The sequence below is a fragment of the Talpa europaea genome (genome assembly GCF_964194135.1).
Source record: "Talpa europaea genome assembly, chromosome: 9".
Classification (NCBI taxonomy): Eukaryota; Metazoa; Chordata; class Mammalia; order Eulipotyphla; family Talpidae; genus Talpa; species Talpa europaea.
The window spans coordinates 28289309-28499455 of record NC_140076.1 but is presented as its reverse complement, the minus strand read 5'-3'; the positions used below and the strand labels follow the sequence as shown (position 1 = coordinate 28499455).

At 41.3% G+C, this 210147-nt stretch overlaps 3 protein-coding genes and 2 pseudogenes across 9 annotated transcripts; 3 read left to right on the top strand and 2 right to left on the bottom strand.

Annotated features, from left to right (window-relative positions):
• Positions 1–6726: 6726 nt before the first annotated feature.
• Positions 6727–146049, bottom strand: MAST2 (microtubule associated serine/threonine kinase 2). 5 transcript variants are annotated; one of them, XM_084244120.1, is made up of 31 exons: positions 145835–146049; positions 121288–121435; positions 119210–119352; positions 83496–83527; positions 71921–72115; positions 44944–45035; positions 38154–38229; positions 34937–34957; positions 33097–33175; positions 31405–31559; positions 29527–29602; positions 26950–27159; positions 22119–22220; positions 20005–20137; positions 19131–19192; positions 18795–18880; positions 18136–18344; positions 17330–17468; positions 14472–14604; positions 13583–13748; positions 12930–13031; positions 12595–12717; positions 12284–12393; positions 11752–11906; positions 10991–11274; positions 10685–10882; positions 9743–9969; positions 9436–9558; positions 8886–9022; positions 8564–8757; positions 6727–8280 (listed from the first exon to the last, which is right to left on the bottom strand). In XM_084244120.1, exons 1-31 carry the CDS (start codon positions 146009–146011, stop codon positions 6773–6775), a joined length of 5595 nt encoding a protein of 1864 aa, XP_084100246.1. In that variant the 5' UTR covers positions 146012–146049; the 3' UTR covers positions 6727–6772. The 5 variants fall into 5 exon arrangements, with proteins under 5 accessions (XP_084100246.1, XP_084100247.1, XP_084100248.1 ...); XM_084244121.1 differs by lacking the exon at positions 71921–72115 and having other exon boundaries at positions 121288–121441; XM_084244122.1 differs by lacking the exon at positions 71921–72115.
• Positions 47708–48001, top strand: LOC311177884 (large ribosomal subunit protein eL37-like; annotated as a pseudogene). The gene has a single exon. The product of its transcript is annotated as a large ribosomal subunit protein eL37-like (transcript).
• Positions 146050–172936: 26887 nt separating the features above from the next.
• Positions 172937–194649, top strand: IPP (intracisternal A particle-promoted polypeptide; the record flags this gene model as incomplete). Its single annotated transcript, XM_084243177.1, has 8 exons — positions 172937–173228; positions 176986–177417; positions 182606–182761; positions 184418–184585; positions 185801–185938; positions 187032–187154; positions 191309–191529; positions 194425–194649. 8 exons carry the CDS (start codon positions 172937–172939, stop codon positions 194647–194649), a joined length of 1755 nt encoding a protein of 584 aa, XP_084099303.1.
• Positions 194650–198032: 3383 nt separating this feature from the next.
• Positions 198033–198596, top strand: LOC311177366 (PEST proteolytic signal-containing nuclear protein-like; annotated as a pseudogene). Its single transcript has one exon. The product of its transcript is annotated as a PEST proteolytic signal-containing nuclear protein-like (transcript).
• A 3958-nt stretch (positions 198597–202554) lies between these two features.
• TMEM69 (transmembrane protein 69) lies at positions 202555–204437 on the bottom strand (the record flags this gene model as incomplete). Its single annotated transcript, XM_084242302.1, has 2 exons — positions 202555–203262; positions 204396–204437. 2 exons carry the CDS (start codon positions 204435–204437, stop codon positions 202555–202557), a joined length of 750 nt encoding a protein of 249 aa, XP_084098428.1.
• Between the last annotated feature and the right edge of the window lie 5710 nt (positions 204438–210147).

The window sequence follows — 210147 nt, the reverse complement described above, 5'->3', positions numbered from 1 at the left end:
AGCCATAGGAGACAAGGGCTGTAGCAGGAAGGGAGCCAGGTTGTGGTTAGGGAACTCAGCAAATCACAGACCCAGTGGTTCTGGTGTCCAGGGCTAGGGTCATACCACAGTACCCATGTGCTTCCATATAGTGTTTTCCAAAACTTGCAAGGTGAATAAGGGATGATTTGGGAGTTTAGACTGTCAGGAGAAGCCATCTGGAAGCTTTTATCTTTGCCTTTTTTGTGATCCTGCCATTAAGATGTGTGCACAAACTGTCCTCATGCTTCAGTGGCCCTGATTTTAGGCCAGGAATCTTCTGCTCCATGTGGTTTAAGTCTTCTAGCTGAGTGAAGGTAGGTGAATGGGGTTGGGGGCAGGCATCTACTCCTTCTTCCATTATGCCCAACTCCCTCAGTTAACACTCATTTGACAAATGAGTCCAGCTGCCTCTTGAACCAATCCTGGAATCATAACAGACTCCAAGTGATCAGCTGTTGGAGCCCAAAACTGTGCAGTGAGGCATCCTGGCTGAGCTAGAGAAGCCTCTTTCAGGGTCTTTGTGCATAAGGCTTACAGGTAAGAAAGCTCTAGTTTTGTGAATGAGAGTTTTACCCTGAGCACTTATCTTGGGAAAGGGACTAGAATGGGCCATGACATAGTAATAGATTAAAATTTTTGGAAAAAAGTTACTAGCAATCAGGATAGGAGAGAAAGTGTGTATCTTTGGTTTTTTCTTGGTGATGTTACAGTTTCAGGATTGGGTGAGACAAATGATCCCCCCTCCAGTGTCACTATTCTGACTTAGGCCCATAACTAATAGCCAGCTGCACTTCCTTTCTCCACATTGCCAGGGAGAAATCTTGATGAAAGTTTTACTGAGTAATCCAGGCAATTTGCTGCTGGACACAGTGGATGGCTTTCACCTGTGTTGAACCTGCTTAAGTAGTTGGATGCTCAAGATTGGGTACAAGGAATCCCCTGATTCTAAAATTTAGTTTCTGGAGGTTTCTTCTAAAGTAAGCCAAAAATGGAAATAAGGATTCATGCCTGTAACACTGAACCATGTGTTTCCCCTTGTCAAGCAGACATTAAGGGTGTACAGGGAGAGAGCTAGCACCACCTGTTACCTACACTGGTTTGTGGAGAAGGGCTGACCTTTTTTCTTAGTCCTACATTCCTTCACATGTTGTTTCAAACTTTTTTCATTTGTTGTTTTGTGGGAACTAAGATCTAGGGATCATTTGAGAACTTGGAAAATATCTTTTGAGTAGTTGCCACACAACTTACTTGATCTCCTGAGTCCGTGGAAATAGCATAGGGGCCAGTCTAGTAATCACCTGGAAGGGGTTGCCATCATTTTGGCAAAGTTTTGGCCTCCTTCTGAGTCTAGCTGTGTCCTGTCCCGTGATCTGGGCCCTGGGCTTCTCTCTTGGCATCTTAACTTCAGCTTCACTGAGACAGATGCTAAAGAGGCACAGAACAAGATCAGACTCATTCATTGTCCTGGCTGGAAAAGCCAGCCACCAATATGGAGGCAGTTTGGGGTTCACTGGACATAGGTTTTAGGCCCATCTTCCCTAGGTGGAGCTTTCATCATGGAACAATGTTGTTTCCACCTAGCCATTAATGCTAAACCTTGGTCAAGGCTGAGGCCTCTATAGGCTAGCTGTGTCCTTAACACTGATTTGGCAGAGGCTGAGAACTTTTAAATGCCTCCCCTATTATTTCCAAGTCTTGTTGGACTTATTTTGGATCTCATTTGGTCTGAAGCAGCTTTGAGTGCCATTGTCCTATCTTTCATGGTCTCCTCTTGCTTCAAGGAACCAACTGCATGAGTCTTGGGCCAAGAATTGCCATCTGTGCAATCTCTGGTTTTCACGATGGTCTTTGTTGCCAGTGCAGGGTAGGCCTCAAAATAGAGGGTCCAGATGGGGGCCAAGTGTTCAGCCTTGCTTTAGCTCCTGCCACTTGTGACAAACCTTGTTTTCTTACAAACTCCAGCATGTGACTTTGGTATCCTATTGTTACTTGTGGAAAAGCTATTCTGTTGTCTTTGATGTAGTCCAAAAAATTCATGTAGTTTACATAAAAATATCTGCTCACAAGAAAGCCAACTATGTGTCTTGTGTTGGGACAGTTCATAATGTAGTTCCTAGACCACTTTTGCAAATTGTTCTTGTCACCAGATGTGTTCAGACATTGCTGTGCAGTTGTGGGGGGAGGGAGGGGGGAAGGTCAGGGGAGCTACTTTTTGGTCTTTGTTTTTTACCTTCCCCAAGGGGGAACAGTCTGGCCAACTTGCTCCAGTAATGCAATAAAAACATTGCAATAAAGCACTTTTTTGTCTTCATGCTATGGAGTGGTGGGCTGGGTGTGTGGGGAGGGGAGGGTGAGGGCAAGAGGAAGACTGGTGTGTTGAAACTCCCAAACCTTCTCTTTCACAAGTAGTCCTGGGGTGAACTGAGGCCACCGGAAGCTCTCTTCCCCCCAAAATAAAGGTAATTGATCCTAACAGGCATGCTGCCAGAATCCTGTTCACAGACATAGGGAGACTCAGAAACCAACTCCGAGAAAGTGAAATCTGAGCACTGTTTCTTTGTCATCCCAGTCCCGATTACTAGAAAGCCCAGCTTCTCATCACTTGGAAATAAGTATTTCCACATTTTATTCTGGACGCCAGAGAAATGGACTTACAGTTGCCCCAGGCCTTTAGTCAGCTGAGATTCCTGTGTTGGAAACATAACTAGCAAACATGTGACCACCTCTGCTTGCACAGGCCATTGTAGCTCTTATCCACTCTCTCAGGCCCCAACCAGATGTGTACTGAATTACAAATCAGATTAGGTAGGGGAATGGTGTGTACCTATTACCCCATGGCCACTGCTACAAATTACGGATGGCTTTTAAGGATTAATCCTTAAAGCTGTTCCCATTTTCTGCATAGAATGATCAAATTCCTGTCTCCAGTGTAGTGCTCTCTTCTGAACTCTGTGTGTTAGTTGTGTATCCCCACTGAGGCCTTGGGTGTCCAATTGGCACTGCAAATTTGTTTAGAGAAAACATGTTTGGCTATGAATTTCCTAACTTTTCCACCACCAAAACTCTCTGTACCTACACACCTCCTGTCCCTCATGTGTTAACATTACAAAAGGTAGTCTTCCAACTAAAAAGCCACTCCTGTATTTTGGACCCAGTTTTCTCCCACTTTCTCCAAAGCCACCATGATCAATTCTTTAGCTTCTGTTCAACTTTTCACCCATTGACATTTAAACACGGTTGGGTGACATTTAAACTCCACTTCTCCAATCCTCAATCCTTTTATCCCGTTATCTCTTTTCTCCTCTTCAAAGCCAAGTCTTTTGAAAAAACTGTCTAAATTTATTTCATCTCCTCAAGCATTTCAGTTCTGGATTCTTCGTAGTTCTGCTACTGAAATTGCTCTCCTTGATATGTTTTCAAAAACCATCTGTATTGACTGCTTGTCCATTATGGAAAATTCTCCCATGGGCTCCAATGAAGACCCATTCATCTAGCTTTCCTCTCTCTCTTCCTTCTAATTCTCTGGACTTCAGTCTCATATTCTTCCTGCTGCCTCTCACTTACGCCCTTTCCCCTTTCTCCACATCCATGAATTCACCTACCATCTCCAGGCCAATTCTGTCCTTCATTCCTTTTGCGCAGACCTACTGCGAGGTAAGTCACATGTAGCCCAGTGATTTACAGGGTCATCACCTGGCCCTGGTTAACTCACATTTTACAATTCAGTAAATATGAAATAGGTAATTCATCTAGTTGTGTAACTCAATGTAGTTTATCTTGGAAACCTTCCTCTGCTTCATGTCTATGTAAAACCCATCACCAGCCTCTACCAATTTTACCTTCAAAATATCAAAGACATCACTTCTCTTCAGCTTCACTACCACTTCTCACCTTTGTGTACTGCAAGGCTTCTTTTCTTCCATTCTTGCGCCCCTCAAATTCATTCTTGTTATAGCAACCAGAATCATCTTTTTTTTTTTTTTTATAGAGGCATGTTTTTATTTATTTATTATATTTGTTTGTTTGCTTTGTCTATACATGTGCTGGGTACAGTCAGAAGCGCGGGAGGGTGAGAGAATTCACCAGAGCCAGAGCGGGGAGCAGAGCAGGCAGAAGGACCGAAGTACACTGCTGAGGGGAGCAGCGGGCGGCAGGAGAGGTCTGCGCGCCATGTGGGATCCTCCTCTGGTGGCCGGGGAGCAGCCGGGGATCGAACCGGCGCCGCAGAGGCCGCAGGCAGCTTCGCAACCCAGCGCTCAACCGCTGCGCCACCGGGGAGGCCCCAGAATCATCTTTTGAAAATACACACCTGAAACTGTAAAGCCATTAAATAACTTGCAATTGCTTTTAGGATACATGACAAAATTCTTAAAATGGCCTGGCTTTTCCCAAGTTCTGGATCTCATTTCCCACTTCAGTTCCTCTTCACTGGTTCCCTCCACTTAGGTAGTTCCAATGTCCTGGGTTTTAACTTTTCCCTTCTGCACAATCTTCTATTCCTGCGGCTTTCATTACCACCTGTTTGCTGATAGCTGCCCCAATCTGTTTCGGCTTCCAACACTTTTTCCTCCTTGGGGGGAACCTCACTATTGTCCCCATTCAGGTACCATAATGGATCACTGCATTTTCTGTTCAGTCTGTTAACCCTATTCAAGTCTCTGTACACTATAGCCAGTGATGTTACTAAAACATAAATCCCATTATACCATTTCCCTTCAATTACTTCTCAGAACTCTCTCACTCCCTTCAGGTTAATCTGGCAGTGTTTTTCTTAAGGAGAGAACATTGGCACTGGGAGCAGTCACCCTAAGATTGGCAGGATGCATAACCTCTCAGTGCCTACTCCTCCCAACCCTCATTTCCAACCCCTCTAAGGGGGCAGTTCCTTGCTTCCATGAACTGCAACAAGATTTGCCCTTATTTTCTGGCCTACCCTCTTCACCTATAGGATGGGGCTTCTAACTTGATATGCATGAAGGTCTCCCCCAGGCAAGCACTTCCCAGTGTCCAGTAACAGGCTGGCAGAGGGTCTGCTGTCAGTGAGCAACTAAAGGAAGAAAGTTTTCATGGCTCACTGGTGGGCTCTGCCACCACAGTCAGGGTGCGCCCTCTGGCGGCACAGCTTTTCCCCAAGCTAGGTGATGACGACAGCGATGCCTGGTCTAGAGGCATTTTCCTGTCTCTGGGCATCCTTTGGACCTAGGCATGGATTGTGTAGAGCAAGCAGCAATTTCCTGAGTCCTGCACCCCCATGGTGCCATCTGACTCTCCCACACAATGGTCCCACAAATGTCCTCCCTTTGCCTTCCACACTACTCACCACCATGTGGGTAACTCACTGGGAATGGTCCACCTCAGCAATGTCCAGCTACTGTGCTGAAGATTGACTGACAGACCAGAAGGGCTCACTGGCTATAAACATTAAAGACTGATTAAAACAAAAGGCAGTATCTGTTTTCATGTCACCTGGCTTCTCAGCATTTTACCAAGCACTTCTCCCTCCAATTAAAATATCTTTCCTTTCTCGAATATTAAGACTCTCTTCTGGCTGCTTCTAAGTCTTTTTTGCCTATATCTTAGTGCTCCCCACTGTGTCACTATTGATACACTGATGGCTCTTGAATGTCTATCTTCAATCTATTTTTCTCTAACGAGTTCCAGACCCATGCATCTAATTATCTCTGGATGCCTCAGAGGTACCTCAAATCAAATATATACAAAGTTCAACTCTTTACCTCACCACTTCTTACCCCACCCTGTTTTCTGGCTAAGAGTCAGGAGATAAGGGCCTCCCTGGTGGTGCAAGGGGTTAAGACGCAACCTATGAAGCTGTCCGCAGCCTCTGCAGCACGAGCTCGATCCCTGGCCGGCCAGGGAGCAACCCACATGGCACAGCAGACATCTCTTGACTTGCCCACCGCTCCCCTCAGCAGTGTACTTTGGTCAGTCTGCCTGTTCTGTTCCCCACTCTGTCTCTGGTGAATCCTCTCACCTCCCCCCACACACCTCTGGCTTGTACCCCAGCTCTTGTATGCATAAATAAATAAATCTTTTTTTTTTTTTTGGTGGGACCCTCGCCGGCAGCCGGGTAATGAACCGGCGCTGCAGAGGCTGCAGGCAGCCTCGCAGCCCAGCGCTCAACCACTGTGCCACCAGGGGAGGCCCCAATAAATAAATGTTAAAAAAAAAAAAAAGAGGAGAGAAATGTGGGTTCTAGGGTTGAAACCTAAATTTTAATCCTAAGTCTGCCCAGCCTATATGATTTTGGGCATGTTAACATCTGAAAACTCGAGTTCTCTTATTTATAAATCATGGCCTTTCCTGGTCTCCATCAACTACAGAAAGTCTAGACTGCTGGAAGACAATCAGAACTGGCCTTTACCTAACTCACTGACTCCATTTCCCCTCTTATTTTCAGTTTCTTTAACAAACCAGGAATACCGTATATGCTGTATTCTTTACCTAGACATTCTTTCTTATACCAATTCTCATTCTTCAAACCTAGCGAACTATTACCTATCCTCCGTTCTTTAGGTTTGAGCTCACATATCATTGTTTCTGGAAAACCAAGCCGAGTTATGCACTCCTACCCTGACAGTGGAAGCTGTCTTATTCATTCACTGTATTATCAGCAATATAGGACCTTGAGTTACACTTGTGTTGACTGAAGGAAAGAAGCAAACATAAGAAACATAAAGGTGGTTTCCAAGAGCGTGTATTACACAAGTCTGAGTGCAAGAAATGACAATTACTATGTTTGCTTTAAAAGCTCATCAGGTGCCAATACCAAGTCCTGATGCTTCTGAGGATGCCCTGGGTCTCGGCCCCTCCAGAGCAGGCTGGGCCCAGGCTCCTGGGTCAGTGGGCAGCCTCTGCATGGAACGTCCTGCCTCCTGTCACCTGAGGCATCAGGCACTTTGGTGGTACCCAGGGCTGGCTCCTCTTTCTCTGTTTGTGTACACTCGGGCTCCCAGAGCCAGCTTTGGCTAAGAACCCCACAAGGTGGACGGGCCAGCTCAGGAACATTGGGAGGCCGTGACTTCCCTGCCTGACTGGGACAAAGGTTCTCCGGGTGGGCTGGAGTTGTGTTCTCCAAATACTGGGGGCCAGGCAGTCCACCTTTCACTGTTGCCCCTCTGCTGGAGGCTGCTCTGTCTGGGTGCTCACTAAGTAATTTCCAGGACCATGGACCTGGCTCTCCAGCAGTGGAGGAAGAAGTGGAACAAATGGTGGAGAGGGGACAAAGTGCTGTTAGTGCCTGGGTGTGGAGGTGATGGGCATTCCAGCAGCCTTCCTGGGGAATGGGATCTGTAGGTCCAGCCCCACCCACGCTGGGGGCTGGTGTTGAGGAGCTGGTAGCCTCAAAGGCTTGGGGGGTCTCAAGCCTCCTCTGGGGATCACTAGGGCATTTCATTCTAGGAGGCCCCAGTGTGACCCCTGTCAGTGTGTCTGGGACCAATGGGCCCTGGCTCCTGGGGTTCCTGGGCAGAAAAGTTTCTCCTTCCTCACCCTCTCTTGCTCCTCTGAGAGGTAGATCCTGTCCCACTTCTGGGTTAGATATCAAGCTTGGCTCCTGTAGACCTCGGCTGTGCTCAGGTTCGTCATCAGTGTCATCCTCTGAGGAATCTACCTCACGGATGGCTTCTTGCTTCTGCAGTGACTCTCGCCGTTCAGCCCGGTCTTGTCGGAGGGTGCCTAAGGCCCGTGAGGGAACAGGCTGCAGCACCGCCTTCCCTGGTAGAGCCCCTTTTCCAGAGAGCACAGTCCTGGTCCCAACAATATCCAGAGGGTTGACTTCCCTGGGTGGCAGTTCCTTCTTTAGCTCAGGGTGGGGCAGGTCAAGGCTATGCTTTCGAGAAGTGACCAGCTTCTTCTCAGAAGCAGCAAGGGCAGCTGCTAGTTTCTCAGATGACTGTACCCTCTTAAGCAGTGGTGAGCGGGGTGGCTCTGCACTCTTTGGCCGTGAGAGTTGCCTGCCTAGGGGAGGTGACAGATGAAGCTTGGTGGGGAAGGCCTGAGCTCCGTGGCCTGATAGGGGCGATGGGGAACGCTGGGGTGAAGCTGCTGGTGGTGGAGAAGGGGTGTGGGCCAGTGGGGACAGCGGGATGCTGCCTGCTGACTTGCGCCGAGGAGAGCGATACTGGCGTTGAAGCTTGGGTGCCAGACCGTGTAGGGAGCTGGGCCGTGTGTGGCCAGAGCCGGCTGGGGAGCTGGGCACACTGGAGCTGGGGGAGCTGCTCTGTGAAGAATTCCCTCCCACTTTACACAGACAGACACACAGACAAAGGCAGAGCAATGTTAGCAGGTAGAAGTGACTGAGGGACAAGGTAGGGTCTCACCATACAATGTCCCAGCAGCATCAAGATTATCCCACTGGTAAACCAGATCCCAAGCTACAGAAACTAGGTCACCCTCCACCCATGTAACCTCCTCCCAGGATTGCTGGGTCTTTCAGGGAGTGGCCTAAATGAGTTTCAGAGGACTCAGGCACTGTCCTATCTCCCAGGGGTTGTCTCTGAAACCTGAAGGGGGCCCTTCATACCTGAATGCACAGCATCAGGGGTTACCCGGTAGCTCTGAGTGGGAGATCGAGGGGAAAGGCTGTGGCTGTGTGTGGGAGAGCCCGGCCCACTCTCCCCTGACGACAAGGAGCGGTTAAGGGAAGACAGGCTGCGACTGGTATGGAGGAGGGACGCCTGCTTGGTGATCTTCCGGAACAAGGAGCTCCTTTTTCTGCTGCAGAGACAAGAGTCAAAGGCTGTCTGAGCTGGCGCAAACAGCACAGTATACACTAGGGCTAGGGCATGGATCCCCAGCTAACACTTGGGTGGCTCAGAGCAGACCCCTGGGCTAAGTTGGCTCACCTTTCTTGTCCATCCTTGCCTCGGCTCCGCTTGCTCCTTCGGGCCATCTTGGCCTTGTAGCTGCCCTTCCGAGCTGGCCCCACTTTAATAGAGGTGTTCTCCAGAGGAGTTGTTGAAATAGATACTTTGTTTCCACTCTGGGAAACAGACCATGAAATGAGTCTTGGCTAAGGCAGTTACCTTGTTCTCACTCCTACCCCTACCCCTGCCCATGGTTGGAGCACAGCTTTAGCTTTGTCCTTGCATCAACGTTTCTGAACCACAGATTAGGAAATGACTCCAACTGAAGCCTGAGTGGTTTGGGGATGGGAAAGTAGCAAAGAGGCTCACCTGTCTTGTTCTCTAGTCCTATACCCAAGGATCCCTGGGTCAGTGAGGGTGCTACCTTCCAGTGAAACCCCACTGCTGTGGTTACACCCAAGTTTGGGTTTGTGTCTGTTTTTAGTGTGCAGTGTCTGTGCCCCACTCTCCCAACACCCCTCTGGCCACTCAGAGACTCACAAGGCTGGGTCTTGGAGGGACCAGAGTAGGCAGTATACCCAGTACTAACCTTCAAGATCAGCTCCACCACTTCTGTGTGCACCAGCCCATGCACAGGCTCACCATTGACATGAGTGATGAGGTCACCCTGGCGAAGCCCCGCCTCACTGGCTGGACCTCCATCTTCCACGTGCTGCCCCAGGGAGAGAACAGTCCTCAGCCTGGAGTCTGAGCATGAAGTAGGGGGCCTGATTCTGCTCATCAAGTTGTGTCCTCCCCACCCCTCCCCAGTGTGGGCAGGGACACGCAGGTCTTAGTACCCGGAAGGCAGAGAAGAGATAAAAGTGGGAGCCAACAGAGATGGTGGCCAGACATACCCACACCATGTGGTGCACAGTGTAGACATCCGAGTCACCCATGTAGACACGGATGGCCCGCAGAGTGAAGCCATACTTTTTGCCAGCTCGATGGATGATGATGGGTGGTCTTGAGCTGCTGAGGGCTGGCAAGAAGTCCCTGCTTGGAGAAGAGTCCCTGGATGATGGGTTCGATGACTGGGAATGTGGGGACATGGGGCTGGCCAATGGAGAGCAGGTGTGGTGTTCTGGGGAAGGACAAGCTAGGACTTAGTGGTCAGAATGCTGGCCTGGCCCATGCTCCCAACCCAGGCCCCTGCCTAAGGTGTTGATTCCAGGATAGCTCTATTTACTGAGAGATCCTGAGCCCAGGTTATGTTTCCCCTACAGCTTCTAGTTTTGTTTTGTTTTGTTTCCATTTTAAAAGGTTTATTAGGAAATGGAGAAAGAAAAAGAGAGAAATCTGCATAGTCACAGGTGGGCAGGAGAGCTGCTCCCCTACATCTTCTAAGCCCTCTTGTGTACCCAGACCCTCTCAGACCCCAAGAGATGGAGGTGATAGGGGATGGCTGATACCATTTACTGAATGTTTATTCATACATATCAGGGATAAGGTCTTTGTATGTATTTAAATGTCACAGTTAGCCTAGGAGTGACTACTATTAATATTCCCCATTTTTTGATGAGGAACTTGAGACTTGGAGGGATTAAGCAATGTCTCCAAGGTTAAAAGTCATTTAGCGAAAGAGCCATGATTTGAATATAAGCTCTCTGTCTCAGCTGACCTCTCTCTCCCACACACACAACCCCAACACCAGAGCATAACTTTAGAGACGCTAGATTATAACAAAGGAGCAGTAGTGAAACACAGCCCCTCAACACACCATGCAGATGCACCTGCCAGACCCACAGAGCTTCCAACACCCTTCTGTGAATTTTATCCTAGTTCCCTGGGGACCTCACCTGAAGGGATGAGGAGAGACAGGGTTGTGGCTGAGGCGGACTTGATTACTTTGTTGATGGGGCGAGCAGACCGTTTTTCTAGAGAGTCCCCAGAGAGTAGCCGGTGGCGGGCCCTGCGCACAGCCAGGTCACTGATGGCCTTGGCTGTGGCTCCCTCAGCCAGCTGCAGGGTTCCACGTCCTCCTTGTGACTCCATAGCTGTGGACCCAAGTGAGCAATGAGACCTGCACTGCAGCTGAGTCTCCCCTCCCTGTCTCCCTGCAGTATCCTCGAGTCTAGGCCCTCTGACCACCTGCTATGCCACACCTGGACTAGAACCATTGTTCTGGCCAACAGGCTCTTCATCCAGCTTTAGCCGCTGCTCCACAGGTCGTTCAGGGACAGGTCCAGATACTCCCTCCCCAGACAGGGGTGTGAGAAATCCTGTACCCTCCTGCTGCTGTCTCCTGGGGGTGCTGCTAGCCTCATCAGGGCCCTCGGAGAAGCGAGGCACATCCAGGAGACCTGAGCAGTGGCGTCGCACTGTCAGTGGAGGGCTTGAGTCACTCTCTGTATGGGACGACTCAGACACCGACAGCCGCTTTCGCAATCTGCAAGACACACGGCCTTGGGTGAGATGACCCAGGCAGTCTCCCTCCTCCAGCCCAGGCTTCCTCAGGGGCTAACAAGAGTTCTAAATCCCAGAACTTTTCAGATATTCCTCTAGGAGCTTGTTGGGCCCCTTGTTGGGTGTCCCCGGGTGGCCTGGTGCTAAGTCTCAGTGCTATCACCACTGTGGTCTGAGTTCAATGCCCCAGATGGCACAGCAGACCTCCCCTGTCTTGCCCGCTGCTCCCCTCAGCAGTGTATGTCAGTAGATCTGCCTGTTCTGCTCCCCACTCTGTCTCTGGTGAATCCTCTCACTCCCGCCTACATACCAGTTCTTCTATGCATAAATAATTAAAAAAAAATAACTAAAAGCCCCTTGCTGCCACTAGTACTCCTCCCTAACAGCCAACTCTTGCCCATGATCTGTGACAACTGATGGTTGGTGTGTGGGCCACCATGGGTGAGCTCTGGGTGCTCACATCTCAGGAGAGCCAATCACCCAGCTCCGGTCTCGGCCCTTCAGTCCTGCCAGGCCATCTGATCGGTCCTCCTTCTCCTCACTCAGGCTGCGCTTGGTGGGAGGTGGTGTCCGGCGTTCCTCCAGCAGAGAGAGTCGCTCCATGCTACTGTACACCTGTGGGCACAGAAGATGTGCTGGGATGAGCTCCAACAACCACACTTCGCAAGGAGCAAAAAGTATTCTTGGCACCTGAGATCTAGGACTGTAAACCAGTTCTTTCCGTCACACACACACACACACACACACACACCACCACCACCCCCCCCCCCCCAGCTGAACATTCGAAGCAACAGCTATTCCACTGGACTGACCTGAGCTCACCCTAGCATTTCCTACATCAGGGCTTGCAGTGGTTCTAGAAGCACCTGTCATATATAAGCCCAGTCCTTTCCTCCTCTTTTCCTAGGGCAGTCCCATTACCATCTGCCCCAGACACATCTCTCCCCACCCCCTCTAGTCTGTTTTGCCTAGTCCAGGCCTCTCTGTTGTACCTTGCTGAACCTTGGAGAGCAGGAAGAGAACTGACGGATCTCAAGGTAGCCATCCTCACTCACTTCCTCCTCATCCTCCGAGTCTATGTGGTGGTATCTCTCCGAGCGGGCTGAGTCAGACAAACAGGACAATCCCCTGCAGAGGTTGCTGGGGGTGGTCTCCTTTTGACCCTACCAGACCTCAGCAGGGCCTGTAGAAGTTGCTCCCAATGTCAAGTTTAGGGAACACATTTATTTCTGGACCAACAGGCAGGATCTCTGCACCACTCTCCCTTTCTTCCCTCCTCCCCGCCCTGGCCCCTTGGCCTTACTGTCAAAGTAGCTGGTATCATCCTCTGATTCCAGCTGGGGAATAAATTCAGCCTTCTGGCGAAGCAGTCCTGTCCAATCCAGACCCGTAAAGAATGGGTGCTGCTTCACCTCATAGGCGCCTCCTGTGGGCAGGGAAGGCATGGGCAAAGCTATGGAGTCCAGTCAGCAAATTCAGTGAGAACCCAAACCTTGAGAGGCTAGGCCTAGAGGCAGAGCTTCTAGTACCTTTCCTCTGCTGCCTACAGGGATCAGAGCACTTTCCGGATCCAGAGGACTGCCTACCTCAAGTCTGACCCTTCCAAGAGGTAAGACAAGTTAGTGGGGCCTGCCCTACCTGTACCCAGTCTCTCCAGAGGGTTCTGATGGAGCAGTTTAGAGGTGAGGTCCTGGGCATCTGGTGGCAGTGCATCATCCCCTTCAGGCCACACAATCTCATCTGGAGAGTCATGAGGGGTAAGGAAAAGGAGGGAGATTAGAGAAGAGTCTCAGAAGTTGTGGGCAGAGTATAAAGGAAAGGAGGCCAAATGGGCCCAGCCCAGAATTCCTGAAAGTCCAGCTTAGGATCCCAGTCTCTAAGTGCTACAGGTTCCTCTACCCCTTGGGGGACTTCACACACCCTAGACCATGGCTTGCTCTCTGATCCAGGGTAGGAACTGCAAAGCCATACTGCTGTGCTGAAGCTCCAGTTGACCTTGCCTTTATAGCCCAGACGTAGGTACACACACATACACAGAACTCACACTCACAGGACATGCATGTACGCAACATAGCCACATGCATGCATACACGGGAGATACATGAACACGAGCAGAGCAAGTTCCAAGGAGACAGACAATGTGTTCATGAGCACACACAAGCTGCACCTAAGAGGCAAACCACACCAGTCATGCACACACATGAATCCAGAACAAGAACTCATAAGCCTCACAGGTAAACCATTTTGTGGATCCAGGCCGTGTCTCTGTGGGTCAGGGTGGTGATACCTACCACTGATCACTTGTCCAAAGAGCTCCTCCGGAGTGTCTCCAAAGAAAGGGACGCAACCCACCAGGAACTCATACAGGATTATGCCCATGGCCCACCAGTCCACTGGCTTCCCATAGCCCTGTCGCAGGATCACCTCAGGCGCAATGTACTCCGGGGTCCCGCATACCTAGGTGCAGAGAAATCAGGCTGGCTTAGCATCTTGAGGCAGCTCATCAGCCTGACAGCTGGAGCAGTGGGGTTGTTCCCACCTCTGGAGCAGAAAATCTATGAATGAAGACCCAGTTTACTTTAATGAGGTGAAGATCAATGGGATTTCCAGGGTACTAGTTAGAACTGCTGGAGTAAGTTTATGTATTTCCTAATTAGCCAAAACATCTAATTCTAATCTGGACTCACCACTCTCTGTTCCCCTTCCTTCTGTTATCTGATTCCCACAATTGGCCGGTCCTCCAGTCTCACACAGAACAGATCCTACCAGTTATATGACTAATATACGGACTTGTAAACAATCCCTATGTGATATGTCAAATCAGGGAATGTCCAGAGGCCACTCTCAGAGGCTGGGCCACAGTCTAACAAAAACTTAAAGCTATATTCTTAGACTCAGCGCCAGGAAAGCCTGTACTTGACGTAGGAAGGCTAAGTTGTTAAGCTCTGATCTCACATCAGTCTTTTGGAGTGTTGGCTGTTATAATACCTATTTTATAGCATGGCCCACTGTATCTTTCAAACATGCTCTCTCTCTCTCTCTCTCTCTCAATGCCTCCCTGGAGCCCAAAGGTGGAAATGAACTCCCAGTCTTTGTGTCTAGCTACAGGGTAAGCATATGGCCCTGTCCTTATTCTGAGGCCTGGAATCAACCCCCAAAGTCTCAACTGTCCTTCCTTACCTGCTTGTCCAGGAACTCCCGTGCATCCTTTTCAATGTGGCCCTCATACAAGTTTGTCGTCAGACTCATGAGGCCAATTTTAGAAAGGCCAAAGTCAGTGAGCTTGATGTGCCCCATGGATGTAATCAGAAGGCTGGGAAACCAGAGAAACAAGCCGTAAGTTATTTCCTGGTTTCCTATGGGTGCTGATTTTAGTATATGCTAAATTTTCTCATATAGGCATCCACAGGGTTACTATGGGGTATAAGCAGTATATCTTCAGCAGGGAGACAGGCAACCATAAAAGAATAAATAGCTCTGGCTTTGTGAGCACTGCATTCTGCATAAGCACTAACTTGCCATTCAGCCATTCCCCCAATTCATGTGTATTTACTCCCCTCAAATGTGTTCTATGATGGGAGCAGGTAACAGCCAGGTGAGGAACAGACTTTCCTCCACAGAGCAATCAGCCTCACCTGAGGGCATGAGCTATCCTCAGTGCCCTTCCCTGAACTTGGGTGACACCATACCTGACCTAGGAAGAGGGAAAAGGGGTACATAATCTTGTTGCATGTCCACTTCTGGTCTTATAAGGGGGGTTGCTTGGAAAACTAGACATAAGTCCTCACAGAGAATTGCCTCTTGTCCCTTCATATAACTCTACCTGAGTCATTTTCTTCTGTGTCAAAGGCTTCATTTGCTACCCATTTATTCTATGATTTCCACATCAGTATCTCTAGTCCTGACTTCTATGAGCTCCATGCCTACTAACTGCCCAGATATCTTACAGGTACCACAAACTCAACTTCCCAGACAAAGTCATGCCTCCTAAGTGGTTCCTCTTCTCAGTGAAAAGCAATTTCTACCCCCTGAGGTCTGTGATAAATGTTTTATTGATTGTTGATAAAATATTCTGGCTCCTGGAAGATCTTACATAGTACATAACAGAACAAAGGTAGCTATTATCACGCTGTTTTTTGTTTGTTTGTTTGTTTGTTTAGAAGTGGGATACAGGCCAGATTCACAGGGTGGTGAGAAGATTCACCAGAGAGAGCAGCGAGCAGAACAGAACAGGCACATGTACCAAAACACACTGCTGAGGGGAGAAGCGGGCGAGACAGGAGAGGTCTGCCATGCCATGTGGGTGGCTCCCAGCCGGCCGGGAATTGAACTCACACTGCAAAGGCTGAGGACAGCTTCACAGCACTGCACTCAACCCCCTGCGCTACCAGGGAGGCTCCTATCACCCTGGCTTTTTTTTAAAGAGGAAGAACATGAGGCTCAGGTTTAAATGACAGAATGGAATTCGCAGAGTTAAAGAGTGGCCATTTGAACTCAAGTCCATATGTCAGTACCACTTTCCACTACAAAGTCTTTATCACTGTGCACCAGTCCTAATCTGGAAACTTCTCTTTCCAAGCCCCACTTCTACCATATTGTTTCTTTTCTACTTCCCAACACTATCCCTTTGTTCACCATCCCGACTCTGTTCTGGTGCAGGCATTGTTGATTTTGGTCTGGTCTACAGTAATGGCCTCCTTGTCTTTTTCACTGGCAATTATCTTCCTAATCAAAAACAAAATCTGAGCATGTTATTCAGTCATACCTTTGGTTGATAAAGACACTCGAGGAATCTTTAAAACCTAAACTTAACAGGCCTCCCTGGTGGCACAAGGGGTTAAGCATCGCACTATGAAGCAATCCGCAGCCTCTGCAGCCTGAGTTCCACCCCTGGCCAGCCAGGGAGAAACCACATGGTGAAGCAGACCTCTCCTGTTTCACCCGCTGCTCCCCTCAGCAGTGTATTTCAGTCAGTCTGCCTGTTCTGTTCCCCACTCTGTCTCTGGTGAATCCATTCACCCCCCACATTTCTGGCCTGTACCCCAGCTCTTGCATGCATAAATAAATCTTTTTTTTTTTTTTAAAGAGGCATGTATTTTATTTATTTATTTGTTTGTTTGTTTGTTTATACATGCACTGGGTACAGTCAGAAGCGCGGGAGGGTGAGAGAATTCGCCAGAGCGGGGAGCAGAGCAGGCAGAAGGACCGAAGCACACTGCTGAGGGGAGCAGCGGGCGGCAGGAGAGGTCTGCGCGCCATGTGGGACCCTCCTCCGGTGGCCGGGGAGCAGCTGGGGATTGAACCAGCACCGTGGAGGTCGCGGGGAGCTTGGCAACCCAGCGCTCAACCCCTGCGCCACCGGGGAGGCCCAAATAAATAAATCTTAAAAAAAAAAAAACCCTAAACTTAACAGAAAGACCCTTGGGGATCTAATTCCTGCCTATCTCTCTTGCCTACTCTTACTATTCTATTTATTATTCTCTAACAATAATCTCAGCATCAGCCATCTGGTACTATTTGTAGTGCTGGAGTGGGACACATTCTCTCATGCTGCTGTGCCTTTGCAAATATTGCTCCCCAGTTTTACAAAGCTTCGCTCACCCCTTTCCACCTCATGGCTTTGGAGAACAGCCTATACACAGATATTTCTGATTCCCATTTTAGACTTAAGATCTTCAGGGTAGGGGTCATAGAGTAGGGACTATATTTATAGCCCAGAACACAGTGCTTGACACAGAGTAGATGTCAGTAAATGTTGGGATACATCTGCTAGATGTGCTATTTTGCTCCTGCTTGACTTCTTGAACAGTGATACTGACTCTTACGTGTCACCCAAGCCTTACAATGTCCTTGTCAGATCTTGTTGGCAATGGTCTTTGCATGGGGTTGTCAGGAAGTACTAGGCCTAGATGGACACCTACATGAGCACTGTGTCCTAGCAGCCATTCTGGGATAGTGTTGACATGCAGTGCCTGTCTCCATTTATCTAGAGATACAAAAGAAAGACCTTGGATATGGGAACCAGATAGTGTGCGTACTTGTCAGGCTTGAGGTCACGGTGCACGATGCCGTAGTTGTGTAAGTACTCCAGGGCTAGCATAGTTTCTGCAAAGTACAGACGCACCATGTCCACAGGCAGAGCCCCAATATTCTTCAGCAGAGTGGCACAGTCTCCTCCTGCAACAAGCCCAGGCCATCATGAAGGAGTGATCCAGTTCCCTACTCTAGATGGTCTCAGGCTTATAGTCTCTGAGGTGCCTATCTCTGAGGAGATAGCCTCACAGAATATCCTTGTGCCAGAGCCTATGATTCATTAGTTCCTTGCCGCTGGCATAGGTGGGATACAGTGTGGAGGGAAGTAGGACATAAGGTGAATCTGCCAATGGCTTTTGAGGCCAGAGAGGTAAAGATCCCAACTCTCCATATCTGTAAGCTGACTTGTAGGAACAGGACTAAATTATTTTCAGATAGGAATCCTACATCCAACCCTGGGCTTCTGTGGTTCTGCTGCCTCCTTTGTTCCTGCCTGAGGCACCGGTGGTGTGTACAGGACTCTACAGCTGATGAGCTGATACTTCCTATCCCAGAGTGGCTCTCACTGCATCTGACAGGGGCAGTTTCATGGCAGCTAATATTCTAGAAGCCCTTGTGAAGGACAAAAAGTCTTGTGCCCACCGAGGCAAAAATGGTCTCCAAACTCCTAAGGCAGAAACCAATGCCAAAGAGAGACTGGGAAGCTGGGCCCTGAAACTTCACCCCATATACCATGCTGTTGATTCAAACTCAGTGCTGAATCTCGGATTGTAACTTGGCCTCCACACCAGGCCACCTTTTCCCCCAATACCTTCCACATACTCCATCACCATGCACAGGTGGCGCTTGGTCTCAAAGGAGCAGAACATGCTGACCACAAAAGGGTTCTCGGCAAAAGTAAGTATGTCGCGCTCCACGAAGGCCTGCTGGATTTGGTTCCGTAAGATCAGGTTCTGCTTGTTGATCTTCTTCATGGCAAAGCGCTGCCGGGTGGACTTGTGCCGCACCAGAAACACAGCCCTGGGAAACATAGCCCATCCCGTCCTCCCATAGGCTCTCAGTGCCAGAGCTGTGCACTCCACCACCCAGAGCCAGATGACCACACTGCCTCCTATCATGCCTTACAAAAGCATCAAACAAAGCAACAGGGATATGTTTATCAGTGAGGACTGGGGTACACTGACTCTTCAATTCCTTAATATACCAAGCCCTGAGGACTTAGTTCAACCCTCCCCCAGAGCTCTGGAGAAGAGGGGTACTATCAGGAGGAATGGGAATATTGCCGAGGAAAGGCACAATGTCAGATGTCAGAGGAAACTGAACTTTTGCTTCTCTGGGAGACTTTAGGGAGGGCGCAGGTCCATCCTGAAGCATCTGCTCCTGAGAGAATTGAGCATCATATATGTCTAGAAGGAAGAACCTAAGGACTGACAGTGCTAGTCCCAGCCAAATTTTGACCCCTGCCTTTACCCATAGGCGCCATTGCTGATAAGCTTAATGGTTTCGAAGTCCTCTTCAGAGGGTGTCTTTTTGGATGTCAGAGATGTCCCCCGGCCCTGGAAGGTAAGGGAAAAGGCAGGAGGTAGGCTTATGTTTGGGGAAGCAGTGGTTCCATCATCAGCTCAGTTTTTTACCTTGCTGCAGCTTCCTGCTCATTCTTCCCCAGGAGCTCAATGACTTCTCAGATTATGTAGGCAACCACCCACCCCCGAACCCCTCCTTCAAATATTCTCTGAAAGAGAATGCACAGCCTTTGCCTCATAGGGCCCAGACTCCAAGATTAGGGCAGGAGTTCACAGTCTTTACCTCAATGGAATCATCTGTCTCTGGGGTGTCAGGACTGTCATAGCTGCTCAACTGGGTCATTTCTAGAAACAAAGCAAGGATATAAGAAGAAATGGCAATATCAGGCAATGGCAGGTATCTCAGCAGTCCACTCATATCACATGATAGGTGCATGCAGGGTAGGCACTAATGCTTTGTGCACCAGATTGGGATGTAAATCCAGTTCTGTGGCTCTGTCCTCAGTGCAGTCAGTCACAACTTTTGGACCAGGAAATTAGCCAATTGATCTTGCCACTCCTGTTTCCAGACCCCAGTGCCATTCACAAGGTGAGGCAAAATTTATAGTTTCCCTCAAACTTTGGGACAATTCCTGAAAAACAGGGCCCAAACCTGGGTTATTAATACTCATCTTGGTAAGGACTGCTTTGTCAGATGGGGTTGGAAAGGAGGAAAGGCAGGAGCACAAAAAATATAGACCAGGACTGGAAGCCAGGGGCTTGGCATAATACCTGGAAGAATGGTGTTATCTTTTAAGCCCTCGGACCACCCCAAAGACACTTGTAAAATGAGGGGAGGCAAATAATGCAGAGAGGTGATCTATTTTGAAAATGAGATTGTGGTCTTTTGTTGTTTACCGCTTTTGATTTCAGGCTCTAAATTCAACCAATCGAGGCAATCAGAGGCAATCCAGATTGCGTCATGTTATGCAGATGATGGAAACAATTCCAAAGGAAGGGATGTTTTATGAGAGAATACACAGTTTCTCTTATAGCCTTGAGAACCTGATTCTAGGTTGTGTCCATATCCAATCTAAGCCTCTTCTCCAAGTAGCTTCCCTGCTTCTAGACCTTGTTTGCTATGGGGCCTCTTTGCAGCCACCAAGCAGTATGCTCACCCTCTAGGGGATCCCGTGTGAGGCCCAGTTGGCTAACGATGTAGCGGGGAATGTCACATTTAATCCCTTGTCCCTCTTTGGCGTGGCCCTCAGCTGCTTCTAACAGGTGGTAGAACTCTTCAGGGTCAAACTCCTGTACCAGGGGAGAGAAGTAGTCAGCGGTGAGTGCTACAAGGGAAGGCAGCTGGTTTCTCTGGCTTTACAGTATATACCCAGAGTAGGATAGACAAGAAGACTTTCTCTTGGTGATGGGGCACCTCTTCCCCTTAATACCCAGAAACAACATGATTCAGGGATAAGAATGTCGACAAAGCTTACAGGTCACTTCTAAATTTGTCACACTAAGCAAATGCTGTCTTCCCAGCAATTGGGTTTCAACTGAGTTTAGTCTATCTCAACTGGTCCCAAGCCCTCTGCCTTCAGATGTCACTGTCAGGTATGTTCACACCCAACCCAGAGGACCAGTCCTGGCACACTCTCAACGATGGTTCCTAGCCCTGGTAGTACATGCATGTGTTCAGATACTTTCTGAGCACGTCTTGTGTGCTAGGACTAGGGGACCCATGTGGAACAGAGCATAGCAGTCCCTGTCTGCATGGAACACATAATAATGAGGGATCCAAGTACTAAGTGCCCACCAAATGCTGCACTCTGGGCTAAACCCTAGCAGTACCTATATAACCTCAGTGAGGAAATTAAGGCTCATAGAGGTATACTGATCTGTCCATGGTCACAGAGGTAGGAAGGAACAGAAAATCAGCATTCAATCCTAGTCCTGACTCCATGAAGCTGTTTAATTCTGGACTTCATGTTCCTGAGGGAGAGGCCCTTGGCTTGACCACAACCCCATCACTGCTGCTTTTTTCCCCTCTGGTCTTGTTACTTTAGAGAAGTATACCCCCATCTAATCTCAATATAATATAGCCAAACCTGGAAGTCCTTTTAATGTTTTATCCTTAGTTCCCATCTAGTCAGAGTGTCTACCTCATAAGTATCTATCTCCTCATTTCTGTTCTCCTACCTCTGTTCTAGTTCAGGCAACTCCCATCTCACATGAACTGCTTTAAGTACCTCTGCACTTATTTCCCTGGCTCATCCTGCCCTCTCTTCCAATTCACTATCTATGCTGCAGTCAGAGTCATCTTTCCTAGAAGTAAATCTGATGGACTACTACTCAGAAATAAATAGGAACCAGTTAATGATACATGCAACACGTATGAATCTCAAAACAAAACAAAACATGCTGAATGAAAGAAGACATGTAATTTCTTTTATATGAAATTGTACAGAAGACTGACAATAAGTTGTTACCTGAGAGTGAGGGCAAAGTGGAGAGGGAAAACAGATTAACTCTTGCAAAGAGGTACAAGGGAAATATTTTTTTCCATTAAAATAAACAACAAACCTTTATTCTAATTTTTAAATTTTTTTAATAATTTATTTTATATAATTCTTACATCATTTTTCATTTTTACACAATGTATGCATTTTCATTTTGGTTATATTCCCCATACAATTGCACCCCCCCTTATTTTGACCCTAATCCTTCCTCCTTATTTTGTCAGTGTATTTTCCAGGTTTATCCCTCATCAATTTCTCAAAAGCACTCTGTACTCTCTCAAATGCCCCTTTTTATGCCCCATACCTGGCAAACTCATAATTATGCCTCAAAGCACCAAATGAGCCTTATGTCCTCTGGGGAGTTTTCAAGGAGTAAAAGAGCCCTTCCTTCAAGTTCCTGTTATACCTTGTACTTAACTCAACCATCATATTTCTTGCAATATCACACATATTATTCATACCAAACCAACTCTAATTCCACTATAGAGGAAGCTTCTTAGGACCAGGGACAGTTTTATTCCTGTTGTATATCCAGTGTTTAGCATAAAGTAGGTACTCAGGAAAGTGTTGCTAAATGATTAAATGAAGGTGTCCCCTCAGGACCATTCGTTTTTCCTCACAGGAACTCCTTTGGTTCCCCAGTGCTTTCATATTCTATTTAAATAAGTACATTAGCAGCAGAAATGGAAGTAGCTTTGCTGTTTGTATGCTACTTCCTTTCCAGCTTCTACTCTCACTCTTCCAATCCCTTCACTGTCCCAGGGTCCACTCACCAGGCATTCCAGGAGACGAGCTGGGCGGGCAATGACAATCATCAACTTTTTCACCAGCTGCATCACAAAAGCCACTTCTGAGCTCTCTGAACGCTCATGAGCCTATAGAGAAGACAAAGGTTGCTTAAGTAATCCTATAGCCCATTGTGGTTGAGCTATTGCAATATTTCAGATGAAAAAGGCAAAGTCAAGGCAGTAAGTATGGCGAGGAATGGACAGATGGACCATTTCAGAGGTAGTAGACTGAGTAGGCTTGAGGTGTGAAAGAAGTGAATATAGAAGGTTAAATGCAATGTCAGTTTTAAGGACATTTCAGTAAACTCCAAAATGAAACAGGAAATACAAAAAGATAAGCAGTTTGAGAATAAGTAAGGAAAATATTACATTGCTCTAAAGAGAAAAGGCAGGAAGATAGAAAAATTGTTTTCGACATGTAGAATTTCAGGTACCTTCACTAGATTCTTTCTTGGGTATTTGTTCAGCCCAAGAAGAAAATTTCTCTTTTTCATAGAAACTGCTCTGATTTAGAGAAGTCACATTTGTATTGTGTGGGTGCATCTTTCCTATCTCCAATAGATGACCAGTGGGTTACTTTCTTAGGGATTTGAAAATGGGTGGAAAGACAACTGTTAATGTCAGCGTTGCAAAACTGTATAATCTACTCTTTAGTGAAAAGGGATGGTGATATCCACCAAAGGGTAGAGAAAAACTGAAATCACAGGAGGAGGGTGAATACTTTATGGGCTTTGCCCTTGGTCCTTTTCAAGGGTTGCTGGTATTCCTGTCTTCAATTCTTTGTCTCTTTATAATTAGTTTTCCTTTCCTGATCAAACTATTCTGAGTTGGCTTTCTATTACTTGAACCAAAAATACTAACCAATCGGGGGAAGTCAAAGTGGAGGGGCCCAATAAGCAGCTGGGAACAATGATCTGGAACTCAGCAGACACGGGTGGGAGGGAGTCATCAGTGTAGGTATGAAATCAGGGAGCAGATGAGGTTGACAAGGAAGAGTGTGAAGAGAAAGAGCAGAACAGACCCTCAGGATGGTCCACCTTGGAACTCCAGCATTTGAGGGATGGGCAGAGAAGGCACATGTGGAAAGGCATCACGATGGAGATAAAAGTGTCATGACAACTGGAGGTTGGGGGTGGGATGCAAGGAGAAGTACTCACTGTATAAAGTTGTGTAAAAGGGGGAAGAAACGTGAGTACTGAAAGAGCTCATAGGATTTGACAATTAGCCAATTAGTTACTTGGTGACTTTTGCCTGAAATAGTTTCGGTGAAACAGTGAGAAAGGAAAATAGAATGCAGAAGACTAAATAGAGAATAGGTTGAAAGAAAAACAGCACGAGGACCATTTAAAAAACTGGTTATGAAATGAAGAGAGAGAATGGGAAATATGGTGAAATCTTATTTATTTTTTTTAAACTTGGCCCAAATATCAACTCTGTGAAGCCTCATTGACATTCCTTGCTTCATGCTCTTATGCATGTGCACATGAACAAGAACTCCTCCCTTTTCTATGTCTCCTGGAGTCTGCTAATGCCATATGGTACTATCATATCACGTTTCAATTAGTTGGCTGTCTTCTATAGCTACACTGTAGGGTCTTGTGAGTGATGAGGCTGTGTCTTTTTTTTTCCTTCAGATGTTAAGTCTAGCACAGTGCCTCTTACACAGCAGATGTCAATCAATGATGGTTGACTAAGTGTTCGTAAATGTATGATCTTATTTTGTGGAAAAAGACAAACCTGTGCTTGAGTTCTAGCACTGCTACTTAAGAGTTTCTTTGGACTAAGCCTCTTTAGGCTTCATCTACAGATTTAGGGAATAATAATAGTATCTTTCTATAGTGCTACTGTGAAGACTGAATTAAAATAATTACAACCACTTCCAAATTTCTAACTTTTCAAATTTATCTACCAACTTTCTCCTGCAGGTAGCTTCACTCTCATCTTGCCATCTACTTTATCTGCAATTCCTGGGGTGAAAGATTTCCTTTACACATACTTAGAGAGACTGTTTATACTGGTTCCTAGGTCTAGTGAACTTCTACCTACTTATCAAAACTCAACTTTCCCCAATCTCTCCATGCAGTCTGCACATCCTCCTTTGTCTCAGAACTCACCTCTACTTAGTGTTCATCAATCATACTTACTATGGTAAACAAAAGAGATAACTCATACAGGATACTCAGTGTGGTGTTTGGCACACAGCATATACTTCAATAAAAAACAGTTGTAATTAAAGATATGTTTTTGGGTCTGTAGACCCAGGAAATAGCAAGTTTCTTGAGTTAGAAAGTGCTCTGAATGAGTTAGAACCTGCACTGAATATGTTTTTCTCACTATACTGCCGGGGCCCAAGGAATTAGGAAAAAGATGAATGCATTGGCTACATATCCAGTACACTTCCTATAGCACCAAACGACCTACTCCCAGGGACAATGAGTCTGGTCAAATGCCTGAAGGTTTTGGGAAAGGCCCTGACTTTAGCATTTTATTTTTATTTTAATAGTTCTTTTTTTAAAGATTTATTTATGCATACAAGAACTGGGGTACAGGCCGGAGGTATGGTGGGGGGGGAGAGGATTCACCAGAGACAGAATGGGGAACAGGCAGGCTGACTGAAATACACCACTGAGGGGAGCAGTGGGTGAGCCAGGAGAGGTCTGCTGCGCATGTGGGTAGCTCCCTGGCCAGGGATGGAACTTGTGCTGCAGAGGCAGATAGCTTCATAGGTTGCGTCCTAACCCCTTATGCCACCAGGGAGGCCCGACTTTAGCATTTTAGAAGATTAATTTTAGATGTACAAGCAAATTTGGAAGTTACCCTAAGTAGAACTTTATTTTTATTATTTTTTTAAGATTTATTTATTTTTTTACATAAGAGCTGGGGTACAGGCCGGAGGCGCGGGAGGGTAAGAGGATTCATGAGAGACAGAGCAGGGAGGAGAACAGGCAGAAGACTGAAATACACTGCTGAGGGGAGCAGGGGCGCGACAGGAGAGGTCTGTCATGCCATGTGGGAATCTCCCTGGCTGGCTGGGAATCGAACCCGTGCTGTGGAGGCTGCAGACAGCTTCACAGTGCTGCGCTCAACCTGCTGTGCCACTGGGGAGGCCTTATTTATTTATTTATTTATTTAAAGATTTATTTATTTATACAAGCACTGGGTAGTCAGAAGCGCGGGAGGATGAGAGAAGTCACCAGAGCCAGAGGGGAGAGCAGAGCAGGCAGACTGACGAAGCACACTGCTGAGGGGAGCAGCGAGCAGCAGAAGAGGTTTGCACGCCATGTGGGACCCTAGCCTGGCGGCCAGGGATCGAATCAGCGCTGCAGAGGCTGCGGGCAGCTTCGCAACCCAGCACTCAACCGCTGCACCACCGGGGAGGCCCACCCTATTTATTTTTTTAAAGATTTACTTATTTATGCATACAAGAACCGGGGTATAGGTCAGATGTGTGGGAGGGTGAGAGGATTCACCAAAGACAGAGCAGGAAACAGAACAGGCAGACTGAAGAAATACACTGCTGAGGGGAGCAGTGGGTGAGACAGGAGAGGTCTGCCATACCATGTGGGTATCTCCCTGGCTGGCCGGGATCGCACCTGAGCTGCAGAGGCTGCAGACAGTGTCACAGCACTGCCCTCAACTGCCTGCGCCACCAGGGATACCCCCTAAGTGAAACTTTATAGACCTGATGCTGTGACCCCTTATTCCTACTCATTGTTGGAGAACTGTTAGAAAGTTATTCTTGAACAGAAAGACATGGCTGCTAGTGATTTTCATGGGACTTTAGCTTTCTCAGCTTCTATTTCTACAATGTCTGAATTTAAGCATTCTGAAATTAGAAAAAAAAATTTGTAGAAGGAAGTACTTTTTCACCTATTAAAACCTTTCTCACTATACTCTCGTCCACTGGGCTAGTTTGCCTTCTAGGGGACAAGAACCATCTGCTGCCTATTATATATAAGAAATCTTCCAATATTTCACAGTAATAATCTAGAACCATTTTTTACATTCAACAGTTCCCTAAATTAAAAAAAAAATATTCCCTGTTCATGATTTCCAGACTAACATAATAAAGTTCTATTTGATCAGTAGCCCCAGGCTCAGAGCTCATCTGGTGCTATACCAGAGCAAGGTCATAGGTCTGAAAGTGAATAAAGGGTTCTGGACTGAGTCCTAGTGAGGAAGATAGAGCTCCTTGCCCAAAAACGTTATTGATGGCTTACTGGAGATTCATAGACAATCAAACACCAGAGCATGATTCAGTGACTAGGAACTCAGTGTATGATTTGATCTTGACTGCAGCTGGATAACTTTACCTGTCAAGCCTGTCAGAGACTTTTCATACTGGATAGGATCATGTATCTAACAGATGAACCCATAGGGCAAGTCTCAGCCTGCTTTCTCTTGGCTAAGGAGAAATGATATTACACCATAATTTCTATTGGAAGAGAGGCAACTACAGTCACTGGGTCCACTTTTTTGGCTTTCATTTATAAATATCCCAGTCAAAGACTTATGAATACTACCGCTCTTGGAGTCTCTGGCAGAGTAATACATACTTGGATTGGATTTAGAAAAAGGATTACAGAATTGAGTTCTTTTGATATCAAGTAGGCTTCTCTTAGTAATGCAGAAGAGGAGGAACCCCATGCATCAGCACCATACTTGGGGGTGGGCCCTGCACATTGGTAAGGAGACCTGTGGTGGTGAGCAGGCTGAGAAGACTGGGATCACCACTAATGCCTTACTCCAATCTTAGGATTAATAATCCACTAACTATGTAGAGAATTCACCAGAGTCCCAGCATACGGACACTTACATCTTGCAGAAGTTTCTCTAAATTCTCTTGAAGTTCGTAGAAATAATGTGATGTAATGAGGCCACTCCGAGATTTATCCAGGCAATCTCGGGCCATCTCAATCACCTGATGCTGAATAAAGCTCAAGGCTCCATCTGCCAAAGGCAACACACTATCTGGAGTGTTGGAGGAAATGAATTCTGCTAGACGCTCTTCCATTTGTGCAGTGGCCTGGTAATAAAAGCAGAAAAAGTTATACTTCCTTCTAGTTCCACCTCAGTTGGAGCTAAGCATGAAGAACATGATCAAGGAAAAAGGCTCCGTGATCCTGGTTTCCTGATGTTCCATTTGCAAAACCTGGTAACTGAAGACCTGAAAAGATCACCTTTAAATCAAACCAAAACATTATAATCAAGGTCCCCTATCATCTGGTCATGTCTATCTTTCCCACCTCTTAAAGGGCGTGTACTTTTGCTCTAAGGACACAGAATTGTTTGCTGTTTCCTCTTCCTTATTATGTTGTTCCATGCTTGATTATGTTATTCTTTGTGTGAGGCTTTTTCACCCTGCCAGGCCTGCCTGGCAATCTCCTATTACTCCTCCTAATCTCAGTTTAGGCAGCATGTATCCTATAGGAAGTCTTTGATTCCAGGCAAACTAGTGTTTCCTTTCCTCTGAGCTTCCAGTGGACCTCCCAACTGTATAAACTTAGTATATGGATGCAGCTGGTTTCTAAGCCTTTCTCTGGACTAGAAATTTTGGACTGGGAATTTCAAGTCAGATAGAGCTTGATTTATCTCAGGATTCTCTTACTTGACCTTAGGAACCAACTGAGCTAAGTGGTTATTCAGAAAATGTTTATTGGAGGTGTGAGCCTACCTGGATCCCTAGCAAAGCAGAATAGGGTTCTGGCTTAGAAGCTTATTGAAGCCCAAACACACACCAGTAAACAAGTTCCTACTACCTATGTAGGACTTGGACTTCATTTGTTTACTATCTGGTGGCAATTTCTGATTCCCAGTGTGAGTTTAGGCAGAAGTATGTGTGGTATATACATACATACACACCTATGGAATGTGTGTGCAGGAAGAGAGAAGAGAGAGAGAAGAGGGATGGGAAGGAATCAATACATTTTAACAGTTCACTTTACATGGATAACTTGGTGACATGCATATAAAACAACCATGCAATGCTAGAGTGACAATAAGACGACAAATATATAAGGAAGAGGAGGAAACATGTACAGAATAATAAATTTCTTTATAAAGGACAAAGCATAGCAAAAGGCTTTCTTAGCTGTTTATTCTGTCTCTCCTCACTCCTCACTCTTATTCTCTAATGTTCACTTCAAGGCCAGAAAGCATAGAACAACAGGTTAAGCAGAGAAATAATGGGCAATACTAACTGCCTATTTACTATGTTCTGAGCACAGTTAGAAAGCTTAATGTTTATTAATCTTTACAAACTCCCTCTCATTATCTGAAATTACAAATAAGGCAAATGAAGCTTAGAGAAGTTAAATAATCTGTCCAGGGTCATATAGCTAGTAAATGGCAGAAGCAGTTTTGAACCCAGACTGTATGGTTCCAGAGTCTATGCTCTTCCTTACTGCTTGCCTCACTGTGTATGTCAAGAGGGAAGACAAGAGCTTCACACCATTTCCTAAGCCACCCAGGTGTGTCTAGGAGATTGTACCTGAGTCTAGAGAAAGTATACTCCCAGAGGAGCAGGGGGCTACAAACCACATACTCTAGATAAACAGGTAGCCTAAGGGAGGTCTGGGTAGAGGATGAAGAAATGCTTGAGAACTTCATGCTTGATTATGCCTATGTCAGTCAGTCCTCTAGTTCTCAGACAGAGCTGGCTATGTTCTGCAGGAATAGGACCTATCATTAAAAGGCCTAGTCAGAGTGTACAGGGGTGTGGTGTTCAAAACAAATGCAAATAAGATGCTAGTTTCACATACAAACAGAGTCATAGCCAAACTGCAGTTATGAAAACTTTCTCAGCTATCTCAGGATAGTAACCTACCATTCTCTCTCATCATATTCCTAAAAACACATATCCAAATGTAAGTAAACAACTCTGAGACCTCTCTCAACTTACCGTTGCCTCTCGCATATTACCTGCCAATCCAACATAGCCCTGTCTTTGCACTCTCTGGTTTCCAGCAATGAGGTACTACTTAAGAATCTGCATTGGACAAAGGTACTCTCAGAAGGCAACCTATTCTGACAGACCCTGGCTTGCAGATCCTGATGTACATTTGTAGAAACATGGTCTCTAATTCTTTCCTTCCCATTACCATATGGGGGAGAGAACATCTTTCTGTTATTTCCCTCCAGATGGTTCTCCCATAGGGAGTTGAATAGAGGCTTTGAAAGGACAAGTCTCAAACCCACCATCTGCCTTCCTCTCAAATAGTCTGGAAGCCCCTGTGCTTGAGCCCTCTTCCTCGTGGATGCCGTTCTGTTCTTGATTACCTCTAGAGACAGAATTCCATCCCTTCACTGTATCTTTCCACCTCTTCTGTCTTGGGGCTGGCTGTAGGTAGTCATTATCAGGGCATTACCAGCTTCCTTTAAAATAGATCCTTACCTTAGGGAATCTTTCTTTGTATACATGATTCATCATTATTATTTCACTGTCAAAGGAAACTGGGGACCGTCCAGGACTAAATAAGAAAGAAAGAACTGTTACTTCAGTGCTATGGAACTACAGAGGAGAAAAAATGGCCATCCCAAGAGCCCCTGCCCTCCCATTGTCTATTGTACCCCACACATTCCCACTTAACAAGTGCTGAGTTCTAGAGTCTTTCTTATTCCTAAAGTTGCTAGCACACCTGTTCTGCTCAAAATGATTTTACCTGAAGTTAGGCTACCTTTCTGTAAGAAGTCTGGCTTTCAAGAAGACCCCTGCCAAGGCCTTAGAAGGCCTGAAAAATATATCAACACTCAAGCCCACTGGTGCCTTTCCTAGGATGACCTCCCCCAAAACATGACTCTCTGGGTCTACTTCACTTTGGCCAGTGGGACTGAGTACAACCCAACATGTGTTAGGAATTAAATTAAATCAAACCACCACCAAAGGAAGACACCTTTTTCTAAACAAGCTGTAGTCAATGGGGTTAACTTGTCTTCTGATTAGGGGACGAATGAGGTCAATTCAGCTTGCAGTAAGTTATAACCTTGGGTCAATTCTTCCCCTTAGCCCATGTATGGTTACATCCCTATAAAGGATTTCAAAGTTTGAGCCACACAAGTGAATGAATATTTGGGTCCTACCCAGTTTGGTACCCCTGACATGTGATCCCAGCTGAGGGAGGTTCAGAACTATTCCTCTCTACCCTTCCTCCCTGAAGTGGGCTGTGGTCTGCCTGCTGATTCAGTGCATTTTACCAAATATTAAAGAGTAATACAGCAGGGATTACAATTTGCAACTGCAAATGGCCTAGAAGGTACCCTTTAATCTGAGGGGGTTGCGATACAGGTAGACAATGGGGATCCACACTCTACTCTCATTTATATTTTTAATCCTTTACACTGCATTCCTAGTAATCATCTTCATCACTGGGTAAACCTGTACCAGTCTTTTGAGGTCTGGCTCAGCTCACTCCTGATGCCTTATGCTTGCAGTGCCAATATTACCTAAGGGGATTCTTCCTGGGAAGCACTGCTCCTCTGGAATCCAACCCTGAACATTCGTTATTTCCCAGGAATCCTGGAAAATTGAGCTCAGACATTAAAACCATGCTCATTTTAATCTCTACCCTATCTTAACCTGGGATTTTGGCACATATTTAACCATAATGTCAAAGAGAAGAGCCAAATTATTAAGGGAATTCACAGTTAAATCAGCTATTAAGGTTTGTTTGGTTAGATGAGCACATGTGATTCAGGGAAATGAGATTCAGATGGGTATTTAATTTTGCCTCTTGAATGGGCTTCTTTCCCAAGTGGGTCACAAATGTCTTCACAACAACATTTTTAGCTGCCTGAGTTCATATACTCTTGGTCTCTGGGTTCTGCAGGTAGGTAACCATCAGAATTGACAGTATTACTCTGTTTTTACTGAATGGAGTCTAAAGTATATAACTATTGCCAACAACTTTCAAAGAAAAAAGAGAGCACCAACTAGACAGCATCTTCAGGTGCCTCTTGGGCTAGTAAATTGATCTGTATGTGAGGCAAAAAGGGCTTGAGCTTAGTTAGACCAGATTCATGCAAGTCGCGCCAATGTACTATGCCAGGGGTTGGCTACTAATAGCCCATAGACCAAATGTGTCCCACTGCCTGATTTTATAAATAAAGCTTATATAAAGTCTGTGGGTGTGTTCACACACTAAAATAGCAGTATGGAGCTGCCACAAAACCTAATTACTATCTTGCCCTTTATAGGATGTTTACAGTTTCTGATCCTATGCAAATAAACTGAGTTCCACATGTACTGTGACAATGGGCAGGGTGTACCCCTTACCTGAGGCTGCGGGAGCGGGGCCGCATGGCTGGAGACTGCCGGCCCTCCTCATCTGGTACACTCTCTGTGCTGAAATGCTCGGTCAAAAAATGCAGCTCATCGGCTGTAGGCTGGAAAGGCAACTGGTGTAGCTTTTCCTGTGAGGAGCACGAAGACTAGAAGGAAAAACATTTTAAAAATAGCCTTAAAGACCAGTCTGGGGCATTCCAGGAATGGAGAACTGAAATGGCCAGGACTTCCCAGTTAGGTGAATCCAAAGTCAACACAAAGCAGGTATCTCTCCCTTGCTCCCTTCAACCCTCACTGTGCTTGACTGCATTCACATCGACCCCCTTAGTGTTTTTCAGTCCTAAGGAAGTCAAGATTCAAGAGTCTTCATGAGTCTGTGGTGAACACAAACGAGGTGATCATGACCTGGTGCTGCAGGTCATCCATGTTCACTGACATGGCTCCAGTCAATACCAAATCCTGGGCTCAGCAGCCTTAACAAGCTGCTGCCTGCCACTTACTGCTCACACCACAAACAGCAGCACAGGCCAGGCTGGGGTATCCCAACATTTAGAAGGCCATGAGCCATCCCTGTCAATTGGTCTGTGCAGCGTGGCCAGCTCCCAACTCTGTGCATTGTACAAGGCGTTTGGTTAGAATCCAAAAGGTGGTATGTTTTAAAGTATCCAAATGAAATAAACTGGAGTAATTTGTTTAGTCTATTAAATTTTACTGAACAGGAGTATATGTATGTGTGTTTAATAAAAGTACCTGTTTCAGTAAAGGATTATGGGGAATGGGGTATTTACCAGGGAACAATTTGAAGTTTAACAGCTGCCAAAAGACTAATGAGATCTATAGATTAATTTAAGAGTAATATCTAGGGCCAAGGGAGGGAATATGCTCCTTTTACCTTTACCTACCTGGGATTCATGACTATAGACAAACTGAGCTGAGAAGATCTGGAGAATGGTGGAAGACAAGTGGAATGAGTCATCTGATCTATGGCCTCATTTTACATGGCCTACAAAGCCTAAAATACTTACAAATGGGAGCTTTACAGAATAAGTTTGCCAACCTGTCAACCCGGCTTCAATTAAGAATTGCTTGACAGGAAGATTCATTTTAGGGTCAAATGTACGAAGTAGCAATTAAGACATCTATTGTATGTTAGGCTAAAACCTTTTCTAAAAGAAATCTAATTAAATATTTTAAAGATAGGTCCATCTCCTTTGCTGATATACATCAAATTTGGATGTCAAATTACAATCATTTTACCCTTCTTTCTTAAAAAGGTGAAGTGAGGAAGATCTACTAAGTCTCTGGGACATGGGAGCATTATCTGCTCTTGGTTATAGTTCTAGAAACAAGGTGAGGGGAGTAGGGGGACTGTGGTTAGGAACATCCATACCTAGCCTCATTGGCAAAGCAAAAGTTCATCCCCAAACCCTCTTCTGACTCCCTGAAGACTAATGGACACCCAGAATGCATGTCACTTTATTCTTTCCAATTGTTTAATGTTAGAGACTATGGCTGTTAAGGGCCCACAGCCCTCTGCCCCATTCAGACTCATCCTCAAGCAACCCGAGTTTACTAGTTCTGGAGGAAAAATTGAGAGCCACTTTGTAACATGGTAAGGGCCAAGAACTCACAGCGAACTACTTCTGTGGGGTGATGGAGGGAGTCACAGATATGGCTACTTACTGAAACAGTAGAGCTAGGAGTGTTGGTTCCATAGCCCGAAGAAGGCAAAGAGGCCAAAGACCAGCGCCGTCCATCAGTCCTATATAAGAGAAGAGTATTAGGCAATTTCTACTGTTCCCCACCTTGAGCCTAGCATCTAATTCCTTTTTCCTTTGTGTGGAGCAGTTGGTTTACTGGCAGGCTCTTCCTTGACTCAAGTCATCACTTCTTGTTCCAGTACGTGCTTTCACATCTCTCCTAAACTGGACCTTTTGTGTTTTCTCTACTGAAAGACAGCTGTCTCTGACTATAAAGGAGTCCACAAGTTTGAATAAGAACTTCTGTTATACAATATTGCAGAGTTTTGTAATAAAAATCTTTGTGTTCCCAAACACATTTATTCAAACAAGCAATGACACATATTTGAAGGGCATTATCACAAGGAGAAAATTGCCTGTGAAATGAAGTTATTTCCTTTTTTGAAGGCTCCAGGTGAAGGGTTCTTTGGTCTTCCCCAGGCCGCCAGGTTGACAACCAAGTAGTAGACCACCATCTGAGGGTGGGTATGAATCAATCAATGGCAAATAATTAAAGGATACCTAGGATCCATTAAGACCTTTGAGGATGTTTGCCTGAGTGACAGTAATCTTATGAAAGAGTGAAGTGGCTTAGCCATGGCTATATATGGGATTTGGGGACAGGCATCCTGCTGTTTTTGAGAGGGTTCACGCTAAAGTTCTCATCATAGAGAACTACAGTTATTTACTTTGCTGTAGAGGAGAAAATATCAAGCAGATATCTGATCTGAAGCTTTTATAAGTGGACAAGTGATTCTTTCTTGGACTGTGGGAAATGCTCTAAATCATTGGGCTTGGGGGTATAGCCTACTCTGGTTGAAGTTGGAGGAAAATTTCTTTGCTGTTACTCACAGAACTTTAGAACATCAGCAATGGGGTATCCTTTAGAAGGTAAGTTCAATACTCTCAATTTTCAGAGAAATCTCAGATATCTGGATTATTTGTTCCAGGTTTCAGAATTTAAGGTATTGGGGAAAGGCAGGAAGAGATACAAGAAAAAAAAAGAACCAATCTTGCTAAGACTTCTTTTGAAGCATTCCTATCCACCCCCAACCCATACCTTCCAGCTGTCCTTACTATATTTGGTAAGGGGGCTGCCCAGGGTTCCATGCCACATGCAAAGAACTCAAACTTCATGCCACCTAGCCATCCAATACATGTAAATATCCCTGCTGGAATCTAGTCTCTGAAGCAAAGAAACATCGAGGATACCTGGATGTGATTTTCTCTTTTCGCTAGGTCAGGACACCACATCTGAAAGCAAGTTAGTTCCAGGAAACCAGAACTCAACAAAATGAGACCAGTCTAACTGAGGGATAGATTTCACAAATCCTTGTCAAACACATTTTTCCACTGGTGGTTTTTGCTCTTTTAGATAAAAATGGAAATCGATTATATGGCAGTTATTTCTCTGAAAGCCAAAATACAGGGGCCACCAGAGTCAGAAAACAGTGCCGCAATAGAATGTCTTAATTTCCTCTACCTCATCATCTCACTGGGCAATTGAATACAGTTGTGGGAATGAGGGTGACTTGTTTCTAGGCTAAGGAGCTTGGAACTATTCAGCAATTCCTGCTTCCAGTCATATGAGCTCTGAGCCTTGGTTCCAGCAGGTAGAGGGGGCTCCCTCAGGGCCTCTTTCCTAGACATGAAAGGCCAAATGTTTATACCCACAGTCAGAAGACTCATCACAATCACTTTTCACCAAGCACAAAATCACAAAACATATCACCTGGCCATGCACAGAAGTTTCCCAGCCCTCTTCCTATTACATTCACGTTTACCTGTCTGCTCTGTGGCCATGGCTGTAGTGAAAAGATGTACATTACAGTGAGAAACAAAGGGAATCAGAAGAATAACTCTGATTCCTGATCTGTTTGTCCCCTGACATTTGGTCCAACTTGGCCAAGGAAAACCTTTTTAAGAATGTGTGGAAGTTTTAAGTAAAATTGTGGGCTTAATGGATCTTTAGCGTTGCATTAAATCTCTTTTTTGTGTGCTATTCCAAACTAATATGATCATAATAAGATTCAAGGCTGACCTCAATAACCTCAGAAACACAATTCCTGAGTACCCTATTTGGCAGGGTTGAAGTTCTCTTTTCTACTGTCCTGTAAAGTGACAGCCCATGGTTCGATGTTCCCAGCACCGATCTATTTGGAGGTCAGTGGTAATAACCAGATTCTAAAGCCCCATAGCTGGTCATAGTCCCTAAAAGAAGGGGATGAAGCAGAGACAAGGGCACCAATGTAACATACTATATTCCCTCTGCCTGGCATGGTCTACACACTTATGTCCACACTCCCAACATGGCTGGCTCCTTCTTATTCTTCAGGTCTTAGCTTAAAAGTCAGTTCTTCAGAGACATGTTACATGAGCACCAGAGTATTTTCACCAGCTGCAGTGTCTTCCTATTCCTTCATGCAGCATCATGTTCTTTCCCTTTGTGGTGCTTAATCACCATTTATAAATATGTCTGTTTGCTTATTTATTATTTTTCTCCACCCTCATTCAATCAACAAGTACTAATAGAGTACTTATAATAGACCAGAAGACACAGTTTCCAGCACACTGAAATATCTGTTAAATGTGCTTTGACTCCAGATGGAGAAGACAGAAACAAGCAAGGAAGAAAATAGCAGGTATTAAAAAGCACAAAACTGGGCCTCCCCGGTGGCGCAGCTGTTGAGCGCTGGGTTGCGAGGCTGCCTGCAGCCTCTGCAGCACCGGTTTGATCCCCGGCTGCTCCCCGGCCACCGGAGGAGGGTCCCACATGGCGCGCGGACCTCTCCTGCCGCCCGCTGCTTCCCTCAGCGGTGTACTTCGGTCCTTCTGCCTCCTCTGCTCCCTGCTCTGGCTCTGGTGAATTCTCTCGCCCTCATGCGCTTCTGACTGTGCCCAGTGCATGTATAAACAAACAAACAAATATATAGATAAAAATAAATCTTTAAAAAAATAAATAAATAAAAAGCACAAAACTGGATGATTTGATAGAGAATGATCAACAGAGTGTATGTTTAGGGAAGGCCTCTCCTAGGAGTTGACATATAAGATGAGATGAAAAAATGAGTTATCTGGGCCTCTCCGATGGCACAGCGGGTTGACTGCAGCACTGTGAAGCTGTCCACAGCCTCTGCAGTGAGGGTTTGATTCTCGGCCAGCCAGGGAGAGACCCACATGGCACAGCAGACCTCTTCTGTCTTGCCCGCTGCTCCCCTCGAGAGTGTTTTCAGTCATCTGCCTGTTCTGCTCCCCACCCTTTCTCTGGTGAATTCTCTCACCCTCCCACAACTCTGTCCTGTACCCCAATTCTTGTATAAATAAATCTTTTAAAAAAAAAAGAAAAAAATGAGTTAACTGATATTAGTGAAGAATATTCCTCATGAAGGGAACCGAAAAATATACAAACTCTACTAATTCTTTAAGTTTCAAGAAAGTAGTATTTTGTAATGTAACCTTCAATTAGTTACATAACATAGGTGAGAGGAATCCACAGGACAAACTCAGATGGTATTTGGTTTACATACGGCAATTGGGTCAGGGGAGCACCCAAGTCTACCATCAAATTTCTCCTAACCTGCCCATGTCCTTTTCAGCTACAAAGAATCTTTGAGAGGAAGAGGGTGGATTACTTTTGGGTTCTCGTTTGATTATCGACTTAACGCTCTTTTCCAGGAATCTGCTCTTTTACTATTATCTCTTTTTAAAAAGTAGTATAAGTATAGATACTGCTCTGGCCTCAAGCTGTATATGTGATTCTCCAGCCATTACAAGTTCCAAAACCTGGAGCCATAACTTTTCTGGAGGCCTGAGATTGACTCTCACCAAGAAAAAATACTATAAATAAAAATAAACATAAAATCAAAGAACATTACCACTATCAAGAAAGTTTTTTTTAAGCGTTCTAAAAAGTAATTCATTTGTGCATGGAGCCTACATAAGTAGTTTGGATTAACTTAACGCAATCAGTTCAACACTTCTTCAGAGGACAGGTAATATCTTGGCAATGGGCTGAGCTGTCAGAATTTTTAAGAGATAAATTTGTATCCTTTCCAAAGAGTTGAAATAGGAGAAGGAGGGGCTTTCCTGGTGGCGCAAGGGGTTGAGTGCAGCGCTGTGAAGCTGTCCGCAGTCTCTACAACATGAGTTCAATCCCCAGCCAGGGAGCTCTCATGGCACAGCAGACCTCTCCTGACTCTCCCGCTGCTCCCCTCAGCAGTGTACTTAGGTCTATCTGTCTGTTCTGTTCCCCGCTCTGTCTCTGGTGGATTCTCTCACCTCCCACACCTCTGGCCTGTTCCCCAGTTCTTGTAATCATAAATAAAAAAAATCTTAAAAAAAAAAGAAAGAAACAGGGGAAGGAATATAAGCATGGTTCTGAAATACACTTCTTTCTAAATTCAAGAGAAAATAAATGAAAACTCATGGTCTCTTTATCTGCCCTCAAGGGCCTCAGCTCAGAGTCAAGGAGCGAGGCCTATAAGGTCTGTTTTAGCTCCTTGGAATTAGCTGATTTAGAGGAGTTAGAATATGGGTTCTCCAGGGAGGAAAGCTCATTTTCTCACTGATCACCCTAGGATAGTTTTCAGTTGACAATATGCTTTGGAACATACCAAGGACTAGTGCTTAGGATTATAAAAATAAATCCACTTGTAATATCTACTTGCCCATTTGAAAGTGCACAAATACCTAGGATATCTAGAAAGCAGAACAAGATGATTATGACCTGGATAAGGAAATCAGGGAAGGGATTTTGATGGAGAGTAGCCCAAGGTCACACACTTGGAAGGGCAGTGCCTTAAACAAGAAGCTGACATTTAACTGCCATTCATATTAGCCACAGAGAAGTTTTTCTTTTTTTTTTTTTTTTTATTTTTTTTTTATAAATTTTATTGTTATATTCCCCATACAATTGCAGCCCCCCATTCTGACCCCAATCCCTCCCCTCCCGCCCCCGCCCCCCTAAAAGTGTCTCACAGAGAAGTTTTTCTATCAGCTTACCTACGGGCAGGAACAAAGGAAAAGTGAGCAGGTGCATTTGGAGAGAAATTTCGTGGGCTGTCCAAAGGACTGTTACCTGTAGATAGGAAAAGGAAAAGAAACCTTTTAAGAGATTTATTTATGAGGAGATCTGAGATGACCTCAGGGAAGAAATTTTCAACTAATAACAGCAATTAGCACATATGATTATTTTTTCAGGGCTATCATCGGTTTGTTTCTCTCTTTGTGAATTTTGGGGAGGTTTTCTCCCCTATTCCCAAGTTTCCTGTAACAACCTATTTTTCTCAGACATCTATTCTAAATTAAGGAGCAATTTGCCATTTTCCTGCCCTCCTATAAATACCCCAGGCTCCAATTTGACTACCCAACTTTCCAAAATCTTGAGGAACTCATTTTATGCAGATGGCACAGCCAAATGTGCAAACATTTCTCAATGGGCAAAAGTACTCCTGGTTCTAAAAGTCTCTTGCACATCTTTCTCTGCACACTGCATCCAGAAACACATGCACTTAAGGGAAACAATTCTCATGTGGAGACTTAGGACAGCAATGTTCCTAAACAGCAAGACCCCTAAATCTGCAAAGAATGCCCTGGCATTTTCTTGGAAATTCATTTCCATGTGCCATGAAACTGCCCAATTGTTTCCCTTATCTCTAAACAACAAGAATAGGACTTAATGTCTTTCTGTATTGATCCCTGAAACAATGCACCACCCACCATCCTACATAGCATCTTTGTATCAATTATATAAAGGTACTGTCTTTGGGTGAACTATTGTGGAAGTGGTATTTTCAGCTTCTACTCATCTCCTTGACTACATGAAATGCACCACTTTATACAGTAGAGCTGCTCACAACCTAGAACTGATGCTGTGTTTTCCATGCTCTGTGGCTAGGGCTACCTCCTATGATCTCTTCCCACCTTCTGACTAACATAGTCCACCAGGATATGAGAAAAGTGGTCTGGGGTAGTTTCCTTAGCCAGGGCTTAAAAGGATAAGGCCTCCTCAAAATTATCAAGGTCTTAAAAAAAAACCTCCATTCTTTTTAGATAGTACCACCTCAAAGATTAATAAGTACCTTCAGTTAGTTTGATCCTTAACATGTAAAACTAGATGTCCTTTGTTGGTTCCCAAAATAACCCAGCAAAAGTCTCAAAGAAATCCCTAGACATGGGGATTCCTACAAACAATAACTGGCCTTCCAAAGAAAAGGTGTGAGTTATAGAATAAACACAAAGAATCTTCCAGGTGCTCACAGTAACACCAAGGATACACAGACTACACATCAAATTTTTCATTGGAGCTATATCTTTAAATTATAGAAAGAAAAACAAACCCTGCCAATCTAGAATTCTACACCGAGTTGCTGCACACAAAAATTTGGCGGCAGCTATCTTTGGTTCTCAGGAATAAACTCCTAAATCCTTGGAATTTCCCAAGTGACAGGAGTTTGCTTGTTATTCATAGTGGGGCCTGACAATTTATGAGAATGTGATGATGCAAGATAGGGACTGACTACACCAGAAAGACCAACCAAGTTATTAGAGGGTGGGGCTTTAAGCCAGCTGATATCAGCTGGACCTACAAGGAATCACGTAGCCAATGAGTCAACCAATCATGCTCAGATAATCCCAATAAACACTCTGAAAACCAAAATTACTAACTTTCTTGGTTAGTGATATTCTGCTTTCTGTTACACATCAACGTGCCAGGAAGGTAATCCATCTAAATTTAGTGTGGAGAAGAAGATACTGGCGGCTTCACACATAGGACCCTTCCAGACATCACTCTATGAGGCTCTTTTTTGGGAAGCTAGTTTTGACTTGTATCCATTTTGCTATAATAAAACTGTACTTGTAAGTATAGTGCTTTCCTGAGTTCTATGAGTCATTCTAGCAAATTACTAAACCTGAGGAGATAGGCAGAACCTCTGAATTTACATGCAGTTGGTGAGAATTATGGGTGACATGGGAATCCCCACACTGGCAGCTGGTGTATAAAGTGATGAAAGTTTTGTAAAGACTCTGCCCATAAAGACTCTGCAAAATTTGGCCTAATTCATGCATGAACTTGATAAAAAGAGTCCTTCTTTCGCCACACCCTCTTCAGCACTTGCTGTTAGGAGTATCTTCCATGAGAGTCATTCTCATTGTGGTTATTTGACTTGCATCTTCCTTATTAAAATGACAAACATTTCCCAATGCATCTATTGGGCCTTTGGTTATACTCTTTCATGAACTGTCTGTTCATATTTGCTTCCCTTTTTATTAATTGGATTTTATTGTTGAGTAAGTTTTATGTATATCTTGGGTATTCAGCACTTGTTGATTGTATAACGTGTGAACATTTTCTCCCATTCAGTAAGATGTCTTTTTTGATCTACATATATTTTCTTTTCCTGTATAAAAGCTATTTAAGTTGAGGTAATCCCATTTGTTTATTTTTGCTTTCCCTTGCCCCAGATGTCCAAAAATATCTTTACCATTGATGTTATGAAACTTATCAGCAATGTTTTCTTCTATATTTCACTGTAGCAGGTTTAGTGTATCTAATTCTTTAATCCACTTGGAATGTATTTTTGTACATGGAGTTAGAGTGATCCAACTTTGTTTTTTTACATATGACCATTGAGTTATTCTGGTATCATTTGTTTAAAAAATGCTCCTTCTATGTTCATGAATTAAGCATTTATATATATATATATATATATATATGTAAACATATTTCTGGGCTTTCAATTCTGTTTCACTGATTCACATGTCTATTTTAATCACAATACCATATTGTTTTAATTACTGTTGTTTAAAAGTATAGTTTAGGGGCCTCCCCTGGTGGCGCAGGCCATTGAGCGCAGCGCTGTGAAGCTGTCTACAGCCTCTGCAGAGCCGGTTCGATCCCGGCTGGCTGGCGAGGGTCCCACATGGTGCAGCAGTCTCACCCGCTGCTCCCCTCAGCAGTGTATTTCGTCAGTCTGCCTGTTCTGTTCCCCGCTCTGTCTCTGGTGCACCCTCTCACCCTCCCGCGCATCTGGCCTGTACCCTGGGGTTCTTGTATAAAATAAATAAATCTAAAAAAAAGAAAAATAAATAAAAAATAAAAATAAAAATAAAAGTCAGGTAATGTGATGCCTTCATTTCCCTCTTGTTTTCTCAGGATTGCCTTAGTAACAGAGCCCAGATGGGCTCACTGGCAAATTAAACCAAACATTTAAGGAAGAAATTATACCCATACTCCACAATCTCTTTCAGGAGAAAGACAAAGGGTGTCATCCTATGAGGCCATCATCATTCTAATACCAAAACCAGGCAAAGACACTAAAAGAATACTATATACCAAAGTCTTTAATGAACCTAAATGTAAAAATCCTGGACAAAATATAAGCAAATAAAATTCAACAACATGTAAAAGGAATTATACACCATAACCAAGATTTATCCCCGGTATGCAAGGCTGATTCAACACCTGAATAGCAAGCACCATAATCCCATCATGTCAACAAGTTTTAAAAAAGCATGTTCAAATGATCTTATCAATAGGTGCAAAAACACATCTGACAAAATCTAAAGTCCATTAATAATAAAACTCTCAGCATATTTGGGGCAATTTCTCAACTTGATAAAGAACACCCATAAAAAACCTAAAGTTAACATCATAGTTGATGAAAAACACAGTTTTCCCCACTAAGATCAGGAAAATGGTAAGGCCTTCCCTTCTTACCACTGCTTTTTCAATATCATACTGGAAAGTCCTAGTTAATGCAATAAAATAAAACATCTAAGACAGGGAATAAAAGGTATACAAATTGAGAAGAAATAAAACTGTCTTTGTTTATAGATGATATGATGAATGTAGAAAATCTAAAAGAATCAATAACAGAAAACTCTTGGAATAAGCAACAATAGCAGAGTTGCAGGATATAAGGTTTATGTACAAAGTTCAGTGCTTTACTATATATCAACAATGATCAGGTGGAATTTGAAATTAAAAACACTGCCATTTACATTATGAAAAGCTTAGGTATAAATCTAACAAAATATGTGTAAGATCAGCGTGAGAAAAACTATAAAACTGTGAGGAAAGATATCAAAGAGGAACTAGAACAATGGAGACATAGTCAATGTTCATGAATATAACACTCAATATTGTCAAGATGACAGTTCTTCAATTTTAATCCCATTCAAAATCCTAGCAAATTGTTTTGTAGATATTAAACTGATTCTAAAGTTTATATGGAGAGAAAAAAGACCCAGAAAATCCAACTCAACATTGAAGGAGAACAATCCAACTTTAAGACTTACTATATAAAGCTACTGCAATCTAGACAGTGTGGTATCAGAGAAAGAATAGACAAATAGGTTAATGGAACAGAACAGAGCCTGAAATAGACCCACATAAATACAGTCATCTGATCTTTGACAAGTTAGTAGACAATACAACAAAAAAAGACAATGTCCAACAAGTAGTATTAGAATAATTTAACAACCATACACCCAAAAAATGAAATCTAGATGGACCTTACACCCTTCACAAAAATTAACTAGATATGGGTCATAAACCTAAATACATATATAAAACTTCTACAAGATAACATAGGAGAATTCTTTTTTTAACAGAGGAGAATTTTTGATGAACTTAGGTAAAGCAATGACTTTTTAGATAGGACCTCAAGGGCTTGATCAACTAATAACTTTTGCTATGTAAAAGACAATGTCAAGAGAATGAGAAAACAAATTACTGACTAGGAGAAAATATTTATAAGCGATATCTGATAAAGGGATGTTATCCGAAATATAAAAGAACATGTGAAATTCAACAATAAGAAACAAACAATATGACTAAAAGGTTGTTTTAAAAGACCTAAATAATCACCTAGTCAAAGAAAGTAATATGGATGGCAAATAAGCATATGAAAATATGTTCAACATCATGTTATTAGGGATAGGCAAATTGAAACACTGAGATACTACTATACACCTAATACAATGGCCAAATTCCAAAACACTGACAATACCAAAAGCTACTGAGAAAGAAGAACAGCAGGAACTAATACATTGCTGGAGGGAATGCAAAATGCTTAAGAAGACTAGCAGTTTCTTACAAAATTAAATATCTCTTACCATATGGTCCAGCAATCATGCTCCTTGGTATTTACACAAATGAGCTGAAAACTTATGTCCACACAAAAATCCACACATGAAGGTTTATGTATCTTTATTCATAATTGCCATAACCAAGAGCCTTTAGCCCATGAGTGGATAAACAAACTGATACATCTAGACAATGGAATATTATTCAGCTGTCTAAAACTGAACTAAAAAGAAATGAGTTATCAAGCCATGAAAAGTCCTGCATACTACTAAGTTTAAGAAGCCTCTCTGAAAAGACTACATATTGCATGATTCCAACGATATGACATTCTGGAAAAGGTAAAACTATAGAGAGTGAAAAGATAAGTGGTTGCAGGGGTTGTGGGGAGAGAGCGATGAACAGGTGGAATAGAGAGTATTAGAGGTAGAATAGAGTATTTTTAGAGCAATGAATCTATTTTGCATGAGACTACAAATGCAGAAACCTTTGTAGGAGTGTATGTATACAAATATACTTAGTACTGTACTAGGTCTAAGTATTTAACATTAGTATTACTAAGTATTAAGTAATGGCGAATACATGTTATACTTTATCAAAATATCAAAGTGAGAATTTTGCTTTAAAAGTCAGATATGTCTTCAATTCCCTTGTCACCCTGTGCCCTTCATGGTGTCCTCTAATGTGAACATTATTGCTGTTTTCTTGCTGCTTGGAAAAGCGCCATGTACGTATGGATCTGAGCCAAGGATCTGACGGTCTGAGCCAAGTCAAGGCTTTGTCCTTTGTCCTTTCTCAAGGACAAAGGTCAATTTCAGAATCACCAGACTCTCAGGGCCCTCAAACAACTACTACACATGCACCCTCATGTTCTCCCTCCAAAGACGGTAAGCTTTGAACCAGGAGACAAAACCCAGGTGAATGGAACAGTCTAATTTGGCTTGATGCCAAAATGTTATGCTATTTTGGTACTCTTTTATCACTCAACAACGGCCAAGGTCCATGGCTAACCAAACCCAGACATCAAGCTCTAAAAAGCTTCTGGCTTCTATTGGTTTCAAGCCTGCTCCATTTCCACTACCTTTGGGTTTGAAACTTCCATATAAATGGTGTTGCAATGAACAGTATAGCAGCGCAGCAACCCTGTTTCAGTAAACCTAAATTCCCTCCTATGGTTGTCCCGTGATGCAAAAAGCATCTAAGCCAAAATAAGAGGCTAACTCGAGTGAGGTCTTCTATGTCATAATTTTTATATATTCCTCGCTCAGAGTCAAGTAAGTCAGTCCTTATATTGTTGAAGGAATCCATATTCCAGATGGAGCTAAGTCTGAATACATGAGATAATTTGCTTCAGTTCCAATATATGAAATCATTATCAATGTGAAGCAACTACTCCTCTCATTTTTGTCAACTCCTGTTCAAATAGAGGGAAAATTAGCAGAAGTCCCAGTGAGACAGAAATCCACCGCTGTAAGCCCTGATCCTTGGACATGGTAGGACAAAGTATTAATGAAAACCTTATCACATGGCCCAAAATAACTGGTGCATGCTTTCTATGGGAAACCATGTTCTTGAACTCTATATGCTAAGTATAGTAAAGTAACAAAATAATGTATTGAACTACACAAAGTGAGAGGTGGGAGAGAAAACAGGCATCTGTGGCTATTTTTTTCATTCTACCTTTCTTAACTTTCAAGCACTCACCTGCATGACCATGGAGTGGTGAGTGAGGCCGTGGCAGTGTAGGTGATGTGCTAGAGGTCACAATCAAGCTCTTGCGGTTACTTGTCCGACAACTGTAATGAAAACATAATGTCAGTTATAACAGGAGCACACCATGGGTCCAGAGAACCTGAATAGCTACTTATGAACAAAACAGTGACACCATTCCACAGGCTGAGAAGTATACTTTTTTTTTTTTTTAAGATTTATTTATTTATGCATACAAGAACTGGGGTACAGGCCAAAGGTGTGTGGGGTAAGAGGATTCACCAGAGACAGAGTGGGGAACAGAATAGGTAGACTGACTGAAATACACTGCTGAAGGGAGCAGCGGGCGAGACAGGAGAGGTCTGCTACACCATGTGGGTAGCTCCCTGGCCGTCTGGGATTGAACTCTTTCTGCAGAGCCTGTGGATAGCAATAGCTTCATAGTGCTTACCCCCCTGCGCCACCAGGGAGGCCCCAGTATACCTCTTTTCTTTTTTTTTTTTTTTCAGGTTTTTTTTTTAAAGACTTATTTATTTATACAAGGGCTGGGGTACAGGTCAGAGGCACAGGAGGGTGAGATAATTCACCAGAGACAGAGATGGGAGCAGAACAGGCAGAAGGACCGAAATACATTGCCGAGGGGAGCAGCGGGTGAATCAGGAGAGGTCTGCCGCAACATGTGGGAATCTCCCCGGCCCACTGGGAATCGAACAAGCGCTGCAGAGGCTGCGGACAGCTTCACAGCACTGCGCACAACCCGCTGTGCCACCAGGGAGGCCCCCCAGTATACCTTTTTAAATTGAACTGACCAATTCAGTTAGGGTACCTAATGAAGACAACCATCACAAATTTGATTTAGAAAGCAAAAAATGCAAACCAAAAATATTCTCACCTCATAAAACTCGTTTTTGCCAAAACATGAAATTTATTTTTAAATATCTAATAAACGTACTATTCTCATTTCACCATAAATTTAAGAACAGGCCTGCATTACTTCTAAGACGTAAACTTTCCATTCTATGGGACTTTTTCTTTTCTTTTTTTTTATTTTATTTTATTTATTTATTTATTTATACAAGCACTGGGTATAGTCAGAAGCGCGGGTGGGTGAGTGAATTCACTAGAGCCAGAGCGGGGAGCAGAGCAGGCAGAAGGACCGAAGCACACTGCTGAGGGGAGCAGCGGGCGGCAGGAGAGGTCTGCGCGCCATGTGGGACCCTCCCTCAGGTGGCCGGGGAGCAGCCGGGGATCAAACCGGCGCTGCAGAGGCTGCAGGCAGCTTCACAGCCCAGCGCTCAACCGCTGCGCCACCAGGGGAGGCCCAACTATGGGACTTTTTCTTGTAGAAAACTAAATCATGATGAGAAGTCATTTTATTCGACAACTTCTACTCAAGTCTATGTCAATTTATTTGAATATCAGTCTATCTTATAATTTATAAGGTTACTTCAATGTTTTTAAAAAGGCACCAAAACAAAAAAGTCAGTCCTTTTTTAAAAGGCATTAGGGAAGCTTGTGATTTATGTTAATCCAAACCAACATTCACTGAGCACCTACTATGCTCCAGATACTGTTCTAGGTGTTAGGGATACATGCTAGGAAACAGGAGATAGTCTCTATTCTCAAACTAAACAGTGCTTTGAAGAAGAGAAACAGAAACATAGACAGAGACAAAATATTCAAGAAATAGCAAAGAATTAGAGAAGGTGGTAGGAGGGGAAACGGTATGCAAAGAAGTAGGTTATAGAAGCTACGGGGTTAGGTCACAGCCAGACTGTAGGGTTGGTATAGTGCTGCAAAGAACTATTATGAATGTGATGAGAAACCACTGGAAGAATTGAGGTTAAACTCAAGAACAACATTATGATCAGAAATATTCCACCTTGGGCCTCCCTGGTGGCGCAGGCGGTTGAGTGCAGCCCTGTGAAGCTGTCCACAGCTGATGCAACGCGATTCAATCCCAGCCAGCCAGGGAGCAACCCACATGGCAGTGTATTTCAGTCAGTCTGCCTGTTCTGTTCCCCGCTCTGTTGCTGATGAATCCTCTTACCCTCCCACACATTTGGCCTGTACCCCAGTTCTTGTATGCATGAATAATCTTGGAGAAAAAAAAAAACTCCACCTTTCCTAACAAATCACCAGACTAATCATATCTCACACACCCTTCAATTTCTCAATCACCAACAAATATCCATGTCTCCCATTCTTGAATTTGTCTCCTCTACAACTTGATCCTCAAAAAACAAAAAAACAAAAAAACAAACAAAAAAAAACACCCAAAAAACTCCCTATCTCCTCAATTCCATTCCTTTCCTGAGCATCCACTTTCAGTTCCAGCTCTAATTGAAACCTTACCACTCCCCACCCAAACCACAGTTGTGGTGAAACCCCAAACTGTTAAACCCAGCTTTCCATGTATTGTTCAGCTGCAGTTGGGCAGTTGGACAGTTGAATGTGACTGAAGAAAAAACTAAAATCATGCTGACTGGTATCGCTTGATATTTATAATGCTAAATATCAAGTGGATCCTGTGAACCATACTATGTTCACCTAGGCAGTATGTTCTCTCTCTCTCTCCCTGCCCAAGACACCTGATACCCATCTGGTCCCCAAACTTCTAACACTACACAAAATTCCCCCAATCTCACTCTTCTCTGCTGACTCTGGTTTTCACTCAAATAGGAGCAAAAATTAGCACTACATATTCATGTTACAAAAATGTACTAGCTAGCTCTTTGTTCCTGGCCACAGGAGCAAAATGACGAAAGGGACGTCATCGTTCGGAAAGCGTCACAGTAAGACGCACACCTTGTGCTGCCGCTGTGGCTCTAAGGCCTACCACCTTCAGAAGTCGACCTGCAGCAAGTGTGGCTACCCTGCCAAACAGAAGAGAAAGTATAACTGGAGTGCCAAGGCTAAAAGATGAAATACCACCGGGACTGGTCAAATGAGGCACCTAAAAATTGTATATCGCAAATACAGGCATGGATTCCACAAAGGAACAACACCTAAACCCAAGAGGGCCGCTGTTGCAGCATGCAGTTCATCTTAAGGATTTCAGCAGTCATGCAATAAATTTCTGTTTTTTTTTTTTTTTTTAAAGTACTAGCTTACTTACTGTATATATATTCTCTGCCTTCCCAGGTTCCTATCAAAGTGAGCTCCCCGGACACCTCATTAAATGAAGGCTTCACCCACACTGCCCTTCCTCCCTCTCTCCTGTGCAAAAAGTTTCTATTTTCTACTGGATCATTCTTATCATCTAAAAAACATGCTGTCATTTCTTCCACTTTTAAAAAAATAACAATTTTTATGGAACTTCCCTGACTTGCCCATTTCTTCGCTCGCCTGTTTAGGAAACCAATCATGTTCATTTCCTCATTTCTTCCTAGCCCACTCTTGCCATGGAAACCACTATTATCAAGCTCACCATCAACAATAATCAGTGAGCAGTCCTTATTTTAAGTAACCTCTCAACATCATTTGACATTTACAATTCTTTTTTAAAAAATTGGAATATAATTCACACTTAATAAAATACATATATCTTCAGTGTTCTGTTCAATGAACCCTGATAATTGTATACAACCATATAACAACATCTAAACATAAATCAGAAAAACTTTATTACTCCAGAGAGTTCACATGTGTCTCTCTCCAGTCAATTCCCTATTCCCCAACCCCTTTCTTCTATCACAATTTATTACTTTTATTTTGATGATTTTCCTATAAGTAGTGTTATATATTATGCTTTTTTAATGATGGTTTCCTCTGTTCAATCTAATTATCTACATAACGTTACTTGAAATGCTTCTTTATTTTCTAGACATTTTCCTGGTTTTCCTCCAATCTTAGTAGTGGTTCACTAAATTTTATTCACCATTGTTAGTTCCTTGCCTTCCTGGCCTCTAAATGATTCAGTACATTACGGGGCTCAAATCTGAGCTGAAATACCTTTTCTTATCTTCCTACATTCACTCCCTTAATTTTTTTTCAGTTTCATAACTTTATATCTATGATGGTAACGATACCCAGCTTTTTATTACTAATTCTGTCTCTCCTCCAAGTTTGAGACATATATCCAAATGCCTCACATCTCCACTTGGATGTTTAAAAGGCATCTCAGGGCCTCCCTGGTGGCGCAGGCAGTTGAGTGCCGCACTGTGAATCTATCTGCAGCATCTGCAGTGCAGGTTCGAGCCCAGCTGGCTGGTGAGAATCCCCCATGGCAAAGCAGACCTCTCCTGTCTCACCCACTGCTCCCCTCAGCAGTGTATTTCTTCAGTCTGCCTGTTCTGTTCCCCACTCTGTCTCCAGTAAATCCTCTCACCCTCCCGTGCATCTGGCCTGTACCCCGGTACTTGTATAAAAATAAATAAATCTTTAAAAAAATAATAAAAAATAAAAGTCATCTCAAACTTTACATTTCCAAAATAGAGCTCCTGAATTTCTCTCTAAAACCTGCTACTGCTCCATAAGTTGTATCTATATCAATACTATGCACCACCATTCATCCAGATGCTCAGGCAAAAACTTGTCAATCATATATTGAATCTTCTCTTTTCTTCATACCTACATCCAAAACAATTAGCAAATTCTGTAGCATATACCTTCAAAATAAATCCTGAGTCCAAACAAATCTTATTACCTCAACCACTACTACTACTTCAAAAGATTCCTGAATGATCATCATTTCATTTCACTTTGGTTCTTCCTCCCCATTCCCTGTCCCCATCAGTCTTTTCTTCACCAATTAACCAAAGTAATATTTAAAACCACAGATGAGGGCCTCCCCTGGTTGTGCAGTTGGTTGAGCGCCCCGCAGTGAAGCTGTCCGAAGCCTCTGCAGCGCTGGTTAAATCTGGCTGGCCGGTGAGGGTCCCACTTGCTACGGCAGACCTCTCCTGTCATGCCCGCTGCTCCCCTCAGCAGTGTATTTCGTCAGTTGCCTGTTCTGTTCCCCACTCTGTCTCTGGTGAATCCTCTCACCCTCCCCCGCATCTGGTCTGTACCCCGGTTCTTGTATAAAATAAATAAATCTAAAAAAAAAAAATCAATAAAACTGCAGATGAGATCATGTGTATTCCTTCCTAAAAATCCCTACTAGCTTCTAATTCAAACTGCTTACCACAGTCATTCAAATTAATCCTACTGTAAAGAATCTATTTTTTCTTATTTAAGGTTCTTAGCTTTTGGGTTTTCTTTTTTTAATTAATTTTTAAAATTTTTTACATCATTGTTCATTTTTAAACAACATTTGCTTCCCCCCACCCCCTCAGTTGTTGTCCCCATAGAATTTCCTTCATCAATGTACCTGTGCGCTATCAGTCCCCTGTGCTCCTCCCTCCCTCCCTCTGATCCCTCTCCCTCCTCCTCCCCAGTCTTTTGGGTTTTCTTAAAGAGAAATACTTGTACTTATTCAATCCCTTGTCTTAAGGGTAAATAAGATATAAATAATTTCAAGAAAGTCATCTTTAGACTCTTTGCTTTTGAACAGGAGAATTTTTACAGAATATACATATGAAGTCACATTCACACTTAGAAGTCTTACCCAGACCAAGGGAATCCTCAGTAGAAAGATATCCCAAAGTCTTCTGTACTTTGGCTCATAATACTTCCCTCAATAGGTATATCCCCCCTCCTTGACTTACTAGCTTAACCCATTTTTTTTTTTAGGAACCATAGCTCAAATGAGGTTTTATGTGAATTCTCCTTTATTCATTCAAGTAGGAAGAAATCTACTTTCTTTGAACTCATTCAGCACTTATGTCTTATACTACTATGCACAATCATAGTGTCACTGTAGTACAGTAGAAAGAAACAGGGCTTTGGAATTAGAAGATCTGTATTTCTCCCTTCTTTCACCATTACCACCATGGACTAAGCCACCATCATTCTCAACTAAATTAACTGAAATAGCTTCCTCTCATTAGTATACATGCTTCCACTTAAGTTCTTTTACAAATCTGTCCTCATCAAAATATAAATCAGAATTTATAAAATATAAATTTAATAATTTATAATATAATTTATGTTAAATAATACTTTAAATATTAATTTAATAATTTATATTTAACAAATATAAATAGAAAAGACTTCCACTTTTACCCACCATGGAATAGATTTACCATCTCACATCATACAACTAATAAGCCAGACAAACAGTTTCAGACATTGGACAACAAAGCAACGCTGAACAATGATCATTAAGAGAAGGAAAACAAACAAGGTAAGTTCTATGGTTTGTCTGAGCTTACTATCTAGAAAGACTTCTTAGCAATAGCATAGGGAGGGGGTGACCCACACAGAGCCTGGTGGTCTCCCTCAGTTGAGGAAATTATCAAAAAAAGGAATAGAAGCAACATTCCTGGTGTTTACACGGGGCTGGAAATATTTGTATTTCCACCGGTCAAGGGGGAAAAAACCTTATAATCTCCAGTAAGGGAAAATTATCCCCAAATGTTGCTCTGGTCCCACCTATCAAAATTTAAAAGACATCAAACTCCTTCAAATTAACTTCATCCCAGAACAAGCCTTGAGAATACTGAAAGAAATACAAAATATCTAGCATGCAATAGGGTCAAATTCACAGGGTTATGCATGTAATAAAATATTAAAAGGCATGGGAAAAAAACCCCACAAAATACAACCCATAATGAGGATTGGGAAGAAATCAATAGATCCAGAAATGACAGATGATAGAAATAGAATACCTGAAATTGTTCTAATTATATTCCATATAGTTTTCAGTAAGACATAGGAAACATAGGGAACATAGATGATTTTTTAAAAAGACTCATTTTATTTATTTATGCATACAAGAGCTGGGGTGTAGGCCAGAGGTGCAGGGGGAAAAGGGGTGTGTGTGAGAGGATTCACCAGAGACAGAGTGGGGAGGAAAACAGGTGGGCTGACTGAAATACACTAATGAGGAGAGCAGAGGCCACGACAGGAGAGGTCTGCTGTGCCATGTGGGTTAGCTCCCTGGTTGGGGATTGAACTCATGTTGCAGTGGCTGTGGATAGTTTCATAGTGCTGAGATTCACCCTCTTGTGCCACAAGAAAGGCTCTATAGATAGATGATATTTTAAAAACTCCAAATAGGATTTTTGGAGATTAAAGCAGTAGCAGACTACATGATTAAAACGAAACTGCATGATGTTAATAGCTAAGGCACTACAGAAGAAAATAAGTGAAACTAGATACAGCAAGAGAAACTAAGCAAAATGAAACAGAGAAAAAAGAATTTTTAAAAGTGGAAAAAGCAGCAGTGAGCTATGGGACAACCTCAAGCAGACTAAACATATAGTTGAGTCCCTAAGAGGAAAAATAGAAAAGATACTATAAGAGGGGGCCTCCCTGGTGTTGCAAGGGGTTAAGCACCGCACTATGAAGCAATCCACAGACTCTGCAGCATGAGTTCAATCCCCGGCGCAGCAGAGCTCTCCTGACTCGCCCGCTGTTCCCCTCAGCAGTGTACTTCGGTTAGTCTGCCTGTCTGTTTCCCACTCTGTCTCTGGTAAATTCTCTCACCCCCGCATCTCTGGCCTGTACCCCAGCTCTTGTACACATAAATAAATAAATCTTAAAAAAAAAAGATAATATAAGAAATAATTTATTAAAATTCCAAATTTGAACATTAAAAACTCACAGACCCAAAAGGTTCAATGAAACCCTAAGCACTAGAAAAATGGAGAAAAGTACACCAAAGCACAATATAACAAAATTACTTAAAGCTGGTGATTATAAGAAAATCTTAAAAGCAGCCAGATAGAAAAACTATGCAACACAGAATAATGTCTGACTTCTCACAGAAAAAGATAAAAGTCAGAAGACAAAATCATCTTCAAGCATTAAACCTAAAGCAAATATAGGTTTCAAAGACTCAAAAAGACTTTTCCAGACATAAAAAGCTGAAATAATTCATTACCAGTAGCCCTGCACTATAATAAATGTTAAAGGAAGTCCTTAAGTAGAAGGTACATGATACAGATGGAAATCTGGACCTATATAAGGGAAAGAAAAGCACCAGAAATAGAAAATGTGTGTGTGTTTATCTCCACGTATATACATCACTTGTTTTATATTTATGTAAGATAACTGAGTTTTTAAGGAAAAATAAGCTACAGAAGGGTTTAGGTGTCTATAGACACAAAATATAGAACAGCAATAGCACCAAGCTAGGGAGGGAAGAAACGAAATATGTGGTATACTGTTGTGATGCTCTTAATATTAAATGTGATCTGATATAGTATCATATCAAGGTAAACTGTGGTAAGTTAAGATTTTATATTATAAATAATAAAGCAATTACTAGAAAAAAACAATATCATTAATAAGCGAACAAAGGAAATACAATAGGATCATTAAAAAATACTCAAGCCAAAAGAAAACCAGAAAAAGAAAGGAAGAACAAATACAGTTGGGACAAATAGAAAAGAATAGCAAGATAAAAAGATTTAAACACAACTATACCAATAGTCACCTGAGATATAAATGTTTTTAAAACATCTTTAAGGTAATAATGGTCAGAATGGATAAAATAGCAGGACCTAACTCTATGCTGTTTCTTATTTGTGACAGCCAAAAACTAGAAACCACCCCAAATGTTCACTGATAGATAATGATAAACAAATCATAGATCTATATAATGGAATATTATGCGGTAATAAAAAGGAATGAAACATGCTTTAAATAATGAATGGATCTCAAAATAATGTGCTGAACGAAGGTAACCAGCAAAAAATATATACTGTACTTGAGGTGCATGTCATGTAGTGTTTCACCTATATTTCCTTCTATGTATTTTATGGTTTCAGGTCTTATGTCTGGTTCTTTAATCCATTTTGAGGTGGTTTTTGTGCATGGTGTGAGGCAGTAGTAAAGCTTCATTCTTTTGCATGTAGCGATCCAGTTTTCCCAGTACCATTTATTGAACAAACTTTCTTTGCTCCAGTGCATATTCTTTGCTCCTTTGTCAAAGATTAGTAGACCATAAATCTGTGGGTTTATTTCTGGATTTTCTATACATCACCCAAAGCAGTGACAGTGAAGGCAAAGATCAACAGCTGGGCCTACATCAAATTAAAGAGCTTCTGTACAGCAAAAGAGACAATAACCAAAATAAAGAGAAACCCCACTGACTGGGAGAAAATTTTTGCACACAACACTAATGATAAAGGACTGATCACAAAAATCGACAAAGTGCTGAGACTCAACAAAAACAAAGAAAATAATCCAGTCAAAAAATGGGCAGAAGAACTAAAAAGAAACTTCTCCAAAAAGGAAATGCAAATGTCCAACAGGCATATGAAAAAATATTCAACATCACTTGTAATCAGGGAAATGCAAATCAAAACTACAATGAGATACCATCTTACACCAGTGAGAATGGCACATATTTAAAAAAAAACCAACAACAACAAATGTTGGCGAGGTTGTGGAGAAAAAGAAACTCTCCTGCATTGTTGGTGGGAATGAAAACTGGTCCAACCACTATGGAGAACTGTGTGGAGATTTCTTGACCTACTAAAGATAGAGCTTCCATATGATACAGCAATTCCACTCCTAGGTATAGACCTAAATGACACAGAAACATTAATTCCATGCATCCCTATATTTATAGCAGCACTATTTACAATAGCCAAGCTATGGAAACAACCCAAGTGCCCAAAAATAGATGACTGGATCAAGAAGATGTGGTACATATACACAATAGAATATTACTCAGCAATCAAAAAAGATAAACACATGCAGTTTGCAGCCACATGGATGGAGCTCGAAGGGATCATGCTCAGCGAAATAAGTCAGAAAGAAAATGAAAAATACCAGATGGTCTCACTCATAGCAGGAATTTACAAAACCTAAATAAGGGACCAGGAAAAAGACTTATTAATACAAAGTAAAAATCAAAATCAACAAGCAACTATAAATCAGAGACACACTACGTTGGGGGGGGAAGGGTGGGTAGAGGAAGGACTAGGGTCAAAATAAGGGGGGGTGCAATTGTATGGGGAATATAACCAAAATGAAAATGCATACATTGTGCAAAAATGAAAAATGATGTAAGAATTATATAAAATAAATATTAAATATATATAAATACTGTATGATTACATTTATACAAAATTCAAGAAAATGTTAACTGATTTATTGTAACAGGTTAGGGGTTGCCCCAATAGGAGACAGGGGCAGAGTATAATAAAAGGGTATGAGAAGCTTTTGAGAATTATGGATGATGTTCATTATCTTGACAGACCTATAATGGTTTCCAGGTGGACGCATGTATCAAAATCCATCAAATCATACATTTAAAATATATACAATTTATGGGCCTCCCAGGTGGCGCAGCGGTTGAGCACTGGGTTGCGAAGCTGCCCGCGGCCTCTGCGGCGCCGGTTCGATCCCCGGCTGCTCCCCGGCCACCAGAGGAGGGTCCCACATGGCGCGCAGACCTCCCCTGCCGCCCACTGCTCCCCTCAGCAGTGTACTTCGGTCGTTCTGCCTGCTCTGCTCCCCGCTCTGGTGAATTCTCACCCTCCCGCGCTTCTGACTGTACCCAGTGCATGTATAAACAAAACAAACAAAACAAACAAATAAATAAATAAAACATGCCTCTATTTAAAAAAAAAAATTAAAAAAAATACATACAATTTATTACACATCAATCATATCCCAATAAAGCTCAATATATCATTAAAACTCAATAAATAATATGAAAATCACTCTTCATCTTAAAATTCCCCCTTTTCTCACTGAGGTAAATGTCAAAGTTCCTACCATGCCCTACAAGGTTTTACATGCTCTCAATCTCCAGTACCTCTTTTCCTTTTATTCACTCAATTCCAATCATATTGGCTTCCTCACGTTGTTTAGAACATGCCAAGCATGCTACTGCCTTCAGGAGTTTACAAATTTCTTTTGCCTATGTTTCCCCTATAGGGTCTCAGCTTGTTTCCTTACTTCCTTCAGGTATAACTGCTCAAGTACTATCTTCTCAATGAATTTTTCCCTGGCCATTCTATCCTGCTTTCCCAGGTATGTTTTCTCAATAATGCCTGCACATTCATTTTGTTTAGTGTCTCTCTTCCCATTAGAATCTAAGTTTTATGAGAGCCGGCAATTTTGCATACTTTGTTTACTGCTGAGTTCCTCAATGCCTACAACACTTCCTGACACATGACAGTCTCTCAAAAAACATTTGTTAGATGGATGAGTATAATTTATTACAAGGATTAAAATAAAAAGAGGATACTTGTACACCTGGCATGTATAATGTGAGACAAGTGGGTACAATCTGGGTGACAGGGCTGTAGTATAAGGTATAATTATTATGTCAAAATTTCTTCTAAATAGAACTTAACATTCCTTGAAACTATAGGGAGAGATAATGATTCCAATTTCATTTGTTATGATCTTATTTAAAATTTAAGATGAAATCCAAACACTAAGGATCATATTTCTAGACCACATGCCTTTTTATGAAGGTACACATAATCTTACTTGGCAAATCTGCAACAGCTGCCAGGGAGAAAAAAAGGTCAGATACCCTGGTACAGATGCCATGACTCAGCTGAGATCCAAAACAAGGAACTGGCTAATTTTTCCATTTCAACAGGCTCTGGCCATTTCCCCAGGATCCTAGAAGATAAAGGGGCAGGTCTTAATTCTTTCATCTCAGATGAAAGTACTGGAAGTTTACAGAGTCAAGAACACTAACTCAGCTGATGGCAGGTAAACTGGACCCTCCCTGTGGCCTATTACAACTGGGGTTAACCAGACTGCTGTACAATACCATCCCAGCCATTTTGTTACTCGGAGTAAGACCTGGCATTTTCATTTTTTTACTTGCTTCACCATGGCCAGCTCAGTGAACAGTGAAAACAAGGACTTAAGGCACACTATGCAATCTCTGCGAAACTGTGGAATTGTGGCCCTATTTAGAAGTTTCCAGCCTTCAAAAATACTTTTACTCTAGGATCCTACAAGTATGCAAGAAATATAACCTCTTGCAAAAGCTGTCAAAATTTACTTAGTTTGCTCCCCAAACTGAAATAATATAGGATATGAAATAAGATACAAACCTACAAACCCCTCAGGTTCCCCAATTTCCCAGCTCCAGAAGTCCAGTTGCTTTAGGAATTTAAGTACTGGTTAGAATCGGCCAATTTCTTTCACACTTTAGAATGAGCGACCACTTTTATTTCCTCAAGCATGATGAATAAAACAGAGAAGAATTTAGGGAGATTTAAGGTCAAGCACTTCCAAATGTTATTTCAGAGTAACAACCCAGGTGATGTCCCTGCAAAGACTGAGAAACTACAGATATGTTGGCCAATAAAGGGTGCTCCTTGGAGATGAATCCATTATTTATCTCTTGCCTAGATCATTTCAATAGCCTCCGACCTAGTCTCTCTGGTTTATTCTTGTCTCTTATACCCAGTCTGTTCTCAACATAAACAGTCACAATGGCACTTTAAAATATTAATCAGATGGGGCCTCCCCTGGTGGTGCAGTGGTTGAGCGCTGGGCTGCAAAGCTGCCTGTGGCCTCTGCGGTGCCAGTTTGATCCCCGGCCACCAGTGAGGGTCCCACATGGCGCGCAGACCTCTCCTGCTGTGCCCGCTGCTCCCCTCAGCAGTGTATTTCATTAGTATGTCTATTCTGTTCCCCGCTCTGGCTCTGGTGGGTTCTCTCGCACTCTCGCGCTTCTGACTGTACCCAGTACTTGTATAAATAAATAAATAAATCTAAAAAAAATATTAATCAGATGATTTCATTAATCTGCCCAAATCTTTCCAAAGGTTGCTAATTTCACACAGACATAATTGTCCTTCTATCTAGAATATCCTTTCCCCAAGTATACAACAGCAAAAATTTCTTACCTCCTTCAAGACTTTATCCAAATGTCACCTTTCCTACATGCTATTTCTATATCCTAGCAACAAACTTAAAACAAAATTAAGAAAAATATTCCAGGGCCTCCCTGGTGGCGCAAGGGGTTAAGCACCACACTATGAAGCAATCTGCAGCCTCTGCAGCATGAGTTCGATCCCTGGCCAGCCAAGAGCAACCCACATAGCGAAGCAGACCTCTCCTGTCTCACCCGCTGCTCCCCTCAGCAGTGTATTTCAGTCAGCCTGCCTGATCTGTTCCCCGCTCTGTCTCTGGTGAATCCTCTCATCCCCCGCATCTCTGGCCTGTACCCCAGCTCTTGTATACATAAATAAATCTTTAAAAGAAAAAAAAAAAGAAAAATATTACACTCACAATAGTAATAGAAATAACAAAGTACTAAGGAATACATTTAACAAAATAAGACTTGAACACCAAAAACCACAAAACAGTGCTAAAGAGGAGCTAAGTAGAGACATCCCATGTTCATGTATTTGAAAACTCAAAATTATCAAGGTAACAATTATCCCCCAAAATGATCTCTAAATTCAAAGCAGTGCTTATCAATGCTTATCAAATAAGCTTTTCTGCAGAAATTAACAAGCTGATCCTCAAATTTATGTGGAAATGCAAAGCAACCGCAACAAACAAAATAATTTTGAAAGCAGAACAAAGCTGAAGGAATTATGCCATCTAATTTCAAAACTTACTACAAAGTCACATTAATCAATACAATGTGGAATTAGCACAAGTTAAGGCATACAAATTAGTGATTTATTTCTGTACCATTAACATATATGGTAAATGTATTTGAACAAAGGTATCAATATTATGGGGAAAGGATAGTCTTTCTAACAAATTACATCAGTACAAATGGATAGCCACATTTAAAAAAAAGTAACCTTTGACCTTTATCTCATACTTTACACAAAAATTAACTCAGATGGATCATAAAGTGCTTTGAGCACTTTAAATTACCTAAAGTGCTAAAAGCAAAAACTTCTACAAGAAAATAGAAGAGAAAATCTTTCTACGTGTAGGTTTGACAATAGTTCTTAGATATGATACCAAAAGCATGATCCATAAAAGAAAAAATTTTAAACTTTGGCACTTCAAAAGACTGCAACCTAAAAAATGGAAATATATACACCAAGAGAAAATATTTGCAAATCATGTATCTGATAAAGGACTTGTATCTAAAATGTACAAACACGTCAAAACTCAGTAATAAGACAAACGAAGTATTTAATGCACAAAATATCTGAATAAACCGTTCACAGAAAAACATAAAAATAGTAATCTGACATTCCAGTTATTACTTATTAGGGAAATACAAACTAAAACCACAATAAGCTATGACTACGCATTCAATAGAATGGCTATAATCAAAACAGTCCCAAACTGGAAACAATCTGAATGTCTATTAACCTGTGAATGAACTAACAAAAGGTGGTCTATCTATATAATGGAAAGGAAAGAATTACTGGTATGTGCTCAATATGGATAAACCTCAAAACATTAAGCTTAATGAAAGAAGCCAGAAGCACAAAACTACAAAGCATATGATTCTATTTATATGAAATGTTCAGAAAAGGCAAATTTATACTGTAATCAATGGTTACCAAAGGGTGGGAGGCATAAGATTAACTGCAAATGGGCAAAAGGTAACTTTTGGGCCATGAAGATGTTCTACATTTAGATTATGATGATGGTAACACAATTCAAAGACATAAGAAATAAACACTGAATAACACCATTTGGGGAATTTTATAGTATTAAGAAAATTATTTCAAGGAAATTATGTAGGTGCCTGAGACTGCATCTGATGTACTTAGTGGACTTGTGAATTCCCCCTCCTCTCCTTCCTTCCTGAATACTTAAGTCTAGAAGCCATTAGGTAATCATGGTGGTCAAATGGTTGGAGTTTGGGGGAAAGGTGCTTCCCAAGGAACGTCAGAGACTGACAGGGATAAGAGGTTGCCCGCTTGAAGAGAACAGTGATAACAATTCTCTTCGCATAGGGTGTTGGAGAGCCAACAATGTGAGGAGGGCATACACAGAGGTAAATTATTACAAAGGGAGATTGGTTACATTGAGAAAGAAATGATAAGTAAATATATTGAGGGTAACAGGAATCCGATTTCTCACTGTCAAAAAAAGGGTGTTACAAATTAGAAATGGAAAAAAGAAGAATTAGTAGTAGAAGTATCAATGTAAGCTTATGGTTTTCATATAGAGAGATCAGAAAATATATGTATGTGTTGCATACATTTTCTGGAAGCAATGAACCCAAATATCAGCAGCCTTCCCTATCTTGACTTTTAAATAGCATTTTTGGGCCTCCCTGGTGGCGCAAGGGGTTAAGCACCACACCATGAAGCAATCGCAGCCTCTGCAGCACGAGTTCGATCCCCAACCAGCCAGGTTGCAACCCACATAGCACAGTAGACCTCTCCTGGCTCACCTGCTGCTCCCCTCAGTAGTGTATTTCAGTCAGTCTGCCTGTTCTGTTCCCCACTCTGTCTCTGGTGAATCCTCTCACCCTCCCGCACATCTGGCCTGTATCCTGGTTCTTGTATAAATAAATAAATCTTTAAAAAAAAAAAAAAGACAGAAGTCAGCATGAAGTGATTCTTCGGGACCAAATATGATATAATTTGGACATCTATTGGAGGATGCCCCACGTAGTGAGCAGTAGGGCCTTGACCCGAGTCCTGAAGGCATGTGAAAACACATGCGTCTTGGAAGAAAACCTCTGAGTGACAGGACTTGGTTGTTGAGAGCCTGGAAAGTGACCTGCATGGTGTCAGGCTTCTACATCTCCACAGTCTGAGAATAACAAAATGGAAAGACTCTGTGCAGTGAGCAGAAGGGCCTTGACCCGAGTCTCTAAGGCATGTGAAAATACATGCGTCTTGAAGGAAAACCTCTGGGTGACAGGACTTGGTGTTGAGAGCCTGGAAGTGACCTGCGTATATCTCCACAGTTTGAGAATAACAAAAATAATGAGCGAACTTCCCAGGCTCTGGCTAGGGGGGGATAAGATTATGTGCGTGAGAACTAACCACCTGGTACCCTACTGTCTGAAGTAAATAGATAATAGTAAGAAAATAGACTAATCACTCATACATGTTATCATTATATGGTATGCTTTGATGTTACACCTGCTGCAATTAAAATAGTATATAATGAGCACTAAGAAAATAAAGGTTTGCTGCATGCTAGACATGACAGTCCCCCATGTCTGATTTCCCTCACCATCGTGTCCCAGGTCTCGGACTCACTAGAAGTCCACAGACATCAAAATATATGATGTTAGGGCCTCCCCAGTGGCACAGCGGTTGAGCACTGGGTTGCAAAGCTGCCTGCAGCCTCTGCAGCGCGGGTTCGATCCCCAGCTGCTCCCCTGCCACCGGAGGGGTCGCACATGTCACATAGACCTCTCCTGCCGCCCGCTGCTCCCCTCAGCAGTGTACTTCAGTCCTTCTGCCTGCTCTGCTCCCCGCTCTGGCTCTGGTGAATTCTTTCACCCTCCCGCGCTTCTGACTGTACCCAGTGCTTGTATAAATAAATAAATAAATAAATCTTTAAAAAAAATATGATGTTAATTTAATAGCTTATAACCCACCAAATAAGAACCCATTGAGTTCCTGCTGATGTAATGAAGTGAAAAAGCAAAGGAGTGGAGTAAACTCTCCTAACAATGCTAAAACAATTGATGAGTGCAGAAAGAATGATGTAATTAGAAATGGTGATAGTTACATAATATCAAGAACCATTCTTCAAAACACTAATTAGAAAGAAAAGAGCAACTTTACAGCAGAGAAACCTCGCAGACGCCACCTTAATCAAGTAATCAAGGTTAATTTCAAAGTAATGAGACAAAATAGATGCCTGTATCACATCAGGTGCATGGAGGGGAATACATCATCCTGCCAAAAGATGCTGCTACTGCCAAAGATGCTGAAGGGAATCCAAAAAAATGCTACTTTGGCCAAGGGATTAAACAGAAGGAAACTGAGAGTCAACAGATGCAGTAAGAGTTCTCTGCCTTATTATCTGCCTAAAACCAGGCAAATTTCCTTGAAGGGAAGGTGTTCCTGTATACCACAGAGAGAAGAGCAATGATACATCTGCATAGACAGACCTTACTGAAATAGCCCTTATCTTCCACTACCCTCCCCAATATTTCCTAGTTATTTCCCCACAATTTATCATCCCTTAAAGTCCAAACTCCCTTTCCTTTGTTAAAAGGGTATATAAGCTTCTACGTCTAAACACTTCTTTAAGTCCCTTTTTTTCCCTGTGAACGTCTATGCATGTAAATATTAATTTTAAAATGCATGCTTTTACTCTTGTTAATCTGCCTTTAGTTAGTTTAATTCACAGGCCCCCCAAGTACTACACTTAAGAGGATAAAGGAAAAGCTTTTCTTCCGTGACAAAGCATAGTCTGAAACTAATTCTGAGGAATTATCAGGACATTTTGTCAAACATTTGGCCTGTGATCTTCAAAATTGTCAAAAGTTTATGGGAAAATATGATGGAACTGAGCCTCCCTGGTGGCGCAAGGGGTTAAGACACAACCTATGAAGCTTGCCTTCAGCCACTGCAGCATGAGTTCAATCCCCAGCCAGGGAGCTACCCACATGGTGCAGCAGACCTCTCCTGACTCGCCCGCTGCTCTCCTCAGCAGTGTACTTCAGTCGATCTGCCTGTTCTGTTTCCCACTCTGTTTCTGGTGAATCCTCTCACCCCTCCACAACTCTGGCCTGTACCCCAGCTCTTGTATGCATAAAAAAAAAATCTTTAAAAAAAATGAAGTCTTAGAATTTATACTTTAAAAAAAGAAAAGAAAAAATATGGAACTGATCCAAATAAAATTAAAAAAAAGTAAAATTGTAACACATGATCCCGAAATAGATCCTTTTGTTATAAAAGACATTATTGGCATATCTGGTGAAATAGGAATTAAACTTATGAATTAGATGATATTTATCAATGTTAATTTCCTGGTTTTGATGGCAGCATTATAGTTAGGAAAATGTCTCTGCAGGAAGTATACATCAAAGTATTCTGAGGTGATGTCATGTTAGGAACTGATTCCCAAACAGGTTTGGTAAATACTTTCTATGTAAAGGGCCAGAAAATAAATATTTTAGGTTTTATAGGCCATAGGTGGTCTCTGTAGCACACACCTTTAAAAATATAAAACCCATCCTTAGCTTGTGATTGTACAAACACTAGCTGCAGATTGCACCTGTACTGACCCCAGGTGTTTTTTTTTAAGGGGGGGGGGTAAGAGTTGAGGGGGTCTTTGAACCATTCTTACAATTTTTATTTATTTATATTTTTTGAAAAATATTTATTTATTTATACAAGCACTGGGTACAGTAAGAAGCGTGGGAGGGTGAGAGAATTCGCCAGAGCAGGGAACAGAACAGGCAGACTGACGAAGAAATACACTGCTAAGGGGAGCAGCGGGCACGGCAGGAGAGGTCTGTCGCGTCATGTGGGACCCTCGCTGGTGGCCGGGGATCAAACCGGCGGTGCAGAGGCTGCAGGCAGCTTGGCAGCCCAGCGCTCTACCGCTGCGCCACCTGGGGAGGCCCATTCTTACAATTTTTAAATAAAATATTTCACTAAAATCCAGAGCAATCACTTGCAAGTTTCTGGGGATGGCTGAAATAGAGGTAAATTTATCTAAAAGCTAAACATTTATTAGATAAAAAGCATTCTCTTTCTACCACATGCTAGTGACTTTCCTAATGGGAATTTGGGCCTGTTCTACTAAGAGAGAGGGATGGACTGAAGTATGGATAGGTGGTTAGATGGATGGAGGGAGGGATGGATGGATCTATCTCAGTTTCCTAAGACAGAAAACTAATTCTTTCCATATAAGCTTGGGAATAAAGTATTCATCTTTATGAAACATTTTAGTCTGACTTTTAGTTAGCCATTCTGAGGTATCACTCCTCAGATATTAGAGTGGCAAAAATTCAAAAGTTTGACAATACATTCTGTTGGTAAGGCTGTGAACAAATACAAATTCTCTTATACCACAGGGGGAAATATAAAAATAGTATAATCACTTTGGAGGGAAACTGGACAATACTGAATAAAACCACATATGCATTTATTCTTTTGACTTTGCAACCCCAATTCTAGGAATTTGTCCTGAAGATACAACATCAAAATTAATTAATCTATGCCAAGAACTATCATTGAAAAATATTTGTGGCTCTGAATCTTACTCTAGTATGCAAGTGCCTTAACAGAACAACTCTCCAGCCCCAAATCTATCCTACCTACAAAGATCAGGAAAGGGACTGAGCCTAGTCCCTTAGATAGTTAAGATAAGCATTGACTATTCCTCCTGAGGAATCCAGGAATCCAGGGCATGAGGTGCTACAAGAGGCCCCTCTAAAGAAAGGTTATCAAATAAGATTCTGTGTGTGTGGCGGTGGTGGTGGTAGTCTAAATTGTTGGGTTCCTGCATCTGGATCAATTCTCACTTTTCAGAGCACCCATATAACACAAGTCTAGATAACAAGGTGTCCCAGAATGACTACTAGGAGCCAAAAGATGTCAAGGTTTTTCTTGGAGGAAACCCAAAGGACACCTATTCTTTGCTATAAAAGCCTACAGAAAATCTCTCAGAAGTAACATGGGAAGACTAGAGGGCTGAATTAGTACCGGCTGCAAATTCCAGTAGTGAACTTGTTGCTGAACATATTCAAACAAAGGTGGAAGCATTTTTTGCTAAATACTGTAAGAAGAGTCTATTTTTCACAAGATACTGGTATGCAGTAAGTTAGAGGCAAAACTTTTCCAATATAAATACCACTCTAATAAGGATTTCTTGATACAAACCCTCCCAATTTAGGTCTGACAAAGTCTATGGCTATTCAAAACTGATTCAAAATCTAACCCATCTTATGGCCAGAAAGTTACCAACATCAATTTCTATCCCCAGAATGCCTAACGTTGTGCCAGTGAACTGCCAGAGATACAACTGCCTCCTATCTCTTCTGGGACAACAGTTAAAACACAGACCATATCTCAGACTCCTTTAAACAAAGTTATGCCAATAATGCAATACCATGTCTGAGTGCCAATTAATATGTTGGGATCATATTCTTAGCAGACATACTAGTTGACTAAAGGTTAGATGTTAATTCAACCCAAATGACAATATTTATAATGTTCTTAATTCTAATCAAACCTATCAGACAATAGATTGCTTTTTGACACAGGGCTTCTGAAACCCTTGCATATTCCTAAGTGATGAAAGCATTAAGAACATCTTTTGTTTATGAATTATCTTTTGGCCTACTACTCGTGACTGACATCTGAAATAGGGTTGGAGCAGTTTTGTTGGACTGCGTCTTCAAACTGTGGGAGCTGATGCTATCTCCAGGCAGAGACTGTTAGAATTGAGTTAAACTAAAATATGACCAGTTAGTATCAGAGAACTGCTTGGGGTAAAAGGGGTTTGGGGGGGAGGAGGGAGGGAGGAAAGAAGGTCTATACATTTGGGGGCCGGAAGTGTTTAGAAGTAAAGTGCTCTCTCTAAGTAGTAAAGGAGACACACGGCAGGAAGAACTAGATTTTTCCCTATGCAAAAGGAGGAAAACTCAGTTTTTCTAACATAATATCCATCTAAGATACTTAACGGTTGACATCAAGGTCTGTCTATAATAGACCCAGCCCTCTTTGTCAAGAAACAAACAGAAAGGAGTGCAGAGTTAGAGTAGACATTTTATTTATTTATTTATTTATTTTTTATAGAGGCATGTTTTATTTATTTATTTGTTTGTTTGTTTGTTTGTTTGTTTTGTTTATACATGCACTGGGTAGTCAGAACCGAGGGATGGTGAGAGAATTCACCAGAGCCAGAGCGGGGAGCAGAGCAGGCAGAAGGACCAAAGTACACTGCTGAGGGGAGCAGCGGGCGGCAGGAGAGGTCTGCGCGCCATGTGGGACCCTCCTCCGGTGGCCGGGGAGCAGCTGGGGATCAAACCGGCGCAGCAGAGGCTGCGGGCAGCTTCGCAGCCCAGCGCTCAACCGCTGTGCCACTGGGGAGGCCCTAGAGTAGACATTTTAAAACTGTCACTTGATTATCTTCTAATTACTATGAGAGAGTCATCTGTTTTCTAGATCTTTGGGGCAATGCAGTCAAAAGCCACAAGAGCTATATTAGTTTGCTGGAGCTGCCGTTAACAATGACTGACAGGCCACAGTTCTGGAAAGTAGGAGTCTGCAAGTTTGGACTCTTCTGAGGCTTTACTCCCTAGCTTATAAATGGCTGTTTTCTCCAAGTCTGTGTCCTAAACTCCTCTTCTTACAAGAATACCAGTCATACTGGATTAGGGCTGGTATTTAATGAATTCATTTAATCTTAATTACCTCTGTAAAGATCCTATCTCCAAATACAGTCACATTCTAGGTACTAGAGATTATTAGAACAGCAACACACATGAACTTAAGTAAGACACAATTTAGTACACAGCAATAGTTATACTTCATGGGGATAAAACACCCTACTGTGGCCATTGCAAGGTAGCAATGTGTGGATCCTAGTTCCCTCTCTCCTGGGTTCTCTATTTTCAAATACATGTCAAATCCATGACCAGTAGCTCTCAATTTTTAGATTTTCACTTACTGAGAGTTTATTGGAATCATATTTCTCTTCTTTTGAATTGTACCTACTCAATTGCTTGATAACAATAATGTTCAACAGGCATGTGAACACTGTAAGGGCTGGAGAATTTAGGTGCATCACTGTATTCACTAAGCACTGATTCTTACTAGACTCTGAATGTGAATAGAGAAAACAAAACTAAATTATCAGACAGCAATGAATACAGTTAGAAGATGAAATGCAATGACAAAAGCCTAAAAGAAAAAGATGTTTAAAAGAAGGTAATAAAGGGCCTCCCCAGTGGCGCAGCGGGTTGAGTGCTGCGCTGCGAAGCTATCTGCAGCCTCCGCAGTGCCGGTTTGATTCCCAGCCTGCCAGGGAGATTCCCACATTCTCTCCTATCCCAGACCTCTCCTATCTCCCCTGCTGCTCCCCCTCAGCAGTGCCTTCGGTCCGTCTGCCTGTTCTGCTCCCCACTCTGTCTGTGGTAAATCCTCTCCCACCCTCCCGCGATTCTGGCCTGTACCCCAGCTCTTGTATAAATAAAAATAAATCTTTAAAAAAAAAAAAAAAAGGTACTACAGATAAGGCCCTAGAAGTGACGACGGACTATGAAATATCAATTTCTTCTTCCAGTACTAGAGAATTTTTAAAGAATGGTATGAATATGTCATTGTGGGAAAAGAAAAGACCTGAGGCTGCAAAATTATTTAGGTTCAGAACACAATATATCAAGGAAGTATCTTAGATGAAGCATTAGAACTGTATAGTTAAGATGAAACTCTGAAGCCAGACTGTCCCTTTCTGCCACTCACAAACTGTGTTATCCTGAGTAACTTATTTAATCCCTATGCCTTGTTTTCTTCATCAGCAAAATGAGCATAATAATACCTACCTCATAACATTGGTGTGAGGATTGAATGATTTACAAATTTTTAATGCTTGGAAAGGTACATGAAAACTTTTAAATCCTCAGTTTAACTCAGTAAACACTCAGCAAATGGTATCTATTTTTATTCTTTTGTTGTTTCATTTCTCAACTTTTCTTTATTTAGCAAGATAAACCAATTAAAATAAGGATTGTAATACCAGAAGAGAAGGGGTGAGAAATGGGGAATATGGAGGGGAAGGGGGCCCAGTCCAATGATCTATGGTGGATTAAGGGTGGTGTTATGGTAACAACCATCTGAAGAATTGTGAACTTATACCTTAAATCATATACATGTTGTAAATCAATTTTAGCTCAACTAAAAAAATGATATATTTCTGTTCTACTCTATTAAGTTTATCCACTATGTAAATAGGCCAACCAACAATCACAATGAGCAATTTTCATTTCTTTTTATTTTTATTTCCCACTCCAATTTTCACTTCTGATGATACTCAAAATAATTAGGGTTTCTCCGACACACAGACCAGTGGAATTGAATAGAAAGCCCAGAAATAAAGCCACACATATATGAACAACTAATCTTTGACAAAGGAGCAAAGAATATGCAATGGAACAAGGACAGTTTGCTCAATAAATGGTGCTGGGAAAACTGGACCACCACATGCAAAAGAATGAAATTAGATCATGACCTCACACCATGTACAAAACCAACTCAAAATGGATAAAAGAACTGAACATAAGCCCTGAAACCATAAAATATATAGAAGAAAACATAGGTAAAACACTACAGGACATACATCTCAGTGACATCTCTAAGGACTCATCCCCAAAAGCAAAGAAAGTGAAGGAAAAGATAAGTAGCTGGGATTATATCAAATTAAAAAGCTCCTGTGCAGCAAAAGAGCATTAACCAAAACAAAGAGACACCCTACTGATTGGGAGAAAATTTTTGCACGCCATACTACTGATAAGGGATTGATCACAAAGATATACAAAGAACTCACAGGACTCAACAAAAAAAAGTAAACCATCCAGTCTAAAAATGGGCAGAAGAACTTAAAAGACACTTCTCCAAAGAGGAAATGCAAATGGCCAAAAGACACAGGAAAAAATGTTCAACATCCCTCATAATCAGGAAAATGCAAATCAAAACCACATGAGATACCACCTTACACCAGTAAGAATGGCACATACTAAAAAAACTAGCAAAAACAAATGTTGGCGAGGAAGTAGTGAAAAAGAAACTCTCCTACACTGCTGGTGGAAATGCAAACTGGTCCAACCACAATGGAAAGCTCAGTCTACTAAAAATGGGACTACCATATGACCCAGCAATTCCACTCCTAGAATCTACCCAAAGGAAACAAAAACATTAAATCAAAAGGATACCTGCACCCCTATGTTTATTGCAGCACTGTTTATAATAGGTAAGACTTGGAAACAACCCAAATGCCCAAAAACAGATGACTGGATCAAGAAGATTTAGTATATATACACGATGGAATACTATTCAGCAATCAAAAAAGATAAACTCATGCCATTCACAGCAACATGGATGGAGCTAGAAGAGCTTATGCTCAGTGAAATAAGTCAGAAGGAAAAAGAAAAATATAGGATGGTTTCACTTATAGGAGGAATATAGGGGAACCAAATAAGGGATCAGCAGAAAAAATAACAATAAAAAAATACAACAGAACAAAACAAAAATAAACAGACAACTATAAATCAGAGACATTCTGCAGGGGAGGAGGAGGGAGAAAGATCAAAACGAGGGTGGGAAGAGCACAAGGGACATTGTGATGGTGCACGGGTGAACTGGTGATGGAAATTCTATGGGAACTACACCTGAGAAAAGAAATGAACAATGATGTAAAATATATATAAATAAATTATTTTTAAAAATTAGAGTTTTTGGTTTCTGTCATGATGAGGAATCAGAGACCAGGTTTAAGTGCCTTAAAAACTGAAAAGGAAAAAAATGAAACGTGAAACATCAGGTATTGAGACATTGCATAAAAGAGAACAAAGTAAGCTCTAAAATTGCCCCAAACTAAGTCCTAAGATTCTCCCAGCTAACAATTTCTAGAACATTTCTAAGAAGCAACACAGAAAGAGGGTATTCAAAAAGAACCCAGCAGTCTGAGTTGAGAGACAGAACTGGGAACTTGGAGAGGGGCTAAGGTGGTTGGAATATAAAAGTCAGAGCACAAAAGAGAGAACTTGGCATTTTTCAGCTGAGTTCTGATCAACTCATGTTGGTGAGGAAACCATCCAAGAAAATAAACAGGTGTTATGGCTCACAGAGGGCCAGGAATAGATCATGCTCCCTCTAGTCTGAGTGGAAAAAACTCATAATGCAAGGGGATAGAGTAGAGTACTCAGAAAGTACTGTCTCAGTGTTAAGGATAAATTAGTCATAAATGCTGCCCTGGACCCACCTAGAAAAGATTAGAATAATCCTCAAGAGAATCAAGCTATTTCCAAATAATTTAACTGCATCCCAGCATTCAAGAACGTTTTAAAAAATACAGACAATAAGGTACAATTATCTTGCCATATCTCTGAACTAATATATCACATGGGAGAGATACCAAAGAAGAATCGAATGAAACTAAGGTAGTGACGAGAAAGGGGGGCATGAAATTTAATGCTACAAGCCCCAAATTGCAAGGCATTGCTTCGGGTTGTATTGTCCTAAGATCACAGGTGTATCATACATCAAGCCATGTACCAAGATGGAACACACCTTATGGTATAAATGTCCCCAACTTCCAGTTTTTCTTAGTCTTTTACACCAAAGTCTAGAACCTACAGGAAGAAACTGTCTCTAACACTGTTTTAAATTGTCTAGGAAATTTGAGCTCTCTCATCAAACTGTCATTTAAATTTATTTGAAGTTTCAACTTAAATCTTTCAGTTTCCGGGTTACTTTTTTTCCCCCACAAACAAAAAGCTTAACAAATACCTATTGATCTCATATTTGCCTTCTTGAATTTTTTTTCAATTATCATCTAAGGATACTTCTTTCTAGGTTTCCCTTCCCAAAGAAGCTGCTCTTTTCAGTCTCTCCTTTGCTAGTCCCTCATCTCCCCAATCTCATAAAATCACATTGCTCCAGGGTTCAATATCCTGTGACAGTTCTTCTTTTTCTATCAAGTCAATCACTGGATGATCTCATAAATCTAATAAATTTATTTCACTTACACACTCACAATACCTACTTATGTATCTTTTGTGCAGAACTCACATATCTCTGACTACTTAATTAGCTCTTTCAGTTTCCCAGTCTCATTTCATAACTGCAATTTTCTAGCTATTCATCCCAAATCTTCAGTCATCCTTAATTCATCTTTCTCTCAAACTCTGCATCTAATCTATCAACAAATCTTATCAATTCTACCACCAAAATACATACCCAAATCTAACCACTCTCACCATCTGCATCACCATGGGTTCAAACCATCATTGTCTCTTATCTAGATTATACCAGCAGACTTATAACTCCATCTAGGGTGATCCTTTTGATCAATGTCAGATGATGATATTCTTCTGCTTTAAACCTACCAATTTCATAATAAAATTCAAGAATATTTAAAGAGGTGCTCACTACAAAAACAAAAGTCCTTATAAGCGCTTACTATATGAAGAATATTTCTAGGAAGGTTCCACTTTCTCTGGCTTCCTACTACATCTAAGATCTCCTTTCCCACTTCCTACTTTCTAACTTACTCTACTCTGAACTCTGCTGCACAAAGAATATACAAAGCAAGCTCTTTGGCACTTACTGTTGCTCTTTCTGAAACACTTTGCCTTCAGATATCTCTATTCTGGCTCCATGACTTACTTCAAGACTTTGTTCATATATCATTGAGGACCTCCCTGACCACCTTTTACAAGAAATATCAAACTCCAGGTCTCACATTCCCTAGTCCCCTTATGCTATATTCTCAGTGTCTATTATGTCCACCTGTATATATTTACTCACTAATTTGTTTACAGTCTCCCTCCACTAGAATCAAAGCTGAATTTTGGGATTGTACCTCCTATGTTCACTCTTTTTTTCTTCATACCTAAAAGAGAGCCCTGCACATAGCACACACTTAAATAATGTTGAATATATGAAAGGAAAGGTAGAAAGAAACAGGGAGCAGGTTGTTTTCAGTCTGAATTTCAACCCACGGAAATAAATCATAACTAGTTTTAGAATCAAACTTTCCTGTTGCATAAAATGTGGGATTTGGATTAGTTCAACCTTTAAAGAGCTCTAGCATTCTGCAATGCTATGCTTCTCCTGTACAGTGGTCACAGGACTGTCCAACAGTCAGGAATGGCATAGAAATTAAGTACCAATATGCTACCCTACTTTCTCTTGAAATTTTGAATGTAACAGAAATCTGTGAAATTTCTTTTACACTTTTCTGTGATTGGGCCATAACTTTTACTTAGTTTCTTCCCATTATTAAAGAAAAAGGTTTGGGTTTTACCTATTAGGCCAGAATCAACTGCCAAGGCCCACATTCACATTATAGCAGTTTTCCTTACCTCCACTGCAGTGGGCGGCTGGAACAGGGACTGCCAGGACTGCTATGGGCTTGTGGGTTCAGGAAAAAGGCAAGAGAAGAAGTAGCCAGAGCACAGTCAGCACTAAATGGGACTTTAGTGAGGGATAGGGCTGGAGCTGATGTGGGAGAAAACATGTGTTGGTTTGCTTCAGATCCTCGGCAAAGAGTAGAGATTCTGACAAGGTACCACAGTAGGAAAAAACAAAACAAAACAAAGTCAGTGATAATTTCTCAACCGAAAAGAAGTATTTTCAAAGTGGGTTAGTTTAGGCAAGAGATTCAAGAAAAAAAAAAACTGTCAAAAATCATTCTCAAGTATCTATTGACACAGACTATCTACACTAAAATAATTTATAGAACACCAAAAGGCTAAGTTATGGGTTTTCAAAGTACTTACAATTGGCTTCCAGAAAAATATTGCAAATTTACCACAACTGATCAATTAGCAAGCAATTAATATTTTGTGTTCAATGTCAGAAACTACTAGAGAATGTATCTGTCCATAACAGTAAACTATTCTCAATAGTTTTTAAATTGTTAGAGCATATCAACAATAATGCCAACTTATTCAGCTATTTTGCATGATGAAGATATCATATAATGTTACTTAATTCTACAGCAAATTTTGCTTCTACTTAAATTTTAGTTTTCTAGATTACTTCCCCCAAAAAAACAATCTAACAATTTGATGTGTTAAGTTCCAATGAACATTTCATTAAGTAAAAAAATTACTAGATTGAAAACAGGTGGATGGCAAATATAGATTTCTACTTTACTGATAACTGATAGAAGTCACAGATGGTAAAAAAACAATTGATAAATTCATAGTATTCAATTTTCTTTAGTAGCAGCATAGTTTTCTATACAAATACCATGCTTAATTATAGTATTTTATTTCTAAGATGAAAAAAATTAAGTATCTTATAAGCACCTGATCTGTTTTAAAGTGTTATTACTAGCTGTTTGAATATGCACATAATGTTATTGTTATTACTAGCTGTTTGAATATGCATATAATGACATTCTACTTTAATTACATATAGTCCAAAGAAATCTTTACCTTTCCACTTACTTTTCCTCTAACCTGGCTTTAGCATACTCACAGATAAATACATAATATGAGGATACGTGGCAACAGGATAGGAAAATACAAGGAAGAAAATTACTTAAAATTACAGGCATGCCCAAATTTCCACAAACTCAACATAAGTGAAATTATAAGAAGTAAAAATATTAGTTTGGGATTAACTTTTCTAAAGATTTATTTAAAATACAAGCTCCCTAGCATATATAAGTTTGAGCTAACTAGAACATACTATAAAACACTTAAACTGATTAATAATGCTTATACAAACTGTTTAAGTCTTCACACTTATGACATAAAATGAGATTTAGCCATTTTGATTATAAAAATCTATGAAAATTAAATTTCATTCTCTTTTTGCTCCTACTTACCACTCTGCAAAGTGGTTACACACTGGGACTAAACTCTTATATGGTATACGGTTTTTTGAAAAAGGAAAGATGATTATGAAGTCTCCAGGGAAATTTGATTATGAAGTCTCCAGGGAAATTTTCCTAAAGTAAACTCTAAGACACTAAAACAGATACAATGATCACCAATATTTGTGCACCAACATCTGGAGAACTTGGACTTATGTTTTCTTAAACTACAAATTTAACATTAAAAATTACAATTTTGCTAACCAATCATCTTTTTTTGTAATACTAAATCACTGAATTTTATTTTTTTTAATTTTAACATTTATCATTTTTTAGACAATATTTGCTTCCCCCTACCAATCATCTTTAAATGATATTCCAGTTAATGAAGCTTCTTTTATGTGGTGTTTATTTTTTTAATTTAATAATTAAATTTAATAATTATTTAATTACTCCTAGCATAGAAATAAACCTTTTATTTAGTATGACAATCCTCCTAGTTATATACATCACATAAATCTGATTTTCCAAGTGTGGTAGAATCATTAGTCAATAAGTATCCACTGACTTTAAAGGGCAACAAGTCAAAGGAAGCCCATTAAAGTCTATCAATCTGGTACACCTACACCATGCTGTCTCCAGATAAGCACTAATTTTCATGGGAAGAAAATCTGATGTGCACTCCCCTCCTGTGAGCTATGCAAAAGCAATTCAAGACAGATCACTAAGGTGGGAGGGATTCTAGGACACTTCTTTCCCTGGCTTCCTAATTGTTGATCAATTCATTCAGCACTCTTTCATTAAATAACCTGCAAGTAGTTCTCACCCTTTAAATGGAAAGCCTTCTTCCATTCCGCAGCTTTAAAATCCTCACTTAAGCAATTTTTTTATTGGTCAAAAAATAAATAAAATTCAGGTCAAAACTTTAAAAAGACTCAGGCTTTGATGTGCAAGGAACAGTACGGCATCAAAGGAGAAGATAAACTTCTTTGCCATTTATTTTCCATAGTATTCAATTTTCTTAGAGTGGAGCTTGTATATGCAGTTTTGACACTAACTTAAAGTACAAATTTGCTTTCAAGGCAAGAAAAAAATATTCTTCATTGTTAATCCAGTCCCCCAAGTACCTATGACATCTAACTCAGTTTTCAAAATTAGCAGTCCTTTATGCCCCTGCCAGGGAATACTGTTTTGACCTTGAATTTATGAAGCCAGCTCAGTGCTCTTCCTGACAGGAATGTCTAAAGCAGAGTCTTTATCTAAGCAAATGAAAGTGAGTTAGTTGGCATTAGTTCTTTTCCTCATATCTGCCAGTTTCCACTCAGACACCCCAGCCTCCTTACTGAATCCGCAGACATGGTGCTCCCAGTCTTTCTCTCCTTCGTTTCATCATTTTTCTGGCTACTCAAGCTTTTGCCCTCTCACACTGGAGTCTTGGCAGAAAATTCTTTCACAGAAGGGGTATGCAGTCTATAAACTAATGGAAACTTACAAAGTCTTCCAAACTTAAGAGAAAAATTAAAGCACTTTTCTTCAAAAATAAGATATTCATACTTCCCTTCCCCCATACCCCCCTCCCCGCAAAAAAGATCTGAGAGTCTAGGAAGCAGCAGTGAGGAGTCCCAGATCCCAAATGAATCAGCTGTCGTCTGAGCTGCCTGACATCATTCACACTTAGCCTGCAATAAATCAGAGCCCCAGAGAGCACCTTGTTCCTTCTCAGAGACAAGCACCAAACTCCCTCCCCCACAAATCAGTTGCTTTCAACCCTGAGGCCTGGCAGCAGTAAAGACTCTGGCAGAAAGTGTACATACCAACTTGGAAACTCACACTGTGACAGAAATACTAATTCAGGAGGTGTGGGCCAGGCTAGAACAGCTGTTGTAGTGGGCAGGGGGTTGAAAGAAAGCTTCTGAAGGATCCCATGTTGGCAATTTAATGAACTAAGACTTTGTGGGCATTGGCATTTCACTGGTGGAAGATGATAGTCTTAAGGTTAGCGCTCACAGCACAGTCATAATACAAATTTTTAATTTTACCAACTTAATACTGTACCCGTTATTTAGAAAAATTTCAGCACCATTTTTTTTAATGATATTCTTTTTTTTTTTTTTAAGATTTATTTATTTATACAAGCACTGGGTACAGTCGTGGGAGGGTGAGAGAATTCACCAGAGCCAGAGCGGGGAGCAGAGCAGGCAGAAGGACCGAAGTACACTGCTGAGGGGAGCAGCGGGCGGCAGGAGAGGTCTGCACACCATGTGGGACCCTCCTCTGGTGGCCAGGGAGCAGCCGGGGAACGAACCGGCGCTGCAGAGGCTGCGGCCAACTTCGCAACCCTGCACTCAACCGCTGCGCCACCGGGGAGGCCCTTCAGCACCATTTTTAATTCAATCTCTATTATTCTCTAATCACTTGAATAATCTTGTAGTGAGAAAAGTCTTAAGAAAATTTAATAAACCCAGAAACTATTTAGCTTCATTTCATCCAGTAACTATTAATCAAATCATTTATATGGCAGATGTTACATAAGACATTATTACAGTAAGCAAATGAAGGTGTGTTCATTGGTATTAGTTAAAAATTAATATTTGTAAAACAGAAAAATGCCTAACAGAAAGACAGTACTATAAAAGTGTTACCTATTATTATAGGTCTTGCCCTCCAGGGGCAAGCTCCCAATCTAAAGGAAGAGATAGACCCAAATACATAAAAAAGCATCTCATAAAAACAGTCTGGGCAGAAGAAAGCCAAGTGACCAAATAACTGCAGTCAAACACTGACAGCTACTGTAGTCAAAGAGGAAGCAAACACTTTGATTCTCTGCATGCACCTATGGGTTCCTCTCATTGATCTAGATGACAAAGTTATTTGCCAAGCTGGTTATCTAGGGTAATATTTAAATGATTAATTTATACTCCAACCAATACTATGTCAACTATAGGTCACAACTCTTTACTAAGTCATGAAATTAAATTCAGAAGTCAAGACCAACATTTTCATAAACAGAAACAGAATAAAACACAATGGATAAGAATTGTTTTGTGAGGGGGCTCCCTGGTGGCCTAGGGGTTAAGTCTCAGCACTATAACAGCTACTTTTCTTTTTTTTTATTTATTTATTTATTTATACAAGCACTGGGTACAGCCAGAAGCGCAGGAGGGTGAGAGAATTCACCAGAGCCAGAGCGGGGAGCAGAGCAGGCAGAAGGACCGAAGGACACTGCTGAGGGGAGCAGCGGGTGGCAGGAGAGGTCTGCGCGCCATGTGGGACCCTCCTCCGGTGGCCGGGGAGCAGCCGGGGATCGAACCAGCACTGCAGAGGCTGCGGGCAGCTTCGCAACCCAGCGCTCAACCGCTGCGCCACCGGGGAGGCCCACAGCTACTTTTCTGGTCAAGGAGCTCACCCAAAAATGGCACAGCAGACTTCTCTTGTCTCACCCCGCTGCTCCCCTTAGCAGTGTATTTCAGTAAATCTACCTGTTCTACTCCCCACTCTGTCTCTGGTGAATTCTCTCACCCCCCCCATACCTATGGACTATGCCCCAGTTCTCCTATGCAGAAATGAAAAAAAAAGTTTTGTGTAATTTCTGTGTTTTGTGACATCATGAATTACATAAAAACACTCAAGTGCAATGTGAAATATTATTAAGAGCCATAGTCTTAATAACATAAAATACCACTGTTTTAATTTTCCAAGCAAACTCACCCCACCTAGTATTCAAGGGATACTCACTTTTTTCCTCTCCACTTAAGCCCAATCACTTGACTCACACAGGTCCTATTTCAGAATTCTCTGTTCTATACAAGGCCTAATGAAAATTGAAATACCATCTCAGCAATCTAGCACTTATCAACAAGTACTGAGTCCCACTCTGACAAAGTCTCTTCGTGATAATGATGTCAGAGTCAGTGATGAAAGTCCCCATTCTCAAAACTAGGAGAGCACCTGCAGTCTATTTCTATCCCAAGCTAAGACTGTGAAGTTAAATCTAGGCTCTAGGTTTCTAAGGGATAAAGGCTGTATAATTCCACTCATCCAAAGTATCTGGAATAGGCATATGCATAGAAAAATAAAGTAGAACAGAGATTACCAAGAATTGGGAGGAGAAAACAAACCTGACCTTTTTTTTTTTTTTTTAAGATTATTTATTTATTTATTTATACATACATACATACATACATACAGCACTGGGTACAGTCAGAAGTGCAGGAGGGTGAGAGAATTCACCAGAGCCAGAGCGGGGAGCAGAGCAGGCAGAGGGACATAAGTACACTGCTGAGGGGAGCAGCGGGCGGCAGGAGAGGTCTGCTGCAGAGGCTACAGGCAGCTTCGCAACCCAGCGCTCAACCGCTGCGCCACCAGGGAGGCCCACAAACCTGAACTTTTAAAAGGCGTTTTCCTAGCTAATATATGATGGATGGTTGGACTGGGGGTTAGCAATGCTAGACAAAGACCAGTTTTACAAAGTTATAGCAGTAGCAGAAGCAAGACATTACAATCGCTTGGATTATACACAGACAAAAAGTACATGATAGCAAAAAATAAGAGGAAACTAAGAGACAACTGAGGGGTATAAGAGTTTTGGGGGGCCTCCCTGGTGGTGCAGAGGGTTGAGACGCAGCCTACAAGGCTGTCCGCAGCCACTGCACCACAAGTTCAATCCCGGCCCACCAGGGAGCAGCCCACATGGCGCAAGAGACCTCTCCTGGCTCCCCTGCTGCTCCCTTCGCGAGTGTACTTCATTCAGTCAGTCCATCTGTTCTGCTCCCTACTCTCTCTGGTGAGTCCTCTCAATCCCCGCACCTCTGCTCTGTGCCCTAGTTCCTGTATACATGAATGAATAAGTCTTTTTTTTTTTTTTAACGTTTTGGGTGTGAGGAATAGGAAGACAAGAATATTTAAGTTTTCTCTCTTGAGGAAGTGGTACCATTTAGCAAACTAAAGAATGAGGAATAGGTTTTGAGACAATAATGATTTCAGTTTTACGAATGCTAAAGTTAAGATGTCACTGAGATATCCAAGCAGATTATAGGGAACCAATAGTTGTAAGGTCTAGTGATGTAAATGTGGGGATGATTAGCAAAAATTATTCTCAACATAACTAACAAAAATGGCCTTTCAAGGATTTTCAGTTTTTCAAGACCTGTGTCCACATATTATGGCTCACTGACAAATCATTTCTCATTTAAAACAAAAGTGTTGTTGTAAGGAAATTAGTGCTGACCATTGCTCCATCCCTGCCAACCTCGGTCAATCCCTGCCTTCCACTGGATAGGAAAATGTTATGAATTACGCTAATGGTGTTGATTGCAAACACTGTAAAATACACTAAAAGCCACTGAATTGCATACACTTAAATAGTGACTAATTACATGGTATGTGAATCATATATCAACAAAATAAACCACCTTCTCCCCCTAAAAACTCTGACACATCATTTGCTTGAAACTACCTACTGACTTTCTATCTCATTCAGCATGAAATGAAAAGTCCTTCCTGTGATTTACATACTATTAATACATAATTCAATCCCAGTCTCATATTCTTCTATACCCTACCACTATATCCACTACCCTAACCCCAACACCAGTGGCTACTCACCAACAGTCACTTTGGCCTCCTAGCTGACCTCCAATATACTAAGCATGTTTCTACCTAGGACCTTGGCACATATATACTCTAGCTGGAATGCTCCTGACATACACACATATATATTTATCAATAGGACTCATTCCAGACTCCTGTTCTTCACTCAAAAGTCACCTTAATGAAGAAATTCCTAAACAACCCAATTCAAAATTTCAACCCCTGCCCCACAAAAACTCTATTATCAAGTTTTATTTTTCTTCATATCACTGTATACTATATGACTTACCGTGCATGTTTCTGTTTATTCTTCTCAAACAAAATGAAAGTTTCATGAGTATAGCAACTTTATCGACTTAACTATTACTGCACCTCTGTTATTTAGAAAAGATTCTGCATATATTGGGCCTCCCCGGTGGCGCAGCGGTTGAGCGCTGGGTTGCGAAGCTGCCCACGGCCTCTGCGGCGCCGGTTCGATCCCCAGCTGCTCCCCGGCCACCGGAGGAGGGTTCCACATGGCGCGCAGACCTCTCCTGCCGCCCGCTGCTCCCCTCAGCAGTGTACTTCGGTCCTCCTGCCTGCTCTGCTCCCGGCTCTGGCTCTGGTGAATTCTCTCACCCTCCCGCGCTTCTGACTGTACCCAGTGCATGTATAAACAAAAACAAACAAACAAACCAGCAAACAAATAAATAAAAGCATGCCTCTATAAAAAAAAAAAAATTATAAAAAAAAAAAAAAAAAAAAAAGAAAAGATTCTGCATATATTAGGAACTAAATAAATCCAGCATGATAAATGCATGGATGGGTTAATTTGAAAAAAGGAACAAATAAACAGAGACAAAATGACAAACATGGGGGCCTCCTTGGTGGTGCAAGGGGTTAAGCATCAGCACTATGAAGCTATCCACAGCTACTGCAGCATGAGTTCGATCCCCGGCCAGGGAGGTGACCCACATGGCGCAGAAGACCTCTCCTGTCTCACCTGCTGCTCCCCTCAAAAGTGTATATCAGGGTCTCCCAGGTGGCGCAGTGGTTGAGCACTGGGTTGCAAAGCTGCCCCCTGCCTCTGCAGCGCTGGTTCCATCCTCAGCTGCTCCCCAGCCACCAGAGGAGGGTCCCACATGGTGCGCAGACTTCTGCTGCCCACTGCTCCCCTCAGCAGTGTACTTGGGTCCTTCTGCCTGCTCTGCCCCCCCTCTGGCTCTGGTGAATTCTCTCACTCTCCAGTGCTTCTGACTGTACCCAGTGCTTGTATAAATAAATAAATAAATCTTTAAAAAAAAAAAAAAGTGTGTATCAGCTGATCTGCCTGTTCTGCTCCCCACTCTGTCTCTGGTGAATCCTCTAATCGCCCCGCACCTCTGGCCTGTCCCCCAGTTCTTATATTCATAAATACATAAATAAATCTTTAAAAAAAGGCAAACACAGTAACTTGTTTTATTAAAAAAAAAATCTACTAAATAATAACGTCAACATTCAAACCCAGGTCTGCCTGACTCTCAAGCCCAACCTGATTATTTCTATGCTACTTTCCCTAACCAATTTGAGCACACTGGGGAATTATATATTAGGTGGAAGAGTATGCATTTTATATACTACCAAGATATCACATACATACAGAAATCCATTTTTTAATTCCTGTCCATTTTAATGCAACTATAATCTATGGAAAAGCCTACAAAATCACCACACTTCATTTATTTTTTATCACTCAGCTATTTTCAAAAGTATAGTAGTTAATGGGACCTGAATCTCAAAAGACAAAAGCACCAATAAACTGCAAACTCCTAATTTCTCCATGCCCATTTAAGTATACCAGAGAGACTATGCCAAAGGAAATGACCTTTATACCTGAAATGGCATACACTGGGATCTAATCTTGCAAGAATCATTCTGGGATGGAAGCAAATAGGGATATAATACAACACTTATCTAATTTCAACCAAGACGCAGGGGACAAATAACTTCTTAGATTTTTAAGATTAGGCTACAAGGGCTAGAAACAATAGGGCAAACAGTAAGTCACTCATTTTATTAACATCAGTTTCTCCACATTTAATACAAACATTCAAACATCTTAGGTCTGTGGTTCCAACCTTTCTGGCTTCTTTACTGCAAATGCTTTGCCTCTCACTTCACACTCCCTACAAAGACTTGCTTACTTGTATGCAGAAGAGGTAACTCAGAGCTTTGACTATTTAGAGAGATGACTAATACAAAGATCAGGTAAGCCAAACCCTTCATTTTACAAATGAGAAAATTCAGGTGCAGAAATAATGGTTCTCATTAAACTACGTGTAACTTGTTAGTGGCAAAATCTCCATTAGTATTCATGTTTCCTGGCTTCCTCTCAGAACTTTTTCTACTTCTCTAATAGTAAAGATTAAAAAAAAAAAAAAACCCTCTACTGAGGAACTTCTTAAGTATAAGTGCTCCAAATACAGGGATGTGTCTAATTGAATCTTAAAGCTCAGAACTTAGATCAAGGACAAACATACTTAGTGATCAATTGTTTTACGTGTGAGCTACTTTCTTTTAAAAAGAATGGAAAGTCTATTTCTGATGCTAATCCATTAAATATTTTTAAGGCAGAATAGGCCTAACTTTAGACATCCGTTAAATAGTCAAACAATTCCTCTAGTTTAAAACAACAATAATGCTCCCCACTTCACCACCTTCTTCTTAGCAAACTCCATTCATTGAAGTCACATATTCCTGGAAGAAAAAACCTGCCTCAAGTCTTAATTAGTTTCACCTAATTTATGCAGAAAATTTCTAAAAAGAAGATATCAAAAGAAAAAAATGCCATATGGTAGGATAGTTATCAGGTACAAATACTTGCTAAACATAACTTTGAAAAACCACTCCCGAAAGAATTAAAGACACTAAAAAAAAAAAAGAAAAGAAAAACCACTCCCTTTCAGTATGTATACCTACTCAGTATACAACTCTACTAAGAGTTCTGATAGCACCCTTGCCCACTTTTATGAAACTTGGGATGCGTGCAAAGCCAGAACTGAGATCCGCTGCTAGAATTGAATTTAAAGAAAGACTGTGGCTCTGATATAACAGAATGCATCCAAGTTTAATCAACTGTTTATGAAAATTGTAAAACTAATACACCTTAGGAAAAAACTGTAAGAAATGAAGCACTGTCTCATATGTTGAATGATCCTTCTAATAACAAGAAAAAAGGAAAGCAAGTACATAGTGATCTTCATTAAGGCTACCAACACTGAAGGAGTGAAGTGATTTGTCTAGGTTTATAAAACTAATAGATACAGCCAAGATTAAATCCCTACAAGTTTTCTGACTTGTAATTTGAGTCTCTATATATCACATTACAATAAGCTTTCAAAAAATGGGCTAAAGGGGCATTACAAATATCTCAGAGGACAACATATTACTAGAGAACTTTTACAAAACAAAATTCCAGGACCTCCCTGGTAGCGCAGCTGTTGAGCACTGGGTTGCGAAGCTGTCCACAGCCTCTGCAGCACCGGTTCGATCCCCGGCCGCCGGGCGAGGGTCCCACATGGCACGCAGACCTCTCCTGCTAAGCTCACTGCTCCCCTCAGCAGTGTACTTCCGTCCTTCTGCCTGTTCTGCCCCCAGCTCTGGCTCTGGTGAATTCTCTCACCCTCCTGCGATTCTGACTGTACCCAGTGCTTGTATAAATAAATAAATAAAATCTTTAAAAAAAAAAAAAACAAAATTCCAACATGAGAACAACAGTTGATATATATATAAAGTGTATTTTAAAATAAATATGGATATTGCTGTGTCCTCCTTAATTATACCTCATGTGTTTTGTAAGGTAAGGTTGTGAAGCATTGTTTTATCATAAGCCTATTTCCTTGTGTTTCCCAAATTTGGTTCTTACCAAATTATGATGGGTATGAATGCAGGTACATAAAATACAGGTTCTGGAACCCTAATATGGAGATTCTAATTAAATAATTTCAGAATCTACATTTTAAAGCAAGCATTTTGCTTAGTGAAATTTGTAATAGTGCCCCAACAGAATTCTAGAGAAAATGTAGGCCAAGAGAGTCGACCCTAGTCCAGAAGCCAGAATAGAAGAAACATAAAAGAAAACCCCACTTCAACCTTGTTTAGCTGCTGCCCTTTCCCCAGCTTCTCAGAAAAGTGGGCCTCTCCTGCTATGGGACAGATGTGGATGGCAAGGGCTTTCATTTAACATGCTCAAAAAACTTAAGTTTACTAAAATTCAGTAAATCTAAACATGTATAAGACTGTGATAGGTACCAAAGTGGAAGCTTTCCCCACAGGCTACCCAAAAATTGAGACAAAGAGAATCTAGAGTGGGGAGTTCAGAAAGAGGGAAGGATCTGGTTTTGCAAGAATGTTGGCTGGTTCAGTGACTTCCATAGTTTTCACGCAAGAGTTCAGAAAAAAAAATCTCATGAATGAGATTCTCCAAGTGATACTGAGAACAGTCCCTAGAAAGGATTCCTAAACAGGATGTCATAATCTTAACATAATGGTAATAATCTACTTACAAGCTGCCTCTTCTTGGAAGGCTCAACTCCTTCTGAAAAACAAAACAAACACAAATTAGACCTAAGTAAGGATCCATCTGAGTCCTTTAGTCTATATTCCATCCTAGGAGATTTACAGCATTATGCTAATAATAGCAAAGACTAAATATTTCTAAAATAATCTTTTCCTTTGTCTCTTAAATTTTAGTGAAATAAAGAGCAATCAGGTTAATTATCACCTCTTTATTCTTTCTTCCCCAAAGGAATGTCCCATACAACACCTGCAATGTTTTTTCCACTAGATGGAACCAATGTGCCAGTGTAGATTCCAGTACTCCTTGGGCTAGCCATTAACTGCCAATGAACTGTAAATGATTCCTATTATTAGGGTCAGGGATATGAAAGGAATGTGATGAGATTTTCTTTTTTAGACATAGTACAAAAAACAACATAACACAGATATGCTACAATACTGTCACTGGCATTAGAAACAAATCTTGCAGTAACAACTGGGGCCTCTGCGACTTGATTTCCAAGTTTACAAGTCCTACCTACCGATAGTCCCACTTTAACAACTAATCTGAATTTTTAGTTTATCTTTTCCATGTGTATCTTTATATCTTATTGCTCATCTATCCACAAATAATTATTGGCATTGTTTTATGTTTTTAAATTACATACATATTTTCATATTATATGTATTCATCTGCTGATATCCATCAATATAATAATTAGGGGATTCACCCATGTGAATATATTTTACTTTAGTTCATTAATCTACAGTATAATATAGTCCAGTCTAAAATTTTATTTTCCAGTAAATGGAAATTTAATTTTATTCCCATGTTTTTCTTCTCCACCAAAACAATGATCCTATAAACATACTTGTTTCCTTCATGCACTTACATATAAAAAGTATCTTGGAATCCTCAACTTATCCTGTTTCTTGGAAGGTTCTGTAACGGGGTGGTCCCCAGGAAAGGGGGAGGTTCCCTGCCCCACCCAAGGGAGGGTGGAGCTGGGGGGGGGGGAGGCTGCAGAAGAGACTGAGGAAGGAAGCAGGATGGAGCTAGGAGACCTGGAGGAGGCGCATGGAGCCTAGAGACACGTGAAGAAACTGCTCTTGTCTTTTGGTTGTGGACTGGGTGACACAGATGTGGGTGAGACCCATGGGGAGGGGACAATGGCAGCTTTTATCTTGATGTTGATTTTGCTCCTTTCCTTCCGGGCTTGTCTGGTTGTTTCTGGCCCTTTTCTGTGGGTCCCCACTGGAAGATGCTTTAGACTTGTGGCAGGCTTTGGGGCCTTGCTCTGGGCCAGTCCCATTTGGATGGACTTTTACCCACGAGGGGACGGGTAACTTTGGGTGCTTCATTTAGAAACTAGACTCTGCCTTACCTGTATTGTTTCCTAGTTTTATTAAAGTTCCTTCCCCTTAAAGTCTCCTATGTTTTCTGTTGATGCGGCGGATGGCAGAACCCATTTAGAATAGGCAGGTTTGCGGGGTTTGGGCTGCCCCTCTCCCTGTCCTATAACAGTTCCACTTAAATGTGGAACTGCTGAGTCACAAATTATCAAAAAGTGCTCCCCAAGATGAATATATCAATTTAACCTCCTCCCTCTGAAAGGTCCATGCAGGGGGCCGGAATGCAGAAGCCAACCAGGAAGCCCACCTGGGGGGCAGGAATGAGGATACCTGCCTGGAGGATTCAGGTGGTGCACCTCCCCCCACGAGTCTCTTCTCAGACAAAGAACTCCTACCTGCCTCACGAACCTTTTCACGCCCTACAAACTTTTCCCGATGAACGAGCCCACCTGACCTCAACCTATAAAACCCTGCTTCCCCCTGACAACGCGCGCGACTCCACTGACCCCCGCCTTGGGTCTGTGAGGTCCACCCGGGAGCAATAAACTTTCCCTTCCCCCCCAAGGAAACTTGGCCTGGCTCTTCTTTACCGCGCCGAACCTTTCACCCTCCAACACTGTTAGAGTTGTACTTCCCAGACCTATCCCCAAATCCAACACAACAACTTTTCCTAATCAACATGTCAAATTCAACATGTCCAAAACTCAAATCACTCTCCACCAAAACTTGACTCCATGCACAAGTCTTTCTCCATCTCAAATGATGGAAATTCTATTCTTCTGGTTGTTCAGATCAGTAACATGGATGCCTGTTTTTACATGCCCCACATTCCACCCATAAAGAACTCTTAATGGTTCTAACTTTCAAAATACATGCAGGATACAACCACTTCACACTATCTCAAGACGTAAAACCTCTTAAACAAAAGTCTTGGATTTAGCGGTGTTTTAGAAATCAGAATTTGGGCACAAGGGGGTGGGATATATCAAAGTAATAACATATACATATTATTTATCTAACACTATCAACAAAGTCTCAGGCAGCAACAAAAAAACATTAAAATTACTGCATCAAAATGTATGATAGTCACAATAAATGTGACTAAAAAATCTAATAAGTCTCAATTTACTTTTGCCACCAAAAGAATTCAAATTAAGTCAAGTTTTACTGCTAAATGAGTTATGAAACACCTTCTAGTTTCTGATATTACAACCTAAGCCAACAAATCCCTGACTTCTCAATACTCTAATTGGTAGACTATTCTGCTTCTAACTTATCCTTATTCTATAGTTCATTCTCTACAAATGAGTGATTCTTTTATTTTAAAATAAAGTTAGATGATAATACTGCTCAAAAACCCTCAAATGACTCCCCATTTCATTCAAAAGTCAAAATTCACATAAAGACCTAGAAAGCTGACCCCACCCTCACCTCAAGCTCTATCCAATATCTCCTTAATCTCTCTCTTACACTCTTTTATCCAGACATCCTTCCATGTATATTAACAAACTCAGTGTGGAAAGTAAACCTATATATCTCTAAGAAAATATAAGCAAATATATTGTTCATCAGACACATCAGATGTTCAGCTTTAAGTCCCAATGCTAATCTATGCACTATGCCTATAATACTGCTCTTCCCCAAATATCTGTTTACCTCAACTCGCAACCTTCAAAGATCTTGGCACAGAGGGGTGTTGTGGCACTGACAAGATGGCAGCACCCAAGGAAATGATGTTTCCCTAGAAACAGCCACAAAAAGTATAGGGCTGCCTTGGAGAAGTAGAGACAAAAGAAACATCAGTAGGAACTCGCTCAATTGAGAGATTAGGACTCTCATAGAAATAGGATTTTTTTTTTTTTTTTAGAAATAGGATGTTTTTAATTAAGAAAAATAACTAGAGGGCCTCCCCCGTGGCACAGCGGTTGAGCGCTGGGTTGCGAAGCTGCCCGCAGCCTCTGCAGCGCCAGCTCGATCCCCGGCGGCTCCCCAGCCACCAGAGGAGGGTCCCGCATGGTGCGCAGACCTCTCCTGCTGCCCACTGCTCCCCTCAGCAGTGTACTTCGGTCCTTCTGCCTCCTCTGCTCCCCGCTCTGGCTCTGGTGAATTCTCTCACCCTCCCGCACTTCTGACTGTACCCAGTGCTTGTATAAATAAATAAAGAAATCTTAAAAAAAAAAAAAAAAAAAGAAAAAGAAAAATAACTAGAAGTGAAGCTGTTGGAGACAGGTAAAAATTACATGAGGCGTGGTTGTTAAAGGAGTAGAAGGCACAAGAGGAATTCAAAATAAAGAAGGAAGAGGGGGCAATTGGAAAATGGTAGGAAGAAGAGAGAAAGGAAGGAAGAATGGGAAGAACAGAAGAGAAGAAAAAGAGGAGGAGCAAAAGCTACAAAAAAGAGGAAACTGCAGAAGATGCTGAAGCAAGCTGAAAATTAGTTGGAAAATGGCGCAGTGTGGCAAAAACCCAGAATCACCCATGGACTTAAGAATAAAGCAAAAAGATGGAGCTAACTGTCCATTTTACAGTAAAACAGGAGCTTGAAGATTTGGAGACAGGTCTTCGCAGATACAATTTCCTATCATTAACCCCCACCTTTCTTATCAAATGTTACAGCGTTTGGCATGCAGCAGTGCAAAGGGTCAACTTCAACCCAGACACCAGTCTGGGCCTAGATTTTATTAAGTATTTTCTCTGCATATATGAAAATGATCATGTGTCCTCTACTTTGTTAATGTGGCTAAATTACATTGATTAATTTTCTAATATTAGACTAATCTTGCATTTCTGGGTTAAATTCAGCTTTGTCAAATGTAGTGCAAGATTCTCTTTGCTAAGACTTTATGAGTTAAGTTTTACATCTATATTCATAAGAGATAATGCATTCAGTTTTCTTTTATTATAATGTCTTTGTCAGATTTTGGTACCACATGCTGGCATCCTCACACTGGCTGGGATATATTTCTCTATTTTTTCAAAGAGTTTGTGTAAAACTGGTGTTATTTCTTCCTTAAATATGATATAGTTTTCACTAATAAAAGCAATTAGGACTGGGGACTTTTATTTAGGATTTTGACTCTAATAAATATACTTTCTCAAGTTGTCCTTGTCAGTTTTGACATCATGGTTATACTAATCTCATGAAATGTGCCAGGGGTGTAGTTCTTCTTTTTCTGCTTTCTAAAACAATCTATTTAAAACTAGAATATTGTTCTTTGCGTCTGCATGGCATTTCTGGTTACTTTAATAGTTTGTCAGTATAATGACAAATGGATTTTATTTAGGGGCAATAGTAATAAATGAAAATTCTATAAAATGCTCTGCTTATATTATATAAAATGTATATATTCATTTGCACTGATCCTATCTGAGTCCCTTTTAGGCAGGGAAATGCCCACTCTTTACAGCTATACAACAGTCTGCACTTGCAAGGAAAATGCCCAGCACATTTTGTGCCAAGTTCTCTGGAACCATAAAGATAGGGCTGAGGCAAAGTGGAATAAAAAGCAGTCTCCTATCAGATAAAGGTGGCCCAGGGAACAATGATTTTCCCAATCCTCCCTTTCCCAAGGAAAATTCATAGCAGGCTGAGGAGGAAAACTGCACAATTAGGAAATATGAATATGGTGAGAGCTTTCTCATTTTGGCAATTAACTATAAATTCAACTCATTACTCTGAGACCAGGAAGATATCTGACAATATATTACAGTATCAGGTGAAGCCTATCTGAGTCAGCCTTCTTTTACCTACTAGTTATCTCCTGACTCTCCATAGTCTTCACAACCTTCCAATTAGTACTCTGAACACATTCAAATTCATCCCTCTTTGAAATAAGAAAGAGTTTCCCTTAATTACTATACATTCCCCTTCAACCACTGTCTTATCAATTCCTTTTCCTATCAGAACCACACTTCTTGTACGAGTTGTATATATTCACTGTCTCCAACTGCTCACTTCTTATTCATTCTTCAATCAACATAATGCAAATATCCCAAAACTTTAGCACACTATTTAAACCATTCTTGCTAGGTTACCAATGATGTCTATGTAAAGATCCTCCACTACACATTTTTAATCTATCATTTCTTTCTTCCTTTTCTTTTTTTTTTTTTTTTTGCTTAACTATTCAGCAGTATCAAACATAATCATCCATTCTTCCACCCTGACTTTTCTTTCAATGAAACCATATTCTCTTGTTTATCCTCCTATCTCTGAAAAACACTACCTAAACACCTTTGCAAGTTCTTCCCTCATCACCCTTAGATGCTGGAAATTCTCCTTTCCATATACATTTAACAGATGACTCCCAAATCTGTATTACCATTCCAGATCTCTGTCCTGAGTCCTATAGTTTTTACCACTACCTTCTCCTTAGTAATGCTTAAACTTCCACTTAACTTTCTATTCAATCTTGTTCTCCCTGTTTTCCATTTTAGTCATGGTACCACCAAGCCAGAGTCATTCTGACTCTTCATCATTTCCTCTCACACTACACATCTATCAAGTTTTGCCAATTCTACCCCCAAAATATCTAAAGTCTATCAATTTCACTTTATCCCCATTGCCATGCCTCCTAGGTCAGGTCAGTATCATCCAAAAACATTCTCCTAACTGGTCTCCCTTTAATTTAGGTTTGTTCCCTTGTTTTTTAATTTTATATCAATATAAATATCATATAATTAGTATCCATTTTCTAGGTGACTCTGTGAGTTTAAAAAAACAAATAGGCAGTCCAAAAGTCCTTTTTAAAATGCAGAACTGATAGGGTCATTTCTCTCCCTAAGACTCAGTGAATAAAATCTAAAATTCTTTCTGTAGCCTACAGGACACTATTTGGTTTCTACTGCCTGCCTCCTCAACATCAATTGCAAAATTCTCAAGTCAGCCGAACTTTTGGTCTATTCGACCTGCCACACACTCTCTCACCCTTGAATCATCACACCAAATGTTCCTTCTATCTGGTATATGTTCCCTTATTTCTTTTTATACATTCTTTCATTTTTTAAATATTTATTTATTTATGCATACAAGAACTGGGGTATAAGCTAGAGGTGCAGAGGGGTGAGAGGATTAACCAGAGCGAGTGGGGAGCAGAACAGGCAGATCTACTGAAATATACTGCTGAGGGGAGCAGCGGGTGAGGGGCAAGGCAGGAGAGGTCTGCTGCACCATGTGGGTTGCTCCCTGGCCGGCCTGGGATCGAACTCATTCTGCAGTGACTGGAGTTATTAGTTTAATAGCACTGTCTTTAACTCCTGCACCACCAGGGAGGCCCCTTTTATACATTCTTGTACATTAACTTAAACCTCATTTTCTCTGAGAAAATTTCCCTACACATAGCTCCTCCCTCTATATTACTCCAACTCCTGACTGTAATTAGCTGTTTAATTGTCTGTTTTCTAGGGCTGACTTAGTTGTAGAGGAGCAGACATTAGTCTTGCTTACAAAGGCATTTCCAACAACCAGCACAAAGTCTTGTCTAATAGGTACCAAATGAATTATTTGATGAATAAATAAATGAATCAAATGAGTAAATGGTACTTACTAGTATCACTGTCATCATTGTAAGGCTCACAATCACTATTCCAGTGATGGTTGAAAAAAAATATGCTTTCAGGACAGAAAAACATTACCTATCAAGGAAATCTACTTTAATATCATTTACTAACGGGCTTAAAAAAGACTATCCACAGGGCCTCCCTGGTGGCGCAGCGATTGAGTGCTGGGTTGCGAAGCTGCCCGCGGCCTCTGCGGCGCCGGTTTGATCCCCGGCTGCTCCCCGGCCACCAGAGGAGGGTCCCACATGGTGCGCAGACCTCTCCTGCTGCCCGCTGCTCCCCACAGCAGTGTACTTCGGCCCCTTCTGCCTGCTCTGCTCCCCGCTCTGACTGGTGAATTCTCTCACCCTCCCGCGCTTCTGACTGTACCCAGTGCATGTATAAACAAAAACAAACAAACAAATAAATGAATAAATAAATAAAACATGCCTCTATTTAAAAAAAATTAAAAAAAAAAGTTCCTTTAAAAAAAAAAAAAAAAGACTATCCACAAATCCAAGTGTAACAGGGTGGTCCCCAGGAAAGGGGGAGGTTCCAGGTTCCCTGCCCCACCCAAGGAAGGGTGGAGCTGAGCAGAAAGAGGAGAAGCTGCAGAAGAGACTGAGGAAGGAGGCAGGATGGAGCCTAGAGACACGTGAAGAAGCTGCGCTTGTCTTTTGGTCGTGGACGGGGTGACACAGATGTGGGTGAGACCCATGGGGAGGTGACAATGGCAGCTTTTATCTTGATGTTGATTTTGCTCTTTTCCTTCCGGGCTTGTTTGGTTGTTTCTGACTCTTTTCTGTTGGTCCCCACTGGAAGATGCTTTAGACTTGTGGCAGGCTTTGGGGCCTTGCTCTGGGCCGATCCCATATGGATGGAGTTTTACCCACGAGGGGACGGGTAACTTTGGGTGCTTCATTTAGAAACTAGACTCTTTGCCTTACCTGTACTGTTTCCTAGTTTTTATTAAAGTTCCTTCCCATTAAAGTCTCATATGTTTTGTGTAGATGCGGCGGATGGCAGAACCCATTTAGAATAGATAATAGGCAGGTTTGCGGGGTTTGGGCTGCCCCTCTCCCTGTCCTATAACACAAGCATCTCCTTAGCTCTGGCAATAAATCTGCTGGGATAGTAAAAAAAAAACAAAAACAAAAACAACAAACCTTCCTTTTCCATGTAGGAAATGTACTATTACTACTGCTCTGGGCATTATGATCTTTTAGCTCCACTTATTCACACTTGAATGTGAGTCCATCTTGAGGTCAGAAGCCATGGGGAAATCAGTGCAAATGCAGCTATGGTACTTCTATGAAATATATTTCACTTTCCTGGTTCTACTTGCTTATTCCATTAAATTCACATGTCATCACTCTCAGAATAGGTTTTGGTAACAGAGTATTTACATTATACAATAACATTAAGAAAGATGTGAAAGCACAAAATATGAAGTTCTGAAAATTAGACTCATGTTATGGCTCAATAATATAAAACTTGTGTGATCTTGAATTTCATGTACCTCTAGGGCTTATATATAGTAATTGCAAAAGCCAAAATATGAACGTATTTTATGCTATAAAGTGTGATACAAATAAGAGATGTGTTGTTCTCATCTGAGTATGAAAAACAGTAAAAACAGTTTGATGATACTAAGGCTACTTCAACATGGTATAAAGACTCCCGGGCTCAGAGAAAAATGTGTAAATACAGGTTACTTCACTACTTACTTCACTCATAAAAATCTTGGTCAGTAATGATATCTTTCTAAATCTCATTTTTCTTATCTGTATATCTGACATAAAATATTTAACTTGCATGGTTCATAAAATTTGCTCTAACAAAGAAAGTTTGTTCAATAAATGGTGCTGGGAAAACTGGGTCTCTACATGCAAAAGAATGAAGCTTGACTACTACCTCACATCATGCACAAAAACCAACTCAAAATGGATTAAAGAACTACACATAAGACCTGAAACCATAAAATATATAGAAGGAAATATAGGCGAAACACTACATGATATGCACATCAAAGACATATTTACAGACATATCACCCAAAGCAGTGATAGTGAAGGCAAAGATCAACAGCTGGGACTACATCAAATTAAAGAGCTTCTGCACAGCAAAAGAGACAATAACCAAAACAAAGAGAAACCCCACCGACTGGGAGAAAACTTTTGCACACAACACTAATGATAAAGGACTGATCACAAAAATCTACAAAGAGCTGATGAGACTCAACAAAAACAAAGAAAATAATCCAGTCAAAAAATGGGCAGAAGAGCTAAAAAGAAACTTCTATGAAGAGAAAATACAAATGGCCAAGAGGTATATGAAAAAATGTTCAGCGTCACTTGCAATCGGGGAAATGCAAATCAAAACTATAATGAGATACCATCTCACACCAGTGAGAATGGCACATATTAAAAAAACTAGCAACAACAAATGTTGGCGAGGATGTGGAGAGAAAGGAACTCTCCTGCACTGCTGTTGGGAATGCAAACTGGCCCAACCACTATGGAAAGCTGTGTGGAGAGTCCTCAACCTACTAAAGAAAGAGCTTCCATATGATCCAGAAATTCCACTCCTAGGTATTTACCCAAAGGACACAGAAACATTAATTCCAAAGCACACCTGCACCCCTATATTTATAGCAGCACAATTTACAATAGCTAAGCTTTGGAAACTACCCAAATGCCCAAAAATAGATGATTGGATCAAGAAGATGTGGTACATATACACAATGGAATATTACTCAGCATTCAAAAAAGATAAACACATGCAATTTGCAGCAACATGGATGGAGCTGGAAGGGATCATGCCCAGTGAAATAAGCCAGAAAGAAAAAGAAAAATACCAGATGGTCTCACTCATAACAGGAATCTAGAAAACCTAAATACGGACCAGGAAAAAGAATAACTGTAAGAAAGGAAAAAATCAAAATCAACAAACAACTATGAACCAGAGACACTCTTTGGAGGAGGGGAAGGAGGGATTCGGGTCAAAATCGGGGTTCCAATTGTATGGGGAATATAAAAATAAAATAAAATAAAATAAAAAGTTGCTCTAACACTAGAATAAGAAAATGAATTTAAAAGCTTAAAGATTTCGGGCATCCCCGGTGGCGCAGCGGTTGAGCGCTGGGTTGCAAAGCTGCCCGCAGCCTCTGCAGCGCTGGTTTGATCCCAGGCTGCCGGGCAAGGGTCCCACATGGCGCACAGACCTCTCCTGCCGCCCACTGCTCCCCTCAGCAGTGTACTTTGTCAGTCTGCCTGTTCTGTTCCCCACTCTGGCTCTGGTGAATCCTCTCACCCTCCCGCGCTTCTGACTGTACCCAGTGCTTGTATAAATAAATCTTAAAAAAAAAAATTTTAAAAAAGCTTAAAGATTTCATATAAAAAGATACTCCACAATATTTCACTGAGAAAATATAAACTAAAATCATAGTGAGATACCAATAGACACCTATTAAAAAGGCCAAAATCTGCAATACAAGTAATACTTAATGCTGGCAAGGATGTGGAACAACAGGGATTGTCATATATTGCTGGTGAGAATGTGAAATGGTACAGTCACTTTGAAAGACAACTGGTAGTTTCTTAAAACAGTTGCAGTTGCTGGTGTTTACCCAAGTGGGTTGAAAACGTATGTCCACACAAAAACTTACACACAAGGGCCTCCCTGGTGGTGAAAGGGGTTAAGCATAGCACTGTGAAGCTATCCGCAGCCTCTGCATCACCAGTTTAATCATCAGCCAGCCAGGGAGCTACCCACATGGAGCAGCAGACCTCTGTCTCGCCTGCTGCTCCCCTTTGCAGTATATTTCAGTAAGTCTGCCTATTCTGTTCCCCACTCTATCTCTGGTGAATCCTTTCACCCCAAGCACCTCTGGCTTATACCCCAGTTCTTGTATACATAAGTAAATCTTTAAAAAAAAACTTTTTAAAAACTTACACACAGTTATTTATAGCTAATTGCTAAAACTTGGAAGCAACCAAGATGTCCTACTATACAAGAATGGATAAATTAACTGTGGTACATTCATACAATGGAATATTATTTAGTGTTAAAAAGAAATGAGCTATCAAGTCATGAAAAGGCACAAATGAAAATTAAATGCATATTAAGTGAAGGAAGCCAATGTGAAAAGATTACATACTGTATGATTCCAACTAGGTGACATTCCAGAGATGGATCAGTGGTTGCCAAGGATTTGGGGGCAGGGAGGATTTTTAGGAAAGTGAAAATACTCTGTATGATACAATGCAACAATGAATACAAGTCATGATACATTTGCTCAAACCCACAGAATGTACAACACCAAGTGTGAGCCCTAAAGTAAAAAACATGCACTTTGGGTGATTATGATATATCAATGCAGGTTCCTCTTTGGTAAAAAGATGTACCTTTCTGATGAAACATGTGTGGAGGCAAGGTGCATATGGTAAAACTCTGTACTTTCCTTTCAATTTTGTTGTAAGTTTAAAACTGCCTTTAAAAATGCAAACTGGGGCCTCCCTGTTGGCGCAAGGGGTTAGATGCAACCTATGAAGCTATTGGCAATCACTGCAGCATGAGTTTGCTCCCCGGCCAGGGAGCAACCCACATGACACAGCAGGCCTCTCCTGACTCGCCCACTGCTCCCCTCAGCAGTATACTACCGTCAATCTGCCTGTTCTGTTCCCACTCTGTCTCTGGTGAATCCTCTCACTCTCTACACCTCTGGACTGTACCCCAGCTCCTGTATGCATAAATAAATAAATCCTTTTTAAAAAATGCAAACTGGTCCAACCACTATGGAAAGCTGTATGGAGATTCCTCAGTCTACTAAAATTGAAGCTACCATATGACCCAGCAATTCCACTCCTCGGAATCTACCCAAAGGACACAAAAACATTAATTCGAAAGAATACATGCATCCCTATGTTTATTACAGCACTATTTACAATAGATAAGACTTGGAATCAACCCAAATGCCCCAAAATAGATGATTGACTCAAGGTGTGGTATATATACACAATGGAATACTATTCAGCAATCCAAAAAGATAAACTCATGCCATTCGCAGCAACATGGATGGAACGTGAATTGAAGGGATTATGCTCAGTGAAATAAGTCAGAAGGAAAAAGAAAAATAGCAGATGGTTTCACTTATAGGAGGAATTTAGGGGATCAAGGGGGGAAAAAACAATGACAACAACACAATAACCACAACAAAATTAAACAAAAATAAACAGACAACTATAAATCAGAGACATTCTACAGGAGAGAGGGAGGGGAAAGGATCAAAACAAGGGTGGGAAGAGCACAAAGGACTGTGGTGATGGTGCATGGGTGAATTGGTGGTGTAAATTCTATGTGGACTACACCTAAGAAAAGAAAGCAAACACTGTAAGAATAAAAAATAAATTTTTAAAAAACTGAAAAAAATAGAAGTGTTAAAAAAAACCCAAAAAACCCTGTGCCCTATTCCCTCAACCCCAAATTTAAGGTTTCAGAGTTTAGACTGTCATTAGTAATAAGAAGTTGCATACTTCTAACCTGGGGTCCACCTATGGCAAGGTTTCAAAGCTAATGATCTTGAAAAACTTAATTCTGTGCCCCAAATTCAAGGATATTCTGTTTAGTCTCTAAATTTTTATTTTTATAATTTTGGATCCGTCAAATTGATATATTTTGATACTGCTTGCCAGAGATGTTACTTCTCTCTTAAACTATGTTCAAAAGTTGCAAAGAAAGCTGGCCTCTGCAGCGCGGGTTTGATCCCCGGCTGCTCCCCAACCACCGGAGGAGGGTCCCGCACGGTGCGCAGACCTCTCCTGCCGCCCGCTGCTCCCCTCAGCAGTGTACTTTGGTCCTTCTGCCTGTTCTGCTCCCCACTCTGGCTCTGGTGAGTTCTCTCACCCTCCCACGCTTCTGACTGTACCCAGTGCTTGTTTAAATAAATAAATAAATCTTTAAAAAAAAAGAAATAATCTTTCACTTGTCCACAAAGCAAATTTCTAAAGGTATCACACTGTCTATATGCATTTCGCATTCTTCAAAATGACTAAACCCATAAAATATTTCCAAAGAAAAGAAAAAGGCCAAGTGTCAAAAGGCAGTAACCACTACCCCCACAAGTAAATATGCAAGGCAAGACAAGGCTTGTGTTTGTCCTTTATGATATAGTCACCAGCATGGAAATGACCGGCAGTCAAAGCTATCTCTGCCTGGGGCAGCTTCCTCCATGAGTCTCCCTTACATTTTCAATTTGAATTCTCACTCTTATTTATGTGTGTGTGTATATACATCATATTTATACATATATGTGTGTATATAAGTATTGAGAAATCAATGTATGTGTGTGTATATAAATATTGAGAAATCATCTCCAAACCCAAACCTTTATGCATTCTATGTATATACACATACAGTGTGATGCCTTTAGAAATGTGCTTGTGGACAAGTGAAAGGGAATGAGTGGTTATTTCTTTAGACTTTAATGTATGTATATACACACACACACACACACACATATTGTCTCTCATTCATTCATTCCTCTTCCACTGCAGTAGCAGTGCTCTTCCCAGAGAAGGAAATTAGCAGGCTCTAAGACTTTACAAAACATAACTCACTAAAAATGCAGAGAGGTTTGGGTTTTGGAGATGATTTCTCAATGTTTAAAATTAAGGTGGGAGGAAAAAAGGTATTCATTATTAAAGACTAGATATGTCTTTACAAAACTTATAATTAAAACTATATAACTAACATAAAAAATACTACCTGGGATGAAGGTAGCAGTGGAAAACAACATTTGAGGCCCCACTCAAATGACTGCTGATAACAATACCATTCTATAGTTCATTGTCTTCTAGGTGAACAAAGAAAAATACTTCTTAACAACATATTGGAATACTAACTATAGAAAAGTGCACATAAGCATACAACTCAAATTTTCACAAACTGAACACACTAATGTAACAAATAACCAGATGTTCTTTTAAAGGAATCATTATCATCAACCAAACAGCAACCTCATGCCCCCTGTTCCAGTCATAACTATCATTCCCAAAAAAAACAGCATCTTGAGTCTAACTTTATAGATCATTTTTGCTGTTTTAGCATTTTCTAATATACATCATAGATTCATATGTGCCTAGTCCTAGTGTTCAACAACATGTAATTCAAATTTCAGAAGGCAAAAAGTAAATGAAAAGGTTATGTTTGAAGAGATGATGGCTTAAGAAATTTCCAAAATTGATAACATAAATGAATATACACATTTAAGAAGCATAATGCAGCCCAAGTATGATTAAATTTGGTTAAAAAAATATTAAGAGCCAGAGAATAAGAGTCATAACATTCAAAGGAATGACAATTAGAGTGGCAGGTATATTACCCAGTAACAATAACAGCAACCCAAAGATAGCTAAATAATATGTATACGGTATTTAGCTATCTTTGGGTTGCTGTTATCGTTACTGGGTAATATACCTGCCACTCTAATTGTCATTCCTTTGAATGTTATGTCTACCCATACAAACTATGTGTCAAAGTTAAAAAAAAGGTAAAGACATTTAAATATAAGCATTTACTACAATATACCAACACTAAAAGAATGTCTAAATGATATATTTTAGGGGGCCTCCCTTGTGGCGCAAGGGGTTAAGACACAACCTATGAAGTTATCTGCAGCCACTGCAGCACGAGTTGGATCCTTGGCCAGGGAGCAACCCACATGGCACAGCAGACCTCTCCTGACTTGCCCACTGTTCCTCTCAGCAGTGTATTTCAATCAATCTTCCTGTTCTGTTCCCCGCTCTGTCTCTGGTAAATTCTCTCACCCACCACACCTCTGGCCTATACATCAATTCTTGTATGCATAAATAAATATTTTAAAATAAATAAATGATATATTTTAGAAGAAGAAAAATGACCCCAGGAGGAAAACCTAAGACCAAAAAGGAACAATGAGCAGAAAAGCTGCTAAACATACATAAACATCCATAAGTATTAATTGTATAAAACAACAATAGGAATATATGATTTATGGTATCTTTTAAAAGAAAAAATTAAAATACTGGACAAAAAAAGGATGTAAGTTAGAAGGATAATAACAGAAAAGGATTCCTTGTATTATTCACAAAGATTAAAATGTGACTTTGTTCTAACTCAGCAGTAGAGCTAGAAAATCATAAGAAACAAACCAAAAATTTTCTATCAATATTTTTAAATAGCAAAAAAAAAACAGGAGCAGTAAGTCATGGAAATACGGGCTGTGGAATGCAAGAAATAATATGGCAGAAGCCACTTTAAATATACCAGTAGTCATAATAAATGTAAACAAACAAGTTTACCATACATACAGTAGGATGACCTACTGTATATCATTTGCAACAGATAACAAGTACAATAAAATGGAAAGGTTAAAATAAAGGGATAGTTGACTTTAGAAAGACAAAAACAGACAAACTTCTGCTGCTATAGATCATGGGGGTGTGGGGGAGGATTAAAAATGACCAATATCAGTAAGGGACCAGGAAAATGAATAACTATAAGAAAGTGAAAATCAAAATCAACAAAAAACTATGAACCAGAGACACTCTATGGGGAGTGGGGGGCGGGGAGGGGAGGGATTGGGGTCAAAATAAGGGGGTTGCAATTGTATGGGGAATATAAAAATAAAATTTATTTAAAAAAAAAAATGACCAATATCAGAAACATAAAGGATATAGGAACAGATTCAGCAAGAATTTTTAAAAAGAGCAAATAATGTAATTTTATCAATAAATGAAACATGATATTGTGATTTCTAAAAAAAATGAATAAAATTATTTTTCATATATATTTGGACTTAAATCAGTTCCTGGATCACAGCTCACCAAACCCTTGATTTTCCTAAGTGTTAAGAGTAACAAAGTGTCTTCTTGTCACCTGAATGAGGCAAGTGTTAGAATCACCTTAGGACAGGGGCTGGTCACCTGGAAAACCAAACATGTGATTAGAGGGCTGGAACGTTTGGAACCCAACCCAAGGACTCCTGGGAAGAAAGAAAAATGACATTCTTGCACAATGTATGCATTTTCATTTTAGTTATATTTCCCATACAATTCCCACCCCCCTTATTTTGACCCTAATCCCACCTCTCCACCGCCCCCCCCAGTAGTGTGTCTCTGGTCTACAGTTACTTATTGATTTTGATTTTTTCTTTATTATAATTAGTCTTTTTCCTGGTCCCTTGTTAAGGTTTTCTAAATTCCTGCTATGAGTGAGATCATCCAGTATTTTTTTTCTTTCTGGCTTATTTCACTGAGCATGATCCCTTCCAGCTCCATGCATGTTGCTGCAAATGGCATGAGTTTATCTTTTTTGATTGCTGAGTAATATTCCATTGTGTATATGTATCACATCTTCTTGATCCAGTCATCTATTTTTGGGCATTTGGGTTGTTTCCATAGCTTAGCTATTATAAATAGTGCTGCTCTAAATATAGGGGTGCAGGTGTGCTTTGGAATTAATGTTTCTGTGTCCTTTGGGTAAATACCTAGGAGTGGAGTTGCTGGATCATATGGAAGCTCTATCTTTAGTAGGCTGAGGAATCTCCACACGGCTTTCCCTAATGGTTGGACCATTTTGCACTCCCACCAGCAGCGCAGGAGAGTTCCTTTTTCTCAACATCCTCGCCAACATTTGTTTTGCTAGTTTTTTTAATATGAGCCATTCTCAGTGGTGTAAGATGGTATCTCGTAGTTTTGATTTGCATTTCCCTGATTACAAGTGATATTGAACATTTTTTCCATATGCCTGTTTGCCATTTGCATTTCCTCTTTGGAGAAGTTTCTTTTTAGTTCTTCTGCCCATTTTTTGACAGAGTTGTTTACTTTGTTTTTGTTGAATCTTGTCAGCTCTTTGTAGATTTTTGTGATCAGTCCGTTATCATTAGTGTTGTGTGCAAAAATTTTCTCCCCGTCGGTTGGGTTTCTCTTTGTTTTGGTTATTGTCTCTTTTGCTGTACAGAAGCTCTTTAATTTGATGTAGTCCCAGCTGTTTATTTTTGCCTTCACTATCTCTGTTTTGGGTGATGTATGACAGTAAGAATTTTAAAATTAGGTGCCACCAAAGACTAGAATATCAACAGGAAGAAGAAGAGAAGGTCACTCACGAATGAGAAAATGCTGGAAAAAATGAATGAATATGAAAAAAATAAACTAAAAAGAAAAGAAGGCAAAAAGTCTGTGTGGCTACAACACAGAACAAGAATATATAAAGCAGAGAGAAAAAGAGAAGGGACACAGATAAGCTAAATCATTCAATTTTCAAAGTCTAAATGACTTTTACTGACTAAACGGACTGATGAGTACAAATTACAATGTTTATTTTTATCAAACATCCCACAGTAAAGAAAAAGGAATTTAGGGTCTCCCCTGGTGGCGCAGCGGTTGAGCGCTGGGCTGTGAAGCTGCCCACAGCCTCTGCAGCGCTGGTTCGATCCCCGGCCACCGGTGAGGGTCCCACATGGCACATAGACCTCTCCTGTTGTGCCCACTGCTCCCCTTAGCAGGGTATTTCATCACTCTGCCTGTTCTGTTCCCCGCTCTGGCTCTGGTGAATCCTCTCACCCTCCCACGCTTCTGACTGTACCCAGTGCTTGTATAAATAAATAAATAAATCTTTTTAAAAAAGAATTTCGAACATCAGGAGGAAATCACTAGGTTACACTTTTATCCATATGTTATTATCTTTTTGAAAATGAAATAACTTTCACTTGAAAGGATAATGCTAAGTAAAATAAGTCAGAAGAAGAAAACTAAATACCAAGTGGAGTCACTAGTATGTGGAATATAAAGTAACTAAATTAAGTAATAAAGAGAATTTGAAAAACTAACCCTTTATAGAGCTCATTACAGAACTGAAACACCAAGGGAGAGAAAGGGCGGGGGAAGGAAAAGCACAAAAAGGGAAGGAAGAACACGATGGTCTACAGTGGTGGAATAGGGTAAGTGGGTTTGTGGTGGGCGCACTATGGTTATAATACCTGATTGGGGGTATCCCAATACCGCCTGAGTTCAAAATTAATTAACTTTTAAAAATTATTTTTTAAAAAAATGACGCAATTTTCAAGAAGAAATGGAATGTTTGAAATCTAGCTGGTGCTTGAAGATTTTGTTTACAATGACCATATTTTTTTTAGTACAGTGATAAATATGAAGAGTAAAAGTCCCCATAAATTTTTGTCAGCAACGTTTCCCAGTATGCATTTTATTTTCATATGTTCTCCAAAATAAAGAACCCCAGAACAGTGGCCCTTTAAGCACTCTCATTTTTTAGAACAGCAAAAGCAGAAAAGGCAGAAGAAACATTATACAGGTTTTACCTGTGGACAATAATTTTATCAGTACAATAAATATTCTTCAATTCAGTACCCTAAGAAACTGGGCACTCTATACAAAGAAGAATGATTACTGATTGTGTGTGCCTTATGGGCAATTATTTAATGTGGAATGATGAAACTAAGAAAGCTGGTAGTAACAAGTTTGTTGTGATGATCAGTTAACCTTTTAAAATTAAAATAAAGTCTTCTCCCATAAAATTGATTTGAAATATGACAAATATAAAAGCAACTTTTTTTCATTCACAAGGAACTTCAAATGTCTCCACTACAAATGTTCCAAAAGTAGCAGTGGCCTAAGTGCCAACTTTTACCATCAAGAAGATTCAAACCTGAACCACTCATTAACTGAACATCAATTCCTGCAAAGGATGGAGGCTCCCCTACTTTCAAGGAAGGAGATCATGCATAATCTCCCAGATATCCAAAGGACCTAGGGATACTGCATTTGCAACTGTATAGGATGAAAGCACTACACTCTTTTTCCATTAAGTAGGAAGTCACTTTGAGAATGAGGGTCAATATACAGAGCAGCAAAGCTGAACAAAAGACTCTAAAATACCGAATTCCTTAAAGTATCCAATCTGGACTTCAATTTTTGTAAATCAATACATTTCTTTCATATTAATACCACTTAGAGTTTCCTGTTGTTTGTGATTCACAGTATCCTAAACCTCTATAGCTATCCTGACTATACCTAGAAGTGCTTTGTCCTTGAAGTTACTGGGCTTCACATTAAAAAAAAAAAATTGTTTTCAGAAAATCCTCTACAGCCTCCACTTTTATAACCCCCATCCAATCCAATAAATCTTCTTGCCTTTTTGACCACATCAGTCTCATAACTGGTTTTCCTGCTATATTTAGTCTACTCTCAATAAATCAGAGGTATACAGAAATGGAAGCACAGATTTTCAAAATTTGATCACAGTTATATGCCTAGACTATAGCAGAGCAATAATGTGAACCAATCATGTTCATTCCTTAAAATGACCTGCACCTAAAAATGCAGTAATACCTACTTGTCGTCAACATCATGATGACTGCACGAGGTAATGAGGAGCCTAAGAATGGAGGACACAGACAAGTCCCCAATAATAAATACTGTTTCCCTTCCTTGCAATGCTTCTTTAACTGAGTCAAGAACCCAAAATAATGTTATCTGTATTTAAAAGCAATATCAGAGAATAATTTTAATCACATTTGAAGTTACTAGAGTGAAACATCAGGATATATTCCAAGCAGCAAACATGAAAAAGAAAGTTCATATTTTTTTTTGTATTAGAAGAATACTGTTTTGTTTTGTTTGATTTACACTGAATTTATGTCACTGTGTTATAGGACAGGGAGAGGGGCAGCCCAAACCCCGCAAACCTGCCTATTCTAAATGGGTTCTGCCATCCGCCGCATCAACACAAAACATAGGAGACTTTAATGGGAAGGAACTTTAATAAAACTAGGAAACAATACAGGTAAGGCAAAGAGTCTAGTTTCTAAATGAAGCACCCAAAGTTACCCGTCCCCTCGTGGGTAAAAGTCCATCCAAATGGGATTGGCCCAGAGCAAGGCCCCAAAGCCTGCCACAAGTCTAAAGCATCTTCCAGTGGGGACCCACAGAAAAGGGTCAGAAACAACCAGACAAGCCCGGAAGGAAAAGAGCAAAATCAACATCAAGATAAAAGCTGCCATTGTCACCTCCCCACGGGTCTAACCCACATCTTTGTCACCCAGTCCACAACCAAAAGACAAGAGCAGTTTCTTCACGTGTCTCTAGGCTCCATGCGCCTCCTCCAGGTCTCCTGGCTCCATCCTGCTTCCTTCCTCAGTCCCTTCTGCTGCTTCTCTTCTTCCTGCTCAGCTCCACCCTCCCTTGGGTGGGGCAGGGAACCTCCCCCTTTCCTGGGGACCACCCTGTTACAACTGTGTGCATAATATTAAGAATAAAGTCTAGGGCCTCCCCGGTGGCACAGCGGTTGAGCGCTGGGTTGCGAAGCTGCCCGCAGCCTCTGTGGCGCCAGTTCGATCCCCGGCTGCTACCCAGCCACCAGAGGAGGGTCCCACATGGTGTGCAGACCTCTCCAGCCACCTGCTGCTCCCCTCAGCAGTGTACTTTGGTCCTTCTGCCTGCTCTGCTTCCTGCTCTGGCTCTGGTGAATTCTCTCACCCTCCCGCGCTTCTGACTGTCCCCAGTGCATGTATAAACAAACAAATAAATAAATTAAAAAAAAAAAAGCCTCTAAAAAAAAAAGAATAAAGTCTAGGGTCTCCCCTGGTGGCGCAGTTGTTGAGCGCTGGGCTGCAAGGCTGCCCACAGCCTCCGCAGCGCTGGTTCGTTCCCTGGCCGCCAGCGAGGGTCCCACAAAAAAAAAAAAAAAAAGAATGAAGTCTAATTTTTCTCCAAATACTTAACACTATCCCAATAATTATAATTATTATAATTATTATTGACTAATTCTTCCTGACACGACAGATGTGTCCTTTGCATATACTATTAAATAGAACTGTCGATTTCTATCCTCTTACTTAATGTTTTTACATTTTGCACAAAAACTATAATGATCTAATTTGACCCAAGCAATTCAAAATCTGGTAGGCTGCTCCCTTTTTTATAATCTTCTTTTAAGCTGTTTGAGATATTCTGTCAGAACCTTAGAATCATCTTGTTTATCTCTAAGATTATTCCCACTAAACTTACAAATGAACATCTTTACAATGATGTAATCAACCATTATTCCATGTGTTATACCTTTTCTTCTATAGCTTTCAAAATATTTTACAGCTTTATTCATAATAGACAGGTTACTTTTGGTATTTAGGGAATTTTGTTGCTAATGAGTAGACTATTTTCTACTATGTTTTCTGAATGATTATTGCTGCTATGTTTGACCATTATAGTTTTGTAAACTTGTACCTGGCCATTTTTATAGGATCCCTTGATTCTAACAAGCTTTTTAAGTTGATTCCTTTGGTGTTTCTAAGTAATTGTTATTTCAATGCCATCTACAAATATGATTTACTTTTATACAGTATTTATGAGTCTATCTATTTCATTGCCCAGAACTTTACAACTTTTTAAAAACAACAATGGTAAGAACAAATATCCTTTACCTTTTATTTATGTACTCAACAAATACAGCATGTTTGGCTTTTACCAGACTCTGTTCAAGTCACTGGAAAGAGAATTAGAAAGAAAACAGACAACATCCTGCTTTCAGATGCATATAAATGCACTATTTACTACACTGTCACCTCCCAAGAAACCTGGCAAAGAAAGCTGGAGGATCAATGTAGCTTTTATCTTGGTTGACTTTCTGAAAAAAAAAATTAGGAAGTTTAATTTATTCACCAAAAAGCATGAGTGAGACCCCAAAATTTAACTGAATTTCCATCTTCTAATCTGAAGTTATCCAACAGATTACCTGCACCACTGGGTACAATTTAGCTTTTCTGCACTTATGTACATAACTCTAAAAATAATTTTTAAACCCTTATATTATAATTTACCTATTTAGCACAAATAATCTAAACTGCTACTTTTCAAAAATTATTTCTATTTCAGAATGATCCATTACAGTCTGCTAGAGAGTAAATGCCAAAGTAATGGGGGGAAAAACTAGGAAAAAAAATAAAGGGGGCTACTGAAAAATACTCACAAGTGCTATGTAACCTGGCAATCTGGAACTCCTAGACAGAAACAAAGACTCAAGAGGAAGAGCAACAATAAACAACGTAGCGTATACTAAAAAACTGACTCAGTCACCAGGAGAAGTGATTGATTTAACACAAAAGAAAAAAAAGGCACAGAACTGAAAATATTTTCCATCAACAAAAAGGATTACCTTATGAATCCTGGCAACTGAAGAGAAATAAAGCTATAAAGAGTCAATAAAATTAAATATGGCTATGGTCAGCCATTTTTTTTTTTTTATAAATAGCTATTTGAACATACGTCACTGTGAGAGGTCTCCTGAAGCACTTTCTAAATACTTACAAAATACCCCCAAGATCGCTTCTCGGCCTTTTGGCTAAGATCAAGTGCAAAACACCCCCAAGAAATTAAATGCCAAATCTCATCAAATCAACTGCACTTAACAAGAAATCAAAATAAAGTGTTGACTTTTAAAGCCTGGTCACTGTGGGGCCTCCTGGGGTTAAGCACTGCACTATGAAGTAATCCGCAGCTTTGCAGCAGGAGTTCGATGGCCAGCCAGCCAGGGAGCAACCCACATGGCGAGGCAGACCTCTCCTGTCTCACCTGCTGCTTCCCTCAGCAGTGTATTTCAGTCAGTCTGCCTGTTCTGTTCCCCACACTGATTCTGGTGAATCCTCTCACTCCCAACATCTCTGGCCTGTACCTCACTCTTGTATGCATAAAAATAAATAAATCTTTAAAAAAATAAATAAATAAAGCCTGATCACTGTGTATTGCTTAAGATTGGATGCTCTTGGGGATTTTAAATGTTTGCAATGCCATTAATAAGAAGTTCAAATAATTAGAAGAACAAATAATATTCAGAATCATAAATATCATAATTTGTTGAATTTCATCAATCTTATGTTTTTTGTCTGAGCACTTAACAGAAACCAAAATCATGATAATTACATAGACCCTAGATGCTTTGTACCAAAAAAGTGATTTACAAAAGTCAAACCAAATGAAAACAAGAGAAATAGCTATACATCATGACAACAGACTGATTAACTCAGTATTTTATACGGAAATCTTTACTTGTCAATCTTTAAAAACATTCAATGATGGACTAAATGAAGCTGGCCTGTTCATTATTAATAAGACTAGAATGGGACATCATTTGTAAACCCTGATCAGTATACATAATATCTGTGCATACATACTATATGTAAACTGTAAACTATACCTTAATAAACTTAACATTCAGTTATTTAAAAAAGACTACAGTTGGATGACCTACTTTAAGCATGAAAAAGTAAATCATCAAATTTGAAAAAATTGTAGTATGTATGCTTTTAGTGCTAAGGGCATTCAAAAAAAACTCAGCTGCAGGTTGTTTATCAGTCTATTTCTTCCACATTGTTATACCTCACTTAACTCTTCATGTGACAAACTGCCCAAGACTTAAGGAAGAGAAGGCTGTCAGGCTGTCCTAACAGTTGTCAGATGTATGGCTATCATATATAGTGTATAACATGCAAAGTGATATTTTAAAAAGTTTTTTAAATAAATAGAATAAAACATACATTAGAATAAAACATACATTATACACACGTGACTTAATTAAAGGGGTGTGGTGGGAAAACAGGCTTGGTGATCAGAAACAGAATATGTCTCCTATAAACAATTTTCCCCAGAAGCATGTGATATCCAAAATGAGGTTTGCATCCTGCATAAGTCTGATTTAGTTACTCCATTCACTTAATATAATGTAAGTAAGCTAAAGCAGCATTATTTCTACCAAAGTAGAATGGTCATAGATAATATTTCTAATCAAAACTGTACATAATGGAATAAAGAGAAAGTTGATGCATTCAATCCCTGCCACAAATGAATTATATAGAACCAAAGCAATCTGATCAGTATGTTTTCAAAAGACACTAAGAAAATCAGCAAAAAAGATTTCTATTACTCACCTGTAACCCTCTCCTTCGTAGAATACTCGAATCATCCATAATAGAAATCAGACAAAAAAGCCACTCCCCAGACAATCAACTATTAGCGCCTACTGGTGTACTGCTGGGTAAGGAGGTAAACAATCAATCCTACTCTCATGCTGTGCCCACTATCCACTGTTCCACTAAACCAGTTCTCTCTCTGTCTGGGGTGAGTACACAATCACTGCCTCACATCAGAGCCACGTCTTTCTTCACAGCAGTACAGCGAGATCTCATCTGAATCACAACAAAATAGGGGGAAATACTTCATATTTGTTTTTCTTTTTCACACATATCCCTTTGGTTGAAAATATCTGAAATACAAGAAAGGAACAAAGGTCCCAGGAAAAAAATCCAAGCTTTGATAGCCTGACTTTAATCGCTAATTAAAAAGGTTTGGCAAACAAAACGTGTGAGTCTCCACCTACAGCTACTAAGCTTATAAAATCCATGTCACGTTTTCCTTTCCAAAAACAAAACCACTCCACATACATTTTTTTAAAAAATAGCAATTCTTCAGAAATGCAAGGAAAAACATATTATTCTGATGCCTATATTTTAGCAAAAGACTGATACAAAACAAGTTACTGTTTTTGACTAAGTCGGCAAAATTCCTTTCATCCTTTGTAAAGACAAAGCAAATGTCAGATTCTTTCGATATTGTCACAGGCTCTTTTGTTTCTCTATCTCTAGATACACTGATTTTCAGTTATTGGAGAGTCACGAAAGCCTCTTTCTCAGAAGCTTAGATCATTGCTAGGGTCAGTTTCCCTGCTCTTTTATATCCTGAAAGAGACTAATACACGTGTGGTGAGTTCTGAGCATGGACACATTCATTCATCTGTTCAGTGCTGAGGAGTACCATCACAGGAAAAACTCCCATTCCATCAGCATGAAAAGTCTAGTTTTAGCCAGGCTTTATATAAAACAATCCCAGAATTGTTGCTTTAGTCAATGGTTGCTATTTTCAAAGTAGGACTTCAGCCAAGTTTAAAAATGCTTTTAGTCTCCTAATTTATAGCTTTCTCTATATGTATATAGAGCTTAAGAGTGAAAGGTGTTTCTCATGATATGATTTTGTTACTTAAACACTGTATAAGCAATGTTTTAGACTTCCCAATTTTATAGTAATTGCCAGGAGCCAAGTAATCACAGGAGAAAATGAAGTAAACTAGTGACTTTTCTCATAAATAACAAAAAAAATTCAGTGAGGGCAGCACATATTTTTTAGGAAGAGGCTTAAATACATTATCTATCAATTCACAATCACTGTTCTTCAAAGTACAGGATATGCTCCAAAAAGTATTCTCTCCAAAGAATTTCAGGAGATATCAACACAAATTTCATAATTTGACAAAGATAAATATAAAGCACCCTGATCAAGCTGTTATATTAAGGAATAAATACAACAATAACTATAGGACATATTCTGTCCGTACTCAACAAGGAGGAAAAGCTGCCCCTTCTGCCATTACGACAGTTGCACCAACACGCTGGGGCTTGAAAAGGGGTCAATTTATAAAATCTTTTTCTGGTCTTCTTACAACTGATTCTATAGCCACACTGCTGAAAATAGCACAGCCAGGATCAATCTCCCTTCCATTCATCAGAAAACTTCTAATCCTTAACACAACTAGTGTGGTTTTTCATTGTGAGAACTAATAAATCCACATCTCCATTTATTCCTTCCATCTGCTGCTTCAAACAATGGCTGGATTATGTCTGTGGGGAAAACAAACATAAGACCTGAACAGACAGCTGATTTGCACTGGGTGTGCAATCCACTATATGGTTATCTGCAAAGTCACAGCTTTTAAAGCTATAGAATCTTTCTACAAAATTAATTTTATGGGGCCTCCCTCTCAGCACTATGAAGTTATCTGCAGCACTGCAGCACAAATTCAATGCTCACAGGGAGGTAACCCATAGGACACGGTAGACCTCTCCTGTCACACTCCCCGCTCCCCTCAGCAGTGTATTTCAGCAGATCCGCCTGTTCTGCTCCCCACTCCATCTCTGGGAATGCTCTTAGCCCCCGCACCTCTGGTCTAGACCCCAACATAAATAAAATAAATCTTCAAAATTAATTTTATGGAAAAAAATTAATTTTATGAACTAACTAAAATACATACATCAGCAGGGAGAAGAGTGGATCTCTAATCTATTTAGCAGTGAAAAAACATAAACAGTGCATTTTGACCAGAGATTCAAAATTCAAACTCTTCTTTCATTTAGTAATTCAGGCCTCAATTATTATGCCAACCACCAAGCTGGGCATGGGGAAAGATTATCAAGATTAAGATTACCCCTGGTAATGTTCCATTTTAGGAGACTAATTCAGTTCTGTAAGAACGCAAATATAATGAGTAAGTCAAACACAAAAAAGTAATTATGACGTAATGCAAGAAGTTCTACATCAGGGATATGACAAAGTATTAAAGGAGTGCCAAAAAGGTTTCTATTACATTAGGAAATCTACAAAAGTTCTCCAATGGAAATACCACGTGGTTACTGAAACTAATGTTATAGTATTATCAGCCCTTGGCCAAGACTATCTCCCTTCCCTAAAGTGTGCATAGTTTGAAAATCGTCAACCAGTGCTCACTACCTTAAATTTTTTTAAAAAGTCCTTCCCTTGTACTAGAGGAATACCACAGTATGGAAACAAAATAGCTTTTATCTCCAGTACTACCTTATTGTAAATCATAGCCTTCCAATGAAAAAGAACAATGCCTTGTTTCCTGAACACATCTATCTTTTTCCATCTTATATTCCTTGTAGTTAAACAGGAAAACAAGATAAGGTTGTTGAAAGAAATAATTTAGACAACAGATACCAATGCTTCTTAATCTTTTTTTTTAGTATTTCTAATGACTACTTCTACTTAGTATTTCTTTAGTATTTCTAATGACTACTTCTAATAAAGTAAAAATGTACCCTACCAATATTTTTCTGCCACACCCTGGTTTTTTAAAACCCTCAAATTTTTCTGCCACAACCTGGTTTTTTAAAACCCTAAAAGTCATACACATTTTTGTATTCTTCTCTCTAAATCAATAAAGCCTTCATTTTTTAACATTAAAATAATATGTATACATACTGCGGGAGGTTGAAGAAGAATATCCAAGTTGGAGGAAAATCAAGACTGCAAATGCTATTAAAGAATCCTAGAGGGGCTCCCTGGTGGCGCAAGGGCTTAAGACCCAACCTATGAATCTATTCACAGCCATTGCAGCATGAGTTAGATACCCCGCCAGGGAGCAACCCACATGGCGCCGCAGACCTCTCCTGACTCACCCGCTGCTCCCCTCAGCAGTGTATTTCAGTCAGTCTGCCTGTTCTGCTCCCCGCTCTGTCTCTGGTGAATCCTCTCGCCTCCCACACCTCTGGCCTGTACCCCAGTTCTTGTATGCATAAATAAATAAATCTTTTAAAAATAATAAAGAATCCAAGAAAAAAATGTTCAGGATGAACAAGAACAATGCGACCAAGAGAACCAACCCAAAGAACAATGAACTTACTGACTTGGAAGTCACAGGTTAAGTACCCTTTGCAAAAACAGTTTCATGGGTAGATGATTAATAGAAGCAGGTGTCCAAGTGACTGGGTGGTTTGCAGAATGAGTAGGAGATGAGGAAATAAAGATGGCAAATCTAGACAGCTATTCCAGTTTCAACTTAACTCTTTTCTAGCACAAACATCTCACCCCCAAAATTTTTAATGCTATTCTTAGAAATGAATAAATGGGATTCAAAACAGAGATGGGAAAGAGATACTCTCCTTCCATTAAAAATGGGAGGAAGATCTGAATAAATATTTCTCCAAAATTGACAGTCAGCCAACAAGCATATGAAGAAATGCTCATTATCACTTATTATTAGTGAAATGCAAATCAAAGCCATAATGAGTAACTCGTAATTCAAAGAAATCAAATGGAAAATTAGAAATTTGAACTGAATAAAAATAAAAACATGTTATAAAGTGTACAATGAAAGTTGTACATAGAAAGCATTGTTTACCTATATTGGAAATAAACAATCTAATGACCTCAGCTTCCACCTTAACTAATTATTATAGAAAGAGGAAATAAAATCTAGTATAAACAAAGAAAATGAATCAATAGAGAGCAAAAACCAATAAAACAGAAAATGTACATATAGATACATAAATAAAAAGAGAAATCAATGAAAAGTAAGGTCTTGAGAAAATTAATAAACCACTGTTAAGATGGATTAGGATTGAAAAAAGAAAAAAAATTTTTTAATTTAAATTTTATTTTTATATTCTCCATACAATTACAACCCCCTTATTTTGACCCCAATCCCTCCTTTCCCCACCCCCCACACCCCCATAGGGTGTCTCTGGTTCATAGTTGTTTGTTGATTTTGATTTTTTCTTTCTTATAGTTATTCTTTTTCCTGGTCCCTTATTTAAGTTTTCTAGATTCTTGCTATGAGTGAGACCATCTGGTATTTTTCTTTTACTTTCTGGTTTATTTCGCTGAGCATGATCCCTTCCAGCTCCGTCCATGCTGCTGCAAATTGCATGTGTTTATCTTTTTTGAATGCTAAGTAATATTCCATGGTATATATGTACCACATCTTCTTGATCCAGTCATCTATTTTTGGGCATTTGGGTTGTTTCCAAAGCTTAGCTATTGTAAATAGTGCTGCTATAAACATAGGGGTGCAGGTGCTCTTTGGAATTGAAGTTTATGTGTCCTCTGGGTAAATACCTAGGAGTGGAATTGCTGGATCATATGGAAGATCTATGTTTAGTAGATCAAGAAATCTCCACACAGCTCTCCATAGTGGTTGAACCAGTTTGCACTCCCACCAACAGTGCAGGAGAGTTCCTTTTTCTCCACAACCTTGCCAACATTTGTTGTTGCTAGTTTTTTTAACATGTGCCATTCTCACTGGTATAAGATGGTATCTCATTGTAGTTTTGATTTGCATTTCCCTGATTACAAGTGATGGTGAACATTGGAAAAAGAAAAATTTAACAAGATCAGGATAAAAGATAACTCCATGAGAATAAATTCCACAATTTAGATGAAATGGATAAACTCCTTAAGAGACATAAACTACCAAAATCCCTCAAGAAACACAGAAATTATGACTATCTCTGTATCTATCAGAGATTAAATGTATAACTTTCCTACAAATGAAACGATAGGTGTTGAATGAATGACAATGAATTATACCAAGCATTTTTCTTAATCCCACGTAAACTCTTTCCAAACATTGACAAGAAAAGGAGTATTTCCCAACAGATACTATAAGTTCAGCATTATCCAAACTTCAGACCCAAACAAAAGACATTATGAGAAAACTACAGACCAATAATCCTCAGGAATAAAATGCAATAATTTTAGCAAATCAAGTTCAACATATATTAAAAGGGCAATATACTGTGACCAAGTGGGGTTTATGCCAGGAGTATAGGTTGGCTTAACATTTAAAAATCAACCAATGAAAATAACCAATATCCAAACTATAGTTCACACAGTTCTCCTTTTCAGCAATTCAATTATACAGGAATTACTGTTAACTAGTTCTCTGAGAATAAGGACAATGTCTTATATATCTTATTTATCTAGGAGTCACAAATCCTAACACTCTCTGGGCACTGGAAACATGTTTACTGAATAAATAAAAAATCCAGAATATGTGGCTATATTTTTCTAAATGCTAACTTAAGACAGATAAGATTTAAAAATGCAACCTACATTAGAGATATCATGACCCTAATTTAAAGGCAAATCTAGGGCCTCCCCGGTGGCGCAGCGGTTGAGCCCTGGGTTGCGAAGCTGCCCGCAGCCTCTGCAGCACCGGTTCGATTCCCAGCTGCTCCACGGCCACTGGAGGAGGGTCCCACATGGCGCGCAGACCTCTCCTGCTGCCCGCTGTTCCCCTCAGCAGTGTACTTCGGTCCTTCTGCCCGCTCTGCTCCCCGCTCTGGTGAATTTTCTCACCCTCCCGTACTTCTGACTGTACCCAGTACTTGTATAAATAAATAAATAAATCTTAAAAAAAAAAAAAACACAGCTTAAAAAAATAAATAAATAAAAATAAAGGTAAATCTAAATAACATCACCCTCAAAGTTACAATTACTGATGTTATCTTTCCTTTATATCTCTCTACCCAAAGAACTGGTAACTAAACTTGTTCAATTATTCTAGCAAGATTATTTATGAGGTCCTGTAACAAATAAATGCCTCCCTGTAATTAGTACCTTGGGCTAAAAATTTGCAAATTAGTTTCATTGGGACCACAGAACCAAATAAACTACCACAGCTTCAGTTTATCAGAGCTTGTGTTTTTAGTAAGATGCTTATTACATATATACATCATATGTTAAACACTGATGGAATATCTTAAGGCACAATTCTTCCTACAATTCTCTCTCATATAGCATAGTAATACATTGCGATTGCTTCTCTCTCTCCTCCTGCCTCTCTCTCTGTCTCCTAGGCACAACAGACTATATGCTCTAAAAGAGCATATGGCACATTTTATGGGGTCATAAAATGATATCATAGAAACAATCTTGCAAGTATGGGAATATAAAAGGGATAGTCTAGAACAGTTTAAAAAAAAAAAAAAAACTACCTAAGCAGGGCCTCCTTGATGGCCTAGAGGTTAAGTCTCAGCACTATCACTGCCTCAGCCTGAGTCTGATGCCCCGTTGGGGAGCTAACATACATAGGGGGCAGCAGACCTTCCTGTCTCCATCACTGCTCCCCTTAGCAGTGACTATCAGTAAATCCACCTGTTCTCCCCACTCTCTCTCTCTCTCTCTCTGGTGAATCCTCTCACTCTCACCCCCCAACCTCCACACCTCTAGCATTCCTTCTCATTCTCTACACTTTGCCATGATCATTTATATTTTTTAAAGATTTATTTATGCCTACAAGAACTGGGGTACAGGTCAGAGGGTACAGGCCACTCATGCAGCAGTGGCTGGCCATAGCTTGATAGCACTGTCTTTAACCCCTGCACCACCAGGGAGGCTCTGAGAATTAACCTTATTTTAAAGATGAGAAAACAGAGGCTCAAATAAGTTTAGTGTTTACTTAAATTTCACATAGTTATATATATATATGCGTGGATTTGTAAAAGAATTACTTTTTAGACCTGAATTCAACTTCTCTTCTCCCAAGGTTTGGCATTTTGTTTTTTCTAGGTCTTTTATTTCCTGAGTTATTTGCTTAACTATTGTAACCTCAGGCTATCCTTCCCTCTCTTTTCTCCTATTCAAAGATTCCCAGTTGGAGATTATTTATATTGAGAAATAACCCTTTTTTTTTTTTTTGCATAGAACTGGGGTATAGGTCAGAAGTGCAGGGAGTGAGAGGATTCACCAGAGACAGAGTGCGAAACAAAACAGGCAGATTGACTGAAATACACTGCTGAGGGGAGCAGCGGTGAGACAGGAGAGATCTTCGTGCCATGTGGGTTAGCTCCCGGGCCAGGGATCAAACTCAGGCCTTAGCGGTGATAGTGCTGAGACTAACTTTAACTCGGAGGTCACTAGCGATGCCTGACAACCCAATTAAGTGGGTAAAGTTTCTGAATAGTTCTTCAAAGAAGATAAACAAATGGCCAACAAACACTAGATGCTCAATGTCACTAATCACCGGGGAAATGCAAATCGAAACAAAATACCCCTTCAGACCACTCAGTCAATTAAAACCAAAAAGACAGATAAGCAAACATTGATCATGATGCAGAGAAATCAAAACCCTCAAGTATTGTGATGGAGGACAAGAATAGAAAAACTGGAAAGGAGGCCTCATAAGACTAAAACCTGACTCACACAAGGAGATGTGGGTCGAGGGGAATAACATGACCATTAACACAGCTGTAGAGGTTGTGACCCTTAGGCACCAGTGCTTTATCACAAGGCATGAAACCCAAGCAGGATCAGATGCTATAAGGAGTGGAGCACAGGCCTGAGGGTAAATATATAGAGACTGGGCCCACCGTGGAATCTCTGGTCCCTTTCTAGTTTGGCCTATTACCCAACATCAGCAACAAGCAGGCCACTTCACAGAGGAGTGACCCCTCCAAAAAAGAAAAGGACTATACCAATGCAGTCTCTGCACAGGCTCGGGGCGCCACTCCCACCGCCCTCCTGTGACTATGCAGGTGCTTCTTTTCACCAACTCTCCCCCTCCGCAGGGTACAGCCTCCTGCCTGCCCATGACCTGTACATGCCAGGACTTCTCTTTACTGACCTCCCTCAAGGGAGGCCGCTCTCCTCAAGGCCGCCTGCCTGCAACCATGCAGGCCTCTCTTAGCAAACCTGTCCCTTTCCCTTTCCCTAATAAACCTGTTCTTTAAATATAACGAACGTCTCTGTCTCATGGAGAAACGTACCTGGGGAACTCGCTGTGTGCAGCTGAACCAGGAGCTCTGGTGAAACCTTTCCCAGAGTGAACCCAAGGACCCCACAACTCCACAAAACAACATCAATTGTTGGTGGAAATGTAAAATAGTACACCCACTTTAAGAAAACAGTATAGCCTATCCTCAATTAAACAGTTAACCATACAATTCAGCAAGTCTACTCTTAAATATATACTCCCCAAAAAATGAAAATACATGTCCACAAGGAAATTTGTAAACAAATGTTCACTGCATTATTCAGAATAGTCAAAAGGTAAGAAAAAAACTAAATGTCTACCCAGACAGCTACAGAAAATGTATATACACACTGAACAATATTAAGCAGCAAAAAGGAATGAAGTAATGGGCCTCCTCGGTGGCACAGCAGTTGAGCGCTGGGTTACGAAGCTGCCCGCGGCCTCTGCGGTGCCGGGTCGATCCCCGGCTGCTCCCCGGCCACAGGAGGAGGGTCCCACATGGCATGCAGACCTCTCCTGCCGCCCGCTGCTCCCCTCAGCAGTGTGCTTCGGTCCTTCTGCCTGCTCTGCTCCCCGCTCTGGCTCTGGTGAATTCTCTCACCCTCCCGCGCTTCTGACTGTACCCAGTGCTTGTATGAATAAATAAATAAATAATAAAATAAATAAATAAATCTTTAAAAAAAAAAAAGGAATGAAGTAATAATCCATGCTACAACATGGATAAACATTAAAAACATTAGCTAAGTGGGCCTCCCTGATGGCGCAGCGGTTGAGCGCTGGGTTGCAAAGCTGCCCGCAGCCTCTGCAGCACCGGTTCGATCCCCAGCTGCTCCCCGGCCACCAGAGGAGAGTCCCACATGGCACTCAGACCTCTCCTGCCACCCGCTGCTCCCCTCAGCAGTGTACTTCGGTCCTTCTGCCTGATCTGCACTCTGCTCTGGCTCTGGTGAATTCTCTCACCCTCCCGTGCTTCTGACTGTACCCAGTGCTTGTATAAATAAAAATAAATAAATAAATCTTAAAAAAAAAAAAAAACATTATGCTAAGTGAAATAAGTCAGTCACAAAAGGCCTCATATGGTGATAGAAAGTTGATTAGTGGTTATTCAGACCTGAAGGGCAGGGAGGCTGGGAGGATAAGGAGCTAAAGGGTACAAGTTTTCTTCCTAACTTTTTATATTCTAAATGAAAATATCCTAAAACTTAGTACAGTGATGGTTGCATTAACCATGAATATACCAAAAAGTCACACATTGTGCAGTTTAAATAAATGAATATCACATCTGAAATGTATTTCAATAAACTATTTAAAAAACAGTAATTTAGTAATACTCTATTTCAGTTAGCCTAGGTTCAGACTCCCACAATATCAGCCCATAATTCCCACTGTAACATAATACCTAAAAATTAGTCATTAATTAAGCAGATTAATTTTGGTGGCAGTTTTCAAAAGGCTATGTGTAGAATCAGGCATAATAGTTTAAAGAAAGAATTGCTGTCTCCAATCACCTAATCCTATGAGATCAAAATCTCTGTAACAGAACATAGATCTCTCTTTTCAAGTTTCAGAGGTTAAAGGGAGGGGTAAAGGGAGGAGAGGGCAACTTTAATAGACATATTAGAACAAGTGGGGATAGCTGAATATGTCTATAGATTACGTAGCATTATTAAACTGCTATTAAACTTCTTGAATCAAATAATGTATTGGGGCCTCCCCGGTGGCGCAGAGGTTGAGCGCTGGGTTGCGAAGCTGCCCGCGACCTCTGCAGCACCGGTTCGATCCCCGCCTGCTCCCCGGCCACCAGAGGCGGGTCCCACATGGTGCGCAGACCTCTCCTGCCGCCCGCTGCTCCCCTCAGCAGTGTACTTCGGTCCTTCTGCCTGCTCTGCTCCCCACTCTGGCTCTGGTGAATTCTCTCACCCTCCCGTGCTTCTGACTGTACCCAGTGCTTGTATAAATAAATAAATAAAAATAAATAATAAATCTTTTTAAAAAATAAATAAATAATGTATTGGTGGTGTTTTGGGAGACTATCTTTCATTTCTGGAGAAATAATTACGTAATGGTGAGGCATCTTACTATCTGTGACTTGCCTTGAAATATTTCAGAAACAAAAAAATACACACACACACACAAACAAAGCAACTGTGATGAAAATGTCATGTCACGTTAAAACCAAGTTGGCCAATCTAAGTAAGCTTATGTGGGTACTCACTGTAATATTCTTCTCATTTTTCTGTAGGCTTGAAATTTTCAAAATAAAAACCTGGGAAGAGGGGAAGTTCCACAAATGATCCTATTCTCCCTGTAGCCTAAGTGTCACAGACTTCAGGTCATATACAAATTTCTTGAACCAAAATTCAACTTCCCTTTTGCTTTAAGACGACTTCTATCCCCAATTCCTTGGATGAACAAATGAACAAAGCTTTCTACTCCACATATACCAAAAAACCTATAATCAGAGTAGATGAGATTACATTTTAATGGAAACAAGTTTCTGTTATTGTGACCATACAAATTCTAGTGTGCCTTGTCCTTTAAATAAAGGAAAGAATATAAGATAAGCACAGTCAATGAATGCCTTAAGTAAAGAAGCAGGGTCAAAGGGTACAGGCAGAAAACCATCCCAGACTACATAACTTAATCACTGTTAGAGTCTTTTTTTCTTTCTTTTTTTTGTGGGACCCTCGCCGGCGGCTGGGGAACGAACCGGCACTGCAGAGGCTGCGGGCAGCCTCTCAGCCCAGCGCTCAACCGCTGCGCCAGCAGGGGAAGCCCACTGTTAGATTCTTTCTATCATAAAAAGCCTATACAAAGAAAAGACCTATTTTTTCACCCAACACATATTTAAGTATCCACTATGTGGCAAACATACTCCCTATCTTCATGTGCTAAGTATATGTACCATAGAGCTATACACAGAAGCGAAACAACCTCAAATGATTTAAATCATTTCTATAAAGAAAGCTGTTTCCTAAAAAATGTATTCATTAAAGTTACAATCATACAGAATTTTTTTCTAGACTTAATACATAATCAAAACCAGTGACAGAATGCACATAATCAGGATATATTCAAGTAAATTCCCTTCTTTACAATGCTTCACTTTAAGAAATTAAAATACCCAGGGCCTCCCTGTGGCATAAGGGGTTAAGTCTCAGCACTATGAAGCTATCTGCAATCCCTGGCCAGGATGCTAACCCACATGGCGCAGCAGACCTCTCCTGTCTTGCCTGCTGCTCCCCTCAGCACTATATTTCAGCAGATCCACCTGTTGTGCTCCCCACTGTCTCTAGTGAATCCTCTTGTCTCCCCCCGCACCCTGGCCTGCACCCCAGCTCTTGTATGCATAATTAATCTTTAAAAAAAAATTAAAATATCCAAATTCTTAAAAAAGGAAAACAATAGATATAACAAAAGACAATCACAGATTTGTTCACAGAGCAACATAACATCTTACTTACCAAGCCAGCAGTAAGAGAAGGTGCAGACTGTCCAAGGGACTGGTTTCTCATTCGGACCAAATTTGATGCTTCTCCTGAAGACTGGCAAGTCACCTGTCCCACATTGCTATGTACGCTGCTGGATAAGGGGAGCAGCTGCTTACCTTCAAACACAAGATTTGGAAAAAACACTTGTACTTTTATTAATAAACAAATGAAAAAATATAAACACATTAATAGCAAATGGATAAAAGTATACTGACTCAAAACTTCACAAATGTGAAGTTCCCCAACATCCATTTTAGAATAGATAGCTCTTTAAAAGCTCCAACTGCCTTCGTGGTGAAAGTTACAACTGAAATACTGAACTGAGTTAACTATTTTAATTCTCTGTAATATCTATCACATGTCAATTCCCCTACTCTGACACCCAATCTAGCAGGTCAGGAATTTTCCAGTCCCTTCCACTCTACCTAGTTCCTTACGAACTCAAAGTGTAACAAGAGTGGAAATGACAGCATCTCCCTTTAGAGCTTTTGTTTTCAGAAAACAATAAATCTACATTGTTAATATCAAGCTCTGGGTTGACTCACTGGTGGAATCTTATTGAAAAGAATACAAGAGAGTTACTTATAAAGACTGAGTTCTACAACTGCAATGACTTTCTGAGGTGCAAATCTCATTTCAATCCCTTTACACTACTGCTAGTGATCTAATCAAAATAAATATAGTCATTTTAGTCCCTTCCTTAAAAACCTCTGATGGATCCTTCATGTTTAAAGAATTAAACCAAACTTCTTTTTAACAAACTACAAAGGCCCTCCCTAAATCAGATTATCTTCTGGGCCTCAGAGTTCCTTCCACTCTTTTCCACATATTCACTCACTCTACTTTTAAAACATTATGCTCTACACCTGACTTTTTTTTTTTTTTTGAAGATTTATTTATTCATTTACACAAGATCCTGAGTACAGGTCAGATGCGTGGAAGGATGAGAGGATTCACCAGAGAGAGAGTGGGGAACAGAACAGGCAGACTGATGAAATATACTGCTGAGGGGAGCAGCAGGTGAAACAGGAGAGGTCTGCTGCATGGTGTGGGACCCTCACCGGCAGGCCAGGATCAAATCGGTGCTGCAGAGGCTGTGGACAGCTTCACAGCGCAGCGCTCAACTGCCTGCGTCACCAGGGGAGGCCCACACACCTGACTTTTCTTGCTGACCAAACTCATTTAAAAACCCTCCCTCTTCTTGGCAAAATCTTATTTGTCACGGAAATACCATTTTAATAAAGTATGAGGAGAGAAGTTTTTGGTTTTGTTTTTACTACAGTGTTCCCTCTTAAACAAACAAAAAGTGATGCAACTTATTTATCTGTTGGATAACTTAAAAAGCATTAAGATTTTAATTTGAGGGCCTCCCTTGGTGGCGCAGGCGGTTGAGCACCGCACTGGAAAGCTGTCCGCAGCCTCTGCAGCACTGGTTCGATCCCGGCCGGCCGGGGAGGGTCCCACATGGAGCGGCAGACCTCTCCTGTCTCGCCCGCTGCTCCCATCAGCAGTGTACTTCTTCAGTCTGCCTGTTCTGTTCCCCACTCTGTTTCTGGTGGATCCTCTCACCCTCCCGCACTTCTGGCCTGTACAACAGTTCTTGTATAAATAAATAAATCTTTTTAAAAACATTTAACTAATTCCTATTTGAATGATTTTCTTAAATTTCTTCTGCATGAATCTTCTAAAAGTTTTGCATGAAGGAAGTGGGAAGGCATTAGAAGTTTTGCAATGAGTTCTGAAAATGGTTGTGGGGGGAGAAAATCAAAAGAGGCAAAAATGCAAAGTTTACAGAAGTGAGCAGAAAGCAAAAACTAAGATTAAAAGGGAATAAACAATGACAGCAGCCATAAAAGAAATATCTAGAAGGTTCAAGATATTGGGATTCAGGGATTCTATGAGGAAGCACTAGAAAAGTAGACAGTCCTACCTATAAGTGTTCTATACAAGACTCCCACTAGAAAAGAAACTATCAAGATATCAAGTCAACTGATACACTCATAAATATTGATAAAATTTCTACTTCTTAAAAGAAAATTTAAGATACTTACCTGACAAAGAATTGGCCAGGCTTCCTCTCCGTAACTTACAATCATCCTGGCTAAGCTGTCGTTGGAGTTTAGCTTTTCCAGTGGATGAAAAGATGTCAGGATTGCTGAGCTTCCTGAAGAGCAGGGGACTAAGTCCAGTTATCACATCCTTCAAAGAGAAAAAAAAAGTAAAACACAAGGCTTTATTTTCTTCTCCAAAAGTATAAGTACTTTATATTTAACATTACTATAATATTCAGTACAATTAAAAAGTGCCAGCATTTTACATTTCTTGCTCAGTAACTAGTCAGAAATACATTTCTTGGTAAAATCTGTGTGGGTATGTAATGAAGGCTGTGGGATATTGGTTAAAAAGTTCCACAAGAAGGGGATCAGGGGGCCTCCCTGGTGGCACAAGGGGTTAAGACACAACCTATGAAGCTATCCACAACCAGTGCAGCACGAGTTTGATCCCTGGACTGCCACGGAGCAACCCACATGGTGCAGCAGACCTCTCCTGGCTCGCCCACTACTCCCCTCAGCAGCGTACTTCAATCTGCCTGTTCTGTTCCCCACTCTGTCTCTAGTGAATCCTCTCACCCTCCACACCTCTGACCTGTACCCCAACTCTTGTATACATAAATAAATAAATCTTAAAAAAAAAAGGGAGGGAGCGGGTTCATAAAATATGAGACATTTTGATAAGATATATTATTCACAATAAGTACACGTTTAGTTATGTTTATTTTTCTGCTTTTATTCAAACTTTTCCTATATCAAATAAAAAAGCTTATTTAGTTTTAAAAATATCATTAGATATCATATACCTTCCTTTACCTGTCATACAAAGTTAGAAATACCTCTAACATTTAACTAATGCTAAAATAAAACGTGCTTTATCTGTCTATAACAGAAGCTAAATACATGTTTTCAATGAAAAAGTGCAAAAGTACTATGGAAAAAATAGACAATATGAAAAACTTTCCATTGCCCTTATTTTAGTCTAGTCTCTGCCAATGGCTGTTCCTTCTCTGAGTCAGCAGTGTCCAACATATCATCATCAAACCAAAGATGTTCTGAAGCAAACACCTCCCTAATTTGCATTTTTTGAAAAGAAAGAGGCACATCTTTTATATTTCAGTGAAGGAAGTTATAATAAACATAGATAAGTAGTATGTCAAACTGGTCTTCACAGTACAATGACAAAATGAAAATCATAAAAGAAATAACTAATATCTACACCACCTGCCATTTGAAAAACAAGATGCAAGTAACTGATACCATGGTAATATTAAAAAAAAAAAGCACAGGGGAAAAATGGAAAAAGTGTCCACCTCCCTGAGAAAAGATTATTTTTTTAATCCTTTCAGGTCATATACTATTAATTGGTGGGTTCGCAATCCACACAGGAAGTGCTAAATTGGTTGGTAGTGGCTACCCTGAATAAAATTTACAATCAGGGTCTCCCTGGGTCGCAGGCAGTTGAGCTCCACACTCTGCAGCGCTGATTCAATCCTGGCCGGCCGGGGAGGGTCCCACATGGCGTGGCAGACCTCTCCTGTCTCACCCGCTGCTCCCCTCAGCAGTGTATTTCTTCAGTCTGCCTGTTCTGTTCCCCGCTCTGTCTCTGGTGAATCTTCTCACCCTCCCACACATCTAGCCTATACCCCGGTTCTTGTATAAAAATAAATCTTAAAAAAAAAAATTTACAATCACCAAAACATAAAAATAAGAGTGAAGGTCGTAAATAAAAATAGTGGAATAGAGAAGGGAAAAACAGTTTTTTTAACTGGTGGTAAGCAGACAAAAGAATACAGGAGGATATTTAGGCACTATATCATGAAAGCAGTAGATATGTCCAGGCAGCTTTAACAGCTGTGAGCAGGGAGGAAAGGGAACTAAAAACAGTAACTAATAGGCAACAAAGGAGCAGTCAGTCTTTGGGTCATCAAGAATGAAACAGCATCTATGCATTAAAAAGAAACCATAGGGCCTCCCCGGTTGCGCAGCGGTTGAGCGCTGGGTTGCGACGCTTCCTGCGGCCTCTGTGGTGCCGGTTCGATCCCCGGCTGCTCTCCGGCCACCAGAGGAGGGTCCCACATGGCGCGCAGACCTCTCCTGCCGCCCGCTGCTCCCCTCAGCAGTGTGCTTCGGTCCTTCTGCCTGTTCTGCTCCCCGCTCTGGCTCTGGTGAATTCTCTCACCCTCCCGTGCTTCTGACTGTACCCAGTGCATGTATAAACAAAAAAAAAAACAAATAAAAATAAATTTAAAAATAAATAAATAAAGTGTAGGATCCACTGTTTAAAAAAAAAAGAAACCATAGGGCCTCCCTGGTGGCACAGCGGTTGAGCGCTGGGTTGCGAAGCTGCCCGCAGCCTCTACAGCACCAGTTCGATCCCCGGCTGCTCCCGGGCCACCAGAGGAGGGTCCCACGTGGCGCCCAGACCTCTCCTGCCGCCAGCTGCTCCCCTCAGCAGTGTACTTTGGTCCTTCTGCCTGCTCTGCTCCCCGCTCTGGTGAATTCTCTCACCCTCCCATGCTTCTGACTGTACCCAGTGCTTGTTATAAATAAATAAATAAATAAATAAATAAATAAATAAATAAATAAATAAATCTATCTTTAAAAAAAAATAAAAAAGAAACCATAGAAGGGGCCTCCCTGGTGGCTCAAGGGGTTAAGTCACAGCATGATGAAACTGTTTGATCCCTCACCAGGGGGCTGACCCACATGGCACAGCAGACCTCTCCTGTCACAATCTGCTGTTCCCCTCAGCAGTGTATTTCAGTAGATCTGCCTGTTCTGCTCCCCACTCTGTCTCTGATGAATCCTCTCACCCCTCCCCCCGCACCTCTCACCTGCACCCCAGCTCTTGCATGCATAAATAAATCAGAAGAGGAAGACAAAAAGGAGGAGGAGGAAGAGGAGGAGAAAGAGGAAGAAGGAGACAGAGATGGAGACGGATACAAAGATGAAGATGAAGAAGAAACACAGAAGCAAGCAGGATATGGCCACTAATGCTGGCAATCCATCAAAAAAGGACTGGCAGGGAGGAAACCTCAGTTCATAGCTGCCTCTGCAGGGGAAGGCAATGCCTATTTCTCTAGTTCTAGCCAAAGAAGATACAAGCATGAGTGCGACAGTGAGCCAGGGAGGCAGGGGCCCCAGTACGGAAGGCATAGTTCAGAAAGGCTGAACACTCCACTGCCACCATCCATTTTCTCCCAGGAGAGGGAGGTACAGTGGATACAGTAAAACCCTGTTCAGCACCCTGACCAAGAATAAACTCCATTATCCTCCCCAAACACACTGAAGACACAGCTACAGATGAGTTCTACCTGACATAGATTCTACCTGATAAAGAGCACCATCTACTGGAAAAATGGAAGCTCTGCACCCTTAATATTTAGAAAGAAAATAATCAAGAGACCAAAAAATACAACAAATGTCAACCGAGTCTGCAGGAGAGTATTATACCATAGACAGAACCTATCTCCAGAACCAAACCACAAAGAAATGGAAGAGCTTTTCTTCCTATCAGGCACAGAATTCAAATTTTCCATGGCAGGGCCTCCCCGGTGGCGCAGAGGTTGAGCGCTGGGTTGCCAAGCTGCCCGTGGCCTCTGCGATCCCCGGCTGCTCCCCGGCTACCAGAGGAGGGTCCCGCATGGCGCGCGGACCTCTCCTGCTGCCCGCTGCTCCCCTCAGCAGTGTACTTCGGTACTTCTGCCTGCTCTGCTCCCAGCTCTGGCTCTGGTGAATTCTCTCACCCTCCCGCGCTTCTGACTGTACCCAGTGCATGTATAAACAAAACAAACAAACAAACAAACAAATAAATAAAAACATGCCTCTATTTTAAAAAAAAAAAAATTTCCATGGCAAAGAAATGGAAGAAAACACACAAAAGCTTATCAAACATATAAAGGAAAATTCAGAAAAACAAATAAATGTCCTGAGAAATAAAATTAACAAAAGGAAGACTGAAATTAAGTTTTAAATAACAATGTAATGGAGATGCAGGATGCAAAAAGATAAAAATTCTACAGAAAGCTATGGAAGTAAAATAGATCAAATGAAAGAGCACACCAGTGATCTTGAAGATGAGAATGCACAAAGAATTCAGGTGGAAGAAGGAAAAAAAAAAAACACAAAGAAACAATGTGAATAAACACCTCAAGAATTTTCCAATTCCATGAGGAAAGGCAATACAGGAATAATAGGTATCCCAGAAAGGGAAGAAAGATAAAAAGGGAACAGAGAAATATTTAAAGAAGTAATAGAGGAAAATTTCTCAAACCTGGAGAAGGAATTAAACATGCAAGTCCATGAAGCTAAAGATCAGGTTACATAAACAGAATGAAACCTACACCAAGACACACAGTAGTGAAATTCTTCAGAGAACTCAAGACAAAAAAAAGACTATTAAAGCTAGCTAGGGGTGGGCCTCCCTGGTGGCGCAATGGTTGAGCGCTGGGCTGTGAAGTTCTGCAGCACCGGTTCTATCCCAGCCCGCTGGGCGAGGGTCCCACGTGGTGCGCAGACCTCTCCTGCCGCCCTCTGCTACCCTCAGCAGTGTGCTTTGTCACTCTACCTGCTCTGCTTCTGGCTCTGGTGAATTCTCTCACCCTCCCAACCCATGCTTCTGACTGTACCCAGTGCTTATAGAAATAAATAAATAAATCTTAAAAAAAAAAAAAAAAAAAAAAAAGCTAGCTAGGGGAGAGAAGCTAACAACCTATAAAGGAACCCCAATCAGGCTTACATCTGCTTCTCCAAGGAAACACTACCAGCAAGGAGAAAACAGAACGTGGTCAAAATATTTAAAAAGTTAAAAACTGCCAGTCAGTATTACTCTATCCTGCTAGGTGCTTCTCCTTTTAGATGTGAGGGAAAAATAGAAATAAAAGACTAAACAGAAGCCAAAGGAGTTTGCAAACTCTAGACCTCTTCCTCCAAGAAATGTTGGAAAAAACTATCATATCAAAACAAAGAGAAGAACATTCACAAAGGACTTGAACAAAGCAACAGAACCACAAAATTAAGGACAAAATGACAATAGCAAAACTTTACATCTCAAAAATCACTCTAAATGTAAACAGACTGAAATCATCAATTAAGACAGAGTGTCTGGCAAGATTAAAAAAGAATCTGACAATCTGCTGTCTCCAGAAAATGTATCTGAAGTCCAAAAATAAACATAAGCTCAGGGTAAAGGGTTGGAAAACAATCCTACAAGAAATAGGACCCAAAGGAAAGCAGAGATAGGCATACTCATCTGATAAAATAGATTTCCAGCTAAAACATATAACAAGAGAAAGGAATGGACACTATAGTGATTCAGGGAATACATCAGTAAGATATAATACTAATCAATATATACAGACCAAACAAAGCATCATCAAAACATATAAGACAATTACTAGCAAATCTGAAAATACAGGGCCTCCCTGGTGGCACAGGGGTTAAAGAAGTGCTGTCAAGCTATCACTAGTCACTGAAGAACAAGTTCGATCCCTGGCTGGCCATGGAGCTAATCCACATGGCGTAGCAGACCTCTCCTGCCTCTCCTGCTGCTCCCTTCAGCACCTCTGGCTTACACCCCAGTTCTTGTATGCATAAATAAATAAATCTCCTTTTTTTAAAAAAAAAGGATTTCAAAGTGGGAAAGAAGTAAAGCTATTATTATTTATAGATGACATGATATATGCATAGAAAACCCTAAAGATTTAACTTAAAACAATAAATCAGTTCTGTAGTATAACAGGATACAAAATCAATACATAAAAGTCAGTTGCCTTCTTTTATGCAATAATGAGCTAGAAGAGGAAGAAATTAAGAAAAAAATCCATTTACAATCACATCAAAAAGAATTAAATACCTAGGAATAAACATAACAAGGAAGTTGTGAAGGGCCTATAGAAAGGAAACTATAACATAGCGTTAAAAGAAATGGAAAGATAGTGCCTCCTAATGGTCTGGAAGAATTAACATTCACAAAATGGCCATCCTACTCAAAGTAATATACAGATTCAATGCAATCCCCATCAAAATTTCAATGGCATTCTTTATAGAAATAGAATAAACAAAATTGGAATTCATATGCAATCACAAAAGACCCCAAATAGTCAAAGCAATTCTGACAAAAATGAGGAAGAATGGCAGTATGATACTGAAACAAAAACAGACACAAAGACCAATAGAATAGAGAGCCCCAAAATAAATTTTTGCCCACACCTTTACAAACAGTTAATTTAAGACAAAGGAGTCAAGAATGTGTACCAGAGCAAGGAAAGCCTCTTCAATATATGGTATAGGCAATGGAATGCTATTCAGCAATCAAAAAAGAAACTAATGCCATTCACAGCAACATGGATGGAACTAGAAGGAATTATGTTCAGTTAAATAAGTCAGAAGGAAAAAGAAAACTATCAGATGGTTTCACTTATAGGAGGAATATAGAGGAACCAAATAAGACATTGGGGGAAAAAATAATAACAATACAAAACACACACACAAAAAAAAACAAAAAACAGACAATGGGCGGTGGATCAAGGGGTTAAGCAACTCTCTGGTGGCGCAAGGGGTTAAGCACAGCACTATGAAGCAGTCTGCAGCCTCTGCAACACAAGTTCAATCCCCGGCCGGCAAGGGAGCAACCCACATGGCACAGCAGACCTCTCCTGTCTCGCCCGCTGCTCCCCTCAGCAATGTACTTGGGTCAATCTCCCTGTTCTGTTCCCCACTCTGTCTCTGGTGAACCCTCTCACCGTCCCCCCTCCCCCGCATCTCTGGCCTTTACCCCAGCTCTTATATGCATAGATAAATAAATCTTTAAAAAAAAAAACCAGACAATTATAAACCAGAGACATCCTGCAGAGGAGGGGTAAGGAGAGTGATTGGAGGGAAGGAGGGAGGAGCACAGGGGACTATGGTGATGGACATGGGTGAACTGGTGGAGGAAATTCTATGGGGACTACTCTTGAGGGAGGAAAAAAAAGCAAACATTGTTTAAAAATGAACGATGTAAAATATATATAAATAAATAAATTTTTTAAAATTATGGTGTAGGGGGGGCCTCCCCGGTGGCGCAGCGGTTGAGCGCTGGGTTGCGAAGCTGCCCGCGGCCTCTGCGGCGCCGGTTCGATCCCTGGCTGCTTCCAGGCCACCGGAGGAGGGTCCCACATGGCGCGCGGACCTCTCCTGCCGCCCGCTGCTCCCCTCAGCAGTGTACTTCGGTCCTTCTGCCTGCTCTGCTCCCCGCTCTGGCTCTGGTGAATTCTCTCACCCTCCCATGCTTCTGACTGTACCCAGTGCATGTATAAACAAAAACAAACAAACAAATAGGGCCTCCCCGGTGGCGCAGCGGTTGAGCGCTGGGCTGCGAAGCTGCCCGCGGCCTCTGCGGCGCTGGTTCGATCCCCGGCTGCTCCCCGGCCACCGGAGCAGGGTCCCACATGGCACGCAGACCTCTCCTGCCGCCCGCTGCTCCCCTCAGCAGTGTACTTCGGTCCTTCTGCCTGCTCTGCTCCCTGCTCTGGCTCTGGTGAGTTCTCTCACCCTCCCGCGCTTCTGACTGTGCCCAGTGCATGTATAAACAAACAAACAAATAAATAAAACATGCCTCTATTAAAAATAAATAAATAAATAAATAAATAAATAAATAAATAAAAAAAACATGCCTCTATAAAAAAAAAAAAAAATTATGGTGTAGGGCATACATCTGACAAAGGACCGATTTCAAGACCTACAAAGAACTCATAAAACTCTACAAAGACAAAACAAGTAACCCAAATCAAAATATGGGCAAAAGAACTAAACAGACTAATGTCTCCAAAGAAGACATTAAAACTATCAGCAGGCACATGGAAAAAAAAATGTTTACAATCACTTATTATTAGAGAAATGCAAATCAAGACCAAAATGAGATACCATCTCACACCTGAGAATAGCCCATATCAAAAAGACCAGAAACAAGTGTGGGCAAAATGTGATTAAAAGGGAACCCTCCTGGGCCTCCCCTGGTGGCGCAGGCATTTGAGCACAACGATGTGAAGCTGTCCACAGCCTCTGCAGTGCGGGTTCCCGGCCAGCGAGAATCCCACATGGAGTGGCAGACCTCTCCCTGTCTTGCCTGCTGCTCCCCTCAGCAGTGTATTTCAGTCAATCTGACTGTTCTGTTCCCCACTCTGCCTCTGGTGAATCCTCTCACCCTCTTGCGCATCTGGCCTGTACCCCGGTTCTTGTATGCATGAATAAATCTTTAAAAAATAAATAAAAATAAAAGAGAACCCTCCTACACTGCTGGTAGGACTGCAAACTGGTCTAGTCCTTATGAAAAGCAGTATGGAGGTGTCTCAAAACATTAAACAGGGTTCTGCCATTCAACCTCCAACCCAATAATAACACTCCTAGGCATCTACCAAAAAAATTCAAAAATGCTAATTTGAAATGAATCTTGCACGTCCATGCTTATTGTAACATTTACTATAGTAAACTATGGAAACAACCTTAGTGCCCTAGAACAGATGAGTGAACAAGATGTGACTGATATACACACACACACACAGAGGAATACTATTAAGCAATCAAAGAAGATAAAGTCATGCCATTTGCAGCAACATAGATGGAACTTGAAAGGATAATGCTAAGAGAAGTAAGTCAGGAAGAGAAAGATAAATGCCAGATGGTGTCAATAAAATGTGGACTATATAGTAACTAAATTAATAGTCAGATAGACAAGCTGAAAAACTAATTCTTGACAGCTTACTACAGAACTGAAACACCAAGGCGGAGTAGAATTGGGGGACGAGAAAGAATAAAGAGGGAAGAAAGCACAATGGTCTATGATGGTGGAAGATGGGTGAGTTGGTGGTGTGTACACTACGGTAGTAATACCTGACTGGCGATACCCTAATATTACCTCAGTTAATAATAAATATTTTTTAAATGGCATTGGGAAAACTGGACAACCACAAATCAAAGACTGAAACTAGATCACTATCTTACACCCTACACATAAATCAACTCAAAATGAGTAAAAGACTTGGATGTGAGACCCAAAACCATAAAATTCATAGAAGAAAGCATAGGCAAAACACGGACTTCAGGGATATTTTTGAGGATTACTCTCCAAAGGTAAGAAAAACAAGAGTGACAATTGAGACTATTATCAAGCTGGGAAGCTTCTACACAGCAAAAGAAACTATCACTAAAACAAAAAAGACATCCTAACAAATGTGAAAGAATAGTTGTACACCATACATCCAACAAGGGGCTGATATCCAAGATCTACAAAGAGGTCCTACATCAACAAATAGTAAAATAACCCAATCAAAAAATGGACAGAAGAGCTAAAAAGGCATTTCTCCAAAGAAGACATATAAATGCGCAACAGAAAAAATGCTCATCACTTCTCTGAGAAGTAAATCAAAACCACAATGAGATACCACCACACATCTATGAGAATGGCCAATATCAAAAATATCAGAAATAACAAGTGCTGATGAGAATGTGGAGAAAAAGGAATCCTCTTTCACTGTTAGTGGGAATGTAGATCGGTCCAGCCCCTTTGGAAAGCAGCAGGGAGATTTCTCAAAATACTAAAAATGGACCTACCATATGACTCAGCAATTCCACTTCCAGGTATCTACTCAAAAAATAAAACACTAGGGCCTCCCAGGTGGCACAAGGGGTTAAGCGTCAGCACTATGAAGCAATCCTCTGCAGCACGAGTTCAATCCCCAGCCAAGGAGGTGACCCATATGGGCAGCATACCTCTCCTGACTCGCCTGCTGCTCCCCTCAGCAGTGTATTTCAGTAGATTTGCCTGTTCTGCTCCCCACTCTGTCTCTGGTGAATCCTCTCTCACACACACACACCCACCTCTGGCCTGTACCCCAGTTCTTGAACGCATAAATAAATCTTTAAAAAAAAACCCACTAATTCAGGGCCTCCCTGGTGGCGCAGTGGTTGAGCACTGGGTTGCGAAGCTGCCCGCAGCCTTTGCAGCGCCGGTTAGATCCCCGGCCGCCAGGCGAGGGTCCCACATGGCACGCAGACCTCTCCAGCCGCCGGCTACTCCCCTCAGCAGTGTATTTCATCGGTCTGCCTGTTCTGCCCCCTGCTCTGGCTCTGGTGAATCCTCTCACCCTCCCACGCTTCTGACCGTACCCAGTGCTTGTATACATAAATAAATAAATCTTTAAAAAAAAAAAACACTAATTCAAAGGGATATATGCACTCCTATGTTCACTGCAGCACTATTTACAATAGTCAAGCTATGGAACAACTTAAGCACCCACAGACAAATGAGTGGATCAGGAAAATGAGGTATATATACACAATAGAACACTACTCAATTATCAAAAAATAAACTTTTGTGATTTGCAACAACCTGGATGGAACTAAAGGGGATTGTGCTAAATGAAACAAGTCAGAAGGAGGACAAGCTTTCCAAGTAAATCACCAGACTAGTTCAAAAATTTCCAACGTAATACCTCCAACACACAGAGAGGATTGTGTCACAAATTATGTGAAATTGACAATACAGTACTCAAGTTGCAAACAGTTTACTGTCTTAAATAAAGGAAGATTCTGGGTAAACATTACAATGAAGTCAATTAGGTTGCTTTTCAACATTCCTGAAAAGCAAGAATGAATGAAAAAAAATTTAAAGGAGAATTACAGCTAGGATTTCAGAAATTACACATAAACTACATTTACCTATTGTAATGGCAGCAATCTTAACTTTACACACAAGATTAGTATTATGCTGATATAAGGTATTAAAGACAAGATTCAAATTAGGCAAAGGATCCACAGCTAAAACCAGGAATCTATATACTAAAAACTTGTCTATAAGACTAAAAGTAATGTGTCACCATATGACTGGTGAAGAACATTCCATATCCTATGGCAAATTCTCCTTCACCTATCCTGCCAAGAGTCATATCCAGGTGCCATATGAAACAAAGTCCATTCTCTTGGGATGAAGTCCAACAAATGATGGTAGAGGATTATGGGTGCTTTTTTGATGGGTGTGGTATAACATACACCTGAAGACGCATATGCCCCTAGATTATATACAGTGTTATAAATGAATGTTTCCTCAATAAAAAAAAATACGAATTTTTAAAAGTTTATTCTCTTAATTCCTATCAAAATTCCTTTGTTGATGACCATAATTCCTAAAAAGCCAAGTAGACCATAGCTCAAGATCAAACACAACATATAAAACTTTAACCGGATCATGAATGTTAACTATAAAACCTAAAAGTATAAACCCTCAGAAAAAAAATATAAGAGTAGTAGTTTTTGTAACTTTAAGTAGAGTTCTTACATAAGCACAATGCACAACTTTTAAAAAGAACAAATTTATAAATTGGCTTTCATCACATTTTAAAATGACTGTTCTTCCAAAAAATGCTGGTTAAGGGCCTCCCCTGGTGGCTCAGTGGTTGAGCGCTGGGCTGCGAAGCTGCCCGCAGCCTCTGCAGTGCCAGTTCGATCCCCGACCACCGGCAAGGGTCCCACATGGTGCGCAGACCTCTCCTGCCGCCCGCTACTCCCCTCAGCAGTGTACTTCGGTCCTTCTGCCTGCTCTGCTCCCCGCTCTGGCTCTGGTGAATTCTCTCGCCCTCCCTCGCTTCTGACTGTACCCAGTGCTTGTATAAATAAATAAATAAATCTTAAAAAAAAAATGCTGTTTAAAAAATAAAACTGGAACCTCCCCTGGTGGCGCAGTGGTTCAGCGCTGGGCTGCGGAGCTGCCTGCAGCTTCTGCAGAGCCGGTTTGATCCCGGCCACCCAGCGAGGGTCCCACATGGCATGGCATACCTCTCCTCCAGCGCCCACTGCTCCCCTCAGCTGTGTATTTCGTCAGTCTGCCTGCTCCGCTCCCTACTCTGGTGAATTCTCTCGCCCTCCTGCGCTTCTGACTGTACCCAGTGCTTGTATAAATAAATAAATCTTTAAAAAAATTTTTTAAATAATAAATAAATAAATAAAACTCACACAAGAAAAAATATTTGTAAAACACACATCTGGCAAAGAACTGCATTCAGTATCTATAAAGATCTTTCACAATTTTATAATAAGAAAACATAGACGTCAACTGTAAGTATCAGGAAGTTTGAACATACCCTCGACAAGAAAGAGGCAAATATGGCAAGTGAACATATAAAGCCATCCTCAATATCATTTATCATTAAGAAACAAAACATTTAATAAATGAGAGGTAACATCAGCAAAATAGAACACACAGCTCCAAGCTAACAAAATACTGAAAAACAAGCAAAAAACATCAGAATCATCTTTGTCAGGATTCTAGAGAAGTCAAATGTTTGTAGCAATGCTAAATCAAGACATTAGCTTTAAAACAATAGGAAAGTTTTGTGGCATTTTTACTTTCCCTTGTTCCACCCACTCCTTCATGTGGAGTCAGTCTTAAAGTTATTAGCCCATGTTTCCAGTGCAGGACCATGGTCCTTGGTTCCAGAAGGGACAGAACAGACCTATTCACAAACTATTGCTGATGCCTGTTCAAACTTGTCCAGGGGATACCTGAAGGACTGATGCATGGCATCCTCCTATTTCATTTAATTCAAAATCTTATTAAGGTGGAAAAGCAGCAGGCATTGCTCAAAAACACTGTAAAGTGATCCAAATATCCATACTCACAAGGGCAAAAATTAGAAATAAGATATATACAATAGACTGCCTAACATCTGGAAGCAAAAAAGGAGTTTCTTTGGAAAATTAGATCAAAAATACCTGTGTATACAGGGTTATTTAGAAAGCCCAGAGCAAGATACAAGCTCAAAGACCTGAAATCCATCAAATATAATTTAAATGTAAGAGTCCACACTGATAATGAAAAATAATTCATAGGTCACCTGCTCAGAACTACAGAAAACCACCAATTCATTATCTTAAAAAACAGGTAAATAATCAGGTCTTTCTTACATAAACATACCACTGTGAACCAAACGGTAGATGAGAGGAACATCTCCTTAAAATTTTATTCCAGCTAATAAATGAAAACAAAATAATAGAATTAGAATTAGATATCCATTTTTCAACTCCCAAATAGTGGAGTAAGCATCAAACAAGCATCAACAACTGTTAAAATCAATAGGCAAAAAAACAGACATTATGTGCTTCCCATTGAAATAACACACCATTACCTAGAATCTTACCAAAGATATTGAACCTGATATTGGAACAAGAACAGACATACAGACCAATGGAATCGAATAGAAAATCCAGAAATAAACCCACAGATTTATGGTCAACTAATCTTTGACAAAGGAGCAAAGACTATGCATTGGAGCAAAGAAAGTTTGTTCAATAAATGGTGCTGGGAAAACTGGGTCGCTACATGCAAAAGAATGAAGCTTGACCACTACCTCACACCATACACAAAAATCAACTCAAAATGGATTAAAGAACTAGACATAAGACCTGAAACCATAAAATACATAGAAGGAAATATAGGCGAAACACTACGGGATTTGCACATCAAAGACATCTTTACAGACACATCACCCAAAGCAGTGATAGTGAAGGCAAACATAAACAGCTGGGACTACATCAAATTAAAGAGCTTCTGCACAGCAAAAGAGACAATAACAAAAACAAAGAGAAACCCCACCAACTGGGAGAACATTTTTGCACCCAACACTAATGATAAAGGACTGATCACAAAAATCTGCAAAGAGCTGATGAGACTCAGCAACAACAAAGAAAATAATCCACTCAAAAAATGGGCAGAAGAGCTAAAAAGAAACTTCTCTGAAGAGGAAATGCAAATGGCCAACAGACATATGAAAAAATGTTCAGCATCACTTGTAATCAGGGAAATGCAAATCAAAACTACCATGAGATACCATCTCACACCAGTGAGAATGGCACATATTAAAAAAACTAGCAACAACAAATGTTGGCGAGGGTGTGGAGAAAAAGGAACTCTTCTGCACTGTTGGTGGGAGTGCAAACTGGTCCAACCACTATGGAGAGCTGTGTGGAGATTTCTGGACCTACTAAACATAGAGCTTCCATATGATCCAGCAATTCCACTCCTAGGGATTTACCCAAAGGACACAGAAACATCAATTCCAAAGAGCACCTGCACCCCTATGTTTATAGCAGCACTGTTTACAATAGCTAAGCTTTGGAAACAACCCAAATGCCCAAAAATAGATGACTGGATCAAGAAGATGTGGTACATATATACCATGGAATATTACTCAGCATTCAAAAAAGATAAACACATGCAATTTGCAGCAACATGGATGGTGCTGGAAGGGATCATGCTCAGCGAAATAAGCCAAAAAGAAAAAGAAAAATACCGGATGGTCTCACTCATAGCAGGAATCTAGAAAACTTAAATAAGGGACCAGGAAAATGAATATAAGAAAGTGAAAATCAAAATCAACAAAAAACTATGAACCAGAGACACTTTTTGGGGAGTGGGGGGCGGGAGGGGAAGGATTGGGGTCAGAATGGGGCGTTTGCAATTGTATGGGGGAATATAAAAATAAAATTTATTTTTTTTTTTTTAAAAAATAAAATTTAATATTAAAAAAAATAAAATAAAATAAACAGAACCAGGTAAACTCTGAAAAAAAAAAAAATCAACAAAAAACTACAAACCAGAGACACTTTTAGGGGGGCGGGGGTGGGAGGGGAGGGATTGGGGTCAGAATGGGGGGGCTGCAATTGTATGGGGTATATAAAAATAAAATTTATTATTAAAAAAAAAAAAAAAAAGATATTGAACCTGAGTCTAAGTTTCTATATCCAACTGTAATCACAGTAAATATAAAGGATGCAGACACATTTTGAAATGCACCTTAGGCATGCAACATAGACTATGGGAAACTCTACATGTCCAATGCCCTAGTTTTCCAACATGCGATTTTAAGAAAAAATAAAGAGGGAAGTAAAACCTATAAAGGAGACAAACATATCTAATTTTTTTAAATGCGTAAGACTAAATTATAATGTCTAGAGATGCAAAATTAGGTGATAGAAACCAACTTAAAAATTGGTTTCAAGTTCAACTTGAAAGTTTAGCTACACCACAGTTAAAAATTAAGAGAGACAAGAAATGATTACTCTTTAAGTCAAGATAGTGATTATTTTTGGAGAGGAGGAGGGATTATGACTCGTATGAGGCATAAAGCAGAATTTCTAGAATGGCAGACAAAATTCCTTTTTTGACCTGGACAGTGGTCAAAGGGTGTTCATCTTATAATAATTAAATTACAATTTGTTTCCAGTATTTTTCTGTCCTTATTATATTTTACAACAAAAATTTTAAAGTGAAAGTAAAGCAAGATTTAAAAAATCACAAAACAAATGACCTACAACAGGAAAAGAATATTCTGCTACACACAGTGATAGCAGTGACAAAGAGCAGGTAAATAAGAAACATGGAAACAAACATTTAGTGAGATCCAATATAAACCAGGCATTTTTAAATCTTGAGTTAATCATAAAAACAACACTGCAGGGCCTTCCCAGTGGCACAGTGGGTTGAGCACAGCACTGTGAAGCTGTCCACTGCCTCTGCAGCACTGGTTCGATTCCTGGCTAGCCAGGGAGATACCCACATGGCACAGCAGACCTCTCCCGTCTTTGCCTGCTGGTCCCCTCAGCAGTGTGTTTCAGTCCATCTGTCTGTTCTGCTCCCCGCTCTGTCTCTGGTGAATCCTCTCACAGGCCTCTGGCCTGTACCCCAATTCTTGTATAAAAATAAATCTTAAAAAAATGCAAAATAGACATTCTCTTCATTTCAAATTTAAATCTATTAAGCTACTAAGAGAATTAAAATCCAGTGTGATTTCAAAGTATGATTTCCTTCCATATTATATTTTAATGACATTAATAAACAACTCCCAATAATCAATAAGAAAACAAAGACCATACAAAACAAAAAGAAGGTACATAAGGATATCACAGCAGACAAAAATATTGAAATAAACAATATAGAAAAGACTCACTAGTAATAAAGGAAAGATATTTTAGACATTGCAATGCCATCTATACCTTGCAAGTCAACATAAAGTAATAAACTGATAACACCAGCAGTTAAAAGGATATAGGAAAACATCACTGGCCAAAGTACAAATTGGTACAATCACTGCAAAAAGCAATTTGGCAATAATATCCAGCAAGAGAAACTCTTGCACATGTGTACACAGAAATAAAAGTACAAAGAAATTTACTGAGGCATAAAAGGGAAAATAAAAATAAACTAAATGCCCAATATTATATGAATGGATAAATTATTTATTCAAAGGAATGCTACATAGCAGTTAAAAAGTTAATGTAACTGCACCTCCCTGGTGGTGCAGGGGTTAAAGACAGCGCTACCAAGCTATCACCAGCCTCTGCAGCACAAGTTCGATCCGGATCCCTGGCTGGCCAGGGAGCAACCCACATGGTGCAGCAGACCTCTCCTGGCTCGCCCGCTGCTCCCCTCAGCAGTGTGTTTCAGTAGATCTGCCTGTTCTGCTTCCCACTGTTTCTTTTGAATCCTCTCAGCCCTCACACCCCTGCCTATACCCCAGTTCTTATATACACAAATAAATAAATCTTAAAATAAAATTAATGTAACTGATCTAAATGTATTAACATATATGAAGATTGGCAAACTTCAGCTGGCAGGGTAAAACCTACCCATCACCTACTGATGTCCTGCCAGCAAACTAAAAATAATTTTTACATGTGTAAGTGGCTGAAAAGCAAATCAAAAGAATGCTTCATGAAATAGTATTTTCAACATGGCAAATATGACAAATATTCCAATTCAAGATCTGTGTATACAATTTTCTCACAACATAACCAAGTTCACCTATTTACACTGTCTTATGGGTGTTTTGCTACAACAGTAGAGTTGCGTAGTTTTGACAGAGACAATACGACAAGTCCTAAAATATTTATTATCTGCTCCTTTACAGAAAAGTTTTAGATTCATGAAATGCCCAGCGTCAACAAAAACAGAAAACAGATTAGTGGTTGCCAAAGTCTGGGTTAAGAAAGCAGAAAGTGGGGAATGACTAGTTAATGGATATGAGATTTTCTTGTGGAGTGATAAAGATGTTCTGGAACTAGATAGTGGTGCTGTTTTCATAATAAAACAAAAATCACTGATTATAAATTTAATGTAAGTGTATTTTACCATAATCTTAAAAAGTCAAAGCACATATGGACCTGAGTTACCTGAGTTCTCTTGGACCACAGATCCTTGCAGTAACCTATGAAGTTAAAACAGCAGGACCCAGTCACCTTACTCTCTGACTTCTCTTTGGTTTCCTTCTGGCTTTTTCCCTCTTCCACATGGTTTGGCTGACAAAGTAAGAAAAACCTGAGGACAACTCTGAATAGCCACCAATATGTGAAGGAGCCTGAAGATTGCACAGGGATAGAAAAACAAGCTTTTCCAGATCTCCTAGCTGTTACTGGGAAACGGTCTTTACTTACATTCAAAATGGTTACCCATAACTCTAGCCCTACAAAGAATGAAAGGAAACTATGGGGCCTCCCCGGTGGCTCAGCGGTTGAGCGCTGGGTTGTGAAGCTGCCCGCGGCCTCTGCAGCGCCGGTTTGATCCCCGGCTGCTCCCCGGCCACCAGAGGAGGGTCCCACATGGCGTGCAGACCTCTCCTGCCGCCCGCTGCTCCCCTCAGCAGTGTATTTCAGTCCTTCTGCCTGCTCTGCTGCCTGCTCTGGTGAATTCTCTCTCCCTCCCGCGCTTCTGACTGTACCCAGTGCATGTATAAGCAAAAACAAACAAACAAATAAATTAATAAATAAAACATGCCTCTATTAAAAAAAAAAAAAAAAAAAAGAAAGGAAACTATGGTTCTAGGCTATGTACACCCAAAATAAGAAAGCTTCTGTAGTTCTTGCTGAGATCTATATTGGGCCTATGGCAGAGACTAGTTAGATATTGACCAAACATGATTCACTCTCCTCTGGGGCAAAATCTGAACAATATTTCCCAGTCCTCCAGCAATTAGGCATAGCCCTACGACTACACTCTGGCAATGAGGATATGGATTGAAGTGATTAGTACTGGCCTATCAAAGCCTCTCCCAAGATCCCACACATGCCTCAGGTGCCCCTGGAAGTCACCTGTAGAAAATGTGAAGCCTCCATTAGTCTGAGTTCTTTTGAATGTATCCCTTACAGCAATCAGTGTTCTTTAAAGTAAAAGAGAGCTAGTAATAAAATGGTAAAAGAAGGCCTCCCTGGTGGCCGAGGGGTTAAAGTCTCAGAGCTGTCAAGCTATCACCAGCCAGCTACTACAGCATGAGTTCAATCCCTGGTCAGGGAACTAAACCACATGGTGTGGCAGACCTCTCCTGTCTTGCCCACTGCTCCCTTCAGCAGTGTATTTCAGTAGATCCGCCTGTTCTGCTCCCCACTGTGCCTCTGGTGAATCCTCTCACCCCCCACACTTCTGGCCTACATCCCAGGTCTTCTATGAATGAATGAATGAATGAATGAAAATACTGTTACATTCAAATTGGTACAAATAAAATGATATCTCAGAATTTTAAAATGTGGTCACTGACCTGAATTTGTGGTTAATTACATTCAAAAACTTAGAGATGATTCTGACTGCTAAGACAGTTATCAAATAAAGAAATCCATAAAAGTTTTGCATCACATATAGGTTAATCAAGTTCCCTCAGGTCAGAGTGAAATTTGAAGTCAGAGAATGAATCAATGGTATTATTTAGTATCTTCTACATACAATTCCAAAAGCCAGAGATTATAGCAGTGAGAAAGACCCAAATTCCTGCCCTCACAAACCACATGTCCCAGTGTGGTAGAATGAAAATAAACAACAAATATGCCGCAGTATCAGGTAAATACAGAACATGACTATAAAGAAAGGGAAAGAGTATTACTTTTGAAAAGGTGGTCGGGGGCTCCTTGGTGGTGCAAGGGATTAGATACCCAACCAAGGAGCTAACCCATATGGTGCAGCAGACCTCTCCTGTTTCGCCCACTGCTCCCTTCAGCAGTATATTTCAGTAGATTCCCCTGTTTTGTTCTCCACTCTGTCTCTGGTGAATCCTCTCACCCCCCACACTTCTGGCCTGTACCCCAGTTGTTGTATGCATAAATAATCATTAAAAAAAAAAGTATTTCACAAGTAGGGCCTCCCTGGTGGCTCAAGGGGTTAAGTCTCAGCACTATCAAGCTGTCACCAGCCACTGAATCATGAGTTGGATCCCCCCCCCAGAGCCCCAAGGAAGCTAACCCACATGGTGCAGCAGACCTCACCTGTCTCACCCACTGCTCCCCTCAGCAGTGTATTTCAGTAAATCCACCTGTTCTGCTCCCCACTCTGTCTCTGGTGAATCCTCTCACACCCTGCACCTCTGGCCTACACCCTAGCTCTTGTATGCGTAAATAAATTAAAATAAAACCTTTAAAAAAAAATCCTGAATTGGGTCTCCCCTGGTGGCGCAGCGGTTGAACGCCGGGCTGCGAAGCTGCCCGCAGCCTCAGCAGCGCCAGTTCAATCCCTGGCCACCAGCGAGGGTCCTACATGGCGTGCAGACCTCTCCTGCTGCCCGCTGCTCCCCTCAGCAGTATACTTCGTCAGTTTGCCTGCTCTGCTCTCCCCTCTGGCTCTGGTGAATTCGCTCACCCTCCCATGCTTCTGACTGTGCCCAGTCCATGTATAAATAAAAAAAATATTTTAAAATATTTTAAATATTTTAAATATTTAAAATATTTTAAAAAAAAAAATATTTCACAAGTAGCCATGCATTATTTATACAAGCACTGGGTACAGTCAGAAGCACAGGAGGGTGAGAGAATTCACCAGAACCAGAGTGGGGAGCAGAACAGACAGACTGACGAAATACACTGCTGAGGGGAGCAGCGGGCACCGCAGGAGAGGTCTGCGCGCCATGTGGGACCCTCGCCGGCCGGCCTGGGGATCGACCCAGCACTGCAGAGGCTGCGGGCAGCTTCGCAGCCCAGCGCTCAACCGCTGCGCAACCGGGGAGGCCCCATGTATTATTTTTTAACGTGAAAAAAGGAGGAAATTTTGGTATCTATTATGATACATTCATATGATAGAAAAGTAAACAATGAAAAAAAAGTAAAGCAATGAAAAAATTCTACACACATACACACAACAGATTAATTTCAAAAACAAGATATAAATGAAAGAATCTAGTCACAAAAGAGTAAAAATTACATGGTTTTATCTACATGAAATTCAACAAAAGGCAAAACTAATACATAGTGATTGAGGTTGGGAAATTAGTTACCTTTGGAAAAGGGTAATAACTGGGAAAAAGCACAAAGGAACACTGCAGGGTACTAAAAATGTTCTACAGATTGATGTAAGTAACAGTCACCTGGGTGCATTAATTCTGCAAAAATTCATGGGCTGAATGAAACTCTGATTTGTGCACTGTTAAGTCACACCTCAACTAAAAGGTAAACAAACACAAAATCCTTGGTGACCCTGAAGACATCAGTTTTGGGGAAGTTTGTGTAAAAGCCAAACCATAACATGAGAGATGTACACAAGGTGAGGAAGCTCAGATAGTGAATACAAACTCATTTTTCAAGAAAGTTGCTGGTAAAACAAGGAAGAGATGATAAAGTGGCTTGGGTGGGTGTAGGGTAAAGAAAATATCAGGCTTTTCTGCCCTTCCGCCATCAGGATAGATGATGGATCCTTGTCCTGAATGCATGCCTGATGGCGGGCACCTGGAATACAGTGTGGGCATAGGTAGATGGGATTCAGCTAAGACTGTGCTTTTAAGGGCGGCATCACAGGGACGCCAGCAGCAGCAGCAGCAGCAGCAGCAGCAGCAGCCGCTGCCGAAGCAGAAGCAGAAGCAGAAGCCGAAAGAGAAGCCGAGAAGCAGCAGAACAAATGCTAGAGAGCCCAGATAGAGTGAAGACTTGCCTCCCAGCCCCCCAGCCAGCACCCCTGCCTGCCAAATGCCTGGTGAACCCCAATAAAAAACCTGCAAAACCACTGAGGACTCTGACTCCTCCTTGACCCGGTCTGCATGGGATCAGAAAACCTGCATTGTGCCCAGTTCAGCCCTTACTATTGGCGTAGTCGGCAGGATCCATGTAGACGAGTATTGGAGCCCTCCGAAGACCTGGAGGGACTAAGGAGAACAGGCTGCTTGCCTGTGACGACGCTGGAGGCGCCATGGCGGCACAGAAGGTGGATACGGTCCGGAGCTGTGGGACGAGACCTCACATGGAGGAGATGCCCGAGAGGACCAGCCAACGACACCGGAAAGGACCAGCCAATGACCCCTGAGGCAGCAGGCCGTTGCTGAAGCAGGGAGAGGCCAATGGACTTGAACTGATGGAGTGATGGACTGACAATCCCGCCAGAAGGTGGAGGACCTTGCAGGTTGATATGTTTTGGGACCCTGGGGGTGGAACAGTTTTGTTTGTAAACCCCAGGAGATGGGAATCTGGGGGTGGCCAGTGGGCCTAGATGGCCAAAAGCAGCCTGTTATGCCCAGCAGCCAGGTGGAGGAGAAAAGCCAACTGAGAAAGCAAAAGCTGGTACTGATGCTAAGTTGAGAAGCCCTAAGCGGCTGTTAAGCAGCCTGGGTATGCTGAAGAACTGTGAGTCTCGTAAAATCACCTGTGGGTGATGCCCTGCTCATTCTTGAGTGAGGGTGAGGAGCTGAGGAACCTGTCCTTGGGGGACGGGTGGGGAACGTGGCTTGGGGTGGAGCCCAAGCCAAATGTAGAGTTTGGATCCCGACCCATGTGCTTGTGCAGTGGGTTGGCCTGAGTGCAGGGGTCTGCGAGTCGCATTGGTGGCTATGAAGGCCGAGTGTTGGAGCGACTGCAGACAGAAACCCTGAGGGTTGGCGATTACCCCCAACAGAATAAAATTGCCAATCCCAGAGCTAGTGCATCCTGGGGGTGGATGCTGTGTGTGGCTTGTAGCCGAGACTACAGCCAGAGAAAGCCAGGAAGTCTGACGGCTCCTGGCGTGTTGCAATAGATGTCATGAGTGATTCCCCTCCCTCATATGAGCAGTGCCTTCGGCAGCAGATTTGGTGGCTCATCTGCTGGTACCAATAATTGTCTTTTGCACTAGGTTGGTGCCCTGCCTGGACTTATTTGTGTTCTGTTGTATTTTGTTATATTTGATGTATTTGCTTCTGTGGGCCATGGCTGCATTGTTTGCTTAGAAAATTGTATATATATATGTATAGACTGTATGGCAGAAAACCCTGAGGGGGTGGACTGTAGGGTAAAGAAAATATCAGGCTTTTCTGCCCTTCCGCCATCAGGATAGATGATGGATCCTTGTCCTGAATGCATGCCTGATGGCGGGCACCTGGAATACAGTGTGGGCATAGGTAGATGGGATTCAGCTGAGTTAAGACTGTGCTTTTAAGGGCGGCATCACGGGGACGCCAGCAGCAGCAGCAGCAGCAGCAGCAGCAGCAGAAGCAGAAGCAGAAGCAGAATCCGAAAGAGAAGCCGAGAAGCAGCAGAACGAACGCTAAAGAGCCCAGATAGAGTGAAGACTTGCTGGGGGCTGGGAGGCCTGCCAGCCTCCCAGCCAGCACCCCTGCCTGCCAAATGCCTGGTGAACCCCAATAAAAAACCTGCAAAACCACTGAGGACTCTGACTCCTCCTTGACCTGGTCTGCATGGGATCAGAAAATCTGCACTGTGCCCAGTTCGGCCCTTACAGTGGGTTACACAATTCAGAGAAATTGTGTTACTTTGTTTTTATTTGAGGTATAAAACAAAGAAAATATATATAACAAGGGTCTACAACAGAGAAAGGATGAAATTCAGGTTATAAGTAGAGGGATTAGCCTTGAAAAGGAGAATGTTTTTACTTCTTTCTATGAGAATGAAGCAAAGGATGAATAAAGACAATTCTGAGACAGAAGAAAGGGGAATGTGAAGTAACCTTGAACTCTGTAGTGAAGTACACGGTAAGGTCAATTGGACCAGGTGAACTGAGTCAGGAAAGGATCAGGGTTTTCCATACATTTCAAAGGTTTAGAGGGAGGAAATTACAGCAAAAGGACAATGCTCAGTGGTCTGAAAAAAGGCCAGAGATAGAGCTGATGGTAGTCTAGTCAAGACTAAGTGGAGAAAAAAAGGTGGAAGAACAAAACGGGGTGGGGTGGGGGAATCCCCATGCCAGCAAGCACATCACTGAAGCTGTATAATAAAAAGTAATATCGGGCCTCCCCGGTGGCGCAGCGGTTGGGCGCTGGGTTGCGAAGCTGCGCGCGGCCTCTGCGGCGCCGGTTCGATCCCCGGCTGCTCCCCGGCCACAGGAGGAGGGTCCCACATGGCGTGCAGACCTCTCCTGCCGCCCGCTGCTCCCCTCAGCAGTGTACTTCGGTCCTTCTGCCTGCTCTGCTCCCCGCTCTGGCTCTGGTGAATTCTCTCACCCTCCCGCGCTTCTGACTGTACCCAGTGCATGTGTAGACAAAAGCAAACAGACAAACCAGCAAACAAATAAATAAAGCATGCCTCTATGAAAAAAAAAAAAAAAAAAGTAATATCTAAGAAAAATACTTATTTAAATGATGGGAAAGAGACAGGAAGCCTAACAGACGTACTGAAAGACTCAGGGATGAAGTCACTGGGGTCTCCAACAGAACGATGCAAAAGGAAAACTGTCACTAGAATTTGTTACTACAGAACTTTTCTGTAAATCCTGCAAGATCAAGAATCACATACTCTCCTTTAACTGAACTTCCTACAGCTGGTAGTGGCAGTTTCTCCTCCCTGATAAAACTGACCTTTATCCCCTACTTCTAAATACACACAGGCTTGATTAATAAATAATAAAACATACCCTGTCCATTTAGAAACTCCCATTAATATTTTTACATTACTTTCTGTTTTCCCATCAAGGTGTTTTCAGGGGTAAACTCTTAGACGGCAGAGCCAATATTTATAAATTCTCAGCTCCCAGCACTAGACTTGAGATACCACACACTCAAGTGTTTTTAAAAGTGCTTTCTCGTGAAACAGATTACCGAGAACCTTAACAATGATTCTGCACACACTCCTACACGGCTATGATAGTCAAATCACAGAATGTTTAGGAATGACATCCATTTTTACAACTGTCAAGACCACCTCTATGAAACAGGATTACATTTACTATAGACAACGTTGTGTTTCCCCACCTTACACACTATTTACCCCTCTGGATAACTCAATGCCCCCTTTTTAGTAAGACCACTCTGCAGTTCATTTACTCCCAGTCCACATCCCAGCGTCCTTCTTCCCACCAGAATCCCTCACCACAAATGCCCATGAGACCATTTTTTCATTCCTCACACCCCATTTTCCGTTCTACCCCGGGCCATCGCTTCCACTTCTCTATTCCCCATTCTTCTGCCTCTCCAGACCTCCCATTGCTCCTGCCCAACTCTTCGGTCCCCAGCACTCAAAAGCCTTAGCCCAAACCCGGCGGGCAAAGGCTTCCCACCTTCCCCAGCGCCCCCAGGAAGGCTCTCCCTACCCATCCTCTGCCTTTCGGACTCCGGTCCGCCCCTACCTGCTCCTTGACCTCGGGTCCCGCGGGCCCGGTCCGTTCCTCCAGTCGCTGCCTCCCGGGCGGCGCTCGCCGGCGAAGGGGCTGAGGCTGGGGCAGCTCCGCCGCCCGCTGCGTCCCATCCTCCCGGCGGGCGGCCGCGGGCGGCTGCGGTCGGTCGCGGCCCCGCGTCCGCTTCATCTCCGCGGCTGGGCCCCGCGGGCGTCAACGCCGCGAACGTCCCAGCCCCGCACGGCCCCGGGCCGCAGCGCTGCCGCGCCAACCACCGCCCGCGGCCATGGTGGCCGGCCGGGCGCCCGAAGACACCGACCCCAGCCCGCAGCGCCTCCGCGCGTCCCCGGGCCTCAAGCGCCGCGGCCTGCTGGCTACTCCCTACGAGGGCGGCAGCATCACCGCCGCCTCGCCCTCCCTCACGCAGCACTCAGGCGGCCACTCGCCGCCGCCGCCGACTCCTCAGGCAGCCGCCGGCCCGCCAGCCTCCGGCCTGCCCCGCCCCTTCTCGCGCGCGCGCACGAAGACCCGCCGCCGCCGCCTCCGTCCGCGCGCGGCCTCCCGCGCACGCGCCGCGAACTTTCGCGCGAGACCCGCCCTGGGCCGAGGCGCTCGGGGAGGGGAGAGCGAGGGGGCGGGGCTCCGGGTGAGCCGGCCGCCGCAGGGAGCGTTCATTGATGCTTTGAATCACCCATTCATGAAGTTGTGCGCCTGGCCGAGCAAAGGCTGGGTGTGCGAAAAGGTGAACCGATTGGTTTCCTCAAGGAAATAGAGGGAGAGCGACCAGGAGCAGAAAAGAGACAAAATACACAGTGAATTGAACACCACTGCATGCCTGTTTATTGAGCTGCCAGCCTTCACCTAATTCTTACTTGACACTTTGGAGGCTAGTTTGCTCCTTCTCGTGTTGTAAATAAGACTGAGGAGAATCGAGCCACTCAGCAAATCAGTGGCCAAACTAGACAGGATTTATATTCTGGATTTTCTGTCGCTTTACTCTATTCCTGATCCTTTCAGAAAATAAGATAGGGTGTGAAATATCCTATAAAAAAGAGCAAGACCTCTCCTGACTCGCCCGCTGCTCCCCTCAGCAGTGTACTTCGGTCAATCTGCCTGTTCTGCTCCCCGCTCTGTCTCTGGTGAATCCTCTCACCCCCTCGCACCTCTGGCCTGTACCCCGGCTCTTGTATGCATAAATAAATAAATCTTAAAAAAAAAAAAAGACCAAGTGATGAATTCCTTCAAGGGGCAGGGGAAGACAAAAAGATTCCCAGAACATTCCCATAATTCCCCACTGACAATGAAGTCATCACATTAAAACCCAGTCCAGCCTGACCACAGCCTGTCCAGCTGTGGCCTGGGAAGCCCAGCAGGTCACTTCCAATGACTCAGCTCAGCAACGTGGCTGTAGTTCAGCCTTGCCTGGACTCCTCCTTCTGGCTTTAGCTATTCTACCACAAGGTTGTTTTTTTCGCTTTTTTAACTTGACTAGAGTTCTTTCCCAAAGTGCCTCACCTATTTTTCCTGGACCCTTTCTCAGAAGTAATGATGGCTAATATTAATAGTTAATAACAGTAAGTTAATAGTAAAATTAACAGTAGTAAAAAAATTTTTAGTTTATTTTTATTTATGCATACAAGAACTGGGGTGTAGGCCAGAGGTACAGGGGGGTAAGAGGATTCACCAGAGACAGAGTGGGGAGCAGAACAGGCAGATCTACTGAGATACACTGCTAAGAGGAGCAGTGGGTGAGACAGGAAAGGTCTGCTGCGCCATGTGGCTCAGCTCCCTGGTAGGCCTGGGATCGAGCTAAGACTTTAAACCCTGTGCCACCAGGGAGGCCCTGTAGTAAAATGTAATAGTAACAAAATGATAGTAATAATAGCTAACATTATAGAATGCTTATTTGATGCCAGACAGTGCATTTAATACACACATACACAAAAAGTGTATTGTATTACTTCCAGTTTACTGTTGAGGAAACTGCAACTCAAGTCATCTAATGTGCTCAATATGACATAGCTAATGAGTACAGAGCCAGGATTCAAATTAACATCTGTTATATATCAGAAGATAAACATACTACCTATGTGCTCTACAGCTTTTCTTTTTTTTTTTTTTTTTTAAGATTTATTTATACAATAACCGGGGTACAGGCCAGATCCACGGGAGAGTGAGAGGATTCACCAGAGACAGAGCGGGGAACAGAACGGGCAGACTGATGAAATACACTACTGAGGGGAGGAGTGGGCGAGACAGGAGAGGTCTGCTGCACCACGTGGGATTCTTGCTAGCCGGCGGGATTGAACCCGCACTGCAGAGGCTGCGGACAGCTTCACAGTGCGGTGTTCAACTGCCTGCGCCACCAGGAAGGCCCTCTACAGCTTTTCACCAGTCTTTTTCTGTATACTCTGTTTCATTTCCCCACCACTATCCAATTGCCTCAACCAGAAACAGGAAAGTCATCCTAAACTCCTTCCTTCCCTTCACACCTCTACAGCTAATTAATGAACAAGTATTGATGCCTCCGCAACCTATATCTTAAGTCAATCTCCTCTTTGCATCCCACTGGCACCACCTCAGCTTCAAGTCTTACCTTCTCTAACCTCCTTGAGTTAGAAAGCTTTCTAACTGCTTCACCTACAACCAGCCCCTTTCTCTTCAAAACCATTCTCCAAAAGCCTTTTAGAAGTCTGCATATAGCGGGGCCTCCCTGGTGGCACAAGGGGTTAAGCACCACAGCCTCTGCAGCAGAAGTTCGATCCCCCACAGGCCACGGAGCAACCCACATGGCTAAGCAGACCTCTCCTGTGTTGCCCGCTGCTCCCCTCAGCAGTGTGTTTCAGTCAGTCTGGCTGTTCTGTTCCCCACTCTGTGAATTCTCTCACCTCCCCCATCTCTGGCCTGTACTCCAGCTCTTGTATGCATAAATAAATAAAACTTAAAAAAAAATCTGCATATAGCAAGTTATTCCCTTGTTTAAAGCAATTGAATGAATTTCTATTACCCACAAGATGAAGTCTTACCCTTCAAAATCCTATTGAATTTGTAATAAATTCAAATTCTTGTTCCAGCAGGAACTAGTTAATGAATTAATTTTAAAAAGGAAGCCAGGGGCCTCTCTAGTGGTTCAGCGGGTTGAGCGCAGCAATGTGAAGCTGTCCGCAGCCTCCGCAGCGCGGGTTCGATTCCCAGCTAGCCGGGGAGAGTCCCATATGGCACAGCAGACTTCTCCTGCCTCGCCCGCTGCTCCCCTCAGTAGTGCTTTCAGTCCGCCTGCCTGTTCTGCTCCCCACTCTGTCTGGTGAATCCTCTCACCCTCCCGCGCCTCTGGCCTGTACCAACCCCCCATTGTATAAATAAAAAATAAATCTTAAAAAAAATTTTTTTTAAATGAAGTCAGGATTCAAATATGAAACAAATAAAAAATGTGACCTATGTTATGGCAATCAAAGGCAAATAAAATCTGAAAAGCCATTTAAGCCCTTACACATCTATTTTTGTTGTTAAAACTTTATAATTTTGAGGGACCTCCCTGGTGGCACAAGGGATTAAGTCTCAGAACTATCAAACTATTACCAGACACTACAACTATCCCTCCGTCAGGCCAGGGAGCTGACCCACATGGCGCAGCAGACCTTTCTTGTCTCACCCACTGCTCCCCTCAGCAGTGTATCTCAGTAGATCTGCCTGTTCTGCTCCCCACTCTGTCTCTGGTGAATCCTCTCACACCAAACCCCCGCACCTCTGGCCTGCACATCTGGCCTGCACCCCAGTTCTTATATTCATAAATAAAAATGAATCTTTAAAAATACATTTTTTAAAAACTTTATAATTTTGAGGTTATATTTTTTTAAATTCTAAAAGACTTGAAAACATCTTTGGAAACTTTAATCTTTATAATTGTGCTTGTCCCAAATGTATTTTTTTTTTTTAAGATTTATTTATTTATTTATACAAGCACTGGGTACAGACAGAAGCGCGGGTGAGAGAATTCACCAGAGCTAGAGCGGGGAGCAGAGCAGGCAGAAGGACCGAAGAACACTGCTGAGGGGAGCAGCGGGCGGCAGGAGAGATCTGCGCGCCATGTAGGACCCTCCTCTGGTGGCTGGGGAGCAGTGGGGGATCGAATTGGCGCTGCAGAAGCTGCGCGCAGCTTTGCAACCCAGCGCTCAACCGCTGCGCCACCCGGGACGCCCACCAAATGTATTTCTTGCTCCTCCTCTATTTTGCTCTATTTTACAAGGAATTGATTCATGCAAGTGTAGTTATAAAGTTCCCTGACTCAGTTATTTTCAGGTAATCGGAGAGATGTTGGAAGATGTCTGCTTCAGGTAGCATTTCCAAATTTGGCTGTGTCTTTTCCAGGGTTCCAAGTTTCACTGGAGGACTGCCTTCCTACCTCAACTCCCATGGGCAATTCTTCCTATATGGTTTCAGTTCCCACTGAGTGTCCCAGCTCATAGGCTCCGTTAATATCATCTCTTCCTTTCATTCTACTGCCCCAGTAGCAGTTTCCTGCTGTTCATAATTTCCCAGTTTCATTCTCATTCCCTATTTTACTGTCCTTTCCTTCTCTTCCTGATGAGAAAGCCGACTCTGCTTAGGAAGTATAGCCAATATCTTGCCTCACACTAGGGATGGTGGAACAGGAAGACAGAGGAAGCTGGTCTTTTATGACATTCTGTAACTTGGAACTGTTGCTCTTACCCTGGAATGCTTATCTCCCAGCATCTTTTTACAGGAACAAAATTAATTACTATATGGTTAAACTGTGTTACTTGCAACTTAACACATCCTTAACTGATAATGTATTGGAAAGATTATACTGTAACTCAGAGACTACACAAAACTGAATGGGAGTTTGACAAACTGCTCTTAGAAGTTGGAGTACTACAGATCTTTACTCTTTATCTAATTACTGTTCTCTGTATATTGAATTAATTTTTTCTTTTTTTTTTAATATTTATTTATGCATACAAGAACTGGGATACAGGCAAGAGGTGCAGGGGCAAGAGGATTCACCAGAGACAGAGCGGGGAGCAGAACAGGCAGATCTGAAATACACTGTTGAGGGGAGCAGCAGGCGAGTCAGGAGAGGTCTGCTGTGCCATGTGGGTAGCTCCCTGGCTGGATGGGGGATCGAACTCGTGCTGCAGAGGCTGTGGATAGCGTCATAGTGCTGTGCTTAACCCCTCGTGCCACCAGGGAAGCCCTGAATTAATATTCTTTTCTTGCTCTACTCTGTCTCTACTCCCCATATAGTAGATAATATGCCCAACTACAGCTTTTATGTTTTACAATAAATATCTACTGTAGAGTAAGGAAAAATGTCAGGCTTTTCTGCCCTCCTGCCATCAGAATAGATGGATGCTTGTGGTCCTGAATGCATGCCTGATGGTGGGCACCTGGAACAGGGTGTGGTCATAGGTAGATGGGATTCACCTGGGCTAAGACTGTGCTTTTACGGGCAGCGTCACGGGGATGCCAGCAGCAGCAGAAGCCGAAAGAGAAGCCGAGAGAGAAGCAGAGAAGGCCGGAGAGCCCAGATAGAGTGAAGATTTTCTGGGGGCTGGGAGGCCTGCCAGCCTCCTGGCCCCCCAGGACCCCTGCTTGCTGTATGCCTGGTGAACCCCAATAAAAAAACCTGCAAAAAACCACTGAGGACTCTAACTCCTCCTTTACCCAGTCTGCTGGATCAGAAAACCTGCACTGTGCCTATTCCTGCCCTTATATCTACAATCACTGAAATTAACTTTACTCCCTTGGTCCAAAACATATAGAGGCAAGAAGATACTCATTGATCCATCTACCCTAAGTAGATGGTTAAGGTCTGTAAAGGGCAGGACTGGACCAGTGCAGGTTTTCTGATCCCATGCAGACCGGGTAAAGGAGGAGTCAGAGTCCTCAGTAGTTTTGCAGGTCTTTTATTGGGGTTCACCAGGCATATGGCAGGCAGGGGTGCTGGGGGGCCAGGAGGCTGGCAGTCCTCCCAGCCCCCAGCAAATCCGCACTCTCTGGGCTCTCTGGCGTTCTCTGCTTCTGCTTCTTTGCTTCTCTCATCGGCTTCTTTCTCAGCTTCTGCTGGCGTCCCCGTGACGCCGCCCTTAAAAGTACAGTCTTAGCTCAGCTGAATCCCATCTACCTATGCCCACACCCTATTCCAGGTGCCCGCCATCAGGCATGCATTCAGGACAAGGATCCATCATCTATCCTGATGGCGGGAGGGCAGAAAAGCCTGACATTTTCTTTACCCTACAAGGTCAAATATTAATATGCAATTTCTAGCAGGAACTATTGTGGGTGTAGCCTACAAGTCTCCTTTCAAGTTAGATAGGAGCAGGACACTTGATCACCCCAAGGCAATAAGTTACATCCTGAGGTATGACTGGGAACACCCGAGGGCCTGATGACTGATATGCTTTGCACCCCAGGGACTGATCAGTGGAACACCTTATTAATAAGATTGGAGCCATGGGAAGGAGTTAGGAGTATGTTATTGGACTCACCCTCCCTAAAGCCCTAAATCCAGTGTTCAGTTTGACCCACCCTTTTCTGTCAAAAAAAAAAAAAAAAAAAAAAAGGCCAGGATCCTGCATCAAGCAGTAGCCTGCATCCTACTGCCTGCTCCACAACTCATATTTCTTTCTTTATCACTGAGATGTTGCTGATGCAACAAATTATATGTATAGAACTGGAGAGAGATGATTTCCACAAGAAAGGGGATGTTGACAGATAAAACAATAGATGTTACTTGTAAAGAATTAAGTGGGATGGTGGTATCATAGCGTTTTAGTGGTGAAAAGAATGTACCATATGCAGATTTTGACTTAATGATATACATATGAAATCTATGTGATGTTATAATGTAATGTTACTTCAATTAAAAAAATATTTTAAAGAGGAATTCCAGGAATAATTAGGGGGAGAATCTACAGGTGACTGATTATCTTGATAGAAGGAGTGATGAAAGAAGTTAACAATGATTTCAAGGTCTCTAGTGACTTATCCAAAAAAAAAAAAAAAAAGGAAAGAAGAATTAAGTCAAATTAAATTATCAACAACACTAAATTTGGTTTGAATTCTGTTGATTCTTCTCTACACATTTATAGGGTAAATGAAGATTGTTCAGGTTTTTCCACCATTGGCCTCTGTGGCTATTACTTGCAGCCTTGAATGCAGGAGGCGCTTGGGAGCATGGGCTCAGGGTACCCTGATGGTGGACACCTCATGCCTGATGGTGGACACCTGGAGCATGGTGTGGGCACACCTAAGCCTAGAGACGGGATATAAAGGTAGTGTCACAGAGGATGGTGCAGCAGAGAGTGGTGGAGTGGCCACAAGAGAAGGTCAAGGGCCCAAAGAGTAAAGATTCACTGGAGGCCATGAAGCCTCCTCCCTGATCCCCCTGCCTGCCCTGCACCTGGTTGCCACACTACAAGTGGCATAGAAAAATCATTAAAAGCCTGAAAAAGCTATTGAGGGCTTCAGGACCCTCCCGGATCCATAGAGAACCTGCCCCATACCCTGCAGGCCTGCCACAACATTTCACAAGGTTTTAAACAACAGATTCTGACCTTAGTTCCATAAAGATTACATACAAGTCAAGATGAGAATCCCAAAGTTTCCAATGAATGAAAGAACAGAGGGCAAGGAACAGACAATTCACAAAGGATGAAGTTAAAGGAACTAACAAACATAAAAATATTCTAATGTACTGGTGACCAGAGAAATGCAAATTAAAACAAGGAGCTATACTATTTTTTCTACTTATTAGATTAGCAAATAGGCTGACTACTGAGGCAATAAGTTAAACCTGGGCATCTGTGTTTCAGATGGCAAGGAAGTGGGCACAGCCTTTAGAGTAAGCATTGTGGTCAGAATTATTCATGAACCATAGAAATGTTCTACCCTAACGATTCCACTTCTGAAAAAAGACCCTAAGCAAATAATTGAAAATAAGGAGAAGGAAACTTTAGGCACTACAGATAGTTTAACAGAATCACTTGAAATAATAAAAATTATTTTTAAAAATAAGTAGTAGGACCTCCCCTGGTGGCGCAGCGGTTGAGCGCTGGGCTGCGAGGCTGCCCGCAGCCTCTGGAGCGCTGGTCCGCTCCCGGGCCGACGAGGGTCCAAAAAAAATAAATAAATAAAAATAAGTAGTAAAGGCTGGTCAAATAAATTATGAGATCCTCTTACAATGCAATAATATGCAACCATTAAAATGACAGCAATTAAAAAGTATACAATAGTATGGAAAATTCTTGCAACATAACCCTAATTGTATTAGCAACTTCATGTATATATTCAATTAAAACCAAAGTGTAGGGCCTCCCCGGTGGAGCAGCGGTTGAGCGCTGGGTTGCGAAGCTGCCCCCAGCCTCTGCAGCACCGGTTCGATCCCCAGCTGCCAGGAGAGGGTCCCACATGGCGCGCACACCTCTCCTGCCGCCCGCTGCTCCCCTCAGCAGTGTACTTGGGCCCTTCTGCCTGTTCTGCTCCCCACTCTGGCTCTGGTGAATTCTCTTACCCTCCCATGCTTCTGACTGTACCCAGTGCTTGTATAAATAAATAAATAAATCTTTAAAAAAAATAAAATAAAATAAAACCAAAGCGTATGAAATAAAAAATTAAAGTTTATAACAGGGAACTATTGCTGAAAATTTTGGTTTTTGTAAACTTCTGTCTTTGCACAGAAAATTGCATATCCTGATACTTAAAAGCCCTCTAAAACATTTTAATGACAATTTGATAATCAACTGCACAAATAATTTACATTTATTTATTCAGCCATTCCCTTATATGTTAAACTGTGATAGATTTTGAGATGCAAGTAATTTAAACAGAAGTTAGCTTAAGGAGAAAATATAAACTGTTATAAAAATACTGAAGTGTTTCACAGACTGAAAAGTCAGAAATCCAGAAAGCTACTAGAATCTACAATGGAATTTTTTTTTAATTTATTTATTTATTTATGCAAGCACTGGGTACAGTCAGAAGCGCAGGAGGGTAAGAGAATTCACCAGAGACAGAGCGGGGAACAGAACAGGCAGACTGATGAAATACACTGCTGAGGGGAGCAGCGGGCGCCGCAGGAGAGGTCTGCTGCACCATGTGGGATTCTCACCGTGCCAGGATCGAATCTGTGCTGCAGAGGCTGCGAACAGCTTCACGGCATGGTGCTCAACCACCTGCACCACCAGGGAGGCCCCTAATTTCCCTTCTTAACATGAAAAGGTAAGTGAAATTATCAGGTCAGATAATGTGAGTATTATAAGGACAATTGCTTTCCAGAAAGAACATTAACCTACAGTGACTGGGAGTTTCTGCTTACCTGCATCCTTCTAATTCTTTTTTTTTTTTTAAGATTTATTTATGCATACAAGAGCTGGGGTACAGGCCAGAGGTGTGGGTGATGAGAGGATTCGCCAGAGACAGAGTGGGCAACAGAACAGGCAGACTGATGGAAGTACGCTGCTGAGGGAAGCAGAGGGCAAGTCAGGAGAGTGCTGCTGTGCCATGTGGGTTGCTTCCTGGCAGCCGGGCATCTAACTCGTGCGGATCCAACTCGTGCCACAGAGGCTGCGGACAGCTTCACAGGCTGAGTCTTAACCGCTTGCACCACCAGGGAAGCCCCATCCTTCTAATTCTGAGGAAATAGAAGCTTGGAAGTTTTATTAATTTAAAGCAGAAAAAAGCGATATTTCATTGTTGTTTTAATTTGTGGTGGTGTTTTATATATGTATATACATATATAATATGTAGGGAAAATGAGTTAAAAATCAAGTTTTTTTAAATTTTTTAATTATTTTTTAATTTTTTTTACAAAAAATCAAGTTTTTTTTCCACTGTCCTGCCATTAGCATCTATGACCAGCATCTGCAGTCATGCTCAGGCACCTGCGATTATGGACACCTGGACCAAGAGAGCATGGGCGTGCACATGCATAGGTGCATATATGTAAATGTGCACACTTGTGTCGAAGAGCAAGGGGCTATAAGGGCAGTGTTGCTCTGTCCTCTGATTCAGCATTAAAGGCCTGTAAAAAATCTACCAAAACCTCCAAAATTATATTTTCATCTGTGAGAATCAACAATGAACATACCCAGACTACATATATGTATAAACTGTGGTTGAGTATTTTCTCATATTTAGGAACTAATGCTTCTTCAGGGAAGGGCTGTGTGGTTTCCTTGCATTTCCTTGGTGACGATAGTGAAGATTCCTCCCCAAGGATTGAGAAGTCAGGCTTTCTGATAAGACAAATGAATAGATGGGAACTCTGGAGCTATTATGAAACTGTCTGCATTTCATACAGGCCATTCACACCTCTTTTCCAGACACTGCTGTCTCCTGCCCGGTTTCTTTCCCTGCTCTGTCACCAGTTCTTCCGGCCCTCATTCCTCCCTACGAATCATAGCTGTATTTATTTATTTATTTATTTATTTTGTTTTGTTTTGTTTTTGTTTTTATACAAGCACTGGGTACAGTCAGAAGCGCGGGAGGGTGAGAGAATTCACCAGAGCCAGAGCGGGGAGCAGAGCAGGCAGAAGGACCGAAGTACACTGCTGAGGGGAGCAGCGGGCGGCAGGAGAGGTCTGCGCGCCATGTGGGACCCTCCTCCAGTGGCTGGGGAGCAGCCGGGGATTGAACCGGCGCTGCAGAGGCTGCGGGCAGCTTTGCAACCCAGCGCTCAACCGCTGCGCCACCGGGGAGGCCCCATAGCTTTATTTAGATGGAAGTCCTGGGACATCCAGATGCTTAGTACTATTTTCTAGAAAGTAGTTATTTGAGAGAAAGTTCAGAGTCCCATTAGCAAGTGTCAACATTGCATAGTCATAGCACAGACACTGGGCACTTACATGTGGTACTCTTAGGGGGAAAGGATGTCCTTAGCAAACTCCATACAGACTTTGTGGACTCCACCCCCACTCCATCAAGACACTGGGAACTACAAATCCCATGATTGACAAAGGGAAGGTTGCCAGGACCTGAGGACAGAGTTAAAGTAACTAGGCTCTCGGTTTGAGTATTTAACTGGCCATGTGGCCGGGCGTCGCCCTCTTGGCCACGCCGCGTGCTAGGTTTTTCCTCAGCTTCAGGGGTCATTGGGATTCCATATCAGCAGAATGGGTAGGATGCATTTATGAACTTATCTCCCTCTTTTTCTCCCTGAGTTTTTTATTCCCCCATTTCCCCTTCCCTTGTAAATAAACCTTTTATCAACCTTTTGTGTATGTCTGCAGTTTAGCATTAATAAGTCCCCTTTAAGGGCCTCCCCGGTGGCGCAGCGGTTGAGTGCTGGGTTGCGAAGCTGCCCGCAATCTCTCCAGCGCTGTTCGATCCCTGGCTGCTCCCCGGCCACCAGAGGAGGGTCCCACATGGCACGCAGACCTCTCCTGCCGCCCGCTGCTCCCCTCAGCAGTGTGCTTCAGTCCTTCTGCCTGCTCTGCTCCCTGCTCTGGCTCTGGTGAATTCTCTCACCCTCCTGTGCTTCTGACTGTACCCAGTGCTTGTATAAATAAATAAATAAATAAATCTTTAAAAAAAAAAAAAAAGTCCCCTTTAAGCACGCTGGTGAGGACCCACAGTCAGGCAACCCATTTTATATCAGGGTTGCTCTGTAACAGTACCAGAATCATCTACCTGGAAAACTTAGCTGTACTGACGCTGGAGCTGGAACATACAACTGTGATGACTGAAATTTTGTTCCCTTCTCCTGCATGTCCATGAAATTTCACCCAGCACACAGTTCTGTCAATACAGTTGGCATATTGTATTATCATTGTGCTAGTCTTTTTCCTAAACTGTCAAACTTTGAGGATAGAGACTATGTCTCTTTTTTATTTTTGCATCCTCAATTACGTAAAGCTCCTCTGCTAGACTTGCTCTGTCAATATTTCCTCAGAGTTCCTTGGCAAAGAGAATTAAAAAAATAGAAAATACAGGTAGAGTCGGAACCTGAGAAGGACCAGCTGTGATGCAAAAAGTTTAAAAAAGAAAAGAAAAGAAAAGAAATTTGACTAAGGACTGAATTTACAAGGTTTATGGTGAAGGGAAATATTTTCTAAGTTCCTACTAAGTTCTAAGCATTTGTATTGTCCAGTACTCTTTCACTCACTTGGCTCTTATAACTCTCAGGCTCCACATGTTAGGGGGAAAGGATGTCCTAAAATAATCCCATTCAGGCTTTGTGGACCCCACCCCCACTCCAGACTAAAGCCATCAAAACATTGAAAAAGACAAATCCCATCACCACCAAAAAAAAGGTGGCTGGGACCTGAGGGTGGAGTTGGGCAGCCAGGTTGGATATAAAAACTAAACACGTGGGCCTTGGGGCTCTCACTATCTCTCGCCTCCTGGCTTCACAGCTCCTGGCTGGCGGCCAGCTCTCAGAGCGCCATTTTGAAATTCCTAATCGGCGAATCGGGTAAAACTCATTTAAAACTTTGTCTCCCACTTTTCTCCCTGAGCTGTACATTTCCTCATTTCCCCTTCCCTTGTAAATAAACCTTTTATTAACCTTTTATGTGTGCCTACAATAAAACATCAATAAGTCCTTTTAAACACACAAGACCCACAGTCAGACACCCCGTTTTGTATCAGGGTTGCTCTACAACACACACACTGTAGGAAAGATGGTAGTCAGGGCCTCCCTGGTGGTGCAAGGGGTTAAGCACCACACTATGAAGCAATCCACAACCTCTGCAGCACAAGTTGGATCCCCGGCTAGCTGGGGAGCAACCCACATGGCAAGGCAGACCTCTACTGTCTCGCCCGCCTGCTGCTCCCCTCAGCAGTATATTTCAGTCAGTCTGCCTGTTCTGTTCCCCACTGTCTCTGGTGAATCCTCTCACCGCCCTGCACCTCTGGCCTGTACCCCAGTTCTTGTATGCATAAATAAATAAATCTTTAAAAAAAAAAAAATGCTCCCCGGTGGCGCAGCGGTTGAGCGCTGGGTTGCGAAGCTGCCCGCGCCCTCTGCGGCGCCGGTTCGATCCCCGGCTGCTCCCCGGCCACCAGAGGAGGGTCCCACATGGCGCGCAGACCTCTCCTGCCGCGCGCAGACCTCTCCTGCCGCCCGCTGCTCCCCTCAGCAGTGTACTTCGGTCCTTCTGCCTGCTCTGCTCTCCGCTCTGGCTCTGGTGAATTCTCTCACCCTCCCGCACTTCTGACTGTACCCAGTGCATGTATAAACAAAACAAAAAAACAAACAAATAAATAAATAAAACATGCCTCTATTAAAAAAAAAAAAAAAATGGTAGCAGAAGACCCTGGCTTATATAATCCCAGAAAAGACCCTGTTACCAAAAAGGGAAGGTTTCTCTTCTAACAGTCTATAGATTAAGTCAAGAATCTGATTAGATCTACTTTGGTCACATGTCTCCTGTGGATCAATCACTGGGTCAGGCATACCATGAGAGGCTTTAAATGAGTTATGTGTCTGATGATAAGCAGAATCCTAAAGAAGGGGAATGGAAAAGCTTGCTGGACAGCCAAGAGCATTAGCCACCATGGCTAACAAGATTGGAATTATTGTCACCTTAGGAGTCTCTTTAATACACTAACCATTGTGCTATCAAGACTGTTTCCTGTTGCTCTGAGGAGATGAATTCAAAGACCTTAAGAGCTCCTTTCAATTTTCTGGTTGAGAGAGGACATGCTTTTTTAATCAAGTCTTGAATACTGGGCCTGGTCTGAAATAATCTAGAGAACTGGATTATCAGAACATCTGGGTGGATCTGCTCCCACTACTAGGTCTTCAGGGCTGATGTTGAGACAGATAGGAAATTTCAGGTCCAGGCAGAATCCTTATCAGCCCCAAGCAACTGCAGTTGTTTTGAGACCAAAACACATCCACACCCCATTTATTTGACTTAACTTCATGCCCAGTCCTCCTTCACTGAATGATGACTTGACCCTTCAAACTCACTTCTCCTCTAGGCATTTTCTCCACTCCCTTGTTAAAGTATATTGGCTATTGAAATTCATCTATCATTCCTTCAAAAATAATTCATTAACATCTTCCATGTACCAGGACTAAAGGTGTAAGGGCTCTTTTAAAAACAGCAAATACAGAAAACCTCCAGGTTGAGTCCACAGATGTCAGTCTGACTAGTGAAGCCTTCTATTGAGTTCTTTCAGACCCTTCCTGACTCCCAAGTCTGCAGAACAATGAACAAAGCAAGTGTAACTTATCAGATGTGGTTTCCCCATGTCCTGTCCTAGCCCTTTTCTGATTCAGTCACAAGAAAAATACAGGGCACTTTCAATCAAACAAATAAACAAACAGACCTAGCTAAACAATTAGGGACTTGGAAAAGATATGGCTGTGTTTATTTCTAGAAGTGGAATATAACTGACTTCACACAAGTACACACATGTGCTCAACTAGCACCTTGGCCTAAGGCTGGATGGTTCTCACTTCACCACCTAATCATACAGGGGGTATAAATATATATATATTTATATTAACAGTAGCAAGTTAGGCCCAATAGCAAAGTCAATTGCTTAAGGGTATCTATGGTTTCTTAGTAAATCCAGAGAAATTGTTCCCCCGACTTTCTTATCTCTGTTCTGTTGTCAGGAAAAAGTTAGCAACTCAATTTCCCCAGGCTAGTGTAAGCCACTCCTCAACTGCAATCCTTTCTGAGTAATAACAGTAGATATGAGTTAAAAGGTCATGGGTGCTTTTTCATAGAGCACTCTCTGGCATCTCCCCAGATTTGAGACACTTGAGCCCATCTTTGTGATGTGCGTGTATGTGACAAGGAGTATAAATAAAACTGGTTGACCAGGTAAGCATCAGTGTGTCCTAATGTGAAACCTTTAACCTGTCAAAACCTTAACTAAGGGTAAAATGATTACTCTGTAAACTTCATGTGCTACAAAGTTAAAATATCTCCCAAAACTCTTGGGTCAATGAAAGGCAGAACAGGCAGGAATATTAACCAGTTACAGCTTTGCTTAGAAAACCTAAGCAGGGCCTCCTCCCTGGTGGCTCAAGGGTAAAATACTGCAGTGAAGCTATCAGCAGCCTCTGAAACACGAGCTGATCCCCAGCAGGCCAGGGAGCTACCCACATAGTGCAGCAGACCTCTCCTGGCTCAACTACTGCTACTCTCAGTAGATCTGCCTGTTCTGCCTCCTGCTCTGTTTATGGTGAATCCTTTCACATACACACACACCAGCATCTCTGGCCTACACCCCAGTTCTTGCATGCATAAATAAATAAATCTTAAAAAAAAAAAAAAAAAAAAGCTCCCAGCCAGAATCAGCTATAATCACTTAGCTCTACACCAAGCCCAGAAGTGCCAAACATGGGTGTGCCTCAGCACACATGTAGCCAGAAGGAAGCAAATCACTTGCTTTCTCTGACCCTCAGTTTCCTTCTTTGCAAGTCCCTGCTAAGCCCAAACTGAATTCAGAGTCTGGATTGTGGTAGAATTAGGTGACTTAGTGTATAATCTTTATACAAGAGTTCACACACATGAGGAGGTTCCTGGGGAAAGACAACAGAGATGATCGAGTTTTGAAAGGTCAGGAACTTAGTCCCTATATATGTCAGTCACTGTATATGCTAGAGGGACTGTGTCCCCTTGGACGGTGGATACCTACATTTGAATTCCCCTGGAAACAGACCCCGGAACAAGGATCCAAAAGGAAGTAGTTTACTAAGTGCGCAGGAAACACTAATAGGGAAGTGAGGAATGAGATAGGGACGGGAAAGAGGTCAATAAAACAACAAATGATCAAACTAGGTATATTGCGGGTGACTGGGGCTTAATCCCATGGAGAAAATGTGGGAAATTTTATAGAAAACAGGCCTCAGAGTTACCGCTTGCCAAGGTATATATACATCAACTGCCATCAGTCACTGGTTGAGAACTACTCCAGGGAGTATTAATTTTCACCACCACCACTGTGCTTTCAGCCTGTCAGAAACGGGAGTTGAGTAATTTCAGGCTTGTAGAAGTTTGTTAGTGAGTTCTTAAGTGATAAGACCCCAAGGGATGGATAGGGCACCAACAACATCTGCTGCAAATCTTTATGAGACTTGGGGCAGGCACACTGGGGAAGCTTTGGAGTTGATAGTTCCCCCCCCCCCCTTTTCTACAAACTACAGTGTGAGAGGAAAAGGAATACTATGCCTACTGGAGAATAATAGTCCTTGGACTTTCTGAGGAGATTTTTTTGAGGAAACTGAGGGAGGTCCTGCATTAGCAAATGGGGGCTGAGGACCTCTGTGGTTACACTTTCACATCAAAATGGCTTCATTTAGGCCCACAGCTGGTGATACTGGAAAAATTCTGCTTGTATGGAGCTATGGTAAATACTCCATGATGGTATACACAAAGGGTCTAAAATAGTCCTGAACACAGGCATGTTCTATAAAAGGAAATTTTTGTTACTTTTTGTGATTTTAGTTAATGAGGGGGCCATCAAAGAAAGAAAGGGCACATCCCTTACACTGTCAAACTCTTCTCTGTGTAAGGTTCTTACCTGTGTGTCTTAGACTTTGGGGAGTAGAAGGGAATCAGAGCCAGCCAACCACTTTCCTTACCTCATCTAGGCCTTCTAATCTAAGGTGTGTATTTGTCTATGTATATGTGTGTGTCAGTGCATGTGATCATGCCAATGTGCATGTCTCTATGACCATGATGTGAGTGTGCAATGTACTTGTGTTAGTGTGTGCATATCTACATGCATATATGTCAGTCTGTAAGCCCTGAGGGTGGTGCCAGTATTGCCTTTTTCTCCTCTGCAACTTGCACCAGGCCCAGTGTTCTCCCCTTCTCACAGGTCCTGTGAACCTGGCTATGAAAAAAATCAAAGGGACACATTATTCAGGCAACCCTTACCCTTGAAGCCAGCTGCATAGAGACTGGATAGCTAGCTAAATAGATGATTGATTTTCCAGCCAGACACAGTCTGGGCCAGAACCTAAAGAGGCATGAGCCTGAATGCAGGGACAGAAAACTGAGAAAGCAGAAAAAGGTGAGGACAGGCGTGGGATGTGGCAGCTTAAAAACTGTAGCCAAGAGCCAAGAAGTAAGAAGCCCTTTTTTATGATATACAGGATCCAGATAATGATTTTCCAATCCCTTGTCTCAGGAGGTCCAGTATGGCTAGGCAGAACTTCCTAGACAATTCCTGTTCAGTGTCAGGCCAAATTGAAACAGAGCCAATTTACAAAACAAACTTTGGATAAATGCAGAAACCCAGGTTGGCTATGCTAAAACCCAGCACAACAACCAGCGCCTGATCAGAGACACTTTCCATGTACAGGAAGTCCACTAACTACTTTGGCCATACAGGAAGCAATCATCCTTACAACAACAATGCGGTATGTTTGCACAGAGACAAACAGTTTATGGGGTTCTTTAACTATAGTATCTCATTTGAGCCTTATTTGGGCCCTTTGGGTAGTGTCATGTCCATTTTATAGATGGAGTGATTAAGCTTAGATTAAATGATTTTTAAAAAAGATTTATTTAGGCATAAAAGAACTGGGGTAGATAGGTGCAAGAGATGAGAGGATTCATCAGAGACAGAGTGGGGAGCACAATAGGCAGAGCCACTGAAACACACCACAGAGGGGAGCAGCAGGTGATCCAAGAGAAGTCTGCTGTGCCACGTGGGTCACCTCCCTGGCCGGGTGCTGCAGTGGCTGCGGATAGCTTCATAGTGCTGACACTTAACACCTTGTGCCACCAGGGTGGCCCTGATTAAGTGATTTTTCCCATAGTCATATAACTGGTTAGTGACACAGCTGGGACTAGAATTCAGGTTTGCCTATATCCAAAATCAGAAGAGTCTTTGTCTGCTGTTACCTTTCTTGAATTAATTTCCTTGGCATGCCCTTCATGGAAATATGTAAGGGAAAAACAGGGTCCACTTCATTGGGCCCTATAGGGCACAAGAACCTGTTTTTAAATTTTTTTTAAAGATTTATTTATTTAGGGCCTCCCCAGTGGTGCAGCGGGTTGAGCGCCGCACTGTAAAGCTGTCCGCAGCCTCTGCAGCGCAGGTTCGATTCCAGCCAAGCAAAGGAGAATCCCACATGGTGTGGCAGACCTCTCCTGCCTTGCCCACTGCTCCCCTCAGCAGTGTCTTTCATCCATCTGTCTGTTCTGTTCCCTGCTCTGTCTCTGGTGGATCCTCTCACCCTCCCACGGCTCTGACCTATATCCCAGGTTCTTGTACAAATACATAAATCTTTAAAAAAAAAAGGTTTATTTATTTATGTATAGAAGAACTGGGGTGTAGGCCAGAGGTGCAGGTGGTGAGAGGATTCACCATAGACAGAGTGAGGAGCAAAACAGGCAGACTTACGGAAATACACTGCTAAGGGGAGCAGCTGTCAAGACAGGAGAGGTCTGTTGCACCATATGTGTGGGTTAGCTCTCTGGTGGGGGATCGAACTCAGGCCTCAACAGTGATAGCATGATAGTGCTAAGAGTGTTAAAAGCCTTGCCCAGTATATGCAGCTGGGCCTGGTTCAGTTCAGGCAGAGAAAAGGAAGGCAGAAAAGCTTCCAGTGCCCCTCAGACCAAACAAGAGATCCAGATGCTCTTAATCCCTGGGTATGAAAGTGGCAATTTTCTTCTAGAAGATTCTAGGATTACTAAAAGAGTGACCCTAATTTGTGGGAGAATAATGAATTGAGACTGTTCCTCTGAATTGCCTTGTACCTTTTGTTTTTCTACTATTCTGAGTTTACTGCCTCAGTTATTACCTCTGGGAAGAAACAATATAGCAGTCCAAAAAGTTGTTTTCTTGGCTTTTCAGAATTAAAACCACAGATTGCAAGTGCACATGATGTAAGAAGAAACTTCCTATGGTCAAAACTAGCTTGGTGTTGGTTGAGATGAGAACAAAGAGTTGAGGGGAAGCAAAGATGGAGGAGGGGCTGACTGCACTTTACTGATGAGCTGTGCTTATGACACCTTTAGAGGAACTCCAAGCTCAAGGGGAAACTTTACAAGCTTTTCTAAGTAGAAGCCACAAGGACTGAAAGTCCCAGAGTGGAGATTACTGGGTAGTATAAATGGGCAAACAAATTTGAGGGCACCTCACAGAATTCCCTGGTCCCAAATGAAGCAATTGGGCAGTAGTAAGAGTCCTGGGCTCCTGAGGCCTCCCTGGTGGCACAAGGAGTTAAGCTTTAGCACTATGAAGCAATCCGCAGCTACTGCAGCACAAGTTCAATCCCCGGCCAGGGAGGTGACCAACATGGCGCAGCAGACCTCTCCTGTCTCACCCGCTACTTCCCTCAGCAGTGTATTTCAGTAGATCTGCCTGTCCTGCTCCCCACTCTCTCTCTGGTGAATCCTCTCACCACTGCCCCTGACTTCTGGCCTACATCCCAGCTCTTCTATGCAAAAATAAATAAAAGAAAAATCTTACAATAAAGGAATAATTCTTTTTAAAAAATGTATATTATCCATTGAAATCAAATACAGAATAAATTAAACAGAACTAGATCTTCAAATTACTATTTCACAAGATATTAAAGCAAGAGTTTTATTTTTAAATTTTTTTCAAAAGATTTTATTTATTTATGCATACAAGAGCTGGGGTACAGGCCAGAGATGCGTGGGGTGAGAGGACTCACCAGAGACAGAATGGGGAACATAACAGGCAGATCGACATGCTGAGGGGAGCAGTGGACAAGTCAAGAGAGGTCTGCTGTGCCCTGTGGGTTGCTCCCTGGCTGGCCGGGGATCAAACTTGTGCTGCAGAGGCTGTGGATTGCTTTATAGCACGGTGCTTAACCCCTTGTGCCATCAGAGAGGCCCTAAAGCAAGAGTTTTAAAGCAATAAGAATGTAGCCCATTTTGTCTTATTGCTCCCAATGAAGGATTAAAAGGGTTTCTAATGTCACTAAACATAAAAACCTTTAGAAACATCATTTAAGTCATTTTTATGTTTTCATTTTGTAGTTTGTGTTATATAATTTACACAAAAATATACATGTATTTGGAAGGCACTTAAAATACCTTGCTGAGGGATCAAAAGTATAATCACCTTGGATATGCTATCTTCAATGTGCTTTGCCCTATTATAAAAAGCCACTTTTTTAAATCCAAAAACCTTTTCACTATTCCTAGCTGCATATTAGAATCACTTTTTAGAACATAAGAAACCTGTGTCCAACCTCAAACCAATTTAATCTACATCTCTAGGAATTAGGGTATTGTTTTAAGAACTCCTCAGGTGAGTCTAATGGGGACCAGTGTAGAGAACTACTGCCTTTGAAATAGGCAGTTGTCTTTGAATAGCACTTCGTTAAAAAAAAAAAAAAAAAAAAGGCCCAGTTGGAAAAACATCCTGTTTGAGGTGTGATTTTCTGACTAAACCCAGCTCCTAGAAACCATGAAAATGACCCCTAGAGGAAACACAATCCAGATCACAAGATGTCCAGCCAACATTTGCCTCTCTTCTCTTAACCAAAATAAAGCTACAAGGTAAAGGTCAAAGCCAACACATTTCAGATGTAGCCTAGTCCTCAATTAAGATTCTCAAGTCATTTTAAGTTATGCGGGAAGTACGGACAATGGTGGACTGTGAACTTTGAATAAAGTTCTGGTTTTGGTGTGCAAATAAACTACTTATCCTTTGATTCTCTGTTGTTTTGCTTACCAAAGTAGTACATACAATGACTCCACAGAATAACTGAGCACTTCTGGACTGGGCACCAAAAAGAAACAATAGGCACTTGATACCATTTGCTGATACTCCTTTCTTTCCAATACCCTCTTCCTAAAGGAACCACTGAATTGTTTTTAATCTCCTCTGTATTTCAGAGTTACATATTTCTGTAACTAATATGAGGAACTGTTTTTGTCTCTGTATCTGGTAATTCTGCAGCAAGTTCAAACCTAAAAGCAGGCTCTTTTATCAAACTGTCTTTCTTTTGAAGTGCAGCAAGGCGGAGGCCAGGATCTGGGCAGATGGGTAAAGGAGAGTCCTGCGGCCCTCAGTGAATCTTCACTCTTTCTGAGTGTTCTCTACTGCACTCTGCCGCACAGTCCTCTGCTGCTGCCCTTATATGCTCAGTCTCTGCTTAGGTATGCCCACCTACACACACTCATATCACACTCCGTGTGTGTAAGACCACAAATGGTGGGAAGGCAGAAAAAACCTGATCACTTCCATTTACCTTACACTTCACTACTCCTTATTTCTAGTCCAAACTACTTAGTAGACATGAAAAAAAAAAAAGTTTACAATTAATAAATTCCATTTACTTCTTTGCAAAATAGATTGCTTAATTGGGACATCTCCGCACTCTAGTCTTTAACATTACCTTCCAAGGAAAACAGAGAAATTATGCAATTTGTGCATTAACAACTCAGAATCTTTTAAAAATGATGTTCTAACCTAGTAGCAATTAGCTCCCTCTGGTGCCCAAACTATGGTCTCTGAATACCATTTCCCATCAAAAAAAAAAAAAAAATAGCCATTTCCCATCCTTGAGAAATGGTTTATTCCAGACCTGTAACAAAAGTCAACATGATTTTTACTTTATTATAATTAATCTTTTTCCTGGTCCCTTATTAAGGTCTTCTAAATTCCTGCTATGAGTGAGGCCATCTGGTATTTTTCTTTTTCTTTCTGGCTATTACAATAAAGTAAAAATCAAAATCAACAAGCAACTATAAACCAGAGACACAATGGGGGAGGGGGAAAGGAAGGATTAGGGTCAAAATAAGGGAGGGGGCATTGTATGGGGACTATAACCAAGATGAAAATGCATACATTGTGCAAAAATGAAAAATGATGTTAAAAATTGTAGGGTAAGGAAAAATGTCAGCCTTTTCTGCCCTCCCGCCATCGGGATAGATGATGGATTCTAGTGGTCCTGAATGCATGCCTGATGGCGGGCACCTGGAATGGGGTGTGGGCATAGGTAGATGGGATTCACCTGGGCTAAGACTGTGCTTTTTAAGGGCGGCGTCACAGGGATGCCAGTAGAAGCCGAAGAGAAGCAGAAGCTGAGAGAAGGCCGGAGAGCCCAGATAGAGTGAAGACTTGCTGGGGGCTGGGAGGCCTGCCAGCCTCCCGGCCCCCCAGCACGCCTGCCTGCCGTGTACCGGGTAAATCCCAATAAAAAGCCTGAAAACCCGCCGAGGGCTCCAGGACTCCTCCTTTACCCGGTCTGCTGGATCATAGAAAACCTTCACTGTGTCCTTCCTGCCCTTACAAAAATATATAAAATTAGGGCCTACCTAGTGGTGCAGGCAGTTGAGCACCGTACTGTGAAGCTGTCCGCAGCCTCTGCAGCACATGTTCCATCCTGGTCGGCCAGTGAGAATCCCACAGGGCGCAGCAGACCTCTCCTGTCTCACCCACCGCTCCCCTCAGCAGTGTATTTTGTCAGTCTGCCTGTTCTGTTTCCTGCTCTGTCTCTGGTGAATCCTCTCACCCTTCTGCACATCTGGCCTGTACCCCAATTCTTGTATAAAATAAATAAATCTTTAATTATATTTATAATTTAAAAAAAAGTCAACATGACCCTGAAATATCTTGTGCCAGTAAACAAGGGAGTTATCGAAGACTACTATTGTGTCAAAATGATACAGGAGCCAACCTGAAAGGGAATCCTACTAACCAAAGATGGGATAATTTGAGAACCAAAAACTAGAATGATTGCAATAAGTTGAACCAAATTAAATACATAAAAATCTGTGATTTCATGATACTAAAATGTGATTTTTTGTGATAATGAAATAAAAAAATAGAAACTTAGTACATTACTGGTAGTAAACATGTATTTATACACACACAAGTGGTATGTACTGGTTTTGAATTTTTTTTTTAATAGAGGCATGTTTTATCTATTTGTTTGTTTTGTTTATACATGCACTGGGTACAGTCAGAAGCGCGGGAGGGCGAGAGAATTCGCCAGAGCCAGAGCAGGGGGCAGGGGAGGTCTAGCGCCGTCATGTGGGGCCCTCCTCTGGTGGTGGCCGGGGAGCAGCCAGGGATCGAACCGGCGTCGCAGAGGCCGCAGGCAGCTTCGCAACCCAGCGCTCAACCGCTGCGCCACAGGGGAGGCCCCGGTATGTACTGGTTTTCATATAGGATGTTACTGTCACTGTGGGCTGGAGTTAAAAAGTTTGAAAACCAATTTGGTAATCAATACACCCTAAAAGGATGTGCACAAAACTCTTCTAATAGCAGATAATATTATAGAGCAGAATATACAAGGGAAAAGGCATTTAAGAAGTAAAAATAGTAAACTTCACTAATCTCTAAGTACTTTGAATTTTTGAAAAAGATGATTACCAAATTGATTTTGATATCATATATTAGCTACAGATACTCTATGAAGTGAACATGCTTATTAATTATTTTGGAGTTGCCCTGTTAAAGTATTGAGATAATTATAATTAAGTGGGAATTTTGGAATATGAATATACAACCTTTATATTTTTAGTCAAAACTACATATTTCCTTATGTTTTCTAAAACTGTACAAATATCAGTGTTTTTAATCTTAGGGAATGTGAGCTACAAGGAAATTTCTTTTTTGTTATTGTTAAGTCATCTTCATATACCTTTCATACTTAGTAGTCTTTAGTGTTATTTCATTTTCATTTGTATTTTCATTTCGATTAGAATATTGGTCTCTCTCTTGTTTCTAAGATACATTTATGGCTAAGTATATTACTAATTTGTCATGCATTGCAAATGAATGCCAGGTTTTTTTTGCCCTTATTTTACTGTGTTTTATTTTTTTGTTGTACTGAAGTTGTGTATTGAAATATAATCATATTCTGGTGAAAAAAAAAGTTTGAAAACCGCTAATGTGACATATTTTGAGGTCCAATAAATAAACTTTGCAATTTCCCTTCCAACAAAGTAGGCATCCATTCACAGCGCTGGCTCAGGCCGAGACGCAGAAGATGATATGAATGAACGGTAAAGAATAAAGGAGAAGCGCCAATCCGGGAGTTCCTTAGCTGACGCTCGCTGGCAGCCTGGAACGTCGCAAGAATCGAGGGTGTAGGCGGAGTGGACCGAGCTGACTAGCCAGCCCCAGCGAGCTGCGGCTCGGGCAGGCCCCGGGGGCGGGCGCGCCTGCAGGGCCTGCAGCGCACGCCCCGCATCACTGCGGCGCGTCTCTGGAGCCGCCGCCACCGCGGGCGTCACAGCACCGCGCACGCGCAGACCCTGGCCCGGCCCGGCGGTGCGCCAGAGCCAGCGGGCAGCAGGCCCGGCCTCACCTCCGGCGTTCACCCGACCGCACTGCCGAGTCCACCCGGCCTCGCCACCAGGGCCTGGTTTCCCCGCCTTCTCCGCGCTACAGCTGATCGCGACTGCGCGCGCTGAGCCTGAGCCGGCGGGAAGGGAAGCGGCTGGTAAGCAGGGCCTGCGTCCCGGGTGCGTCTGTGACGGGGCTGGGAATTCCTTTTGGCTCTCTCCCGCCGCCCTGGGGACCCCTGGGGACCCCTTTTAATCGGCTTCCTCCCGCCGTCCGGGCGTGCCTCCTGTAGTGGGAGTGTTTTCGCCCTGTCTGGACCTGCGTCGGTTCGCGGACTGCTGCTGGAAACATCCCTGCCCCTTCTGGGGAGGCCGAAGGTCGAGCCCCGGAGCTGTGGGCGTCCCCAGACTCATCTGAGATACCTTTATGGTCGTGTAGGTAGCTCTGGGTGTTTCTCCGCTTTTAGTGTCGCAGCGACTTAGGGGTAGCTTGTCAGGTCCAGCCCCCTAAGTCAAGCACAAGGAGCCTCATTCTTTAGAGACTCTCTGCTCTTGGGATTCTCTCTGACATCCTTTGCTGAAAAAGCTTCCCGGTGCTCTGAGACAGTGAATTCAGGGTCGTCAAACATAGGTTCTCTTTTGCTTCCTCTGGGCGTTTATTAATAATCTGCCTTTCAAGGTTGGGCCTTTTCAGACAGGGCCCTTACATCCCTATGTCATCTCCCAGAATTGTGCTCTTTCTTTTTAGAAATACAGTTAACATCACGTGCAGTCTTTTGGAATGAAGTACTTCGCTAGCTGTATTATAGTAGCAGCAGTTATTTAAAAAAAACAGGGTAACATTAGGATTTCTGCTACTAGTAGTGGATATTCAGTGAACTCTTTTTTTTTTTTTGTAGCAGGAGACAGCATTTTAGCTCAGTGACTGCTGGATGCCTTCAAATTGGAGGCAGAATTAAACCACTGGGGTCCAGAATCATCTGACAGGAAGAAATCTGAAACAGAAAAAAGCCTGACAGCCATGTCATACTAGTATCTGCTAGTAAAATTTCTGTGTACAAATACACTGTCTGCTTTTATATGACTGTAATATGTTGACATAGTAAATACTCTGGAGACACTGATGTGACATTTTAGCAGCTGTCTTGGAATCTTTCAGTTATATACCTCAATAATTTAATTGCCAGTTAATAATCATAAGCAGCTTCATTATTTTTCCTTTTAAGTTTGACTATATTGCTATATATGTAACCATATTTTTCTAACATCAGTTCACACAATTTGGGAGTCTTATTGCCAGTTCTCCTTGATGCCTATATTATGAAGTTTTAGTCATCTTAGATTTCCCCTGTACTTCATCTCCATATCTCTTAATATTACTAAATCTCATGTTTTTTTGTATTCAAAAAATAAATTTGTCCCTTTGATTCTCATTGTTGAAGCTATAAGGCCATTTTCTAGAACATTGTTATGACTCACCCCCCTGAAAGCTCAAATAACAGTTCTGAAACATGACTATTGTCATGTTTATTCATCATGAATCTATAAAAGACCCAGGTCCAAATTTCTCTGCTTGGGTTTCAAAACTCTTTGTAACCTGGCCTAATAATTCCTACACATGTGATATGATGGGAATAGCCCAGGATTTAGAGTAAGAAAACCTGGATTCAAATGCTCAGAATATCCTTATACTAACACTGTGTCCTTGGGAAACTGGGTTTTTTTTTTCTTTCTAATTTTAGATAACAATACTCCTTTCCAGACTCTTAATTACTGTGAGAATTTTTAGGCATAATGTGTGAAAATCTATTCAAGTTAAACAAAAACAACCTAAGCTATCATGTTATTTATTTCTCATTACACTCATTTGTTTATGTCACAAACACTGGAAAGCCTAATTAATATGTGTTAGATTGTGATACTACAGGTATAAAAGATATGCCCTTCACTTAATGAACTGTCTAGGAGCTTTCAGTGTGTGCCCGTGTCAGGAGTAGAATGGTAGAACATCTGACAAGGTAGGGTGCAATGAAAATTTGGTAAGATTAGGGTCTGCACCAAACTCAGAGGAGGGAGGAACAGGGAAGGATTCCTGCGGGAAATTATATTTGAACAGTCTTGAATTAAAACCAAGATACAGAAGGAAAAGGTTTGGGGAAGGGTGCCATAAAAGGGACACTTTTAGAGAACTGCAAATTGTTCATTTTTGTTGGAGTGCTAAACTCAAAGAGGAGTATAGGATAGGACCGGATAGACAGAAGAGTGTGAGATTTGGAGGATGTTGTATGCTAAAGGAAGTGTAAAAATTGAAGAATTTCAAGCAGATACTTAGCATGATCACATTGGTTTTTGAAAATTTATTGTGACTGTAACATGTGCTTCCTTACTGCTGTGTAAAAAACTTTTTTGCCCTTGTGCCTTGCCTTGTTTTCTTCACTCCACCCAGGAGGGCTTATACTCTCTGCATACCTTAATACCGCATACCTTAATATCTTTCAATATCTTGTTCAGGTTGCTGTGAAGCATTTTCCAATTATTTTAGGCCCTATTACTTCCTTCTCTGAAATCCTATTAGGGCTGCATACCTTAATACTATTTACCTTTTAATATCTTGTTCAGGTACATTTCTGATGTGAAGCATTTAACAATTATTTTCGGTCCTATTATTTCCTTCTCTGAAATCCTCTTAAGAACATTACTATACTTTTTAGTCCTTATTTGTCTCATGGGTGTTTTATGTCCTTAAGTAGATTGTAAGCTCCTTGAGGATAGGAAATGTTCCATATGTGTATGAATAGAAAACAATTTAAACACAAAAATATATTGCTTTGTCTCTAATTTTTCAGGGAAGGACCAGATTATGGGCAACAGTCCTTTTAATTAATTTATCATCACCATCATGGCTAATGAGGGCTGTTCCAAGGCCAGCGATAATCCTTTTCCATCAGATAAACATGCTCAGCTCATCTTGGCTCAGATCAATAAAATGAGGAATGGACAGCATTTCTGTGATGTGCAACTGCAAGTTGGGAAGGAAACTTTCAAAGTTCATCGGCTGGTTTTGGCTGCCAGTAGTCCTTATTTTGCAGCTTTGTTCACTGGAGGAATGAAAGAGTCCTCAAAAGATGTTGTACAGATTCTTGGAATTGAAGCTGGAATCTTTCGAGTACTTCTAGATTTCATTTACACAGGTATGTTAAGTGAGCCTGTTGCTTCGAATGAAGACTGATGCAATCACTTGTGCACCACTATGGGAATATAAATTTAATTTTTATGGAAAGTAACTTGACAGTGTGTTATTATTATAAGCCTTTGAGAAGTTCATTATCTTTTGACCCATCATCCCTTTTATAGGAATTCTAAGTAATTAATTAGTACTTCAGGCAAATATTTATGTATCAGAATGTTTATTGTATTATTTATAATAGTATATTATTGAGTACAATCTAATTGTCCCATAGTAAGTTATGTGGTTAAATTATGGTACATGTATATGTAATGGGATATTTTTTAGATCTTGCAAATGATAAAATATATATATATATAAAATCACAGAAGAATGTTTACAGTATATTAAATGAAAAATATCTAGGTACAAATATGACCCTGTTTGTAAGAAAAACAGTTATATGTATTTGTGCATAAGTAAAAGGTCAGTGTTGATAGTGTTTATCTCTAAATGATGAAAATTGAAAATTATTATTTTCCTTTTTTTCTGTTTTTCCCTCAAAATGTTTATTATTAGCATGTTTGCTTTAATCAAACTTTTATTTTAAAAATGCTTTTGAAGACTTTAATGACCTTAGAAAATGCACACAAAAACTATACTGTATATAAAGTATAAGTCTTTATGATGTGTAACATAAATATATGTGTACTAACAGTTTCAAAGAAATACACTAAAGTGTTAATAACAATGTATGTCTGTGTATGTGAAAATATGTGATTTTCATTTTTATACTTTTCTGCCTTAAAGTTGTTTTCCAGAGTAAATATATATTACTCTTATAGTCAGAAAAAAAAATGTTTGAAAACAAAGACTATGTTTGGTCTAGTTTTGAGATACACTGTGTATTCCTTAAAGGACTACAGCAGGTCCTGGAATAACATCCAGTTCAACGTCTTTCATTATAACATTGATGAGAAAAAAAATTCCAGCCAACATTGAACAAAACAGAGGACCTGGTTTTGTTATACATCGTTTCGTTTCGATTAAAGTTACAGTTTCCAAGAACCTATCAACATAAGTGAGGACTTAATGCTCTTGGTTGGAGATAATTTTGTGGCCTGATAAAGTTTTATTTACTTGATGTATTTAAACCTGGAAAATGACAAAAGTTGATTTCTCTGTGTTGCTTCAAATTCCATTTTGGAAAATTTCACAAGATGATAACTTAATTTGGGGATTGTAAAAATGGCTTATATACTGAAAGTAATGCTCTTCTACATATTGCCTGATGTATTGAGGAGTTCTTGACTTCACTTTTCTAAATGACTTGTGTGAGCTGATTAAACTGCTTCATAAATACCCCTGCTTCTCTTATTTGCAAAGTATAAATTAACACAGGGTAATCGTGGAATTAGTGTTGGGCTACACAAAAACCAAAGAAATGCCATAAGGTGTCTATTCTGTCTCTGTTATCTGACAGTTGTAATAAGTATTTTGTAAAAGAGAATGTTCATGGTGTCATCACCATATTGCGGTGATTAGCACTTCCATTAAAGAAATAAAAAGTGGTAAAACCCAGAGAAATAAAAGCTACTGAGCATATCTTGGTGGGGGAGGGGGGAGAACATTGTAGAATATTGACATTTAAGGCTAAAGTTGGTATTAAGAGGAACATCATTTGGCTTTTACTGAAAGATAAAATGGCTTAATAAGTTGGGAGTCTATTTTTCCACAAAAATGAACCCCTGGTAGGTATTCCAGGGCTAGTATGGTGACTTCATGATATCATTAGTGCCCCATTCTTCTGTCATTTTTTTTCCACTATGTATTGCTTGTAGTTTCTAAACTCATGATCACTGAACCAATGAAAGGAGGAGGAGAGTGAGGTAAAAGCACCTGCTAACCAAGTATAGTCTCTTTTTTAAGCTTTTCTGATAGCCCTAGTCATCAAGTGCTGCCTATATCCTGTTGGCGAAACACAATCAAAAGTTAACCCCTATCTGTGAGGGAGGCTGACACATACAATTTTCAGCAAGGCACAATTGCTACCCACAACCAGGTTATCGAGTTAGGATGAAAAGAAAATGAATATTGGGTATTTATTGGACAGGGAGCTTCATAGATTTTTATATAATTAGTTTTTAAAAAATTTTCCCTTGATTGTCACTAATATATTTCCATTTTTGTAATGTGAGGCCACTAAAACCTATTATTCTGTTACCTGTTTTGCGCTTGTCTATACATTCTCTATAAAACATTCACATTTCTAATAGGTCTTAATGGATAGCCTCACTTTAGATTTTTATGCACTTCACCTGAAATCAAGTGACCTGAGTTTCTGATCTAGCTCTGCCATTAGTGATGTGATACAAAGCATCTCATTTAACTTTTGTCAATTATTATACTCTTTCAACAGATTTTTGTTGAGTACTTTTTTTTGAGGTAGGCACTGGATATATGACAGTAAACAAGACTGTCAAGGCCTCTGTTTAATAGAGCTTTATAGATAATGCAGATTACTTACAAAATAGAAGTGAGCTTGTGAGAGCCTCATTTTTCTCATCATAAAGTGGGGATAGTAGCACTATTCACGTCAAGTTTGAGATAAATTTGAATAAATGTAAAGTGCTCTTTGTAATCTATAAAGACTTATCAGTCGTAGGCATTCTTTTTTAAAGTATTTTTCCTTTTTATTGAGGTGATGTTGCAACAGTTTCTCACCTCAGCAACTGTACATCATGCCATACCTGTTACAAAGTAGGGTATTCATTTTACTATTCTCAAGTAACTCTTGACTTTATTCAGTAACAGTCATTCAGTCCCCTTATACCACAATCTATGATTTTATCTTCTCTAAATACGCGGTTAATTCTCATTTCATATAAGTAAGTCTTACCTTAGTTTTCTCTGCAGCTGCTATTACTTACTCCCATGGTGGGTTAAATTTCTTACAGTTTTGGAAAAGTTTTTATGCAACAAATAATATTCTTCTTCTCCCCATAATCTCTTTGGCCGTACTTTGATTTAAAAAAAAATTGATTTTAGCATCTTATATGTGTTAGGCATTGGAAATATAAAAGGGGCAAGCCTTGCCTCTGCAGACATTCTAAATCAAATTGGGATGAGTAGTTTAGTGGACTGAATGTTTTAAAAGGGGTAAAGATTGAAGAGTTTGCCCTAATTAGGTGGTTTCTTTTCCTTCTATATAGAATTAACTTCAATGTCCTCTTAAAGTCATCATATAAATATATGAAAGTGAAGCCCTCTGGAAAGAGAGTGGACAAGTAATAACTTTTCATATGTTATAGACTTTTGGTTGTATATAATATTACAAATGAACATTTATATGGCACTATATCATAACTGAAGATGGGACCCTGACTTACGTTCCCCAATGCCTAAGTAAATGTTAGATGCATATAGCTTTATAGTAAAAGCATAGAATTTGATTTCAGTCGCCACCCTGCAACTCACTTAACCGTGTGACTTAGGGACAAGTGACTTAAACCTAATTCTGTTTCCTTAATTCAAAAATAATAATAATAACCAGTTTGTGGGATAATAGTCTGTCTAAATGCTAGATCTGCTTCACTATATGTGTTCCATATATGTTAGGCATCATCATTTAAGTTTTGTGCTTTCTATAAATCTTTTGTTGCCTTTTACTTAGCATCTATCTGCTCTGCAAACATTAAGCTATCAGTGGAATAGTATAATGCTATTAAATGTAAGTCAAGTGTTTTTTATCTTATTGACTATTTTGTCTTCCTACTTCCTAGGTATAGTGAACATAGGTGTGAATAATGTCCAGGAACTGATTGTTGCTGCAGACATGCTACAGTTGACTGAAGTTGTTAATCTTTGCTGTGAATTTCTGAAAGGACAAATTGATCCACTGAACTGCATTGGGATCTTTCAGTTCTCTGAGCAAATTGCCTGCCATGATCTTTTGGAATTCACAGAAAACTACATTCATGTCCATTTCTTGGAGGTTCATAGTGGGGAAGAGTTCCTGGCACTTACAAAAGATCAGCTAATCAAAATTTTACGAAGTGAAGAGCTTAGTATTGAGGATGAATACCAGGTCTTCTTAGCTGCAATGCAATGGATTCTGAAAGATCTGGGGAAGAGAAGAAAACATGTGGTGGAAGTGCTAGATCCAATTCGATTCCCTTTGTTACCTCCTCAGAGGCTTTTAAAGTATATAGAAGGTAATTTTTTTGTTGTATATCAAAAGAGTCAATTATTCAGGGGCTTTCTGTTTGAAAAAAGTTTTCATTTTCAGTTCAATTACAGACATTTATTGGATGATTACTATATGCAAGATACAACTTAATGTATTTTGTATACAGTATATCAGTATTTCTACCCGTTATTTTATTTATTTATTTATTTATTTTTTTAATAGAGGCATGCTTTATTTGTTTGTTTGCTGGTTTGTTTGTTTGTTTTGTTTATACATGCACTGGGTACAGTCAGAAGCGCGGGAGGGTGAGAGAATTCACCAGAGCCAAAGCGGGGAGCAGGGCAGGCAGAAGGACCGAAGTACACTGCTGAGGGGAGCAGCGGGCGGCAGGAGAGGTCTGCACGCCATGTGGGACCCTCCTCCGGTGGCCGGGGAGCAGCCGGGGATCGAACCGGCGCCGCAGAGGCCGCGCGCAGTTTCGCAACCCAGCGCTCAACCGCTGCGCCACCGGGGAGGCCCTCTACCCGTTATTTTAATCATATCCTATATACATTTCTTGTGAAAAATACTAAAGGAGATTAGAGGTATAGATAAAATATGGACAGCTAAAATACTGCTGTTTTGAGCATACTGAATATTTCAGTATAAGTTTTCCTATTGCTGCTCTAAAAAGTTAAGCAAAACTTAGCATTTGAGGAAAATGCATATGCTAAAAGCAAAACCAAATCTCAATAAATGCTGTAAATTCTCTTATTTTAAAATGAATTTTATATCTTAACATCTAAGTAGCCTTTGAATTATCTTTAGGTTCTAAATTCTGAACCATAGTATAAAACAGTTTTATATTATAAAAATGATATTTATTTTTATTTATTTATTTTTTTTTAAATAATAAATTTTATTTTTATATTCCCCCATACAATTGCAAACGCCCCATTCTGACCCCAATCCTTCCCCTCCCTCCCCCCACCCCCCAAAAAGTGTCTCTGGTTCATAGTTTTTTGTTGATTTTGATTTTCACTTTCTTATATTCATTTTCCTGGTCCCTTATTTAAGTTTTCTAGATTCCTGCTATGAGTGAGACCATCCGGTATTTTTCTTTTTCTTTCTGGCTTATTTCGCTGAGCATGATCCCTTCCAGCGCCATTTTTAAAAGCTACTTGAGAACTGTTTTCAAGATTTGATAACTTTTGTGAACAGATAAGAGTTGTACTTTATTGTATACTTACATCAACAATATAGTTTGTGATAAATCATATTGGACAGCCTATGAAAATGCATTTTAGCTCTACAGTCCCAAATATTAACAAAAGAAAAAAAATTTTTTTAAAGATTTATTTATGCATACAAGAACTGGGGCACAGGCCAGAGGTGTAGGGGGGTGAGAAGATTAAATAGAGACAAAGTGAGGAACAGAACAGGCAGATCGACTGAAATACACTGCTGAGGGGAGCAGCGGGCGAGTCAGGAGAGGTCTGCTGCACCATGTGGGTAGCTCCCTGGCTGGTGATCGAACTCATGCTGCAGTGGCTGCAGATAGCTTCATAGGTTGCGTCTTAACCCTTTGTGCCACCAGGCGCAAATTGTCTTTAAGAAAAAAGTAAATTAAGACTTTTGAGTACATTTTCAAGCCTCTTAAAGTTTTGCTTTTTTTTTTTTTTTTTAAAGTTATAGTGACAGTTCTCTTAAAGTGCTTAAAAATTTGAGGATAGTGTCAGGAACCAGTAAAGCTAATATCTAGCCTCTGGAGGATCCATTTTATCAGTGTTTCTAAACACTAGCTACACATTGGGATCATCTGGAGAAGTTCTGAAAATTACTGATATTTAGGCCCTACCCTCAACAATTCTGATTTGAATAAGGTGTGTCTCATCAGTATTTTTGAAAAAAGGGAAGTTTTTACTCCTGTCATGCACTGAAACTTGAGGATGTGATTGAATTACAAAAGATTTTATAAATTAACTACACTATCAGCATTAAGGTGTAATTCTGTGAAGGAATTATATTTAATGTGGATTTTTAGCTTTTCCCCATTCAACCAGTTAACAGAATTTTGTATGTTTTTTTAAGTGATAGATACTCTTTATTGATGATTAGAGTCAATTTTCTGTACTCCATTATAAGTATGTTCTATAAAGTTTCCACAAACACTGAATTGGCAAATACTGAACCAATGTTCCTAGGGGAAAATTAGGATAAATTTTCACAAACCTCTAGCCACAATGCTTTTGTCAACTGATCAATATATAACTTCACTTTATGTGTGTTTCTGTCAGAAGCACCTTATATAATGTTCATTATTGACTTGTTAACATTGAACTCATGGCCACCCTATGCCTTAATGAGGCCTATACAACCATAATTATTGGATTTCCTGAACTCTTCTCATATTTAAGAATTTTCCTGTCTGTTACTTTTAAAATTTAACAGGAATTTGGGTGGGCATAATATTAAGTTGTGATGAAACTTCTCCCTGTTCCACCCCAATTTTATAAGGCATTTTTTTTAAAATGACTTGCTTTTTCACAGGAATGCATGAAGAATTCTTTCATTGTTCTTATGTTAAAAATTGTCATTTTTCACTAGACTATACTATATAGTACCCTTTCCTTTTAAAAATAAAGGTTCAGGGGCCTCCCTGGTGGCGCAAGGGGTTAAGCATTGCACTATGAAGCAATCTGCAGCCTCTGCAGCATGAGTTCGATTCCCGGCTGGCCAGGGAGCAACCCACATGGTGCAGCAGACCTCTCCTATCTCGCCTGCTGCTCCCCTCAGCAATGTATTTTAGACAGTATGCCTGTTCTGTTCCCCACTCTGTCTCTGGTGAATCCTCTTAACTGCCGCATCTCTGGCCTGTACCCAAGTTCTTGTATGCATAAATAAATCTTTTTTAAAAATTAAAATAAATAAATAAAGGTTCAGTTTTTCTATCATTTGGGAGAAAATTTCCTGTAAGGAATATCTGAGTATTTTTAATAATTATATTTGGTACTCTTCATCTTTTTATGAACTTTGTCTTTCATATGTCTTCTTTTACTATAAAGTATATTCTTCTATTTTCTATTGTATTCACAGTTGTTTTCTCAAACATTTATTACAAATTTTATTGGTCACATCATGTTTCTTGTTTCTAATTTGTTAAGTCTGTAGTACTATCATTTCAGTTCTCATTTTGTTACTTTAGAAGTGTATCTCATTGTTTCTGAGCTAGCTCCTTTTTTTTTTTAATAGCACTGTATCTTTAAGTAAATTTAACTTATAGACAATCTGTTTCTGGTTAATGGTTTTTTGTTTGGTTTTCTATTTTATTATTTATTGATTGATTGATTGATTGATGCATACAAGAAGTGGGATGTAAGCTAGAGGTGTGGGGGGCGGGGAGTGAAAGGATTCACCAAAGAGAGTAGGGGGTAGAACAGGCAGATCCACTGAAATATACTAATGAAGGGAAACCAGAGAGTTCTGCTGCTCCATGTGGGTAGCTCCCTGGCCGGGGATCGAACTCATGTTGCAATGGCTGGCAGTAGCTTGATAGTGCTGTCTTTAACCCCTGTGTTACCAGGGATGCCCTTGCTTTTCTATTTTAGAAGGACAGGGTTATTAGGAAAAGGAGCATGAAAATGAAAATAATGCTTTCTTTTAGACTAAATTTTTCCATCTCTTTTTCTTCTTTTACTTTAGGTGTATTTTAATGATTGTATTACTATTTCTGGATGGATTGCTCATGCTTAATATGGGCAACTCTGTTCAAACTTGTTTGTTCTCATAATAGCTAATTCTCCATGACATCCTTTCTGCCTTAGTGTAGCAAGCTTGTTTCTCCCATCTATTGATAAAATTTGAGGGTTTTGTATTGTATTCTCACTACTACTTTATAGCCTGAAGCATGAGGGTGGTGGAAGAACAGAGATCTACTGAGGCTAAGTCCCTTGCGTGGGGACCTGAGTTCTGATCTCTCTTTTAAAATCCCATTATTTGGGGCCTTCCTGGTGATGCAGGGGTTAAGTCTCAGCACTATCAAGCTGTCACCAGTCACTGCAGCATGAGTTTGATCCAGGCCGGGGAGCCAATCCACATGGCTCATCTGACCTCCCCTCAGCAGTGTATTTCAGTACATCTGCCTGTTCTACTCCCCACTCTGTCTCTGATGAATCCTTTTGCTCCCTGCACATCTGCCTACACCCCAGTTCTTCTATGCATAAATAAATCTTTTTTTTAAAGCTGTATTTATTCATGCATACAAGAACTGAGGTATAGGCCAGATGTGCAGGAGGGTGAGAGGATTCATCAGAGACAGAGCGGGGAGCAGAACAGGCAGATCCACTGAAATACACTGCTGAAGGTAGCAGCGGGTGAGACAGGAGAGGTCTCCTGGCCATGTGGGGTTCTCGCCGGCGTCTGGGATTGAACCTGCGCTGCAGAGGCTGACTGTGGACAGCTCCACAGCACTGCGCTCAACCGCCTGTGCCACCAGGGGGGCCCAATAAAATAAATCTTTTTAAAAAAATAAAATCCCATTATTCGTCTTGTATCAGGGTTTTCTTAACCCCATCAAGAATGGATCTCACTAGTACTTCGGGTAGCACTGTTGAATGGCAAAGATTGGTGAGCCACACTACCTTCACTGATGGTCCTACAAAGGAACTTCCTATTAATGATTTTGTTCTTTGATTTCACAGTTATGCTTCTTCCCTGCTCAATCTACCTCTCGCCAATAATGTTTATTAGTGAGAATCTCCAGATTTCTACCCAATCATGCTCAATGTCTTTTTAGGAAATGGAACTCATCCCACCAGAATATTTTATTTCTTTCATTGACTAAATTCATGATATAATTTTATATTCTTTTTGTTACTAGTTTGTAAGTATAGAATTTGGGGCTACTTAATTTTTTCTTTTGTTAGATAACTGTGATCCTGTTTAAACTTGCCATCTTTATTTAGAAATCCTCATTCATTGTTTCAAATTGGATATTATGGATAATATCCATATTTTTAAAAACAATGGAAGCATATTTTTAAAAACAATCTTTGATTTAAGGAAAATATTCTTTAGTAGCAATGAGAAATAGAATATTTGGTTTTGTGGGAAATAAACACTTGTTTAATCATGTGTTTTTAATTTTTGATTTTAAAATGTATTATTTTTATGAAAACATGTCTTTAATATTATTTAAAAGTTCTTTAAAACATCTCTTTAAAACATTGCTTTAGGTGTATCAGATTTTAATCTTCGTGTTGCATTGCAAACACTTTTGAAAGAGTACTGTGAGGTGTGCAAAGCTTCCAAAGAGAGCAAGTTTTGTAGTTTTCTGCAGACATCTAAGGTTCGACCTCGGAAGAAAGCAAGAAAGTACCTATATGCAGTAGGTGAGAATTCTTAGTAAAGTAATAGAAATTATCTTTATTTACCTTTTAATATTTTGTTGATGTTACAATAAAGTTGTGCATATGCTGTTATGTCAAAATAGGCATATTTAATTTCCATACAGGCTACAACTTTATAAATTGCATTTATATAATACGGTCAACATATCTAAGAATAAGTAACTACCTATTGACATTTGTTATTCTGTGATCTAAATGTTTGGGTTCTTAAAAAAAAATAAAAATAAAAAAATAAATGTTTGGGTTCTTAAATTGCCAAGTTATCATGAAATAACTGATTAAAGAAATGACGCTTTAAAAGTTAAAAATTTGAATTCTTGGGCCTCCCTGGTGGCAAGAGGTTAAGTCTCAGCACTATGAAACTATCCGCAGCTGCTGCAGCACAGGTTCAATCCCTGGCAGGGAGCTAACCCACATGGCACAGCAGACTTCTCCTCCTGTCTTGCCTGCTACTCCCCTCAGCAGTGCATTTCTTTATTTTTAAATTTTATTTCTTTATTTTATTTTTTTAAAGATTTATTTATTTTTATATAAGAGCTGGGGTATAGGCCAGAGGCATGGGAGGGTGAGAGGATTCACCAGAGACAGAGTGGGGAACAGAACAAGCAGACTGATGAAATACACTGTTGAGGGGAGCAGCGGGCGCGAAAGGAGAGGCCTGCTGCGCCATGTGGGACCCTTGCCTGCTGGCAGGAATCGAACTGGCGCTGCAGAGGCGGTGGACAGCTTCACAGCACTGCGCTCAACTGCTTGCGCCACCAGGGAGCCTCTTTTTTTTTTTTTTAAAGATTTATTTATTTATGGATACAAGAACTAGGGTACAGGCCAGAGGTGTAGGGGGTGAGAGAATTCACCAGAGACAGAGTGGGGATAGAACAGGCAGATTGACTGAAATACACTGCTGAGGGAAGCAGCAGGCGAGACAGGAGAGGTCTGCTGTGCCATGCGGGGTCACCTCCCTGGCCGGGGATCGAACTCGTGCTGCAGTGGCTGCGAAAAGCTTCATAGTGCTGCGTCTTAACCCCTTGTGCCACCAGGGAGGCCCCTTATAGTGTTTTAGATGGTCATAAGGGATGATGGGTAAGAACCAGTGATCTCCAAAGTGTGGTTGTACAGGATAACCCAGATGAATTTTCGTTTTTATTTTAAAAAGCATTAAATCCTATCAATATTTGATACACATCTATAAACAGATTGTCCAGATTTATAGAGGTAGCAATTTATGTATAATTTGTATATAAATATTTGTGTAATTTTATATATGGTATGAATGTCATTTTTTAATTCATGCTTAGAGTTTTTAATTGAAAAAGAAATTAATAGAAATCAAAATGAAACTTCTTAATTAGGCAGATAACTATCTTCTAGATTTATGATTTCTCTAACATTTTGTTATAACCATGATCAGAGGGTAGATAGAACCCTATTAACCTCATTACATTCAAGCCATAATTTTTCAGAACTTGGCACATTTAAGAATAATATGTGTATATATAGCAGACTTTAAAGCACTTAGTTCTTGCTATTTAAATAGTTTTACTCAATGTCTAGCTGTAGGAGAGTAGATTTTTCTCATTACCATTTGCATATTTAACAGTAAGGGATTTACTTTGTACATCCTTTCCTTCCTATGTTTAGGTGGATATACTCGGTTGCAGGGGGGTCGTTGGAGTGATAGCAGAGCCCTCAGCTGTGTAGAGCGTTTTGACACCTTCAGCCAGTATTGGACCACTGTGTCTTCACTTCATCAGGCTCGATGTGGGCTGGGAGTAGCAGTTCTGGGCGGGATGGTCTACGCTATTGGAGGTAATAGTGATAATGTTTTTTTTTTTTTTTAAAGGTTTATTTGTTTTATTTTATACAAGCACTGGGTACAGTCAGAAGTGCGGGAGGGTGAGAGAATTCTCCAGAGCCAGAGCAGGGAACAGAGCAGGCAGAAGGACCGAAGCACACTGCTGAGGGGAGCAGCGGGCAGCAGGCAGCAGGAGAGAGGTCTGCGCGCCATGTGGGACCCTCCTCCGGTGGCCGGGTTGCAGCCGGGGATCGAACCGGTGCTGCAGAGGCTGCAGGCAGCTTCACAACCCAGCGCTCAACCGCTGTGCCACCGTGGAGGCCCCAATAGTGATAATGTTTTATTTCCTTTATTAGTTTCTGGCTATAAGTTGGCCGTATTCTTACATGCCTTTGTGTGTGTGTGTACATATATGTGTGTGTGTGTGTACATACACGAACATGTGTGTGTTAGTTGACCTTTATCTTCTTTTCTCAATATTGCTTCTAGATGTAGAGACAAGGTATGGAGACAGTCCCTTGCTAACATATAGTACTTTGTGCAAATTAGATATTAAAACATGGTAAGTAGAACTCAGGTCGACTTTTTCATCCCCATTTCACCTCCTCAGCCAAGAAGCCTTGAGCTATCACCTCTATGGTCTAAGCTTGATCCCCGGCCAGGGAACAAACCACTTGGCGCAGCAGATCTCTCCTGTCTTGACTGCACCCCTCAGCAGTGTATCTCAGTAGATCTGCCAGTTCTGCTTCCAACTCTGTGTCTGATGAGTCCTCTCACCGCCCACTCTGACCTACACTCCTGTTATATACATAAATAAAAATAAATTCAATTCAATTTTCAGTGATAGCTTTTTATTTCCTTTTGTTTGTTTCTAGATAAGGACTATATTAAATCTCAAATTGTACCAGGGCCAGCTATCCAAACTAATATGTAAAGAAATATAAGGAGTGTTAAAATGCAAATTGACTCCTCAAATATTATATGGATTGTTTTGGATAGAATTAAAAATAATGGGAAAACTGTGCCTTCGTTTCATTAAGTGGACTTTAATAAATAACAATGTTATGGATTCAAAATAATGTTTGCTGGGCAAATGAATTTTAATGAAAAGTATAAAATCCGACAAAATGGTTGAATTTCTGACAAGGAATGCTACTGAATATTGTATTATGGTTCTAGCCTATTAGCATTACTAAACCTTCTCATATATTTCTCTTTCATTAATTCAGGTGAAAAGGATTCAATGATTTTTGACTGTACTGAATGCTATGATCCAGTTACTAAACAGTGGACAACTGTAGCTTCCATGAATCACCCCCGCTGTGGCTTGGGAGTGTGCGTGTGTTACGGGGCTATCTATGCATTGGGTAATTATGCTCTTCATTTTTTTTTAAAGATTTATTTATTTATGCATACAAGAGCTGGGGTACAGACCAGAGATTCGGGGAGTGAGAGGATTCATCAGAGACAGAGTGAGGAACAAAACAGGCAGACTGACTGAAACACACTGCTGAGGGGAGCAGCAGGCGATTCAGAAGAGGTCTGCTGCGCCATGTGGGTTGCTCCCTGGCTGGCAGGGGATTGAACTCATGCTGCAGAGGTTTCGGATTATTTCATAGTGCTGTGCTTCACCACTTGCGCCATCAGGGAGACCCTCAGTTTTGTTGTGGTTTTTTTTAAAGATTTATTTATTTATGCATACAAGAAGTGGGGTAAAGGCCAGAGGTGTGGGGTCTAAGAAGATTCACCAGCGACAAAGTGGGGTGCAGAATAGGCAGATGTACTGAAATATACTGCTGAGGGGAGTAGTGGGCAAGACAGGAGGTCTGGGGGGCCATGTGGGTCAGCTCCCTGGCCAGGGATTGAACTGTTAGTGCAGTGGCTCCCCATAGCTTCCTAGTGCTGAGACTTAACACTTTGCACCACCAGGGAGGCCCCAATTATTCTCTTCAATTTAAGGATAGTTATTATTATTTACATCCTCAGATTCTGATTATTTTAGAATTGTTTCTTCTCTCCCCTAAGAAATGTGTATCTTTTAGCTTTATAAATTCTTATTCTCAAAATTATATTACTTGGGGAATATTTTCAAGCATGAAATTCTTAGTTCTTATGGAGATGGAGATAAAATATAAATGAGAGAGGCAGTGAATCACTTTAGTTGACTAGTTAGGGCTTATAGAATAATCATTTTGAATATGCAGATGTTTCAAAGTAGTTTTACAAATTACAGTATTTTCTATGCAATGGTAAGTTTTTGTTTGCTAGTAAAAACTAGACAGAGTAAAAGACTTGAGTTTTACACTCAATTTATAACTTTTTGTGTGATCCTTGGCAAATAACCTTTCTGGTCCATGTAATAATCATGTAGAATATGTGGTCATAGTAGATGTTTTCTAAGGAGCTTTTCATAAATAAAATTTCTTTATTCCAGAAATAACATTTTTCTCTTTGTTATAGGTGGATGGGTTGGAGCTGAGATTGGGAACACCATTGAACGATTTGATCCTGATGAAAATAAATGGGAAGTAGTTGGCAACATGGCTATGTCACGCTACTATTTTGGATGCTGTGAAATGCAAGGTAATTGCTTTATAAAATATTTTTCCTGAAAAAATATTTTTGAAAAACTTGAGTTTGAGGCTTTATTTTCACAGAAACATATTTTATGTCTGTTAGTATTGAATGATTGACACTAACAGAATGGAAATTCAGCTTTTAACTTCTTCTTTTAGCCTTTTGTCTCTATTTCTACAGTGCCAAAATATACCATTTTTCATAATTAAACAAAACTAACATTCCTAATACACAAAAATATACCTGGCTAGCAAAATAAGCATTTGAAATGTCATCTGTTATCATCATTTTCTCTCCCATGAAGGCCTTAGTATTTCTAAGTAGTATTTCTTAAGTAGTTTTTCTAAGTAGGAAATATCAAAAACAATCTTCTTAGACTTACAGGCTTCTTCAGTGTTTTTTTTAAACAGGGTATATTGTAATTTAGTTCACACAGAACATAATGCTATGTCAGATTTGATAAATGTAATACTGCATATTAAGATGGTATACAGACATTAATATCCTATTCTCTGAGAGGTAGTTAGTCAGCACTGTCAAATAGAACTTGATTCTTTGTCCTCTATTGAAGGACAGTTTTATATGTACCTGAAGAAGAGGAAGCAAATTGCCCATTATTATTATATGACAACTCAACCTGCTCTGTTAGCAGCTCAAGTTCTTTCTGCTTTACGAGTATTTTTTTAGATTTCCACTACCATTTAAATGTTCAAATTACATGATATAGACTATATTCTATTGTTTAACATTATAGTGTTCTCTAGTTGTTTTATATTTATTATTTTTATCTTCCCATCTAAAATCATTGAGCTAGGGCCTCCCTGGTGGTGCAGCAGTTGAGCGCTGAGCTGCGAAGCTGCCCGCAGCCTCTGCAGCGCTGGTTCTATCCCCGGCTGTTCCCCAGCCACCAGAGGCGGGTCCCACGTGGTGCGCAGACCTCTCCTGCCGCCCGCTGCTCCCCTCAGCAGTGTACTTCGGTCCTTCTGCCTGCTCTGCTCCCCGCTCTGGCTCTGGTGAATTCTCTTACCCTCCCACGCTTCTGACTGTACCCAGTGCTTGTATAAATAAAATAAATAATTAAATAATTAAAAAAAAAATCAACAACAGGGATTATTTTTTAAAAAAAATAAAAAAATAAAATCATTGAGCTAGAGAGTCATCTTGAAGTTGTTGTTGGTTTTTTTTTTTTTTTAAGATTTATTTATTTATTTATGCATAGAAGAACTGGGGTTTAGGCCAGAGATGCAGGATGGAGTGAGAGGATTTACAAGAGACAGAGTGGGGAGCAAAACAGGCAGATCTACTAAAATACACTGCTAAGGTGAGCAGTGGGCAAGAGAGGAGAGGTCTGATGCACTGTATGTGGGTTAGCTCCCTGGCCAGGATCAAACACAGGCTGCAGTGGTGATAGCATGGTAGTGCTGAGACTTAACCTGACTTAACTTGCTGAGACCCACAAGTTTAGTTTTTTCAACCCCAGTATTTATAGTTTAAGAAGTAGTAAGTTGTCTTTTCTCTTAGTACATTATCGGCAAAGCTGGAGCTAGAACCCAAGTTTATCACCATGTAATCACATTTCTTAAAATGCCATTGTTTATAACTTAAAACTCCTCAGGGCCTCCCTGGTGGTGCAGGGTTTAAGTCTCAGCACCTCTGTGGTCTGTGCTCAATCCTGTCCAGGGAGCTAACCCACATGGCGCAGCAGACCTCTGCTGTTTCTTCTTCTGTTCCCCTTAGCAGTGTATTTCAGTAAAATCCTCCTGTTCTGGGCCTCCCCAGTGGCGCAGCGGTTGAGCGCTGGGTTGCGAAGCTGCCCGCAGCCTCTGCAGCGCCGCTTCGATCCCCGGCTGCTCCCCGGCCACCGGAGGAGGGTCCCACATGGCGCGCAGACCTCTCCTGCCGCCCACTGCTCCCCTCAGCAGTGTACTTTGGTCCTTCTGCCTGCTCTGCTCCCCGCTCTGGCTCTGGTGAATTCTCTCACCCTCCCGCGCTTCTGACTGTACCCAGTGCTTGTATAAATAAATAAATAAATAAATATTTAAAAAAAAAAAAAAAATCCTCCTGTTCTGCTCTCTATTCTGTCTCTGGTGAATCCTCTTACGCCCTGCACCTCTGGCCTGTATCCCAGTTCTTCTATACAAAAATAAATAAATCTTTTTTTTTTTAAATAATAAATTTTATTTTTATATTCCCCATACAATTTGCAGCCCCCCCATTCTGACCCCAATCCCTCCCCTCCCGCCCCTGCCCCCGCCCCCGCCTCCGCCCCCGCCCCCGCCCCCGCCCCCCTAAAAGTGTCTCTGGTTCATAGTTTTTTGTTGATTTTGATTTTCACTTTCTTATAGTTATTCATTTTCCTGGTCCCTTATTTAAGTTTTCTAGATTCCTGCTATAGTGAGACCATCCGGTATTTTTCTTTTTCTTTTTGGCTTATTTCACTGAGCATGATCCCTTCCAGCGCCATCCATGTTGCTGCAAATTGCATGTGTTTATCTTTTTTGAATGCTGAGTAATATTCCATCGCATATATGTACCACATCTTCTTGATCCAGTCATCTATTTTTGGGCATTTGGGTTGTTTCCAAAGCTTAGCTATTGTAAACAGTGCTGCTATAAACATAGGGGTGCAGGTGTTCTTTGGAATTGATGTTTCTGTGTCCTTTGGGTAAATACCTAGGAGTGGAATTGCTGGATCATATGGAAGCTCTATGTTTAGTAGGTCCAGAAATCTCCACACAGCTCTCCACAGTGGTTGGACCAGTTTGCACTCCCACCAACAGTGCAGAAGAGTTCCTTTTTCTCCACACCCTCGCCAACATTTGTTGTTGCTAGTTTTTTTAATGTGTGCCATTCTCACTGGTGTAAGATGGTATCTCATGGTAGTTTTGATTTGCATTTCCCTGATGACAAGTGATGTTGAACATTTTCAAAAATAAATAAATCTTTTAAAAAAACAACCAAAAAAAACCAACTTGCAACTCCTCACTTTAGACATGGGAAACAACACTAGATTCAAAAATAATTGTAAATTATCATAATCATTAGGTTCAAGTCAAATCTCAAAAGAAATTCTATAAGTTATATATTTTTTTAAAGAGGCATGTTTTATTTATTTATTTGTTTTTTGTTTGTTTGTTTATTTATATATGCACTGGGTACAGTCAGAAGCGTGGGAGGGTGAGAGAATTCACCAGAGCCAGAGCCGGGAGCAGAGCAGGCAGAAGGACCGAAGTACACTGCTGAGGGGAGCAGCGGGCGGCAGGAGAGGTCTGCGTGCCATCATTGCACTTTTAGAAGTGAATAAGTGTTACTTCAGTGAAAATAGATACAGCCTTTCTTGCTAGTTCCTTTTATTTTATCTTAAATAGGCTTTCACATTTATATTGATGAATCTATATTCCTGCAGTATAGTTATAGACTAATGGAAATTCAAGACATTGTTAGAAGTGATTTGATAATAGAGCTGAATTTAAAAAATTTAAATTTTTTAAATTTTAGTTAACTGAAGCAATTAAGTAAAAGCTAATTTTCCTAGAAAGTATTTTTTATAACCGGTGGCCGGGGAGCAGCCAGGGATCGAACCGGCGCCTCAGAGGCCGCGGGCAGCTTCGCAACCCAGCACTCAACCGCTGCGCCACTGGGGAGGCCCAAGTTATATTCTGTTTTACACTATTGGTTGATCCCGTTATATAGCCATATAATTATTCAGTAAATTCAGCTCTCTGTTTTATTGCTCCATCTGGGCAATAGGTAGGATGTCACCAAATAGGATCTTGTCATTCTGCTTTAAGTACTTGACTTTTTTTAGGGGGAAAAAAAAATCCCTTTCCTTTTCCTTGTTTTACTTATGTATGAATAATATCAAATCTGGAACCTGAGATGATCAGGCAGACAAAAAGATGGGACATCCATATCTGACTAGTTGTTATAACATTACTAAGTTATTTGAAAATTCAAAGCCACTTTAAATTCATACCCCTAATTCTTTGTAACATGCTTAAATGTGATCTGTCATTAACTAGACAGAAGTCAATTTTCTCTTTTAAAGAATATTTAAACCTTATAGCATCATATAGCTAACTTAAATCACAGCTATTACTTTTTATAAGCATTTAAATTCTATTTTCTATAGCATCTGAGCAAAAATCTTCCATTTCTAGGTTTAATTTATGTAGTTGGAGGCATCAGTAATGAAGGAATAGAGCTTTGTTCTTTCGAAGTTTATGATCCACTTTCCAAGCGTTGGTCTCCACTTCCTCCAATGGGAACTAGGAGAGCATATCTTGGGGTGGCTGCACTCAATGACTGCATCTATTCTATTGGAGGGTGGAATGAAACACAAGATGCTCTTCATACTGTAGAAAAATATTCCTTTGAAGAGGTAGGTTGCATGATTTCAGATGTTTGATACCCTATTCTTTCAGTGTCTGTAAGACCTATAGTAATGTGCTTTCATTCATGATAGCAATCATTTATAGGTTTCTTTCCCTCTTTTAAAAAAATAGGACCAGCTTTTAGTTCATTGGTTTTTTTTTTCCTACTGATTGTCCACATCCCATTTAATCAATTTCTGTTACTTTTTTTTTCCTTTTCATTTGTTTATGGATTCACTTTGCTCTCTATAGTTTCTTAAAGTGGAAGCTTAGATAATTGAGTCAAACCGTCTTTTTTCTATAATGTAAACCTTTAAAGCTATAAATTATTTTCAGACGTTGCTTTAACTGCATTCCACTTCATCCCACACATTTTGATATTTTGTGCTCTATCATTTATCTAGAAATAGCTTCTAATTTTCCCTTTGACTAATGTGTTGTAAGAAGTATGTTATTTAAATTCCAAATATTTAGGAATTTCCCCAAATATTTTTGTGTAATTGATTTCTAATTCAATTCCAATTTGGCTAACATATTTTGTGTGATTTCTTTCTTGATAAATGTTTTATGTGCATCTGAAAAGCATTTATATTCTATTCTTGAGTGTAGTGCTTGATAAATGTTGGTTAGCTGTGTAGCTGAATTGGGGTAGTTGAATTGTGTAGCTGAATTTGGGTAGTTCAAGTCTTCTCTAGACTTTTCAACTTATCCAGTTGTGTAGTCAATTGCTAAGAAAGAAAGGCTGTTGAAATCTTTAATTATGGGTTTTTCTGTCTCTTCCTTCATTTCTGTCAGATTTTGCTCCAAATATTTTGAATCTCTGTTACTAAATATGTACACATAGAGATTATGTCTTCTTGGTGAATTGATCATTTTTTAATCATGAAATTTTTTTTTTATTTCTGATAATATTCTTTGTTCTAAAGTATACTGATGTTAATGTAACCAAGCTATTTTGGGGTTAGTATTTATATGGTATATCTTTTTTTCCCCTTATGCTTTCATTTTTAAAAAAATTTATTTATTCATGCATACAAGAACCGGGGTACAGGCCAGATGTGCAGGAGGGTGAGAGGATTCACCAGAGACAGAGTGGGGAACAGAACAGGCAGACTAACCGAAAAACACAGTAGAGGGGAGCAGTGGGAGAGACAGGAGAGATCTGCTGTGCCATATGGGTCAGCTCCCTGGCTGGGAATCACTCAGTGGTGACAGCCTAAGACTTAAGCCCTCAGTCCCCTAGGAGGCCCCACCCAAGATAATTTTTTTTTAAGATAAAATCTTTTATAATTGGGCCTCCCTTGGTGGCGCAGCGTTTGAGCGCTGGGCTGTGAGGCTGCCCTCAGCCTCTGCAGCGCCAGTTCGATCCCCGGCCACCGGCGTGGGTCCCACCAAAAAAAAAAAAAAAAAACAAAAAAAAACTTTTGCAATTATACATATATCGACTCCTTCTTTTTCTCTTCATTTTTTATCAAGCTAAGTTCCTATCTCTTACCATCTTCTCTTAGCCTGAATAACTTTCTTTAATCTTTTTATTGCTGGTCTGCTGGCATTGATTCTCTTAGCTTTCATTTTCTGAACTCTTTTTCTCCCCAACCTAACATTTTGAAAGATATTTTGCTGAATATAGAATTTTAGGTGGTTATATTTCCTCCATTACCATAAAAGTGTTTAATTATTTTGCCGTATTCTTTCTGATGGGAAGTCCTTGTTCCTGTTATATTAATGTGCCTTTTTTTCTTTGGTGGCTTTTAAGATTTCCTCTTTATCATGGGTTATAGTAATTTGATTATGGTGTGTCTTGTTAGTTTTGTGTTTAACCTGCTTGGAATTGATTGCACTTCTTGAATCAGTGGAATTGATAATCACTTCCATCAATTGGAATGTTTTCAGCCATATTTTTTCAAATATTCTCCTGTTCTTTTTCTTTGACTCCAATAATAGGCATGTAAAACCTCTTGATACTACTGTCCCACAGTCATAAGGCTTTGTTAGTTCCACCCCCATCTTTTTTCTCTTTGTGTTTTATGTTTTTTTCCAACTTTATTGAGGTATAATGACAAATAAAAATTATGTGTAAGATGTGCAGGGTGATGTTTTGATATATGTATACATTAAAAACGATTATCATGGGCCTCCCTGGTGGCGCAAGGGGTTAAGCACCATACTATGAAGCAATCCGCAGCTTCTGCAGCACGAGTTCGATCCCCGGCTGGCCAGGGAGCAACCCACATGGTGAGGCAGACCTCTCCTGTCTCGCCCGCCTGCTGCTCCTCTCACAAGTGTATTTCAGTTAGTCTGCCTGTTCTGTTCCCCACTCTGTCTCTGATGAATCCTCTCACTCCCCAAATCTCTGGCTTGTACCCCAGCTCTTGTATGCATAAATAAATAAATATTTAAAAAATTAAAAAATGATTATTATGATCAAGGTAATTAACATTTTTATTATTTCACATAGTTCCCTTTTTGTGTATGTGATGAGAGCATTTAAGATCTAGTATCTTAACAAATTACAAGTATAGAATACAGTGATATTTCAAGCTCATCTTATACTCTTTTGTGCTAAAACTCTGGTTTTCTAGTAGTGAAGGACGGTATTTAGAAATTTATATGTAGTTACCCAGAATACTCATTCCTTCTGAGGTATTGCAGCTTCTAGGCACGCTCAGTAAACAGAAGTGGGAAATATATGTATGTGTGTACATACATGTAGTCAAACAACTCATTTATAAGTATTTGTATATCAGCGTATATATGTTTTGAAACTGTGAGCCCGTTAAAAATGTCCTGTATACCTATATGACTAGATTATGAGTTTAAAATTTAAACATGTATCTGATTTCTCACTAATTTTCTCTATTATCATTTTAAGACAATACTAACTTTCTTTTTCTTTTAACCAGGAAAAATGGGTTGAAGTTGCCTCAATGAAAGTGCCTAGAGCAGGCATGTGTGTTGTGGCAGTCAATGGGCTTCTATATGTTTCTGGAGGTCGATCTTCCAGCCATGATTTCTTGGCCCCAGGTACCTTGGACTCAGTTGAGGTTTATAACCCTCATTCAGATACATGGACAGAAATCAGTAACATGATCACCAGCCGTTGTGAAGGAGGTGTTGCTGTACTATGAAATGTGAAGTATAAGAGAACACAAACATTTTGCAAATACAGGATCAGACCTTTTGTAAATCAAAAATGTATTTGTTATTAGGACTCTGATTGTGTTGAATTTTCCATGTATTTGGTAGCTAAATGACTAAAAATTGATTTTTCTAAGAATTTGAGTCAGAAGTATATGGAATATATCCTAAATTAATAAAGAGCTCATAAAAATTTGCCAAGTTTGCCAATAGAAATGCTGTTTATTCTCTATAGTTGTCCAATTATGGGTATCAGCCTTTTTGTAAAAATGATTTGGTGAAAGCTTCTTGGCAAATGGCCCTTTTAGCAGTTTTCCCAGTGCAGTTCAAGCTGTCGCATTGCCTTTATGTGATGTAGGAATATCAGTGAGACAGTCAAAGATGCCTGTACATTCATAGTTCAATACAGAGCACAATTTTCCATAGTCATAGTTTAAATGACATTAAAAAAATTAACGAAAAAGCCTCCTCCTTTTATTTGATACCAGGAATTTTCATTAGCCTCAAACTTTTTATTGCAGCAGATATACTGAGTGTGGAATATGGGAGATATCTATCTATTTATGTAGATAAGCTTTTACCTTTAATAACAGCATAAACCTATTTACTCATGTTTTTTGACTTGATGCTAAGAATGCAAGTGATGAATTGATAGCAAGTTCCCAGTGACAGCCCATCATTGCAATAGGATGATATAAAGGGTACTAGAACCCAGCTTTTGGTATATACCTAGTAAATTTTTTTCCTATTTTCTTTTTTTTTTTAAAGTTATTTATTTATGCATACAAGCATTGGGGTACAGGCCAGTTCGATCCCCGGCTGCTCCCCGGCCACTGGAGGAGGGTCCCACATGGCACGCAGACCTCTCCTGCTGCCCGCTGCTTCCCTCAGCAGTGTACTTCGGTCCTTCTGCCTGCTCTGCTCCCCGGTGAATTCTCTCACCCTTCCATGCTCTGACTGTACCCAGTGCTTGTATAAATAAATAAAAATAAAAATAAATCTTTTAAAAAAAATCAAGTATTAGGCTGTTTAAGCTGTATTAGACTGTTTAAGCTCTAATCCATGTGCCTTTAATATTTTTAGTCGGAGAGATCTGCATTCTGGTCCAAGAGAAATTTACAAAATGTTCCTGTCATTTAATTCTCATTATTTTCTGATGCCAACCTAAAATTGCACTGTGAAGGGAGGCATTTTGTACTGCTGTTGTAGAAATATGTCAAGACAGTCAGTATTTGGACTTAATAGATCCAGATGATCCCAGAAATAGGTAACTATAAATATGATTATTACTGAGATAATGACATTGCTTTAGAAGGAATATACTAATAAAGTAGGCCTCCCAGGTGGCGCAACGGGTTGAGCGCTGCACTGTGAAGCTATCCACACAGCCTTTGCAATACGGGTTTGGCCAGCCAGGGAGATTCCCACATGGCACGGCAGACCTCTTCTGTCTCGCCCACTGCTCCCCTCAGCAGTGTATCTCAGTAGATATGCCTGTTCTACTCCCCGCTCTGACTCTGGTGAATTCTCTCATCCTCCCATCCTCTGGCCTGTAACCCAGTTCTTGTATAAATAAATAAATAAATAGATCTTTTTTTTTTTTTTTTTTTTTTAAAGGAATATACTAATATGGGCCTCCCTGGTGGCGCAGCGGTTGAGCGCTGGGTTGCAAAGCTGCCCGCGGCCTCTGCGGCGCCGGTTCGATCCCCGGCTGCTCCCCGGCCACTGGAGGAGGGTCCCACATGGCGCACAGACCTCTCCTGCCGCCCGCTGCTCCCCTCAGCAGTGTACTTCGGTCCTTCTGCCTGTTCTGCTCCCCGCTCTGGCTCTGGTGAATTCTCTCACCCTCCCGCGCTTCTGACTGTACCCAGTGCATGTATAAACAAACAAACAAACAAACAAACAAATAAATAAATAAAACATGCCTCTATTAAAAAAAAAAGACTTTAAAAAATTTAAAAAAAGGAATATACTAATAAAGTATCTTGATTTTTGCTTCTGCTTGTGATACTTATTAAGTAGTAGCTTTCCTAGATTACCAAACTGTAGTAGAATTGCCCCATTTTTTAAAAAAAGATTTATTCATCTGTTTATACAAGAACTGGGTTACAGGCCAGATTCGCGGGAGAGTGAGAGAATTCACCAGAAACAGCAGGAAACAGAACAGGCAGACTGACAAAATACACTGCTGAGGGGAACAGCGGGCGAGATAGGAGAGGTCTGCCACGCCATGAGGGACCCTTGTCAGTCGGCTGGAATCGAACTGGCGCTGCAGAGGCTGCGAATAGCCTAACAGTGCTGCGCTTAACAGCCTGTGCCACCAGGGGAGGCCCCCATTTTTTTTTTTTAATGTTTGAACTCCACGGACTTAAACATTTAGTCTTACATATAATGTTTTCTGAGCAACTGTTAATATGACCTACCTCCAAAATATTTGACAATTCAGTGCTTCTAAATATCCTGTCCAATGTACTTAAAAATCCATTATCTTAAAGAATCATATACTTTAATTCACCTGCAAAATGCGTTTACCTGTATTTGTGTAGTGAAATAGGGGAAGAGCCTTAAAGTGTTACTTGATCCTATTCTAAAGATACTGAATTTGAGATCAGAGAAGTTTTGAGTTTCTGTAGTACTCATGCAACTTAGGAGAAGTAATTTCCCCCCACCAAAACACTGAAGTAAAATCTGAGAACGATCTGAAGAGTATAAGCTTTCTTTCCTTCCAGATCAGGCTGTATAGTAAATTTTTCTTTATGTAACAAGGATCCTGTGATAGTTTCAGCCTTGACTCTAATTGGTAAGCTTCTCAATGATCAGAACTGGTCTAGCTCTATGATACTGTATTAGTTTGCTAGGATTACTGTACCACAGAAATTTAAACAACACAATTTATTGTCTCATGGTTTTGGTGTCTGCAAGTCTAAAATGAAGGTGTTGGTAGAGCTGGTTCTAAGAATTATGATGAAGGGATCTATTCCAGGTTTTTCTTCTTGGCATGTAGATTACCATCTTCATATTCACTTGGCATTCTCCCTATATGCATATTTGTCTCTTAATGTTTCATTAGAAGAACACAGAAGGTATTACCTAACAGTCCACCAGTATGACCTTGTAACTCAAGTAAATAAGTGGCCTTTGATAAATCTATTCACACCAAGAATGAGTGGATATCATTATGCATGTACTTATGAAATTCAACAAATACTTGAATACTTCTACAAAGTTAATATGCTAGGTGATACTATTTCCTGATTTATATTTCCTACATCATTTTCCCTTTCTTCTGAGACTAAGAATCTTAAGAGACTAGGTTTTCAAGTTAGAACCTAGATGTTGCTTTTACTATTTTAAAAAGGGTTGTTAGGAGGCCGTGGCGGGGAAAATGGCGGACGGGAAGGCGGGAGAGGAGAAGGCTGAGAAGCACTGAATTGTCAAATATTTTGGAACTGAAGCCGCCGGAGGACCTGAAGAAGAAGCAGAAAAACCTGTGAAAACTAAGACTGTTTCTTCCAGTAATGGAGGGGAAAGTTCTAGTCGCAGCGCTGAGAAGCGATCAGCTGAAGAAGAAGCTGCAGACCTCCCAACAAAGCCTTCAAAGATCTCCAAGTTTGGATTTGCCATAGGTAATCAGATGACAAAGAAAGCCTCAGCCATATCCATCAAACTTGGATCAAGTAAGCCTAAAGAAACAATTCCAACTCTTGCTACAAAAACCCTTTCAGTAGCAGCAGCTTTTAATGAAGATGAAGATAGTGAACCTGAGGAAATACCTCCAGAAGCAAAGATGAGGATGAAGAATATTGGAAGGGATTCGCCAACTTCAGCTGGACCAAACTCCTTCAATAAAGGAAAGCATGGCTTTTCTGATAACCAGAAGCTATGGGAGCGAAATATAAAGTCTGATCTTGGAAATGTCCATGACCAAGACAATTAAATGATGTGTTTTGAAATTGGGGTGTGGGGTGGGTGTAAAGTTAGAAGGAACAGTTTCCTTTTTAAAAGAATGGTTATAAGACTTATCTTTGGAGCCACCTTTTTTTTTTTTAAAGATTGAGTGGTACACTAATAAATGAGAGTTTGAAATTAGAGGTAATTTATGTTTTATATGCAGATTTCAAGACATTTACTAATTTTGTAGTTTCTTGTGATTAGTTTCCAAAGGTTACAGATAATCAGATATGGTACCTTTTTAAGAATTGCATATTTATTTATTTATTTATTTTTTCTTTTTCTTTTTTTTTTATAGAGGCATGTTTTATTTGTTTGTTTTGTTTATACATGCACTGGGTACAGTCAGAAGCGCGGGAGGGTGAGATAATTCACCAGAGCCAGAGTGGGGAGCAGAGCAGGCAGAAAGACCGAAGTACACTGCTGAGGGGAGCAGCGGGCAGCAGGAGAGGTGTGCGCGCCATGTGGGGCCCTCCTCCGGTGGCAGGGGAGCAGCCAGGGATAGAACTGGAGCTGCAGAGGCTGCGGGCAGCTTTGCAACCCAGTGCTCAACCGCTGCGCCACCGGGGAGGCCCTGAATTGCATATTTTTTTTTTAGACACAACTATTAGCGCATTGAGAAGGAAGCAACAAGTTATTGCCTATTTAAACTGCAAGCAATTACTCTCTTTAACTCCTTATTAGCTAAACTGGCTCCCTGGAACAGCCTTATAGAGACAGAGTATTGCATTGGGAGGAAAATGTTACTGGACTATTGACTGAAAGTAAATTAGATAAAATTAAATACAACTTTTTTTTCTTAATGGGCATTTGTTTTGTTTCAAGTCATCATAAACTAGGTATTGCATTGCTATCTGTGGATAAAGATGCTTAACTCTTAAAAATTTTTTTATTTTTTGTTAACTGTTGAGTATTTGAAAGAGCCCATTTCACCTCAATGGGTCTTGTCTACCTTCTTTAGTCTTCAAAGAACAACCAATTGCTACCAAAGTAAATTAGTATTTTGAATACGTTTCTCTTGATTTTTGTTATTAGCTAGTTCCTGTAAGCATTTCCACCAGAATTTGAGGCAAATCATATGGAAGCTGTTTCTTTTAAAATACAAACCACCACCAAAAATTTAAATGTACATAATACTTAAATATTTGGCTGTTTTTATTTTTTAAAAGGTATAAACACCAAAAAAAAAATAAAAGTCAACATTGTATGAAGATGGAAAACAAGAAGATGCACTTTCTGTAACTTTGTCAAAGCATTTAGATTACTAATTTATGAAACATACTTTGAGTTAAACTTACTACAGGATTTCTTACTTAGTCCAATAATATGTCTGTTTTAGGTGAATACATATTGACCAATGACCTCTCAAAAGCACATTTTAGGTAAAATGGAAAGAAAGAAAATGCATCTTCAAACATCTTATGGAACTTTTGACCACATATACTTTATTAGATCTATGTTGTAAGGTGGTTTTTTTGTATTGTGTATGAATTTTTTTTTTTTTAAGATTTATTTATTTATACAAGCACTGGGTACAGTCAGAAGCGCGGGAGGGTGAGAGAATTCACCAGAGCCAGAGTGAGGAGCAGAGCAGGCAGAAGGACTGAAGTACACTGCTGAGGGGAGCAGCGGGCAGCAGGAGAGGTGTGCGCGCCATGTGGGACCCTCCTCCCGTGGCAGGGGAGCAACCGGGGATCGAACCGGCGCTGCAGAGGTTGTGAGCAGCTTCGCAACCCAGCGCTCAACCGCGGAGCCACCGGGGAGGCCCTGAATTATTTTTTTTAATGTGAAAGCTATACACATTTTTAAAAGTATAGTCACAGGTAAAGGAAACAAAATGATTTCCTTGAAAACTACAATATTAAATTTGCAGGCAATTCAGACTGTTTTATGGTGGTAACTACTGCTGAGCTCTTTTAATAGGTATAACTCCAGAAAAGCAGCCTGTATATATTCCTAACACTTTGTTCACTCGCATTTAAGTTTAGAGTAAGCCCCAAGTAAAACAATGGAAATGTATATAGAACTATTAGTTCTTTCTTACATGGTTTAAATATCAGGATATATGAATTTAACTTGCTTTGATGTAGGCAAACTTCCATTTTTGTCCATTTTAATGTTTATGTTAAGATAACATCCCTCTCCTACATACTATTTTCTTGACTCAAATGAGATATTAACCTAAGATGGGAGAGAAAAACGACTGAGATGAAATGTCTTTACTAAAATACCAATAAATTTGTCAAGCTCAAAAAAAAAAAAAGGGTTGTTAGTTAACATGTTGAACTAGACAGCCCTGTAACTTAGAACAAGATAGCTCCAGATAACTTTTCCTCTATAATTTAATTATATGATAGCTTTATTACTTTAAATATTTTTAAAATTCTTTTTTAAAAAGGATTTATTTACTTATGCATACAAGAACTGGGGCATAGGCCAGAGGTGCAGGTGTGAGAGGATTCACCAGAGTGGGGAGCAGAAGAGGCAGATCTACTGAAATCCATTGCTGAGGGGAGCAGCAGGTGAGACAGGAGAGGTCTGCTGCGCTATGTGGGTAGCTCCCCGGTTGGGGATGCAACTTGTGCTACAGAGGCTGCAGATAGCTTCACAGTGCCGTGCTTAACCCCTTGCTCCATCAGGGAGGCCCTTTTAAATATTTCCTGACCACCTGGTGTTACACTTTAAGATGATGAGCTGTTATGCCTATGCCAAACATCCTTATAAAAATTGGAAAACGTGTCCGGTTTTTCTTTGGACATGACTTTCCCATATGACACTACTGACTTTAGAGATCCTTTCAGCTCATGTAACTAGGCTATACGGGTAAAATGAGCGTATAAGTGCATTTCCGAGGAGCAAGTAAATGAAAACTCTACACTGGAACTGTTATTTTCAAATACTCATGGCATTCACTTGGCATTCTCCCTATATGCATATTTGTCTCTTAATGTTTCATTAGAATAACTTCCTCACTGATTTTTCCCCCCCCAATGATAAGGCTTTAGCAAAAGGGATTTTTTAATTTTCTTTATTTTTAAATTTCTCGACAAGTTAAAACATTGAGATGTTTAAAGATAATTCTAACATAAATATGACATGAGAAAGGAGCCAGGGATTTTCAAGTTATTGCTCAATTAATTCCTATGAAATAAAGCTTTCTAGAAATGAAAAGTCTGTGCAGAGTAAAATTACTGTGGGTAGGAAAAAAAGAGCCAAATGGGAGAAACAGAAAAACATAACCAAAAGGTGATGTGAAAACACAACCTTATAAAGCTTGTAGTCGACATACTACTATCATTTTACAGATTAGTTTTTTATATTTATTTGATTTTTTTTTTTTTTTTTTTTTTTTTTTTATAGAGGCATGCTTTTATTTATTTGTTTGCTGGTTTGTTTGTTTGTTTTGTTTATACATGCACTGGGTACAGTCAGAAGCGCGGGAGGGTGAGAGAATTCACCAGAGCCAGAGCGGGGAGCAGAGCAGGCAGAAGAACAGAAGTACACTGCTGAGGGGAGCAGCGGGCGGCAGGAGAGGTCTGCACGCCATGTGGGACCCTCCTCTGGTGGCCGGGGAGCAGCCGGGGATCGAACCGGCGCCGCAGAGGCCGCGCGCAGTTTCGCAACCCAGCGCTCAACCGCTGCGCCACCGGGGAGGCCCTATATTTATTTGATTTTTAAAGATTTATTTATGCATACAAGAACCTAGATATAGGCCAGAGGTGTGGGGGGTAGTGGGTGAGAGGATTCACCAGAGACAGAGTGGGGAGCAGAACAGGCAGACTGACCAAAGTACACTGGTAAGGGGAGCAGTGGGTGGGTCAGGAGAGGTCTGCTGCGCCATGTGGGTTGCTCCCTGGCTGGCCGGGAATCAAACTTGTGCTGCAATGGCTGCGCATATCTTCATAGGTTGTGTCTTAACCCTTAAATATAGGGGGTCCCTATATTTATTTGATTTGATGAGGTCTTTGGGGTCCTTTCTCTGGATAAATATCTTTAACTATTAAAGTGACTATAAATGAAAAAAAGGCCACTAAAGTGACTACTATCCTCAAGGCTTTGAACCAGTTGGGATAATGTGGTAAGATAAAAAGTTCAATATGTAATGCTATCCCCAAACCTATTATTACTGTCATAATAGCTTCACTGAGTCTTTCAGCAATAAGGAAGGCAAACCATGAAAACAAAAGAGGAGCTACACTGTTAGCTAAATTAAGGAAGTCTAGTTTGGCTGGACTACCTTCTGGCAGAGCAAAACCCCATCTGATTCCTCCCAAGAAAGATAGGAAACTGGCTCCATAAGCCATCTGAGTAAAAGCTAAAACAGGGATATAGGTCTTTGTCATTACCATGACTAGTGGAGGAGCAACAAAAGGGAATAGTCCTGCAAGAGTTATATATAATGCTGGCTTTGGGCTGTCAGGAAGGTAAGTGATGGTTTTTGGTGGCCTGGCTGGAAGGACTGCTTGCTTCTTCTTAAAGCTGCATGGGGAAGTATGATAGTACTGTGTCCTGCTCATACACACTGGAAATGATGAGAAAAACCAAGATGTTGGAAACAAAGGGGGAAAGTTCTGCTGAGGACATGTCTTAAGAGAAAGTGTATTTCTTCTTTTGCTGAGTGCTAGTCCAACTGTAAAAGGGGACTTCAGCATCTGTAGAGAAAGTAGAACCAGAAGACAAAAACATTAGAAAACATATACATCACCAAATTTCTTAGTTAATTCTAATCTGAAACAATATGAAAACAAACATCTCCTTTCTGTTACAGAAAGGATCAACTGCAGGGTGATGTTTTTGTTGGCTATACATACTATTAAACAGCTATACAACATGCAAAAGAAACTACTGAATTAAATCAGTGATGTGTTTCAGCCTACCACTAATCTTATCCCATGAGAGAAGCATATGGAAGTGAAACAGGTAAAGATTAGGTGTTGAGTATTTGGTTCTCCAAACTGCCTCTTCTATTTATAAATTGCAAAATAAGCAGCACTAATTATTGTGGCATGCTAACTTATGTAGAGAAAAGCAATCTACCTGTCAATTTAGCTTTATAAATACTGCATACTTTACTACATGCCTTCTACTTGTCTCTATGAAATTCTAGCTTTTTACTTTCGTATCTGGAAAAATTCTATAACATCTTTCAAAATTCAGCTTCAAGCTTCCCTTGACCTCTGTAATCTGATTCAACGCTCCAACAGTTAAGTATGCTATGTACACTTCCATCACAATTCTGCATATAGTGAATTAAAATCATGTTTACTTGTCTCAGTAAACTTAAGAACCAGGACCATAATTTTCTCTTTGCCTTTAAGAAAAATCCCCCAGTGTCTTTTGTGGTATATGGCCAAAGTCATAACCTTTCCTGTTGATTCTGTGCTTTAGTAAGCAGATGCCAGAGTTCAACTAATAAACATACCAATAAGCAAAAAAAGTTAGGTAATAGAGAAAAACAAGTTTGTTACTGTGATTCCTCAGAATTTTAAGAATGATTCTATTTTGCGGCTTTTTGTCTAGAATGTTCTTGCTTGAGCAAACCTGTATGGGCTTTACTTCTGACAAGGCAGTTCTATTGTTGACATTCCCTATTTCACATCCTTGCTTTATAGTTCTTCATTGCACTTACAACTTGACATATTAAATATTTTACATATTTGTATTTTATCCCCTCCTTCCCCTCTCACCCTGAATACATGAAAATAAGGATTTTTATTTTCTTTTTCACTGCTATTGAAAGTGCCTGGCAAACAGTATATTTAAATATTTGCTGAAATAAACCAACCTTTGAAGATGCTCGAGAAAACTTCTGGAAGAAATGAAGCATATTGTGCCTTATTGAAAGTCTTGATCCCAGGCAGTTCTGAGTAATGTATTTTTACAGTAAGTGGAGGGTCTGAATCAGAAACATGTTGCTGTGTACAAGACAAAAATGTCACTGAATTTTCTTCATTTTTGTACATAATTTTCAAAAGTAGTAATCCCTAAGAATTTCTTCTATATAACTTCCTTTGAAAACAATTGTTAATTTTTAAAAAAATAAGTAACAGGTTAAACAAATAGATGCTATTCTCTGAACATTTCTTCTAGCTTTTGCTATCTGATGTAACAGAAAGAATAGTGCAGACAGAAGAATGTATTTTACAAACACCCCTATCATTTTCTAGTTGTGTGACCTTGAGAAATCTTGAAGTGCCTGTTTTCTCATCTCTAAAACAGAAGGTTACAGGGCCTCGCTGGTGGCGCAAGGGCTGAGCACCACACTATGAAGCAGTCCATAGCCTCTGCAGCATGAGTTCGATCCCCGGCCAGCCAGGGAGCAATACACATGGCACAGACCTCTCCTTTCTCACCCGCGGCTCCCCTCAGCAGTATATTTTGGTGCATCTGCCTGTTCTGCTCCCCGCTTTGTCTCTGGTGAATCCTCTCACACACACCTCCCCCCAGCCCGGCATCTCTGGCCTATACCCCAGCTCTTGTATGCATAAATAAATAAAAATTAAAAATAAATAAATAAATAAAACTGAAGGTTACAGCTTCTCTGTTCATTTCCCCCCCCCATATCTTTTTTTTTTTTTTTTTTTTTGAGCAAAAATAATGACGGGAGCAATCAATACAATTTAGCTGTGAACCAGGCACCATAAATTAACTATGTTTCAGATTCATTAACTAATTTAATACTCACCATAACTTTGGATTCAAAGAATCTGGGTTGGAATTCAGGCCTACCACTTCCCCCTTTCTTTATAGGGCCATTGTAAAAATTAAATGAGTTAATACATGTAAAGTTCTGGGAACTATCCTTAACACAAAGCAAGCATTCAAAAATATTAACTGTTATTCCCACTTTATACAAAAGGAAATGTTTAAGAGTCCGGTCAAATAGAAGTTGCCAATACATGGATGAGTGAGAATATTAATCCAGATTTGTCTTAGATGAGTCCCATTCCTAGTCTACAAAATTCTAAGTCTACAAATGCTGCTTAATTAAAAATTATTGAACTTTTTTTTTTTTTTTAAATATTTACTTATTTATGTATATAAGAACTGGGGTACAGGCCAGAGGTGTGAGAGGTAAGAGTGTTCACCAGAGACAGAGTGGGGAGCAGAACAGGCAGACTGACTGAAATACACTGCTGAGGAGAGCAGCAGGCGAAACAGGAGAGATCTGCTGTGCCATGTGGGTAGCTCCCTGGCTGGCCCAGGATCGAACTCAGTGTTGCAGAGGCTGCGGATAGCTTCACAGTGCTGTGCTTTAATCCCTTGCGCCACCAGGGAGGCCCTGAACTTACTTCTTGATCACAGATTAAGAAATCCTATATACCAGTCACTGTCTTAATTATTTTTTTTAAGATTTATTTTATTTATTTATGCATACAAGAGCTGGGGTGTAGGCCAGAGGTGGGGTGTGTGTGAGAGGATTCATCAAAGACAGAGTGGGGAGCGGAACAGGTGGACTGATTGAAATACACTGTTGAGGGGAGCAGCAGGCGAAACAGGAAAGGCCTGCTGCACCATGTCAGTTAGCTCTCTGGCTGGGGATGGAACTCCTGCTACAGTGGCTAGTGCTGCAGTGGCTGCCTAGCGCTTCATAATGCTAAGAGTTAACCCCTTGCGCCACCTGGGAGGCCTCCTCACTGTCTTAATTCTATACATAAAGAAGCAAGAAGTTACCCTGGGTCTCCAGTAGAACTTAGATAACACCCCGGCCTCCCTGGTGGCACACGGGGGTAAGCACAGCACTATAAAGCTATCCACAGGCTCTGCAACACGAGTTCGATCCTCTGGCGGGCAGGAAGCTACCCACATGGCACAGCAGACCTCTCCTGTCTCAGCCGCTGCTCCCCTCAGCAGTGTATTTCAGTCAATCTGCCTGTTCTGTTGCCCGCTCTGTCTCTGGTGAATCCTCTCACCCCCCACACCTCTGGCCTGTACCACAGTTCTTGCATGCATAAATAAATAAATATTTAAGAAAAACTTAGATACACCCACATCCACCTAATGACTTTAAGATACAAATATAAGCAGGGCGCACACACTCGCCTTTGATCAAAACCAGTGCGTTAAAGGTGTTCCAGATCACCCTACTTAAAAAATATCGTCAGTGCCTCCACCTTTGCAACTTCTATGCACTGTGACATGTGCTTTTCTAAGTATGTTAAAATGAAAAGCGCAGGGCCTCCCTGGTGGCGCAAGGGGTTAAGATTCAACCTATGAAGCCATCCGCAGTCACTGAACCACCAGTTGGATCCCCGGCCAGTGCTAACCAACATGGTTCGGTCCCGCCCCGTTTCCCTCAGCAGTGTATTTCAGTCAATCCTCCTGTTCTGCTTCTCACTCTATCTCTGGTGAATCCTCTCACAGACACCATCCTCCTCCTCCCTCGCTCCTCTAGGCATAAAAAACAAATCTTTAAAAAAAAAAAAACAACAACGAAAAACTATAAAGCTTGGGTGCGGCAGCTAGGCAGGGAATTAAGGGCAAAGACCAAGGGTTGGTTAATCCACTTGATTTAGGTGAGCTCAATATTCCCACAGTCCCAAAGGAAATAAGATACAAACTGCAATCCTCAGAACGGTTATGAGATAAGGGAATGTGGAGTTTGAACGCAAAGATCCCCGGAAAACTGGCCGACAGTACCTGCAGCTTCTATTTACTCCCAATCATTGGTGATCCTTTTTCCAACCCGCACCGTAGCGGCGATCCTAGTGCTTTACCTGCCAGCGTCGCACCACGAGGCAGCAGCGCTTCAGGAAAATCCAGGTACCAAGGCAAAGGCACTTCCGGCAAGTGGAAGTAGAAGCTCCCGCTTCCTGAGAACCAGAAAAAAAAGAGTCCGGGTGGGGACTTGACCAGAGCTAACTGGTTCCCACGCCTGGCTTTCAGTCGGGCAAATCTAATATCTTAATTCTAGTGGACGCCGCTGTTAAAATCTGTAGGGTTTCTTAACGCTCCGTGCCTTTCTATTCTAGAGTTCCTGGCCAGCAGAATCTACCTCGCAGAGTTCGGGAAAGTGAAGGGCCAACTCACTACTGAAACAGTCTCTGAGTAAAGGTAGGAGAGATTTGGAATATAGGTCAACTTGAATTGGCTAAATTCAATCGCTTGCCATCTCTGGAACTCACTCTTAGTCTGCAAAACAGACGGGGCCCATCTCACTCCGCACTGGGGACCTGAACTACCAGTATTTCATAGCTATTTCTGCTTCCATTCTTTCTTGGGACCTGGAAACTTCACCTGGAAATAAAAGGCACGAAGGGTAGGATTTCCACTTCTTTGAAAGGTATGCTACTAAGAATCTTGGACTTGGGGGGGGGGGGGGTGACCCTGCGCTTTGAATTTTATTTGTCGGTTATGTGACCTTGGGAAAGTCCCTTCCCTGATCCAGGCCTCCACTCACGGCCTATCAAAGGAAACACCATTAGGTAATAGGAGCGTCCTTTTGAAGGCAAGTTGCGAGAGTTTATGGAGTCCGCCCCAGCCAGTTTCTCCGTTCCTCGGGATTCTACATAGTTTCGGCTGCCGGACAGTGTGTGGTTTAGCTTTCCGTACGTTGAGCTCCCCGCGGATTTCTGGTAATGGCAACTGCGCCTAGTCGCTGTGGCTTTCACTTTTATTTCCTTTTCTGTCCCGGCGGCGCCGCCCCTTCCCGTCCAGCAACACCCAATGAGGCTTTGGGTCGGAGTAACAGCTTCGCTAGGCTTAGGAACCGGTTCGGGGCAGAAATCCGGCGCCAGGCCGGGGGCGTGACGCCAGCTGTGGGGCTGAACTACGGTTCCCAGCGGGTAGCGCGGGCCCAGCGCGCAGGCCTCGGAGCCTGGGCCTCTAGGGGCTGGAGTATTGACGCGCGCACGTGAGGGAAGGCAGGAGCGGAAGGTGGGAACGGGTCGGAACACAAGCTCCTACGGAACCGGTTCGCTAGTGTGGGGACGCGTGCTGGCAGAGGTGGGCTGTGGGAAGGTGCAGAAGGAAGGGGCGGGGAAAAACGGGTACACACAACACATCCACCCACTCATTCACACGCCCCCAGGCCTTTCTTGTGGTGCCGGGGACTACTAAGGGGACCACCAAACACGGCGGTCTCCGATTCTGAGGCAGGCCCCGGAGGGCCGCGTATTCAGCCCTGCAGAGGGGCGGGAGCGACCACGCGCCGCCTGGAACCGCGGTGATGGGCGCTGGGGGCGGGGCGGGGAATAACCGCTCTTCCCCGCGCCGAACGTTGGCGGCTCGGGGCTCCGGGTCACCCAAACCCGGGCTTCTGCGCGCGCGCGCGCTTCTCTGGGCGGCGCGAGCGGGTGGGCGTGTGTGAGGCGGGGTGGGTGAGGGGGCGGGCCGAGCGTGTGGTCGCTCCTCCCCCTCCGCCCGCTCTGCCGCTCCTGGGCGGTGAGGGCCTTGTGGGCCGGGCAGCCATTTTGGGAAGAGCTTTGTTATGGTTGTGGGCTCTCTACCTCTGCGGGATCAGGAAGCGGGGAACGCGCCCTCGGACGCCCCGTCTGATCTGTAGCTGTAACCCCGCGGCTGCCCGGTGAGTGGGGAGTGAGAGTTTCGGACGAGGAGCAGCAGAGGCTCTTAATTCGTCCGGGGGGGGGGGGGGCCCGGGCTCCGCCCGGTGCCTGACCGCACGTCAGTTGAAACAAGTTGAAGGAGGCTCTCGCACAGGTGGTTGGGTGTCGGTCGGTGGGGGGAGAGGGAGTGGAGCCCAAGGGCCTCGGGCCTCGGACGCGACACCTCCCCCGCGCTTAGAGCTTTGCACACGAGCGTCGCCGCGACTCTGCCTGAGCGCTCCTACTTCAACTTTGGTCTCCGGGTCGGAACGCTCACCTGAGGCTCTCTGGCTCCTCTCCAGGAGTTCCGGCTCGTTGGTGGCTGGATTTTCGGGCTTCTTTTTCTTTCCTGCTTAAATTAGAGCTAAAGGCTTTTGCTTTCCAGTGAAGGAAAATCTAAAAAGGGAAAAACAGTGTAAGTCAAACGTGGGGTATCTGGGGGAAAAGAGGAGCTTTAACCCCCCAACGTTTAGGGTCTCCTTGGTTGCAAGGTGTTTTCATTTATTTAGATTAAGTATACCCAGCACCTACCGACCCCTCCCGTCCTCGAAAAAAAGCTCATCGATCTTGAAGTGTTTTAACGAGTATTTTTCTAATTTAAGTCGACTTCTCCTGCTGTGAAATTCTAAAGAAAGGCTGAATCTAAAATGGCTGTAACTTGGGGAAGTGCCCGGCGCTTCGGTAACTTAAATACGTTAACGTAGCTTGGATTTTTGTTGTTTGTCCTGAAACTGAATCTTTTGATCTTTTGGTTTTCTTGCAACTGCAGTCTTATTTTGAAGACTCCTTGCTAGGTGAAAACAAAGGTGGACGACTAAAGTTTGCTTACTCCAAAAGTTTACTGTGAAGGATGGGTGCGGTTGTGTTTTGTTTTTTTTTTTTCTTTTTGTTACTTGCTTGAAAATTTTTTTTTTGAAATTGTGCTGTGGTGTTAGCTTTAGCAGTCAGCTCTGTTTAGTTTGTCGTATTTATTGAGATACTTGCTTTTAACTT

What these genes read in the sequence shown, in the direction of transcription:
- MAST2 (XM_084244120.1), bottom strand. Translation starts at nt 146,011, where the DNA reads ATGAAGCGGACGCGGGGCCGCGACCGACCGCAGCCGCCCGCGGCCGCC. An exon ending in GGGAGTTCCTGGACAAGCAG is followed by an intron (nt 13,749 to 14,471) that starts GTAAGGAAGGAC and finishes CTCTGCACCTAG; the next exon opens with GTATGCGGGACCCCGGAGTA. An exon ending in GTCTCTCCTCATCCCTTCAG is followed by an intron (nt 9,970 to 10,684) that starts GTGAGGTCCCCA and finishes GTCCTTCCCCAG; the next exon opens with AACACCACACCTGCTCTCCA.